General features: G+C 36.0%; 5 protein-coding genes across 8 annotated transcripts; 3 read left to right on the forward strand and 2 right to left on the reverse strand.

Annotated features, from left to right (window-relative positions):
- Positions 1-16,922: 16,922 nt before the first annotated feature.
- On the reverse strand, positions 16,923-59,773 carry LOC149805265 (brain-enriched guanylate kinase-associated protein-like). Of its 2 annotated transcripts, none has more exons than XM_089948937.1 (8): positions 59,688-59,773; positions 57,047-57,169; positions 44,323-44,366; positions 40,497-40,667; positions 36,250-36,316; positions 33,845-33,952; positions 24,695-24,778; positions 16,923-17,711 (listed from the first exon to the last, which is right to left on the reverse strand). In XM_089948937.1, the coding sequence occupies exons 2-8, from the start codon at positions 57,131-57,133 to the stop codon at positions 17,289-17,291; spliced, it is 984 nt and encodes a 327-aa protein (XP_089805063.1). In that variant the 5' UTR covers positions 57,134-57,169; positions 59,688-59,773; the 3' UTR covers positions 16,923-17,288. The 2 variants fall into 2 exon arrangements, with proteins under 2 accessions (XP_089805063.1, XP_089805071.1); XM_089948945.1 differs by having other exon boundaries at positions 59,647-59,720.
- Positions 59,774-62,197: 2,424 nt separating this feature from the next.
- LOC149805266 (spermatogenesis-defective protein 39 homolog) lies at positions 62,198-235,623 on the forward strand. Of its 3 annotated transcripts, XM_089948956.1 has the most exons (19): positions 62,205-62,294; positions 62,389-62,478; positions 86,881-86,964; positions 89,888-90,032; positions 100,512-100,625; positions 111,506-111,597; positions 118,390-118,458; positions 130,810-130,902; positions 151,715-151,851; positions 153,190-153,217; positions 155,379-155,452; positions 160,386-160,476; positions 178,697-178,831; positions 187,798-187,839; positions 203,667-203,756; positions 216,032-216,118; positions 221,947-222,036; positions 229,773-229,877; positions 233,389-235,623. In XM_089948956.1, the coding sequence occupies exons 2-19, from the start codon at positions 62,410-62,412 to the stop codon at positions 233,407-233,409; spliced, it is 1,566 nt and encodes a 521-aa protein (XP_089805082.1). In that variant the 5' UTR covers positions 62,205-62,294; positions 62,389-62,409; the 3' UTR covers positions 233,410-235,623. The 3 variants fall into 3 exon arrangements, with proteins under 3 accessions (XP_089805091.1, XP_089805082.1, XP_089805098.1); XM_089948965.1 differs by lacking the exon at positions 62,389-62,478 and having other exon boundaries at positions 62,198-62,294; XM_089948972.1 differs by lacking the exon at positions 221,947-222,036.
- On the forward strand, positions 166,458-169,522 carry LOC149805267 (uncharacterized). Its single transcript, XM_089936138.1, has 3 exons — positions 166,458-167,421; positions 168,436-168,615; positions 169,234-169,522. Exons 2-3 carry the CDS (start codon positions 168,491-168,493, stop codon positions 169,493-169,495), a joined length of 387 nt encoding a protein of 128 aa, XP_089792264.1. The 5' UTR covers positions 166,458-167,421; positions 168,436-168,490; the 3' UTR covers positions 169,496-169,522.
- LOC149805268 (uncharacterized) lies at positions 181,834-183,880 on the forward strand. Its single transcript, XM_089951253.1, has 2 exons — positions 181,834-182,134; positions 182,619-183,880. Exons 1-2 carry the CDS (start codon positions 181,834-181,836, stop codon positions 183,878-183,880), a joined length of 1,563 nt encoding a protein of 520 aa, XP_089807379.1.
- On the reverse strand, positions 195,425-196,248 carry LOC149805269 (uncharacterized). The gene is made up of 2 exons (XM_089951254.1): positions 196,202-196,248; positions 195,425-195,578 (listed from the first exon to the last, which is right to left on the reverse strand). Exons 1-2 carry the CDS (start codon positions 196,246-196,248, stop codon positions 195,425-195,427), a joined length of 201 nt encoding a protein of 66 aa, XP_089807380.1.
- Positions 235,624-274,298: the final 38,675 nt, after the last annotated feature.

Below are 274,298 nucleotides of genomic sequence, written 5' to 3' on the forward strand. Positions count from 1 at the left end.
GTGCAACATTTTGAAGAGCAATAAAAATATGTCGCGGCGCGAAACCCCCTGCTGTGATGCTAAATGCTAGGTAAATAAACCGTTATTGGTACTTTCAACACTATCTGTGGTTGTTGTAAGCCATGATAACAACCTTTTACCACCTTGATCCATAAAAGAAAGTAGTCGCTGTTCTTCAGCAATTGCCGGAGTCATTACCGGCATCCACAGTGATAGTTTTGTTATTTCTACCTTACCAGCGTCACCTAGAGGTCGCCATAAAGCATCATTATCGTTATTTTTTCTAACAAGCACGACCGTATGTTTTGCTCCAAAAGTTACCTTTCTGACATCTCTACAAAATCCAAAGATATGCGACAGCGGAATGGTACATGAAAAATTTCTACGATTACCTTTCAACATTTGTCTACGTGCGGCGAAACCTAAATTAAATTCTGCATTAGCACCCCATGAACCACCGCGTCTAATATTGTACTGATCACTGTTAGGATAATCAGAAGTGTCCTTGGCAAACAGCATTGATGGACCAGCTGATCTTGTATAATCATCAGAATATCTTGCTAGACCAATTATTGTTATAGCAACATCGACATCATTCTGAATCGATTCGATATTTTTTCCATCAGTCATATATATATGGCGCTACCAAACAAGGCCATAATTCCGTTATTGACAAAACCGATTTTAACCTCAGGTCCGTATTCTGTATTGTCTGTTTTTATAATTTCACCTTCTACTTCAATAAATGCTTCAGCGGGTAAAAAAATATCTGCTTGTATCCTGAACCTGTAATTCAATTCGTCTTCGTCGATTTGGTTCTCATGCGTCATAAGAATAATACTGATAATCACGCACTGATTCATTTTTAAGAACCGGTTCGTCTATGTCGAATGCTGTGTCGGATTCCCGTTTAAACATTTTATTATAAGAGTTATCGTCTAAAACGAAGACCACTTCCCGCCACCAAACTTGTTTTTATTTGTTCAGGATTTATCAGCGCTGCCAGTTTTTGATTTGCGGCTTCATTTATTACTTTACTAACATTTGCGGGCATGTCTGCGGTGGCTGGTAATTTTACCGGTGGTGAACCCCTTTGAGGTTTGCGTATTAATCGTGCTAGTCTGTCCTTGATTGCCAAGAATGCTTTACTGGCAGCGCTACCAACAGCGCCAGTAGCTTTATCTTTAATAACGTCAATAGCTTTCATTGATAATTGTTTTGCGATTGGTATTGCTTTAGGAGCCATTCTCGCGAATAAACCCTGAACAACAACACCAAATCCGTTTCCGTACTTCATTCTGTATACCGGTACTCGTGAGTTTACAACCCTGACCATAACTGGTCTACGATGAGAATTGTGTACGATCATTTTATTTAATTAGTTATTTATCTAACTAGTCGCTGTCAACAAGTTCATCAATAAGTTCTCGGTAGATGCTAGTATCCATGATACCACCTTGAAATAATCGCTGACAGATATCAGCTGCTACATTAATTATTTCTGGCGAGTTATTTCCAGCCCGCGCTCCTCCTATGAGAACTTCTAACCGTGATACATCATTTATAATATTGTTAGGGCAGGGAATAAAATCACCCCCCAAACCACTGTCAGTTGCGCCGGTGTCAGGTTTATCGTAAAACTCTTCTTCTTCATCTGGATGCTCCGTTTGTTGCAATGGCGGTGAAGGTTCCTACGTTTTTTGTTTTGGTTTTCGTTTTTGTTCTTTTTCTTTTTGTTCTTTTTCTTTTCGCTTTTGTTCTTTTTCTTGCTCTCTTTGTTCTTTTTCTTTTTGTTTTTGCTCTTTTTCCTTTAGTGTTTCATCAGAACTTTCTGCCCTTTCTAAATAAATCTTATAACCAATATCTTCCTTGTCTATATGATCAAAATTTTGATTTATTTTAAACAACCAATCTCTCCATGTACTACTATTTATTTTAACGTATCCGGGTTTCAAAAATCGATCTCTGAAAGAAAAATGTTCGATAGCAAACTCACCAAACTTGGATTTGTCCTGTCTAGTTTTCATTTTATATTTTTGAATTTCTCGTATACCATCTTCAGTAAATTTTTCCCTAAAATCTATTCCTTTCTTTTTTTTTTCGGTTTTCCACCAACAGCACCTTCTCCTTCAAGTTGTGGTTGAGCTGCAGCTATATCAGTTGGAAGATCTCGTAAAATCTTTTTTGTTTGTTTGGTTCTTCTAGCAATTTTTTCAGTCTGCGCGACGGTTTGTTTTAGCACTGGAAGAATACCCTTTCTTCGTTCCTCTTCCTCCTTAATATCATCCTTAGGATCTCCCAGTAAAGCTCTTTCAGTGACCATCGCAGCTTTTTCAGTAGCTGTCGTAACAGGTCTAAATAATTGTTCTGCACCTGTCGCAAATTCAATTTGTGCTTCTTGCCGCGCTTGTAATTTTTGTCTTATAGAATCTCTCACAGGAAGAAATTTTTTTATTGCTTCTGGTCGCTCTCGAGCTAATCTAACGGAATGTGCTTCTCCAATGTTGGCCATTATTGTTAACTTAAATTTTTAATTCACAGCAGCAGAGGGGGCGACGACAACAAAACGCAGCAATAACGGCGACAATTACGTTTACAATGAAGCGTCAACGCGTTTTTTTAAAGGGCTTATTTCGGCGTTTGGAGGCTTCTAAAAGTTGTGGGATTCGCCCCCTCTGCTGCTAAAAGTGAAGGCATCAAAAGAAGCAGAAGAACAAGATGTCAACAAAACAGCACTAGTCGCTGCTGCTATTGCGTGAGGGTTTGTGGTCATCTAGTTTCTCTGCTCTTAAACAGCAAGCACCCTGTCCCGCAATGTTATCACTATCGTGATGTTGTCTGTGCATGCTAATGTGAATGCGTAAGGCAGCAAAGATCGTGACTATAACCACGATGACAATCGCCAAAAGATATGCAGTCAGCCAGTCAACTACGCAGCCAACTCGTTTTCAACAAAAATGAGACGACAGTGCTAATAATATGTCCAAAACCTTTTGTGGTCATCAACATCTAGGCCATCTGCTATTGCTACTTTCCTACCCATTTTCTGCGCTGCTGAGGTCAGGTTTAGATATGGGGATGACAGGAGATGGTGTCGGTTCCCTAAGCCTCCTGTGATCGTGAGCACAACTCTGCTTACGGTGAACCCCAGCTCCGTGAGGATCTATGCTTTAGTGATACCCTGTCCACAGACGAGTCTTCGCAACCGCTCGGCAAGGCTTGTATCCTTGTGGAGACATTTGTTGACGGTCTCCTGAATTCTGGAATCTTTGGTTGCGAAAGGTCTTTTCGGCTAGCACCGGCAGCCTCTATCCGCAGTTCACGTCCTCCAAAGCTGTCAAATTCATGTCACCTGGTGCGAGTTTTATTTCCGTTTCAGTCAGCTTTTTTCTACTACAGTGAATTGGTTATCAAACCAAGTAAGCTACGAGAGATCAGTTATAAGCTTGCCACGAGTTCTCTGAAACGCCACACTGAGGCCCATGATCTCTGGAATCCCGAGAAATTTAGGTGTCTCTGCCGTTGCTACGTTCATGGCCGTGTCCCCACAAGCTAACACAGTTTGATCAATGTCTGGCATCCCACTTGTGTCGACCAGTACATTTTACATAGCAGAGAATTGCAGGTGCAAGCCATTTATATCACCATACGTCAATGACCTCTGAAACATCTTTTACCACGATGCCATACTCAGTGTCCTTGAAGTTAGGTATTCTATGATTGCCAAGTGATGAGCCAAAGCTTTCACCAGAGCAGCAAAAATACTAGACATGTGTCGCCCTGGAAGGGAAGCAAGCATTTGCTTGCGGCTGTCATCTATGTGGCCTACAAAATTTTGGCGTTGCAATGTGGACTACAAACAAGACAGCTACTTTTAGCGTGGCTGTATATTATTGTTCTGACATACAGCAAACTTAATGGTAGGCGCTACTGCATAAATGACGCATGCAGAGAGGCTCACCAGATGTAAAACCTTCTTGGGCCATTTGTCACTCACTGGTACTCACTGTCTCACAGCGCATGCCAATCGAGCTTTGCATGGGTATGGATAAAGGCTCATAAATCTTATAGGTCTGGGATACTTCTTTCAAGGTGCACGTGCCCACACCATCAAGATCTCAAATGGGTGGATGCCTACCTTCTCACCGATAGGCAGTGCCTTGGTTAAAACCTAGCTCACTTGCTATGTGGCATATCAGTACTTGCTTGTCATCCAGACAGTGCAAGTAGCTTAAGGGGTCTCTGTCAACCAAGAAGCTACGTGCATTATTCACATTCTGTGTCTGAGCAGCCGACCATAGCTCATGCCTGCATGATGCCTATGGATGGGTGGGACGTCATGCTACATGTCTGTGGCATGATGACCCAGTGCTAGACATCACTATAAACTGCCACACTGCAGACATCATAGCAATATGACTGAAAAATTGTTAAAGCTATGTTAAAAAATGCAATCACACACACACACACAGCCTTAGTTATCTTCTGGATGTTCTTACTTGGCATTCAAGTTTGTCTTTCTCTGGCCTGCCACATGGACATAGGTGTGGTGGACCATATAGTCTTCAATCTGCCATTCATCTGTTCTTTGTTTTACACTCTGTCTATGCTGTCATTGGTAAATGCTGTGTGAGAAATAAAGGCACTATTTTCCCTTCCTAATTGCAGCTCATTCCATAACAGTTGCTGAATCATGCTTTATTCATAATGTCAAGGCCATTGTAAAGTACCACAGCATGTGCATTATTCTTCAGAGTTGGAGGAGGCATGGGGAGACCTGGACAAGGGTTCCATCATTGAACTGGTCAGCATTAGGAGAAAGTGCTTGATGGGCTGGTTCTAAGCTAGGTCACACAATTGGCAAGGGCGATTTGTGTGTCCTTGTGTCAGCCAGTCATTAGTTCTGGTTTGTGCTATATCTGTATGCTTTTATCCATGTAGACTATGAAACTTGGGGGCAGTTCAATAGCTTACCTCTACTTTGTAGAGGTAAACTATAAATTTATTTAACACAATATAAGTTACATGGATAACATCAGTTATATATACATGATAATTTGACAACTTATTACTATCATGGACAAAAAGCAAATCTGTAGGTGTTAAGTAAAACAATTATCAATAATCTTGCTTCCATTAAAGAAGACTCAGTATCTGTTTTGTCATTTTTCATGCAACTCAAAACAAAATTTGCATGCAGCTACATGAAAGAAACTCACCATTATACTGGTATATAAAAGTAATAATTTAACAAAAATATCTCTCTTCAATGGTAAACCTAAATCATGAACTAGCCAAATATTTTTAATAAGTAAACAAACCACAACATATCTCTGAATTTCAACGTGAATATCCCTATCAGCATATAATCTTTAATAAATGTATGCATATCCTGCACACTTGTTTCTCAAAATAAAGTTCCCACAATCTCCAGGTACATCCCACAATCTCCAGATACAAACAACATGACACCCCAAAAATCCCATAATGGATATTCTAGATGTCAAAACAGATGGATGGATGAAATGGATGGAATGAAATGGATGGATGAAATGGATGGAATGAAATGGATGGATGAAATGGATGGCATGAAAGTTGAAAAGATGAACATAATACACTATATACTCAATTTTAAAAGTCAGATCAAACTACACACTGCATAAACCTAAATATGTGGCAACAGATCCAGGTCTATGCAGTTTGCTAGGAGTAACCAGCAGAACAAACAACACAGACTCTGACCTGCCAGTGCATTACATGTTTGCAGATCAGGGTCTATGCTGTTTGCAGTTGGACCCAACTTACAAGTGAGCATATGTGGTACAAATATGCAGAGATCAATACATAAAATGTATAACATAATTTTTTACAAAATACGTAAGGATCAATATTTTTGTACTACTTTGTTATTTCATTCTACTATGAAGGATGCCACAAGACAAATGTGATATTTGAAGATACAAATAATTAAATACAGATCTCATATAAATGTGAGCTACATATTTACAATAAATACTCAGTGAAAAGACAATATTCAACAGTACTTGTATACACAGTAAACGTTCTTTCATCGCAAAAATAATACTTGACAGTATCGAGATATATATATATACATGTTCTTGTTCTTTCCGAGTGAAACACTCCTAGCAACCAAAAGATCCATTAAATGTAAAAGCTGCATATTTACAATCTCCATGGTCACTCTATACTCCAATTTTAGCACAATGATTTATATAATAAGAGGACTTAAGTTATGCCACTGGTAAAACATAAGACAGACTTGAATTTTTCTTAGATGTCTTTAAACTTAATGTTAACACTTATATTAGCGTAACTGTGCTCATATTGTGGATTCTTTACCTTATTTTAAGTTGGGACCTAAAATTCTGTTAACTAAATCAACAGATTCGAAATTGAGCCTGTTTTCTCCTTTGATGTTGTACTATTGGGGTGGGTGGGGCACTTTAATATTAAAATCACTGTCTCGTATAGGTTCAGGATTAAAAACAATATTTATTTTTATAGTTCTGTATATTATCTGGACTGGTTTCATAAAATCTTTACAAGCCAGCCATTCCTATGCACCAAACACCTTGCAAATCATCTGACTGTGACATTTAAAGATTACAAACATAGATCTTTTATGCTAATGTAAGTGCCTTACACTCAGGCACAAGTAATTGAAAAAAAGCAATGCCAAGAACATTTGTACCATGACTGTTAGCAACTCTTTCTATTGGAACATAAATACACCACAGCTGCAAGTCAATTTGCAATAAAATGAAGTGGTAATATCAGTCATCAACATTCAATATGTCTTACTGACAGGATTGTGATGCCCATCCTAAATACATATCTGTTAAACTCTGTCAGAAAAACTTAGATGGATTCACATCATTTAGAATCATTATGATATTCCTACTGAATAAACATATAAAATACATTACACAGTAAGCAGTGATTTACTGCAAAGAAGAATGTACCAAATACCATGCACAGTAATTAGTAATTTACTGTGAACAGGAAATGAACAAAATACATATACAGTAAGGAGTGATTTACTGTGAACAAGACATGTATAATACAATCAAAAATCAATATGCCTGCTGTTGATAAAGATCCAATAAAATCCATTTCACACTGTAACTATAACCATAACCAACTGTCAGCATTTAAAACTCATACTAATTTGTTTCTGAGGTTGGAAAGATTTTGTTTTAAAACTACAATTTTCACTCTGCAAGAATGTGACTAAAAAGTGTATTTTACTTATAAAGAGTCAGTCTTGGATACATTATCAAACTGATAGTTAATGTTGATTGCCTGCCAGTGCAGCTATATTTTCATCATATCAGACACAGCTTGTTTGCAGTAAATAACTCTTTCCACTATTTTATGCAAACTGTTGGCATTAAAATCTCAGAAAAACCCATTTGTTTGATAAACGATTTTGATTTTACTCTTCCTTTTCCTTATATCATTTTGAGTGTTTGGGCCTTGTGTGTTTAAAGCCATTTTTCAGCACATGATAGGGGTCCATCATTTGGAACCAACAGCTGTCAGTTGTAATGTACCAGGGCTCCAACACATGAGTTGTGGCACTAGCTTCCGACCCATCCTGCTAAATCCTCCCCCTTGTCTTTTATCTTTAATCAAAGAGATGTTTCAATATCATTTTTAATTCTCCATGAAGACACCCACCCTGTGCAGACTGTCAATGTGAAATGCTGTTCAAAACTCCAATTAACAGGAAAAAATTTCCAGCTGAACAAATGCTTGAACCTGAGATTCCCCTGAGCTAGCTAAGTACTCTATCACTTGAGCTAATCATATCAGAATCATATGTTAGAAAAGGGTATTTTCATTAACATGGTGGTGCCTTTATTACAATACTGAGATAGCAAATCATCTACACCGGTGATTTCATAAAGTAAATGAATAGGTTCTTAATACTGCACAAAACATGAAGATAATGTTTTCTTTCAAGATTTAAAAAATGATAAATTTTCAAAATCTAACTTCTTATAGCAGTTTGCTGCAATTTTTCCCTAACAAAGACGTTGACAGATATTTGTCAGTGATATTAGAAATATTTTCAGTCTTAATGAGAATAGTAAACTATCACCAAAGGTAAGTTATAAACATATTTTGATGAAGTTTGTGTATTCAAATGGATTCTGACAACTTCAAAGGATGGTGAATTTAAGTTTGATCAACTAAGTGAGGTAGTGGATTGTAAAGTTGTCAAAACTGGGTGTATTAGTGGTGAGGCAATTTTGATTACATAATAAGCATCACCATACTAGAATAGTGGTCCATCATATGTACTGTTTAGCAATTAAATTGGATAAACTAAAATGGATAAATATGGTACACAGTTTCTCCATCAATATTAAAGTTACAGAGTACAAGGTAACACACAACTTAAGAAAGAACACAATTACCAGATTCTACATAATAAAACAATGTCTTAATACTATACTTGCTTGCAAGTCAGGTCCAAAAGCAAACACATATCACATATTGCACCAGCAGCTCTGGGTCTATGTTGATTACTTCTAACAAACTGCAGAGACTCAGATCTGCTAGTGCATAGACACAGTTGGACATGACTTATAAGCATGTATATACAGTAAGTGCACATACCCATCCCCTTTTACTTCAAACTCACATAAAAATATAAATCTTAGCATATCCCAAGAAATGGAAGCTCTGCCAAAAATTAATGCAGGAGAAAGTTTTCTTGGAACCTACCACCATGCATGAAAGTTGTTAGCTGTCCTATTGCAGCTAAAAATGTGTCATACATGAGCTTTGGGTGTGACCATATTGGTAGAGAGAATGTACCTCCAAAATGGAGCATGCAACACCGACAAAAGGAAGAGAACTCTTTTAGTTTGTACAAACACTGGTCTGGGACACTGCTAAAGATAATGTCAGTGTGTTCTTATCATGATAAGTTTTAACCTCATACATTTTACCTATATAATAATTGATTATATCCAGTTTCAGCATTATATTAAATACGGCTATCATTTATAAGACATTAATTACTTGGCACAGAAAGAACTGCGATGGTTTATGTTACAGAAAATTATTAAATAAGTGTCCATATTTTTGAACCTGCTAAACATACTTGGATTCAAAGAGTTTTGATTCAGTAAACAGTATAATAACATATAATTGATAAGGTAATAGTCATGTTGCATATATATATATATGTGTGTGTGTGTGTGTGTGTATATATATATATATATATATATATATATACATATATATATATATATATATATATATATATATATATATATATATATATATATATATATACACGCACACATATATATATAATAATGTATGACAGTAATTAATGTTACATGACTAAACAATCCTTCAATGAATTCAACATACTATGACCTGCTCTAGTGACAGTCAACAGAGAAAGATAACAAAATATAAAATTAATAATAATAATAATAATAATAATAATATTAATAATAACAATAAATACTTTATTTGATGATGGTTAACTCATAATAATAAACTATTCTCCCCTGAGGCCCTCTGTATGAACAAACTACTGAATATACAGGAGAAAAAACATTTAAAAATTTTAAAAATTATATATAATTAAGCGTGCTTAAATACATTAAGTATAAATGCACAAAGTGTATATTAAATGCATTAAAAGAATAAACTGAAGCACATGTATTTCAATATTTACAATTAAAAAAATTGACTTTCAAGACAGCAGTCATGTTTTTGTTTGAACACATTTAGGTATGTCTGATCTAGTTGCTTTGGGAGTTCATTCCAAAGAATTGCAAAGTAAATGAATTTTGTTTAAATATTTATTTTTGGAAATGGTATTCTGCAACAATAATCATTTTAATTGATCTCAATTTAATTCCTAGGTACTGTTTTCCTGAGATAAAATGAAACATTCCATTCAAATTTCAGCCATTTCAATTTTGGGAATAGATTTCTGGATGATGTGTCAAATAGTATTTTTAGTAGAATTCTTGATGCCCTGTTTTTAAAGTTTGTGGATTATTTCTCTATTGCTATCAGTTGTATTTCCCCCACTTGTGCAGCAGTAGTCCAAAAGAGGAAGAAAAACCACTTGTACAAACAGCTATTAGTTATACTGCACCTGCTACTACAAAATTGAAGGTAACTGCACTATATGCAAGGAAAATGTAATACATGTACCAATCAAAGTGGAACCCTGCCACTAATGGTCAGTGCAGGTCAAATCCATTGTATGTGTTGTGTACATTTGTAAGAACTGCAGAAAGTGTTCTGACCTTGCCACTAGTGGTCAGTGCAGGTCAAATCCATTGTATGTATTGTGTGAATTGAATGAACTCCATTACCAATCAACATTAGATGAAAATAAAGTGAAATGCAGATACTACGGACTAACTACAGGACTGGGAGAGTTAATTCTTTTTATTCATGCCCACAACTTCAGTTTTCATTATTAGGTATGTTGGAATATCTACTTTCTTAAGGTTAATTTTTTTATTAAAACTCAATTTTAAAAGGGTTGAGTGTGTGTGTGTGTGATTAAGATTTTTAATGTAGCTTTAACAATTTTTCAGTCATACTGCTACAATGTCTGCAGACATGTAGCATGATGTCCCACCCGTCACATTATCCTAACACCAGGCTGACCAAGTCCTAACACTAACCTCCTAATTACTAAGCACCTAGTGAGGCAGCTGTTAGTACCATTTTTGTAAGTCTCTGGTATGACTCGGTCGCGGTTCGAACCCACGACCTCCCGCTTTAGAGGCAGACGCTCTATCCACTAAGCCACCAGAGCAGTCAAAGGGTTGAGCAGGCACATTCTTGAAGTTGGCTAAACAAAACAAAACAAAAATAAAACATCTCCCAAAATTAAAAATTGTAACTACAAACCTTAGCAAGTTAACCAGCTTCTATTTCTCTTAGAAACAGGATTTCTATTAGATGATGGTATATGAGGAATTTCCTTTACAAGTTAGCCTTTTTTTTGCACGTCACTCTCAAAAAATTCCTTTATGGCACTGTGGGTAAAACTGGTAACATGTTTTATTTTAACAACTTCACCCTTTATATCAATGAAGAATCAAACAATAATCTAATACCAGTCAACCCCATAACAACTTGCAGCAAATTACCCATGATTTGTAATTTGTATATTATTTTGTTTTGCATCCCCTGCTACAGATTATAATTCTAAAGGATATTAAAATATATTGCAGAAAAAAATTGAATTCATGTTTGTCTTTGCTTGTATAATATCAATGAATTCTGAAAAAGCAAATATTTTAATAAATTATGTTTCTCTGAGAACAGTTATCTGATCACATTAATGTTGGGAAAATAAGCTTGCTACCTCCCAAATCCAGCCTTCCTAGAAAGATGAAAACTTTCTTTTGTTTCTATGTATCATGCAGACAAGTGGAAGAATTCATACCCATTACCTCCCCTTGACCACAATGAAGTGATGCCAGTTTTAACTCGAGTGATAGATCTAACAGGATGCTCACATTTGTGGAGAAGCAAGGAGGGTTTCATCATAATATTACTGGGTAAATCTTTTCAGAGAAATGCAATTTACTACAAATTTGCTTTCTGAATACATTCCCTGTACACAAAAACATTAGAATAGGTGAGTGTGTGTGATTTGGATTTTTAACATAGCTTTAACAACTTTTCAGTCATATCACTACAATCTCTGCAGTGTGACATTTTATATTTATCTCTAGTACTAGGGCAAAATGCCACAGACATGTAGTATCATGTCCCACCCAGTCACATTATCCTTACACCAGGCTGACCAATCCTAGCACTAACCTTTTAATGCTGAGCACCAAATGAGACAGTCTTTGGTATCACTCGGCTGAGGTTTGAACCCACGACTTCTCACATCCATGGTGGATGCTCAAACCACTAGGCCACAGAGCAGTCTGGGAGAATAGGCAACTAGAGGGAATGCTGATCATGCCTATCACATGGCACCCTTCAATGAAGTAATGATTGGATTCCCTATAGCCCATTCTCCTAACTTGCCAGCACAACCAATTGTCACAGGACCTGTAACAAATATACCCAGTTAAGATAATTATCAAACTCTTCTTAGCAATAAATTTTACAAGCAAATCCAGTGAATGTGCCAAATTACTGCGCATTAGAAGGACAAGCTGAAGTCAACTAGGTGTGGCAATCATCTAAGCAGCGGGATCCACCAGACTCAAATCTAGTCTCTTTGCAGCAAACTCCCAGAGAAAAAAACTAAGAAAGTTGTCTAGTCATGCCAGTCAATAACTTCTATTCCATCTTGGATCAAAATGTTGTTTTCAGAAGCAAGGCTCACAGAAGTTGTTCTAAGTTCATCAACTGAAATCTTCATATGGTGAGTCTGATCCTTTGAGATTTCTAACCATGCAATGGAAATACAGCTTAGTCATGAAGATGGGGCATGAGGGGTGACATCTTCTTTCACTGCCTTCACTGGAAGAGTCAATTTCTTGTTCCTTGACTTTTCTCTGCAAGCTTCAAGTAATGCTCGAGGGTGCAGAGTGGGTTTTGCATAGTTGCTTGTCTCATCATTTCTACCAAAGACTGGAAGCATGATGACCCTCTCACTTTCCAATGATGACAGCCATATTCTTAGCTACAAAGTGTGGTTGCATCATTAGGACTGCATAATCATCTGATCTAAACTCAAAATAGTTTGAGTCCATTGAGAGGGCATGCAGCTTGCTTACCTTGCATGCTCAAACTAAGGCTATCAGAAAGCAGGTTTTGTATTATAGCAACATCAGTGAGGTTCTGTGTAAAGGCTCAAATTGATCTATACTAAGCAAAGTATGTATTGGTTTTGTTTTTGTAAGGTTTAACACATTTTTAGCACATGATGGGCTATACATGGCAGTCAGTATATCTTGGAGAAAGAACCTAGGAAGACCCAAGCAAAAATTACTGAACCATAGGAAGCTACTGGCAAGCTTTCGTACATACCCACATACACGGAGCTGAGATTCAAGCGCATCAAGATATGTGTGAGTGACCTGTAAAGGTAAGCACCTATTGCAATTCTGCCACCCTGAACCAACCATTGAGAGATTCCATTTTCAAAAGAGGGTCCTATCGAGTTAAAGTTGGCAAGTACGTCTGACAGATCAATATCATGACAATATCTGCTCTGCCATGATGCCTGAAAGTGTTGGAAATCATGAAGTAGAAGCCTCTGATAACAACTGCGGCTAATTTGTTCTCCCTGAACTGCTGGAGAAAGCAAACATCTAGCCATAGGATTCAGCCACTCATCTACCTTCAAACAATAACACTCATACACCCCCAAATAAAGGTTGAAATTCCTTTCTTCTCAGAGCTGACAGAAGCCAGGTATGAATCAGATGCCAGTCCAGAATGGGTTGAATTGATTCAGTTTCACTGATTTTCCTGGGTAGTACTATTGCTAGGCTGAGTAGATCACTGTCTCTGGACTTGCCCCACCTGAGAGGGTCTATCACAATGAGTTTGCAGTTCTGACCCTTAAATTTCTCTATTATTGGCCGTGGTGTTAAACAAAGATCCAAAAACCCTCCCAACTGACAGTGTATCTACTATCCAAGCTTCCGGGTTTAGAACTGGGAAAACAAATGTGGGCAACTTGTACTTCCACCATGCCACAAAAAGATGTATCATTAGATGCCCAAAAATCAAGCAGATCGATTGAAATATTGATTTTCAAATGGACCATTCTGTATGAAGAGTTTTAACCTTTCTCAACAGAGAGTCAGCCAGGACACTAAGCCTGCCAGAAATGTGTGATCTGTATAGCTATATTAAGCCAGAAGCACCAGCAAAGAAACTGACAGCAGTCCCCTCTTTCATTTGAAGTACTACTTTCCAAAAGCACTTCCCTTCCATGAAAAGCTTTTATTATAGCCTCTATATCTACAAGCCTGACATGAAGGGGTTATTCCTCTGGACCCTTCTTGACTTTGTTAAAGTATGGCAACAGGTGGACTCCCGAACCGCACAAACTGATATCCATACAAACCATAATTTTTGGTTGGGTCTTTTCCAGAGTGATCCCCTGCCATAAGTACATTTTATATTGTGCCACTTATGAAAGAATACTACTACTTTCTGACTTTGTGATAAAGATGACTGGAAAAGGGGTGTCAATGGGCCAGCAGGACCACCTGCAATAGGTGCATGAAATGGCAGCACAAAAAAAAATCAGATTTGCTGCCACTTTGAGCAAGCCAAGGAGTGCTCTTACTGTAATCCACTACTGTTGGAAAACAACTCAAATGAGCCTGATAATCCAAAACACACATACAACTTAAGTTGGCGGGAACTGGGTGATGATGCAATTGATAACCTTGTGAAAGCCAAGGAGTTACACTGAGACCAAACAATAGCAAATAAAACATATATTTTTCCTTGGAAGGCAAACTGAAAGAACTTGTTGCAGTCGGATGAATATTGATATGGAAATATGAATTGGTAAAGTGTGTGTGTGATTTGGATTTTTAACACAGCTTTAACAATTTTTCAATCATATCGCTACGATGTCTGCTGTGTTACAGTTTATAATGATGTCTAGCACAGGGGCACCATGTCATAGATATGTGGCATGATGTCCCACCCAGTCACATTATCCTGATACCAGGCAGACAAGTCCTAACACTAACCTCTTAATGCTGAGCGCCAAGCGAGGCAGCTGTTAGTACCATTTTTGTAAGTCTTTGGTATGACTCAGTTGGGGATTGAACCCACGACCTCCTGCATCCAAGGCAGATGCTCTAACCACTAGACCATTGGAGTGGAAAGTCTAAACTGAATGCAAATTTATCTCTTTCGATGGAAATCTGATTCAACAAGCCATTTCCAACTTGACCTTCACTGCTGCAATTTGTCTCTCGAGTTGGCTAAGTCAATGAATAGTTTGAGATTTCCATTGTCTTCTGGTGCTAGAAACAATCTAGAATAAAACTACCATAGTACAGTTCCTGAATAACCTCCAACACCTGTTTGTCCAGTGACAACCTGATTTCCTTGTGCATAATCTTGTCTTTCTTTGAATCTTGCTCGATGTCTATCGTGAAAGGAGAAGGCAAAAGTAGAGATGGTTGGATAAATGAAATCTGAAACCCCTCTGAAACAACTTGGATTGCCTATTCATTATGCAATAAAAGGTTATGGACATGAATGAGTCTGGTGCTAACTGGTAGGCTGTCTATGGGCAGTCAGGGTGGTTAGTCCCTTTTATTAAACTACCTCCTGTAATGAGAAAACTGTCATCTCCTGAAATCTGATTGAGGTCAAAACTATTGCTGTTGCATCCTACACTAGCAGAATGAAAATGTCACTAGCAGTTGACTTTCCAAGAAAAACACTTAAAAATTCCCTGGGTCACATAATTTTCTGGCAGATGGTATAAAATTTCGTTTTTAACAAATGTAGCAGGAGACAGAAGGAGGAATTTCCTCCTTATCTTCAGGTCTAATGATGCCTTGACCTTCCAGGTAGACAGCTGATGGGCAGCTGGAAGGCCTTCATATGGTATGAAAGGATTTTAAAATGGATCGTCAAGATCCAATTTAAAAAAAAACGTGCTCAGACTCATAGGCCTAAAACCCATGCTCGTATATACGAGGGTACCCGTGCCTACTGGGCTGCCTAAAAATGGGGAACACTCCCTCATGAGATCCAAATTATCTATGTATTGTGAAGGAAGGAGGGAGAAACTGTCCTGAATTTAGTAACTGCTTCATTGCCTCCTGTAAGAGTCAAAACATTTGTAGGTCTAGCAATGTTTGGGACAAATTTGGAAGCAGCAACTATGCAGCCCCTTAATTCTGAATATCTGATGATGTTAGTCGCTGTCAGCATTGTACGCCTAACTTTGGATGGAGGGGGAAGATTATGCCATCCCCTCTACGATTGCAATTGATGCTGGATGCCATCTTAGGAAGCAGGCTCAATACATCACATTCTTCTGTGTCAACCTTGTGATGCAGAAAGAGTGAAACTTGCCAAAAAATCCTGCAAGCCCACAGAACCAGTAACCTGAAAATACTATTGGTCCTGTCCATAACCAACTGGTCTTACATTTCATTATAAAAGAAGACAAAAAAAAACTATCTAGGTGATCAAGATCCATACATAACTCAGCTAGAGGATGGATATCATAACCCAACCAGTGATGAACAGTCTGAATTAGAAAGAATGAAAATCAGGATCCTCATCCACTGCTTTCATCAATGACAGCATCAAAACTATACCCAGCCTCCAAAAATGTGTCTGTGGTATTCAATATACCAACAAAATAAGGTCTGTGGAAAGATTGATGGTGGCACCACTCTTATAAATATATTACCAAAATGCAAATGAGGAAGCTTCATACAGAAAAACATTCTTGGTTACAGGATTTGAAGAATCTTCATACAGAAAAACAGTTTAGGTTACAGGATTTGAAGAACCTTCATATCAAAAAACAGTTTAGGTTACAGGATTTGAAGAATCTTCATATCGAAAAACAGCTTAGGTTTGAGACATTATCCTCTTCTTAATTTATTCTAAACCATCATATAACAATAGCGAACATAATTTCAACCAATCATCATTTAATTTCAAAACGGTTCTGTTACTTCTACATATTCTATGTTCTGTTGGTTCTAAACTGGCATCAGTCTAACCTCCTTACACTTGCATGATAAAATTTATGAATAACATTCATGCATCTGTCCTCAATAATGCTTTAATGCCATTGGGGGAAATTTCATTAATTACATGCTGAAATAATGTAGAATTATTGGCATGTTGTGCACGTTTATGTTTACTTTGAAATAATATTAAATTATGCATATTTTATGCATTTAGAATATCTCTTATGAATTCCAATGAACACTTAATTTAGCATAATTTAACTTTATTCAAAATGACCTCCAACTTTAAATGTAACTCAACTTTTATCTATCTCTGAATAAAATGATCTACTGTCAGGTTTACCAGACTGTCCGATATAAGGTTAACATTGAACTGCCCTCAATAAAGTACCATTTCATTAACGCACCATATTAACGCCATAATCCCATAAAAGGAAATGTATAAAATTACACAGTAAACCCAAAGCACTTAACAAGATCCATAGAACAATATAAACAGTTTGCTAAATCTTTGTAAAATTTTGCAAACAAAGGAGATTGCACCAAGCAAAAAATAATTATCACAACAGCACAGTTTCTGTACACAAATAAAACAAAATTAAAGTTCCAAATTTAAATTTCTGTTTCATTGGAAGAGCCAGATCTGGTATGTCCAAATGATCTATGAACTCTTGGAACTGTGGGATCACTATTTCCTTCAGCTTCTTTCAGAATATTTGCTTGCACTTCCTTATCTGCAAATATAACATCCCGTCGACACTTTGAACAAACATAAGTTCTATGTGCCTTGCGTTTTGGATTTGGCTGAGTCAGTACTTTTGCTATCAAGGTCATTGGTACAGTCTGCACATTCTGAGAGTTTTCACCATTCTTGTCCTCGTTACTGTTTACTGAATAAACCATGGCAGTTGGAGGAAAGGTTGGCATGGGAACACGTATCAGTTTGGTTTCTTTGACAACAGGAGGTTCTTCCATACTAATGATTTGCTGATGAGTCATTTGACTTTTGACTCTCTCCTGAAGATCAAAAGGAAGCTGTAAATAAAAATAAAGCATTCAATTACATCTAAGAAAGCAACATATTTCTTTTGGTCAAAAATAAAATTGCATCACTTTAAAATTTGTGATACAATGTTAATTTTGTTATTACACAACTGTTATGTCATGTTTTTTCACTATGTTGAGTATCCTTCAAGGAATTAAAAGCTGGATTTCCTATGTGAACAACAATTTGCTCTCCTAACTACAGCCTATGGTCACATGAGTTGCGACCCCATATATATCTGTTTAAAAAGCTAAATCTCTGAGATAACATTTTTGTTAGGTAAAATATGTTTCTTTGATAATACTTTCCCAATCATAATATGTTAGAAGAACTACTACTATGTCACAAATTCAGCCCTCCCTGGCTAAAACTTTACCTAAAATGCTAAAAGTTATCCACTCACCTTGGATAAAAGTTATCTACCCACCGAGGTAGCAGTTAGAGTAATCTCCCCTTGATACTGGGATTGGCACCAAATCCAGTAAATTTGTCATTTAATACTGGAGTAGAAGGAATGCATTTTGGAGGCCTGGAAGTTGTATGTGTATTATGATTGGTTAAGTATTATTGAAGAAACATATCTGACCTGAAAAAAATTGGATTGTTCTTCAAAATACTTTACCCAATCGTAATACTTTAGGAGAATAAGTAAGAGGTGGAGGGAGATAATTCCCCTTACCCTGTAAAGACGATCTAAGCTCCCTTAAGGTATGTGAGACAGCTTCTAGAAAAACCAACTTGAAAAAGACTCCATCTTTTGGAGAGTGACTTCAAAAGGAAAACTTTTCCCTCCCTCAAATCCAGTGGAGGTCAAGAAGCTGCATTTTGATGTCGAATGGTAACTTAGCCTTTGAGGGTGAATGATCTCTGATAAAACTGGAGAAGGGTACTTGGATCTCCATTCCAAGGCATGGATAATTATAGTTAGAGAACAGTTTCACTCATATGCATTGCTTATGGTGACTCTCCAAACTTTGTGAGCCAATATGCAAAGCAAATTTATTGGTGTGGGTTTACCCCAATATGCAGAAAATATATCCCACTTTATTCTGAATGAAAGTGTCCATTTTTATATATTGTTACTCCCCAAATTGAGGTGTGATCTCCCTTGAAGTAATGGCTCTATATTCCTGAAATACCAATTTTAGAGCTTGCACTGGGCGTTGTAGATGACCTTGAGATGAAGTGTCCATTATAGAAAGGAATTATTACCAATATCTGATTACACATGAATGGAAGCCTGTTCTTGGCAATGAAAGCAGGGAGCTTCATGAGCAAACACTGAAAGGTCTTGTCAGAACTACATTTACAAAGGTTCATCAACAGGAAATGTATTGTTGATTTTGCCTGCCAATCACCAAAGTATTGAGGAGACAAGATTTATATGATAGGTGAACTGATTAAGCTCTCTGATAGCAGTTTGAGGTGTTTTGTTCAGCCTGGTTAATACCCATGATAAATTCCACATGGCCAAAAGTCCAGTGTCACTGACCAGGTGAAATCCAAATGAATAGAAGAGCAGAGAGATTTTTGGTTTGTCCAATATGTGTCTGTGATCATGGGATGATAGGTTGTTGTTATTGGTGCAAACTGTTTCTCACTGAAGAACCATAGGAAGCTAGTATTGAGGTATGGATGCCTACATTGTTATAAAGTGTTCTTGTGCACTCCACTGAGATTATATTCCATTGCCTTTATATGCCTCTAAAGTGGATGGTCATCTCACTTGGGGTATTCTCTACCACTTGTTGTGAGATCTGTTTGTTCTTAAGGGTGTATTTAATAGATTCTGATGTGCAGGTCCAGTAACTGGCTTGCGGTGAAACACCTCCCATCGTGGTTGCTTAATGCAGATGATGGGATATTCCTGACACTTCTATTGCAAGACTGATGATGTTGGTCCATTATTTCTCATCTGAGTGGAGTAATAAGGATGAGAGGACACTCTGATTGTACTGATTCCTGTATCACATTCAGAAATTGAGGTATTGGAGAAGTGTATACATTTAGCCATTCCAATCTACTGAAAGAGCATCAATTATCCAAGCATTTAGGCCCTGGACTGGTGAGACAAAGGCTGGGGTTTCTAGCATCCCACTCTGTCACCAATAGAACTACCATAGGTCAATCTGATCAAACATCTGTTGAGTGAAAACTGATGGATGAAGAGACATGCCATTTGTAATAATCTTTCTTGCAGAACAATAAGTCTGCCAATACAATAGCCAGCTAGGATATGTCAAACTTAAATCTGGATTGTTACTGTGGACACTACTTGGAAAATCACAAACAAGACAACAAAGGTCTGAATACTTTTCCCGCTTTGGTTTCCATCTTGAGGAAACTGAAATGTAAATAATGATACTGAGGGAGTCACACTCCTATGGCATTCCAAAATAGTATGAGACCTGCTCCCCCGGTGCTGTGTGTTCACAGTTGTAGCAATCGAGATTGCTAGAGTTGTGCTTGCAAAGGTATCTCCAACATGAGTCCAAAATGGTTTCCCTGCCTTAGAGATTCAACCTCGCAATGTTGCCGATTGTAAGAGTTGGTCCAAAAGTCAAAGGTTCAGTCTCCGGTTGGACCACATAATCATTGTTATGGGAGACCAATAAGGCAACCAAAGACTAAGATGTCCACTACCCATTGAGCAAAATTAACCAGTCGATGGAAATCTCTAGCAGATTGCTTACCCCATATGGAAATGGAACCTACTATGGCATGAATTCTATTCTCATTCATAGGGGAAATATTAATTAATTGAACAATGATTCCAGGGCTAGTTGACCAAATCTTGAAAGGGTATGAGGTCTGATATGTCCTTGTTGACAAGGAGACTGAAAATGAAAGGAGGCTGACACATGAAATCATGTCTTGCTCCAAAATATAACTGTCTGCTGCTTTGTAACCTGTTGTAGGCGAATCACAGAACTTTAGGTAACTGTTTGAACGGGGATGTGAAATCACACATCTTGCAAGTGTACATTGATTGCATAGCCTCCACAATGGATGGCACTTGAACCTGTTGTTGCATTCCATTGCGAAACCAAGAGCATACCAGAGCTGACTGGATGTGCTTAGGTTTACGACAATGTTATAAGTACTGCATTGTAATATGAAAGAACTCTAACCAAAGGCTTAGTAGGTGCACTGTACATAATACCGAGTCCCCAAGAAACTACTGTCAGGTATAAAGTAGTCATGGCAAATCTTCCCCATTCAACAACTAAAGATTGGAGCATTCTCTATACTGGAGCCTATGATAAGGGGAGGTTCTGTATGTATGCCATTTGAGACAGGGAAGGTCTCATGGAATAATCGTGAAAATGATCAACCTAACTTTTGACTCTTCCACTTATGGAGAATTGTGGTTTTTGATGGTTGTAAATTCAGAAGGACTTTTTTTCAGTGGCATGCATTTTAAGGACATCCCTGCAACTTTTGTTGGTTGCCTTGCAAATCCCTCTCACTGAAGCCCAGACTGTGAGGGATGGTGGCTTGTTGTGAAGTCCATCATCCTGATCATTCAGAGGAGAATAGCTGGTGAAGGTTGCAAGTGTAGCTTAGGAGGTCTTTAAAGGACATACAGTACTAATTAGATGGAAAAATGAGAACTAGCCTGGAAATGTGTGAACATAAAATAGAGGTTTGGCTGGCCATGATTGGTTAATAATGTAAGTTATGTTTTAGGAAAAAGAATCTTTTGAGAGCTTATCCTAGCTGTAAGTGAAAACAAATTGAGATATTGTTTTATGATGGAATTTCAGTCCTTTAACAGCCTTGAGTTTGAAGCACTAATTACTAAAATTAGCACCGGACTCTTTTGTGCGGAATTGAAAACACGTTTCAAACACATGCAGGTTCAGAAAATGCCACGCTCATTTCGTTTCCACTAAACAGAAATTGACATCCAGGTTTCATCTATACTGATAAATATAGGTCTGATCATGAGCACTCAGAAATTTTAAGTTATTGAATTTTTAATATCATGGGGTGTTTGCATAGGTTTACTATGGGAACTGAATTAGTACCACAAGTCCTATAGGTGGAGGTAGAGAGTATTGCATCTCATTCCACCTGTTATTAGTTCATAGCTGCTATTATGGCCATGGTCATAGTATGTTGCTTTCCCCTATGTTAAGAAGTGGACCATTCTATAAACATGCTACCATATTTTTCCAGTGAGATTTGTGGTCGGAGCATAAAAGCTGTTTTCTGCCTACTGAATACTGTCATATATATTTTATGCAACATTAATCTTATGGTCACAATGTTACAAATCAACTCATGGGTATCCAATGGAAACCAGGAGGCATTTGCAAGAGAAAACATATGGAACTTGTAATTGATGATGTAAGCAGTCCCAAAGTGTCAGTGATGTAGAAGAAGAGGAGAACAGAACTCAGATGGGATTGGGTAGTGCTTCCCTAATTAAGTAAGATCTAATAAAGTGGAAACTTGAGTGCCAGTTTTCGTCCTTTATGAATTAAATGAATAACCGTTGTGAAATCAGCATCTCCTGTGCTACCTGTGAAGTAGTTAGAGAAGAATGTCAAGGATAGCAACCCACTACACTTGCACCACATGTTAGTCAGATCCAGTTACTTCTAAGATGTCACTAAGGAGAGTTTCTTGGGTGGTGGAGGCTTGAGGGTAAGTGAAAAGACATCTCTTGAAAACTGAGGCCCAAAGATGGACAACACATACCAACAGTGTCCTGAGGTACTATGAAGGCAAGTTCTAAATTTCTTTTCTCGCAGGACTGTCCTGACAAGAGCCAGTCACGAAGGAGAAGACAATCCAGGCAGAGGTGAACACCTGTGACCATGGTTGTTTGAGAAGATTTGGATTGGCTGGACTCTCCCACGCAGATCTATTGCTAGATCAAGTAATTCATTGGCCCAGTCTTGTCCAATCTGAGTAGGGCTATCAGAATAATCTTGCATGTCTGACCTCACAACTTCTGTATTTTTTTCCATACCAAGTCTGTGGGTGGGTGTGCGATTGGTGGGGTTGGCAGGTCAGCATCAGGCGTTAAGAGGCCTGGAGAACCTAAACTGGTTAGTTTGTTGCCTTCTGGCATTAGATTGGGATTGGAATTGATCCCATCATATATAGAAGATTCCTTTTCCTTTGCTTGCCTATCATCCCTCTCATGTGGCAGGATGGATTGGCCTTTGACAAATAGATCATCACTAAAATCTCCATCTTTATATGCTTGTGTAGCCATACACCTGATGAGATGGATGGATCTATCACTAAGATCACTGTAATTGTATGTAGACACAAAAGGACAGACAAATCGATTATTAAGATCTTCCTAATTAAGAGGCATGAAGACATAGGTCTGGTAAGACAAACGAATCTATCACTAAGATCCCCATCATTGTAAAATTGGATGTAGCCATGGCATGGTATGACCCCTCGGCTGCTCCAAAAAATTGAGATACATTCTCCCACTGTATCATAATTAACTGAAGGAATAAGAGAGTTAAATAACTGAGTCATCATTTTGCTCTTTTCTTTGAATTTGGTTGTCTTCTAACTGCATTCCATACTGAGCACACATTGCATGATATTGACAAAGTACATTGTGCACAACCAAGGCACCAATCATGCATGACCTCCATGGCCTTGAACTCTTAGCATTTTTACACATCACTGATATGATTCACTCAAACAACAACATAAAACAAAACAATATATATATTAACAATGAAGCATGTCAAACTGTCATTAAAACAACAACAGTTACTATCTGGGTGAGCAAACAATCAGCAGTGTGCATAAAACCATGAATAACAACATAGTTACAAACATCAATGATAGCATGTTGTACCATGTAGTTTAAAAGACAAAGTCTGAAAAACTAACAAATTCCCGACAATATTGGAAAAATTTCAAAAATAACGTATACACAAGATATATCCAAAGTTCTGGATGGATGCTCAAAATTACATCAATAATGGCATGGATAAACTGGACGTTTTTTGTCCCATGTTGACTGTATGACAGCTAAGCTAAAAAAAAACTAGTGCAGCAAAGGGAGATAGTGGGCATGGGTTTTTGACCTACGACTATACAATACAGACAGAAAGATGAATTTTCATCTTTTTGGTAGGGCTGGATTCTGGTGGTCACAAACTCACATCCCTAATGCTATTGTGATTGGAGAACATATCTGAAGCAGAAACAAGGAAATCTTAAGGCAGACATGCATGATGAACAATTTTTCCCTGTGGCTTGCAATAATGATCAGTAAAATGTTATAACATAAATTTTAGTTTTACTGCTACAAATATCTGCTGCACTAATGACATGTAAAACAAGTTTTTTGTGGGCTTTGTTTAAGTAAAAACACCATCAATATACCTTAAATCAACAAAAACAAGATTGTTGTTACATAAATTAACACAACTGTGGTTTTTGCATTTTGTGTAGAGATTGGTAAATTTTTCCAAATAAAAATCTTGACACATTTCATCAGCACACTTTGTGACTACCATCAGACATGTGAGCATAAGTGGAAATCGGCTCCTCTAACAACTCAGGTAAACAAATCCCATTCTGGAATGACTGAAATAGAGTAAGGTCCAAAGGTAAAATATATTTATTACCAGCAGAACAGGAAGTATGCCAAAGGCTTTGGAGAGGTTGAAATCTGTTCAAACTAAAACAAATAACTTAGCAATGATAGTTTATGAGCAACATATGTTAGAGCGCTTTCACTGAAGAGGTAACTAACTTACCACTGACAGTTTATGAGCAACGACGTCAGAGAGCTCACCCTGAAGAGGTAACTTACCGCTGACAGTTTATGAGCAACAACGTTAGAGGGCTTACCCTGAAGAGGTAACTTACCGCTGACAGTTTATGAGCAACAACATTAGATGGCTTACCCTGAAGAGGTAACTTACCACTGACAGTTTATGAGCATCAAAGTTTGAGGGCTTACCCGGAAGAGGTAACTTACCGCTGACAGTTTATGAGCAACAAAGTTTGAGGGCTTGCACTGTAGAAGCTGCACAGCTAAGTTACAATCTATTCTGTAGCGTTCCTGCAAAAAGTTTGAAAATCAAATAATTGCAACTTGCATTTTGCTATTTTCATGTCAAATGATATGTACAAAAAGCACAGCAAAACATGTTTGAAAAAATGATTGTTAATTCCATTTTCTCAAATGAATTTCAAGGCGTGCATGTTCCAAAATATGGATTTGGAACATTTTGTGGAACACCCAGATGTGTGTCAATACAACATACATGCCCCTACAAATCAACTGCAGTACACAGTTCTAAGTGAAATTGGATCATATATCCATTCAAGACCAAGGTTCGATAAGTGCCAACTTTGGCCCCCAGTCAGATTTATGTGAAACTCATAAAGATAAAAGTGGCCACTTTCTCTACCCAAAATATGTATTTAATTCTTATCCGGGATCACTTTTAATGAAGAAAATCGACTATTAAAAAGCCACTGGCTTTCTCCTCTGTTGTGGAAACTATTTTTGTGGATTCTAGACAGTAACGCTAACATGTCCTATGAAGCTGCCTGCCAAAAGAGATAGTACATCTAAATTTCTGCACTTGCATACAATATGCATTAAGTCAGAACAGTATGTAGGAATATGTCGTTTTGTTTTGAAAAATTGTCTAAATGATGTATATATTTATTTTAAAGATTCAGTCAATTACCTCTGAAACCTATTTTCATTTTCAGTTAAACTTATGTTTATGTTTAACAGTGATTAAGTGTATCAAAATGTTCACTTGATTGCCAAAGAATAACAATTTGTATATTTGTTTACCATAAATAAACACACAACTGCCACACACATCTTTTCTGTAGTAGAAATATCCTAAAGTCGCTGCAGTGAATAATTAGGAATCAAAACCAAATATTCAGATCAGCGACCAAAGCAGTCTTGTATAGGTATTGGTTAGTAAAAGCTTAAACTATACCTTATTTTATTACCGATTTGATAAATTATTCCTTATATGATCAAAGATCACAAATTTGGAACTTTTTTTGAATTTTTATGAGATAGTATACATTAGCTGTAAGGCATACGGCACATGGAGCACTTGTGTTTTCTGTATAGTATGTATGGTTTTGTTACATTAGCTGTAAGGCATATGGCACATGGAGCACTTGTGTTTTCTGTATAGCATGGTTTTGTTACAGATCGAGGGATCAATTTTGAAATATTCACGGTGAAGACACTGAGTGGACAGGCACCAGTTTCTTATTTTATATGATATGGACCTCCATAATGAAAGGAAGGAAAATAAAAATAAAACAGCATACAGATAAATGTAATTGTTCCAGTGTGTACCCCACCCACTCTCATTCCACCATTATTTCATCATCATTACTGTCACTTAACCAAATAGAAGTCATAAAAAAATCAGGGTCTCAAATACTCTAAAAACAAATATCCTTGCTCTGATGTACAGAAGTAAAAAGAACCTATTATGTCAAGTGCACTAGATGAAAAAACTCTTGAGGTAAAAGAAAGAAACATCTACATGCTTAAAAAAGAATAAAAAAAACACCCAAAAAAATTAAACATACAAAGACAAGCCTTTAAAGTACACCAACTGTTTAATGTTCAATCTGATGATGAAACAAAGAAAATGGGATATATGTCAGAAAAAAATGCTTTTCTTGTACACTGAATGAGAATCCATTCATCATAAGAATTTATACACACTCAAGCATGTAGGGACACACAACACTAAGACATGACATTGAGCTGTTGAGCATCTGGTCAGTTTTTTTTCTCAATGGAGCGGCATACTTGAGGTAAATATAATTTACACCTGATTTCAAGCTGGCAATTGGCTATTAATTTATCCATTAATCTGAAATCATGAAGCATTATGGCTGACAATGTTACCCACAACTGACAAAATTTCAGTTTGTGTGTGCCTACTCAAACATGTACATACATACACACATATACAAATCAAGATGAAATATGCAAACAAACAAAAATATGTACAGAACATTCAAAATGCAGTAAATGAACACTAGCCAAGTACTAAAGATATGCCCCAAAATGTTTATCACCAACATATTTTTTAGTCAGGGTCATTCATATAGCTTCTCTCACTCTTTTGCATCACGGATGCTGCTCAAATATAAATGGAAACATATATGTGTATGATACCCTAAAGTCACGTATAGCCATAGCATTCCGATGATGGATAGCGGCACATAGGATAACACAATCCATTCATAATAGCTAAAGCAGACAAGGCATTGTGACCTAAACATTATCTGCACAAGTCTCGTGCAATGATTGCCTTTGTCCATTCAGGTTTGTACAGCTATATTTTTTGCAGCGAAGCTGAGACCTTATGAAAAATGCCAAAAGTAATGTTTCTAAATTCAATTTACATGAGACGCATGCCACCCCTTTTAGACTTAGGGACACCCAACTTCATTTGGGGTGGGGTGGGGGGTCAAGATTGCCTAATTAGCAGAGCATCAAACCTGGTACACATGCTGAGCAAACTGCATAGAGCAGTCTTTTTATACATACAGTTGATCACATTCAGTATTTTGTATGTTACCACTGAGACAAAGTGTGCTAGACAGTACGGTACTGTAGAAATAGTATCAAAATTGACTGATGGTCCATATACTACCTTCTGTAGAAGTCTCTGCATAAGCAGGACAACTCTAGATGACTCTCATTATTTAGAGCACTAAGTGAATTTCAGGAAATACTGTTATATTTTTAAAATTTGTTCCAAGTAATTTTGGTTTTTCGGTTTTGGTGTTATGTGGCATGGCAGTGTACTTTGCATCATTGGGGATCCATCAGATGCTGATTTTAGAATTAAAAAGATATTTTTCTTGTTACACCTGACATTAGTAAACTAGTTTTTATATATACCGGTAAGCCATTACCCTAGTAGGGCATTACTTTGAAACTATCCTGTATGCCAATTAAACTCTCAGGTACATGCCTCATTTACTAAAATTTTGGCATGAAATAAATGAAACACGTATCTTATCAATAAGAATATAATTTTTTTCCCTTACAAAACACTTTTTTAATTTGTCAAATTTAGAAACAGTGAATCATGGCTACAAACAGTAAATGAAACTACTGCTCTATTGCTCACAAAGTAATGAAAAACTTTAGGTTTTGTTCAGCATACTGATCCATCCTTCTCCCATTTTGTTTCCCGAAAACTGAGGACAATGAATGAATGTGTAACTACACACATATATGTATGTAGATATTCTCAGAATAAAATAAATAATTTTTAAAAAATCATCTTATTTTTCACCATGTCTGAGATGCAATATCCATGTCACAAATGTTGTTTCATAATAAGACAACTTTTATGGAAATCTTATGCATTTCCAACCATGTTTGACCTTTTGAGAAAAGAACATATGTTGACTTCATTCTTAATTCCTGATACAAGATGTTGTTGTTGTTGTTGTTGTTGTTGTGGGGTTTAACACCATTTTTGAGCACACGATAGGCTATATATGGCGGCCAGTATTAATGGTGGAGGAAGAACCTGGGAAAACCCCAAAAAGAACCACCAACCCACGAGAAGCTACTGGCAAGCTTTCTCACATACCCACAATGGCCAAATCCAGATACAAGATGTAAAAAAAAAATCATCAACAGAATTTCTGATACCTCCTTTCCAAATTTTTAAGATCTGTATGGTGTCAGGATGTTAGGTTTCAGAATCTTCTGATATATTGGCACCATTTAGAAAATAGCTAAAATTACCTACATCAGGTAGTGTATAAATCATACCATGGATGTGATAAAGGACAAGAAAACTTCAATTAACAAAATTAAAAATATTAACCCAATTTAACTGCAAAACAAGAATGATAAAAGTTCTGTCAACTTAAATCTTTAAAGTTAATGATTATTTGATTGGAGAGTCCTCTATTAAACAGGTCTCATAACTATTTGTGAAAAAGGAAAAGGTGTCTCACTACATCTCCAACTAATGAATGACTACAGTTTTCAGGTACTAATTGTAATGTTGAACATGTTAAATAAGACTGGTTCTTTGATGTCTCCATTATCACACGATGTCAACATCGGTTGGATATTTTCATTGATATTGCTAAAATGAAGGACAAAGATACCAATCATGTCTTACATGAATCATTTGCTTAATTAAAAGTTAATTTTTGAAATTATACCTATGAGCACAGTTAGAAGCATGTCTTAAGATTTCCAGGTTTATAAAGGTTCAAAATCATGTTTTTCAAGGTGCAATATTACATTAATTTTAAAGGATTCATAAATTAAGTTGCATGTAAACACAAGTTACTACTTATTATTATTTCATGTGAGGAACATTTCTTGCAATTTTGTTTTAAAAAAGATGAAGTCAAGAGTATTATTACTGATGTCATTCCCATTAATACTAAACATCCTACATCAGGGCATTAGAATAATGTACAGTCACTGAACAATGTTGATCTGACTCTAATAACACTAAACTATTTTACAAAGTCCAAAATATTTTAGAGTTAATTTTTCAGTTCTTGTAGATTGTCATCAAACTGTGTTTCAAGAACTCCAAGTTCAATGATTTTGTAGTTAACACTTGTCCTCAAACTATCTGATGTCGTGATAATTTAAATTTTCCTACGGGTCTCTGCTTTCAATACATATTTATCAGTAGCAGTTGCCAATGTCTTTTTCAGTGGTTGCCTCTGCTATTTCCTCATCCAGTGCTTTCCTTTTTGTTCTCTTTTCTCTTGCTCAAGGTTTTTCCTCTGTTCATCCAAGTACATGCTGTACCTACTGTAAGCACTGCCTACATTTGTTTATAAGCATTTTTGGTGTTATATCAATTTGGCAAATTACACCAGCATTTCTTACAAAGTCAATACTCACTCTCCTTGCAACCAGTCCTTTCCTTCATATTTACATCTTCACACTCTTTAATGATAGAAAAAACCGTTTCAACAGTAGCCTGTCATGGGAAGACTTTACAGGACCCCCTTTCATTAATTCCAACTATGAAAATAAGATCAGAATAACAATATAATTTTTGAAGTGAAGCCTAGCTGTAAACCCGTCTGAAACCCACCTATGAATATTAAATTCATGGGAGAAAAAAATCTAAATTAATGTGGGCTCCTGTGCTTAGGCCTTGTTATTTATACCCCAACCCACCCCATAAAACAAAAAAAGTAACAAAAATATGTTTTTTGTTATCGCTTATTTAAAAACACCATATTGATATTTTAAACTATTTCATATAAGATATATTAATATTTCTCTCAGCTTAGCTGTATTCTATATTTTTGATTTATCTTGCTCATTGCAATTATTGTCTGTCCTATTTCAGCTCAATCCCCCCCAAAAAAGGATCCAGATCAAACAAATTTTATAAATAAGACTACACACAGTTTCTTTTTTAAAACTTGAAGCTCCGTGTTCGCAGACATACCTGTTTCATCAAAACAATTTCATGATTAAGGCTTCTTCTTCTTTTGCTGTATTAGCCACAATTATGTAATTTATGAGAGCTAGGTTTTTCATTCCAGCTGCATGTAACCGTAGAGCACTCTCTCCCATTGTGCACAAATCAATAGCCATCTGGCATAATTTGCATTTTGCAAAAGCTGTTTGCGAAAGATCTCATTATCCAAACTTTACATTTTCCTTGTCTAGCCAATGAAATTGGAACTGACAGCCAGGCATTTCAAAGCTTACACATGATTCAAATTTAAACCACGGCTACATCCGGAAGTTCAAAACGTACAAATGCGCAGTGGCCAGTTGTGGAAATTTCCATTCTGGGACAAACTTAGTGAGAGATCGTTTTTCTCTCTCTCTCTATTTTTATATTTAAATCTGCAAAATGAAACTATTTATTAACTCCTTTAGGTTTCAATAAAATCAAGGCTTTTCAAGGTACCCAGACAAATTTTTTAATTTTCAAGGTGTTTTCAAGACCTTGAAGGACAAATTCATTTTTCAAGGCTTTTCAAAGTTTTAAAGGTACCTCTATGGACCCTGTATGAGGAACTAACTCTATTTCTTATGAAAATCTGGTATTTAAAAAAAAAGTACCACGAGCAATTTATAATAACCATGACATTTTTGGAAAACTTTGAGCTGCAACATAAATTTATGACATCAAATTCTGTATCCTATCTCCCCATATAATGAATGCAGGAAATTCAAACTATGAATAGGGCACCTACACAACTTACTTTATACACATTTCAATGTTTGGCTGAAATATCTTTAATGGTCTGAGAACTGTGCTCTGGAAACAATGTTTATAGACAGGCAGACAGGTGGATATCCTAAAAGCTAAATATTGCAATATTACATGAGGAGGGGGGTAAAACTTAATATATATGCAAGTCTGATAACAAGAATTAAAAATTTCATAGCTGTTCCTGAGAGACTGATTATCATGGATTTATGATAATTTCTGTCCCTACTTTAGTTATCATTATTGGAAACCAAATTTATTGTATCTAAACATATTTAAAATGAACACACTAATATTTACAAACTAAAAGCATTATTATTAAATATTAAATATTTTTAGCATTAAATGCAAAATTCATATATTTCCTATTGTAAGGTTCACCATTTTCCCATGAACTTCACTGTTACATTGGCAAACAGTCTTTATTTGATCTCTGCTGGTTACTTGTAAAGCCACCAAGCACCATGAAATTTTGAATTTCTCCAAAATTGTTATCATTCTGATCTGTTGTTTTAAATTAAAGCAATCAAAGTAGATCATTAATTTGATTCCAAAAGAAGTTTTTAAAACACTCGCTTTCTTTAGGCTTCTTGTCACAAAATGATTCTACAACTTCATAATATGAATCAAAAACACTTTTGATTTATTAAATCAGAAAAACATATGCCTGGGACTATCAAACTGTTTTTGTACTAGTTACTGAAAAATTCTAAAGCTTGTGGCACTACCAGTCACATTTTTCTTACAACAGTAAGTATAAACTATAATGCTGTTGTTGTTGTTGTAGGGTTTAACGCCATTTTTCAGCACATGATAGGCTATACATGGCAGCCAGTATTAATGGTGGAGGAAGAACCCGGGAAAACCCCAGGAAAGAAACACCGACCCACGAGAAGCTAAACTATAATGAAACACTGTACAACAGTACTGTTCTAGAATGTACAACTAAAACCATAACATTATTTACTGTTCAAATATGTGGTGCCATGATGCATGATCACCAGTCAATCAACCCTAAAATTATGGGCCAAATTTATAAGAATATTTGCACAGAGTTGAATTGCTTCAGTTCAAATAAACTTACCATAATGCTATTTTTCTGACTTTAGTATATTCAAGCCCAATCATGTGGTTGACTTTTCCAAAGCCTGTTGTTACCAATGCAGTTGGAAAAGTGATGGTAGCTGAGGAATGCCAAAGTTGGTTAGCATGGAGTTACCTTTCTTCAACAAAACAAATATGGTTATAATATTTTGCCAAATGTTATCCAACATATTTGTTTCATTAAAATTAGGCCTCAGGTTAACCAACTTCTGCATTCTTTGGCTACCATTGTTCGTCACCCAACTAAAATATTTATCTACTGAAAATTGTGGGCTACCAAATTTGTTGTGGGATACCCTAGTTTCTACTTTGGTAGCACATATATTAGTTATCTGTCCACCCCATAGCAATGAAACAACATTGTGAGGTTACTGTAAACCACAAAAAAAGGCGGGGTGTGATCTGATAATGATCTCGGTAAAACATATGCAGGTGTAAAATGAAAGAAAGCAATGGTGTACATATAATTGACCTAGCACAGCCTTACTTTGTACATTCTCCACAAAATGTAGGGGGCTCGAATGCTGCCCCATATGCACCTCAGCTTATTTTTCTTTCATAAATTTTCACACATACGTGAAACTTTATTCACCATCCAACCCTAATTTAATAAAAAGGAACAGTGACTGGCTGTTCCTAGTAAACAGGAGATTACTATATAAAAAAAACATTCCATACTTAGTTAAAGCACAGTATAAAATGGGTGACAATGTCAGTTTTAACAAATAACATCATTAACCCTTTACCTCATGCAAGCCTCTTTGGACGCCTCAACTCCATTTACATGGAAGCGCCTTTTGACGCCTTTACTTCATTTGCATGGAAGCGCCTTTTGACGCCTTTACTCCATTTGCATGGAAGCGCCACGCCTTTACTCCATTTGCATGGAAGCGCCTTTTGACGCCTGCTGTAAACATCAGCCATTCTGAGCTGGTTTTTGTATCGCCACCTTCGGGAAAACCCCCTATTAGATACTACATTCATTTCTGCAAATGACAATTACGTTAGATCACGTGGTCACTGTTTATGCACTGGTCGATATCTGCTATTTAAAGTAACTGGGTCGTAATCTCCACTCTCCAAAATGGCGGTCGCGGATTTCATTCAGTACTTACAAAGTTTTCACAATTAGAATCACAACTATGAAAGATTCAATAACTTAGGTAAAGGCTCTGATATTGATGTAGGCAGCAATTAGTTTTTATAAATTATCAAATTCGAATGACTTAGTGATGTAGACGCATACGAAAAACACGTAAATTTTGAATATGGGAAATGGCAGCTATGGTTGGTCACGCAGCCTCACTAACATGATGGTGAACAAGTTCTCTCAAGATTTTAAAGCACATAAAAAATTCTTCCGTGAAAAATAATTACACAGCTATAACAATCGGACTTAACTCTTAAATTATTCCACATATAAAAGATGTGTACCAAAATGTAAAATGGTTAAAATTGCTGTTAAATGTAACATACACTACACTGCTTAACAGTTCACAGGCAGGCCTATGTGTATGCGGTCTACTAGGTAAAAGGTGTTCTATTTATAGCGTGCTGCACTTTGTCACTATGCTCTATGAGGTAAAGGGTTAAAGAAAGGTCATACACGAGAAAAATCTCTGAAGACGGTAGCAGGATATGTATTTATACTTCTGGAAGTGAAGGTATGTAATGACTGCTAACTGATGCAAACTTTTAACAAATATTTGATAATGGCACTGATTTCTAGTTATCGAAGATTTTCAAACAAAAAATGAAGCATAAATAATGAAAAGAGCATTAAGTACATTTTCCTCCTCCAGTTCACAAATGGTGGCCTTGGCATCCACAAGTTTTGATGTCAATGTTGCTAATTCTTTTTGAAGACCTGTCTTTTCTGCTTCAAATGTATTCACCTGAAATAAATATAAGAAAATTATGTAAGGTATTTTTTAATTATCAATACAGCAGCAACTGTCTAGCTTCTCTAAATTTGCATTAACCTTAAATTGTAACTAATTTTTCTAATTAAATCTATCATCTGAATTTGAATTCTGCCAAGCCACCCATCTATCACATGTCTGAATTCCTTGCCAAATCAACATACCATATTTAATCTAATTAGTAATCCCACTTGTCTTTTTATTGTTTTTTTAATTGCATGCAATTTGTATTAATTTCCTGTTCAAAATGATTTCTTGTTCATCCAAAAAATTGGTACTATTCATAGATTCTTCAAGTTTTCTCCTGTCAACAAAGATATGTGATGCCTTTCAAGCTGTATATACAAGAACAAAGGTCCGATCATGTACTTGTGTATACAGGAAACAATGGTCTCATCATGTACTTGTGTATACATGAAACAATGGTCTCATCATGTACTTGTGTATACAGGAAACAATGGTCTCATCATGTACTTGTGTAAACAGGAAACACTGATTCAATCATGTACTTCCATATACTGAAAACACTGTTCCCATCATGTACTAGTGTATACTGGAAACATTGGTCCCATTATGAGAGATACCACATTATTCCCCAACATTTTGTGAAAATGTATAATTTGTTTCAAGGTCATAATCAGCTGATCGATTCCAGTGCTATGTTACGCATTAACTTTTTTTATGTTGAGAGAATTCAGTGATTTGTTCACAATCATTAGACAACACTGAGAATCTGATAAGAAATTATACAAATTATAAATGAAACAGGCGTTTAACCAGTCCCATGGCAATCCAGAAATTTGTAATGTGATTGTCAAAGAGCAGCTGATTTGATTCCCCCTTTTACAATGCAAAAGCTGTTCTGATCAACTTTGGATGTAGACAGCATGATGGAATTTTTTGTCTTTAACCTTGACTTGTTTAGAGAAAAGGGCAAATGAAGCTGGACACAACGAAATTCTGAGGTCTGAATCAGCATTTTCCTTCTAGGCCTACAGTAAAGTTCCATCTATCCATGATTATCAAATCTGCAACCTCCCCCCTCCAGCTCAAACACAAACTCACACCTACTTCATATTTTTGACTACTAAAGTTAGGCAATTTATCAACAATAATGGCACATTATAAGCCTACCTCATATTTAACTGTCCACTGTGTAGGTACTAATATTCATAGTATGTATGTACTAATATTCATTATTGACGTATAGGTCTCAATGACCTGGACATTTGGTCAAAGTATTCTGGCAATTATTGACATATAGGACTCAACGACCTGGACATTTGGTCAAAGTATTCTGGCAATTATTGACATATAGGACTCAACGACCTGGACATTTGGTCAAAGTATTCTGGCAATTATTGACATATAGGACTCAACGACCTGGATATTTGGTCAAATTATTCTGGCAATTATTGACATATAAGTCTCAATGACCTGGACATTTGGTCAAAGTATTCTGGCAATTATTGACAAATAGGTCTCAACAACCTGGACATTTGGTCAAAGTATTCTGGCAATTATTGACAAATAGGTCTCAATGACCTGGACATTTGATCAAGTTAACCTACTGTGCAGAAGGCATTATTTTTCATTATACTAACCAAGACCATGAGATCGAGATTTAATAACCCTAAATCTAAAGATTTCTTTACCAAGTGAAGTCTGACGTGTCAACAAAGTTTGGTCAAGAAACACACTCTTGAACACAAGTTAATCCATATATTTTGGTAAAGGTATATGGCTGATAAGTAACAGGTTTTTCTTTCAGTCATAGTGACCTTGATTTTTAACCTCAAAAGTTATAGGGAACAAAGGATGAATGTACATACTGAAGAACTACATCACAACATAAAATCTTTGCCTTATGGTGAGTTTATACAAACAGACTTGAAATGGAATGGCCTAAATAGGGATGAATGGTAACTGCTTGATCCACCAGTTCACCTTGATTGACAACAATCACTTTTCCTCTTTCCAAAATTTTCTTTATTTACAGTTTGAAAGTATTCTCTACTTTATATTTTTTATGAGAGCTTGTGTCCTCAGCCATGATAAATACATATAGTGGGCTCATAACTGAGTTTTTCAAACCATAATGTATACAATTATGTGTAAACAAAAATGGCATCATTTTGTCTTAAAAGTTATTTAGCCATTATGCTTTGAGAATTCCATTAATGGCTACTGACTTGGGTCCAGCTATAACTAACTTGCTGAGGATCGCAATATCTGTTCCATGCCCTTAATGGGAGTGGAGAATTACTTACCACTTTTAAAAGCTTATCTTCAAGTCCATGATTAAGCTTCTGGATTCTTTTATGGCTGTCTAGTAATCTGCAAGAAAGTGAGGAGATTACTACATATTCCAACAACAATGGTCATATTTCCAGTAACCAAACTCACCAACAGCTACTTTTTTGTGTTGATTTTAGCAAATTTGGCTACCATCTTTTAACAAGCAACCCTAGTGGCCTGATATTGCTCACCTGGGTTACATAATTTAATATTCAAACATTTCACAAAGCAGGCTTATGTAGTATTGTACAAGCACATTATTTGTAAACTATCTCAAACTTTATATCCTGTTGAATTTAGGGGGCCCCAGGTGACCAAGGTGCATCTCTTTAATTATCAATCACACATCTAACCACTGTCTATGTGAGCTTGGGCCTGACTTGACTAACATGGGTATGTGAGAAAGCTTGCCAGTGGATAAGTGGTTCTACTTCCACAAAATATACTGGCTGCCATGTATAGCCTATCAAGTGCTGAATAATAGTGTCAAACCCCACAAAACCAAATCCAACTGATTTTACCTGTTTTGCTATATTCTGATAAAAATTCTTTCAAATGATAATGGCATAATTACTCTCCTTCCCTTCAGGAAATCACTCATAATTTAAGGTTTTTGGGCCTTAAGTAAAATTTCTTAGTAACCTGGTGTGCCAGTTCTACCTTACAGTTACTTTCTCTCTCTCATAAAATACTGAATCCTAATCACTCTTGTAGAAAAATATCCTTCTCCAGATCAGATTTAACATCGATAAAAAGGAAGTGGAGAAAAGAAGCTGGTATGTGTGCGTGTGTGATTTGGATTTTTAATGTAGCTTTAACAATTTTTCAGTCATATCGCTACGATGTCTGCAGTGTGGCAGTTTATAGTGATGTCTAGCACTGAGGCATCATGCCGAAGGCATGTAGCATGTCCCACCCAGTCACATTATCCTGACACCAGGTCGACCAGTCCTAACACTAATTTCTTAATGCTGAGCACAAAGTGAGGCAGCTGTAAGTACCATTTTTATAAGTCTTTGGTATGGCTTGGCCGGGGATTGAACCCACAACCTCCTGCATCTGAGGCGGATGCTCTAACCACTAGGCCACTAGGTTAAAAGAAGATGGGGTTGAACATATGAAATCCAAAGCCCCTCTGAAATGATCTGGATCACCCAAACATTATGATGAAATGGGGTGATCCACTGAGATAGGAAATACAGAAGACAGACACCCACCAGTATGATGTCTGTGGGTTGGCAGGTCGATGTCAAGAGGTAGTAGTATTGAAGGCAGAGAAACTTAGTTTCTTGCCTCCCTTTTATGGTTGCCTCCTAAACCTCTAAGACTGTTGCCTCCTAGCATCAGACTGGGATCTGAACTGAATGCAAGACGGTAAAGATCCTTTGTCCTTGGCCTGCCTATCACTGCTCCACTGTGTCATGGGGTAAATTGGTCCCAAAAGACAGGGGGTTGGGTGGCAAGATGGAGAGGCTCTTTTGGAGCTGCTTGCCCCCAAACATCTTCAATTTTGCCCCCAAAGAGTAACTGCAAGCCCAATGGGGTCACCTGTAATGTCAGGGTATGATGTGGCTTGAGTGGTATGGAGTGCAAACACGCATTACATCGTATTGGGTCAAGACTTAGAGGCTTGCCATGGATTGGTCTGCTGCCCTGTTATGACCTGAACAATTTGGGCTGTTGGCTCTCAGGCAAGCTCACTGTCCAATTTTTCTGCCAGTCAAAGATGTGGCGACATTTCAAGCCAGCTTTAAAGTGGCATGGAACACATTTGTTCACTTTATAAAACAGATGGGAAGACATGTGAACAACTGCGAGATTTTTATCCAGAGCTGAAGTCAGTATGGAAGTTAGAGTGGGTTTTGTACCAGCAAAATGAGAATGTCATTGTGCTCCCTGATTCTTCTGACAGACAACATTAATTTAATTATTGTCAACTGGGGAAGCACATGGATGGACAGAGTCTCTTCCTAAAGATCTACTACTGATGCTTTACCTTATAGTTGTGCATGGCATTCTTAAGTCAACAACAATCAGTATATTTGTTTTGATGGCAGCCTTGAAGCTGAACGTAGTATGCCTCATGGTTGGATTGGAGTAAGAATGTTTCATATATCAGACTTAGTTTGCAAATTCAGATAAATTTGATGGCAATGATGATGCAATGTGGTAATCTAAAATCATGGAAACTGCCCTGTGGATAAGCTGTGAACATAACGTAAGCCGGGTATGCTGGATCAATATGTCATAATGAAAAAGCTGGCTGGTTCAGCAGCATTACTGCCGACAAGATGGAAGGAGGCCTGGTAGTCACCAGTACCAGCTGCACTGAGGGCATGGCTGGACAGATGGATTCTTCACTAAAATGCCCACCACCATATTATGGGTATGTGGCCAGAAGTATGGCACGATGGATGGATTTGTTACTAAGATCCCTGCAGTTGTAGGAAGACAGAGCAGTAATCATCACTGGATAGATGGATCTAAATATAAGATCCCCAAACTGGGATGGCTGGAAGGCTGAGTCAGCTCTGCATACAGAGATTGTCCTGAAAGATGGATTCAATGAATATGGCAAAAATGCCCACTCACTCAGACGTACAAAAAGCAATGCTTGGACATGTGGGGGACCATTCTGTTCATCCATTTCCACTGAGGAAAAAGGTAGCCGACAGTTGTAAACATTGCACTTTGGGGGTGGGACCAGCAAGATCACTTACAAATCATGCAAAAGATACTGAATTCAGTTGTATACTTAGATGTCAGTGTTGTCTTTGCAAGAAATCTGCTTCTCTTGTCCTTCACTTTGGCCACTTCCTGTAATATGCAGTCAAGACTTCTTCAGACCTCATAATGCAGACATGACAGGTAAGTGATGAAGTATATTGGGTACATGCTAAATGGGACTTTTGTAAATCTTCTCATTTTAAATTTCTTACATTTAATGCATTTGGATTATGTTTTTACTGTAACAACAAAAGAGAAAAAAAGCATAAATTAGCCAAATCAACGTGTCACTTGGATGGTTTTATGATGTAGTAGGCTTATATCCCTAATGCTAATGTGATTGGGGAATGTACTTTAAGGAAAAACAAAAAAAATACATAAGCTATACCGTGTTTCCCATTTTTGATAAAAAGTGGATCAGAACTACAGCTTTCCTGTGAGTGTAGTAACAAAGTCAGCCCATCAGATGCAAGATTACCACATTAAAATCTATGGATCTCAATCATTTTAAAATTCCTCAAAAAGCTCAATGATAAACTCCTACTTCAAGTTTGATAAATGCACAAAAAACAAATAGAGCTTCCAGGGTGGTAAAAAACTAAGCCAACCAAATACCAGATAAACTCAAAAACATGCATGCATCCCACTTGTTTTACTGAATTTGTAAAATGGCTTGATGATATAAATCAATATTCGAAGTTGGATCAAAATTATATAAAAAATATAGCATCTAGATTGGTAACAAGGTTAACCAATCAGATGCAAGACTGCCTAATTTGTAAATCTTACACATTATTGAACTTGTCTGAGATCTTAATGATATATGCATATACTATGAGTTCAATCAAAATTGGGTCATTGTTGTTGTTGTTGTGGGGTTTAATGCCATTTTTCAGTACACGATAGGCTACACATGGCGGCCAGTATTAATGGTGGAGGAAGTACCCGGGAAAGCCCTGGAAAGAACCACTGACCCACGAGAAGCTACTGGCTCATACCCAGATTGGCTGAATCTGAGACTCGAACCGCCACAGACAGATGTGAGATGGCAGTGAGCCATAACGAAGAGCGCTTTAGACCACTCGGGGCCCCCCAAAATCGGGTCAGAAATATGACCTCAAAATAGTGATAATAAGATCAGTCAATCATGATCACCTCATTATTATGTGTGGCTCTTGCTTATTATTGGACTCTTCATGATGCAAGTCTACATGCCAAGTTTGATTGAAATCAGATCAGAAATATGGCCTCTTGAGTGGGAAAATAATTTGCTGGTGGTGGGTTAATGGACAATGGCTGATGCACAATGGATTCAGGGCCATACCATCAGATGAGCTAATACAAAAACAGTATAAAGGTTTTATGTGTGAATCCATTAAATAAGTAATGTAGATGTCACAAAATTGCTTACACCAAACTAGCTGTAACCTGTATGCTTATGTAAGAAATATTAACAGTGAAAGTTGTTGTATTAAGAGACCACTTTACTAACCTATCATATCTGTCCCGCATTTTGGCCACTTCCTCTTGAAGTTTATTTATCTCCATTTCAGACGCCTCCTTGACAAAGACTAGGTCCTGCTGGATGCTGTTGATGTGACTATGGCTCTTCATCAGCTGAGACTCCAGCTGGCCAATCTGACGGTGAAGATCAAGGTTACACCTTCAAAAGAAATCAATTATTATTTATCCACCTGCTCTTTAAAAAAAGCATCAGGCATATTGTGATATTGCAAATGAAATACCCCACTTCCTCGATAACTCGCACCCTGATAACTCACGATCAGCCATGGATCCCAGTTTTTTAAACCAGAAAATACCCCAAAAATTGATCCCAATTTCTTGAACTTGAAAAAAATCACAATCAAAATTGGTAACTGAACCATTGATATATCGCTTGTTTTATGGTCAAAAACAGTAGATATGACCTAGATATTTTAAGCAACAGTTTGAAAGTATCAACTTTTAATAAGAAGTCATATAATTGGTTACATTTTTTCCAAACAACCTTCTTAGTACATCATAATTAAAGAAAATTTGATCAATGATAATGTCACTTACATCTAGTTGTAGGCAGTACAATATTTCAATGCCAATCAAATCATTTTTATTAAGTGAAATTCTTGTCTTAATTCTACATTTTCATTCCTCTTAAGTGTAATCATCATAAATACAATCTGTATTCAACATAAAAATGTGGCATCTACAGTAACAGCTATGTCCACAAGCATTTCTCCGAGAACCTAATTATGTGCTGACCGTGTTTTGATAACTGATTTTCGGAAGTATTTATATTGTTGCACTGAATTAAAAGTTAGCTTCCTTTGTACTATCACATTAATTATGTCTTTTGAATTAAATAAATGAGGTGGAATAAAAGAAAAGGTAAAAGCCATGCAAATCCTACATATTTAAAATCAAGCTGCCCCAGTCGTATGTCAGGTGAACTCACTTCAGTTGCTCAATTGAACACTGTCATTTGTTGTTGCTGTTGTAGGGTTTAACGCCATTTTTCAGCACACGATAGGCTATACATGGCGGCCAGCATTAATGGTGGAGGAAGAACCCGGGAAAACCCCGGAAAGAACCACCGACCCACGAGAAGCTACTGGCAAGCTTTCTTACATACCCACATTGGCCGAATCCGAGACTCGAACCCACGCAGACAGAGGTGAGATGGCAGTGATCCGTAACGGAGAGCGCGTTAGACCACTCGGCCACTCGGGCCCCCGAACACTGTCATACATGTTATTGTGTATGTAACATAAACTACCTTAAATTAACTGACTCATTTGTAGCTGATCCAAGATAGCAAGGCAACCAAGCAAAATGGATACTTAGAAAAATAAAGAGCTTGGTTTCAGAAGTAAAATAAAGAGCTTGGTTTCACAGATACAGACCATTGTGGGCAAGCTAGTTTTAGAGACTTCCCGAACTGGCATTTAAAGATATCCTGAAGGATGATAAGAAGTTTCACTTTTACTTCCAATGAAATCATGACACCAATACTTTAGTAAGTGAACAATATAAAAATTGAGTTTCAACACAGACAATTGCCTCATGAAATAAATGTCTCTAGTTTTTTTTTTAAGGAATCTTGTTTGGTGGTGCATCAACAGTTAGTCGAGTTCCCTGCTACAATGACTCCTGACTTGGCAGTATATTATTAAATACCACTCCGGGAACCAGAGTAATCAACACAACAAAAAGCAGTGACATAATACATAAATGTTTTCATGTACCCGTGATGATTGTTGAAACCAGTTTAAACAACCTTACACATGTTGGACATTATTTATACAGAATAACAGACAACTTCATTAGAAAAAGTGCATTATTAACAATAATTATTAAAGTGACTATAAAATGAGGATTCAGTCATTAAACAGTAAAGTTTCCTAACACCCCCCATGCTAGGTTTACTCTCTAAGCGAATTTTTTCAATTTTTAAAGGTCCTTCGGAAACTTGCACACTTGCTTATAGTGCGGTCCATGTTTGTGGACCCAACTGTGCACAAGTTATCGAGGAAGAGGTGTACTGCACATAAATATTTTTAAAATAGATTTAACATTTTATCTGCTAATTGAGTTTAATCCCTTAAAGAAATGTACATTAAATATTTTAAGCCTATACATTAACAAATACACTAGAAAATATGTTCAAATTTACAGTTGCCCCAAATTAGCGATATTTTCAAGACTGAAGCTTTATTTATAAAATGTCATGCCAAATGGAATATAGGTCAGACGATACTTCTACAATTACATAATTCTTTTTCACAAAAATATTTGCCAAATTACATTTGAAATGAATATTTCAAGTGTCTCAACCAGTTCCCACCATCTCTCACAATGCACACTGTTGTAATCAATTTATCAAACAAAGAACATCAAAAATTTTAGCTAACTGAAATCGAGCTGGGGTAATGATCTACAGATGTTGCAGTTCTTTTAGCCAATCAACAATCTTCTTTTTTAGAACTTCTATGTGTGGCTAGAAGGAAGTTTTGACAAAAAGCTGGTGGAAATTGAGACATTTGAATTCTTGTATTAAATGCAAGTCACTGACATTTGTCTTGTGAAAATTAATTACATATTTTTATAAATATCAGCTGGCATCTTTACTTTGGTGTGACAATGTATTAATAAAGCTACACAGTCCTGGAAATATGGGTCATATGGGGCAAGTGTAACAATGTCTGACCAGACAAAACTATCAAAAGTTGATATTCTCTTTCTCCCAACTTCTCCCATAACTAACTCTTATAGACATGTGATAGCTCTTTGGAAAGGAAAATCATGACAGCTAGGTAACTTAAACATTTCACTATAAAAGTGAATACCACTAATTAATCATGGGATATGTGTTCAACTGCAATTTCTGGAAATATCAAAGAAGCCATGTATTAAAACATACTTTTTTCGTGGTTTTTACCCATTTTAGTGTCAAAATTGAATCAGATACCTGTGGCATTGACTCATTCTTATATCAAGCTTGTATCAGGTGCCTGTGGGCTTTTAGTAAAGCATAAACAGTGTAGTGGAGAAGTGTAGTGTGTTAAGTATAATGAAGACAGGCACTATTGCAACTCCAAATTTTTTCCTGAACCCTTTATCAGTGAGTATGTACCATAAGGAGTGACCAGGACATTTCAGATCTGCCTGATCATTATATGATAACAAATCCTGGTTTATCACTATGTATTTACATAGCAAGTCTTCTCTAATGCTTTATTATATATAATATATATACACACACACTCACACACACACACACACACACATATATATATATAGTTTTGCAGCCAATGCAAAGTTAGCAATAATATCTACCCAAGTAATCACATTTCTAATGATTGTATTGTCTTTATTATTATTATTATTATTAAGTTCTTGTCAATTATCCTGACACACAATTATTGTAATACATTTCCTTCAAAACCACCTTGCATAACTCTACTGGGATATAATTTCTGGCGTTGATCTCTCGCCATGCTCCATCTCATCCTTTGTCCACTACTTAGAATTATGTCAAAACATACTACCTAATTTGTTATGTGATTGACACAAGAACCCACTTGTCTATTTTTCTTGCACAACTATGATGTAAATTGCCCCTAGTGATTCAAACATGTCCAGAAATTTTCAATGATCTTGTGCTATGTGTTTGTTTTGTATCTTTTTTATCTTCCTCCCTTAACAAGGAGCTTGCTTGGGCAAAAAAGTTGGAAAACCATTTTGAATTTGTGCTGTTATCAATGTTTGTGTCAATATCAGTGTGTGTCTGTGTGTAATCCTTTCGTAGTAATTATACTTACTCTAGATCATTCACAAGACGACCTCCACATCTACAACCACATGCCTGAAAAATGAGTAAGAACATTTTGCAAATAAATCTGTAACTTTTAAACTGCTAAAATGTTCTACAGTTTTCATTAAAATGCTCCTGAGAAATTCCATTGTTTTCATTAAAATACACCTCGGATGTTGGAGGCTGCAGGTTCAAACCCTGGCTGAGACACACCAAAGATTTATTACAAAAATAGTACTAGCAGCTGCCTCACTAGGTGCTCAGCATTAACACATTAACCCCATAGTGATAACTTAATGGGGTAGGAGGTAGTAGCCTACTGCTGAGCTCTGTAGCGTCATGGTCATGCAAGATACACTAAAGTGGGTGGTATTATAGAAAGGTAGACAGATGTAGCTCTACAATGATACCAAATAATCTGGAATCTCTAGTTGCACCACAAAATACAGATAAAAAAAACTCATTTGTTGGACCCGACTTTTTTCTACCCAAAATTTGCCCGTGGTCAGAATCCTATTTTGTGTCCGGATATTAGACTTTTTGGTCTCAGATCTAAGGCAAACCAGTATGAACTGCAAACAGACAGATGAGCCTTTGCAAAAGGTAGGATAAGATGGGCATTTGGAATAAAGGGTGGTCTCAATACAAAAAAATGGCTCCGTTTAGCAAAAAAATAATAATACATGAAACAAAACAAAACAACAAAAAAAAAAATAATTTTACCCTTCTGCTCATGCGCGAGTCAAATAGCCAATGAAAAACAATGTTTCTAACACAACTAGGCAGTATGTTATTGAAAGATCACTGGAGATTTGGTGTTTTCGGATCGATTCAGAAATAGCTTTCAAAATGTGTTTCATACTCAATTTTCAGGCAAAAATGTCAAAAACCTAAAGGGGTTAATATGTTAAGAGGTTATTGTTAGGACTAGTCAGCCTGGTGTCAGGATAATGTGACTGGGTGGGACATCATGTTACTTGTCTGCAGCATGATGCCCCAGTGCCAGACATCACTATACACTGCAGACATTGTAGCAATATAACTGAAAATCCTTTAAAAGCTATGTTAAAATACTAGAACACACACACACACACACACACACACACTATAAATACACAGCAGCTCATTTTGGTACACTTAGATTCATAATCCATGAATCTAACACCTGCACAGGTCAGCCTAGGTTGGTTGTCTCTGTGTCCATAGGAAAGGCACATAGCTCCCATTTCCTCAGCGTGACATACATGTAGCCAATAGTGTCTTAAATGTGCCATTACAACCCACAAAAAACCAAGCATTATCTTCATTATTTTCATGAGTCTGTGCTTAAGTTTCCATGACTTTTATTATGCTGGGAGATTTGTAAATTTGTTACATCATGACTCTATAGTCTTAAAATAAGTAATAGAAAAGAGTGAGAAGCAACAAGTTTTGTAAAATTTAACAAATATTTTTTTCCCCAAGAATAAAAGTGAAAATGAAAAACAAGGAACTTACAGTGTTGCAAATTTAAGCCCAAATAATCCTAGAATTACAGACATAAATCCTAATGATTAAAGTTCTAAATAAACTTTAGCGGAAATCCAAACCCAAAGCTGAAGGTGTTGATGTGCTTGTGTATTGATGATGTACCAACAGTCCTTTGTTGAATCACATAATATAATCCAAGAATATCCTTATTTTAAATTTCACTATAAATTCAAGTCTTAATTTCCAAGAAAGTTATTTTCAGAAGAGCACTTTGTATTTCCAGTGAATTAATAATCTGAATAAATAAAATTCCAACCCAAATGAATTACTGGACTGATTCTGATAATATCTTCTAGAAGGATCTTAGTTACAATTTGAAAGTCCTTTAATAAATCACAAGAAAGAATGTCACAAAGTCTAGCTATAAAAAAAAAAACAACTTAATGTCCTTGACTCAGATTAAGATAATGATCCTCACTCAGAAAAAAAGTTTATAAAATTGTCATTGATTCTGAACAAGGTTGGCCACTAGAATGAATGTTACATTATCCATAGCATATAATTAAATTTTTTAAAAATATATGAAAAAACCTACCTAACAAACAAATTAAATATACATAACAATTACTAGTAGTAGTAGACATAGCAGTATCATCATAATCATACAAATGTACATTAAAAACTCTTGATGATCTTTCTCCTTCAAGGTCTAAAATGGACACTTGAAATTCTTGATGTCACACAATACATTTTTCAAGCACTGCTTTTACATCTTATGACAAATGACTGCCTGGTTCCTTAATTTTATAATGAATTTTGCTGCAATTATCCAAATACATGTACCACATATACTTGCATAACAGCTGGATGCAGCAGCAAACTGTACAGACCCAAATATACCATTTCATAATGTATCAGCATGTCCGGGTCTATTCAGTCTGTCAGAGTAATCAGTAGAACAAACAACACAGATCTTGATCACATTAAGCAATAGCACATTTGGGATCTATGAAGCTAGACCATATACAAGAGTATATATGGTATCTAAATTTATTATACAACTACAATAATATTTTTTAATTTCATTAAAAAAAGGTGTTTTCATTGTAATAAACAGAATCTTACATCTAATTCCAAATGAAATCTGAAGCTTGCTCAATAATGTCAATGTTATGTTTACCATAGCTCATGAAAGACATTCAACTCATTTTTAGAATTTTTTTAAAATGGGCCCTTCTACAAAATTATCTATGTCTAATTAGGGCATAGAAAAGTAATGAATAAAGTTACCATATTTATCCACATATATGTACTGAATATGCACAGTGAAGACCTGGATCTGTCATCACATAATGATCCATGGAAGCAGGGTATTAGGATCTGTATTTGAAATCAACGGTCAAATAAACAGAATAGACCCTGATCTGCCAGTGCATTACTGGTACACAATGAAATCTCAATCTAGTATGTTTGCAGCTAGATAGATGTAAACTACATCTGGGTAAATATGGTAATGGATCTAGTGTCAAAAGCTGCAAATGATACATGTAGGCTGATTTTGACCCACAAAATAATATATTTTTATATCTATGCATATGTGTTTGTTACATAAACTTGAACAAAGCTGGCTTTAACATTTTCATTCAATGCAATGAAGTGTAAACTTCTGGGTTTTTTTCCACTTCAAAACAGCATTTCAAATGAACAGGCTTGTTCTCTTCATGTACTTTACATATGTAAATTAGCCTAATTGGGTCACAGCAACAGTGCTCAAAGGTACAGTAAACACAAAATCACCCAGCTATTGTCAGCAAGTTAAGTAATCTGGAATGCTGGTTGTATGACCCTAATAGCCTTTATCTTATAATCCCTTCCTAGATGATAAACCCCATGAACTGTCCAGTGGTGTACAAGCATTAAGTGTTGATCTATGTGAATCATAACTGTTTACTGTTTATACAGGCTATCACTAATAGGCATACATCACAATGTCAAAGAAAGTTTTCTCTTCTTCTTTATTTGTAAGATTTACTGGAAATTGTGGGGGTTTTTTTAAACACAAATATGTGGGGGGTTTAAAACACAAATATGCATGGAGTTGGGAGCAGAATTATGTTTTTATTGTGTGAGACACTGTATTCTGGCAGGTATGAAATCACTTTAAAAGGTTAATTTTTACAATAAGTCGAAGCAATGGATCATTGTGAAATACCCACATGACTGCTATGCACAATTAACCTTTCAGGTAATGGAATTGTGTATTTATCCTCAGGAAGCCTCATGTCAAATCTACAATACTCCTCCTTATAATGCCATAGATGATATCACCTTAAAGTGATATTGCCTTATAATGAAACACATTATACCTACATGTATAATTTCAATGCAATATAATGAAATGGAGTACATGACCATACCCTCCTTAAAAGAGGACTGCCGTTAAATAAATGGCATTATAGTGAAGTGGAGCTATATGTATGTAGTGTATAATGACATGTCAGCACAATACAGACTGTATAGCACTCATTAAAAGTCAAGTTAAATTGCAAAAACAATTTACAGAGAGATAAAGCTTCCAAATACACACAGTATGGGAGATAAGATAAATGGTAAAGATTTTACACCTCTGTATAAGGTATATGGAAACCATGGCTAGATAAGTAAAGGTAAATAATATATAAAGGGGTAGCTTTATGTACTATAATATTTTAAGATGATCTAAATAAGCAATGCCAAATTAAAATGTTACATTTCTGTTTGTTCTAAATCCATAATCATGATATTATATGGACAAATAAATTACCCAATGTATGGTAGTAAATCTTCAGTAGCTGTTGTGATATTAAAATTAACATGTCACCCCTACTGTACTTGTACACATTAAACACATTCTAGTGACACTGTGCATAGTGAGCTTACTCCATGATAACAGTTCTGTAATAACTGTCAAAAGAAGCTTTAAGATGGTCACAAGCTGTTTTTACAGCTAGTAAAGTTAGTCTCTTATTTTTAATGGCTGACCACATTTGAACAATTGTTCAGTGAAATGTAATGAATTAAAATGACATTATTTTGGATTTCTAAGGAAATGTAGATCTATTATAAATGATCTGATTTACTTTACCTTGAAACACAAAGATTATATTAAATTGCCATAAATGCTTCATGCCTCTCCATAACCAAAACTTTTCATATATGAATAGGTCATGGAAACATATTTGGGGGAAGGGCCTTAGAATTGTAACTAGGAAAAGCTCTCTTGCTAGTGTCAATTTTAAGCCTTTCTTCAAAACTGTAGAACAGCTGAAAACAAATGTTCTTTTTCTTAATTTTGGTCTTCTTTTTTTTTGCCAAACAATTTATCTGGGATAAATAGCAGTACTTCTTATGCATTTATTATGCCTGAATATCTGAACTATCACTTCCCTAATTGTTATGCTTGAATGACTGAACTGTCACTTCCCTAATTGGGGGCCCCGAGTGGCCGAATGGTCTAAAGCGCTCACCGTTCCGGATCACTGCCATCTCACCTCTGTCTGTGTGGGTTCGAGTCCAAGGCTCAGCTAGCGTGGGTATAGGGGAAAGCCTGCTAGTAGCTTCTTGTGGGTCGGTGGTTCTTCCCTGGGTTGTCCAGGGTTCTTCCTCCACCAGTTATATTGGCTGCCATGTATAGCCTATCTTGTGCTGAAAAATGGCATTAAACCCTAGAACAACAACAACTTCCCTAATTATTATGCTTGAATGATTGAACTGTCACTTTCCTAATTATTTTGCTTGAATGACTGAACTGTCACTTCCCTAATTATTTTGCTTGAAAGACTGAACTGTCACTTCCCTAATTATTATGCCTGAATGACTGAACTGTCACTTCCCTAATTATTATGCTTGAATGACTGAACTATCACTTCCCTAATTATTATGCTTGAATGACTGAACTATGGCTTCCCTAATTATTATGCTTAAATGACTGAACTGTCACTTCCCTAATTATTTTGCTTGAATGACTGAACTGTCACTTCCCTAACTGGTACCAAACTGAGGTGCTTTAATATCAATGAATCACAATATTTTGTCTGGTGATCAAATCAAGTAAACAGCAAGCCTACTTAAATCATGTATAAAACCTATCACTCCCTATATGGTACCTACATGTACATGTACATTTTGCACCTACATATATTATATTTAATTAACTACTAAACACAATCTTTTTAAATTACACTACAAATAATTTTATACTCTCGTCATAGTCAATGTCTGAATATTTTCTCAAAATAACATTGTATGCACGCTTTGATTAGTGCCAACATATTGAGCGAACCTGGGTGACATTCTCCAATTACAAATTGCCAGTGTCCCCCTAAAGTTAACATATCCCCATATCTTACTCAATATAAGGGAATGGGGGTATATAAAATGTTGCCTTGACAGTTTAACCAAAATGCAACATTAATTCAGTAAATAGTTTTCTTTTCCACCTGATCAATGCTTGCATTTGTATGCCCATCCTATATATTTTTTTCTTTATCTAATACACCTAAAAGTGTTTATACATCATTTATGCATATCTGAACAATGTCTGATTAACCTATAAAAAAGAAAAGGAAAATACTTTATATAATGTACAACATTTTTGTTGTTGTTGTTGTTCTAGGGTTTAACGCCATTTTTCAGCACAAGATAGGCTATACATGGCGGCCAGTATAACTGGTGGAGGAAGAACCCTGGAAAACCCAGAAAAGAACCACTGACCCACGAGAAGCTACTCGCAGGCTTTCCAATGTACCCACACTAGCCAAGCCTTGGACTCGAACCCACGCAGACAGAGGTGAGATGGCAGTGATCCGGAACGGTAAGCGCTTTAGACCACTCGGCCACTCGGGGCCCCCAACATTTTTGTAAGGGTACAAATTTCTGTCGATCTATAAGAACACATTAATTTGGGCCTGAGAACAATTAATTAGATTTATGGGAACAGGTGCTTGTTAAATCGCTATACTGCACGTGATCATTGCTTGCATTTGTATGCCCATCCTATATACTTTTTTTCTTTATCTAATATACCTAAAAGTGTTTATACATCATTTATGTATATATCTGATTAACCTATAAAAAAGAAAAGGAAAATACTTTATATAATGTACAACATTATTGTAAGGGTATAAATTTCTGTCTATCTATAAAGAGCACATTAATTTGGGCCAGAGAACAATTAATTAGATTTATGGGAATAGGTGCTTGTTAAATCGCTATACTGCAATGATTTATAATTTCTGTGTTGGGAAAGGAAGTGATTCTTAATTAAGCCTTTGTTTATTTAACCATTAGACAAATAGAAAAGGGAAGGCTAATATTTTATAACGGAACTGGCAGAGCTGAGTTTTCCCAGAATCAGGTTTGGAAATCTAGAAGGCAGACTTACCACAATTTTGGCATCTAGTTATAAAAGGCGGTAGATATATTTAATCTGATTGATTATGCTAAATAAGGGCATGTTTCCTACATGAAATTTCCGAGCTTTAAAACTGCCCTCATTGAAAAATCTAATCTATCTGCATTTTTCCTGCAAGAATAAAAATATAAGGGACTCTGATACTGAATTTGGAAGAAATTCTCTCATAAAACATTTGTCAAAAAGACCGGATGTCAGGAAAGTCGACGGACACAATCTAGTGGTAGAAGCGAAAAAAGCTTGAAAGCATGAGGTATTTGCTTCAATCTCAAGTAATTCATTGATACCAAAATAATGATTCACTTGAATTTATCTGCTTATATTTGCATGAATTTATTTGTTTAAATCAGAAGGTCAATATTCTTTATATGAGTATAACAGTGTTGAGGTCATCTATCTGAATTTGTACAAAGATCTTCTTTATGTAAGTTAGACGAATTGTTTGAATTTGTCGTCTTGTTTGTATAGGAATCTAAGAATTTCATGCATTACTTTAGTTGATATGAGCTACGAGAATCCATCTGACTTCACCGATCTTTGATGATTTCAAGTATAATAAAGACTTGAATGTGTGTATTCGCTGAAAATAATGTAGTTAAGACATGTAATGAATTTCATTCATTCATTCATTTGTGTAACTGAGAGGAGAACGGAACTGTTATGCCTCATGTGATGTTAATGTGAGCCAGGAGGGAATAGCCGTAAGGAGGTACATTATTATTATGAAACTAGGCTTGTTTATGGTCTGCCATGTTTAGCTTGACCAGATAGCCTTTGGTATCTGTTTGAATTCTGATAGAATGATATCTGACATAACTAGAAGGGAGTAATGATCTAATCCTAGTAGGACAACTTACAAGATTTAGATTGCTTCTCTGTTTATTTTGAAAGAAGAAATAACTCCACTGACGTATCCACGTACCTACTTATCCAAGTATCTACATTCTTATGTATCCACCGACCCACACAAAGTTGGGGCTGAAATTGGCAAGACAGTAGGGAGGATGGAGAAGGGAAAAAGCGAAAGGACATAGAGAAACAACCACAGTGAAGTTGGAGTGGACTGGAAATCAGCAGATTATGAAGTTGTACAAGGCAATGACTTCGACTGTTCACTTGATACTCTGATGAACCAATTCTATCATTTAAAACAGATCGGCTATTTATATAAATATATTTTTATTTGAAATTCGGTGAATGATTTATTTAAAAAAGAAGCGTATCTTCCTAATGTAATGTATTATCACAGCTGTTTATGTAATTGATTAAACTGGGCTTTTTTCATCTACGGGGGCTTATGTCATTATGTTCAATATATCTGCTCAGATCTCTATTTATTCCACCTATAAGTTTCACACTTTACACTAATATTTACTCAATCCAGGCAATAACACTGAGGGCGATCATCTCCTAGATAACGAGAACCAAATAAAGCTGACACCTTGTAAGAAGGTAAAACCTCACAACGCCACCACCAGTAGCAACCACTACAATTATTTTATGTGCACCTTATGTGTTTAACTGCTGATCGCTACATGTACTATTTGAAAAACTTAAAGGAAAAGCCTAGAGAAAATATTGATACTGGCAAGAATTCCAGTTTTAAACTTTGCTGACTTAAGATTAATAATACTGAGTCTTGGAGCTTAAATAAAATAATCTAAAATGTAATCTCTCAAAAGTTCAGCAAGTTGAACTATAGCCTAGGCCATATCACCAAATATCCCAAGATGTCTACCAAGAGGACTATTTTTGTTCAATGATCATGATCACACGGATGCTTTACGCTTATCTTACCTTACTATTTACTGGAATGAAGTAAGCATAGGGGTGGCAAGTTTATGGTATACAATCTACAACCTGAGAATACTGTCCTCCCATCCATCCATTTGGTCAAAAGATGTTACTGTGAGTCTTTTCTTCCATTTTATGTGTGGGCCTATTTACATTGAAGGTATATTATTGATACTGTGAAGAAAAGTGACTACACAAAATCTCTATGATTCAAACTTAAAAGTTAAAAGAACTGGATTGGGCATGTGGCTTTACTCCTACATTTTGTTTACTTTTATAAATCCTTGCAATGCATGTCAGCCTTCAGGATACCTTAGCTGCTCCTTGGATTTTGTGTTTATATTTTGAAACCCTTTCTGTGGAAACTTTCCCATTCATGAACTATAAAGTTCCCCTATGAAGAAATAACATTTTATATAGGTAAAAGATGTATTTCCCCATGTATATTTGGTGACTAACTACAGTCTTGAAACATAACAAATGACAGAATTGGGTACCATGAAATATTTTGCACCACAGTATTTCTGAACATACCTCAAAAGGTACCATGGTTAATGCAATCATATCAGGGACCAACAATTAATTTTTCTGCAGCAGGGGCCTGGGATTTTTTAAAACCATCTTTGAAATAGCTGGAAAAACTATCTTGCATGATTTAGAGTAAAATAACTTAAAATGTTATGTCCATTACAATATTTGAAGAAAACATTATTTTGAGATAAAATAAAATAAAATATCTCAGCTCCACCACTTCCATAAGTTAAATGATCAGTACTTTATAATAGATGAATTTACTTTGTGCATAGTAATTGCTGTACAAGTTGTCATCGAAACACTCTTACGTGGGATGATTAAGCTTACACTATAGCTGACACCTCTAAGAGACATTGTGCTGATATTAGCTTAAACAGGAAGCACTGACACTAAAAGCCTATAATTTTACTAGCTACAGTACTGATATAATGGACAGGGAAACTTTGAGGCCATCAGCCAGGTAAGATATTTATCAGCATGTTCAGTAAACATAAAAAATAATCAAGAAAATATTTAGTGGACTTGACAAACATACATAAAAAGCTTAGGCTGACGCATGGTCTTACAAAGGAATACATTTACAGTACTTAACACATTAACATATTCTGGCAATTAACTAACAAAATTTTCTTTGTTTTACTCCTAAAGCAGGGTTCGCGCTGGCTTAAAAAAAAAACACATTTTTTGTTGGCAATTTTCAAAAAATGTCACCGTTTTCACATTACATTTTTACCCGTTTATCTCAACATCCCTGTGAGCAAGGTAATATATTGTCGACATAAGCGGATGTTCAGATAAGAGGAGGGGCTGAAAATAAATTGAAATTTTGCATACAAGTGAAATTTTTCAGAGGTGACCTGTAGTCGGCGACTAAGATTTACAAAAGAGAGAGAAAGAAAAAAAAAACTAGAAATTTTGATTAAATGAAGACAGCTAGACTAAAATACACTTGTATACTGACAACTTACATTGGTATAATACACTCCACAATGTGTTAAATAATGTACATGTATATGAAAAATTCATGAATTCGATCATAAGTTAGAAAATTCATGTATCATAAAAATCCTATTCAAAAACACAACACATATATTTAAAAAAAAGTGGTAGTCCTCGTTTGATCTATATCCTGTTTTCAACAAACAATTTACTCTGATATTCATTATCCTAGTAGCATATGGCTGTATATTTGTTTATATGCTACATGTACAGTACTTAAACTGGCCTCAGTTTTGGTCAGCCAGAGACAATACCATCTTGCCAAGGCTACTAGGGGGATGAGGCTATCCATACAGATATGAAAACATGTGCAAAATAAACTTAAACAAACATTTCAGTGAGATGTCCCCCTTCAGTTAACTTGATGGCCAGATATCTATTGTTTCAAAATATTGGAAATTTAATTTGGGTTTTACATCACCACTGGTAGCAATTGTAAGCATGAACTTTTTTTTCTTGCAACCCTCACGGCACCATAAATATGTTCCAATCACTATGAAAAATGAAACAATTTATCAGTTTTGAATGCTTTTATTTAAGTTTTTGTTGCTGACTTATCAAAGGTTGTCGGCTTGCTTTGATGAAAGTGCATGAGTTATTGAAGGTGCCTCTAAAGGCTCTCTTTGAACAACCATAAAAATGTCCATTTCTTATTGCTGCTGCGACATTAAATAATTGCAGAACACTGACTAAGACATTTTTTTTTCATATGCTTAGTATATATACAGAACAACTGGTGCTACAAAGGTAATCAGTTTTCTTTGAAGTTTCAGCAAAACTATTTATTCTGTTACTTTTTTGTTGTTGTAAACTGCCATCATCTGGTTGATTGCAGTTAGTCAGGAACATGACTTTTTGGGTCATGGCACATTACAGCATACAGTAAAAAGGCCAGACATCAGCTTAAGTGGATTATGATATAACAATGCACTGTCAGGCTGGTTAGTCAATATGAACAATAAATTTGTTTAGGTAACAATAGATTCAAATGTATTTTATATCCAAGTCTGTGGTTTCCTGTCATGGTGTCTTTGAATTTCTCTGCTCCAAACCCAAGACTATATAAAAAAAATTAACAGCCAAAAATGTTATTGCCAAAAAAATTGCCAGATGGTATATTTTGCTGCCAATAAGAAAACAAAATTGCAATGTGTGACCTTGGTGAAAGCCAACACGATCACTGCCTAAAGTTTTCCAAAAGTTGGATCTGGCTTAAATATTGTTGACAATATCCCAATCATCTGCCATCATGGCATATGTGAAAAACATTATTTAAGCTTCATAAATATAGTTATATATGCAATATTTTATCATGAAAAATGAAAACATTGTTCAACATCAAGAAATCCATAACAAGATTAACTCAGAAACTTTGTACACTCCTTAAGTGCTGTAACTATCTAAGTACTGGTACAGTGAAAAAGTACTATTGTTACTGTTATACATACCACCAATAAAAATACTGCAGTAAACGAAATACCAGTACCATACACATCTCATGCAGTAGGAACAGGTAAGGTATTACCGATATTAAAATGAGGGTTTTCTTTCCCATAATCAGTTTGCATATTTGTATGTACTTTCACATATAATTATAAAAAAGTCAAACAAATACTAATTAAAACTTCTCTTATTCTTAAATCATGAGGCTTATTTGGCATATATTTACGTAAAGGATCCAATTAATATATTCAATGGCATTTACCTTTTGATTTAAATTGGAATAAACCATGTACTGGCACGGCATTATTCACCACTTTATTCCATCCAAATTACACATAAATCAGTAAAACTGGATTGTATAAAATGAAAATTCCACCCATTATGGAATAAACCTCATGATTATGGAGCAATCTGCTCATAATCACTAGATTTATTTCATCTAAGTAAACCTACTTTGATTCACTGCAATCATTTCCATAGATCTTTTATGGTACAAACATCATGATAATGGCACAAACTTCTTATAATCATCTCTTTATTCCATTTAAGAAAACCTACATTCAATCACTGCACTGATTTCCAACTCTACAGACAGCAATATATATATGATTCCATTTCATTTAATATTTCCATTAAGGCTTTCATTCTATCATAACTTCCAAGCATTTGTGTGATCCAAATCATGACCAGATTAAATGTCCTTTGTTGGGCATTTTTTTTTAACACTGCCAAATTATATGCCCTAGGAAGGTGGCTGGAGCCAAAAACATTGGAGCAGAACACGTACTGTATAGCCTCAGAATACCTAGATTTAAGCCATTCATTTTAACTGCTTAACTATAAAAAAAATCATCCGTAAGAAGTTTGAATAAATGATATTCTATTGTACATACCTTGCAGAGACAGCCATCAAACTTTACAAATCTTTGGATCAAACCCCAGGCCAAAGAGGTGCAATTTGTGTGCAAAATGATATACATAATTCCTTAGATAAACATATACAGGTAATGTGGTCCCATTAAATAAATAAGGCAATTACCTGACACGCTAGCATCTCTGTCAGTCTTCTATCTGTGACCACATCAGAATTCTGCCTCCTGTGCATTGTGATGATTCTTTGCATCATATGACCATACCATTCTATCTCTCAATGTCACCAAGCCTATACAAAAATTCATATTCACATAAATAGGAAAGGAGATAAATGTTTTCCTTACAGTCAAATTGCGTATCATAGATAAATATATCACAAAATAATCAATGTAAATTAACACCCTAATATGTAGCAAAATACTTCTTCCACAATTCTGGACAATCAGAATGCCCAACCTTTGAGAGTGTGAAGAAGTTACAATTAACTGATATTGGAACACGCTACACAGTGCCTTTATTTCGGCAGTAAGACCTCGACCCCCAAAACATAAATATCAGGATCAATATCTAGTCCTACATGTAAGACCTCAATGCTAATATTTACGTTGCATGCATCAGGGTCTTACTGCCTAACTAACAGCATTGTGTAGCATGTTTTGATGTCAACTAACATCATAACGAAAGTAAAATTGTCAGGAATATCTCACACAACTGGCAACTAAAATAACATTGATTTTCCAGAAAGAAAAGTCATAATGTTTTAGTCAGACTTTACTTACTCTGATGTCTTTTCTCTAATAAATTCAAATTTTCACAAAAGAAATAGGACCTGTTTTCAAGTTTCGCTGGCCTACATTTCAGTTGGCTGGAAAGTAATTAAAGCCATGAATGCCAAAATCAGGTTAAGTTTAAATATTATTTTTTTAATGAAACAAATAAAAATATATTATGCCTATTGAAACTGTAACCAACGTTTCATTTCATTCAAGAAACATATCCCCCACTTGAACCTACTTAGGCATACCTCAGCTACTGTCGCATTGCAACAAATTCAAATGTATGTCAGTGGAACATGAAAATGTGTCCATTTGCTAGTGTCATATTTTCATTCCGCCAGGATAAAAACAGCACAGTAAGTATAGTAATTACACATAAATTACTGGAAGAATGTCGATATAGGCTGCCAAGTGTGTGAGATATTCCTGAAACTTTGACTATTCATTCCAATGTCAGCTGACATTGGAACACGCTATACAAGGCCATTATTTGGGCAATAAGACATAGCACTAAAACAAAAACATGTGCTATGTCTTACACTGTAGGATCTGGCTGCAAAGTGTGCAAGATATTCCCCAAAACTTTGATTAATACTTTCCGATGTCAACTGACATGGGAACATGCTATACAAGCACGTTATCTGGGTAGTAAGACATAATACTAAAACAAAAATAACATGTGCTATGTCTTGCACTGTAGGACTAGTCTGACTATACCAACCCATTTGTACCCCTCTACCGATTTCAATAATGAAAACTTTTAATGTGATAAAAAAGTGCAAGGAACTTAGTCAATTCATTCATTGATTTATAATTTCAAACGTGACTGTGAGTAGAGTGGCCCTAACACCGTCATCATCTGCACATTTCATGCTTAACAGAAGTTTTCAATATAATAGATGGACATGCTCAAGATCCATTTCCAGTTCCTGGACAAGTCCATTTTCAGCAAAGGGGTGTGTACACAACTACAGCTGTATATATATAAGTCGTCTGCTTCCGATATTTACAATGTTGAATCAAGCAAAGGAAATGAATATCAACAAATTATTTTCCTTTGACATGGATTTGTTGTCCTGGTCATGGTTTTTAATGTCATTTTTCAGCATACGATAGGCTATGTATGACGGCCAGTATTAATGGTGGAGGAAGAACCCAAGAAAACCCCAGGAAGAACCACCGACCCACGAGAAGCTATTGGCAGGCTTTCTCACATACCCACATTAGCTGAATCCTAGACTCAAACCCACGCAGACAGAGGTGAGATGGCAGTGAGCGCTTTAGAGAAATCGGCCACTTGACGTGGATTTAACAAGCGGTTTAATTTCTATGTTCATGTGTGCAAAGGGAAATGTTTACAAAATCTTAATGTTATGTAATTTATGGAATTATCCGGCAGTTACTGAACAAGATGAACTACCTCATTATGTTGTCCGATGGAAATAAACTAGCCCATAATGTACGCAATATGGTGCCGTGTTATTATGAAAAGTCCGTTAAGTATGAAAGTTGCAGGGGATGCCAGTATTTGTGCCATTCTGGTCAGTCAGGTTAGAAATTATAAATCAATGATTCAGTTACTTAGTTCTGTGCACTTTTTATCACATTAAACGTTTTCGTTATTGAAATCGGCGGGGAGGGGGTATAAACAAACGGGGATGTAAAGTCAGACTAGATCGATATCTAACATTGTATGACCAACCAGGAACCGTGATGAACTTGACAATAATTTTGACATTTCCTTTCTTTTTTCTTCCTTTCTTCCAAAGTCTGAAAAGAGGCGCGTCACGTTATGCGTTTAAACAAAATTGAAGAGTAGTTCTTAAATTATGGGATTTATTCAAGTATAAAATAGCAAAAGAAATGCGGATTCACTTGCTCAGGCTGCTGCAATGCAGCAAATGGTGGTTAAGTTAACACAATTAAAACTTATCCACAGTAAAATTGTTGCCTGAAGAATAAATATTCAGATACCTGTGACTAAATTTACCTATAGAGTTTTCTTGCCAATCGTTACAAAATAGCACTAACCTGTCATTCGTGTCGTGTGATTTGTGTTGTAAAGATGCTTGGATACGTTGGAGAGACGCAGATTACGGACTGGTTACAACTTTTCGTCAGAGTAAATAGACTGATTCCATTCTGCACTTTTGACAGCTGTGCCGTAGCTTAACATATTGGACGGGAAAAAAGCTAATACAATAGCTAATAGTATCACCCTATGCTGTAAGAAATTTTATCGTTTAATCGGTGACGTTATAGCCACCACCCCTTACTCACCCAAAATAAAATATAAATTTGTTTAAATAATAGCATCTTCAATATGAGCAGATATATAATGAGAATGGAATAGTTTTCAAATCACTAGTCCTTTCTAACATTTATTACTAAATAGAGATAAAGTTTTATTAATATCTGTATTTCTTATAATGCACAGTTATTAAAGATAAAAATAAATAAATAAATTTAAAAAATAAAAAAATAATATATCTTTATATATCATTGACGAACGTTCGATGTTTATCAGGACTCAATTTATATAATAAAATAGTATGGTGTGCATAATACTTACTATAATGTATTTTATAAATAATTAATCATAATTATTGAGAATTAAGTTAAAATGCACTTTCACTTTTAAGGAATTAGTAAACTTATTTTTTATACTTTCACTAATTAAATTATTCTCAAATTAGAATAATATAAAAAAGATTCTTAATTAATTGCAAACAGGGGACATAATTTAAAAAAAAAAAGAAAAAAGCACAAAGATTAATGAATGTCAACATAGTGTTTTAGAATTTAGACCTTTTGGATATATCGTATTAAGACGGTGAATCATATAGGTTTCCTTTAGCACACGTTCCATCTCAGAATCAGCTTTAACAATACGTTGGAAGGAGAAATCTTGCAAAGTATGGGAACTCTTGTTAAAATGTGCAGCATTTTAAAAGGACTAAAAATCTTAAAGATTTCCTAACTAATTCTAAATTAGAAAAAAAAACATCATATAAAATAGATTCATCAGCTAAATGTAATAGCCCATGATATTCACACTGTTCTTTTATTAATGAAAGTACTGGTTTCAATAGTAATAATACGAAAGAAACTTTAATATTCGCTGTGATCCTTATTGTAAAACATCGAATGTTATTTATTTGATCACATGCAAAAAATGTGGCATCCAATGTATTGGACAAACCAGTCAACAAATATCTAAATGTATGAACCAATATAGATCAGATATAAAACATTATATCGATAAATCATTTTCATCTCATGTTGCCTCACATTTTAACAAGAGTTCCCATACAATAGTCAATAAAACTTATATTGGCAGTGAACATGAATGAATGAAAAGAAGAACACGTTACTTAGAAAAGATGCTATCTGTATTACAATTTGCATCACACACATAACAAACACTTTTTTTCGCCATGATTACTATGTACAAGTCAGATGGCTACTGAGAAATATTTCATTTTTTATGCTTATTATTTATACTTACCTGATGTAATTGTTTTTTCTCTAAAGGTAGATGATGAGCCAGGACATAACGGAACTGAAGATAGAACATTTTAATAAAATCATTAATTAAAGCCAATAAGTAGAACAATTTCCTGGACAATTTATTCGTCTTCAGAAAGGTATTAATCCAATTAAACACACCAAATAAATGCACAATAATGTATAATTGTTACGTACAATGGATATAATTATATATTAATGGGTATGCTTATTACAGGGGTGCACAACCTTTTTCGGGCAAGGTCCAGATTGCATTTTATAAGACCGCTTGAGGGCCGCAAACACTAATTTTCTTTAATATAATTACTGTTCACGGGCTAGATTTCTGCGTTGTTTTAATTCGCCCGGAGGGCGGGACAGAACACGTTCACGGGCTGGATCTGGCCTGCGGGCCGGGGGTTGTGCACCCCTGACTTATTACCCGTGCAGATACTTGTAGTTGAAAATGTAGAAGATATTTTGGAAATAATAGAAAAGTGTTTTATAATTCCTTGGTTAATGAACAACAGCAACAACACAAACAAATTAAAGAAGAAAATCAAGTTAAAGTTAAACGTAATGTTGAATGTAATTAAATCAATTATGAGATTTCATTGTTGATTATGTTCTATATTATTCATAACGCTTAGAATATGCATCTGATGATGAAATCCTTCTGTTAACCTTCCTTAGTTAAAAATCACTTAAAAACAAAATAAATCATTTTCACTGCAAACTTTGCTTCCATAATTCGGTAATTAACATTATTTCACGAGTGATCATTGCCATTTGCATATTGGTAGTTCATCAAATGTGCACATATTTCATACAATTATTGGAGTCAGTTATGAAAATTACTTTCATTTTCTATTTCGCGAAAGAAACAGATACGTATGTATGTATGTGATAATTAAATACTTCTTTCGAAATTTTATTCAAATACAAAATGTATATTAAAAAAATCCATTGTGTTATTTTATTTCCATTGCGTTCCAGTTTTCTATTGTGTGTATTAGTCATACCACTATCTGTATAGCAGTCCAAAGATGGCTTCTATCTAGGGCGTGCAGTGATTGACTTCGTATATTATTACGCCATTTGACTTTATTTGGCATAGAATTGACTGTTGATGTATGTAAAGATAGTTTAATATATTGTGCATATATAATCAATATTACATCCTTAGTTGACACTTTTATCTTATGTCAGAACTTTTGATTTTCAGTCTTCGATACAGCCTTCTATTATGATGCGCATCTTGTTTAACGCAACGATGAAAACACCTGTTTCACGCGCGCACGTGCCTGTTATTGACGTAAGTACGTCATTGATAGACATTGTTTCGAAAAAAGACAAGGGAAATGCTTGATACACTCAAAGATGTGGAAAAAAATAAGATGTTTCAAGGTAATATACGGCTGCATATCGAGAACAAACGGTTTTGACTAAAGTCACTATTACACATTTTTTCACTTCCTAATTATATCAAGTAATTTAGGGCCACCAGCGTTTGGAAATCAACTTGCCGTCTGCTATTGCTATCATTCTTGTGAAAGTTACTTGACATTTACAGTACTGATATTGTTCATTTTACTGTTATGCATTATTATACGGTCCTCTCATTGGTTAAAAGAAAATGACGTCTTGTATTTATTTATAACTTATTTTCAGTTGGCCATTGAGAGGGCAGTATTCCATTCATAGCATTGTTTTTGCATATTAATCGTGCCTGATCAGGGCCATATCGAGTGGTACTGTGGGAAAATGATTTGGCATTTCTTAAAGGTATAATGTCAAGTCAAACTTTTGATAGGGATACACAGTCGAATGCCTGAGCTAAATATCTGTACCAAATTTATTAAGCTACACAAAGCATAGCGTGAAATATCAGCGTTTATTCTTAAATGGGCTGTGAGAGCAGGGAAAGAAGTGTCCTCCCTTGTTATTATATAGTACATGTATGACGGGTCAATTTTAAGCAACGATATGAGCCCCTGATGTCTCGAATGGATTGGTGAAGGTTACTAGAAACACCAAACTACACTCAAAAACCAAAATGCACACCAAAATTCACAAAGAATCTATTATGATTAGTATTTGCTTGAATAATAAGAAAAATCTAAACTTTGTTTTATGTGATCTTGATATTAATTATTTACTTTTTGCCTATTTATGGCTCAGTTCGTGTTATGATATCACTATCATACTTAGTCACAATAGTCAGATACTTGGAAAGGTTTTATACAAAAATTAAATGAAAAGCTATGATTTTTTTTTATTTGTCACAAACTAAATCATTTAAGGTTAGACTAAATATGTAATGTCAGCAAATACTTTGTTACTTTAATACTTTTCACTTTAAATTTGTGTATTTAATTATGATTTGCCTTCATCATACCTGATCATTCAAAATCAAGTTGTATTAAAAGTCATTGAGATCATGTATACACATTTACTTGTGTTAAATGAGTGTGATATGTGTGTGTGATTTGGATTTTTAACGTAGCTTTAACAAATTTTCAGTCATGTCGCTACGATGTCTGCAGTGTGGCAGTTTATAGTGATGTCTTGCACTGGGGCATCATGCCGCAGACATGTAACATGATGTCCCACCCAGTCACATTATCCTGACACCAGGCCAACCAGTCCTAACACTAACCTCTTAATGCTGAGTGCCAAGCGAAGCAGCTGTTAGTACCATTTTTGTAAGTCTTTGTTATGACTTGGCCGAGGATCGAACCCACGACCTCCCACATCTGAGGTGGTCACTTTAAAAACTAGGCCACCAGAGTGGTCAGTGTTAAATGAAATATAAACTGTTGTTTTAAAATATTATTCTGATTTTGTTTAACCAAAGTATATTCAGTCCTGTTTATTGAATATTCAATACCTTAACTGTCATCAAGAAACTTCCAGATGAAAATTATCAATGACTATGGACTTTTACAATGGTGTCCAGTTACTAAACAAGAAAAGAGTACTAAAGTCTAATCATCATAATATAGGGCAGTATGAATTTGTTTTTATCAACATGCATAACTTTCATTGTGACATCACAATGTGTGACATTCAATCCGGATTCTAATGGATCACATCTTTAGGTTGATCTCATCCAAAAATGTCCATGTACTTTAACATTGATTTTGTAAATAATGACCTTCCAAAGGACTATGGATGCATGAGGACCCAAATAAACTTAAAGACCTAATAATGTTTCCTACCTTAAATATTCTCAGCATGTTTTTTTATGTTTTCTAATTTCATGGTGTTTGTTTTAGTAATCATATTATATGTTTTTTATCTTATAGGTGTTGTCTAATGTCGTAAAGCGCTTAGAGCTTCTAAAGATTAGGCGCTATACAAAGTCCTCATTATTATTATTATTATAAAGTGAGTAGTTGCCATTTAAAGATATGTAAGATCAAATTCTAAAAAAGTGACACCTATTACAGAAATAATCTGTGTTGAATGCCTAGATAACCTGTATGACGTTTACTATACATTATTACATAGGTAAAAAGTAAATAGTTTTAGCTTTAATATAATAGGCTTTAAATATGACTAAGCTGTTGTTGACAACAAAAGTAAGGCCAAAAAATACGCATGTTTCTGGTTGACTGACTGTCCTTGTTTTTCATTCCTGACCCTATAACTCTTTTTTTTCCAGCTGGGTTAAAAAAATAATTGACAAAATTGATTTGTACATCTACAGTAATTGAGCTAGTTCTGCCTAGTACTTGAAGTTCTTAGTTCAATATATCTACTAATCTCTATAATAGGGGCCCCGAGTGGCAGAGTGGTCTAAAGCACTCTCCGTTATGGATCACTGCCATCTCACCTGTCTGTGTGGGTTCGAGTTTAGGATTCAGCCAATGTGGGTATGTGAGAAAGCTTGCCAGTAGCTTCTCGTGGGTCAGTGGTTCTTCCCGGGGTTTTACCAGGTTCTTCCTCCACCATTAATACTTTCCGCCATGTATAGCCTATCTTGTGCTGAAAAATGGCATTAAACCCTACAACAACAACAACAACAACAACAATCTCCATAATACGTGTTTTTAAAAAAATCGGAAGAAAAAAAATACCAACCTACCATGAATTTAAAACCAGTGCAATAGGAAACACAATTTTTTTATGTGTGGCCTAGTCTGACATGCCACACTGGACTAGAACTGATATAATACACTAGCAGTTCGTTTATGTTGTGCCTTCATTATGGTTTAATTTCTATGAGAAAAATTCTCTCAGGGCAGTCTTGTCTCATCTTCACAACTGTATGGATGTCTTGCAATTAATATATAGTATAGGGGCCCCGAGTGGCCGAGTGGTCTAAAGCGCTCTTCGTTACGGATCACTGCCATCTCACCTCTGTCTGCGACGGTTCGAGTCTAAGATTCAGCCAATGTGGGCATGTGAGAAAGCTTGCCAGTAGCTTCTCGTGGGTCGGTGGTTCTTTCCGGGGTTTTCCGGGTTCTTCCTCCACCATTAATACTGGCCGCCATGTATAGCCTATCGTGCTGAAAAATGGCGTTAAACCCCACAACAACAACAACAACAATATATAGTATAGATTGCCTTCAGGAGTTATTCTAAAATAACATTACAATTCATATGAAAATCACTTAAATCAAAGTTGAATTTGCATTTTATTGTAATTGAAACCATTCAGTCATAATACATTTTTCTTGATGATTATTTTGGTAAAAGTTTGAGTATTTCAATTTTTGAATTTTTGGGCTTTCTGTAGAATTTGCATTCTTTCACATTTGTTTTTTACTCCCCATACTGATTTCAAAAACATACAGCATCAGAGATATAAAAAATGCACAAAACTCAGTCATTTCATTATTCAGTTTATAATTTGTAACCTATGTCAGCTTGTTGGGATTTTAATTCAAACAGGAGTTTCTGTAGTAATACAGTCTCCATGATTGCATGGGTGGATCTGTATTTTCAAACAACAGATGTGATATAGTTCACCATCTTCAATAATGTCAAAATGTACGTAATGTACATTTTGGAGTTACATCTCTTTGAACACATGTATACAAGAGTTTCTCCTTTTTATTTGTTAAATTTGTTTTAGAAATATTAAAACTAGACATTGCAAATATTTGATGTAGATAACACATTTTTACTAAAATAGACTATTTTAGAAACCAGAAAAGGACATTAAGCAGTCTGTCTGCTGGTTTATATTGAGTTTCCATTTACTTTGAAATGTATATAAGTTGACAGTATTAAGTACCTCCTGATGAAGATCAGGTTAGAAATTTTAAATTGATGAATGAAATGACTAAGTTTTGTGCATTTTTTTATATCCTTCTTGCTTTTATTTTTAAAACAAACTGGAGAGTGAGCGAATACTATAGTCCACTTTTACCAACAATTTGTTTTAGAAAACATGTATCTTTACTGTACTAATTAAAGGGTATAAGTTTAGTTTTTGGAAGCGTCAGAACTTTTGATTAATATTTGTGGCAACACATTTCAATCTGTGGTTCCTGTGGCTAAAAAAATGTCTGTTTTCATCCTGAATTACAATTTCTGAAAAAAGCAGTGATACTGGCTATTATATAAAGTATATTTTAGCCAGAGGAGCCTCACCAAATATCTAATGTCGTTGTTCTTTACAATAGAGAAGGGATTCAGATCCAGGGCAATAAACTTTACAATTGCCTGAGTAATTTCTTGGCTTTTTGGGACCAAGTTAGGTCTTAGAAACTCAGAAAGAGTTGGCTGGTTTTAGACCATATACCTCATAGATCAAGAAGTAGAAACAGCAGGGGGTAATTTGGTTGGGACATTGGGTATCAGCTCATGCTGATGAATATGTATCGTCATATTCTTGCTGTTGCTGCTGTAATTTAATGATGTGGAGCAAAGCTTGCAAATGACAGATGTTTTGTCATCCTTTTTGAAACCAAATATCTCTCCAAACAGGTGATTTAAATGTTGCTGATGCAGCAACCCATTGCACTTCATGTGCCTTATTGTTGTTAGGTTGCATATGAGTCTAAAAGACAAATTTTGATATTGGTAAGACCATGCCTGTTGCTAATTCATTGCTGGTACTTTTCCAGGTTGAAAATACCCCGACCATTAATGAGAATTTGTTCTCAAATTAGGGTGAACAAAAAAAATTTCAGAACACTGCGAGACCCATTGCTTTTGATGGTTATGCATATTCCTTCTGTTCTTTTGGCAATCACATGGCTGTAATGTCTGTACATCCAGGAAGATTGATATCACTTTGGAAGATTAATGAGCGCATTTCTGTTTCAATTAGCAGCATATTTTTAGATGTTTTCTTATACCCTGATAAAGTTTCTTGTCAGTTAATTAAGCTCGCTCAAGAATTATTTCATTATAAATTCATGCAGGTTGTGTACATTTTGCCTTTTATTCTTCTTTTCCATTTTAATTTTGTTCATGATTGGAGGAATATTAATTTATTTTTCCTTGCTAGGTTAGGTATTATGTGAATTTTCTCTATCCTTGCATAATTGCAGTATATGGATTCACCTTGAATTATATTATTATTCATTATGAATCATTCTTATTAACATCCCTGTAGTGTGAAGTCAGCTATATTTTACTCAGTAAAGCAGGTCACATACCACTTTTTCATCTAGGCAGATTGCACTTTCCAGTTTCTCCTTTTGGCAATATGGAAACCACACAGGGCCCCCTTGAATGTTCAGATTTTTCTATGTTGGGATTTCCACCATCATCTGATTTTTGGCCAGAATCTTTATTCCTCTCTTATGTTACGTGTTTGAGCTAGTAAAGAGTAAAAACAACAAGGTTTGAAAAATTTAACAAATAATTTATTTCCATGGAAAAACACTGTAAAAAAGAAAAAATAAGAACTTAAAGTTTTAAGAATCAAATCCAAAAATAAAGAATAATCCACAAATTAAATTTTAAAAATCCTAGTAATGAAATTTGAGTTCGAGTCCCGACGAAAAATCCAAAATGGAAGGCAATGAAATATACTGTAGTCAGTATTGTGCTGTTGTGTCTACAGTTCCTTGTTGACTACAAACAAAAATATTCGGGTGTTTGAATTTCGGAATAAAATTTAGTGAAATTTCTGTGTCCAAGAATTCTGTATGAGCACTTAAATATTTCCAGGAAAAAGAATTTTTAGAATCCAAATAATTTGAATAAAAATTAAAATGTAACTCCAAACTGGTCACAACAAAATGAACACCTTGACATAAAGTGTTTTAAGCCCAAACTGAGAAATATCTCTCTAAACGTCACTAATAAACCTAACTACTGTGCAGTTTCAGAAAACCCAGAATTGCAAAATAAGACTGTTTACAATCTAAAGTCACATACTCCCAGTATGACCTTGATAAAAACCAATCATTTTACTCCAAGAATAAAAAAAAAATATAAAGTCGTTTACTTGTCTCAGCGACCTCTAAATCAAGGTCGAGAACTAAGTCAAAAATAGATACTGTGTTTCTGTTATTAGACATTTATGAAAAAATTCAGGTCGGACTGAATTTTCTGGAAAATATCAAGTTCCTAGTAACAAAATTACATTACATCAACATGTAATGAAACTAAAACTAAAAAGATTTTAAAACTTACAATTAAATTAAATCAAATATACATAACACTCCCCCCATAAAGAAAAAGAAAGATTTATGTGATAAAGCTTTCTTTTTACCATAGATTAATTATACATGAGGTTAAAAGGAACTCTTATAAATTATATAAAGTGTCCATGAAATAATACATTGTTATACATGGGAAAGTGCATCTGCTATTAAATTATCTTTCCCCTTGATGTGCATGATGTCAAGATCATATTCCTGTAGCAACAAACTATACCTTAATAGTCTCTGATTTTTATTTTTCATCGTGCTGATGAAAGTAAGGGAGTTATGGTCACTAAACACAATAATCAAAGAAGAAGCTGAACTAATGTAAACTTCAAAATGTTGCAATGCCAATATCAAAGCCAAACATTTATTCTTGATTATTGAATAATTTCTTTGGTGCTTATTTAATTTCTCAGAAATAAAGCACACTGGATGATCAGTACCATTTTCATCTTCTTGTATCAAAACTGCTCTAACCTCAACATCACTTGCATCAACAGACAGTTTAAATGATTGGCTGAAATTTGGAGCTGTAAGAACTGGCTCACTTTTAAGTATTTCTTTTAACTTGTCTTGTCAGAAGCCTCCTGACATTTTTCAGTCCAAAGGAACTTGTTTTTCTTACTCAATAAATTTGTCAGTAGTTCAGCAGTTATAGAAAAATTGAAACATAATTTCAGAAAGTATCCAGCCATGCCTAAAAGTCACATCAGTTGCTTTTTGTTAACAGGGAATTCAGAGATGGCCTTGACTTTAGCATCTATTGGTTTAACTTGTCCATGTCCCACGATATGTCCTAGAAAAGTTACATTAGCATGGTAGAACTCGCTTTTTGATAAATTAATTGTCAAACTTGAATCTGTCAAGGAATATCCAAATAGTTGCTAAATGTTCTTTCCAGGTGTTGTTGTAGATGATGACATCATCGATGTAAGCATCACAATTGTCTAAACCAGAGGTAATCATATTCATGAGATGCTGAAAAGTACTTGGTGACCCTTTCATCCCAAGTTATTGATAAAGACCATCCGGAGTCACAATTGCTGTAATTTCATTTGCTCTTTCTGTTGTGGAATTTGCCAAAGTTCTTTCAGATGGTCAGATTTGGTGACATGGCATTTCCAATCTTATCAATACAGTCGTCAAATCTTGGTAATGGAAATGAATGTTTTTGTCACACTATTCACCTTCCTATAATCAGTGCACATACGGAAAGTTTTATCTGGTTTTGGAACAGGTGTGCATGGTGAACTCCAGTCACTTCTACTGGGCTCTATGAAATCATTCTCCAGCAAATACTGAATTTCTTTTTTCAGTATTCCTGTTTGAGAGGGTTCATCCTGTATGGGTGTTGTTTCATAGGCTTTGAATTTACAATTTCATCGTCATGGAGAATTTTGTTTATTCTTGTAGGAATATCTGGAACAAAGTGCTCATATTCAAAAAATAACTGTGTAAGTTAATTTCTTTCTTGCACTTGCAAATGTGAAAGTTTTTGGTCCAGATCTTTCGTAATTTCTGAATTCCGAAGATTTGTCACTCCAATATCAGTAGAATCCAATGATATTCCTTCACTTAAATCTTCACTGAATGGGACAGATTCAACTAAATTGATTCCATGTTTAACTTGGCTATCTCTTTCAATAATCGACCTCTCCGGTGGCCTAGTGGTTAGAGCGTCTGCCTCAGATGTGGGCAGTCATGGGTGCGATCCCTGGCTGGGTCATACCAAAGACTTACAAAAATGGTACTAACAGCTGCTCGCTTGGTGTTCAGCATTAAGAGGTTAGTGTTAGGACTGGTCGGCCTGGTGTCAGGATAATGTAACTGGGTGGGACATCATGTTAGGGATCACTATAAACTGCCACACTGCAGACATCGTAGCGATATGAATCCAAATCACACACACACATCTCTTTCAGTATAGTCCTTTAGCATGTTTGTGTGGCAGAGATGTTATTATTTTTGCCTCCCATCAATATTTTGATGTAATTTAAATCATTTACTTTCCTGTTAAATGCACTGGGACCATAATATTAACTAGGCCTGAAGTGGATTTTGTGGTATGGGCAAAAGAGCCAAGACTAAATCACCAGGCTGAAAACTCCTTTCCTTGGAGTTTTTATCATATCTTGACTTCATTTTTGATTGGGTAGAGTACTGATTTGCTCTTGCGACCTCACAGACCTGTGACAACTTAAACATTAAATTAGAAACATAATGAAGAAGATTAATTTTAGTATCTTCATTAGAAAGAAGCTTCTCTTTCAAAAACTTCAATGGTCCATGCACAGTGTATCCAAAAACCAGTTCAAATGGATTGAAGCCTAGAGATTCTTGAACTGATTCCCTAACAGCAAACAATAGTAAATGAATGCCTTCATTCGAATCTTTACCTGTATCAAAACAATATGATCGAATCATATTTGGTCAAAGTCTGATGCTATCTTTCTAGTGCCTCTTGGTCTCAGGGTGATAGGCAGAAGATTTGAATTGTTGGATGCCTAATTCATACATACCTTGCTGGAAAATTCCCGACATGAAATTTGAGCCTTGATCAGATTGGGCAGATTTGGGAAGGCCAAATTGAGTTAAAAAAACTTTACCAGTGCTTTTACAGTTGTTTTAGATTTAACATTCCTCAAAGGAATTGCCTCTGGCAACCATGTTGACGCACACATAATAGTCAATGGGTATTGGATAACCTGACTTGGACTTAGGTAAAGGACCAACACAATCTACCATAATTCTGCTAAATGGTTTGTCAAATTCAGGAATAGGTTGCAGATGAGCCTTAGGTGTCTTCTGATTGGGTTTTCCTACCATTCGACAAGTATGACAAGATCTACAGTATTTACAAACATCACTTTTGATTTTTGGCCCATAAAAGTGAGTCAAGATCTTATGATAAGTCGTCTTAATCCGTAAATGACCAGCCAAAGGAGTTTCATGGGCCAGACTAAGTATTTCCTGTCTGTAAGGTTTTGGAACTACAATTTAGTAGTTCACTGACTACTCACCACCAGCAGGTACCTCGGAAAGTCTCCATTTTCTCATAAGAATTCCATTTTTAATGAAATGACAGACAGGAACTTAAGTGGCTTCACTTTCACTAATGGCCCTTTGAAACAAACAGGAGATCTCAGGATCTTTGTCCTATTCGACGACAAGTGATTGTCATATGTCACACTGATTAGAACAAAGAGAATGGTTAGTTAAAAGAGGATGACTGTGATCAATACCCTTTGATTGATCCAAACAAGGAGTGAAAGTGACCTCATCAAAAGTCTGACCAATACACATGTCAGCTAAAGGAATACGTTCCTTATCAACATCATTCTCAAGAGCTTTCTTTGCCATAGCTCTGGTAACTGCACAAGCTGGGAATAAATCAGGGAATTCTTTTTCAATTGGATTGATATTCTGAGCCAAACAAGGCTTGTAAGTTACAAGTGGATTAACCACAATGTTGTTTCTTGCTAGGTCATTGCCTAGTAATAAATGAATGCCCTCATCAGGTGAAACAGACACTGCTGACTGTCACAGGTCCTGAGACTAAGTCTGATGACAAATTTACACAGTGGAAAGGAACATTAACAAAGCCACACTCTACTCCCTGAATAAGAACACTCTCATTAGAAGAAGACTTCAGGGAAAAAAGCAAAGTACCTGACAACAAAAGACTCGGAGAAGCTCCTGGGTCTCTTCAACTTTTAATAGGGATAGGATTGGCTGAATCACCCAAGAGTGATATAGAACCCTTCGATATGAATTGTTCATAATGTTCCATAATAAAATCAGTCTGGGGTTTATTAGACCCAATAAATGTATTGCTTTCAATACATGACTGTGACCTTGACCTCTTAGAAATAAGAGCATTTGGAATAGGTCTGACTAGATTCTGATGCCTATTTTTCAATTTGTAGCAATCAGAAATAATGTGTCTGTTCTTCTTACAATAGGTACATGTAGGAAGAGACAAGGATCTTGAGTCAAGCTTATCTGAAGCTTGATTTTTAAAAGTTGTGCCAGTTGAGATTTAGAAGGGCTTGTATTAAGCTGAAATACTTTTCTGCCAGAAGACTGTTGAGTGGAAGTCTTATTTGCAAAAGAAACGTTATGAGCTAAAGCATAATTGCCTGTGGCACGAGATGCATTTTCCAAGGTTTCGATCTTATGCTCATCAAGATAGGTCTTAATGTCACTATTGACAAAGTTCCTGAACTCTTCAAGTAATACAAGTTGTTTGAGACTTTCATAATCTTGTTAATCTAAGTGCCATCTATCAAATAATTGCTCTTTTTCTCTAGCAAAGTCTAAATGAGTTTGTCCAGCTTCTTTTCTTCAGATTCTGAATTTTGCTGATAAGCTTCAGGGACTAACTCATAACCCCTTAAGATACATTCTTTAAAGACATCATAGTCACCACGTTGGTGAACTGACAGTGAACGGTAATATCACTAACTTTACCAATAAGTACACATTGTAATAATTCATGCTCCCTTGGCCATTTCAGATTTTTAGCAACTTTTTCAAAATAAGGAAAATATTTGTCTACATCTTTTTCTCTAAAAGGGGGCACTAACCTAATATTCTTTGCAACATCAAAACTTAAATTTATATTTGAAGTAGGAATGTGCTTTTCACTTGCCAGCTCCATTTCATTTATTCTGAATTGATATTCCCTCTCTTTCTCTCTCCCTTTTGCATTTGTTCTTTCTCCTTCTTATATAAATGCATTTGTTCTTTCTGTAACTATTTTTCCTTTTTGTTAACTGCATTTTTCTTTCTTTCTCTCTTCCGATTGTGAATGCATTTGTTCTTTTTCTTTCTCCAATATCATTTGTTCTTTCTCTTATTCATTTGTTCTTTTCTCTTTCTCCAATTGCAATTGCAACTGCATTTGTTTTTCTTTATCTTTCTGAAGTTCCAGCTTACTCAACTCCAATTCCATTTTGTATTTTAATTCTGATTCCTTTACTTTTAGGTCAGAGTCTGACACAGACTTACTGATCAAAACCAGAGCACTTTTATCCAAAACATTCTTTTCTACCAAGTACTGGACCACAGTATTTTTTATTTCTTGCTTTGTTAAGGAAGCCTTTACTTCAGAAAGATCACATTTTCTGGCAGGTTGAATTAATTCATCGTTTTTGAAAAGTTCTAATTGGACCTTGGTAGGACTTGAAAGACTGATTTCCACTTTTGATGACATTTTAGTAAAAGCTTGCTGATGTCACTAAAGATTTCAAAAACATGGGGAATAAATTTCAAAAAAAGTTTTCTGAAATATTATCCAAAATTAAAAAATCCAAGGACGAGGCCCCAATTCTTATGTTACCGTGTTTAGGCTCTAATAAACATAAACATAAGAAAGATTGAAAACAACAAGCTTTGAAAAAATTAACAAATAATTTATTTCCATGGGAAAACACTGTAAAAATGAAAAAAAAAAAGAACTTAGGGTTTTAAGAATCAAATCCAAGAATAATCCAGAAATTAAATTTTAAAAGTCCTAGTAATGAAATGTTCTAATGAAATTTGAGTTTGAGTCCTGATGAAAAAGCCAAAATGGAAGGCGATGATATATGCTGTAGTCAGTATTGTGCTATTGTGTCTACAGATCTTTGTTGGTTCATAGACAATAATATTGCGCTGTTTGAATTTCCAAATAAAATTTAGGGAAATGTCTTTGTCCAAGAATCCTGTATGAGCACTCAGATATTTCCAGGAAAAAAAATTAATCTTTTAGAATCCAGAATAATTTGATTGAAAATTAGAATGTAACTCCAAACTGGTCACAACAAAACGAACACCTTGACATTAAGTGTTTTAAGCCCAGACTGAGAAATATCTCTGTAAACATCACTAATAAATCTAACTACTGTGCAATTTTGGAAAACCCAGAATTTCGAAAAAGGGCTGTTTACAATTTAAAGTCACATACACCCAGTATGACCTTGATAAAAACCAATTATTTTACTCCAAGAATAAAATAAAAATAGAAATTTGTTTACTTGTCTCATCAACCTCTGAATCAAGGTCGGGAAATAAGTCAAAAATAGAAACTGTGTTTCTATTATTAGGTATTTATGGAAAGATTCAGGCCAAACCAAATGTTCTGGAAAATATCAAATTCCTGGTAAACAAAATTACATTATATCAGGTTTGCTCAACCCAGTTCATACACTAAAGTATTAGTACAAGCCATGTTTGCTGTCTAAACATAGCCACAGGCTAGAGTTAATCTCTTATGCAAGGTTACCCTGACCAGAGAGAAGATCCAGCATCATGAATTGGCACAGACGTTAGATAGCGCAACTTCCCACCTAGGTGTTACAGCTTTGTATTAAGATCAAAGGAGCCACGAGGGACTGAGGTGTGTTCTAATTCTGTCCCCACGTGGACAGAGAGCGAGAAGGACATTGTCGACTAAGTTTGATTGGATTGAATCAAAGAGAATTGAGATGGAGGGTGTGATAACAATTTTGATCCAAATTATAGTTTCTAACTAGCAAGCAAAAATTTAGTTTTGCCTTGACAGATTGCTGAGAAATAAAGGGTTACTCCGAGAGAGCCACTCATAATTTGGCAGTAAAGCTTAGGAGATTTTAAGGAAAGACAAAGCTTCGTAAATGTTGGTAAGTTATTTACTCTATTTTTGCAGAATATTACAGCATTGTAATTGTAATTATGTGTAGCATGTATACTTAATTACTAGGGTCATTTAATATGTAGAATTACCTTTGTAGTGTTTAATTTACATGCATTTTTGAGAAATGATCTGGAGTATTATGTAGATTGTTAGCTTATTGTGGTCAGAATTAATTTTGTAATTTGCTGTAGGGTTACTTAGTAGTAAACTATTACATTTATTCATGTGATATGTTAGAATTTACATATGCTTGAATTGTGAATTTGGAAAATGGTTGAAGTGTGTAAGATTATTTAATATGGCTGTATGGATATATCAAAGCATGGATATTTGAATATTTGCATACTTTGTGTGAGTTGTAATGTTAAGAAATGTGTCTGATTGCTGTGATATTGTTAGTATAATGGCATTAGAATATGTACTGATGTGACACAATTTATTGATGTATGCATGAGAAGTAATTGTTACCATGCTTTTATTACAGTGTTGTTTTACCATACAAGATTGTATGAGTATTTCAATGTGAATGAATGTGTGATCAAAGAAATTTAATAGCCGTTATCTGATAATAGGCTTTGTGAAGTGTGAGATGAAAGGGCTAATGAAAATATTGTACCATCCTTGTGTTTTACAGGAAGCTTTTTGCCGGACAGAACTTCCGGTTCAGTGAGTCCTGAGTCTCTAAGAGGGGAGACGGAAGTATGACTAGCAGAGCAGTCGGAGTCAACAAGTCTAGTCAGTATAGAGTCGAGGAAGAGGAGGAAAGGGAGTCGGATGAGAAAGTGGAAGAGGAGAAGTATAGAGAGGTCGAGGAGGAGAAGGAATTTTGAGAAAGTTGGGAGCAAGAGGAGAAGGAATTTGAGAAATAGGAGAGAAGAATACACAGATGAGTAGAATACAAGGACAGGTGGAAAGCTGTCTCACACTACAACTCAGATGATGCAATAGGCTATCACAGGGTCAAGTGAAAGGAGAGTACTTGGAAATTTTTATCATTTGATTATTGAATTGTAATTAAATTGCTATTGGTTGAATTTGACTTTTTTGTATATTCAGTCATTTAACCATTGGCATTGCTGACTGGGGCTCAGAGTTTTACATGTATCTTTCACTTTTTTTTACTTCAACGAAAATCGAGCCTGATTGGGACTTCTATAATAATTTAAATAAATATTGGAAGCATCCCACCCCACACCTACCACAGTGACGACATAACAACCCGCCATGCCACATTGACCTGTAATGAAATTAAAAATAAAAAGATTTTAAAACTTACAAACAATTAAATTAAATATAAATTAAATTTGTAACACCCCACCACCAACCCTACTGCTACCTGTTTCCAGATTTGTCATATTCTGGCTGGAGCACTCATCTAGAGCCACAAGGACTGACTCTTAAGGGCCCCTGGAATAATCAACTCTCCACATCAACAATTTAGAAATTAGGGCAATGTTTTTAGCTCATCAGGGGTTCACCAAGTAAGAGGTCACTACTTTAACAACACATCTTTAGTGGCTTACCTCAGGAGACAAGGTGGCACACATGCACCTTCTCTCTGTATGTAGGCATGGAACCTCCATAACTTGGAAACATCATAAGGAATTACCCTCTAGGCCTGCCACAATCTTGTTATGAGAATATTTTGGCCTACAGTCTATTGAGGAAAGAATAGTTCTCATAGCACACTCCCAGTTCCAACTCTGGGACTCTAGTAGTAGTATTCAACACCAAGCTAAACAATCAGCTCCCCATTTCTGTTTCTCCAGTCTCTAAACGAAGGGCCTAAGTGGTGGGTACTTTTAGGGTGAAGTGGGATCATCTGTTAAAGTATGCCTTCTCACCTTTCAGGATGATCCCATAAGTGATATACAAAGGCAGGCACTCTATTGCTCAGCTTGTGTTGATTCCCCTCTATAGCCCCAGTGGTTGTGGTTCGGTGATTATCTCCATCTGCTGGTGGACAATCCCAGGACCTTACCTCAGAGGAGGAAGTGCATAATTCAGTCCAGGAGAACATTTGTGTCTAAGGTGTAATGATACCAAATGGGGAATCTTTTGTGAATGGTGTACTAAAGAATGAGTGAAAAAAATCCGTAAGTCGTAGTTGTATCAGGTTCAGTGAGAATTATAAGTCATTTTCTCTGCTTTGCCAATCAGGCTTTTTTAAGCGAAGAAAAACAGCATCTGTCTGTTGCTCCATTTCCAAATATGATCCCCAATCAGGTGCATGCTTTTTTTCTGCCTGAACATTAAGTAATTTCACCAGTCCACTAGATATTTTCTCATTTGTTGATTATGTATGCTTTGTGGTTACTGGCCCTCTCTGATAAATATCTTGCCTGGGTGTTGGGACACCACTCAGAGTTTCCCTGTCTATTATATCAGTTGTGTAGCTAGAAAATCATAGGCTTCAGTATCAGCACTTCCTGTTTTATCAGTAGTCTCTTTAATGTCAGCTGGATGTCTTTCACAGTATCAGCTAAGGTAACCTTAATCATCCCACTTTAGTTACTGCTTTTAGATCGTGACTTGTACAACAAGTAACATACACATAGCAAATTCAGCTACTTTAAGGTACTTGCCATTTGAATATATGGGAAGGTACCCCATGATTATATTTTGAACTGAAGTAGTTTCTTTTCTTTTATCTCAAGATGATACAATTTTTTGCCTAAATAATATCATGATATAATATGGTGTTACTTTACATTAAATCAGCAAAATATTTCTCCCAGGTGTTGATAAATGGAAATTTAAAAAAAAAAAGTATCAGGCCCATTCCCTTGAACACTGAATTGTTGGTTGCATTATACCATGGTATGTATCACAGTACATTCAGAAATACATCGTACAAAATATTTCGTGATAACCTGCTTTAGTTTGGTATTAACATTTGTATTTGGGTGCTGGAAGGGCAGGAAGCGTCTTTTCCTCTCCATTAAAGATTCAACTGATATTATAGCTTCCACCATTTCTAGGTGGATTGCATTAACTGTCAAGAGAGCTTTCTGGTCCCTTGCCATTAGGGACATGTCTTACATGAAAATTAAATCCCATGAAATTCGAACCTTTGCTACTTCATGGGCCTATCTAACTCATTCATCTTTGGAGGATGGATGAAGGTCGTATTTCGGCACTGACACACTATGTTCTCCTCATTACCTTCACTCACTGTTCTACCAAAGCCATTGCATCTTCTAGCTGGGCCCAATCATTGTCACTCAAAACATTTCCTAGGCAGATTCCGTTCAGCAGTAGCCTCCTATTCTTGAATGAAAGGGAGTAGTCCTTGCATGTTTTTTATTGGCCAGTTTTTATTAGCCAGTTGTAGGATCACCAATCTCCCATCAAGCTGACAAATTCAGTTATGCAATAGCAACAAGAATTGTATTATTGATATTAAAATGTACTAGGGGAGTTAAAGCTAATTTTAATGACATAATGCTTGCCTGTTACAATAGCCATTCCCTCCTCCCACCTTGCACTGATATCTAACTACATAAATTGGCTCTATAGAAAAGAATGAAGGGAGTATGCAGGACCATCAGAAGTGTGGGGTTTAATAAGGGTAACCAAGCATTCCCGAATCTTCTGATTCACCCTAACAGGAGGACAAATTCTCATCATTCAGTCGGGGTATTTCTGACTCAGAGACGTACCATTTATGCAGTAGCAGCAGGTAAGAATTATGTTATAAAAATTAGTTTTACCCACCCTCCGCCCCCCAAAAACTACATTTGATTTTTTTAAAAATCGTATCGTACATTAATGTTTTTGTTAAAATTAAAAGTTTATTTTTTAAACTGAAATGTTGATCTGTTTATATTCTAAAATCCTTTGTTAATTTACTGATATAAATAACTAAATTCAATTAAAAATAGGTATGAAGATTAATGGATAATCTGTTAAATGTACTTAATACCATAGTATAACCAAAGTTATATGTATACGTAGTACAATTACACTAGTATGGAAAGGAAACATCATTCGGGTAAAACATTACCCAAGCGAACGGAGTGAAAACAGTCTTCTCATAATTTGATGAAAGCTTATTTAGTTTACATTAAGTTAATTTCTTCTCTAGTATCATGATAACATTCGTGTATCATCTAGAATGAATCATTTGTATTGATAGCATTGGTCAATCGTTACACCTCAGCTTAACTCTAGATTTAACTTCAAGACTTATATTGGTGAAATTATGGCCAGATTGTATTCACCAACAGCAATGACCAAATCATGAAAGTCATGGAAACATGCATCATTTAGGGAAAATGACATAATGGCATAATGATGCTTCACTCCATAGTTGTTGAAGACCGGCAAGCAGGTCAGGTTCTCCTCCAGTATTCAAACAGGAAGAAGAAAGCCCATCTAGCAGAGCATGGGAAGTTTTCTGCATGTGTTTGTGTGGATATGTTGTGTAAATACAACTTTTTAGAGTTCTCAGTATAAATATACTCTTGGGTTTTGAATCTTGGAGTTTAAATGGAACATACTTCTGATGCATGCCAACCTGTGCATTTTATGATACTGTTGATTTGTGAGGGAGCATGAGTCCTAATTACCCTTGATTTGCTACATCCATAATTTCCTATGAAGTCAGCACTGTCCATTACAATATGATTGTATGCACCAGTGATGAATATTACCTAGACAATTGTTTACACCTGATTGACCATTATTATTGTACATATGTAAAACCAGTTTGGAGCTAACAGGTCATTGATGTCATGCTAAGCCCAATATGCATGTTTAACTAAATCAGGATTGTTTTGAGATTATGCATGTATTTGACACTTATGATAAAATAGAAGAAGATGGAATGAATTATGATATGATTATATATACTTTTGATTAAATATTGGTGCTTATTTAATTACCCTCAAACTGCAATCAGTTAAACAAAACTGAATGGCAGCTCATGAAGCCAGTTGTCAGAGGTAAGTGGACAAACTTTAATTGCATTTTATTTACTTATTTGCTTCAGTTACTTTTGTGCTAAGTATTCGATTTTAGTCAAACATCCATTTCTAGAATGACCTCATTTAAATTACAACCACTCAGCTGTTATGTGCTTTATAAATTATAGTGGCTGGGTATTTTCTGAAAGTTGGTGGGAGACACTTAAAATACTTCTGATGATGAAAAGTAATTACATGCTAACAGAAATATCAGCAAGCATCTTCACTTTGGCATGACAGTTTATCAATAAAGCTGCACAGTCTTGAGAATACTAGTAACCTAGAGCAAGGACAGCATTGTCTGACCAGAAAAAAAATCATGAACTTTTGAAATCCTCTGGCTCTTACCTTCTTACAGGTCTAATTCATGAAGATTTGTGATAGCTCATGGAAGAAAAAAATTTCTTACATTTAATTGATACCCACATTGCATGTACTAACATATAACATTGTAAATGCAAAAACCATTAAGAAATTGAGGGTTAGGTGACCTGTGCTGTGAGTAATGCTGTCTGGACGACAAAGTATAAAAATGATAACTTGGCATTCAAGATATGTGATAGCTCACAGAAACAGAAAGTTCCTCCACATTAAAATTACATCTAAATTACTGAAAAATGTTGCTGTAAATGTGAAAAATGCCATTAGTTACCAGTAAAAATTGCTATGTTTTTAACTGCAGTTTCTTGAGTTCCATTCAAACATAAATATTGCCATGATTTTGACACATTTTAGTATAAAGTTTGCGTCTGGGACTAGTGTAAAAAATGTTGGTAGTTTCCATTGCTAAATGTTCTAGACGGACAACAAGTCAGCAAAAGTAAATGATAATTAATGCACTCTAAGATGGACAGTTTTACATTCATATATTTCAGATCCAATGTAGTCGGTGTTGCCATTCAAGATGGCCAGACCTGAAAGTTATGAAGAAATAGTCTCAAGTTTTAGTGTGCAGAGGCAACGTCAGTACAGCATATCAGTGACTGTTATGTCGAATTAGACAGAATCCTCTTGAATAATGGACATCTGAGCTTTGTTAAAGTGTTCATGAAAAGAGGTCATTTGGAACCTAACCATCACCTGTTACCTCTGCTGTTTCAGTGAACATCACCATAAGATTGTGGAAATGCTGTAGGTCACAATATTCCACCCTTTTAATTTATTCAAAGTAGGCTTTTAGGAAAACAGGTATTTACCCATTAAATCCTGATGCTATTACAGGAGCAGTTTTGAACCATGTAAATTTTTTGAAGAGGGTGAAGGAGAAAAGGTTTACGAGAAAGGGCACAACTGGTGAATGGGTCATTGCATTTTTTACCGTGAAAGGGAGTGATTGTCAGAATGAAAGCACCAACTTGAAAGTGTAGATGTCTCAGTACCATTGTAAGTGGTAAGGTATCAACAAAAGATGGCATGATAGAAAGGAAGATCATCAAAACAATTCAACCAGGAAGAACGAATTCGAAGGCAGTGATACCAAGAAGTTTCCAAAGACTCAGTAAGAGCTAACCAGGTCCATCTCACTATCAGTATGATTATCTGATTCAGAGTCATTCATGGAATCGCTATTCATCTAAGAACTTCACAAAAATCAAAAAGGTGACATCAGGAAGAATCAGACTGATTGATGAACATTGCTCACCAATTCTAATAGGAGTTAATACCCCTGGATTGTTTAATGTGATTTCACAAAAAAAATTTGTTCCTCATAATTGTGTAAGGACTTATAATCAATAATCAATTTGACATTGCTGTGCATTTCACTTTGACCAATGATCTGTGCAGTATTATTTTTTGCATTACTGAAAATTAACTTTGTGGAAATGCCAGGTTTCTGTAAATCAGAATAAAATTTAATAAGATTTTGCTAGTTATTTCTTTATTTATATCTGTCCTTAAATCATACATACTGGATTTTGAAAATATTTTTTTTATTGAATTGAAATATTGTTAAAGATTTCAGATGTTGCAAATTATAACAGTTTATATGTACGAAAAAAATGAATGCTAAAATCAAAAAATGGTGAACTTCTCTCCCATTTAACTTCATTTTACAAAGCAATATTGATGTTGCTCAGTCTGAATTTACTACAGACTGCATGCAGTATAGTTTCAAGGCAAGAAATTGAGTTCTGGGAAGTGAAATAAAAATGGCGATGTAATATGCAGACATTATGTTTGTGAGTCATCTTACTTTAGCATCGTTTTCAGTTTAAAGAGTGTCTTCTCAGGAGATTTTTCTTGAAAAAATCAGGCCAGTGCAATAGTTTCTTTTAATGTACATGTGCTTTAAGGTTGTAATAATTTCAACACAACTCCTTATGTGCATCTAAACCGAAGATTCCAGGATGTTATGTACCTCTTGGCATCAACACCCTTCCCTCCCCAGGACCACACAACCTTAAAAGTTTGTCATCAAAAAACAGTTAAAAGCATGAAAAAGATTAAGTAAGTCATTTTCAAATGAAACCAAGGATACTGTAAATTTAATTAAAAATAGGAAACAAATGTGACAATCATAAAGATTAATATCGCTGATCATTGCTGGACATTTTGTACCCAAACCACATCATTACCTAAGATACTTTATGCCCAAGATATTTCACACCAAAAACCCTTTGTGCCAAAGACATTTTGAACTCGAGATAGTTTGTACCCAAGTTTTTCTTACTCATAATATTTTGTTTTTTTTAAAAAACACTAACAAAAATGTTTCTGATATGTAAATTTCATTTGTCTGTGCTAAAATAAATTTAACTTCATTGCACAGTTAGAAGATCTCTCAGAATTTGTAGATTTTTTTTGTAGTACCTATCAACCAGTGCAGTTCCATTTACTAAGGGCAGGTGTTCTATAGTTGAGCATGCAAATTTTAACTGCCCAGACTCTTTGAAGTTCTTCAGTTTTATTTGACTCATTTCAAAGACAGTGGTACATTCAGATTTTTGTTGTTTAGATTTATTCACTATTCAGACATGGATAAGGTTACAGGAAAGAAAGATGGATGGAATAATAATCTCTCAAGGGATGATCAAACTGTACAAGAATTTTTTTGAAATCAAAGATCTATATCTAACACTTGATAAGATAAACAAATATCTCCTAGTATTAGGAATAAATATATGTCCTTACAATATTTGTATAATACTGTTGAAGGAAAATTTAAAAAAATACTTAGTAGTAAGTTTTCTAATAAAGCTCTCTATTAGCATATATGTTTGTTTTCATTTAAAAAGATCTTTATATCTGTAAATTTTGACAAATTTATATACTTATAGTTAAGACAGTGATTATAGTAATCAGACGGGGCCCCGAGTGGCCGAGTGGTCTAAAGCGCTTTCCGTTATGGATCACTGCCATCTCACCTCTGTCTGCATGGGATCGAGTCTCAGATTCGGCCAATATGGGTATGTGAGAAACCTTGCCAGTAGCTTCTCGAGGGTCGGTGGTTCTTTCTGGGGATTTCCCGGGTTCTTCCTCCACCATTAATACTGGCCGCCATGTATAGCCTATCGTGTTCTGAAAAATGGCATTTAAACCCTACAACAACAACAACATAGTAATCAGACAACATCTTCTCATTTGTTAGAGGATGAATTAATCAGTAAATTTCTTTACTATTCCAGAATCTGTGCATACATGTATATTTTCTTATAGAATTACTCAAAATATAGATAAAACCAAGAATTTAGAAAAATGCATGTTTTTTTTCATCTCTCCCTCTTTATCTCTAACACTCCTTCCTCAGGCAAGATTAATGCTTCTCAATTACTGGTTAATGCATGGTTAGTATTTTCTGTTCTGTTTATAAAATACAGCACTCCTTTGCCATAAAGTCCTTCATGGTAATGCAGTTCCTGTTATAAAGTGAGAGTAATCATGAATCCTGTTTCATTACATGTAAATGTTATTAAAATTATATGTACAGTGTGATCCCGCTATAGCGCGCTCAGTTATAACGTGAATTCGGATATAATGCAGTCATGGCGTGGCTCCTGAAATTTCATGTATTTTTCTTGTGCACAAAAAATTTTCTTAAAAAGTAAGAAGAGATCGCGTATGAATAATACAAGACGATCATGGCCTGGCTGCAGAAATTTTATATGTATTTTTCTTGTACACGAAAAAGTATTTTTCTCGTACACGAAAAAGTAATTTTTTTTCATTCTTCTTTTTAAAAGTAAGAAGAAGAAAAACGCATAAAAAGTTTATTCTGGGATCGTGTAGGTCTTTGCCAATGTTGCAAACTTGGATTGTTTTTCCTTATTGGCTGCAAAACATACCATGTGGCTTTTTTATTTGTTGGTGACATTGTTGGCTATTTAAACTTTTATATACAGCCATTGGTTTGGAGTGCAGAAATTCAGAGGCCCCATGATAAAGTAAACTATTATATTATGTCTTCTCTGTTTTCACTACAGGTGTATTTGTCATTTAATATGCATCAATTCAAGATGGTAACTGTCGACGAAGCAGGTATTTTACCACCCACATTTATTACCCACACACCCCACACACATTTATTTTGGGAGGGGTACATTTTCTTCAGCTAACTGACTTGGTTGCATATAACACGGTTCGGTATATAATGCGGTCGGGTTTTATGGCTCACAACTACCATGTTATAGCAGGGTCACACTGTATCATGTACTTCATTAGAAGGTAGTTTCACTATTTTAAGGTATATTTGATGACTTCCATGTACTGTGTGTTATAATTAGGAAGTAAGATATACGTTTATGATTTGATTTTTTAACTGTTGCCATGATTCGTATCCTGTCCCGAATCATGCAAGGTAGAGAACCAAATAAATTTAAATAAAAAAGCAGAAATGGCAAAAATGTTTGAGAAGGAATGTGAGAAAATAGGAAAATGATAGATAATTGTGCTGTGGAGAAAAAAAAAAGACATTCAGTGAGCTGAAAGTGAAACAAGCTTTCAAAACTTTATTTGGCTATAAGCAGCTTTTCCTCTTACATACTGAGACAGTTGACATGGGCTGGCTGGTGCATGTATCAAATCCTGCGCTTTTGGATTATGAATTCACTGCTATACCAACTGAGCTATGATTGCTTTCTCAACAGTGATTTGAAGTGAACAAATATTCCAATACATCTGGTCAGTTTTCAACCACATACCTGAAAAATTGGATAGTCCTACGGTGTGAATAACATAACTGATTATCTAATTAGGTTGGAATTATTATGCATGGGAAATTTAAAGGATGTATGTCTTTTTAATAAATTTCTTTATCTCTCGTATATGGTAGCAAAATCTAATATTTATTTTTTTGTACAAATTATTACGACTTGTCAGTAAGAATTTGTCCAGGTACATTATGGGTGTGAACTTTTGTACAAATTGTTTATGGTAAAAATGGAGTTCGGTAAAGTAATTGTCATCTTGGTCAAACATAATCAGTAACAGTGTATTTCTCAAGGCTTGTAAATAATGACCTCCCAAAGAAATATGGATGTATGAGGATTCAAGTAAAGTGAATAATCACCATTAAAAAGACATGTGTAATTAAATTCTAGAAAGTGACACCCATTACAGAAATGATTGATACTGAATGCCTACAAGACCACCTATGACTTTTACTGTACACAATGTTTTGAGTATAATTACACGTGTAGATTGTGTCATGGGTATAAACTGTCTTGGGTCAAAAATGTCATGTGCATGAAGTGGTTGGGGTTCAGAATGTTTTGAAATTCTTTTGTACATATTGTTTGGAACTTGGTTAAAATTTTCATTTATAAAGTGAATTGAGATTAAAGAAACGGTCTAAGGAGTATGACATGGCAAAGCAACAGCCAGTTGTCATTTTAAAACTTTGTAGAGACTCCAGAATGCAGTTTAATTGTACCAAATCAAAGCTTCTGTTAGTTTTTACTTTTGTGAATAGAGTCATTACCCTATTTGATTTAAGTATTTCTTGTTTAGTATTCAGCTTTTTTGGAGAAATGCCAGCAATTAATTTTTTTTAGTACTATGAAACCTGTCTTGAGAGATCACTTTTGCCAGAAAAAATTATCTTTCAAGACAGGTGGTTTCACATTAGAGGTTATCATATTATGTCATGTAACTGATCTGTGCATGAATTCTGTGTTCTTAGATGCCAGGTGATCTTTAAATTCAATTTGTGATCTTTAAATTCAATTTTCTTTTAAGTTCATGTTTACTGTACATATTATAGGTGCCATCCAAGTTGTCCTGTTAATTGTCAATACATCATCTTTTTCATTTTCTTATGCTCAAAAACCTTTTCTTGCTGAAAAAAAGGAAAATATTTGGTGCAGCCAGCACTAATGGCAGCATGTTTAATCCCTATACACAGTCTTAGAAGTACTAATTCAGAATTTATGATTGTTGTGTATACATGTAAAGTTCACCAGTTCATGAATGCCACTATCTCATAACATGTGTTGTTTTCTTGTATAAATGTATTACCTATTTTTTTGTTTGTACCATTACAGTTTGCAATGGATGAGGAGGATGACTATTGGGGATCATCTAGTGTGAAAAAAAACAGAGCAACAGTTAATGTCTTTGATGAAAAGGTGGATCTTGATTTCATTTCTTTTTTGTTTGAATATTTGATGATTTAAAAATCATTTTGTTGAGTCATTATAGAAGTTGTATAAATCTCCTGCCGAATCCAGGTCTTATAATACTTTACTCAGCCCCATATGATGAGGCAATGTGGAAGTTGTACATGACTATTACAAAGTCCATGTTCCTTAAATATAATATTTTACTCAACTCCATATTGAGTTACTATTGAGAATGGTATAAAAACTCCAAAATCCAGGTTTCTCTGTTATGATATTATAGTCAACTCCATATTAAGTCACTATATATAAAAATTATTTGAAACTCTTACCAAGTCCAGGTACCTCTATAATAATACTTGACTCAGCTCCATATTGAGTCACTGTTGGAAGTTTTATGGAACTCCTACCAGTTTCAGATCACTATATCATAATACTCTGCTGAACTCCATATTGAGTCATTATGGAACTTGTATGGAACTCCACCTAACTCCAGGTATCTCAGTTTAAAAATTTTATTTGACTCCATACTGCATCACATTGGAAGCTGTCTGAAACTAAAACTTTACTTTTCTCCAGATTTTACTCAAATTTATTTTGAATATCGAGGCTTGGATCAAGTTTCATTATTGGCCAAATTTTTTATATATATATTACTTAACTCTCATAATTGTAATTATTTATATTTTGTTATTTTTTATTGTTCTTTTTCCTGTTAGTTTTAGAGCCTGTTCAAGCATATGAATTCTTGTTGCAGCATATGCTACATAGCTATTTATGGAACAGTGAATTCTCTATCTGCAGTCTAATAACCATGTTAATATCAAACAAAAAATTCTACCAATGGTAAGCGATTTAAGGTTTTGAACATTCAGCAGTATGGTCTTAAACTTTTATCTAAATTGGCATATGTTTTTGTGAGTAGAAGTTCAATATTGAAAGCAAAGGATGTGTTGTTGATTTTATCACGAGTTCATTTAGACTTGTGAATTGTTATTGTCCAGACACATGAGTAAGGAATTTTCACATCTTCAATTCTATTTTCATATTGATTGACTGTTAGTTACGATGGTGGGTGTAGTGGATCTTCCACCCACCCCACATTGTAACTATCAAGTTCAGGTTTCTTACATTGTAGGACTGTGAATACAGTTGTTAAAATGTTAGTTTTTGAATCCCTCTCCTCCCAATTCCTATATCCATTTACCTTTAGTTTTAAATTCATTTCCAACGAGCTGTAGTGAAAATGCTGTAGTCCCAATGTTCTTAGCAGATTCTGAGTTTCCCAGCTTTTCTTTTTCAAATCTAATCAAATAAAGAATTATTTATATTCAGAGAAACAGAAAAGATGTGTAATTTGATTCTGTCAAATCAGTTTATGCAGTTTTCTAAATAAAATATAAACCCACTGTTTTTATTTCATTTTTAAGGTGTGCAGTGTGTATCCCTTCCAGTTCATTGTTTACATTAGTTACTTTGCACATTACTCTATTTCTAGAAGTTAGTATAAAGTAGTTCTTCTCACAATTTATACAGAAATAAACGAATTTTGTTCTGATCACAGTGGAAATCTTCCCTTCATTTATCAGCTGATTCAGCTGCAATTATATGCTTTCATTAGTTGATGTTAATTCTAAATACTTTAAGGCATGTGCATGCATGTATGATTTCCTTGACAGAGAGAACATGGATATTCAGTTATTTTTAAGACCCAGTGTCAAGAATTTAAGCCCAAGAGTAATCACCTTTTGCTTGTCCACTAGTCCATCTGACCCTCCATTCACATGTAACTATCACTCTGCTACCAAAACATAATCAGATGCCAGTTGGAATGAAAATTAATGCACTTTGATGTGAACATCATTTTGTAGAATTAGATGTCTTTTATGTGTTTGTTTCTTTTACATTTTGGACAGACTTTCCATATCATTATTTTATAACTGGAGTCAGGCTGTTGAAAGCCCATTTTCTCCTAACTTTGGTTTCCTAACACAAGGTCCAGTGTTTAATGTGCTATACAAATCAAATTGCAGTGAGTGGTGTCCTTTTTGATGCATCCATCAGTAACAGCTATGTTATCCAAATGAAATCAAAATAATTTTCAGTTAATAAATGTGATAGCAGTTTTAATGGATTTGGTGTTTGCTTAACAGTCTTGAATTACCCAGTTAACAATTGATTCATCTGGGTAGATGAACAGGACCCAATTCCACCAGATATATTTTCCAAGACTTGAGTAATGACAAAATATCATCTTTTGTAAGTCCACAAAAATTGATGTCAACAAAAATAATTGAATTTATGGTACTCTTTCAGAGCTTTTTGTTACTGAGAGTCCTTGCTTCCAGGACATAAGATTTCAAATTTTTATTTCTACGTGTTTTGAGTTGTTATACCCTTCCACTTTTCTGAAGAAAAATGAAACATTTATGAAACTTTAACATGACAGCTACAAACCTTGACAACATAAATCAGTTATTTTGAACAAATAAATGAAATAAAATTTTAGTTACAAGCTTGATTTGAAGTAGCAGCAAATATTTATGTACAAATTGTCCAGTTTTACTTGACACTGGGGTTACTTTTTTGCATTGTGGGTTAGGTGGGCATGATATTTTAATTTCACTCATTATCCCGTTTATTAATGAAAATGTAAAATTACAACCTAATGCCAGTCATGCCAGTAATGTTTATAGAAATAAACCCACAACAACTTGCAAAGGCTGCACTGATCTGTACAGGAATTTCCATTGTGTATGGCTGTTATTGTCCAAAAGTCCTGACTTTTAATTGAAATTGAATCTTATTTACCTTCTCCATGTACCTGGTTTCCTGTGTGGTCAGGGTGTGTACTTTCAGTTTGGTAAAGTAGTTTTTCAGAATAAGGTTAAATCTATTCAGTTGTTTAGAAATTCCATTTCAAAATTCTCAGGTTGTATTTGAGGCAGCTTCAGACCTTGATAAACTCCGCAAAAACCTAAAGACCCCAGGTGAAGAGGAGGTTGAATGTGTAAACTGGGATGATACACCTGTCACAACCAGACCCAGTATCCAGCAAAAGGCTTTGCAAACATCAGGTAAAAATAAAGACAAATGATTGATTTGGGGGTGAGGGTGTCTTAAATATTCACTGATCATTCTTGCAGTGTAGTATTATGGTTTGAAATTAGAAAGAGTTAGCAAATTTGCAAACCAAACTTTAGTTTTCTACATGGGCAGTAAATAGCTGGCAAAATCTTGTTACCAAAAAATGTGTGTATCATGGTTCCAGAAATATGCTTAGTAGAAGATGCTGAGAAGGATAGAAGCAAGAATATCAAGTGTTTTATCATAGAATTTAAAAAAACTTTTAATAATGTCAGGTGTAAAAGGTTTTTCTAACAGACTTGAATCAGATTTTTCTTGATACAGTCCATTTTTAAATCATCTCCAATCCATTTTTTTTTTAAAGGTTTGTCCACTCCCATTCTGCGACGACCGTCATAAATTATTTGTTCCATATATTAGTTAGCACACGACTGTCATAAATTCTGATTGGTCAAAGGTTTAAATTCATCCAATGAATCTTTGTGTTGTTGTTGTTGGGTTTAACGCCATTTTTCAGCACATGATAGGCCATACATGGCAGCCAGTATTAATGGTGGAGGAAGAACCCGGGAAAACCCCGGAAAGAACCACCGACACACAAGAAGCTACTGGCAAGCTTTCTCACATACCGGTATCCACATTGGCTGAATCCGAGACTCAAACCCATGCAGACAGAGGTGAGATGGCAATGATCCGTAATGGACAGCGCTTTAGACTACTCGGCCACTCAGGGCCCGAATCTTTGTATAATGGAAACTGCTGGCAATGGAAAAAAGAAGCATGCTTGCAAAACATGACATCCTGAGTTGTTGAGAGAGACCATGAAATGAAAAGCTTAAATAAAGGTTTAAAAAATGTATGGAAATGGGAACAGCTGGAGCAAAATGTTGACAGAACATTAGTTGGTCAGTTTATAAGAAAACTGAATGCTAGAGGACTGACATTTTGCGACCTCTGCTCTTCAGTAATTGTGGTTGGAAGAGTTCGGAACAGCACCTACAAAAGAAGCTGCATACAGGAAAATTTAAGCTCAGAAGGCATTTGGAAAAAGTGCAATTAATTACTATAAGAAGAAAGATTTCTTGCATGAGAGAACAGATGTAGCCCTCTGTCAGAATATGCTCATTGCATGTTGCCAATACAAGCACCAGCTTGAAAGAAAAAAGGCTCTCATTGAAAAGGAAAAGAAACGATTGCACATTGAGCCAAAAAAGTCATTGGTGACAAAAAGGAAGTCTAAGGAAATCTTTGCCAAAGCTGCAAAAAGAGCTCAAATGGCATATCAACTGATTGTGTCCATTGGAGAAAAAGACAAGTGAATGTATGGGATTATTTGTATATAGTTGATGTACTTGGGTGTTTATTTTACAGATTTGGTATGAAAAGAGAGAAGTATAATATATTTGCTGCAAAAATTGAGAAATTATTGTGACTTAATTACAATGTGAAGACTGACATGCACATGAAATAACTTCAGCATCAGTAGGATGGAGAACAAAGTCGTGTGACAATAAATATTGTGAAATTATTGAAGTCAAGTTGAACATTTTGGGTAAGTTTATTAATTTTTCAAGTGATTATTTTGGCTTATTTTGTGATCATAGGTTGCACCAGGAGCAGTTTTTTATGAGTGTAAAATGTGATATTGAACCCACAGATTGGGGGTGCTGCCTTTCGAGCCCCCGTTGGGGGAGGACCCCCAAACCCCACTTAAATTTTTTTTAGCTTTTTTTATGGAAGACCAAAATCATGTATGAGAATAGGTGATGAGGTAAAGCAATCTTAATGAAATTGAGGATTTTAATTTATATAAAAAATAACAGGCAGACAACATTCATAGAAAGTGTTACTGGTTTTGACATTAAACATGGATAATACAATAAACAGGATACAAGATGGTACTTTGTAATTTTTCAACATGATAAAGGATTTTTCTTCCCATATTTAATCCTACTTGAAAATACTTTGAGGAGAAAGCATGTATCCCATCTGATTCTGGAAAAGGATAGCACACATTTTATCAGAATTGTAAGATGAGCAGATTATTCTAAGTTGGAGTGGCCGAGTGGTCTAAAGCGCTCTTCGTTACGGATCACTGCCATCTCACCTCTGTCTGCGGCGGTTCGAGTCTAACATTCAGCCAATGTGGGCATGTGAGAAAGCCTGCCAGTAGCTTCTCGTGGGTCGGTGGTTCTTTCCGGGGTTTTCCGGGTTCTTCCTCCACCATTAATACTGGCCGCCATGTATAGCCTATCGTGCTGAAAAATGGCGTTAAACCCCACAACAACAACAACAATTCTAAGTTGGGTTAATTTGATTGTGTTGTATGCAGAACACAACAGCTGAATCTACACTTTGTAAATATTTCCAGTCAAGTCATGAAATCCTTAGTTCTGTAAGAGTTTGGCTTAATTTTTGGCTGGGGCAATGCTAATTAAGTATTCAAGACCAATCACATTACACTATTAGCTAGTTAATTGTTCTTTGAGCATCGTTAATCTGATTTAGATTAAGTGACTCTCTGCAATGCACATGTGCTGAGCTGGGCTTTAAGCTACGTAAGAGTTATTTGATGTTTGTAGTGTTTGCTGTTAATATGTTTGAACAGTTTAGGTTACATGAATATTTGTTATCAATATTAGTAGAATTGCCAAGTCTATCATAGTATAGAGCTTCTGAGAATGTCAGTGAGTTCAGATCCACATCTCAATTTAGATTCGATGATTTTACGGGGCACATCAGAGTAGTGCAGTAACTCTTGCCAATTACCTCTCGTCACCACCAGGTGTCACTAGTTTTTTTTTAGCCTGAGCAATATGTGAATTTGAAGATCTTTGATGGAGGGATCTTTGACACTAACAGTGTAGAGAAGTTGCCAAGCCCCAAATAGCAAACCCCACCTTCCCAATGCAAGCAATGTCTGGTTGTTTTGCCCCACTTAGTAGTCCTACAACGTAAGACACATCACCCAATATTTTTGTTCTGGGTGGTGATGGGTCTTACTGCCTAACTAATGGTACTGTGTTATAATAATTGTTTGTCGGACTTTACTTACACTGATGTCTTTTCTCTAATAAATTCTAATTCTCACAAAAGAAATGGTCCTGTTTTCAAGTTTTGTTGGCCTACATTTCATTTGGCTGGAGAGCAATGAAAGCAAGGAACACTGAAATCAGATTAAGTTAAAACATTATTATCTAACGAAACAGATAAAAATATATTATGCCTATTGGAACTGTAAGCAACATTTCATTTTGTTCAAGAAACATATCCTCCACATGAACCTACTTAAATATACTTTGGCATACCTCGACTACTGGTACATTGCAACAAATTCAAATGTATGTCAATGGAACATGAAAATGCGTCCATTTGCTAGTGTGGTATTTTCATTCCGCCAGGATAAAAACAGCACAGTAGGTATATTGCACAAATTAGTGAAAGTGTATCAGTATAGGCTGGCAAGTGTGTGAGATATTCCTGAAAATTTGACTACTCATTCCGATGTCAACTGACATCAGAACATGCTATGCAAGGCTGTTGTTTGGATAGTAAGACATAGCACTAAAACAAAAACAACATGTGCTGTGTCTTACATTGTAGGACGGCTCCACTAGTAGACCTCAAATTAAAGCATAAACTCCTTTTTCAGAGTCAATTTCCCTGAATAGATATTTGCTTTAAGGCTGCAGCATCAGATATTTCATTGTCTGGGGACTGATCACCAGGTGGATCTCAGATAGCATTTTTTTAAAAATTTAGTCAAGTTTCCAGAAGAACCCATCACACCTGGTCCTTCTTAGCAGTTTGGTTTGCTATATTCATCAGGTGACAGAGGAGGATAAGATGTAAAATTTGATAAGGCAGTAAATTGAGTTTACTGCCTTCTTTCCCTAGATCAGTGTTCCAAGTGTGTTGGATTGTATGAGGCTAGGATCCTTTCCAGTTTGGAACAACTCTCCAAGGCACAATCCAAGTTGGACCTACTGTTGCTTCTTCACTTAATGATGGTGAGAGAGCTGACTCAGAAATTGTCTAAAAACTAAGAAGGGACTATTTATCAGAATAGGTAGTTTGTCACTTATTGTTTTCTTTGATCCCTTGTTTCAGCCAATAGATAAAGGGATCATTCACCTGTTTTTGGCCCCTTAAGCTCCCACTTTAAATTTGGTGGCCTCGAAGATGGAGATCTCTACAGGGACCTGGGGCCATCTCCAAGCCAAAGCTTTTGAAATATTGAATGTACTGACACTTGTTACAATGGCCTGGCATGCCAGCTGTTTTTTTAAAGGCCTAATTCAGTTAAGTGGGAATATTTGTTTCCAGCAATCTTGCAGAGATTATTACAGACCATGGCAAACCCATCGAGAAATATGATTTTGTTGTCTATGGTGCTCTCCGCAGAGCTACTTCACCTCAGGAGAGATACAAGCATTGGAAACATCCAAGGTTTTGCTGGATCATCACAAAAGTAATTCACAGGCTGTTTAGTGAGCTAATCCCTATAGTGGTCTTTCAGGATTTAAGTGGTGCTGTACAGTTTCGTATTTTGCATAAGGTTAGAATTTTAAAGAAAAAGAATTTTCCCAGGGTTCCTTACTGGCTGTACTGGTTATTTATAAAAGATCTTGTATATCCTAGGTATTGTTCAGAGATCCTTTAATTCCCTTTATTTTGGTGTATGATTGATGGGTGTAACATTGGTTATAGAGTATACACCTTCGCCTTACTCCAGATGTGCACCTTTCAAAAAACTGCTAGCTCCACTTGGTCATTTTCACTTCCTGGACTTCAGAGGCAAATTGTAAAAAAAATGAATCAATAACTTTTTTCACATTTGATTTGTTTGGTAAATCATCCATTGCACTTTCAGACACTGGTATTGTCTAGTTGAGAAAAATTAATTTTCCCTATTTTAATAGGTGCAAAGATAGTGTGCTTTAGACTAATTCAGGCTGATTTGTTTAACACAAGGGAGCAGTCATTTGAGTTAGCAGTTTCTAAAGAAATGTCAGCCACGTTACATCAGAGCAGCATAGAGGTATGCCAACATTCTCTCCACTGTGCATGTTTCAAATGCAAACAACTTCACCTTACATGCGTCACTCTTTCAAAAGTACATAATAACTGGTGGGATCAACAACACCAGTCTCTGTTTATGGTACCAGTTCCAGCTAAACTGATGAAGAAACGCCCTCATTCTGAAAGTTGAGCAGCTCCTTCTCATTGGTTTAAACATGGAAACAATCAAAATCAGAATGAGTCTCAGCTTAAAACCCCTTCTACTCATCTTTCTCATGATGAGGTGACAGGAAGTCCAGGAGAGAAGTCTATGAACACAACCACTTTCTCTGTGTAGGGTGGCAGTCATCTCAGGAGACATCACTCTCTCTGTGTCTCTCTCTCTTTGTCTCTGTCTCTCTTTGCCTGTCTGTCTCTTTCTGTCTGTCTGTCTGTCTCTCTCTCTGTGCAAAGTCTCTCTCTCTCTCTCTCTCTCTGCAAAGTCTCTCTCTCTCTCTACAAAGTCAGCCTCATCCCAGTGTCCCAGTAGATGGCACTTTAAGCCTTTATTTCATAGACTTGGTCAGACCTTTCAGACGACATGCGAGTTATTTCCACAATAAGGGAGAGTTATTGGCTTTTTAATTTCCATGGCCCTCCACCTCACTCAAGGACCCCCATTTAGTTCCGCAAGTGTCATCTGATATTTCTTCAGGAAGAGGTATACTTCCTTGTAAGGAAGGACACAGTAGAGAGGGTAAAGAAAACAAGAAGTCTCAGATTTTATTCCAGGATTTTCTTAGTTTCAAAAAGAGGATGAAAGTTTTGAAAGTTTTGATTCATCATTGATCTTTCCCTTCTTAACAGATTCCTTCTGGAAGAATGGTTCAGGATGGAAACAACTGCCTCAGTCTGGAACGCCACCAGGCTATATGTACGGGCAGTTTCCATAGATCTCACGGATGCTTTTTGTCACATCTCCATCTTCCCAGCTCACAGGAAATTTCTGCATTATTTGTCTGGGACAGGAGATCTTTCAATTTCAGGCTCTTTCACTCATCCTACGATCCACTCCCAGAGCCTTCAACAGGATGATGGGTTTAACAGAAGCTTATACAGGGTACTGAGGGGTTTCCTTCCTTCAGTACTCTTGAGAACTGGTTGATCAACAATATTCTTAAACATGTTTTCTGATGGATCTGTTTTTAAGTATCATTGTCGACTGACTACCTATTTCTCCTTGAGACTGAGCATAGCAGCAGACTTGGTTCCCCTAGGAAAGGTTAAAGTGTTGCTTCTAGTAAGCTGATGACCTCACAAGGATGCCCTGTTCTGATGGATCCATTTAGGATCCAAGTTTAATCATCATCTGAGTTTATGGAATAATCACTACATATTTCTGATGGGAATTCCAGTTCCTTCTGCAGAACCTCATTACTTTACAATGGTACCGCATATTCTGGCCTGGGGGGAAGGTGGGGGTCACCAGGAGCACATGTAAGTAGTCTAGCAGGCCTGGTGTACTTGGGAAAAAGCTTCCCTCTACATCATCCATCTAAAAATGCAGGCCTTCTCCTGGAACTTTTTGCATCAACTTTTCAAGACATCACTGTGTCATGGTCACTAGAGACAACATGTTGGTCAAGGCATACTACAGATGCCATTCATGCCCCTTTTCTCTGCTAGGAATTTTAAAACATCCTTCATTGGACAGCTTTGGAGGACATCATTCTTAGAGTCGGCTACATCCTGAGCAAGAGGAATATACTGGTGGACAGCTTCTCCTGACAGTTGAGCAGTCCTCATAGAATGGTCTCTTCATTAATCAGTAACCATGACACTTTCTCAACTGTGGACAATAATACACTTGTTCACAATGAAACTGATCAATAATCTTTCTCTTTGTCTTTCCAGTCCCAGACCAGAGGGCATGGAAAGTAGATTCCCTTCAGTTTTAGGTCAGATAGATTATGCCTATGCCTTTTCATCTTCCAAAACAATTCCACAAGTTCTTCACAGAGTCGGGACTTCCAAGTCATGGCTCCTGATAGCTCCCCTGTGGCCTCAGAGATTGTAATTCATTTTCCTTCTTGAACTGTCAATCAACATGCCCAGGGAATTACAGTTTTGTAGAGATCTAATGTCACATCATGGAGGGTTCATTTCAGTAGCATTTCTCAAAATCTCCACCTTCACATCTGGCTAATATCAAATAATCTATCTGCCAAACCTATTTTAGAGCAATGCATTGCTTAGGCTAGAATGCAGTTGATCTGGGTTTATAATGCCAAGTTGAGAATTTTCCGTAATTGGTGAAAAAGCATTGGTCCTAACTGCCCCATTTAATAGTTGCAAATATTTTTTTTTTCTCTTTGAAGATATAGATTGCTCAGTGACCTCCATTAAGGGCAGTAGAGCAAACTTCTAGCACTCATCAATTCTCTTTGGCTCCGCTATAGTGTTGGACTCATGTCTTTAAGAGCTGATAGGTAGTTTGGGCACTAGAGACCAGTTTCTCACTTGAATACTGAAGCGAGACCTCTTGTGTGTTCATAGATTCCTGTCAAAATTTCCTTATGAACCTTTTAGCGAAATTTCTGTTGAGAATCTTCCTCTTGCCATTGAAAAGGAGGAGTCAAATTTGTGCTTTGTCATTGATAAAGGACTGTTTATGTTTCATGGTAACCATGATTTGGTCTTTCTTCTTTGCTAACCAGGGTATCTGGTCAAAAATCAACTACCTTTGGTAGCTTTTGTTCTTTTTTAAATCCACAGTCTTAGTTTGTATCAGTTCTTGGGATGATAAAGATAGACTTGAGCCATTACCCAGTTTGAGCTTTAAGATTCTATCTAACTTGATCAAGAGAAAAAAGTATGGGCTGTAACTCGCTTTTTCTCTCTTTAAAAGGTACTCAGGTATGTCTGCAGCCACTATCTTGAGTTGGATTGTTCAGTTCAATCTCTTACTGAGAGATCAATCTTTCTTCTTGAAACTCAAAGCCCATTATGTGAGGGCAATGCTGCATCTTGTTTCTTTTTTAATCATTCCTCTTTGGATGATGCCACAGAAGCTGCATTCTGAGTTTTCAAACTCCATTTCCTCCTCATTTTACCTTTGGTCATTGGTGCATCAAAGTGAGGTTATTTATGTGTTATATCCAATAATATCAGTCAAGCAGGTTGTTAGAACATCATCCATTTGGCACTTGAACATTCTACTGACAACAATAGTAAGTCCACGTTTTCTTTTTTGTTTTTAAGTTCTTTATTTTCAGAAAGAAAGAAGAAAAGATAATACTCATAGTGATACAAGAGAACAGAATAATATGTAAGGGCTAACAAATACTCAGACTAGTACAAGTAACAAAAACAAATCTTGGGTTATTTAATAGCAAGCATAGAATTATTTATAGCCCGTCTACTACATCTATACAAAGTTGAAACAATTACATGAAGTTAATGGGGGGGCATCATGCCGAAGACACGTAGCATGATGTCCCACCCAGTCACATTATCCTGACACCAGGTTGACCAGTCCTAACACTAACCTCTTAGCTGCCTCACTTGGCACTCAGCATTAAGAGGTTAGTGTTAGGATTGGTTGGCCTGATGTCAGGATAATGTGACTGGGTGGGATATATGCTACATGTCTGTGGCATGATGCCCCAGTGCTAGACATCACTATAAACTGTCACACTGCAGATATCGTAGTGATATGACTGAAAAATTGTTAAAGCTACGTTAAAAATCCAAATCACACACACACACACACAATGCCAGGATTGCAAAGGCCAGCGCAGCCTTCAGGAGTCTACACGCCAATGTCTGGAACAGGAGAGGCATTAGTCTACAGACAAAGCTGAAGGTACATAGAATGATAGTACTACCTATGTTACTATATGCCTGCAAAACCTGGACAGTGTATCAGTGCCATGCAAAGAAGCTGAACCACTTCCACACAACTTGCCTCAGAAGAATCGACAACTTCAAGTGCAAGGCTGGTTCCCATCAGAAAGACCAACAGGACTCCATTTTCAAACCAATATCTAGAAATTACACCTTATTTCTAATTTTAATATTTGAATTATACCAGGTTTATGTGTCTGCAGCAAATTCTCTTTACTATTTGTTTCATGTTTATGTAATAATCTTTTGGATTTTTTTAATACTTTTTTAACAAAATCTGTTTTGAATGAGATGGGTCTTTTTATAAGTAGAGAAGATGCAATAAATATATTTGTCCATTTCCCATTAGATATTAAGAATCTTCTCAGTCAGATCAGTTTGATATAATCATTAAATTCATTATATTTATAAGTTTATTATCTCCTTTCCTATATTCTAGAATCATCATGTTTCCTTTTGCTTTATTCCTTTCACTGTTCCAAGGAATTTATAGAAAAGTGAATCAGGTTCTTGTATCACTTTATGAGGAGGGTTTGGTAGTGAAAAACAAGTGAGTTAATTTTGATAATGCCAAACTTTTCATAACTTAGTTTCCAATAAGGTGCAGGAAATCTTTTCTACCACAGAACCAGGAGGTTTTTAATTTTCTTTATGTTGAGATTGTGTTTTAGATTTAATATATCATTAAAGTTCAAAGAAAATGTTCTGCCAAGGTAAGTGAATTCATTAGAGTTCCAGTCTAGATCATATTCTGGACAAGAATGTCAGGTAACGTATTCTTGCTATTAAATTGTTTTGGGGAGGGGGCCAGGGTTAAACTAATTTTAATTATTTAATGCGTGCTTGCTATTATGCACAATTCCCTTCTCCCATTATGCTCTTATTTCCTTCAGTCTCAGCTGATTTCAGAGAAGGAAGATAGTGGAATAAGGTATCAGACTGGATAATTTGTTTTAAATTTTAGACCTCCAGTTAATAATTGGAGGAGGGAATTTAGTCTTTGTGCCAGGAAAGGAAATATTATGCAGTAATAGCAGTTAAGTATTGCATAATTAAAGTTAGTTGTTCTCACATTTTACACCCATAAAAAATAAAAAATTTAATGTACTATTGTTGTGCAAGTGTTATGTGTGGCAGTTATTAATTGTCACCTGTTATTTGTATGTCTGTCATAGTTGGTTGTAAGGCTTATAATAGCTTGTATTGAACTGTTATAATTAACTGTACATAGCTCTAAATAAAGATTGTTGTCTTGTGTTTGAGGTTCACCTGTACAGTAAAGAAATTTCATATTTAAGAATAACACTGATGTTGCATTTAGTCATCTTTAAGGTGGAAGAAACTAAAGTATCTGGAGGAAACTCAACCCACTGACACCAGTATATGTCAGGAATGAATGAACCCAGGGCCACAGCCAGATACAAAGCATACATTGCACCACCACATTATTTAAGCCATCACAAGATAAAATCAGTCTTTTGGATCTGTTTTTATCTGGTTCAACAGATAGAACATCCATTAAGGTCACATTAATCAGTCATGGTTATTCCTTTAAATTTCAGTGAAAATATCAGATTCCAGTCTTGATCCATTCAGGGGTCCTACAGTACTGCCTAGGGCACCAGAGGGACAAAGATCCAGTTTGCAGTTGAGTGATGAACCATCCATAGATGCAAGTAAGTAAAGGCAATATAATCTAGTTTTATTAGAGCCCTGCAAAATGTAGGGGCCCAGTAATAAGTTTTTTTTTGTCCACATGTCCGTCCATCTGCAAGCACTGCTTAAAACAAATTCAGTAACTCTTTGACATAGTCTAGTGCCATTTAGTTGGTGAGCTGCTTCATAATTACCTGTCAGTGAACAGGTTGGTTTTCAAAGTTTTCAAAGGTTTTATCATACCAACTCCAGTTTTAGCTCACCTAACCATAAGGCTGGGTAGGTTTATCCTATGACACTGCATCTGTCGTCCATTTGATTTTCAACAGTTGCTTTCTACCAACATGGAAGCCATATTTCTGATCTGAATTTGATCAAACTTGTAGTATACACTTTTTTCATTATGATCTCAGACAAGTTCGATGGTGAACAAGATCCATGAGGTGATATTGCATCTTATAGTCTGAGGTTGTTACCATTCTAGAGACTGAAGTTAGATTGAGACTTACTCAGACTTTGTAAAGATCCTTATATCATCATGGTTTTAGACAGTAATAAGCGAAATCTGCTCATATTAATGAGATGATCTCGCATCAGATTGCTTGAGCTTGTAACTCATCTAAAGACCATTTTTCTCTTATGATTTGGATAAAACTTGGTAATTCACTTTATGTAATAAAATTGTTTGGATGAGCCTGATTCATTATGCTTTTATCTTTGGAAAGAATCATGTTAAAACTAGTAAAATAGGTCAAATTTACATGTTATAAATGTTGGGGAAACAGATTACCTATGGTTAGGTTCTTACAGTGTTGCAAAAGACTTGAAGTGTTAAACTGTCAAGTTATGTATGCACAAACAATACTGGACCCACTTGGGAATTTTATTGACAGAGTTACAGGTCATTTTTGATCATTTGGATCTTCACAACAGCAGTTCTTGTCATTAGCATACAAAGGAACTTATATTGTATCCTGATAACAATCATCTAGACATAGAAGATTTTGGAGTGTGTGATTTGGATTTTTAACGTAGCTTTAACAATTTTTCAGTCATCTTTCTACAATATCTGCAGTGTGGCAGTTTATGGTGATGTCTAGCACTAGGGCATCATGTTTCAGACATGTAGCATGATGTCCCACCCAGTTGTGTATCCTGTCAACAGGTCAACCAGTCCTAACACTAACCTCTTAATGCTGAGTGCCTACCAAAGCAGCTGCTAATACCATTATTATTAGTCTTTGGTATGACATGGCTGAGGTTAGAACCCACAACCTCCCACAAATAACGCAGACGATTTAACCACTAGGCCACTGGAGTGGTCAGACATAGAAGAAAGAGCGACCTGAAGGAAACTGGATGCATTCTCATCCATATGCAAGGGTGGTCTAATCATCTCAGTCCCTGATGAGTTCCACTATCATTGTAACTCATCAGAAGATAAAGTTCTGGTTGATGCGTTGGTTCGTTTGATCACGATGTCTTATTTTTTAGATGTTTATGTACCTCCTAACAACTGGTACAGTCAACATAGCCATCTTTTGGGCCATGTGAAACAAACACAACTGGTTGATTGTAGACAGTATTATCAAAAAGTAGTTATTGAAGCTGGTGAATGCAGTTCAAATGATATAATTGTTTAATGCAGCTTAGTGTCAGAGTGAAGCTGCTATGCAGTATGACTTGATCAGGTAAATTCTTCTCCAGAATGAAATAAAGCCCACAAAACAGACAATTTCATCATCATTTATTTAGTAGGCATTTCAGATAAAAAATACATCTTGATATGAGAAATGCATTTATAAATTATAAATGTCAGTATATACAGTTTATTTCTTTTGAGCAACTTTAGAAGATTAGCTGTTACATTAATCCTACCATAAGGTCAGATTAGTTTAATTGCATTAGCAGAAAACTCTGAGGTTAAGCCAAATGTCATATACTGCTATACTAAAGCTGATTCAAGATCATGTATCTAGTTACTTGTATTGATGTGGAAAAAGGCTAGGAGAAATTAATATCCAGTAAATTACATTTTTAGTCCAAAACCTTAGCTTAAAAAGCTCTTAACAATCTGTGGTAGTCTGATAAATATATATACAGAAACAGACATATACCACATCTGTTGCAGCAGTTACCAACACTTTTATACTATTACTGTTCCTTCTACTAACAGCAGGAGTAGTAATAGTAGTATTACTTACCTGCCAGCTTTCTTAACAATAGTGCAGGATTCAGAATCAACTTATTTTTAGTATTAGGAGCAGTTTGATAGTTATAATATTTTAAAATACCAAATATCAGGTTATTTTCAGTGTACACTAGCATAGTTTATATTTTCAAATAAACAATGTACAAAATATTACTAGCAAGAAACTTCTAGTTAATTTTTTTATTCAGCTAGTTTCAGAATTGTGAGTAGCTAACTGATAGCTTACAAGCAGCAATTTTGAACCCTGGTGGTGGTGGTGTTTTTTTTTTACTTGTATGAGGCATTTTGTGGATTGATTTTGGTGCTCTTAGCATGCTGAAGTCACTGACTAAAAAGTGTTGTTTAATATTATTAATTAGATATAGTGCTGCATTAGTTTTGCAAAATTTAAAATTCATGGGGAAAACAATGATAAATATTTTATGATCTAAATACCAGAATAAATTAAACTAATTGTGTCATGTCAGTATCTTTTATATTATTCATCTTTTTGAATTTTTCATATGCAGTGCTCACAATTTATTATAAGATTAATATATTACATATTTTATCCATGTTTTTTTCTCTCTTTTGTTTTACATTTTCCTGGTCAGTGGTTCCAAATTAGTGCTCTTAGTCGAAATTTACTAGTTACTTCCCCTGATGAGTTTCTTTGTGTACCAGTAGGATGTCACTTCAGCTGCAAATACTACTGCATACTACTTGATTAAAACCAGTAAATTGCATGATTATCTCATGCTGAAGGCAGAAGTAAGCTTTAAAATCATTCTAAAGTGAGGATCTTCTTCAAAGGTGACTGATGTACAAATAGAAGAAAATATGACACCTTATCCCCTGCATTCCATTTCCTTTGTCATGACTGCATTTTGGAGAATTGGTGTTTCTTCTTAAAATACATTACTGGGTCATAAAACATTGTACATACACTACCTCACAAATCCAGTCTTTCCAAACTTGTTTTTAGCAATAAAAGTGCTATAAGTAATATGTCCAACTAGGTGGAAGTCATACAAAAGTGATAGCACAAAATCTGATCCATACTTCAGTTACTACTTCTGCACATGCTACAAAGCATGCTTTTCCGCAAAAAAAACCCAGCTGATTTCCACTTGTACCTTTTCACCATTTGTGCGATTGTAAGGAGCTTTCTCACGCTGGTGTATATCTCAGCTGTATTTTTATCTCTTGCTTTACTCAGTCATAAATGAATATTTCAGTGCCATTTTAATTACCTGTCCTAAGGTCTGTAGTACTTCATTTCATCTCTGTACTCATTCTGGTATATGAATTCTTTTAAGTAATTGTATATTATTATATGCTCATTTTTTTCTCCGTTAACTTTACATTGTCAGAATTGTTCAGTATTACCCGATACTGAACTCGCATGCAAATACACATATTGCATTCACGTTCAAAAATTAACTACTTTCTATTGTAAACAAACTATGGATGCAGATGCCAGCACTTTTGATTTGTAAACAAATCATGTACACTCACATAAGAGGCGCTTTACGTTGTAGTTGTTTAAATTTGTTTCTGAATGAATTAAAACATGTTTAGTGGACTGCCACATACCAGTTGCTTTGGCACATTCCGCGTTAAATTTGTTGATACAATGTTTCTGATTTAGGCTAGCTACAGTATACAACAGACACAAGAAAGGGTCCTTACAAATAACTTAAAAGTGACAAGTCATATACTGTCTTCTTTAGCTGGTGATAAAAATATCCAAAAAAAAATACTTACAGTTTTACATCCTGAATTTCCTCAACATGTACTTTCTGAGTTCTGCAAATCCGAATTACATGAGCCATGTCATAGGTTCTCAATCTTGATTACACATTTTGAAATTGTACTGTATTTTCGATGATAAGTGCAAATAAGCATTAAATTCCATAGCGTCTTTTTGATAATTGCAATAGAAAAACTTCATATTTTTCCCACATTATGATTTCAGACATTCAATGACAGAAACAGAAACACATTTGCAGATGTCAACATGCTTCTCCCTCGCTTCTTCAATCTGATGTATTTGATGTGAAATTGCCACATATAAATCCAGTCCATTATCATGAAATTTCGTAGAATGGAAAAAAATACCAAAATCTATTCATTCCATATCAAATGGAAAAGTTGTTGCAGTGTGCATTCATTCACAATATGACTCCAAATTTCAATTTTAACTAGACACGTCATTTTCTTTCGAAAGTTATGTCGAGTGTGCGACTCAGTTCAGATTTATCTGGGCGGAGTTATGTGCGCAGTAATAATGTTGTTGTGTAATGATGAATATGCACTTGTGTATTTAGTTTCGAATGCAGCATACATTCAGTTACTTTGTTTCGTGTAGTGTATTTTGTTAATATAATTAAGCATTAGGTAGAATAAATTTTTTTAGCATATAATAAAAAGGTTACTGCATTTGTATGGGAAAATATGGACTCGTTTTGTCGGATGGATATACTGTACTCCCAAGGGCATGCAGTATTTCCATTCGAAAAACTCGTTCATATTTTCCCATACAAATGCAGTAACCCATAATTTTTACACACCATAAGGTCATTAATGTAATTATTTCAGACATTTGTTTTTGTTGTTAGCATCCTCTTCACATGGGCTGGACAAAATGCACAGGTTGCAACCCTTTTAAGCTGGCAGAAGGTGACCATGTTGCCTATGTCAATTGTATGGGATGCAGTTCAGGTCACATCTGTGACACATGCACAAAATGGTCCAAATATGGAGGGGCATCTGCCTTGGCAAAGTAAATTAATTGGGTAAGTATGAGAAGAGGAACACACCAGCTAAAATGCAGAATTCATCAGTATCACTGCCAGTACCACCTCACTATGCAGCTTCCTGTTAGCAGAGACTTTGAAGGTGGAGTACTGACTGGTCCATAAGAAAATTATGCAGGCAACATGATCATGAACTTCACATATAGTGCTAGCCCTGCCCTAACCTCAACTATTGAAATATTTCTTGTTGGCTGTGCCTCTAGGGCCAGTATGATCTTGATATAATGGCCCATCAGGACTAGAGATGGACATGATAACATATGGTAGTTGTATGGGAATCTCTCTGGATACCCAGTACTGGAACTTGTCATCAGATGTTAGTCAACTACAGACAACTCCAGTTCACACTCAGTGTACTTCATACAGTGAACTTTTTTCCCAATATACCTAGTCCTGGCTTCATAAAAAATATAGCTCCCAGCATCTGACATTGCTGGTTCCAGCAGTGAATTTGACTTGGGAATTTTGTATTCCTGGCACTGGCATCAAAGGACAAATGTCCTCTATTCAATACTGGCTCTCTGGAAGGATTGCAAACCAACACCAGCAACAGCATGATCCAATCTGTGATGACATTCCACTTCATAATGCTTGGTTTTGTTCCTGGAACATCAACAATTCCCTCAAAGAATATATTGTGATAGTGTGACAGTTTGGCTAGATTTCCAGTCTAGTTCACTATCCATTGCTGGTTTCACCAATTTTATTACAGGCAGGGCATGGTGCATCCATGTCACTGTGTTCTTCTGTGTTTGCAGTCTTGTGCTCACAGATGGTATCATTGCTACTTGATCTGATGATATCCAGAGAAGATTTGGCTCTCTGCACTTTGGTTGAAGAAGGCTTCCAGCTTGTGACATGAGGGATTTTTTCTGCCCCCATCTTTGACCTCATTATCTATGTACAAAATTCTCACATCTACTGATCTATTGGTCATTAAGGCCATCAGACTTTCAAACAGGAGTCACTTGTTTTTTACATTGTTTAGAGAGGCAGTGAAGCCTCATCCATGATTAACCCTGATGTTTCATGCTTGTGAGAGTCAAGTGGCTGGCACATTGTTTTGTAAATCTATATTTGTTTAACTTTTGTATATGATTATAGATTGTAAGGGTCATTTGTAAACAACATATCTAACTTTTTCCATTTTATAGATAGTACTCTTAGATAATGTAAACATGTTAACATGGCCTTTTGACCTTAGTAGGTTCTAGAGGTGTACCTGCTTTTTGTCTTGTTTAGAAGTTATAAATATATTGTTTAGTTGGATTTGAGTTCAATTTCTACTCATAGAATGTTCTAGAAGAGAATTTGTTTACAAATTTGATCGGAAAATGACCCACATCCTGGTCTTCTTGTTATTTCTTAGGTTTTTATATAAGTAAACAAAATTATTCATTTCTACAGTAAGTTCATTTGTGTTCAGAGATAATTTGAGGAATCATTTATCTAAAAATTATTCATTGGAATTACAATGTGCTCCTTGATATTTTGGACTAAATGATGACTTTGGGATTATTTTGAATTCATTCAAAGACTTAATGGAGTATATCATTGTGATACATAAAGACTGTTGGCACATCAGTTCATCCAATACTACTGGCATCTCACTTTGGAACACTTTACTTTTTGGATTTATGATAGAACTGTTAGCATTATTTGTGATTGTATTCACAGTATTGTAAGTCCATTTTAAATTTTCACTTTGTATTCTGGTGAAAAAAATATTTGTTGAATTATGCAAATTTGTTCGTTCTACTTTTTACTTTTACTTAGTTAAAGACTATAGAGTTGTAAAAATATGTTCTGTATAGGGTAGCACACACATGGTGAACTTACATGTTGTAGGAAATTATGTCTTTCTCTCATTTATGTCCATTAAGGAACACCATAAAGCTATACTTAAATCAGGGACATATAAACCAATTCAGAACACTCCTTTTTGTTCTGGACATTATTCATTTAGTTTTTGAACTTCAGTCCTTGGATATTCATGAGAATTATAGACTGAGTCATATTGCAGTTCCAAGAAACCTCCATGGCTGACTTTTGACTTCCTGTACATCATTCTGCAGAAACACCTGGTGAGTTATATTCTAGATCAAGACCTGAAATTCCTTGTTTTATTTTTATTCTCCCCTGGATTCCTTGTGAACAGTGACAAATCCAAAACCATCCCATCCCAACATTTTATCCACTTGGATATGGACTTTATCAAGAGCTTGCCTTGAAAATCTTCGAGATGGTGTCTACCAGATCTCTCAAAGAACCACATCTGAGTCTGGCAATATCTTATAGTTAGGCCTCTTCAGTGTTGTAGTGGACTTGGCCACATGTCTAAAAGACCATTGCAGATGACTTTCTTTTTTCAGTGGTGTCTAAACCTTTTCCCACTGGATCAAGTGATCCCAGTTTCAAAATACATGAGGTCCCATTTCTGTAAATGGGAGAACATGACTTCTGGAATGTTTACATCCATTTTAATCTGTAGAAAAATACACAATGAACACATTTTGTTCATGGTAGGAGATGCTGTCAGGGAAGGGTATTCATTTCCTATTTGTTGACTTCACTGGTAAATTACATAAGATGGCAAGGGTGAACCAAATCCTCAGAACTCAGCCTTCTGGTTTGGGATTTTCTCAGATGGTATAACCATTGGCAGATCCACATCCAAATCTGCCACATTCTGGGCAGACTTGGTTTTATAGTGACTAACTGTCATGATGGACTCAACTATTTTAAACAAAATGGTCTGTTCACCCTTCAGTATTCAAACTAATCTTTGCCCACTGGAGTTGTCCACCAGTGGATCTATTTGCAAAAAGGTGAAATGAAGCATTCTCTCTCCAGTCCCAGATAAAAGGATGGGCAGTTGACATACCTTCCATGGACTTTAATGGTCTGGATGCACATGCCTCCCCTCCAACCCCTTTTATGAAGATAATATTTATAGTAAATAATAAGAAAACAATGATATATTTAATGAATAAATATACCATAAAATGTGCACCAGCCATTTTCTGTTCCAGATTTGCAGCTGCCTGAGTTTTAGTATATCCATTAATTATATCTTTTTCCCTAGTTCAGCTTTTTTTTAATAACAATGTTTTTTTTGTAAATGTTTAGTTAAATTCTAACCCTATAACATTATTTTATGCTTTTCCTATGATTGAAATAATTTATCTTTTTTATCAGTTATCATTTGTAATGCCTGAAAATGCATAACACTTAGCAGACATAGTTGAGTCTGAAGGTTAACTAGTTAGTATTTTATGAATGATAATTAAGGCTAGATGTATTGCTTTAGTCTGTTCCTATGGTTTTATAATTAGTGCCCTTACTAAATGTATGCTGTTTGAAGGCCTCGTATGTGCTGACAATACCACACATATATGGCATGAGTGACTAATAAATACTCATTCAGTTGTAAGATTTTGAGATGTCCAGAAATAGGATGGGTTTTAATACCTATACAGTCTTATAATTTTTGACTGTATGGTGTTTCAATAACTAGGATGAAATGATTACCAAATAATTGCATTGAATAATTATGACACCAAATGACAAATATTCAATATGCTTAGTTAGCTACTGGTCATTTCTGACTGGCTGCACTTGGTAGCACTATGAAGACCATACTTCTGAACTGATTTTTAAAAAATTATATATCACTGAAACCATGCACACATATTGATGAGGCAATATTACATCTGATTTGCTGTGTTTGTTGGCCAGTCTGAAAGCTATATTTCTGATCCAGTTTTGATCAAACTTGGAAAATAGACTCATGATAATTTTAGACAAGTTATACTATGAACAAAATTCTTGAAGTTTGCAGCTCTCTATTGATGAGAATCTGGATGAGTTCTATTTCCAGCATTCCACTACATCATTTACAGGAGTTATTCTTTGGAGTGCCTGTGTTCTCCTGACTTTGTTTTCAGTAGCATAACTGTACCAGGATCTTTTGGATTTCATTCAAATTTGACATTCAGCTTTAGATTGATAAGACCTTGAATTATGTGATTTCCAGCATTCTGCAGTATCCTTGTTGGAGTTTGGTTCCCAGATTGCCCATCCTTCAAACTTGGTTTCTCCTGCATAACTTTACCAAGGATTGCAGGATTTCAGCCAGATTTGGCATGGAGCTTCATGAAAACCTTCAATGGTTATGTATTCCAGTGATTCACTTCAACTGAAGGGGTTATGAACTTTGATTTTCCCACCTCTAATTTTGGTTTCTGCAGCAAAACCTGTTTAGAAATGTTAGAATTTAATCGAAACTGAACATGTACCTTAATAGTGATAAGACCTTGAAGTAAGGATTATTGGGTTTAAACCAATTTGGCATACAGCTTAATATTGATGAGATCTTAAATGAGTGTAATTTCAAGCATTACTCATTATCATTTCGAAGAATTATGGCCGTTTCCCTGTCCTCTTGACTTTGTTTTCTGCAGTATATTTTAGTAAATATTGTTGGATTTCAACCAGATTTGGTATGCAGTTTTATGGCAGTACCCTGAAAGAATTAGATTTCCTGCATTCTGCTTCTTCATTGAGAGCATAGATGGACACTGAATGCCCATTCTTCTTTGTTTCCCATCGCCAGTTCCTTTGTTTAAGGCCCTGCTCAGCAAAGTGTACATGTAGTTAGAGGGGTCATTTGTGATGTTCCCATCATAACTATCTCTAGTTTATATTGATTATTTCATTTTGTATCCGATTGGCTAAGTTTATTACTCATCTTGTAACTGTATATCTGATCAGAGTTTGATTACATTTAGTAAGTATTATCAAGACCTTGGGTGATTTGATCATGTGCATATTAATGATTTAATGTGGCATATATTATTGGCTTAGCTTATTACCCTGAGACTATATTTAGACATGCATTTACAACTCTTACATATGCAGTAAATTTTGTCAGATGAATGGCTTACGTTTTTAGAATCTTGCAACTTACCATAAATACTTGCATATATGTTAGGTCCAATTGAGACTCTGATCTGCCATCACATAATGCACTGACACATCAGGATCTATATTTTTGTTAAACTGATTATTACTGATAAACTACATAGACCTAGATCTTGCCTGCATATTATGCCATAACAGATCTGAGTCTCTGCATTTTGTAGTTGACTCTGCTTATAAGCGAGTACATACCATACTAATTTGTAGGCAGAAATGCACATTTTCAGTAACCAACTGAGACAAAATTATGCAAAAGTTATTTGACATGGATAAATTGAATTAGATAGGCAAGATTTTTATTTATATGCAGGTGATTTCATAACCATTTGGATGATATTTGGGATTTTTTATAGCACCCTGAAAACCCAACCTTATTTGCCTATATATGTCTGTCTAGCTGTATATCCATATGTCTATCCTGGATAAATCATTAGCAAAACTAGACAAAAAATACTTAATGTAAACTTGTAATTAGGAATTCATGTTTTTTAATTGATATGTTGATTAGCAGATTATATTTCATGCCATTTTAGAAATTTTGTGTTTTTATCTATATATCAAAAGGTTAAGGTCACAAACAACACAACTTCCACTTCTCAAAAATGCGCAAGCAAGAGATTGCTGGTGATGGAAAATGACTGTCATGTCAGCTTAGCTTGATATTATTTGTAAGAAGATGATGGACACTGAAAAAAATTAAGGTTTCATTTATTGTACTCAGTGTATCCCCTAGGGGTGCAAGACTGAGAGTCGAAAATCTCTTTGGTGTCAAAACTGGGGGGTCAGACTGAGTAAAAAAACAAACTTTGGTATCAAAACTGGGGGTCAGATTAAAAACTTGGGAGTCTCTGAAGCACAAATGAGGGTAAAGGGAAACACTGATTGTACTAACATGTTCTGTATTTTCAAGTTGTGAAGGAGAATGATCCACGCCCTCTAGCACCAGCAAGGAAGCTGACAAAGCATGAAGAGGAAATTGATTTCCTATGCAGTGAATTAGAGGTGAGCACAAGCATTTTAGGATTGGTCTTGTTATTTGCTTTGTACTTTTTATAACAGTGGTATGGACCTTCATGAACAAAACTTCACATATTGCACAATATTTTATTTTATTTCAGATTCTTACCATAGTTGCTTTTATACATCTCCTACATATATCTTTTATGTCTCAAATGAATGACGGGGGCCCCGAGTGGCCGAGTGGTCTAAAGCGCTCTCCGTTACGGATCACTGCCATCTCACCTCTGTCTGCGTGGGTTCGAGTCCAAGGCTCGGCTAGTGTGGGTACGAGGGAAAGCCTGCCAGTAGCTTCTCGTGGGTCGGTGGTTCTTCCCAGGGTTTTTCAGGGTTCTTCCTCCACCATTAATATACTGGCTGCCATGTATAGCCTATCGTGTGCTGAAAAATGGCGTTAAACACTACAACAACAACATCAAATGAACGACCTGGGATTACTTGATAGAGTTATGCCTCTTGCGTTAAAAAATATTTTTCCATTGCATGATGTAGTTTGAGCATGATAATTTGTTCTCCATCCCATTGGATTACAATAAAATTTGTTGGCAGCAAAATTGAAACGTTCTTGAATGAGTATAATATTGAAACTTAATGGTTCTTAGGATGAAATTTCCTCAAGCCACATGATTTAATTTACATACAGACGATCTCTTTGTTTAACACAAGTCCATTCAAATTCTGAATGTACCTAATAAGGCCACTGTGACTTACTTTTCATGCTCTGGATCAAGAACTACTTACAGGGTTCCCACGCAACCAGGAAATTGGGGGAAAAATTAGGAGAAATGATAATTTTTTTCCAGACCGTGAAAAGTCCTTGAATTTTGCAAATATTGATGAAAGTTGGGAAAAACCTGGGATTTTTCCGCCACCACTTGACGCCCAAAATAATCACATTTGAGTTGTAACTAAACTGATCTTGAGTTAAATTTATCAAGTTCTAACCGGAATATTCAGAGGGTGCAGTATGGATCATTTGGATGCTTGCAATAAACATACATGCTGAGTCAATCCAAATGCTCAGTGGATTAGATTCGTCTTGAAGACTTTTATTTTCAAACTCAGCTCGATATCTGTATCTTTCGTTACATAGAAGGTATAAAAACCAGTCTAGCATCACAACAGGCCAACATGGTCGTGGCAAAGCTTAGCCGCTTACCAAGGAAACTTAAACGTTGTTAGATCGAGTGATACATGCATGAAATTGATAAAAATTGTGAGTATTAAAATCATTATGTCTTTAATCTGTTAAAAGACAACAAAAAACTACGGTGTTGATGAAATGTTACCTGGTACTCGCGATGTGCATTGCTAGTTGCATGAGCACACAAATCTAACAACCCACATTTTCAAATGTTGTAGAGAAAAAAAAATTAAATGAAAGTATAGGTGTCAACTTGTACGATTTACCCATGATTTGTACGTTTTTTCTTTTTTGTCAGTGTACGGCTGTACAACTGTTTTGTATGTTTTTCCTTAAAAAAATTTAAATTAAAATTTATTATTTTTTTGTTGTTTTGTGTGCATCCAGGACTCTTGGCGTAACTGTTTTTAGCACGATAATTCATTGAGACTATGGTGGCCCGAAAGAACCAATCAAATCATACTCAAAACTGTGCTTTTTCTTTGATAATGAAACAAGTTTCATTCATGGTTCACTCCAGTGTGTGAAGATCTTGTCATTTATTGCTCGGAGATTAGATGCTGACTCGGATTTCTAATACTGACTAACTACCTGTTAGCTTGAAGACACAGACTGAGGTCATGGCAAGTTTCAGGCTGATTGGATTAAAGTCTTCCCTGGCATTGTAGATGTATCCAAGTTAGGATCTTCACATGCTTTTTGTAAAATATGCAGTAAAGACATTAAAGTGGTCATGTCGAGCATATATGATCTGGAGGAACACTTCAGGACAAAACTGCATGAAAGAAATTTCGAAATGAAGAAGAGAGCATCCATCAAAAGCTTCTTTGCTTAGCCAAAGCAGGAAGATGAGAATGTTATAAGAATGAAAAAAGTTTCAGAAATGTAAATAATTATGTAAATATGTGTCATAATAATATGTGCATAGCATTTGTTGTTTTAAAACTGTTGATCTTATATAATGTATAAATACATTTTTTTGTGTACGGTTTTTTTGGTCTTTGTAAGGTTTTTATTGGTCTGGCTTACAGGTTTTCATCTCAAAGGGTTGACACATATGTGAAAGTCGTATGCTGGTTGTAATAAAAATACAAAAACGAAATAACACAAAATTCTCCATATTTATATATTCCGAGAACAACTTCTAGAGTTTTGTTGTATCACGTGACTATCACTTTGACCTGTACTCTCTGCTTAATAAATCAGACTGGCCAGATTGCTGGTTTTGCAAAAAGTATCTGACTTTAATTTAATGTAATTGATTTTCTGTACAACATTAAAAGGGAGTTTGTTGTTGATATTACGTGACTAATGGACTTCTGATGTCGTCATTTGAGATTTGTGAAGTCATGTGACTAGTAATGCAAATGGCGAGTACAGGGTCAGGTTTCGTGTATGCCATAGTTTTGACTAGTCTGTCAACGGATTAAAGACATAATGTTTATAATACTTGCCATTTCTGAGAAAATAAATCATTTTCCTATCGATTTCATGCAGGTATGAGTCGATATAACATAAGTTTAAATTTTCTAGGCCCACTGGTAAGCGACTACCATATGTCACTACGCACGGTGGCAGCAAATTCCAAATTTTCGATATGCAATCGCATTAACTCCTGACCGGAACCTAAATATCCAAATATGAAAAATGGGATGTGAATATTCGGAGGAAACCCTGATTAAAAAATGGACTGCTATTCGTTTTAAGCCAGCTTTGTAGTCCAAATTGTTGAATCTCGGAGCTAAAATGAGAAATTGTCGTCCCTTGTATTCTATATTAAAAAATCATATCAATACAGGCTTAGGGACTGGTTTATCGAATTACAAGAAGACAAGTTAATTTTACAGAAAATATGATCGCTGTTTACACAACAGTATATAAATTTGAAGGCCTTTTGTCAAAATTTAAGTCAACCCATTTCAAATGTTTTTAAAATGATGGATTTTTAACCAGATTGTCTGAAGGAGATTAGGTTGTTTGAAAAGTCTTGTTTGGGATTTTATTGGCACAGATAAATTTAGGGTTAAACTCATTTTGTTACAAGACAGGATTTAATTATTTGTGTTTATTGGGTTTTTTTAACACTGTAATATGAAATGTTTACTTTCTATAAGATGCATATATATATATATATATATATATATATATATATATATATATATATATATATATATTGCTATAGAATTCTTTTGAATTATAGGCTTGAAAGGAAACAAAAATAATTTATGTTCATTATGTTGTTCCCACTTGGCAACATAATGCAGGTCAGCAAGGTAAAGTTAAAAATTTTATTTTGTACATTGAAATGACTTTATGTGCCAATTTACAGGAGTTTAGTCAAACTTGTTTTGTGTGACACATTTTGTGGTTTTGTACATGATCATCTTTTCTGACTTATGTTTTGGAGAGTCTTGAAAGAGAAACATCTTTACATTTAGAAAATACACGTTTTACAATCTAAAATGTTCTTTAATTCCATTCAGTAATGCTCACATGTGAATTTTGAACCTTGAAAAAATTAATTTCATCCTGGAAAACCCCAGGAGATGACCAGGAAATGTATCTTTAGAAAAGCGTGGGAACCATGTACATATATTTCTTTACTTACCAGTTAAACGTAGCCAGTAAAAAAAGCTAGAGACAACAATCTAGTCCACCATGGCAAAAGCTCAATATAGCAATCACTCTGATGTCTGTGCACATCTTTCTGCACCCAAGATTATGGTCAGTGTTATCATTTTTAAATTAATCTAAGTGTTAAAGTTATTAACTTAACAAGCCAAATAAAAAGCAATCCAAACAAAAAGGGAGTCTCTTGTGTAAATGAAACAGCTTCCTGAAGATTGCTGAAGGCATGTCTTAACTCTGTTGGTCATAGACCAGATGCATACATGCCAACCATTACACTTTTGGCATAATCATTATGCTATTTTCCACCAAATTATGTTTTACACTGGTATGAATATGGATTATGCTTTTTTGGTACATTACAAAGTAAACTAAAAATAAAGCAGTAAAAAGTTATTTTTGTCATTTTTATTATCATTTCTTTAATTCCATTCATATGAATCTGAGAATATTCTTAAAAAGATGACTGTTGCTTAAGAATAGCGTAAGAATACTTTCCTTATTTGCTATATATAGCAACTGTATTTGACCTGTTTCCAAGAAAATAGATTGGTTTCTTCAAATATGATCTTTTCCAAACAGATTTATTATACTGATTAGCTAGTTAGGTAGTGGACCAGTCAATCTTTGTAAACGAAATAGTGCTATATGTAAAGCAAAATGCTTTCTTGTGTGAGTTGTGGATGTTATATGATAGAAAAGTTTAGAGCAGGTGGCTTTGTTCAAACTTCAAAACATGTCAGATCAATAAAGAACAAATCAACACTGCTTTACAAACTTTAAAAGAAGCATATGAGAGTGATTTAATACAGCACTTTGATCACAAGATAATGTTCACTGCAGAATTCCAGTTCATGATCATTCAGTGATTCATTGAAAGTTGAATAGTTCGAAATGAGTGCTGATTATAAATAATTTTTCAGTATGTTTTGTGTTTGTATTCTGGTTCTAATCCATGTGGATCTTGCCCTTTCTAAAAAGAATTTTGACCAGCTGCAGAACCAGGTAAGTAGAAAAAATGAATGGATCTTTTCTTAATTGCTGTATTTCTGGCATGCAATGTATAATTTACAGTTTTATGCCCAAATTATGCTTTTTTGCCACTTATAAGAGGAATAATTATGCTGATACCTCTCACGGGTTTACTGTATGCAGATGAACTTATGAGATGGCTTGTTGACTGTCATCTGTCATCACAGTGCCCAACATCCTTCATCCTTCTAGCTGTTAGCAAAAGTTTGTTATTGCCACTCCTCCTGAACTACTTGAAGGATTGTCAAGAAATTTTATACACACATCCTTAGATCTAGTTAGTCGAAAATAGGATTGGTGCTGATCTAACAGCTAATTTTGCCACTAGTATGGCAATATTGAAAATCTTGTTATCACCACTTCTTAATGGATGATTGTGTTTGCACGGAGTTTTGTGTCTTATTGGTCCTAAATGAAATTGTGTGACTTGAACATCAAATATGGGCCAACACAGTAGCCATCTTCATAATCCTGCCATTGCTACCACTCCTGAATTGGTGGTCGTTTCATTATAGGGTTTTCAGGTGGTCATTTCATTATAGGGTTTTCAGGTGGTCATTTCATTATAGGGTTTTCACTGAAAGATTTTGTGTGGTGTCTAGTTGGTCATAAATTAGAATGGTGTCAATCTGAAAACTTTTATGACCACCACACAGACATTTTGAAGATCTTGTTAATACTGTTCTTCTTTATTGTAAAGGCATATCAATATAGTATTCTCACTGGAAGATTTATTATTATATCTAATAGGCTTCAAAGGAAAATGGTGCTGACCTCCAGTATGGTCACCAAGGTGGTCATTTTGAAATTTGAGTTATCACTGCTCCAAGTCTGATGGTGATATTGACATGGGGTTTTCACTGAAAAGACATATTTTGTTGTTTACTTGTTTCTAAATTAAAATGATGCTGATCTGCTATCCATTGTGGCCATTAAGCATCCACCTTGATGATCTTTGTTATTGCTACTCCGCCAGAATGGATGGTTATATTCACATGTGGTTTTCACCTAAAGATCTTTAATGATGTCTAGTTTGACCTAAATAAAAATGGTGGTGATCTTACATCCAGTATAACTGCCACAGCAGCTACTTTCACTCTTGTTATTGCTCAGATTTATCAGAAATGGTTCAACACTTGGCAGTTAAAAAGAAGAAATGGTCTTATGTTAATTACCTGTAAATTTGTTTGACCACTAGAGTGTCAGTACTGCAATGAGACTATTTGTATTATATGGTTTTGTAGAGATGTTTTGATAGAATTTGTTTTAAAAGTAAATCTAAGAAAGCAACATTTAAAAAAATTATTTTGCTAATAGGTTGTAAAGGTTTATCACAACATGTTTGGATTATTTTATTTGGGGTTTTTTTTCTTTAATGTGGGACTAATTAGTAGACCATGTAAAAATGATTTATTTTATGTGGTCTCAGAATTTGACACTAAAAGCGTAGTTAAATTGCAAAGGATAAAGACTTTTTCCCAAATTTCTACATTCAGTTTACTCAACACAGAAAGGTTTTTGTAAATGACATTGCTCCAGTCTTGAATGAATGGGTGTGTGTTCCAGATCTTTTTGTCACAGTCTTTCTTGAACACTGGTTATCATTTTTAGCCCAGCCAAATCTGTGGTGTTACCCATATCCATCCATCCTGTCATGTCACATCTAGGTCCCATAATGTTCAATCCTTTTGTCCATAAAATATGTTGCCTTTCTTCAGTAAAACTGTATAAAGGAGATAAATGCAAATTGAAATAGACTTTAATTAAGAAACCAAAGTCAGTTTCAGTGTACTATTTTTTGCAATAAAATTTTAAGAATTACACGCTGTTTTACTTTTCACTTTACCCTTCACTAGCATCCTGGGGAAAGGGAGAGTGACAGCAAATACCTCAAGACACTTATATGTAGTTGTCTTTTTATCACTGATTGAAAGTAACATATAGTTTATTTTACAACTGTATTTTCTTTGCAGAAAGCCAAGAAGACAGTAATTTGCAAAGTACCTGTGAAGGAAACTGTGACTCGCATGATCACTGGATTGGTAAGATAAATCATAACTTTTTATGGTTATTAAATCTGGCACATGTGTTTACTTAGCATTGCAGAGGACTGATTGATCCCGTAAACGCTCTATAAATTACAGTCTTTGTTATGTACATCACTGTTGTGATGCACATGTCTTACGATAAAATTATATGCATCACTTGAGTGGGAGGGAAGATGAGACTAAGTGATATATTTTATAGCAACAGTAATGATATCAGGATCAGCACTATCAATAGGGTTCTTGGAAGAAGAAAAAATTGTGGACTTGACATGTGGGATCAGGACTTATTGTTTGATTTATAGTAATTTACAAACTCACTTCTGTTTCATTACCTGATCATAATACATTAGGGGTTCTTCCATTACCGCAAAAATCCAGCCCTTCAGAATGAAGAGATGTTAACAATGTCATTTGGGTTGTTTTATCATTAAAGGTGATATTCTGTTTACTCATTGAATTTCACTCTGTCCTGATCACAGAGAAATATGTTTGCATCTCAGTTTGTCTTTCGTCATATGTTAAGCAGTACAGTGCCATCATAAATCTCTCATAGACAAACAATCAATAGTACTCACACTTCATTTCTGTACTTGACCTTGCATCTTATTGCAAGTAAATAATTAGAACTCGGGCATCAATTTTGCTACCTCTCAGTTTTTGTCATGCCAGTACTGGATTGACATTTGAGCTAGCACTGCCTTGATAAAGTGGCCAGTGTGAATCAGTCGATACCCAGGGTTCCAGACCTGCCAACCTTTACCTTTTGACCACAAGCCATAATGTAATGACCCTTTAGTTACGGACTTGGGGAATAGCAAAAATGATGAAATTATGATCATTATGGTTAAATTTGCATAAGGCTTGTTAGTGTTTGATCCAAATCGGGCTTTTATACTAGATTTAGTAGCATTGGTTGAGGAACCAGTCAAACTTTACAGGAGAACCTCAAGTACTTTAAATGACCAGTATTCTTTATGCAAAACATCTACATGATCAGACTCTTGCTTATGTAGCATTTTCTGGAAGTGTCACCTTACAAATAAAAACATTGGAGATGAAAGGGATAGTAAGCCTCAAAAAGTTTAAACAATCAATATGTAAATATAAAAAGGAATATTCAAATTCTTGGGGGAAGTGTCAGAAAGGCAACAGTTATGTATATTTGACATGATCATTTGAGTCTTTCTTGGTGGGAGATTTGATTCCTGTCTCCATATGAAATTGAAAAAACCCCAGAAAGATTACATCAGGTTGGGAGATTTAGCAAGAAGCCTCTGAGTGCCATTGGATTGGAACTTAAGTTTCTGAAATTGTACTGGATGTAATTAAGGTCTAAGTTTAATTTACAAATGCTTTAGTAGAACATAATGTTTACCTTCACAGCATTAGTCTCAGATCACACTTCTGAACTTCTTCTAATGTATGCTTTCAAAGTTGATAATATCAGTCAATGATATTTTGTTAGATTTTACCGAAAATTTGTCCAACTTGCAGAAAAATATAGCCTAACTTGCTGAGAAAGTCTTGCTAGTATTGGTAGTTCTGGAATTCTCATACTACTAGGGAATCTGGAAAGAGTCATGCAAAATAATAGGTTGCTCCTGATGGGAAAAGCCATTGAATTTTGCCAACATTGATCAAAGATGGGAATAAACTGAAAATTTTCAGCTGCCACTTAATCACAGCCAGAAAAGATATTTAATCAAGTCCTAACTGAACAGATATGGGGTTACATTTATTGAGTTCTTAATGGAAATTTTGGAGTTAGTTGAGATAAAAGTGTTGGATGGATTATTTGAGTGCTTTCCCAGAACATACTTGTATAGTCATTTCATGTACGCAGGCATTTGGATTGGTCAGTTAGACTTGTTACCTATTTGCCCATGCCATATTAACTCATTCGGCCCCAGAGGTTTTTGTCGTTTTTGCCTGAAATGTGCGTAGGAACGAGATTTGGGGTGCTATTTCTGAATACATTGTAATACAGCGGTTTTCAACGGATTATCCATGAGAATAATGCCTAGTTGTATTAGAAACATCAATTTCCATTGGTTATTTTGCTTGCGCATGAGCAGAAGGGTAAAAGTTGGAGTTTTTTTTTTTTTTTTTTTGCTTAATAGACCCATCATTTTCGTATGGAGACCGCAATTTATTCCAAATGCCCACCTTATCCTAGTTTTTGCAAAGGTTCACCTGTCTGTGTGCAGTTAAGACCGGTATGCCTTAGATCTGAGGCCAAAAGGTCTAAAATCCGGACACAAAATCGCATTCCGATCTCGAGCGAATTTTGGGTGGAAAAAAAACGGGTCCAAAAAATGAGCTTTTTCTAACTGTATTTTGTAGTGCAACTAGAACTTCCAGATTATTTGATATCATTTTAGAGCTATATCTGTCTGCTATTTTTTAATACCATCCACGTTGGTCTATCTTAAATGGCCTTGATGCTGCAGGGCTTTGAAGTAGGGTACAGCCTCATCATGCCTACAGACGGGATTGGGGCCGAATCGGTTAATATCATTTATGTTTCTTTATGTATAAGTTATGAAGACCAGTCTAGAGTCACATTGTGTCAACATCACTTCAGTATGTGATCATAATGAGTGTAAAAGTAGTGAGTGTCAAAGAAAAATAATAGAGCTTTTCTTCCCCAGTTCCCCTTTTGACATGTAAATAATAATGAAGGTATTGTGATAAATCTTTGCTTATCACTTGATAGTTTGCATTGGGAACACAGTGTTTAGCATTATCAACAATGGTAACCTTGACTTCCACCAACCTGTTTTTGCGGTGAATTATACTCTTAGACCTTGCTAAATATATCAGGGATGATTCTAACAATATCATCTTGGGGATCTCAGCCCAAGAATTAGGAATTTCTATTTGTCATGCCACTTTTTTTGTGGAATTTTTAAAATAATAGTCTTGTTTTCTGTCCTCTTGTCCCTCATCACTGATAATATTTTTTAAATTTGCAGATGTCCCTTTATACCATATTAAAAAAAATATATATTTTTGTGTTTAGTGTAAACTAGAATTAGTTAAATAAATTTGTTCCAGTGCTTGCTTAATTAGCAACAGTAGTAAAAGTTGTTGTGTTCTTGGCATTAAAATAATATGCAAGCAGTGTATCTCTTTATTCATTTAACATAACACAAGTTTAGGTGTTACTGGAATAAAGGTACCCTATGATGATATGGCACTGTAAAGTTCTTCTGTCAAATACATTACTTGATCACATTACATGTAGGATAACTTTCTGACTTTAAAAAATACAACTCACATCTGAATCATTGAATAGTCTTATCGTGGATGTTGAAATGCCCTTTCCAACCCAGATTTAGAAACAGTGCCAGAATATACTGCCAGTGAATACAATATAATCATTAATTAATCTCTTGGATGATGTTGAAATGCTCTCTTCACCCCCACCTGCATTAAGACACAGCACCTGTGCCATAATATACTGCATCTGTGAATAAAGTCATATTAGTCTTGTGCATGATGTTGAATTGTGCTCTCCATCCCCTGTGCAGATGCTGATGCAGCAACAGTACCAGAATATACTGTATCCATAAATGCACTAGAAAGCAATGCAATTGCAATCAAGCATGGGAATCACATGTAATTAGAACAACTCAGATGGCTCATTGTCCGTATGTCAGTAATTAGATATAATATTTTGTTAGGTATATTTGATTTAACCTATATTTGATTTAATTTGTGTTTGATTTGATTTGATTGTTTGTGGGTTTTGGAATCTTCTTATTTTCTTTACATGTTAATGTAATGTAATTTTGTTTACTAGGAATTTGATATTTTCCAGAAACTTCAGTTTGACCTGAATCTTTCCATAAATACCTAATAATTATAGAAACACTGTTTTTATTTTTGACTTAGTTCCTGGCCTTGATTGAGGGTCAAGTAAACAACTTTTGTTCTCAGAGTAAAATGACTGGTTCTTATCAAGGACCTACAGGGGCTACATGATTTGTATATGTAAGCATGATCACTTGATCCTCTATTTCACAATTAGGCATTTCCAAAATTGCGAAATACTTAGTATTAATAGTGATGTTTATAGAGAGACCTCAGAGTTTTGGGGCTTTTAAACCCTTTATGTCAAGTTGTTTTCTTCTGTTGTGACTAGTTTTGAGTTTTTGAGTTTTATTTTAATTTTTTGGATTGTAAAAGATTAATTTGTTTCTCTGGAAATACTTTGTGCTCATACAGAATTCTTGAATAAAGACAGTTCTTAAAAATTTTATTTGGATTTCCAAAACCAGATGATTATTTTTATTGTGTTTCTACAATGAACTGTAGAAAACAACATTGATCAGGATACAGCATACATCATTGCCTTCCATCTTGGATTCATCATCAGGACTCAAATTTGATTTCATTAGAACATTTTATTATTAGGACTTATAAAAATTTATTTGTGGATTAGTTTTGGATTTGATTCTTAAAACCGTAAGTTCATATTTTTTTCATTTTTACAGTATTTTTTCAGGGAAATAAATTATTATAATTTTTGAAAACTTGTTGTTTTCACTCTTTCTTTGTGAACCAGCATTGCTTATGGAGCTGAACCAAACTGGCTGTACCAGACAGATATTTTATAATGTGATCAATACTGATGGCACATACAATGGTCAAAAGGATGATGCATGCTGATGATACTTTTTCATCATTTCCAAATGGAAGACTGTATCCCAGGAAATGACAGAACATAGTGATCTAAGTATGGATTGGATAAAATACATGACTGTGAAATGGATGGAATATGGGTCAAGGCAGCAATAAAGGAATTTGTCTCTGTCAAAATGTGATCCTCCACCTTCAGTCAGTTTTATCTACAAGGTCAGTACCTTGGTGGATGTAGACAATGATGATGGAAGTTCATTCAGAATCTTTTAAACAATTGTTGGAGATTGAAAATATTGCCAGCCATCTTTTGAATAATTTGTGATCTTGGTAATGCAAAAGAGCTTTTTTTATTGTTGGTTAGTTTCCTGCAGGTTTCTCACCCCACTAGTAAACAGTCACTTACAGATATATATACATAGACTGTCTAGATGTTGATAAAGTGCAAAGGCAAGGTTTTAATGCTGTGGCAAAGTTAGACATCCTGCATACTTGATTTCACACACCTGATGATCTTCCATCTTGCAGAAAAGGATGCTAATGATCATTGTTGTTTTTTGATGTGCTTCATTCAGTTTGCCTCTCCACTACTGTTAGGGCAATGGATTGAGGAGGTGAGGAAGCAGGAGGCACAAGAGTTGCCCTTTAACTTTTAGTACAATCTCTCAGCACAACCCTGTCAGGGAAGGTGCAGAAGAAAGGATGATAGTAGCCTGAAAAATCATAATCCTCAGTATCACTATTTCTTTTTCTTTTTTTGCCTGACCTAGCAAATTTTAGGTGGTCATATGCCTCTATTTTTTGCTGGCATGCAGTGAAGGGAGAGAGAGAGAGAGAGAAACACAGTTTCTTCTTTCCCAGGGCTTCCATCAATCATCAGTTATACGCCATCACCAGTGCCCTCTGGCAGATCACCTTAGGTGCCATACTACTCCCTTTTTGTCAGATTTGGAGTAACCATTCTCCGAAAAATGATGGGTTATCGAAGCTGTGTGAGAGGGTCTCTGGATTTTGCTATATGACCCCATCCCTCCACTTTAATGGTCCTACCTTCATGATGAAACTCCAAAGTGGTCCCAAGAAGACGAGGTGCTTTACACAAGAAAATCTAGTTTTTGATAGTAAAGAACAGTGTAGATTTACAAAAACAGTATATTCATGCAACTTCTACTCCAGAACATTTCTGGTTATGAAACCAATGGCAAATTGAAACCTGCCAAACCTCAGTAGGCTTAATATTATTCTGCCCAGTTTCAAGATGAACATTGCAGGTATATTAGTCTTTCAGTGTGGTGCATTGAGTATACTATCAATTTTGACATTTTCAATGCATACTTCTATATACTGATTCACATGGCCCCCGTCTAAACACATGGGCCTTCACCGAGAGTTCAGGATGTCTACCACAGAGAAGGCTGTGTTCCTGGATGACAAATTACAAAAATGTTAAGTAAGTGTTTTTTGGTTCACGACATAAACAACCTTACTTCCCTCATTATATGGTGGATAATCACTGTTGAGAATTCAGACTTTATCCCATCTCAACATTTGTCCTTATAGGTATGGAACCATTAACACATACCAAAATGGTGTCTTCTTCTTAGATACATCCAAATTATCATTCATGCATCAGAGAAGGCATCAACCATGACATCAAAGTTGGACATGCAGTAATAATAACCACAAAAAAACCATTTGGTAAGTAATGCTTTTGGTTTGTGACGTCAACAACCTTACTTCTCTCATTCACAGTTCAGGGTGGATAATCACTGTTGAGAAGTTGGACCTTATCTGTTCTCAACATTTAGTCCATATTGATGTGGAACTCTTAACACATATGAACTTGTTGTCTTTTTTCCCAATGCATTGAAAGTATAGCTGAACTTGTTGTTTTTTTCCCCAATGCATTGAAAGTATAGCTCATACATCAGAGAAATCATCAAATATTGTTTAATAGAGGAAGGTGCATCTGGAAGCATTCTGAGAAAGTTCTTAATATCAGTCTCATGGAAATGAAAACCATTCTCAATGCCTTCTACATTTACATGGAATGTATCCATGGAAACAGTCATAATAATGTTGGACAGTTTGGTGTGGTGTCTTGCCTCTGTAAAAGGGTGGTGGACAGTCACCAGACCTTTACCTCACTATATGTTAACCCTTTAGTTACTACAGCTGTTGTGCAGTTTCACTACTGCTGAGTGCTATCGTATCAGTTACTGAGACTACTGAGGCTGGTTGCTAGGCTTAATACTAGAGCATCGTCAAGGCTGACAATAAAAACATGGTTACATTTATATTCATTATTTCATTAGTTTTTGCTGGATTTCAGTGAAATAAAAAACAGCTTACCTTGTATAGTATCTGTTATTCATATATTTCCACTTAATATACTCCAACTTCCCATCATACAAGAAATCCCAGTCATGTAAACTGTTTATAATCCCACAAAATAAATCCAATATTTACATATGTACATTTAAAAACATAAATGAAATCCACACTCTAATTGCAGAGTTGAGAGTGGTACCTCTCATAACAGTCATTATCCACACATAAATGACGATGTATATTCCAAGATATGCCCACATCTCCGTGATGCTGATTTCATACCATTTCATGTCTTGCTTTTGGTCCCCCATTTTCTTTTCGTAATCGTTTATTTCTTTCACAAGCTATTCCACCAGACATTCACGAAAAAAACTTGAGAAAAAAAACTTTCTCATTGCTTAGTCCAAGCTCGATTGTTGAACCAAATGAGAATCAAACGTGGCGAGGTCATAACTCCACTGTGCAAGTGGGACTGTGTCTGCCTCATCAGACCAATTAAAAATCACTTGCATCTGGTGTTGAAATGGGACTGACATCAATAATTTGATCCATTTTCTAAGAATGAACAATTAAACTCTTTGATATCGTTTGCACTGAACCCTTTAAAGTTGCTCATATCTGAATCGGAATCCATCTTTGTTTATCTCAACTACACGTTTTGTAATGTGCAGAAAAGCCCCGACAGTGTGTCTAAATTTAACCTTTCAGCATTCAAACTTGTATCAAAATGTTGAGTAAACAGTCCTCTCATTGCTTATGATAATCAAAAATATGTAAACTTCTGTACTTTTAACCAATCAACATTTAGTTAACATAGCGGTCACATCCACATAGATGCGACTCGGGGGTTTTGAGTACTGCTGAACTACATACACATAAGCAACACTGGAGTAGTAAACTAGGCTTATTGACACTGCATATATGTGTCATTGGGGTTCAGGAGCAATTTACAGGTGATGCTTAGATCTACAGTAGTCCCCCTCTTACAAGGCCACCCCTATTGCAGCAGGGAAGTGGCCTTATAATGAGAGTGGCCTTTCTAGAGGGGGGAGACATATAATGAATAGTAAATACATAAGAAAGTCACAAGTACATTTAATTCTCAAACATTTAATATTTTAATTAAAAAATCACATGCATGTTGTGAAATAAATGTAAAACAAACTGTTTCATCATTTTCAAAAGAATGTTATGAATAACCAGTGATATAGTTTTAAAACTGTCTTTATAATTATGTTACAGATCAAATCATCTGTCACTTTATTGGTAACAGTCTAAAAAACAAACCAGTCTCGTCACAATTAAAAATATCCTTGCTGTCATATCCCCTGCATATATCGTTTAGTCTTTTGTTCCAATCTTCGATAACTTCATTATTAACATCAGCTGATTCTCCACTAAGGACAGAACACTTAATATTGTGTTGCACTTGAAATCTGTGCAACCATCCGTTACTTGCGGTAAAGTCATCATATCCCAATATAACTGACAAAATTGTTGCTTTTTCTTGTCCTTCAATTCAGGATACAAACATCTCCTGGCTCAAACAATCTTTCTTTCTCCGTCCATTTCACCTTCCCACTTCTGCAAAATTGTTTCTTTATCTTTCAAGATATTGTTTATCTGGGTCTTTCCAACATTAGTTTTCTGCAAGGATTCTTGACCCCCCCCCTCCACCTATCGGTCAGTTGAATTGCTTTCACTTTCTCTTCTAAACTGAGAATTTTTCTTTTCCTCGATGACATGTTGATCTTTTTGCAGTAAGTTATTCATGTTGCCAACTACAATACTGATAAAACAATTTTTTATGCATCTAAACAAATTGCTGTGTGTTTTTAAAGGAAGTGATCTTGTCACATGATTCGTTAGTCACAGTCTGGTACCCTATTGTTTTTATACATTTCTTTACACTAAGTGAGAGAAGCCAAAATGGCTTCGATATGTACCATTAACATCACACAGATTTGACCTCACAGCCGTTAGGATTTGTAATTTTGACAATTATTGTCAGTAGTAATAGCCACTAATTATCAAAGTAAACAAGCTCAACATCTTACTAAACGAAGCCATAAAGGCTATCAAACCATTTTCCTGCTGACTTGTGTATTGTACATCGATACTGCCACTTCTCAGCTGTTATTACTGTTAAATAATTGTAATCTTAACAATTATCAGAGTGACTAAACCAGACATCTTATGATAACACAGCAGTAAGGCTAATTGGATTACTTGTACTTACCCTTTTGTATGGATTAAAATTTGAGTCTTCCTCTGCTTTATGGAATAAATGTGGCTTCTCATGAGGCATAAATGATATAATATTAACTTTAGTGGTACATGTACTTTAGTCAACACTTCTTTCAGTAACGAAAACCTGACATCGGGAAACAGAAATCAGATTACTTAAAACACATCTGATGAATAAAATACTGGTTCTAGATACATATTAAAATAAGATGCAGCCGCTTGTGAGGGGTAAATTTTGTATTGCATTAATATGGTGGCCGCTGGTCGCGTTAGCCAGGTGGCCTTTCGTGAGGGGTACTTTTGAACACAAACTCATTGGTGCCAACAGATTCTGGCCGTAAGGAGCCAGTGGCTGCTGGTCAGGGGGGCCATTCAAGAGGGGGACTACTGTATACACAAAGCACTATATTGTGTCACTTTAAAAATTGTTGCATTGTTTCAATTTATTTTCAAAATTCCCTTGAATACCTTGAAAAGGAACTTAAGTTGGCTTTCCTATGTCAGCCAGCTTGTATATTAAAATAAAATCAGCACATTTAAAAGAAGCCAAAGTCAGCTTCCAAGGATGGCTTACTTTGTAATAAAAAACCTTTGTATTTGATATTCTTTATATATAAAAAATTGGCACACTTAAAAATATGCAAAGTCAGCTGCTGAGGTTGGCTTGATTTGCAATAAAAAAACAAAGTTTTTTTTTGATATCCTGGAGATAAGTTCAGGTAATGAGTTCATTGCTCACTGCCATTTGTGTTTATTCTGTTTGCTTAGCATCTGTAGTCATAACTAATACAAACAGGCATTAATGTTTGTAGGTAAATAGTATACACAGCAGTAACTTGCTTTAATAATATTTTTTTAACCCATGCTAGCAAAAAGATTGTCGTTTGCACTCTAGTGAATGTATTTTCAAATAATGATTTTTATTTGCGAGATACTGTCACATGTCATATATTTGACTGGATATAATACAATCTTGGTTATTTTGCACCTAACATCATGCATAAATGGCAGGTACCTTCAAGCAATCATTTGATTATTTCCCTCTCGTTTGCTATTTTGTTGGATCCAGTTTTCAGTTGGATAACATATTCAGACCTTTCAGTACAATAAAATGCAACTTGATTCTATATGTTCACACCAATGAACAACAAAGTGTCATTGTTATCTGACATAAGCGATACATGCTACAATATAGATGACAGTGCTATATATACAAGTTCATCAATATGTTTTTCTGTAATGCTTATGATGAAGAAGAAAAAGAGGAATAAATGATAATACAAGGTTAGTTTCTTTCATTATATTATCAAATAAGCATTTTGTTTATCTATTTTATTGCAACGTGCAGTGGGAGGGGTGCATATTCAACGCAAATTTATTGTTTCTTAGGTCTTGGAACATATGACATAAGTTTTAAAAAGTCACCATAAATTCTAGGACAGGAAAACAATTATTGTATCATGTCCAGATATATATGGTGAATATGGTGATTAGTATTTTAACAGAATTAAGATAACAGATAATAATAAAGAAAACATCTGAATGACTGTTCAGTCCATTGTGTCAAATATGTTACAGGACTGGTGCTGCTCCTATTTTGACAGATGTCGTACACTCCAGAATTACCTGTTGATATGTTGTTTGCAGTATGTGAAAATATTTAAATGCCCTCCCTTGCTGCTGTGCTTCACAAAGTAAAGTTATCAACCAGAATTTATGTAATTTATATTTGCTGGGTTGTACTTGCTTTGATAATCACTTATTACTTCCTAAATCACCTTCAAAAATGAATCACACTTGAATACTGTTTGGACAGCTGAAACAATCATGATTTGCATTTAAAATATGGAGCAAAATCTGACTTAAGATAAACATTGTCATGGTTCACAAACTTGCCAATAATTTTTGTTAATACAGGATGGCTTAAACATTCTCATTCAAGGCAGTAATGTGTAATAACTTTTGTTCTTCAACATCCATCTAACGTCTCGTTGATTTATTTATAACTTAAAACAAATTGGGTTGTTCCACTTTGTAACATTACCTATGCAAATTGGTGCAGTGGGCTCACCCACAGCAGTCTTCAAAGGATTTAACACCTTACCTAAGCTATTATCAACCAGTTAAATAATACAGGAAATTGTGGTTGTTTGTTAATTTACCTTGTTGCCTTTAAATTGCCCCTTTGACAATTAGCCATATGAACAGCCCCAAGGATAGTTTTACATAAACTCTGATCAGGGCTATTTAGTGTTTATATTTTACATAAACTCTGATTAGGGCTATTTAGTGTTTATATTTTACATAAACTCTGATCAGGGCTATTTAGTGTTTATATTTTATATAAACTCTGATCAGGGCTATTTAGTGTTTATATTTTACATAAACTCTGATCAGGGTTATTTAGTGTTTATATTTTACATAAACTCTGAACAGGGCTATTTATTGTTTATTTTTTACATAAACTCTGATCTGGGCTATTTAGTGTTTATATTTTACATAAACTCTGAACAGGGCTATTTATTGTTTATTTTTTACATAAACTCTGATCAGGTCTATTTAGTGTTTATATTTTACATAAACTCTGAACAGGGCTATTTATTGTTTATTGTTTACATAAACTCTGATCAGGGCTATTTAGTGTTTATATTTTACATAAACTCTGATCAGGGCTATTTAGTGTTTATACATCTTACAGACATATACTGAGGTAGCGTTTCTTTTCTTTTTTTAATTTATTGGTGAAGATTACTGAAAATCATGTCTTTTGAAACACGACCATGTCAGTGGGGTTTGGAGTACAAAATCGTGCTTGTTGCACGATATTTCTTATGGCAGGTGTGTGTTCAGTTTTTTAATGACAGAGCCTGATCTCTTTTCTAAGAACAGTTTGCAGTAACTAGTCAAATAACAAATAATTGTTCACAACCACTCCTTCATCAATCTGTCAAGGGCAAACTAATTAAACATCTATGAATCAGCCATATTCATGAATACATTTAACATTATCACCTAGGTCAAAGACAAGTACAGACCTCTTCTTTCTACATAAGACATGCAGGCAGACTCTTCTGTCTTCTGACAGCTCTATTTCTTTATTCACTTTATTGTACATATTTGCAGCCATACTCTCTGGAGCAATACAGATCAAAAGAAGAAAAATTAGAACTGCTTGATAGAGCCATAGAAACACATGATGGAAATGCCATTATTGCTGTAAGTTATCTGTGTGTTTTCTACATTTTAATGCCTTGTTCTTTCTTATCTAAAATTGATATGTACCTTTGATATAAGATGTTAGGTGATACTTAAATGCTCAAAATGTATACCTTTGATTACAACATGGTGACAATTCATGTACTACAATGTTTTATGTAAAAAATACGAGATGTTAAATAAAAGGACTAATTTTCCTCAGTTATCTCATATTATTGGTATGAGATAACTGTCAAGGAAAGTAGAAATCAAAATGACTGTCATTAACTCAGAATAGTGTTGAGTACAGTATAACACTGCTATAACGCGCTCTGTTATAACATGAATTGGGATATAACACGGTCATGATTTCATATAGATGTATTTTTTCTTGTACACAAAAAAATATTCTTTCTTAAAAGTATGGAGGAAAAACAACGTAAAAACTTTATTATCATTTTGGGGAAGAGATCGCGTATGAATAATACAAGATGATCATGTACGAAAAATAACGCATAAAATGTTCGCGTAGGACTTCGTCAGTGTTGCAAACTTGGATTGTTTTTCCTTATTTGCGGCAAAACATACCATGTGACTACCACAAATGTAAAAAATGAAAATTAAAACTATGTCTTACTTATTGGTTTATTCAGTAGGCATGGAGAGCAGCAGGGGGGGGCGAATCGGACATTTTGTCCAATCGTTATTTTGCTTAATTATTACTTTCTGCACTCAACGATCTAGTGTCGTCAGCGCCTGGTAAAAAAAAAACGACGTCGGTCCATCCTACACGATGGTGACGTCATTTGGTTTAATTAACACCTTCTGCGCGCCGATCCCCAGCGTCGTCAGCGTCCGGTAAGCACATCGACGACCGCGTCGATGTCATCGCCCCCCCTGCTGCTAAGAAGTTATTTACAATGATCTTACAAACAGAGTGATCACTAACTCCTCCTCCTGTAGATCAATTAGGTTATTTGACTGATCGGTGAGTTTAAAATTAATTCTCGTTAAAAACCGATCATGGCATCGCATATAGACCGGATTAATCGGATTCTCAACGATTAAAAATCCCGGAGGGGCTGTTGGTGAAAATGAATAAAGGATATATCCCTGTTGAGCTTGATTTGATTGATTGGTATCTACCAGGTAACTCCCTTCGATAACATCACACACTAGATTGATTGCTATCACCGATGCGATATTTACGTTGTATGGAGCAATATGCATACCATCATCCCCGTTATCGTGTCTGAGGATATAAGTTGATGGACTGAGAAAATCATTAAGAGACTTTCTTAGTTCTGGCGCGTTGTATCCTGGAAACTTGAAATCGGGTAAATCGGCTTCTGTGATATTATACCCGGTTAGGAATTTTTGTTTATTATCATCGCTGCTATCGGATATTGTCTTAACGATTCGCTCATTAATATATTCCATGTCTGATATAAGTTGATTTAACACCTCAACGTGTTTTCGTGCTTTTGTTTTCCGTAGCTGTTCTAGTTGTGATTGGTAATTACGATTAATCTCGGCAAACGCACCAGTGATATCATCTAAACGAACTGTGACCTTGGCTGACAATTCAGGAGTTTTCTTATACGGAAAAAACCATTGCATGGTATTCCTGTCTTGAAATATAAACTCGCTGGGTAATAACGTGTTTCTTATAATAGACAAATCATTCAGATAACTGGGATTAATCTCATGATACGATTGCACATTTGTGTGCAAATCCGCGGGTGGATTCTTAGGCCATCCTAGTATGGTTCTTATTGAACTGTTATAAATATCAACCATATACCCCGGTGTGCTTATTTCAATCGTCGATGATAACGTCGGTTCATGAACCGTAATAGCGATTTTTGATTCCTTTCCTGTGATCGATTTTATTCTGCGTTGAAATTCTTTATTGATTTGCTCTATTTGGTATGACCCAGTTGGTATTGTAACCTCCTCCCAGTCTGGGGTCCCATCGGGTTTATTTGTCCATGCAAAAACCAGCGAGTTATTAGGTTGTTGTCCGTTAAATGCGTCCGCTCGAATATTAGGCCAACTGTGATATACTCGCAATTTTGCCAGCGCTATTTCCTTCACTGGAACCGGCGACGGGAAGTTCACACTGAATTCGGGTTTCGTTGACGTTATTGATATCATATTTGTTTGTACCGGAGTGGTGTTCTCCGCGATCCGCTGAAGTAATTGAAACCCTTCGGGGTTCAGCGACATTATTATTATTTGTTGTCTTTAGTGTCTAATTTCAACAACCAGGTGGTTCCGGCTTCCAGTTGAAAATCCTCGATTTTTGACATCGCGGAGCTATACAACTGGACCATCGTGGAGAATTCAACATCGGATACGAACAAATTATCAATTGACAACGAGATCAACCCGGATAATTTCGAGTACGCGTCGGATACTATTTGATGTTTTACTGTATACTCGTTGAGTTTTTTCTGAAAACACGATGATATCTTCCTAGTGATTGCGTTGGCGACTCCAGCAACTGTTGTCATCGCGGAGACAGCGATTGGAACAGCGATCGGGGCTATCGTGGTCACCGTGGATAAAATAACACCGGTACCGGCCACTATACCCGACACCGAGTACACGACCGCGTCGATGGCGGTTATTTTTCGGCGGTATTTTTTTATTTTTGCACGGTATTGTTCGGAAAGCGTTTTCAAGTTCGCGGAGAATTCTTTTGCGGTATCGAATCGATATTGATGTGACGTCGGTGATACCTCTGATTCAATTTCCTTGGTGGTCATTTTTATTTTAAAAGAACTAGTGTTTTTAATTACTTAGATTCGCTACAAATTCCACATACCATGTAATGTTTGCCCCGGCTAGATTTCTATCAACGGCATAAATTGTAAACTTTTCAGTTGCGTTCTTGTCTATAATTGTTGATATTGTATTGTTAAACCCGGATGAACTCGACGATAATATATTAAACTGCATCATTGAAATCAGTGTCAATCGATAAATGCCCTTAACAGTTGCGGTGATATTTACTGTATTCTGTGTAGGAGTCCAATCGAATGATCCATGCCGAATTGTGTATACTGTGTTGATGATGTTCTCATGAGGGATTTTTATTTTTTCAAATTGCTCTGCTACTCTCGGTAGCCCGTCTTTAATCGCTTCAACATCAGTTCTGATTATTCCTACTTCCTGCCAATGCGCGTCTATATTATTCTTGTTCGCTGCAACATTAGTTTTGATTGTTTCTATTTCCCGTGTATTCTCGGTCATACTTTTTTTGTTTGCTGCAACATCAAGTTTGATTGTTCCTATTTCATATGTATGCACGTCTATACCTTTTTTGTTCGCTGCAACATCAGTTTTGATTAATCCTATTCCCCGCCAATACGCGTCTACATTTTTTTTGTTCGCTTCGACATCAGTTTTGATTGTTCCTATTTCCTGTGTATGCGCGTCCACACCCTTTTTGTTCGCTTCAATATCAGTTTTGATTGTTCCTATTTCCTGTGTATGCGCGTCCATATTATTTATGATCGTTGTAACATCAGTTTTGATTGTTTCTATTTTCCGTCCATGCGAGTCTACATTATTTATGATCGTTGCAACATTAGCGCCGATTATTTCTATTTCCCGTTCATGCGCGTCTACACTCCTTTTGTTTGTTGCAACATCAGTTTTGATTGTTTTTATTTCCTGTCCATACGCAGTGATATCATTTATAGTTATTGTAATCTCATCCGGCTTGGTATTTTTTTTACCAAAGAATTTATCAAAGTTGTCATCGATCCTGTTAACATTTTTTCGCAACGGGGGTAAATTGGCCGACATCTCCATAAGATCCGAAATAGCATTTTTTATTATTACAAGATTTGGTTCGTCTGCCGTCGGGGGTCCCCGAAAAAAACTATTGACAATGTCTCGCATTTCGCTGACGTGCGTTATCATCGACCTGAACTGTTCTCCATGAAAGTTAAATTCACCACGTAAACCCTTTAACGAATTTGACATGGTTATATAATTGTCGCCAAGTGTACTTATTTTTCCATTTATTGTCAAGATGGATTCACCCGGTTTGAGTCGTCCGTCGCCGGTATACAACGCGATAGTGCCCTCGGCGGCATCACGCTGTCGTATTAAAACGTCATTCAGCGACACATTACTGGATTTCAATTTACCCTGGCGGTCTTGAAATACAACTATTTCATCTGGGTCAACACTGGTTAAGTTCAACGTATCAGCGATTTCATCCTCAATTAGTTTTTTTATGTCATCGGTGGCGGGCGTTTCCGTGGGCTTTTTCAGCGCCGAAACCGGTCGTCCCCAGATATCAATCATCGTTATTGTAAAAAAAACCAGCGTTTCTAATTAACCCGCCGGGCCTCTACGACCCCACTAGTGTATTCGTTTACAACCATATGAGGTGGTTTTCGCGATGATGAAATCGCCGCGAGTACGTTCAATACCTCACGGCCACATATCGGCGGGTCACTCAATTGCTGTGTTGGCAGCGTGGAATAAAAAACCCGGGCTGAACACGCCCGGGCTGAACACGCCCGGATATACCGCATAAACTCTTTCGGCGGAGCTAACCCGTATGAATCAAAATAGACGATCGCACGCGGATCAATCGCGTATGCAACCCAATGAGTTCCCGCTCCGGAGGACCCATCGAGGTTAATTATGCCGGTTTCAATATTCCTTGGTGCCGCCGGTAATTGATCCCTCATAAAAACACCTCTGAAGTTTTTTATCGCTAACGCGTTTGCGGCGTCTATTAAATCAAAATTAGACATTGGAGTCATAGACTCAGGAGTCATTGACTCCCGAGTCAATAAACGGTTCCCGGTAGTCTTAGACCCTTTCCCGAATACCATGAATACGGGGTTCCCGGTAGTCTTAGACCCTTTCCGGCCACGGGTCGTTTTTTTTTGTAGCCTTTCCCGGTTGCCTTCTTCAATGCCATTCCCGCCGCGGTACCAACGGCCCCCAACGCCGCCGCCTTAGCCACTGCTGGTGCGGCCGCGGCAATCAACGCTGGAATCGCAGCTAACAGCGGAAATATCCCACCGGTCTTTTCCATGTTTTTAATTGCTGCGGCGGAAAAATCTATTTGAACACCCTTTTTATTCTTCATCGCATCATTGAAATGTTTTATTTGACGCGCCGTCAACGATATCTTATGATTACCACCTGCCATCTGTGACGGCTTCAGCGTTATTGTGGTTCCACATTGTTTAGCCAACTTTGATCGTAATTTCTTGACTTGACCATCAGTCAACTCTACACTGACGACACTATACGACATTTTATTGTAAACGCGTTTATGCTTTCAATTACATGTTTTCCACTGGCGCATCAACGATTCTCATTCGTCCACCAACGCCTTCCAACAGCATTGATTTATCGCTGAGAATGACAGCAACCGCTCTATAATTAACATTACCCGGGGCTATACGAGCTCGGAAGTGTATATCAACGACGGACTGTCTCGTTAAATCAAGATGTTCCAGCGAAAAATAATAAATCGGATACAGGTTTTTAAAATCAAGTTGTGATATTTGCAAACCAGTGTCGACGTTTTGATCACGGCCCATATATGACAGCAATCGATGATACACACGTGCGATGTGGTTGTCACCGTAATTAAGATGTATATCCTCGGATGGTTCCTGTTGTCCGTTTATTCTCAGCGAAACATCCCTGACTCCTAATTGATCAAATATCATATGGCTGCGTTCTTGACTACCCAATCGTTCCCTATTCTGTAGCGCTATGAATATATGACGCGGGGCTGAAACACCCTGTTTTGATGCTAGGTGCCATGTAAACGTATCGGCGACGTTATCCTCTTTAGCATCAGTTGTTACCGCTAGCCAACTCAACAGCGATTTCCCTCCCTGTTCCATAAATGCTAACAATCGTGCTTCCGTGGTAACTGATGGAGTCAGCACCGGCATCCACAATGCCATTTTAGTTAAAATGACTTTACCGGCAGCGACGCCAGCAGCACGCCATATTGCATTGTTATCATCGCCCCTTCGCGTCAGCGCGATTGTATGCTTAGCCCCATAGACAACTTTTCTGACATTTCTGCAGAATCCAAATATGTGATGGAGTGGAATCGCGCATGAAAACTGTCGGCGTGGCCCTTGCAACATTCCTACTCGTGCTGCGAATCCTAGATTGTAATCATTGTTGGTGCTTTTTATAATATTGAAATTAGCGCCTGGTCTTGCTCTGCGGTCTGGATTGGCTGCTTCAGCCTGTGGGTCAGTTGCGGTATCTCTTTCCGCCAGCACGTTGATGTACTGAATATGATCAGCGTTATTAGTGGTATCCTTTGCGAACATCATAGATGGGCCCGCCGATCTTGTATAATCATCCGAGTATCTCGCCAACCCAATTATCGTTGTTGCAACATCAACCTCGCGTTCTATTGATTCAATTTCTCGCCCGTCAATAAGATATCTGGCGCTCTCAAATAACGCCATGATACCGTTGTTGACGAAGCCAACTCGAACACGATGGTCATCTGCGTATGGTGCATTATCGGCGGCATTTGTCACGAGTTCTCCCTCAATTTCGATAAACGCTTCACACGGTAAAAAATATTTACTGGTATCTTGGACTTGAAGTTCAATTCGCGATCGTAGGTCGGGTTGCGCTGCATAATAAGAATAATATTGATAATCACGGACAGAATCATCCCTGCGCACTGGGGCATCCATATCAAACGCGGGATCAGCGGTTCGCGAAAACATTTTATTATTATTCATGTCGGTGTTTTCAATTGCGATTTTTTCGTCGTAAATTCTTTGAATTTAAACCACTTCCCGCTATCGCGTTCATGAGCGCGTTGGTTGCCGCATCGGCTGATGGCGAAGTCGCCAACGACTGAGTCGTCGCCAACGACTCAAATTTTTCTTCCACGGCGTTATTTATTACTTTACTGACATTTGCAGGCATCACTGTCGTTGATGGCATTACCGGTGGTTTCTGTTTTTTTCTCCTGAATTTCACCAATGACATTAGTTTGTCCCGCGCGGCTGAAAACGCCCTTCCGGCAACATCTCCAATGGCACTAATACCCTTATCACGAATAACATCAATAGCCTTCATTCCTAATTGTTTGGCTAACGGCGCTACTTTTGGAGCCATTCTTGTAAATAACCCCGCAATGGTGCTACCGAGACCATCTCCATAGTACGCGCGGTAAACAGGCAATCGCGAGTTTACCACGTAGACGAGTACTGGTTTATCATGGTTGTAGTGTATGATCATCCTTATTAAAAACACCAGTTTTCCAATTAATCATCCACGAGTTCGTCTATGAGCGTTCGATATGCATTAATGTCCATAATACCGCCTGCAAATAACCGCTTGCAAATATCAGCGGCCTCATTGATTATTTCCGTAGAGTTATTTCCGGCTCGTTTTCCTCCAATTAGTACTTCCAGCCGTGATATATCACTGAGAACACTATTAGGGCAGGTAACGCCGTAGGATTCTTTACCAACAGGGTATCCTTTTCCTTTTTTTGGTGTTCTACTCTTAACTTTCTCGAGGAATTTATCGTAATCGGGATCACCACGATGTGGTAATGCTTCTCTATGTTTACTCGCTAAATACACTATTCTTGCCCAGTTCTCCGTCGAGGTTATTTTTTTCTTGTAACCTTCATTGATATACTCATCTCGAATGCTCTTAGTTGATGTTGTAGCAACAAAATTAACTAATTCTTCATCGTCGTCGATGTCTCTAATTTGATCTATTGCGGACTTTTTAAGAACATTACGGGGTATATTTCCCTCTTTCTTTTTTTCTTTCGATGTTTCTTCGGGTGTTTCTTCGGGTATTTCTTCTTCTGGTTCTTTCGCAGTAGCACCTAATTCTTCCTCGTCGGCCATTGTAACATAAGGTTCTTGTGGTTCGGTTATAGCGAGTGGTGGTGGCCTCCGTGTTGTAGCAGCCGCTATTTTTGCAGGGAGTGTTTCTAAAGACCTTTTTGTTTGTTTTGTCTCTGCCGCTATCTTTTCAAGCGCACCAAGAACGGGTACAGTTGCCGCTGTAACATCCTTAGTCGCTTTAGTTACCGGGGCAAAGAGTTGTTCGCTTCCAACAGTAAAATCGGTTTGCATTTGTTGTCGCGATTGAAGTTTCTCTCTCACCCTGTCTCGTAACGGTATAAACTTTTTAAGCGCTGCTAGCCGCTCTCTGGCTAGCCGAGTAGTAAGTGATTCACCTACCATTATTGTAAATTGATCCGCAATTTTCTAATTTTCCGCCGAGTGTACCATCGGGGGCTCCACGGAGTTTTCGTCTATAATCCTTCTAATGTTTTTGATCTTACTAGAAATCTCCCGGCGTCGTTCATAAACACGTCCGAGTTTTTTTCGTATTATTTCAACGGCAGTGAATAGTCCAATGAATGCATTTGCGTCATTGTGGTACAGGTTCTCATTAATCGTATGTTGTAATCGTTTTATAAAAAAGTACTCGCGGGCCAGGGTAAAACGCCCCCGTTTCGACTGTTCGTTAATAATCTCATAATCGGATAATATTTTTTCACTGTCGAGACCATCAGATAATTCAATTCCTTGATTTTTTAATTTTGAAATCTCAGTTAACATATTATTGATGTCTTCGATATTCATTATTCTTATAAAACATCTTATTTCTAATATCAAAAATTTTAATAAAATTTAATAAAATTATTGGGGGTCATTTTTGACCCCGTTTTTTGTATGGACAGTACAATGCCGTAAATCTCCACTCGAGTGTTGTGGCAGATTACAGGCATACATGGACGGTACAATGCCGTAAATCTCCACTCGAGTGTTGTGGCAGATTACAGGCATACACATATACTTAATTAAGGACATTCACATCTTGGAACCCTAAACATACATCTCCGGGAGGGGAGGCCTAGGGTGACAAACGTCATCGTAGACCTCCCAGAAGATATGCTTAGGGACATCACTACATGGATGAATATATTTACAATGAAATGATTGATGGATGATGGGACGGCACAAGACAGCACAAACATAAAACGGCGGGGCGGAACTCTACGGCCAATTCAACCAATCAAAAGCAACCCAATTAAATTAACCCGGTTGCATGATTGTGAACAAAAGACAACCACACGCCCGGGTCAAGAGCGTGGGTTAGTTTTGATTAGTTGAATTGGCTTTCGAAAGCCCCAGGCTTATAACGAGTCATCTTGTATATAAAGTGACTAATACAGCGGCGTCAGTCACAAGGTGTGTGTTAATTTGAATTCCCTTGAATCGTTAAATCCTTAAATACTGATTAATGGTGTTTCACGGCATTTAAATGAAACCAAATATTTGAATAAAACATTAAAAAAAAGAATACAGCTGTTAGATAATAGCGTGTATTTCATTAGTTTTCATCGTAAAATGATTAATTAATCGCAACATTAATTGGACTTCAAGGGACATAACTCTTGTCATGCGACGCTATCACAAAACGAGTTATCTCCCTTTGATGTTATATATGAAAATCGAATTCTATGACCCGTCTTTTTTGAGATCGCTGTTTGATATATTCGTTCTGCAACAAATTGTATTGAGGCGATACAAATGTCAAAATATTTTCCTGCCTCATTCATCGACTGAAATATTTTTTCCTCGTGAGTTGTTGTATCAAATGACTTTACGGGTTTTGCTTTCTTTGAGTATTTACCAGTTTGGCCTTTTTTACTATTTTCACTCTGAGAGATGGCTTGCAGATTACACAGTCTGTTATTTTGATAATTAGAATCAATGTGATCAATAACGAGACTATCTTTGATCAATCCGTGGAAACATTCATAGATGATTCTGTGACAGAGATATTTTTTCCCTCCAGCAGTAAACATTAAATACCCGTGATTGTTTTTCCATCCAACCGGCTTCTTCAGTCTGCGGTTTCTAACAATACCGTCGCGAGATGCCTCGTAATTGACGAGCAGGGGGTGCGGCTGAAATTCTTGGTCCATTTGTATAATAATACTACTTGTCTAATTTATTATTTGGTTTAATTATGAATCTTTCAACGTAGTCTTGGGGGGTTTTGATGACGAAGTCGGCGGTGGGGTCAATGACGGCGTTTTTAATTCGCTTGTCATAATAGCGTTTTAGTTCCCTGTATCGCTTTCCGCCACAATTGATACACAACTGCGATTTTCCTCTTACACCGACGTGGCAAACCAAGCACGGTAGGGGGCCAAGAGAACCATTACGAACGCTTTGTAAATGATACCCGCAGAATTCACCTCTACATGATTTATTGCACGGGGTTGTCGACCCAATCATCAACCATTTGCATTTATTCATTATACTATATTCTTTTATTTAAATACTTGTTTTAATTATATGGATGAGTTTGAGAGATTAGCAGTAATTAAGCCCTGGAAAAATATTAAGTTCAATCTCGATAGAGTCCTCAAGGACACACCAAAAGCGTTAATAAACGATAAAACCCTGTTGAATAAAATACGCGATTGTATCAATGAATTCAAACGTGATGGTGCATCTCATAGTTGGTCAACATTTCGAATTGATGGTGTTGTTGATGCTACCATGAACGACAACCGCGCAGCAATGATAATATCACAACTTGACGGTAAAAGGTATTTCTTCAGAGTAAAATTCATTGTCCGGGTGGAATCAGGCGATTGGATCATACGTGATAAATTTGAACCAGTTTTCAGCGACAAGAAAACAGTCACTGTCAGCCGCGACTCCAAGCCGGGGTTGTTAACCGGAATTGACAGACCATACTATGAACGAGCGTATCCTGAAACAGCAGTTGTTTATGGAATATACCCGTTAAATAAGAAACCTGATATCGGAAAACTGAAACCGATGAAACAGTCAACGGGGATAAATTGTGTAGCAGAACGAATAATAGAGCATTTTACAAATGCATGTCGAGGAAACAAATTGACTGATTTACGACGTAGCAAAATCAACCAGTGGGAACTAACCGTAAAAGAGCGTGGAGCAACCATCAGCGACATAGCGAGATTAGAAACGTCGTTGAGATTTCCAATAACCGTTACAACGATAACCGGTGAAGTATTATACGAATCGAAGTATAAATCGAAGGGAGCCCCAATCAAAATTATTGATCATAACGAACACGCATGGACGCCCGCGATCACAATATTTCCACGGGATAGAACAGTAAAGTATATACCCGAAGAATTCCTGGGAGAACAATTCTCCAGGGATGGTTTTCTCGCGGAGAGGAAACGATTTGATGCTATTGCCTACTTGTGTAAAAACGACCCTGTATCAGTGTGGTTACTTCGCAGCGCTGAAAACGATGTGGATACCTTTGATCAGTTTGTAAGACCAAACGGCGAATTATATCGCACTGAAGCATTTCACAACAGGATGAAAAAAACCGCCATAGAATTTGAGGAGCATGATGAACAACTGCTAACAAATTGTTTTACGATTCCATCGGTTGTAGCTCATGTTGCAGCAAGGAAAAATGCGTGGAGACCAACGCGCAAGGAATTTCTGCCGGATGTACAATCCAGTTGTTTGGAGTATTATCACGGTGGATTATGGAACACTGAATACAACCGCGACGCTATGATCTCGGTTGATATGGTTGCCTGTTATCCAGCGAGTTTTCTCGGGTATGGATCCGCCGCCGAGTACTTTAGACGATTTGGACACCCCAGTCATGAAATGACTCGTGTTGCTATTAATGGACCACTGCCTGATTTTGATTTAACCGGATTCGCTCGCATAGTATCATTTGAATTCGCGGCAGGACTCCATCGCTGTTGCTATATTTGGATCGGTAGACACATGGCTGAAAAGAAGTGGCTGCCAATAGCGCTGCTACGGTATATGATTGATTGTAGCATGCTAGTTTCGTTGATTGTCAGTGACGCGATTATATCATACCGGGCACAGACTGAAGTCTGGTTACCAGAACCGGAGCGTCTAGATAGCATAATTGACGAGTCCAGAAAAAACATTGATGCCGACGAGGAATATATCATCGAATGGTCCAGGAGGATATTTAACCAACGAAACCGCGAGGCAAAAGATCTCGGTAGAAGAATAATCGGTAAGTTCACACAAGGTGGAAAAAACTGCGACTACAAAGGATATTGCTCACGGCTGATTATAGATGACGCAGAATATGATTTCGTAATCAAGGACGCAGTGGCAAAAAATAGATACGTGAACTGCAAAACAGCTTTCTTGTCCAATGGAACGAGGTTGGGTACAGTTGTTACCTACAGCGATGGAGACAGCCCGGCGTATCCACATTTGAGGGCGTCTATGCTGGGTTACGCCGCTATTAATTTATTCTCGATGATAAATAGATTCCCCGATACCGCGGTTAGAGTAGCCGTTGATTCGTTTTATGTTGACGTAGCGTATAAGGGAAACGTAGCCGAGTTTACTAGTCCGGACGAGAGTTGGGGTACATGGAGAATTAAAAATGAAATACGACGCGATTATTCCCCGTCAGCAGATGTCACCGTTGAAAACAACTACTTACGCGGTGATAAATTGTCAGAATGGTCTAATGCACCATCGTGTTCTGATCCAATTTGTAGACACAAAACAGTTTATTTAAGCGGCTGTGGCGGGTCAGGAAAGACGACTCGGGCAATTGAATTATTTCGTACGCGGGCAAGTATAATCGTGCTTACACCGACCCATAGACTAGCGCGAGAGATAAAACAACGAAATGTTGACGCCGTTACTTATCACAGCTTTTTTCGATACAGCGGCGGTGAGTGGACTCCTGATCGAATGGGTGAAAAATTTATTCCTGAGGTTATCATCTGGGACGAAATATGTACTGTTTCGTTAGATACTTTACAAATGTTTCTTGAGTGGTTGCTGCGCGCGAATACAGCGGTGATCATGTGTGGCGACCATGGCCAACCACCACCATTTGTCGGCGAGGGTCCACATGATTGGTTAAGGGGTTTTGTGGACTATTATGAAGAAACCGATACTGATTACCGAGCACTTGATGAACAACTGCGCGAGGTTAAGAAATTAATCAGATTACAGCCGGATAGAATTCAATGTGAAATAATCCGCGAGGTGATTCCGGAAACGCCGTTAAATGAATTCTGGGAAACATGGAGACCAAACGATTTGATTGTAGCGAGCAGAAAGATAGTCAGAGACACACTTCAGCGGAAGTTGTTTACGTTGCATAAGGAAAAGTTTCCAACGCGTCCAGTGCCGTTATGTTATAGACCCGCGGACACACGGCGGCAGAACATTGAAGTTGAAATTCCAGCCCCGACAGCGTCGGGGACAAAAAAACAAATTCTCGTGCTGAATGATATCGTGCTCGTTGATATCGGTGTCGTCGAGGACGCGCTACGTGCTGATAAATCCCCGTGGACGCTAGGATACGCAACAACAATACATTCCTCGCAGGGACTAACCATCACGGACACAATTGTTTGGATGGTTGATAATCGCATCGAATGGTCGAATCTAGTCTATCTTGCAGTGTCCCGAGTACGGAGAATAAATCAGCTTCGAAGAATTGTTATTGACGAAGCCAGTGACGGAGTCACCAACGACAACGACATTATCGATGCAAGCGTCATTGATAGAAAACTCTCGGGTTACCGCCAACAGGATAAAAAAAAACAGCGGCGTTTTGATATTGATGCCGAATTAATAATTGCGTTACGACAACAACAGAATAATCACTGCGCGAGTTGTAATTGTGTAATGCGCTGGCGTTATTCGGATAAAGACGCTCGCCAATTTACCGTGGACAGAATCGATAACAGTCTCGATCATGTTAAAAACAATGTGAGGTTGACATGTCTTGAGTGCAATAGACGCAACGGCGCTAGTTAAGACCACGCGGGGGTAATTGAGTGTCGTCAGGTATCACTTGTAGTTGCTCGCGTGTAAATCCGCGCTGAGGAGCAGTTGAATCCAGTCTGTAGATCGGTGGTCTACAAGTTGATCGTGTTACACTGGTCAACAGTGAAATCATTACTGACTTGAAAAGGCCCTAATCTGTAGTATTTTGGTGTGCCGAACACGAATATAACCGTGAAAAATTTGTATTGGCTCTCGTTTTGAAGATATTCATATACCTCATTTTCTATGTTTCACTGTGTAAATTTCTCCAGTAGGACTGCAGCAACATCCGGAATAATGATGTAACATTGCATAATACCATCATGCTCACATCATCCACAGTTGATTGCATCATTTTCTGATGCAATGCAATACTAATGCCATGCGGCTGCTGAAGTAAGTTGACGTCAGCAGTGTACTATACATGTGTAGGCCTATTATACTAATGCCAGGCGGCTGCTGAAGCTGACGTAAGCAGTGTACTATATAAAGCCCAATCAGATAGGTTCAGCATTTAAAATATTTTAGACGTTGTGCGAGACAGTTCAAGCTACTGTTACATAAAACTTATTATTTTATCCATTTACGTACAATAAAGAACAGTAATGCCTCGAAAGTGTGTTAATACCGCGGACAATTTTTGCTATATTTGTGGGGAAGTGACATTTGCCAACCAGAAGAAAAGTATCAATTCTCAAGTGAAGAAGGCATATCATCTTTACTTCGGATGCAAGGTTGGTGACCAAGACAAGCCTTGGGCTCCGCATATATGCTGTGCTACATGTACAACACAGCTTTCACAGTGGTTGAATTGCAAAAGGTCATCAATGCCGTTTGCAGTCCCAATGGTGTGGAGAGAGCCAAGCAACCACCTAAATGACTGTTACTTCTGCTTGGTTCCTCCTCTTTCCGGCGGAATAACGAAGCGAAAGAAGTCGAGAATAGTCTACCCAAACATTCCGTCTGCATTGAGACCAGTTCCACATGGTGAGGGACTTCCTATTCCAGAACCTCCAGCAGAATATTCTCTTGATTCATCTGACGAAGACAAAGGTGAGTCGACCTGTTCTTCTCCTGGTCCATCAGCATGCAGTGATCCAGATTTTCACTGTGGTGCATCATCAGCCCCACACAGAATAACACAGGAAGAACTAAATGACCTGATTCGCGATTTGGACTTATCAAAGAACAAGGCAGAATTGCTAGGATCAAGACTCCAACAATGGAATCTTCTAGAAGAAGATGTCACAATTACTGCATATCGAAAGCGCCACCAGCAATTGGAGCCTTTCTTCAGAAAGGAAAGTAATCTGATATTCTGTTCCGATATTGAGGGCCTCATGAATGCTTTAAAAATCACTCATGACCCACAAGAATGGAGACTATTTGTGGACTCTTCGAAACTGAGTCTCAAGGCTGTGCTTTTGCACAATGGAAACATTCTTCCATCTATTCCAGTAGCGTATGCTGTCCACATGAAAGAGACATACGATAACTTAAGGCAGCTACTGAATTCCATTGAGTATAACAAGTACAGCTGGCACCTCTGTGGTGATTTGAAGGTAGTTGCCCTTTTAATGGGACTGCAGCAAGGGTATACAAAATACATGTGTTTCTTATGCGAGTGGGATAGCCGAGCAAGGGAAATGCACTACATGAGGAAGGAATGGACTCACAGGCAGAATGTAGCCATTGGAGAGAAGAATATCCAACACCCAGCTCTGGTTGAGGCTCAGAAAATCTTGCTACCACCCCTTCACATCAAACTAGGTTTGATGAAGAACTTCGTGAAAGCCATTGACCGGACTTTGCCAGCATTCCGATACCTGCATGAAAAATTCCCTCGACTCAGCGAAGCAAAGATTAAAGAGGGAGTTTTTGTGGGTCCTCAGATTCGAGAGCTTTTCAAAGATGACCGGTTCAACAACTTGCTGGAAGGTGACGCGAAACAAGCATGGAATGCTTTTCGCCTAGTTTCTACAAACTTCCTCGGAAATGTTAGGGCAGAAAACTATAAGGAACTAGTAGAAGACATGTTGATGAAGTATAAGAAACTTGGCTGCAATATGTCTCTAAAGATTCACTTCCTTCATTCCCATTTGGATTTCTTTCCTAGCAACTGTGGTATTGTTAGTGATGAACACGGCGAACGTTTTCATCAAGATATCGCAACAATGGAACAAAGATACCAGGGAAAATGGTCCACTACAATGCTGGCTGACTACTGCTGGACACTCCTCAGAGATGCTCCCGAACAGCTGTACAAGAGACAGGCGAAGAAATCTAAGATGTAGTCAATGACTTGATTTTTTATAGGTAGGCTATTACAGTTGACCTTTTACTATTGGAATGCATTTCGTTATGTAAACATTAATTTCTTGCAGATTACAAAAAAACTAGAGCCAATTTTGCAATTTGACTGTCATATTCGTGTTCAGCACATAAAAATTGATAAGAATTGACTAATTTTATTTCAGTAACATGACTTTTGTAAAAATTTGTTGTCCAGTGTTATCGTTGATATGTTATGTGTGGTAACACTCCAAATAGGATCAGTAGCTCTTTTTTTACCGCCTTCAAGCTCTCCTGGTTCATATAGATATCTAACAGTGACATCGCCAAGAATCGGCTTGGAAACGCTATTTATTTTTGATTTTCCGGGTATATACTCGTATTTAATCGCGTCGCTGGGCTTCATGTTGATTGCTCGGGTAATCTCGTTATTTAACGCTGCAATTACGCCTGGCAACCTTTTAACCCATTCACGAGATCGTTTTTCTTGGATGAATTCCTTCGCGTATTGATATCCAAATAACCGTTCAGCGAGAGTCCGATTGAATCGTTCAACAATTGCCTGATCACGATGTAGCGCAGTATGACCTCGTCGTATCGCGACGCTATGATGTTTCAGCGTTGATAAAACAGCGCCGCGAAATTCACTACCGGGATCAACTTGTAATAGATTTGGCCAGCGCAGAGGGCCTCTTCGATAAATTCTTTCAAACGCAGCGGCTACTTCAGTTGCCGACTTTGTTTTTAACGGCTCCGCTTGTTTGTATCGACTCGCAACATCAACTACGGTTAGCGCATATTTGTAACCGTTGTCATGCGGCAGAAATAATATATCAGCCTGATGAACTTCATTAGGTACGCTGACATCAAAGCGCGAGAAGTTGATTTGTTTAGGCGGTGGTAGATAGATTTGCCATATAGCCTGTTTGGATAACCAATTAGCCGCAGTGGTCTTTGTTGCCTTTGCAGCGCTTGCAAGCTTACCAATTGCGGCCTTCCCCTTCCAGTATCCTCTCGGAGAATAATAGATGGATTCCATGTTGTTATTAATTACCAGCACCCATCATTAATTTACCTTTCATAGCCGATTTTACCAACCATGAGGCCAATTTTTCTTTGACGGATTTATCAGGAATAGCATTTAATGCGTGAATTAATTTTACATCCGCGATATGACGCTGTTGCAGATCGCTACTTTTGTAAGCAACATCATGAGCATGACACGCCTTATCGATAGCGTTTATTGGATACTCACCGGGTTTGGGCTGATTTTGATCATCGAGTCTGATATCTAATCGTGTTCCGGGGCCACAGTAGCTATATCCTGGGAGGTGTTTTTCTCCTGGATACTTTGCCCACGGTGTTCCGGGGAGTTTTGCCAATTTGGCTGCGATGTCACCTCCTCGCTTTTTTTTAAAACATCTCCGGGTCTAATAGAAATAAATCTAAATTTCTTTGTACCGCATTGTACACACTTGCCAGTAAGCGCCGATCTGTTATTTCTTGTTGTAGCGGTTGTCATATCATTTGTGCCAGTACGTACTCTACACTTCACACAATATAGATCCATAATTTATGTATAGAGATATGAATATAATTGATTTTTCGGCGACTAAAACAAGAGAACCAGTTAAGCATGTTGCAGCGTTACCAAACTCGATCCGGATGATTATCATCGGACCATCTGGATCCGGCAAGACGCAATTGTTACTCAATTTAATAATGAGATGGATGAAGTGGGATAAGTTGTATTTGGTTGCTCCTAGCGTGGATGATCAACGATGCTACGAGGTGTTGAAAGATTTCAACGAGAATGCATCAGCGATCGCTAAAAAAAATGTTATTGAGTTTATTACGGATATCAATGATGCACCGGGTATTGATGATATTGATGGCGACGTTAACAATCTAGTCGTGTACGATGATGTTATGTTAGATAATCAAAAAAACCCAGCTAGGATATTTTCCAGAGGCAGGCATAAAAACACTGACGTGATATATGTCACTCAACGATACACTCAGATTCCAAAAGTAATTAGAGACAACTGTAATATTCTTGCTGTGTTCAACGGCGTTGATACACACACGCTACGAAATATTTGGCAGACATGGTGCGGCGGTGACATGGACTTTAATGTTTTTCGAAACTTTTTTAGTCATGCTCAGTCGACCCCACATGGATTCGTAACGATAAATTTACATGATCCTCGCACACGATATCGTATCGGACTTGACCAAATATTCGGTTAGTTGTAAATAATTTTCATTGTAAATAACTTCTTAGCAGCAGGGGGGGCGATGACATCGACGCGGTCGTCGATGTGCTTACCGGACGCTGACGACGCTGGGGATCGGCGCGCAGAAGGTGTTAATTAAACCAAATGACGTCACCATCGTGTAGGATGGACCGACGTCGTTTTTTTTTTACCAGGCGCTGACGACACTAGATCGTTGAGTGCAGAAAGTAATAATTAAGCAAAATAACGATTGGACAAAATGTCCGATTCGCCCCCCCTGCTGCTTGGAGAGACAGTACCTAGAATAGTCCAATGGATGGCCAGTTCCTTTTTAAAAATGTATCCAGATAAAATAGTTTGCTGAAATTTCAAAGGAAATGGATTACCTTTGAAGCACCAATTGATATGAAAACTTACTCAGCAGATGGAGAAAAAAAATCGGTCTCAATCATGCAATACAATTATTTGATGTTGCCACCGCAATAAGAAATGGCATTTGTTTGGTTCTCCAATGCTGTCCTTTAACGGTGACTTCAGTAATGCATGCACCCTTCATCAAAGAAAGCCGACTACAATCTTTCAATAAAAACAAAGAACTTTTCATCAAAGGAAGTCAGTACCAAATTTAAATAAAAGTGATGGAATCTGATGGAATTTTGCATTTTCCAATGTGAGTGGAACACGTTAACTGTGTCGTGAAAGTTTCCTTTTTGTAGAGAAAAAGTTTATGCTTTCAAACTCTACCAACGGCGGCTTAAAATGCTAACTAACTTTTACTGACTTGGGACGTATTGAAAAGTAAATGTGCTTTGTCATTCGTTATGTGATTGTGCTTTGTTTTTCCACTGAATTCAGACGAATATGACCTGTGACAAAATTATTGAATATTTTAAAGCTGTGTGCATATTTTCGATGGAATCACTTGTATTGTGGATTTAATGTATATGATGAGGTTCGCGGGTGAGTACATGGTGTTGATACTATTCATGCTATACATTAGACACGTATATATAAACAGTATTCACGTATATGTACCAATTCGTGGTTCTCTAAATAAAGTAATCTATTATGCATGTCTTCTCTGTTTTCACTACAGGTGTATTTCTGATTCAATATGCATCAATTTAAGATGATAACTGTGCCGATGAAGCACGTATTTTACCACCTGCATTTATTACCTACACCCACCCACCCCGCAATTATTTTTGGGGGTACATACATCATTTTCTTCAGCTAACTGACCTGGTTGCTTATAACACGGTTCGGTCTATAATGCGGTCGAGTTATATGGCTCCCAACTACCATGTTATAGCGGGGTCACACTGTATGTGGACACAAAAAATGATTGTTTGAATAAACAATTATGGTTCAAAGAAGCCGTGGTAGACCTAGAAGACCTTCCATTAGTCCAATTGATGGCTGTTCCAGAAATAAATATTGGGAGTTGAGGATCAGAATGCACTTTTCCAAAGACTCCATCACTCATTAGCTGTTAATTAGAATGATCAGCATAAAACACTTAAAATGGTCTGGGTTGCTTCACAACATCCATATTTAAAGAAATATAGTGCTTTCAAACCTGCCAACTCACCTCTCCTTTTAATTCTGGATCAGCCCAGAAGAAAGCTGTTAGAAAAGAGAGTCTCTGTCACCAGTTATTCTTTTTACAATATTATCACTTTTTTGGTAATATTTTCTCCATAACTGCACAACTAACTTGGCTATAATCAGTCTCTGATCCATTAAGAATCATACCCCAATTTCTGTCTTCAAAAATATTTACCTGGCACAATTAGAGTCTTGCTATGGATTATTTAATCCCTTCATATCTTTCAAATTTCAAACCATACTGGTACCTTGTTCTATAGTGCAAATGTTTGTAATTTGAAAAAATGTTGTCAACTGTAAGTGTAGATTTATGGCACTTATTGAATAGTGTATAAACTTGTGTATAAGCCACGTTCAACAGCACACTGCATAGACTCAGATCTGATATGTGATGCACTGAGATCTGGGTCTGATTTGCTTGTTCTGGTGATTAATTCTAACAGACTGCAGAGACCAAGATCTCAGTGCATTATGTGATGTCAGATTAAGGTCTATGTTGCTTGCAGTTGGACATGCATGATATGCAGATATATATGTTAGTGCTTCAAAGTATGACAGATGTTACTAATTAGAACATCTTCATGCAGTTATTTGCAAAAACCTCTCAACAAAATTTGACCAAATTTGACAGAAATCGTCCAGACTTGAGGACCTTCAAGTTTTGCAAACATCATTTAGATCCATTATCCATTACATCAGTATGCAACTTGTGGCATATTATGTTTATTTTAGTTAGCTTATTTCATAAATTTTATTATCTACTTAAGACGTGTCTGAGACACTACTACCCAACTCAGTGTATATGTTGTTCTTGTTTCCAAACAGGCTGTGATATTTCTGAAGAGAACTGTGACAGACAAGATTTTCAGTGCTGAATTTGCCTTTAGACCTGATGCAATAAACCAGTACTTGTCCTATCTCAAAGCTCACTTTCAGCAGACAGAATTAGAGAACATACTTGGGTGAGAGTCTTTCACATATTAATTTGTACATGTTGTTGGAGAGTATTGCTGTTGGAGCAACAGAAAAAAAACATGTCACAGTATTGAATTTGATACAATAGTCACATTATAGTTCTTGATTATTTTTGTCTTATATGTTCTTTTTCCCCAGCACTGCTTAGAACACCAGCCACATTAACAAACAGAAATAATTATTTCAGTGAAGTTACAAAAACTTCAGCCTACTGATCATAATTAATGTTCTTATGGAACAATGATTAAGTTTTATTGCGCATGATGCTGTCTTAATTCCAACTCTTATTGGCACATAGTAAAATTATTACTGTGTTTTAAGGGCATTGACACTAATACATGCGTTCATAACATTTTCTATCATTATCACTATACAGAATCACAATCACAGAGCTGTATATTGAAATCTCTTTGGAGCTATGATATTCATTTAAATTCTCATATTATTAGTAGATGGAACAAATTACTCTTTAAATATGCTATTTAATTTCATTCTTAACAATGCATGGCAAAATTAATTGTTTTAAATGTATCTGTATACTTGTATGTGTGATATATATGTTTTATATGTTTACAATGTTTTTGCTTTATAATTACATTTTAATTTAGAGGTATGGACTTTGTAGTCTGAAATAAAGAATTCTAATTCTTATACTACAATTCAGTTACTTAATGCAGTCAGCAGTTATGGACCCCAACTAATGCATTACAGCAGGGTTCTCTTGTACTTTTGCCATTTTAGCATTTCTCCTTTGAATGTTCCCCATTAGGTGATATAAGCCTTCTACCTCCAGAATCCTGCCCAAGTAAAGAGATGAAAAGTTGTCTTTTCTGTATCATATCAGTAACACTTGCCCTTTACCTCCACTTGTTTCCAACAGTTGTTGATAGTTTTTCAGCTTTGCTGTCATACAGTCAACATCATACAAAAAACTCAAATAAATCTGTATAGTCTGACTATACCTCCCAGTTGTTTGTACCTCCTACTGGTTTCATTAATTTTCAATATGAAAAAAGTGCCCAGAACTTAGACAATTCATTCATTTTTGTTATAAAATTTCTTCCAGTAATGGTTTTGATTTTATCCAGATCACCCCAAGTTTCATTTGTCCTTGCTTTCTTGATGTATTGAATGATAATATAATATATTGCAATTTTGAGACCAAACTTTGGTCACAAATGATATTTGATACATTTAGTGGGAATGTACTTTTAACAAGATATTAGATTTAAAAAAAAATTAGGACAAGATTTTCCCTAAAGTACTGAATTAGCTTTTATTATTTGAAAATTTCATGGTTAGTAGTATTATGCATTTGATTTCAGATTGCTGAATAGAAGTGAAGAAATTGCAGTAAGTTTTTCATGTTTTCTGCAATCATTAAACTCCCAAAATCTTTTTTGCAAGCAACACCAAAGTATATAGAGCTGTTAAGTTGATTTGCAGTGTTCCCATGCTATATTAGATATTGCAAACATTTGGTCCCAAAATAAACAATACATTGTCTGAAATTTTGTATGCCCACCACAATAGTGGTAAGGGCATATAGTATTACCCTTGTTCATCTATCCATCTGTCCATCCATACATCCATTCATCACACCTTAGTTAAGTTTGTGTTTAGATTATTTTATGTGGTTTATCATTGTTCCATGTACATAATTCTAATATGTAAACTTACAGTTAAGGGCAAAATTATGATAATCTTCTGCATATTCATAAGAACAACAGATTTAATAAGTAAAAATTTCTTTGTACAAGAAATTAAAGCACAAGACATAATTTCTCTGGACTGATTGTGTGCAAAATATCTCAAGTTAAGCAAAATTATAGACAATGAATTAATTATCAGAATCCTTGTGTATTAATGACTGTAAAGGACTTGTATACTTCCAAATGATGGAATTTTTTTCAGAATATACAAAAGTAGGAGGATGCATACATATAGTATCTTATCTACAAGAGCCTAAATATTTTTTCTTTAATCCATAAGATATTTCTAGATGTAATAATTTCATGGTTCTTACTGAACCCATTCAGTTTTTGGTAGAATTCTTTTAAAAATTGTTTTTCAAAATTTGGAATATTATTTGTTGTTAAAGAATATAAACAGTTTTAACTAAGCTTATTTACATATATCACTAGAAGGTTAATATTTCATCACACTCATTGCTTCTTCCAATTTGTGTAATGGAACTACATACATTGTGTAACAAGATTCTATTACTTCTACAGATTTTATTACACTTTATTTCAGTTCTTGGCTAGTGTGTACCAATTATAGTGCAGTTTCACATCATTAAATAGTCATATGATATTCAACACTTTGCTATTCTTTTTATAACATACCACAGTATAAACTGGAATTGTAATGAGGGTCATTTTCTATAAAGAAAATGGACTGTATTATTGTGAAGTATGGTGCATGGCCTGTCACTAAATATTAAAGGCATGCATATTTTTGAGGCAGTTCAGAGCACCATATGATCATAAATACAGTGAATTCACAGTTAGTAAAAAATGAATTCATATACATCAAGAAGCGTATGGAACTCTCTCTAAAATGCCATTTAGTTTAATATAGTTTTTGTTATAAGATAAATATGATCATGGATTCCATTTTGTTTAAGTGGTAGTAAAATTATATGTATCATATTCATTATAAGGTGGTATACTCTTTGGCTTCATTGGATAGCATTATAATCAGGGAGTACTGTATATGCATTGTTAAAAACTTGCAAATCAACTTATATAATTCGAAACCTGTCTGACAGCTTCATTGGCCTATGTGGTTAGATTGTTCACGTCAGATGCAGGAATTTTCTGTATGCAATTAGACGATGTAATTTGTAAATTTGTTCACTAGACTTATTTATTTTAAAAGGTAAACTTACACTTTGAGATACATGTACTTGGCAAAATTAAGATAATATGCCATCCTGCATCGAGAAAAATGCTGCTGTTGTTTAAGAATGGAGACCCATGAATATTATATTTATTATTTCTTTTTTCAAAAGAGTATTGAACAAAATCTAGATTTAAGAAATATACTTTATGTTGTAACTAATTTAATTCGGGGTAAAATCCAATTGAATCCTATGCAATAACTAATCAGGATGATTGTATTGCTGTTGTGTCCATAGTAAGAAAGTTAGTTTGATTGCTTACTCTTTTATTTTGATATTTCAGTTTGAACAATTTCTACTAATTAATGTCTTTATTTTTCAACCTTAATATAAAAAACATTTGCAAAAAGCATACAGCTGCGTGGTTTATTGTCTAGATCAGTCATTGGCAACCTTTTAAAACTGCTTTGCGAGGTCTGCTAAATTGTAGAGTGCTGCATGCCAAGTAATACATTCCTTTAATTATTATTTTTAGTTCATACAATACAAAACTGCAACTTGTACTGCATACCTTTTGAAAGAGTCTGGCATGCCACCATTATCACACGTGCATAGGTTGCCAACACCTGGTCTAAATGATAGAACTGTGAACAGCATCATTCATTTCAGATGGTGAAGTATAAACAAGCAGCTTCAATCAATGATGCAGCTGCAAAGATTGGAAAACTGAAGACTTGTTTAGAGTAAGTGTACCCATTGACAGTTATTGGTCTGTCTGGGTTTATATCTGTCTACTCAATTGACTTTATCTGTTTTATCAGTTTGTTTCTCTATAAGCTATGCTTCATGGTTTGTCTCTCTCTCTTTCTCTCTTTTTCTCTGTGCACCAGTCAGATGAAAATATCGGCACATCCCTAACGTCTGGTCTTTAATCTTTCATGTGTACCATTATCTCATGATTCATTTTAAATCAGGGTTTTATTACTATTTATATTTGAAATTAATTTTTTCATTTACTGGAAAATGTAAGAGTTTATATTTTTATTTATTATATGAGGCTTTGCACAGTCAACTTTATTTAGAATAACCAAATTCATTTCTAGATTTTTGTCTTAGTAACAGATCTGTCATTGTAGACGTCTTGCTTTAATTTTAATATCAGCAATACATTGCACATACTATTAGTAGCATTAAATGCTTTTTCATATAGAAAAACCAACATCTGTTTGATGTGGGTACATTTTCGCAGTGGAAATTGTCAGTATGTTGCAATCCAGTAATGCACCTGGCTTATGTCAAGTGTAGAACTGTTATCTTTTTCAAGGATGCCATGTTTAGGATGTTAAATAGATTGAGTCACCAGAGAAAATGTGCCTGTAGAAAACCCACATGTACTGCATTATTAGTCATAAATCATCTACAGCTTTCCTTTTGAGAATATCCCAGTGTTACACTATCCATTCCGTACTTTAAACATCTTTGCCAGTAAATTTGTTCTCTCATTAGAATACCTTGTGTTTCTTCTTCAAATATGTTACCCAATCATGATATCTTAGGAGAACTAGTACCTCGCAAATCCAGCCATCCCAGGTTAAAACATTTTAGCTAATTGCTAAAAGTGTATTGCCCTCCTGGTGGCAGTTAGAGTGATCTCCCCTGGATACCTGGATTGGTGCCTAATCATATGAATTTGCCGGTTGCTACTTTTGTTCATGCCAAGTAGCATGCTCTCTACAGATGTAGAGGCCTCACAAAATTCATCCCAGCATTTTGGAAGTTTTATACCTCCAAACAGGTTGTAGGACTTTTGTCATCAAAGGGAAGGATATCCCATCTATAAATTTCCAACTTTTCTGTTCTTCCTTTCATCAATGGAAAAGTTTCCTAACTTTAAATAGTTATTACTTTGCAATCTTCCCACACACTTAGGTGCCTTAGGTACATATCTGCAAAGGTCACAGTGGCATTCCCTCACATTACTATAGCAGTATTAATACATGAATATCTGACAGCGTGATATAGAAAACTCATTTAGTGTTGCTGTATAATATCTGCTGAGTCAGGATACATACAGTTAAGTTTCTATATTACCTTGTCTTAGTGTCTAATTTCATAGGTGTATTCGTAATGTTTTACAGATTTTACTTGTATAGAACGTAATTTGGTCTTTCCTACAAGCAACATTGTCTCATAATGGACATTGTAGCATCTACTTCATAAGTATCATAATGATGCTTTATTTCCTTTTTTGTGCAGCTGTTGTGTGCATAAAGAATACTTGTTTATTTGAATGTATAGCTTCCCCTGTAGTGAGATAAGCACAGGTAGCATCCAGCTCATTTGTGTAATTACTATAAGCAGCATTTTAGTGATATTACCTGTATAGTCAGAGAAAAATTGGCCTTCCTACAGGTAGGTTTTGCTAGAATTGATTATTCAGCTTCCACTTCATACATGTAGTTATTATTAGCACTGCTTCACTGATTTTTGCCTGTATAGGCAGTCAGAATTAATCTTCCTACAAGTTACTTCTTAAAAGAATTGGATATTTACTGTCCACTTTGTAAATATTAATAGCAGTGATTTAATTCTTTACCTGTACAGGCCACATGTGTCCCTTTACATGTATTTATCATAGTGAGTCACTCTGCACAGACACTCATAAGTTCTTAAAGCAGGACACTGACTAAACAACATGCAGATATTGTCTGCTTATTGTGTCTTACAGATTTAGACCATAAGTGAGACCAGTCTGACAACCATTCAACACGGGTAGTTTTCTCTGGTTGCCATTCCTTAAATACATGTCAGACTTGCATATTATGGACAGAAGTCAATGGGCGGCATTTTTTGGGGCTCTAAGGGCAAGGTGCAGAAACATAGTATGAGGGATGAAAACATTGCTTGAGGGATGAAAATGATGAAAACATAGCTTGAGGGATGAAAACATAGCTTGAGACATGAAAACATAGCTTGAGAGATGAAAATGGTGAAAACATAGCTTGAGGGATGAAAACATAGCTTGAGGGATGAAAATGATGAAAACATAGCTTGAGGGATGAAAACATAGCTTGAGACATGAAAACAGCTTGAGAGATGAAAATGATGAAAACAAAGCATGAGGGATGAAAACATAGCTTGAGGGATGAAAATGATGAAAACATAGCTTGAGACATGAAAACATAGCTTGAGGGATGAAAATTATGAAAACATAGCTGGAGGGATGAAAACATAGCTTGAGACATGAAAACAGCTTGAGGGATGAAAACATAGCTTGAGGGATGAAAACATAGCTTGAGACATGAAAACATAGCTTGAGGGATGAAAACATAGCTTGAGGGATGAAAATGATGAAAATATAGCTTGAGGGATGAAAACATAGCTTAAGACATGAAAACAGCTTCAGAGATAAAAATGATGAAAACAGCTTGAGGGATGAAAACATAGCTTGAGGGATGAAAATGATGAAAACATAGCTTGAGACATGAAAACATAGCTTGAGGGATGAAAATGATGAAAACATAGCTGGAGGGATGAAAACATATCTTGAGACATGAAAACAGCTTGAGGGATGAAAACATAGCTTGAGGGATGAAAACATAGCTTGAGACATGAAAACATAGCTTGAGGGATGAAAACATAGCTTGAGGAATGAAAACATCAGCTTGCATGCAAGGGTCCAGAACCATATCATTTACTGGGAGTAAGATGGAGAGCAGGAGCAGCCTCAGTTACAGTCTCACACTGAGAACTATGGAGTATCCCATCTCACCCACAAGAACTGGATAATGTCGTGCCAGCCAAGATAGCCATGTTCATTTATGACCAGACTTATAACTCTGATCGAACTGGGCCACTACCCACCTGACATTCAGCTACACAGTAGCAATGGGTAATGTATTGCTGCTGTTAAAATGTAGTTGTTTGGTGCAGTGAAACTATTTTTGGGATGCTGTAGTGGCAAAGAAGTTTACAGAGTGTCTCTCAGTCCACACTGTCAAATACCTTCTCATAATTGACAAAGTTGATGTAGAGCGAAGAATTCTTCTCCAACGACTGCTCAACTATGATGTGAAGAGTAGTTATTCGGTCCGTACACAATCTGTTCTGCCAGAAGCCCACTTGCTCATCTCATAACTGTGGGTTAACAGCCTCATTCATCCTCTCCAAGAGGACCTGGTTGAATGCTTCCTTTTACTGACTCCTCTGTGATTCCTCTGTAGTTGGAGCATTTGCTGAGGTCGCCTTTCTTTGGGATCTTGATGAGGTATCATGAAAAAGATGACGGTTCTTCAAATGACCTAAGCCAGGTGCATTATTGGATTGCATCAAACTGATATTTTCCAGTCATTGGGAGAATGAATTCAAATCAGACAAAAGGCTATCATCCTGTGCTTGATGTTGTCAAATGTCATATATTTGAGAGAAGTATGTCAGAAATATAAGTTTTTTCCTTGAATCTAATATAATATAGAAATAAAAACTTTTTTCTTGTATCTGATATACTTATTTAAATATTTCTTGAAATCATAATATTTTTCCTTTCAGTTAAAAGTAATTTTTCTGGAAACAAAATGTCTAAATGCCCTTTGATGTATTCCTGATTAAAGTTAAATTCCCATGAATGAAATTATCATTGTTAAGACCAGTATATTAACAAAAAAGCATGTTTGCAACTGGGAAATTGCTGTCTGAGTTGAGAGCTGAGTTTAAGAGCTGATTAACTATTGAACACTTTTATCTCGTCAGTTTTCTGCTGGAACCTGAATATTCCATTGTGAAGACTGTCATTGTAATGAGAATTGACTGTACATTTCTTAACCTTCATATGCAGAGGACTATTAGACTTTTACCAGTCTTGATTAGAATTTGTTGTAGTTTTCAGGACCTAGAATTGCTCTATGTCAGTGATATAAGTTGTCAAGATGCATTTTGATGTACATTTGAGAATTCAGTGTTGTTCCTTCTAGAAAAGTTGTCATTCTTTTGGAGAAAATCTCTTAGAAAATGCACTGTACTGGTATATATATTTAGTCTAAGTGAAAGAAGTTAAGGTATATTTTGAGTAATTAGGACATGACTTTATTTATTCTCCTTGTAGATGTACTTAGAATTTGAGTAGCAAAATAGATATGGGGAATAGAACCATAAAAGTATGATCATTTATCAGTCATTATATGCTTGGATATTGCTAAATTAGGGGACATCAAATCACTGACATTTATATTAAAACACATCTAGGGTGTTGTTGAATATTTACAGCCAAACATTGTAACTTCTTTTTAGGAGAATATATAAATGTCTGTTATTTCTCCAATAAGCGGTAGACTCTGTGGTTATGCTTTACTGGTCTTTAGATATGTTTTTCATTTTAGTAGATTCGCAAAACATATCTTCAGCAAGCAAAAGAATGTGTGAATAATAATAATTATCCTGAGTGAGATAATTCAGTTATCATTTAATGCCTGGGAAATGCCCTGTATCAGCAGTAACAATAAGCTGAAGACAAAGGTGTATTTTGTCAAAAGCTTCCTTCATATACAGGAAAATACTTTTAGAATTTTTGTAGGGTTTTGTGTGTTGTGTAGGGATGTATATTTTTAATATGAAGATGGTTTTCAAAGATTGGTTTAACTAACTTAAGTCTAATTGCAATAGCCCTAATTTTATTTCCAGTGCTCACTTTAAGTGTGATTCTCAACTAGAACATGATGCCTCCATGATCCAACAGCAGCTAGACCTTTTACAGATCCAGAGACCAATTGATGTATGTTACCAACTTTTATAATTTATAAAATTAATCAGATTACACTTGTTAAATGTAGAGTTCATTTAGAGTTTACTTCCCACATTTTAAAATTGTATTTACTTGTAATATTTGTGTGGCAATGCAGTGTTCTGTAAGTACTTATAACAGATAAAGTTTTTCATAGTTGGGCAAAGAAAATTAAATTTTGTTGGACTTGCATTTGAGGATATTTCTCACATTGACATCATACTCTTGGCACAAACATTTTATGTTATATACATTCATGGTCTGTAATATCCAGGCCAAACAAATGCATGTTCTTTCAGTTACTTCATGCCATGGACCCTTGGATACTTTCCAGTCTTATAAACAATTACTAAGATGTGGACCACTTTACACATCTTCTTAGCTGTCAAGACCCCATTGCATAAGTAGTGATTCCAACCACTCCAGATTTTGCATACCATATTTACCATATATGTTGGGACACCATAAATTAATTTTTAAAGTTTCTTTGTTTGTTTGCACTCTATGTTCTGAGACACATTGGGTTTTTTTTAGTTGTAAGTTGTGTGACACCTTTTAATCATTCACTAGTAATTTCAGAAAATGCACTCCAACTGAAATTTTATTTTTAAAATGATATAAAATTGTGTACTTGAGATAAAACTCTTTCATCAACTGCAGCATCATCTTATCAACCCAGCCCTTCTCCTGCACACTTATGATCCATTCTTTTGGTACACAGATATTTATTTAGCTTTCTCATGCCATGAAAATGATATTTTCTAGTCATCAAATCATCTGAAGTGGAAACTGCTAGGACTATAGGACTACAGTCAGACTTTTAAAAATCTGCGCCAGACATGCTAATTCTCACACTTTTACAGACATTCCATCCAGGAGATCAGAGTACACTGGAATTTCATCCATGTTAATGATCATATTGTCAGCAAAATTATCTTCTCTTCTGGCTTACATGAATTCATCAAATGATTTTATTTTCTCCAAATCTTCTGAGTGATGTGTTGTCGTCGATGTCCATGCATGAGGCACTAGATTGTGTCACGTTAAAAGATGTTTTCAATTTATTCTCAAAATTCCCATGAATACAGGTGAAAAGGAACCAAACTTAGCTTCCCTGCATCATCTGACTTTGTATCTTAAAAAAACAGACTGGCACACTTAAAAGAATCCAGTCAGCTTCTGTGGTTGGCTTGCTTTGCAATAAAAATAACCTTTGTATTTGATATCCTTTTGATAACTTCAAACAATGAGTTCATTGCTCTCTGCCAGTTGTGTTTATTCACCACCCGGGTTCTATTTGCTTGGCATCTGTAGTCATAATTAATACCAACAGGCATTGATGTCTGCGATTAAATAGTATACATAGCAATAACTTGCTTTAATAATACTTTTTTTAACCCATGCTGGCAGAAGATTGTCATTTACACTCAAGTGAAATGTATTTTCAAATAATGATTTTTATTTGTGAGATACTGTCATATAGTTAACCTAGATATAATACATCTGGGTTATTTTGCACCTATGTCGTGTTTGAAGACATTGTTTGATTATTTTCCTGTCATTTTCAGTTTTGTTGCATCCAGTTTTCAGTCAGATAACATGCTCAAACCTTTGAGTACAACCAAACACAATTTGTTTCCCTGTGTTCATGTCAATGAACAATGTGTTGTGTGTTATCTGACATAAGCAATACATGCTACAGTTTGGATGCCTGCACTACATATACAGTTCATGGATGTATATTTTTGTTAATGCTCATAATAAAAAAAGAGGAATAAATGATAACTATACAAAGTTAGTTTCTTTCATTTTATTAGCAACTTCAACACAAATTTATTTCATTTCTTAAGTCTTGGGACATTAGACCTAGGTGAAAAAAGTTTCCCCAATAATTTATTTTTATTGAAAAAATTTAATTATTTTATTTTGTCCAAATATATATAGTAAATACAATACTTGTTTAAAATTTTAATGAAAACCTGCATTCTGAATTATTTTTTTGAAATTCTGTAAAATCAAAAGTTTGTGAAATATAATTTTGAATAGGAATTTTCTGTCTGGACACAGATACACACAAAAGTACTTCAGCAGCAGTATGATGGACTAATATATAGAATATAGCTTCTTAACCCTTTACCTCATGCAAGCGTCTTTGGACGCCTCTACTCCATTCGCATGGAAGCGCCTTTTGACACCTGCTGTAAACATAAGCCATTTTGAGCTGGTTTTCGTAGTGCCACCTTCGGGGAAAACCCCCCATTAGATCCTACATTCATTTCTGCAAATGACAATTATGTCAGACCACGTGGTTGCTATTCATGCACTGGTTGATATCTGCTATTTAAAGTAACTGGGTCGTAATCTCCACTCTCCAAAATGGCGGCCGCGGATTTCATTCAGTACATACGAAGTTTTCACAATTAGAATCACAACCATGAAAGATTCAATAAATTAGGTTGTTGTTGTTGTGGGGTTTAACGCCATTTTTCAGCACACGATAGGCTATACATGGCGGCCAGTATTAATGGTGGAGGAAGAACCCGGGAAAACCCCGGAAAGAACCACCGACCCACGAGAAGCTACTGGCAAGCTTTCTCACAGACCCACATTGGCTGAATCTTAGACTCGAACCGCCGCAGACAGAGGTGAGATGGCAGTGATCCGTAACGAAGAGTGCTTTAGACCACTCGGCCACTTGGGGCCCCCTCAATAAATTAGGTAAAGTCTCTGATATTGATGTAGGCAGCAATTAGTTTTTATAAATTATCAAATTCAGGTGACTTAGTGATGTAGACGCACATGAAAACCTTGTAAATTTCGAGTATGGGAAATGGCAGCTACGGTTGGTCACAAGGCCTCACTGACATGATGGTGAACGAGTTCTCCCTCGATTTTAAAGCACATAAAAATAAAAAATTCTTCCATGAAAAATAATTACACAGCTATAACAATTGGACTTTACTCTTAAATTTTTCCACATATAATATATGTGTACCAAAAATGTAAAATGGTTAAAATTGCTGTTAAACGTAACATACACTACATTGCTTAACAGTTCACAGGCAGGATTTCATTCAGTACTTACGAAGTTTTCACGATTAGAATCACAACTATGAAAGATAAAATAACTTAGGTAAAGGCTCTGATATTTATGTAGGCAGCAATTAGTTTTTATTGATTATCAAATTCAGATGACTAAGTGATGTGGACGCAGATGAAAAACATGTAAATTTTGAGTATGGGAAATGGCAGCTACGATTGGTCACGCAGCCTCACTGACATGACGGTAACGAGTTCTCTCTCGATTTTAAAGCAGATAAAAAATTCTTCCATGAAAAATAATTACACAGCTATAACAATCGGACTTTACTCTTAAATTCTTCCACATATAATAGATGTGTACCAAAAATGTAAAATGGTTAAAACTGCTGTTAAACGTGACATCACTACATTGCTTAACAATTCACAGGCAGGCCTATGCGTATGCTGTCGACTAGGTAACAGGTGTCTATTTATAGCGTGCTGCACTTTGTCACTATGCTCTAAGAGGTAAAGGGTTAATGGTCAAGACAGTGTTATGTAACAAGAAACCAGTCATTCTGACTGCAAACGAATAAATGTGCACCCAGCTATCTGCTGTTTTTGCTTACTCACAACACAACTTTTTGGGGGTCCCAAGTGGCTGAGTGGTCTAAAGTACTCTCCATTACAGATCACTGCCATCTCACCTCTGTTTGCGTGGGTTCATGTCTTGGATTCAGCCAGTGTGGGTATGTGAGAAAGCTTGCTAGTAGCTTGTTGTGGGTCGATGGTTCTTTCCAGGGTTTTCCTGGGTTCTTCCTCCACCATTAATACTGGCCACCATGTATAGCCTATCGTGTGCTGAAAAATGGTGTTAAACCCTACAATAACAACACAACTTTTTGTGTGAAAAAATATATGAAAAGATGAAGAGAAAAAATATGTAGATGTAGAAAAATTACATATGACATGTTTAATGTGGTCATAGACATTGCTCCCAAGTGTTTACAACCTCATCACTAATGACTCCTAACTGATTAAGTAATTATTGCAGAGTAAATGAGTTTGATTTGCCTAAGGCACAATATTGCAGTGTCTGTAATTTTATGAACTTTTAAGGTCATGAAAATAATTAAATGTGTCAACTTATAAGCTGAAATAATTCACAAAAACCTAGAGTTTGTGAAGATTCAGTTACGTAATTGATAAATAAATGAGAGAAAATGAATTTTTGTGGGGGCCCGCTTTAATTGAAACTTATAGGTCATGAACTGTTAGGGAAACCCCATGTGACCACAAAAACGGACATGCCATCTTCATCCAGTGGACGGGTTATGAGTCATGTGGCTCTAATTTGAATATCTACTATAAACAATAATGGCGGATGCACAAGAGAGTCAACAATGTAAAGGTTGTCCACGCATGTCGCTTTCCAAGAAGAAATGTAGAAAAGCTGTCAGAGAAATCGAATGGGACCTATCAAGGATTCGTCTTGGGGACCAATTTGTTCGATGGAGAGCATTAATGGAGGAGTTAGGACTGGCATCAGACACTGAAATGGCAAAATTGTTGTTGGACAGGTAGGACAATATCTACTTACCGTATTTCATGTATTTTTTTTGTACCCTTTAATTTTTTGTACACAGTACAATTATCAAAAATAATAATTATTTAAATGTATCATAATTTTTCATACATATCACTTTGTATTTTTTCAAAAAAATCCATTAAATTATTAGACATAAAATTTCTACTAAGAAGATTTACGTTTGCAAAAAAGATTGAAAATACCGTATTGTCATTTTGTTTTTACAGAAATTAATAATTAATTGTTGGTGAAAAAATACAACGATTGATGCATAAGCATGGGTGCCCACAGCATAGGTCGGGGGAGGGTAACATGACCCTCCGAAATCATACTGCAAATATATATATATATATATATATAAATTCCGACAAGTTTAATCATGTAAATAAAGCTGAAAATATGTCACAAGATTCAGTTCAAAACGCTTAGTAAATATTAGCTTTTGTGTCAGACTGCTTACTATACTAACTCTCCTGGCCCTGACTGACTGAACACCCCCCTTGCAAAAACTCCTGACCCCCTCTCCCCTCAAAAAATCCTACAGGCACTTGTGCATAAGCTCTCTTTATTAACAAATGGACAAAGGACTTCAGAGACCTTATCTTTAAGTATTATCATTAATTAGTTCTCCTTATTAAGTCTGTCACTGTAACAGAAAAACCATATACATTTTAAAACAAGTTTGGAAACCCTTTGATGTTTTCTTATCCAACAAAAATTACATCTCAGTACATGCTGAAGTGAAGACCACAGGCCATTGTTCAACTGTTCTTATTGTTTCATTATAGTCATACAAACATAAAATATAAAAACCTTGTCATTTTCCATCATAAATATGAAAGTCACGGACTCTGTTAAATCAATTTGTGTGTGTGTGTGTGTATATGTATATATATATATATATATATATATATATATATATATATATATATATATATATATATATATATGTATGTATGTATACACACTATCTTTTAAGTGCTTTTTCAGTTTTGACTTGGATATAAATAACATTTTATTGCAAATCTATTCTTTGTTATACCCCACTACCATCTTTATTGGCTAGTTCAAATAACAAGTAATGCACATGATCGCTTGTCCTTATAACATCTGCTGTATGAACAATGGCTTCAATAGCACATTGACAGATTTTCATTTCCCTAAAGAGAGCCTCATTTCCCTACTAGCAGCCTTGCTGATTTGACCTCTTTTGTCCATTCTTGCCTTTAATCTGGTTTCAACTGGATAACCAAAGCACTAAGCATGTTTAATTAGCATGTAAATAACACTGCATAGCCATGTGGTTGTTATGACAATGTACATCGTAATTAATACAAGAATGAATTGTTGATTTAGCTGTGTTTATTGATAATGGAATATAGTAGGGTAATAACACATGAGGATTATTACAATCATCAGGTTACTGAAAATAGTCCTTTTTTCTCTTTGCAAACGCTACAAATAAAAACCACCCTGAGTAAATATGGTCTTGTACATTAACAAAAATTTGTTTCGTCTCTCTTTCTCTCTCTTTCACACACACACACACGTGTGCACATGCATTAACTAAAATGTGATTTCAAGGTCTTTATTTTTTATTGCAATTTAATAATGAGATGATTGTTTCTGTAAAACCACATGATGCATGGAAAAAAGGCATAATTTGAACTCTCATTGTTTTGGTTGGGCAATAAAGTTCCAGCATACTGTGCTGGCTAACCCAGTAATCACAGCTGTTTTTTCCCCCACTCAATACTTAGCGGACCAGTGATTGTTTATTTTGAAATTGTGTCTACATACCCCATATGCTTTCTTTATGCAGTTTCCCATTTATCGCTATGTCCCACATGCAGTTCTTGCTAACACTCTCTTCCTATCTATCCACTTAGCTCATGATGAATGCACATAGGACATATTTAATTTAAGAACAAAATACTGAGATAGCAGAGTTGAAGTTTTTTGTTAGACACCACTGGAATTTAATTAGAACTTTATTCATTATGACTGGTGATAGCACTTTTGGGATTTAATTCACAGTACTATAAGTTCTTTTAAAATTTCATTTTTTATTCTTGGGAATTAAATGATTTGTTGATTTTTACAAAACTTGTTGATTTTCACTCTTTCCTATTATAAAACTTTTGGAATTGGAAAGCTGTTTCTGTTTTGATGGTTGCTCTTAATGCACTTTTAACTTTTTTTTATCTACCTTCTTTTCAAGGTTGCCAAATGAAAGGAAAATACGGCTTTATTACAATGTTCCAAAGTACATCATGAATCAGTACTAGTTTTCCTGCAAGACTGCTAGCAGCTATGAATAATTTTTGGTGAGGTTTCTGTCCTTATATTTGAAACAGATATATGTAAACGTTTGCTACTGTATTTTTTGTATGAAATCAAAATTACAGTGCATAATCCTTATCTTCTGATTTCTTTTAATGTATATTTTATCTGTATGTATGCATCACCATATTGTCTAGGTATGTAGTCTATTAAAAGTAATTTATTTGAAATGTCAGAGTAATGTCGAATATTGAAGGAACATTGATCCAAGCAAAACTGCACTCCTGCTACATTAACTTTTAGCCAAATCTACAGTGTAGCTTTCGCTTGATGATATAAATCAAGTTGTCTTATAATCAATCAGTATGTGGTCACCATGACAAAAGCGACCAGCTTTAGGTGCTATAGGTATTGATTGTGGCATTCTTTTGGAGTATCTGGATGAGTGTCCTACATCACATCACCAATACACATGAGTGGATCCTCTCACATGGCCAAGGCATTAATAAATACCTACATGAACCTTTGTTGGAGAATGAAGAGAGGACAAAACCTTGGCTTGATCCCAAGAAGGACACCAAAGTGCTGAAAACCTTGGCACAGGTGCTCTTTGACCAAAGGTTCCTAAACAGAGTGGAGCATTACTTAAATTTCAGATATGCCATTTTGCATGGCATTTAAAAGAAAAATATTAAGACCGCTTTGAATGTTTTTCTTCTTCTCAACTTAAGAATAATTTACTGTATATATTTACCATTTGAAGATCTGAATAAGTTAGCATTCATAAGATGTGTGTACATGATATATGTACAGTGACTCTCCTTCTCGAGTCTTTGGTAAGTTCAGGTATAATACATGCACCTCAGGTATAAACAATTCCATGACACTCTATCAATAAACACATCAGTAAAGATTTTTTATGCATGCAAAATTTACCAACAGTAATGATTATTTAATAATTGTATTAATCGGTTAGCAGATTACAAATGACACATGTTACAAGATACATGTTTTTGAAAATTGCAGAAGCACTGCTGAGCTAAGTTTTTCATTAGCAGATCATGATGTACTGTGCCAGAGATTTTCATACATCCCTCCTGTGTACAGATCCTGATGTACTGTGCCAAGAGATTTTCATACATCCCTCCTGTGTACAGGATTAGGAATGAGCTAACTGCCTTGGATCACAGTATCCGTAGTGGCAGAGATGTAATGAGAAACAAAGAAGGGGAGATATGGTATGTTAGTTTTACTGTAGGAAATTAGAAATAATTTTATATATTGATTGTACATTATGACCCCTGCTTGGACATCAAGCCAATGGAATATTATTCATATGTACAAGTCATGAAACCTTTGTTTTAGAAAGAAGTCATTTGTAACAATTGGCACACATTTTTTTATATTGGTAATAAGGAATCTTAATATTTTCATGCATACAGATCTTGTAATTAGTATTGTTATGATTCTAGTGGATATTTGCAAGTCTAATAATTAGATCCAATGATATGTATAGCACTTTCCCAGGGGATTGACACACTTTATTAAGGATATATTGGGTTTATGGAATATCCTCAGTACGTTTGGGGAAGGTGCTGTCATCATGATGATTACTAGCTAATACCTGTAGCTAATACCTGTTCATGAAAATATATTGTCTTCTGAAGGATTGGGCAAAAATGCATCCTGTCTCACATTGTACTTTGTAGTTAGATCAAAAAAGAACAAAAACAACCCCTCAACAACTCCTTCATGGGAACTGGTTATGAGGCTCAAATATTGGGTGAAAAATTAATATGGGTTACATGGGGATGCTTGTCACACAAGTTAAGAAAATAAAATTTTCTTTAAAACAGGTATCATCGATGTTACAGCAAAAAAAGTGGCAGATGGTCCGTCTACCCTTGCAAGGAAAAGAAAACATATCCCAACATCAGGGAGCTTATACAGAAAGCCCTCATCTGTCAACTTGAGGGAAAGCAGGGTATGAGGAGGAGAAGAGAACTAAAGGAAGATGATCCCAGGAGATTTTGTAGAAACCTGGTGCCTGAAGAACCACCATCAACTCTAGTTTTGGTGAAGGAGAAGATCTCAATTTTATTTATGTGTAAAATATGAAACAGTGTCTGATATATGGAGGTATCTGCTAAGGCAGGTTACACTTTATATAATATCCTGTAAATATCCGTAGTTGAAAATAAAATAATGTATAATACTGTATCTGCAGTTGCTGAAAACTTTTGATATTGATTATGACCTTCTTGCCCACATTGTTTATAGGCAGAAATAGACTGGTGTTAAAAATATCTGAATGAAAGCATTATTGTTTGATGCAATATTATGTGCATTTACAAGAAAACAAAGAATGATGTCAACTGTATTCATTTATATACAAATTTGTACATGCAAGAAAGTGTTTAAGTTAATGCAAGCCTAGAAGGGATGAAGCCAGTAAATTGTCCATCTGGATATTTGTCACGTATCTGCCAGAAACGGTAAGAGGGAATTACATGTCTGTCTCCAGACGTGAGCCTTCCATGTTGCCGTAGTATGAACCGCCTATAGGCAACATGTCTGTTGGCACTCATCAAGTCAACTTTATCATTGATGACAAGAACTTGAAAATTCTGAAACATTATTCCAATTTGTAATATGCTGTTTCTAAAATGTAAAAAAATATGTATAAAAAAATAATAGGAACATGAGCTTGTTCAAATCTTATTCATCTTCGATCAGCAAATTCCACTGTAAAATACACATATATCAAAACTGCACATGGTTTTTATTTTGACATGAGTACTGAGAGTTCCATCGCAACTAGAACTGATATTATGTGTAGATTATGTTAAGATGGACAGCTCAAAGTTTTTGGGGAGCATTTCTAGAAGTCAGAGACTCTTGCATTGGGATCAAATAGGAATGGCTGATTGCAGATGATGATAATATTTACATAAGAATTTTATCCTTGTATCATCATCAGTTTAGATTTGTTTAGCATATTGAAGTACCCACATTGAAACCAGGTAATGAAAAGAATCTACTTGATGAGTATCAATTGTAAAAAAAGTCCTTATTATTTGCACATGTATGCATGTCTGTTTTTGGATGGCTTACAATTTTAAAATTCTTTCACAGTGCTTGCAAAGAAATAATCTAAGCATATGTCTCAATTGGTAAGCAGTGTCACTAAAAGTCTTGAAACTTCTTATGTTAAATAAACTTTTAACACATTAACCCCTGGAGGTTTTTGACATATTTGCCTGAAAATTTAGTAGGAAACACATTTTGAAAGCTATTTCTGAATATATCCGAAAACACCAAATCCTCAGTGATCTTTCAGTAACATACTGTCTAGTTGTGTTAGAAACATCGTTTTTCATTGGCTGTTTGTCTCGTGCATGAGCAGAAAGGGTAAAAGTTGGATTTTTTTAAAATTTCTTTTTTGCTAAATGGAGCCATTTTTTTATATTGAGTTCACTCTTTATTCCAAAGGCCCATCGTATCCTACTTTTTGCAAAGGCTCATCTGTCTGTTTGCAGTTCATACCGGTTTGCCTTAGATCTGAGACCAAAAAGTCTAAATTCCAGACACAAAATTGGATTCCGACCACGGGTGAATTTTGGGTAGAAAAAAATTAGGTCCAAAAAATGAGGTTTTTTATCTGTATTTTGTAGTGCAACTAGGTATTCCAGATTATTTGGTATCATTGTAGAGCTATATCTGTCTATCTTTATATAATACCAACCACATTACTGTATCATGCATGACCATGACGCTACAGAGCTCGGCAGTAGGCTACTACCTCCTGCCCCGTTAAGTCATTGCTAGGGGTGAATGTGTTAAGAAGATTTTTTTGTTTTTCTCAAATCGTCAAGGAATTGCTAAATTTGTAATTTATGTGCAATGTCGATGCACAAGTGATTAAATATGCAAGGAATATTCAAATTTGGTGACATCATCAAAATGCACTGTTTAACACATTAACCCCTGGAGGTTTTTGACATTTTTGTCTGAAAATTGAGTAGGAAACACATTTTGAAAGCTATTTCTGAATAGGTCCAAAAACACCAAATCCTCGGTGATCTATCAATAACTTACTGCCTAGTTGTGTTAGAAACATCATTTTTCATTGGCTATTTGACTCTTGCATGAGCAGAAGGGTAAAAGTTGGGTTTATTTTTTGTTGTTGTTGCTAAATGGAGCCATTTTTTTGTATCGAGACCACCCTTTATTCCAAAGGCCCATCGTATCCTACTTTTTGCAAAGGCTCACGTGTCTGTTTGCAGTTCATACTGGTTTGCCTTAGATCTGAGACCAAAAAGTCTAAAATCCAGACACAAAATTGGATTCTGACCACAGGCAAATTTTGGGTAGAAAAATGTTGGGTCCAAAAAATGAGGTTTTTTATCTGTATTTTGTAGTGTAACTAGATATTCCAGATTATTTGGTATCATTGTAGAGCTATATCTGTCTATCTTTATATAATACCACCCACTTTAGTGTATCATGCATGACCATGACTCTACAGAGCTTGGCAGTAGGCTACTACCTCCTACCCCATTAAGTCATCGCTAGGGGTTAATGTGTTAATCATGTTAAGAATAATACATTAAGAGACAGTACACATTCTAAACAGAACTTGATATTTTCATTACCAGCAAAAGTCATATGCAGAGCTGTCTCTCACAACACCTATTCCAGGTCTGTGGGCATCTCCCTACATTTTCCACACACCATTCTGGTAATCCTGTTTTGGGGATTGGGTGATAACCACCGCACTGCCTTGAACCTGGCTCCAGTACATTAAAGACAAGGCTGGGGTGGAACTGTAACATCTATATGAACAGTTCCCTCAGCCAGTCTGGCTCCACACTTATGATCTCCTAGAATATATTTTAAAGATTAAGCATACTGAATCCCTGTATGAATGTGGTACAAAAAAAGCTTGAAAGCTAAAATCATGATACCATGGCAACATTTACAACAATCATGTATTTGTATCAATTATCAATCTTTGCAAGTCCACCTTGGAAATAGAAGTCACTGAAAATGTTGTAAGAGTAACTACCAAAGTTTTGACTCTGTAAATAGATGAAGTATTTTGATTTCATTGGTACAAAGTGCAAGTTACACATTCACTGGCAGCTGCTACACATATCCTGTATACAGAAAAAGGTTTTCTGTAATGTAGCCCACATACCTGTCAAGTTATTGATACCTTTTGTGGTATATATTTTGTACATAAAAAATTTAAATTTTGGCAATAACATGTTCAAGGAATGCTTAAAAGTTATTGAAAGAATTAAAGAAGTTTCAGAATTGCCATTACATCAAGTAAAATTTGTATTACAGAAATCATTTGCAGTAATCAGCAGTTCAGAGGTGGAAAAATTTAATGTCATGCAGACTGGGCAATTAAAATTCTTACCCAAAATGTTTGATCAGATGTGAAATAAAATTCTGTTTCTTGCAAGCCTTCATGTCAGTCTAAATTCTGGACAAATAAAACATTTTAGGATTATTAAATCCTTCTGTTTATCATGATAGTGCATATTTAGTATTATCACTATAAACTGCCACATTACAGACATCGTAGCGATATGACTGAAAAATTGTTAAAGCTACGTTAAAATAAAAAACACATCACATCACATATTTAGTATTATCTTAACATATTTTGGGGCTGTAGAAATACACCTTAAAGCATGCATTATATTTAAAACAGAAGAATAAAAGTGTAGTATTTATTTTACAAGACTTAAATGGATATATGAATTTTGTACACGTCGGGTCTAAAAAAAAATTAAAAACTACAATCTAGTCAGGTCTATTCACTGAACTCCAAAGTAAGATTGCATAGACTTTGTTACCGTTTTGTATTTTTTTAAAAATAAAAATAATAAATTTATTACTTACATTGGAAAAAGAGAAAGTCAACCTTAACAGTATTGAATATTTGTATGCCACTAGCATAGATCACTTGTATCTATATATGAAATGATTTTAGCTAGTTTATATTTTGATTGCCACAAGAATTTAAAATTGTACCACAAGCATTTATTTACGTCACTCTATGTATTTTGCTACATATGGTTGCTTGAACTTCTAAACCAATAACCCTATATCATTAAGTTTAGTGACTGATGAAGACAAAATCAATAATAATAATAATAAAAATAATAATAATAATAATTACTTTATTTAAAGAGGGTAACACAATTAACTTAAGAACTAATCTACCTTGAGGCCCTCATACAAAGGAATTTATCTGTTTTAACTGCATCTCTGAAACCACTTTATATATTGGGTTTAGAAGAAGGAAATAGAGTTTGCATTTCTAATGTCAATTGGAATACTATTCCAGAGCAAAGTTCCTGAGTACTGGAAACGTTTTTTGAATAATTCCTTGTTTGGTTTGGGAATTTTGTACTGTTTGGGAAGCATGGATCGCAGGTGGGGAGTATTACCAGGTAGCCTATACAGGAATAGTGATTGTAAATATTCAGGAGCACAATTAGCAGATATCCTGTACATTAATTTGGCTTTTTTCAACTGGATTCGGTCTTTAATAGGTAATATTTTTAACTTACCAGCTAAATTTTCCTTGCTTTCTTTCTGGATTGATATTAGCCTGAATGCTGTTGTTTGAAGATGTGCTAGCTTTGCTATATTTTTATCATTTGAATTACTCCACACTGTGTTACAGTAGTCTATATAGGGTTGTATCTAAATGTTATAGTTTTCTGCATTTTTCAGAGAAAAAATATCCTACTGAAAAGCCATAAACTTGAATTAACCTTTTTACTGACATGTTTATGTTCAGTCCATGATAGGTTATTATCTATCAAAACACCAAGTAGTCTATCATGATGAACCATTTGCAAATTTTTATCCTTCTATGCTAGACATAGTCCATCACTACCAAGATTTGTTCTTTTTGCCGTGTTCATATAATTAACATTTTAGTTTTACCAGTATTTACCACCATGCCATAACATGTGCACCAGTTGTCCAGTTTGTTTAGGGTATCCTGTAAAGAAATTTCTTGTTTGTGCTTTGTGTTTTGGATGTCTGACAATGTTGTGTCATCTGCATAGAGATCTGTAGATGAAATTGAATCCCTTAGTAAAAAGTGGTGGGCCATTAATAAATAGTAATGGACCTAGAATTGAACCTTGTGGTACTACATATCTAATTGTGCCGGTTCAGACAGAACATTATTTATATAAACATGCTTTGTTCTCTCACTTAAGTATGAAGTGAACCATCTAATTATGCTTTCATTACATGGGTAGATTTTCAGATTCTTCAAAAGGATTTCATGATCCACCAATGTCAAAAGCTTTCTTGAAATCTACAAATACAGATCCTTTTATTCGACTTTGATCAAGTGCTTGAAGCCATTTATCAGTTACGGAGATCAAGCCAGTCTCACGTGAATGTTTTTGTCTAAAGTCTGATTGATTAGGTTGTAACAACAAGTGTTTCATTAAATATGACATGAATGAGTCATGGACATGTTTTTCTAAATTTTGACAAGTTTTGATACTATTGAAATTGGCTGGTAGTTATCAGCATCATTCTTAGAACCAGATTTGTGCATAGGCATTACTTTTGCAGTCTTCCATATTTTTGGGATAGATGAGGTTGCAGTATTTAAATTGATTATGAATGTTATGCTATCTGAAATAGCTGAAGCTGAAGTTGTAATGGGTGGTGGACCAATCTGATCAAGTTCAGTAGCTTTCTTGCTAATATCAAGTTTACTGAGTCATTTTATAACAAAGATTTTTTTGTTACTGGTGGGATAGAGAAACATACCTCCTTAGGGATTTTGCTGCTGCAGAACTTTTTCAGTTCATTTAAGTTGTTTTCTATCACTGGTTCTTGTAACTTAGTGGCAGTGTTAGTGGAAAAACATTGAAAACATTTACAATGTCAGTGTCATCAGTGACTTTGGTGTCATATACCAGAAGTGAGTGAATTTTATTTGTCTGATCTTTTTGGTATTATATGAGGTGGCCATGTAAATGATGTGGCCTCTGGCCACCTTATATAATACAAAATGATAAAAGTAGTATGGAGACAATCTCATTGAGTACCCCCATTGCATGATGACATACATATAATTGATATGAAACTAAATACAAAAGGTTTTAACATGGGTCATTTAAAATGGTACTAAGTAATTTGGCAAAGACTAATATCTAAGTAGTGTTTTGCATAATTTAGAAAATGCATACTTGTATTATAGGATTATTTATTTTACCAAACAATGTATGTTTAAACTGCTTTACTTTTTATTGCAATTCACCACCCCACACCAATATCTTTTGATAAAGGAAAACCATGCACAGATACCGTAGAAGAAGATTGTACTCACTGTTGTTGACATTTTGCGCGGTCTCGTGGCATTTTTGTGTTTTACGTCATCAACATCAGTGTTTACAATAGGGCATATAATTATGCAAATTTCTGTCACTGGAATTATCTGTGTTATTTGTTCAGGATCTGCCGATCACTGCCGTATGGGATTTCAATATGGAGATGATAGATTTGTTACTCTACATACGAAGATTTCAGAGAGCTCATACACACTTGGGCACTAAAAGAATGTCTTTGTGTAAATAGGTTTTTATGACGTATGATGCCTGCCAGCCAACTGGCATACACACTTGGGCACTAAAAGAATGTCATTGTGTAAATAGGTTTTTATGACATATGATGCCTGCCAGCCAGTTGGCATACACACTTGGGCACTAAAAGAATGTCATTGTGTAAATAGGGGCCCCGAGTGGCCGAGTGGTCTAAAGCGCTCTTCGTTACGGATCACTGCCATCTCACCTCTGTCTGCGGCGGTTCGAGTCTAAGATTCAGCCAATGTGGGCATGTGAGAAAGCTTGCCAGTAGCTTCTCGTGGGTCGGTGGTTCTTTCCGGGGTTTTCCGGGTTCTTCCTCCACCATTAATACTGGCCGCCATGTATAGCCTATCGTGCTGAAAAATGGCGTTAAACCCCACAACAACAATTGTGTAAATAGGTTTTCATGACCTAAATGGATAGATTATTTAATATGTACCTAAGAAGTAATTGCAAATCATCAGCACTAACTCCACAGCAAAGTTTTGCAACTAAACAACTGACTTCTTTGGTAAATTTTAAACTCTGTATGTATTCAAAATCTATCCCTTAATAAGTAGAATAAGATATTTTGGGCATAAATGAGCTACAGAGTTTCATAAACTTTGTTGACTTTTGTCAGATATTTTTCAGGTACATGTTTGGTCATTGTCACATGCATGCACACACTCACTCCCATCCTACCTCTGAAAGTTAATGTCATCAGTATAAATATATCCCTAGATTATATATTTCATTTCAGTTTTGAATTCATTCTGTGGCTATACACATATGCTTCAGATCTGTCTCAGTCCTTTTTATTTGTTTAAAATATAGTGAGATATGTAGATATAGCTTCATATTTATTATGCAGTTATACACAGAGCACTTGTCATAATAACACTAATGTTACATATATATATACCAGTACTTTAGTTGGACAATAACTGGAACAAAACCACTTAAGTTGTATCAGTGGAGCATTTTGCTGTTGTAATCAAATGTGTTATGATAAAATGAAAAGTCTAGCTTAATGTTGCAATAAATATAGGGCCTATTTTGTGTATGCTTTCCACTGTCTTTTAGAGAAAGACTGAAGTGTTTCTTGAAGATCATATTTTATCTGTAGTTTGTTCCCAAACATGGTTGAGACAGCTTCATACCATTGCTGTATTCATCTCAAGTATATTATGAAGTCAGTACTCATAGAGGAGTCTTATTAAAGTATTTTTCAAGAAATTCCCAATTTTTATCTGAACATTTTATTGTCAGTAAAAAATTAGTCTCATCAGATTTGACCAGCATATATGAATGCAGCTCAAAATAAATTTAGGGTAATAGAAAGAAATGAAGTATCTGGGTTCAGATGTATTCTAGCAGAGAAAGTTCTGGAAAGTATGATGATTTATAAAATTTTAGTTTATGCACAACTTGATGATCTTGAGTTATTTTAGATACAAATTGCCAGTTTTGCAATGGGCTTTGTCTGATAATGACCATTAAGGGAGGAACTAATGGTGTGGTAAGCTGATGTAATGTTGAATTATAAGGCTTAGTCATTGACTAATAGTTATATAGGTGTTGTACATGTACCTTGTCTTGGAATTGAGAGGCAGACATGGAATTATGCAAGAGGATATTATTAGCCTCTTTACTTGCTGCCTTCATGGGGATTGTGGGAGGATCACATGGGGTGTGAAAAAAGTCTGGAAAGTATGCTTCCTTTTCACAAATCTTTGATGGAATTGTATGACTGTGTTGTCATAAATACAATGAGATTAGTTGGTATATACATGTGTACTTTAACTGTTTACAGTATGTATTCATTTGCCAATTTTCTTGTACATGATGGCATTGTCTTCTGCAACAACAAAAAAAATATTTAATATGTAATCATTATTTTAAGTGTTTCTTTTTAAATATGCATCAATTTAAATTGGAAATGGTCACTGAAGCTCACCACAACCACCACTACCACTGTGTTCTATAACAAAAAGAATACACATGCAATATTTTGTTCATTTAACTGACTCTTCTCAGTGTTGCATAATATGTTGCACAGAATGATGACATGTTGCCAGCAATCATGTTATAGCATGATTTCCATGTACTGTTTGTAAATGTTTAAGGCGATTGTTTTGACTGTAAATGTGTACGGAATTGATGGTTCTGCAATTGGATGAATGGATGCACCATTTATTATGATCAGACCGTCATCATTTCTGACTATACAGATACATTTTGATTTAAAAGACGATGCAAAACAATTGTATTTGTTACTTTTAATGAGCTTATTACCTCTGCTGGACAGCTGCTAATATTCTGAGTAATTGATGCCAAGATTACCAATAAATATGCTCAGGAGTTGGCATCTCAGCATTAGTGCCACAAGAACTTGTCATAAAATCCACAACATCCACTGACAGATATACAGATAAAAGGATAAAATATCCAACTTTTCTAAGCATGAATTTATTTACATTCTTGGTACATATACATGCAAAAATTCTACAAAAATGAGAAAATTTAAAATTAAACAAGTGTAATGCAAATTTGCAGATATGCAAACTTAGAGAAAATCTGCAATATTTGGAAAAATCTACAAGCTTGTTCATCTTGAAGTTATTAGAACTTCTTGTGCTAGAGACATGAAATAAAGTTTAAGTGAAAAATGTTGCATTTTAATCATTTCTACTTGCAGAGTGCTGATGAGTTGGAGCAGACATTACGAAAGCCTGGAATCTTCATGACACATCCACGTGTGGTCTCAATTATCCACCAGCCAGTGTTGACAACACTGTACTATTGCTCTTTCTATCACCACCAGGACCCAGAGGTGAGTCTAAAACACTATTTGATTTGATTAAATTGTGTACAGCACTTTCTATCTGCAGCACTGGAATTTAGTTCTTTTCTAATACAGTCTTTTTGGCAGATACATCTATGGTGCATCAGTGTGATTCATCCTTAAACAATGCATTTTTCTGAATTATGCAATCTGTTTGACAGTCTTAAATTTTGTTTCTATGGGATTACAGCTTCTTTGGTGTCATATATATTTTATTTATCAACTTCTTATACAGTACTTTTATTGTGATTATTAAAATTGTAAAAGATTAACTTCGTCAATATTCAGTGAGAAACTAAAGTTGTAATTACATCATCTTACAGTGAGTCTCACCCAAAGTTCATAGAAGTGCAATGTGATGTCATAATAATGTTACATATATTGGATTTAATTTATATTTGATTTAATTTAATTGCTTGTAAGTTTTTTAATATTTTTATTTTTAATTTCATTATATGTCAAAATAATGTCAAAATAATGTAGTTTTGTTTACTAGGAACTTGATATTTTTATTTGGAACTTGATATTTTTCAGAAAATAGTTTGACCTTGACTATTCAGTTGTAAACACCTTATGCTGACCTAGCTCATGACCTTAATTCAGAAATCACTGAAACAAGTAAACAACTTTTTATTTTTAGCCAATTGTTAGAGTTAAATGATTGGTTTTTGTCAAGGTCATACGTGAAATATATGTAAATACTTCTTATAGGTTCTGGAAAGTTTACCCTCATACGGGAATTTGTTTTGCATTTCGACTTACTGTATAATCATTGTTTATAGACATTTTTGCCAGTTGGGCTTCTAAACACTGAGACGTAAAGGTGTTTCTTTTCTTGTGTCATTTTGAGAATTACATTTTAATGTTTATTCAAATTATTGGGATTCCAAGGATAATTCTTTTTCCTGGAAAAGTTTGAGTGCTCATACAGAATTTTTGGACAAAGACATTTCATTAATTCAAACACCAGATTATTGTTTGTGAATAACACAGAACTATAGACATTTCGTCACCACATAGGATACAGTATATGTCATCGCCTTCTATCTTGGATTCTTCATCAAGACTCAAACTTGAATTCGTTAGAACATTTCATTATTAGGACTTCTAAAATTTAATTTTGTGGATTATTCTTGGATTATTTTTTGATTATATTCTTAAAACCGTAAGTTTTTATTTTTTCATTTTTACAGAATTTTTCCAGGGAAATAAATTATTTGTTACATTTTTCAAAGCTTGTTGTTTTTGCTTTCTGTGTTACTGTTTATTCAAGCCTAAACGAGTAACATAAGATTAATTACCATATATACTTACTTACAAGTTGAGTCTAGCTGCAAACTGCACAGACCCAGATCTACCATCACATAATGCACCAGCAGATCTAAACTTATGCTGTTTGTTGGGAGTATTGAGTAGAACAAATAACATAGACCATGATCTGCTTATACATTACATAACAGCAGGTCAAGGTTTGTGTTGTTTGCAGTTGGATTTGATTTATAAGCAAGTATATGGTGTGTAATTATTAGCTATGCAATAAACATTGATTGACACCCACCAAGTTCTTGAAGACATCTTCATAGAAAAATCCAGCCTTCAGACTTGTTGTCTCAGTATTAATCCTTGTTATTAATATATTTAAAAAAATTAATTATGCCTTTGTGACTTAATCTGTTTATGCCAAAGAAACTAAAGAAATTCATTATTTCTTATAGTAACATGACCTTGGCATATTTCACTAGTAATAGTAGATGGGATATAAATGTTTTCATGATTCTACAGTCCTCAGAATATTTATATATTTTTATTTCACATTTTTGGAGTTATTTTTATTGAGATTGTTATTAATGAGTACAAATCTTTCTTTTCATGGGTGGGTAAACGAATAATTATACCAAAAAGAAGAATTCACTTTTCTATAAAAAAAAATTTATAAATGTCTTCAGCAGATAAGAAAAGTTGAAATTGACATATAGATAAGTTTGTTTATATATGAAGAATATATAAATACTACTTTATTGCAATATTTTTGTGTGAATTTTATTTATTTTTATTAGTGTGAGTAGGTTTACAATTTCTGTAACTGAAAGGATATTGGTTTGAATCCAAACATTGTATTAACCCAAATTGGCTACCCTGGTGTGTCCTCCAATTGCCTTGGCATTAAATGACAGACTTTTTATCTGTGTTGTATAACTTGAAGCCTGTAGCAATCAAAGGAAGAAGGTTAAATTTGACATGAATAATTTGTCTCATCATGTGTCCTTCACAGCACATGAAAGATTTTAATTTTTGAATATCTTAACAATTAAAAAAAACGAGAGAATGAACATGCAGTACAGTTACTTACATATTTATACACACATACTCTGTCTCTCCTCTATATATATATATATATATATATATATATATATATATATATATATATATATACACACACACACACACACTGAAACCCTGCTATAATGTGATAATTGGGCGAAAAATTGGATCACATTAATAGCGGGGTTGCGTTAATGTGGGGTTTTACAGTATTTTACTTTTTTCAGAGAACAACGCATTGGTACATATACGTTTATACATGTATAATTGCAATGCCAGTAGCTGGTACAGGAAAGTAACATTTCCATTGGTCAGATTCTTACCACGTGATCAAAATGAATTGCGTTCATTTCTGTATGAACTGTAAGGAGAACTACTTTTCTAAGAATACCCACTTCTATAAATAGAGTCACGTGTACAGCATAATATAAACACTGCTAGTGAAGGCAGACACGAAGTAAGCAATAAAGGAAAAGAACATTCTTACAATTTAAACAAAAAGAATTAAATCTTAAAGACTAAAGCAACCGATATTTCTCATCTTTTATGAATAAAATCATTCTTTCTTTGAGGAAATTTGTTAAAAATATGGATAAAAATGTTTGAAAGTGCGCTAGGTCAAGGTCACCAGTATACGGTATTTATAGCTATCCAACGCTGAAACTGATATGTCAGAATTTGGAGATTTTTCGCTAACTTTGCCTTATCAGATAGATTATATGCAGGAAGATATTGAAAATTTTGACCCATCCCTTTTTGACGAGTCTTTTGAAGTGGAAGAATCACAAATTGAGTTACCATTTAGTTTGAATGAACCAACACCAGTCACGTTCCCATTTGATAACAAGGATGACCACAAACCAAAACGCTTCAAATCACTTAAAGAGGAAGATCTCTTAAACATATCTGAACAGCGGTACTCAAAGTCTACGAAGAAAAATACTCAATGGGGCTACAACACTTTCGCAGGTAGATTTATTCATTCATTTAATAATCATAATAAATTAACAACAACAACAACAACAACAACAACAACAATAATAATAATAATAATAATAATTAGTAGTATATTGGACTGTTCATCAATGTAAGCTTAAAGTAACGTTGCTTGATACTTAATTTGCTCTTATTTATTATTTTCTTAAATTATGTTATGAAAAGGCATTATTTTGTTAATTTTTATGCAAAAAGAAACAACAAAAAATAATTATAAATCATTCATGCCATTTTTTTTTATAAAAATGAGACTTAGCTTTCTCTGCAGTGAATAAGGTGTACTTTACCTTTAAAGTAATACTTGTGACAGCCTAAAAATGTAACCAATCTTTTATATAATAGTAACTAATAATAAAAAAATGAAGAGAAGATATGCATGAATGATTCTTCCCAAAGATCTAAATATTTTAAATGTTAAAAAATTAGATACTACCAAGCTGAAAAACATGAATTTCAGAATGGTGCAAAGAGAAGAATATTGAGATTGATCTGAAGTCAGCTGAGTCTTCACATTTGGCCCAAATGTTAGCCATATTTTATGCCGAAGCAGCCCCCAAGGTCACCGAAACAAGAAAGAGGATGCTCCCTGAAGCCCAAGCTGAGGAATACCATAAAAACACATTAAAAAATGTCCGTGCTGCTATTAATCGCTACATGCAGGTTGAATGTGGTCGTCAAATCAATATTGTTACAGACCCTGAGTTTAGAAAAGCAAATGACATGTTAAATGGAAAATTAAAGTTTAACACAAAGAATGGTTTATCAAGATCAACTCAACACAAACCCATTATTCCTCCATCAGACATGTATGCAATCAATAAGTACCTGATGCAAGATAACCCTATCACACTCAGATACAGGATTTGGTTATATCTATCCATCCACTATGTTACTCGTGGATTAGAATTTCACAGTCAATTAACACCCAACAGTCTTGAAATCAGGTGTGATGAAACAGGGGCTGAATATGTCATTCTGACCCATCAAACTATACAAAAAAATCATCAGGGAGACTTAAATGCTAAGGAGGAAAATTCTGACAAGAGAATGTATGCAACTGGTGGTCAAAACTGCCCAGTCAGGTCAGTAAAATACTACCTCACACGCATTAATCCAAAAGCTGAATCATTATTTTGTCACACTGATAAAAGTGCTTTTGAAAATCCCAAATTGTGTCAAATATGGTACATAACAAGATGTGTTGGAAAGAGACAATTTAGCTGTTTTATGCCTGACATATGCAAAAATGCCCATATATCTGCAAGATATACTGCTCACTCTCTTCGTGCCACAGCTCTGAATGCAATGACAGATGCCAACCTTCCAGCTAGGCACATTATGTCTTTGTCTGACCACTCCAATGAACTATCATTGAAACCATACACAAGGCCCAGCACTCAACATAAACAACAGATGAGCAACATTCTTTCCAATGTATGTTCAAATGTAGCACTGTCTGCTCAAGACTCTTCAGCAATGCTATCTCATGCAAATGTAAATGTTCAAATGACCCCTACAAACTCAAGCGGTACTAAGCAAGCAAATGTTAAAATGACCACTACAAACTCTAGCAGTACAAATCAAGTAAATGTTAGCACTGAATCTGCTCAAAATCACCTACAAGCACTGTCACATAGTACAGTGAACTCTATGACAGGTTTCATTACACAATCAACCTGTCATTTCAATAACTGCACATTCCAGTTTAGTTCCAACTAAAACGAGTAAGTGCAAACAAGTTAAGGAAATACATGATTTTCAAGTTAAGTGCCCCATCTCAACTATCAAGGCTAGAATAATAATTTACAAAACATCATGTACAACTCCTGGTTTTTATTATATGGCAATTTTCAATGAATAATTATAGACAAATTAAGAAAATGCATAACAAATAGTTAGATACAAGTACAAATATCAAAGTAGTAAATACATGAATGTGTCATACAATTTTTCATTTTTATAGTGATATTGCTGTATTGTAATTATTGTTACACTATACTTAGAAAAGTGTGTAAACAATAAACACAAAATTCAACAAATTAAATTATCTTGCTGTTTTGAACCCCTGAGTTAAAAAGTCATAGCTTCTTCCACAAGGAGCATTCTATATCAGCATTTGCCTCAGTCTGCATCTGTCCTTTTGTGTGTCTATTTTCAACAATGATGTCAGACATTTGATGAGAGGGATCAGGTTATAAACCATTGTCACTAATCAAATCATAATAATAACTTAAGGGATAAAATAAATACTCAGTTATATTAGATATGTGTGTGTGTGTATGTCTGAACTAACAAAACTGATCACAGACTTTATATAACCTAACATCATACACATAAATGTATTAGTCTATCTTGTTTATAAACACGAAAATAGGTTTTGAATAGCGAAATTAGATCACTCATGTGCCAGAACAGTGATGAATCTGCCAAATCACATTCAGTCTACGAATGCATACATTCTTACAGCCATGACATCGTGACTTTAAATATTGAGCTCTCACTTTGAATAAACGTGTCCATTAAGGCAAAATATAAAAATCATGGCAGCATTGTTATAATTCCTTACATGGGCTATCGTTGGTTGAAGGACTGGTATTATGATGACCTTGTTACGATCAAGCAGGACAAGCCTAACTGCTATAAATAGCTACGTAACAGAAAAACCCCAAACATGTATTACTACGCTCAATTAAGATTTATATTTTTTAATGATGCAAACAAAATAACATAAAAAATAATTAAAATTTCAGTTATAAGAGTTTAACGTTGTTTTTTCTGAGTTCATCGTGGTATAAACTGTCAGTTGCCGACTCACACAGCTTACATAACGCCCTTCGGGCGTTATTTGCCGTGTGAGTCGGCAACTGACAATTTATACCACGATGAACTCAGAAAAAACAACGTTAAACTCTTAACTAATGTATATGATGAATAGGGTATCAACACCGTTTACTATTGTGCTGTCATGGTATGCAGTTCATCCATAATGCATGTTATTCCATTGAAAAATTGCACACAGATTTAAAATATTCAATAATTTTGTCACAGATCATGAATTCAGCATCTAATATATAGCATGAACAGAGTTAACACCGTTTACTTATTGTCTGTTATCGTACCTTTGTGGCATGTAGTTAATCCATAATATATGTAATTCCATTGCAAAAATTGCATGCATATTTAAACTGTTAAGTAATTTTGTCACAGATCATTATGTGTCTGAATTCAGTGGGAAAAATTAAGAGCAAAATTAGGTTAAGAAAGACAAAGCACATGTACGGTTCATTACGTTTCATGGTCTACGAATGGTGTCTGTACAAATTTCATACTGCTAAAATTTTCTCATATGTGTTTCCGTGTACCTTTATCCATTGTAAATTCCCAATAATCAACACTTGTACACCTATTCATTTGAATGACTACAACAAGAATAATTGACAGACAACACATGCTTTCAGCGTGCATATAACTTTTACTTCAGATTTTGTGAATATTAAAAGAAACGTGAAGAATTCTTTCATAAAGATTTTTAAGCTGAATGCATGTACAGGTTCATACCATTTCAATTTCCAGCTAATAAAGTGGACATTATTTACTGGTCAACTGATTGCATCTAATAACACCTCCAGTCCCAACAAACATGTTGGCAGCTTTCGTATTTTTATGTTTATTAACCCTTTACCTCATGCAAGCGCCTTTGGACACCTCTACTACATTCGCATGGAAGCGCCTTTTGATGCCTGCTATAAACATAAGCCATTTTAAGCTGGTTTTCGTAGCGCCACCTTCGGGGAAAAACCCTTGTTAAATACTACATTCATTTCTGCGAATGACAATTACGTCAGATCACGTGGTCACTGTTTATGCTCTGGTCGATATCTGCTATTTAAAGTAACTGGTTCGTAATCTCCACTCTCCAAAATGGAGGTCGCGGATTTCATTCAGTACTTATGAAGTTTTCATGATTAGAATCACAACTATGAAAGCTTCAATAACTTAGGTAAAGGCTCTGATATTGATGTAAGCAGCAATTAGTCTTTATAAATTATCAAATTCAGATGACTTAGTGATGTAGACGCGGACAAAAAACTTGTAAATTTCGAGTATGAGAAATGGCAGCTACTGTTGGTCATGCGGTTTCACTGACTTGATGGTGAACGAGTTCACTCAAGATTTTAAAGCACATAAAAATTCTTCCATGAAAAATAATTAACAGCAATAACAATTGGACTTTACTCTTAAATTTTTCCACACATAATAGATGTGTACCAAAAATGTAAAATGGTTAAAATTGCTTTTAAGTGTAACATACACTAGATTGCTTAACAGTTAACAGGCAGGCCTATGCGTGTGGAGTCGAATAGGTAACAGGTGTTCTATTTATAGTGTGCTGCACTTTGTAACTATGCTTTATGAGGTAAAGGGTTAAATTTTGAGAACCTTTTATCAACCACCGCATTGTCTGCTGCTTGGTTGTGTACGCAGTTAAAGAAGAAACACATGTTGGCTATTGTTTGAGCAAAGATTGTATACAGAATTAATTGAAGACAATCACAAAGATGAATACTGGCTTTAATGATGGATCAGTAATAAGTAACATTTCTGATAATGCTTATTTTGGCATAACACTTAAGAACCTGGTGAAATTGTTAAATTTCAGAAGCCACACCATGATCTTATTAAATTCAGATTTATACACAAACTCTTTCCCCAAATGATAATAAAACATTTTACACACTATTTCCCATACTTTAAAAAAAAAAGTATTTTTGGGGGCATGAAAAAATACACGTACATGTATTTAAAATTTCAGAGACCATGCCACGATCATATTATATATGAATTCATACACGATCTCTTCCCCACAGTGATAATAAAATTTTGTATGCACTATTTCATGTACTTTTTAAAAAAAATATTCTGGGTACAAGAAAAATATGTGTACATGTATTTAAAATTTCAGGAACCACGCCACAATAGTATTATATTCAAATTCATGCATGATCTCTTCCCCAAAATAATAATAATTTTTTATACACTATTTCAAGTACTTTGAAGAAAAGAAATATGTTTTCATGTTGTGAATGAATATGGGAAATTTCGGGAGCCACTCCACAACTATGTTATATCCAAATTTGTGTTATCATGGGGTGCAACACAGTGAGGTTGCTCTGTGTATGTGTTATATATATAAAAAAAAAAAAATATATATATATATATAAACTAACCACAGACACACAAAAACAGGATGATTAGGCAGAATTCAATAGAACTGACAGCACTAACAGTATAATAAATGGAAGTGGTTATATGTCATAGAATTAAGGGTTGGCTAATCTTTAATTTGTACTCTTATGTTGCTTAGATTTTACAGATGTAATAAAATGAAATAAACTAAATTTATTGAGGACATATTTTACCTTTGTCCGAATTTTTCCTGTAAGCATGTGTTCATTTGTCTTCTATCTTTATACAGATTTTGCATGAAAGAAACTGTAATTCATTCCATTCATTGTAGTGAGAACCATAAAATGCTAATGCTTAAAGATATTCATTATGGCAAATGTTACAAAATGTTCCAAATGGCTTAATTTCAGAGATATTCAAAGAGGTTGATGCATGTGTTTTTATTTCAGAACAGTTATGCCAGTCCATTGTTCATCAGAAAACAACACCAGGTAAGTGATGTACCATTTTTAAACAAATGCTATACATAAGATGTAATAACAATAATAACATTTTTTAAAATGCTATACAGAAGGCTTAACTCTGCAATATGTTATATTTCTCATGGTTTTATGTTTTTGCTACAAGTCCTAATTAGATTGTTGAATCAGTCATTTATTAATGCCTTTATTCATTTGTGTACCATTTCTGTGAATAAAGAGTTATCTTTTGAAATTAATACATTTTAATTACAAATATATTCAGGCATTCACAAATTAGTGCACGTCATTATAGAGAAAACTTTCTTAATGGCTGAGGCCTATGCCAGTGGATGACAGTTCACACACCTTGCAGTAGACTTGGTCAGGTGTCTGATGGAATTGTGAATATGCAGTTAAAACTACACTGGATAAGTAATTCATCTACAAATGGCTTCATGTAAATCATTTGACTCATCAAGGCAAAAAACGGTGAGTCAGAATCCAAACCTGTGAGTCTTATTCAAGCCGATGATCAATTTTCAGTAGTTTTTAAAAAATAATTATATTGTTTAAATACACAACAAAAATATTAGTTACATAATGTGACTAAAGCCAATAAGGCAGTTCCCATGCCAGAAGTATCTGAACATTCTATATTTGTTAAAAATCTTGTTGATGGTTTCATGTCATCAGAAACAATCTGAGTATATATGACAAGGCATTTATTGTTGGCTGTGTCAGTGTTTTCATCTGCCATTGCTGTTACAAATGACGAATTTTGCAGGTCACATATAAGACTGTCCTCAACAGCGTTATATAGGCTCTCAAGTAACTCTGAACAGGTAGTAGCCGAGTCATACTGATTGGCAGAATTCTTTAAAATGCCAATGGCATCAAGTTCTTCAGCTGTTGTGTATTAAATTAAAAAGAGATTTGTATTTAAAAAAGGTATGTCTTCTGCACTCAGCCAATGTACACACTTAAGTAGCACTTTCACTGCTATGTCTTGTTTGGAAGAATGTTGTTGTAAATCTGCATTCAAATCTGCCTGGTGTAGCACTTTCACTGCTGTGTCTTGTTTGAAGAATGTTTTTGTAAACCTGCATTCAAATCTGCCTGGTGTTGTGGACCTTCAATCAGCAGTTTGTGTTCTGGCAACTCAGCATGCCTTGCCAGTGTACTATTCTGAAAGTTATTGGTTTTTGCTAGTTTTGGTCATGGAGTTCTTTTTTTAACCTTTGTACATAAATGGCAAAACATAAAGATGTCATCACTGTCACATTCTTCATGCGACTTAACTTCTTTCTGAATGTTTTCAACCATTGCTGCACCAATTACGTTTTATCTTATGAGTAACCATCTTTGGACGGTGAAGGCTCCACTAGTTCGATAACAATACTATTGTCATCGGTTGGTCATAAATTTGGTCCAAAAGATAATTTCATCTGTTTTGGATCCGTTTAAACTTTTTTTGCCTTGGACTCCATTTTCCCTCGAACACTGACAGTATCTTGGAACAATGCAAGGCATACAATTGCAAGGCATACAATTGAGCAAATGGAAATTGTTGCTTCATTGCATGATAAAGGTGCACATTAAATAATAGTTTCTTGTGAGAATCACTTAAAAATCATGTGTTTATTTTCGGCCTCTTTCTTGGGAGGGATGATTATATGGTTCTAACATCCTGTTACTACAAATGATGTGACAGTGACAGGTCACATAAGGTCAGCTCCATGCCCCACGCTTAGTTTATGATAACATTAGCACAACAAACTGATATGCGTGTGTTTTCCTTGTTTGGGAGAGTTGAAATGTAGCCATTGAAGCAGTTAGAACAAACCATAATTTTGTGTTAATCAGCAACACATAATATTTAGGTGTGTCAATTTAAGTACCATCAACCATATTTAGACCAAACCTTTGTTATCTGTTAATCAGTAAAACATCACATTGGTGTGCTCAGTTTACATACCGGCGATGATTTTTGTGCATCAAATCGGAAAAGTCTGTGTATTTGACGCATAACGTATTGGTAGATAAAACGCTGCCGGATTTGGATTTGGGGAGCTTTCAATTGTCCATAGCTTTGTAATATAAGTTTGACATTATTCATTTATAAGTTTACTTGACTATAAGTCAATCCACCCCCACCCCATTTCAGAATTTACTTCGCATCTCAGTTCATGAAGTTACGGCAGTTGCTACAAACATTTAATTTGAGTAAAAGTGTTCTTGGACATTATCCATGCAGTGGGATGGAGATACAAGTCCACTTTTCCAGCTTTTGTCTGAGAGATCTTTCATGCTAAATGGTTCAGCTTGATCAGGTGGGACATATAGTCGTGTCACAACAGGTTACCTTCTCTGGTCATTTGACAGCTTCATAAGGACACTGGATTTGGAGGAGAGAAAAGTTTTCCAGAGGACCTGGGACTGGATATGATCTCCAGGGTAAGGGGATGTGTCTCACTCAACCTGTTACTTAATCTCTTAAGTTATTATGATCAAGTAACATACTTGAAGAAGAAACCAATTTTTTCTAGCAAGATGTTTGTTCAATGAACTTACATGGTCATAATACACATACTTGGGGCCCCGAGTGGCCGAGTGGTCTAAAGCGCTCTCCATTATGGATCACTGCCATCTCACCTCTGTCTGCGTGGGTTTGAGTCTCGGATTCAGCCTATGTGGGTATGTGAGAAAGCTTGCCAGTAGCTTCTCGTGGGTCGGTGGTTCTTTCCGAGGTTTTCCCGGGTTCTTCCTCCACCATTAATACTGGCCGCCATGTATAGCCTATCGTGTGCAGAAAAATGGTGTTAAACTCTACAACAACAACAACAACAATACACATACATCATCACAGTTGCCTCCCAAGTTACATGTAGAGCATGCCTTCTGCTCCATTAGTGACTGAAGTATTCATGGGGTTTGGTACCAGTCCCATAACAAAGCAAGATCACTATCACCTATTTGAATTTGTGATGTAGTAGTTCTTCTAAAGTATTAGTTAACTAGAAAAAGTTTTCATAACCACTTGAGCTGGTGGACCAGTCAGAACCAGATTTTGTCTGGAGTTCCATTGCACACTCCTGCATCCCACGTATTTCTGTACTTTTGACATGTCAAAGATTCAGGCTGGGACACTCACTTGGTGTTATAAAGGATAGTTTTCCAGGTCTTATGGTTCCAAGAAGAGGCAACCCTTAAATAAACATTTTGGAAATGAGGCAAGTATTGTTAGATCTGCAAGGTTATGTCAACCAGCTAAGGAGTCATTATGTCATGGTCTTCTTTTGTTGGTGGTAGTGTACCTCAGGCAACAAGGAGGGCTTTACCCTTTGTGTTTGCTATATTCTGGCAACAAAATATCCTGGCCGATAATCAGTCCATGAGAGCCATTGTAGTCCTGAAAGAATTATTACTGCACCAGTCTATAGCAGGGTTAATGTTCAGACTGCAGGAGAGAACCTTGGTGGACTTGTTCACAATTAGACTGAACAACAAGCTCCCCATGTATGTTTTTCCAGTCCTAGATCAAAGGGCTGGGGCAGTGGAATCCTTTAGTCTAAGGTAAAATTTTATGGTTGATTATGCCTTCCCACATTTCGGAATGATGCTGCAAATTGTTCCACAAATTCAGGATGCCCCCATTCCAATTCCTTCTGCTAACTCCATTGTGGCCCCAATAATTATGATTCATAGATCTGGGTCTGTATCAGTAAAATATAAACCTTCTTGATATCAGTATAGAAATAAGCTTTATAGCAATCATGCTGATCTAGCAGTATGTAATTTTTAATATATAAATAGAAATGTTATTTCATATTAATAGAGAACTAAGGTTATGCACATATTCCATTTCAAAATTTGAAATCATAATTACCAATAACAAAACATTTACACTGACGTGTTTGATATCTTTCTGCATGAAAATATGAAAATTTATGTGTTAAATTCACAAATGAATTTCATAGGTTGCTTTGAGACTTTATTGTCCAATAATTTATATATATTAACAGTTTAAAGACCATAATTAATTTAAGTCTAATTAATTTTCTTACATATGTGCATTCATTTTCATTTCTCGGGCAAAAGAAAATCAAATATATCCTGTCATGAGTTGGAAATGGAAAATTTACAACTAGATAATAACAGAATGTTCTAAAAAAATATATAATTAGAGAAAAAAATGTTGAAAATGGATAAGGAAACTGCAAAGTTGTGTTTGGAAATTGAAATTCTCCAGTTGGAAAAATTACTGGTTATAGAAAAATTTAAATCACACTTTGATATTGTTGTTCCTGAGCATTAATTTTGAGGTATGTTATGTTAATTAAGATTCTGTTCACTGATGGTTCAAGAGTTGCCGTATATAGGTCAATAATAATAGGTGTTGGTCTTGAGGATTCAGTGTCATTTGCAGCACATTATAGGCTATACATGACAGCCAATATGTTAAGTGGAGCAAGATTAACAAAAAAATCTAGCAACAACCACCAATCCATGGGAAGCTACTGTCAAGCTTTTTTATATACCCACATAGGCCAAGTAAAACTAAAACCCATGTGGAGATGTAAGATGTCAGTGATCAAGACATTTGAGAATACTCGCTGTCTGCAAATTCAAACAAAAGTGACATGGTTCGTAATCTGCTCCCACTCCCAATTCCATGCTAATTATCTTAACCCAGCAGCATGTTCAGCATAAAGGATACCTTCCAAACATGTTCCATGTGCATAATGAATATAATGAAGTACTTCACTCATCATTTAATAACCAATTTTACACAAAATTTCTACATTGAATTTGATCTTGTCTACTTTTGTCAGTTTTAAAGCTACACTACCGGTGTGTCACATGATGAAATATGTTACATTCAGATCTTACTGGCAGTTACTGCTTGTTCTGGTCAAGGTTAAATAATAAGTACTAATTAGCAATCAGTGTACCTTATCCCTGCTAGACAGATGGGAAATACTAGCAAAGCAACAGAGAACTTTGCTCTAAAGTCACTGATATATGAAGTACTTAACAGAGATGCTGTCAGAATGTGTGATTGCGTGAATCGTGCAAAATATGTATGAATTAGCACATCTGAAGAACAGTGATGTGCAGTAACTCCTGCAGATTAGTTTTGAAAGTCCAGCTCGACGAAGTATACCATTTTTATTTAACCATTCTTATCGTGACATCTGTTTTTCAGGTAACTGTTTACACATTTGGGGCTTCAGGCATGACAACAATGGTTATTAAACTAAATTTGATTGGCACATTGTACTCTGGAATAAGCATTGTGGCATAATTTTAACTTTCCATGAAGGAAGTTTTACAGATGTGTGTATAAAATACAGGCCACCTAGAAAACCCAAAATGTCTGATTCCCAGTGTGGTACATTATGTTTTCATTTGCAGAATACTGGCCTGGCTGGTGATAGTGATGATGACAATAAAATTTAAATATATGAAGTATATTGGATTATTGGAGCTGGGACATTGTTAATGGGGATACCAATGAGTGATTTTGAACCCGAAAATGGCATTAAATAAGAGTCAGATGTACAGGTTGGATGGACAAAAATAGAGGGCATGACGGTCTGTCTTCCTTACAGATGTGTTTAGAAATTTAGTGTAGAAATAGCAGTGTGAGTGGGTGATTTGGATTTTTAATGTAATTTTAACATTTTTCAGTTATATCACTACAATGTCTGCAGTGTGACAGTTTTATTGTGATGTCTAGCACTGGGGCATCATGCCACAGACATATAGCATGATGTTCTGCCCAGTCACATTATCCTGACACCAGGTCGACCAGTCCTAACACTAACCTCTTAATGCTGAGTGCCAAGCAAGACAACTGTTAGTACCATATTTGTAAGTCTTTGGTATACTTGGCCAGGGATCAAACCTATGACCTCTCGCATCCAAGGTGGATGCTCTAACCACTAGACCACCAGAGCGCAGAAAAGGCAGAATACTGAGCCTAATTAAAATACAGAGAATTTAAAAAGTAGAATGCACTTTTCATTTTTGTATCGATCAGTTTAGCCATGTGAATCATATGCTACAAAACCATATATCCATATCAGAGTTAAGATAAACTGAATAAATAAGGATGAAAAAAAATGAAATTAAGAAGTAAAGATATATATTTTGAATACCTTGGTATACACAAGCAGATTATCGCATTGATTGACTACAAACCCTAATACAGCATTATGGAAAATATAAGAAATCTTGCATAGTAGTCAGTAAACTACTGATTCAAGAAGTAAGTTTGTGTTATTGGAAAATTCTGTTTTGGAACAGATGTGTCCAAAAGATAATATCTGTGAGCTCTGGGAAATTCTATATAACAGCCACAAAGATCAGTTTCTCAACATCTTCATGCTGACAAAGCTAGCTATATAAAGGCTCTTCAGAAGGAAGCACAGAAATATATTCATGCACAGATAAGGAACAGAGTATGCTCAGAAATAATTTATAGATTAATACTTAAACAACTAGAGATGACATCTTTTAAAAATTTTGATTTCAGTAGAGCTCTAAAAAAGTGGAGTACTGAAGTGTTATGTAAATATTGAGCCATGACTGTTTCCTCCTTCCCCCTCCTTTTCTACTCACCCATTATGTTGACAAAGGGTGAAGTCCCACTTAAGATAAAATCTTGGCAGCATCTCTCCTTAAGTTGTATATGGGGAACAAATTTCGCATTTCTCATTTTATGCAGAGATATTTAACCAGTGAATCAAAGTGCTGATGGAATAAATAAAATTACCACAAAATCAGAAAGGGGGCAGATTTCAGACATATGAAGTTTATCACTTTGTGTAAAAAATTAAAAAATTATAGAATAGGACTGATTGCTGTCAGTAGTTTTCCTTCTTCATTAATAAATACAAGTACCTGTGGCCACATCAATCTTTTGCATTTGCAGGAAGTACAGTGTGATAGATTTTGTTGTTATTCATCCTCATTCCCATGCCTAAATTTGTTCTAGTGACATTTTCTTTGCACAAGTATATTGCTTTATTTTTTCTATTTTGAAGCCAACATCATAATGTCTTCCAGGTTTAAGTTAGACATGAAAGTGCAAAACAAAGGGCCTGGTGGCTAATGTGAGCTAAATGGAGCCATCATTAAATGGCCTAGAACACTGAATAAAACTCACTGACAACAAGTCATCTGTTTGAAAGTATTCTTGTCATTAGTGAGAATTGCACATAAATATATCATAACAATATCTATGTCTGTAATCTGCATACTGGAAATACAACCAGCATGTTAACATACATAAAGGGGTACCACCTATCTTTCAAAGATGGAAAGGCCATCAAGTGTATTGATATAAATCGTATCGCAGGCTATGTATTGTGAATTGTATCGATATGTGGCACAGTTGTATCTTTTCACCCCTAGTCCCAACATATGAGTATTCTCCAGTTTCATTAAATGCATCATCTATTTCAGCAGGAATATTATCACCCATTTCAATAACAATATTGTGCAACACAGCACATGTGGCATTTATGACTGCAGCATTATTAGGGGCAACTCTTAAACCATCATATAAACAGTTGAATCTGCATTTCTGTTCCAAAAGTCTGTTATATTTTTACTCTTGTTCTTGAAATGTTTTTTCTGCATCATTGTTTGGGGCTAAAAAGGGTGTCATGAAGAAGGAACTACATGGATACCCAGAATCCCCTAAAATCAGGCCATCATATTTACCTGAAAATGAAAATAATATCCATTCAATAGAAAGTCCACTTGTTAAGTTTTATGTTAAGTCGCTGATTTTTATATTTAATGGAATGATACCAGATAAGTGTAATTGTAATTCTAAATTGGAAGATAACTTCCACCTTCCACAAAACACAAACTTAGATCTGGAACACTTATTTTTAAATGAAAGCATGGTATGAACACTAATCTTTGGAATTTCAATGTATATATAATAAATTTATTACCCAATTTACCAAAATAAAGTTATCCATATCGCATTTTAAAATTTTAAACTGCAATAATAATAATAATAATAATGAAGTACTGTGATATTTTTGCATTTTATCACATAATTATTTTAATCATTTTGTGCAATAATGTGGTTGCATGTTGGTCAATGTAATAACACTCACTGTTGTAATAACTTAAATAAAATTAAACTAATTTCAATTTCATCACCTTATATTTGGTAAGCAAAGTTTGCTATTTTTTTGTACCTATACAGACCATGTAATATGTTCATCTGGCTTAAAGATTAATTGTATTGCTATCATTTAATATGCAAACATTATTTTTAAAACATTATATTAATTAATTATATACACCATACCATTTTCAAAATTATGATGTAGAATACTGTCTCAGAATATCATGAGTGGATCAAGGCCACTTGGCAACACAGTTTGTCATTTTAAATTTGGCATCACACACCATATGAAATTTAATTAAATTCAATTTGATCATATATGAAAAGAGGTTATAGTGACATTTTTAATTAAAAAATAACAACAGACTAATATTCCTTTTACATATAAAATTTTTATCACATCTGAAATGACCATAAAATTGATTCAAAATAATAATTTCTTTAGTAATCATTTCTTTAATATGATATATCATTTTAACTTAATATTCCAACTGGAATGTATTATTATCATCATTACATAATAATTTTTTTTTTTAATTCAGTGGGTTAATGACACTCTATGGCATTATTAACTATCATAATTTTACTGTATATTTCATAATGGTAATGGTTATATTACAGTTTATGTATTTACTGTTTCCAGTTTTATGTATCAACCAAAGCAGTTATTGTATGAGGTCCATTAGTACTAAATGTATCATTACTTACTACTATCATAATTCTTACAAGCTTTCCTTGAAAGACTAATGCCTGTACTTATTTCTAAATTTTGACATTGTATCATGTGCCATTTGCATACTGTTATGCACTTACATTGAATGAAATACTGCAACTCCTGAATCATAATTGCATCATGATTTATATTATCACTTTAATGACAACAGTGTAAGGAAATATAAAAGAAATTACATAATCAAATATGAACATTCAAGGAGTGAAAACCTTTATGTTAACAATGAAAGGAAATATAGAACAAATTATAATCAGATATGAACATTCAGTGAGTGAAAACCTTTTATTTTGTCATAATCCTGTTCTTTTTCTGTATGTGCAGTGATTTTGACAAATGTTCCATCAGTGGACCTAATCACAGAAAAAATCCTACGTATGGAAAATAAACATAATTTGGTCAATGGCGATAAGTAATGATTCTCACAACTTGCAGCAATTAAATGATATATTAAAGATATACATGTCATAATGATTATGGGGGGTAGGAAGTTGTACAAACTTCATATATATATATATATATATATATATATATATATATATATATATAGTGAGAGAGAGAGAGCAGCTTGAAGTGAGATGTCTGTTTACAATAGTTGTTTACAATATACTGTTTAAATCTTTTCTATTGCATTGCATTCTCAAATGAATCAACTATAACATTTGTGCACCTACCAAGATAGCAAGAAACTATAACATGTCAGTCTAATTTATAGATATCAGTGTCTGTGTGGTTATTTTGTTACACATCTGTTTATCTGTACTTATGTGGACCAGAAAAAGATTCATACTTGTACAGATTGATATGGATAGACATGATAAGTATCCTATTTGTTATAAAAATATTGAGATTGAAATATGCATAGCAATATTTGTATACACCACTTAACTAAGCATCACTAAGTTAATTTATATGAGAGACAATTATTTTTTAAGTCAAATTCAAATATATCTTTGTGTGTGTATGTATGTGTGTATATATATGTGTATAAATATATATATATATATATATATATATATATATAATAAGTATGGCTATGATAGAATTATATCCCATCAAATAAATTTTTATATATAAATAACTACTCATCCATTTACTTATCATTATAATCCGCTATTTTAGCATCTGTTTATCCATCCATGTAACCATTTATGCATTGAGGATCAACCATACATGTATAATAATGATAAGATGTGATGTTGTAGTAATTGTAAGGTTTATTTCTGGTCTGATGACACTAATCAGAATGTATACATCCTTAACAAAGTTAATAGTATAAATTTAAGAATAAAATTATAAAATATATAAATTGATGAGTAATTTGATATTTGTAACAAAAAAATATTAATTTTCCACCTGCAGGAATAATAATAATAATAATAATGTATGAATTGCACTATATAGAATATTTAAAAATTGTAATGAAAATAGTATCAAAGATTATACACTCGCATATTGACAGTGTATCTCTTTCAGTGCTCCATGATATTCCGTTAACCTTTTCACCGTTCATGTACAGAGGTATTGGTTTGCGTGTTATAATGTATTTGTATAATTTTAGAGAAGGGGAGGAGGTCACTAACATAAATGCAATAAAGCAGCTTCTTAGGATACGTACTTATCAGCTATTTTGTAGAACTGTTGTTTTACCATTGCCATCATCACTTGGAAACTTTATGTGCTGGCAAGCCAGAGACTCTGTGGCTCTTGCAACTCTGATTACAACACGGCAAATAGGTGTTTAATGTAATGATGTTTACACAAAGAATGTAGTCCAGCCAGGGCCATGATGTGGGTCAGTTTCAAGGTCAGTTCATTGGACACACACACTAAGTTGGATTAGCGATCAGCCAATCGGAGACAAGGGTCTGCTGTGCTGAGGTAGCCAACAGCAGTCATTCACTTTACAAGTGATCAGCATCCAGAGTGGTCTGTTTTTGTTTTTGCATCCTCCACTGCCCCAACCACTGCCTGCAGTTCTGTTACATCCCTTCGCCTGCGGGTCTTATGATTAACATTCCACCAGCATACTAATTCCACTATCTCTGGAGGTGGCAACCAGACCCCTCATACTAATAGGCTGCTCTTGCCGTATCTTCTCCAGTGGTATTTGCTACTATTGTATCATCGGACATTCTGTCCCCAATCCACTTGACTTACAGACACAACAAATTTTGTCAACTCTGCCACAATACTGCAGCAATTCTGCCTTAATAGTTATGTCAGTTAATCATACTAGTGAGTCTGCCTCAAAACATCAGCAATTCTGCCTGGACATCAGTCATACTGGCAATTCTGCCTCATAGATAGGGCATGTTGGCTATTTGGTCCTGACATCAGTCATACTGGCGATTCCGCCTCATAGTTACTGCATGCTTCTTTACCATCTTACCACAACTAACCTCATGCAGTGGAGGGTGAGAAGGGGAGGTCACTAGCATAAATGCTATAAAGCAGCTTCTTAGGATACGTACTTACCAGCTATTTTGTAGAACTGTTTTTTTTACCATTGACAGTTCATCATCACTTGGAAACTTTATGTACTGGTGAGACAAAGGCTCTATGGCTGTTGCAACTCTGATTACAACACAGCAAACTGTCAGCTGCGATAACCTCATGCTGTCCCGATCAGCCATACATGGGCTCCACTTGCAGAATATTTAAGAGTACAGAGCACCTGACATTGCAGTGTAAATGATTTAGACCAGTTGGTTAATGTTGATAGGAAACGTTCCAAAATTGATACCAGAAATAAAATTGTATGCTTTCTAAATCTAAATCTTTGGAAGCATTCGAAATCACCCACATCTTGTAAGGTTAGCCTTTGCCTAGTTCTTTTGACCCTTTCTTTGTCATCTACATAGGTGATGTGCATATGTTATTTTTGAGTGTATTTCTTAAGTTAGGTAAGACGTTATCTCGTCTATTTGAGTGTAATACTCAAGTGGAGTTGAGTGGTTTCCTCATCTTAGATTAGTAAATCACAATCTGAGGGCACACTCATGTATTTGAGGGAAAACTCATATTTGAGTGTGAGTGTGGATTTGAGGAGTTTTGTGAATATGTGGCCTGCTTGACCTGTTGGTAGACCAACCCAGGACATTACCTCAAAGGAGGGGCCTGTACTTGCAGAATAGGGGGTCTCCTCTCCACAAAAGCCCAACAGTTTCTTCACATTCATGCTTGGCTCATCTCCTGTGATCATTTCTTCAGGACAAATGTTTGAGCAAGGTTGTCAGCTGTATCATCTAGGCTAGATGATCCACATCCAAGTTCTATGATGCAAAGTAAAGAATCTTAAGATTTGTGCAGTATGAAATGCATTGATCCTACCTGTCCCTCTCTGAGTACTGTTTCAGATTTTCTTCTCTTCCTGTTTGGTTTCAGCTATTAAGGGTTATAGGACAGCCCTGTCTAACATTCTGAGTTCTCAAAGGATCTAATTATTGGTTCGAACCCTCATCTTTATGATCTTATTAAGTATTTTCATTTGCAGAAGCCGGTATCTTTCTCACTAATGCATAAATGGAATCTCGTGCATTTTGTGGGCTTTGTCAAAAAACCCATATGAACTATTCAGTAAAATTTCTTGTTAGAACCTTACTCTTAAAACTGAAGAAGTGAGCTTCATATTTTGTCTATAGAGAAAGATTTTTATGGTTTGAGGTTAATTATTAATTATGTTTCTCCATTGTCAACTGACTTTTTTTGTGTGAGTTACCAGTTTCTTTGGTTAGCTCACCTCCCTCTTGAGATCCCAAGGCTTAGTTATATCTGGACTTAGGATGATCAAGATAAACTTTTCTGAACAGTAAAGGTATTAAGTTTCTTTATGGCCTCTGCAAAAAGTAGAAAAAATGAATGGAAGTGTCTCTTCCTACCTATTAGGAGCTCCACTGATATCTTGGCATCCACCATTTTGAGGTTGATTGTCCTCACTGTCAAGAGAGCTTATCAGTCCCTCACAGAGAGGGACTTTTCATTCATGAGAATTATATCCCATGGGCTATTGCACCTTCACTGGCCTATCTTAATCATTACCACAAAAGTATGTTGTATGAGCCACATTTTAGCATTCAGAAACAGTCCCTCACAGAGAGGGACTTTTTATTCATGAGAATTATATCCCATGGGCTATTGCACCTTCACTGGCCTATCTTAATCATTACCACAAAAGTATGTTGTATGAGCCACATTTTGGCATTCAGAAACACTTACTCCTTTTACTTTATAGTCTTTAGCATTCCAGGGTGAAGGCATTTTTTCCTTGGGCCCAGTAGTTAAGGTGCAAAAAGTGCGCTAATCTACCTCCAGCTTGAAAAACTTATGGAATCAGACAATTTATTCCATATCAGTTCCATAAGTACTTCACAGCAAGTTAAAATAACATATGGAATAAAGTTGCAACTTTAATCCATAAGCACTTTTGTCCATATGGAAAGCAGGCTCATATATTATAGCATCATGGAAAATTCTCTCTGAAGAATTAATAAATGAAACTATCTGATTCAAATAGAAATATTGGTGGGAGTTAGAGTGCATGTATATGTCAGTGTAGCTGATGTGGAAGGATGAATATACATGTATACTCATATAAATTTGAAGAAACACATGTATGTCAGTTTTCTTTAATTTATTTCCTCAGATGTTTAAAAACAGACAAAGACATGACCCAAAAAAGTAGAGAAAATGTAAACATGATCAGAAAATTAATATCTGGTAGTACAAGCATAGATGAATCGTTGGACTTTGGGCTTGATCTGATGTTTATTCTGAAAAGTAATTTTTTTGGCTTCCTGTTAAAATATTTTCAACAAAAATCATACCCTAGTGAAAATGTGACTGAAATTTCAGCAAAATCACTGAACATTTCTTGACATTCACTCCAATGTCCTTTTTCAGCAAAATTATGGTATTTTAGGAGATTTTTCCAAAATTTCTGAAAATATCAGTGGGAATTTGTGATTGGAATTTCACTAAGAGTTTGTCAAAAATTCTAAAAATATGGTGATATTTTGTGATTGTAATATCACTGACATTTCAGTAAAACAATATCACTAAGATATAATAAATTTTTTTTGTTTTGTTTCTTGTACAATTTGAATGATTTTCAGCAGCATTTATATTTCCTGTTTCTGATAGCTGTAACTGTATTGTTTATTTTGGGCAAAATAACTTCTTTCCACATCTTTCCTTGTTATATTTCTTTACCAAATTTTGTTGTTGTTGTTGTATTTTTGTTTAACTTAAACTGGATTTAACTGCCCTCAAGTTTTCTTGTTTTCTTGTTTTAAGTCAGAATTTCACTTTTCTCCTGACCTGAATCTGATTTTCCTCGATACGGACCCTTTTTTAATGTCATCTCCGAAACTTTTTTAAAACAATGCTCTATCTGGTCCCAATGAGCTTTCTAATAAGTATTTGTTCCGTTTATTATTTAAAGGATGATCTCTGTAAAGAGCTTTCTGATTGGTCAAAATTTTGTACTTGCCCAATGAATCATTGCGTAACGGAAACTGGTGGGAATGCTAAACATGGCGATTCAAATTTTCGAGCGGGATATGAGTTTGAATAACCTTCTGAAAAATGTGCGGCAATGAGAATAGCTTGAATGCAAAGTCGATGGGAATGTAATTGGTCAGTCTGTATGAAAACTGAATGCCATGACTAGCATTTTGCTTTTTGTGCCATAAAGAGCTTTGCAGTAGTCCCTAACATGCTAAATAGGACAAGGAATTGAACCAGGATGATTTCAAAGTTATATAACTCAAAACTGATTAACTTCCAGAATGAATTTAAGGAGGTCAACATATAGATCACTGGTGGGAATTGTTGGAAAATACCCATGTCTATCAAAGATCGTCATATCTTTGCGGAATTTTCTTGGCCCACATGTAGAATCATCTTTCAATATTGTGAGGCATTGTTGTGTATATTATCAAAATATTCTAGGTGTGTTGGAATTCATTGTAAAATATGAGTAATTGTATCATGATAAACATTTGTCATGGCTGCTTATGGAACAAGGACTAATTCAAGAGACCACATCTGCATTATAGTTTGTACATTAATCAAAACTCAAGTCTGCAGTACAAGTGACATATGGCAGGCTCCTAGCATTTCTTTTCATGTCTCAAATGGATGCTTTTCTGTAATTTTGAATTATTTTCACAGTTGAATTTTTCAATGCAGATTAATATTTTATATTTTATATATGTTTATGTGTTCACAGATGCCTGTGCATATATTCAGGTTTGATACTTTGATTTTTAAAATCACTTAATTATTTAGTGTCAAGCCAGATTCTTCACATCATGTTGTGTATACTGTATATATTGTACATGACAGATAGAAGGCTTCAAAGTAGATTAGTTCTGTAACTAATTAAGTTACCTTCTCTAAATAAAATCATTATTATTATTATTATTATTATTATTATTAGTATTATTATTATTAACTCCCATATCTCTTGCCTTGGATGTCATATAATTACAACATCTGTATATTTTTTTTCATGCACACTTAATATCACCTTGGTTAATAAAGTCCTGTTTAATTTATATCCATTATTAATTTGAAACCTTCTAAAGTGTCTGAAAAACTACTGAAACTTTAATAAAATACTAAATAATGATCAAAATTTTAGTGAAATCTCACAAAAATTTTAGTCAAATTTTTTGTGAAACCTCACAAATATTTCAGTGAAATTTTAGTGAGATCTCACCACAGTTTCAATGAGCGTTTTGGTCAAAATATTTGTGAAATCTTACCAAACTTTTCAGTGAAATGAAAAAGACTTAAGTGATGCCATCATGGATTAGGTTTTGTATGCAAGAAAGAAAATGAGGACAAGCAAAACCTAAAAGCTGCATAACTTTTAACAAACTTATTCATATTTTCTAGAATAATAACCAGCATTATTATGTACTTTTTTGGATTATTAAAAAATTATTGAACAACCTTTTGCAACTTCAGCTGAATGACAAGCAGTATCAGTGGAGTGTTATCAAAGCCCAAGCAAGACTGAAAAAATGGGATGAAATTAATTTCCTCCTTCAAGTGAAGGTAATTTTATGTCTATTAATGTCATATTATCTATTATATATGCTCATTTCAAACCATGAGACAGTAATTGTGCAATTTGTCTGGTAGAATATTAAACAATGAAAAGTTCACATTTGCTTATGCATGGTATACTATGTAATACTTGTCAGCATTAACAAAATATAACCATTCTACATTATGATTTTGTTGTTGTTGTTGTTGTAGGGTTTAACGCCATTTTTCAGCACAAGATAGGCTATACATGGCGGCCAGTATAAATGGTGGAAGAAGAACCTGGGAAACCCCCGGAAAGAACCACCGACCCACGAGAAGCTACTGGCAAGCTTTCCCACATAACCACATTAGCCGAATCCGAGATTCGAACTCACGCAGACAGAGGTGAGATAGCAATGATCCGTAACAGTGAGCACTTTAGACCACTCGGCCACTCGGGGCCCTGTTCAGCAAATGGAAAAAAATACCAGTCTCATTATGAAGGGAAGTAACTACAGATGGACTTTTGTCTTACAGAGATGTTAATATTCTTCTTTGACAGCAGGAACAGCAGTTTACTTTTGAACATTAAAAAACTTCTTCATCAATTTATTTATACAGCTGAAATCTAGGCAAATATTGCTATATGCCCAGGTTTGTACCCCAACATTCTAAGCCTTCAGTCTTGTCTTCATCAGTGCCAAAGTTTTGTCAGTAAGACAGTGCTTACAGATGAGACATAGTTCTGCAAAACACTTTTTGACTTCAAATACATTACCTGATCATAATACCTTAGAACTACTACTGCATTGCAAATCCCATCATCCCAGGTTAAAAGTTTTTAGATTAATAGCTTAAAGATATTTGCCACCTAGGTGGCAGTCAGATAGGGTGATCTCTCTTGGGTCAGGGATTGGAATCATATCACATGAGTTCTTAAGTTACTACTTCCACTTATGCTGAGTAGCATACTCTCTTCAGACTGAGAGGCCTTGCAATCCACATACAAGCATTCTGGGGCCCCTAGTGGCCGAGTGGTCTAAAGCGCTTTTCATCACGGATCACTGCCATCTCACCTCTGTCTGTGTGGGTTCGTGTCTTGGGCTCATTCAGTGTGGATATGTGAGAAAGCTTGCCAGTAGCTTCTCGTGGGTTGGTGGTTCTTTCCGGGTTTTTTCCCGGGTTCTTCCTCCACCATTAATACTGGCTGCCATGTATAGCCTATCTTGTGCTGAAAAATGGCATTAAACCCTATAACAACAACAACTACAAGCATTCTGGATGTTTTCTACCTTAAAGCAAGTCAGCAGAGCCTTCTCTTCAAAAACGAAGTATATGCCATAATTTCCAACTTTTCAGTTCCTTCTTTCGTCAGTGACAAAGTTTCTGGCTTTTCATTGTCATCACTTTGCCATCCTCACATACTTAGAAACCTTGGTGTGTACCTGCATGGGTCAAAATTGCATCCTCTTTCATTGCTTTAGCTACATTTAAATAGGTGCAGGTCTGATTGTGATTTTGAAAACTCGTGTAATATTGCTTTCACAATTTCTGATACTTTGGTATACATACCGGTAAGTTTTCTGTATTATTATAGCCTTAGCATTCACTTAATACTTATGGACATAATGTTCTGTGATTTTACCTGTAGAGAGTGTCATTTGGCCTTTCTACAGGTAATATTGATATTATAATTTTCACTTTTTAATACTTAAGTATATTTTTACATGCATGTATGGTGTGTACTATAGAAAACTCAATTATATTGCTCAATAGTTTCTGCTTCCATCAGATATGTACAAGTAAGTTTTCTATCTGTCCTCGTTCCCTAAGACAACTGCATAGTCTAAAGTTCCAGTATCAGTTGATTACTGACTAAAAACGGGATCAACTTTCAAATTACTTCCACAGACTGGCAGAGTTACTGACATTATGGGCTGCTTATATCATCAATTACAAAACCCAAGCATCATCCGACTTCTTGCAAAGATATGTTCCCTTGAACTTATGTTAGCTGTTCTACAAAACCCACATACCAGTTATCCATTCAGATACCTCAGCAGTCAACAGAGATATTGTAGCTTTGGGGATGACAAAACCATCCTCTGTACACGTGGACCGGAAGTCTTTTAATGACGCACAACAATTGGTGTGCAGCATTGTGACCATTGGCTCTGTGTTGAATCTAGTATCAATTGTGATCTTTCAACAGGTGTATCTTCTCCCACCACAACCTGCATAAGAGCCCCTGTCATAAACAGAGCTGCTCAACATACAAGCCACTGGGAAATAGACTGCCAAATCTACAACCATTGAAAACCAGTTCTCCTGAACAAAAGTTTACAAGAGGCAGATATAGAGCAATTGTTGTCATCAGCATTTCTATGAGCCTCCTTATCTAAAAAATATCAAATCATCTTCACACTGGTCTTATCACAGATCTGGTAGGGGGAGGCTCCAATTCTTCACTGCCAAATGGGACAAGATATACCCTGACGGCCTATAGACCTGACATTTCATTTCCTAGGGACTCAGATGGGCATACTATAATGGATTCTAAATGCAGACTACACAATCAGTGTGGACTTGGAAGATACGTAACTTCATGTCCCCATTCACACAGCTTCCAGAAAGTTCCTTCAGTATGCCTACAAAGACAGTTTACCAGTTCAGGGCACTCCCAGTTCGACTCATAATCAGTTCTGGGATTTCACTCACTTGATGGACCAGAAAATGGCCCATGTATGGACTGCCTCCATGGCAGCAGCATCTACAAACTGAACTACGTTCTTCATAAATATCAAGTGAATTATATTTTGGAGCAAGACATGACATCACTTGTTATTCTTATTCTCAGCCTTGGTTTCCTTGTCAAGAAGGACACAGCCATCCTCATACCATCTCAGCATTTTATTCATCTCAGTATGGAATTCAGTGCTTAGTAAACAGAGTATATCTTCCTCAGGAATAAGCATTGAAAATCACTACAATGGTGGCTTCTTTACATGGGACAATCTACATGCCAGAGAATTCCTTTGCCTGCTGGGTTTGCTTAATGTAGCAGTGGATTTGTTAGTCCTTGGTTGCCTAATTATGTGCCCATTACAAATGATTTTGTTGTCCAAATGGTCGTCTTGGACCATCTTCTCACAATTCTCTTTACAAATATGACATTTGATCTCAGAAGATGGGGCAACGTCACTTGGATCATGTCACATATACCTCTGCAGTACAACCTCTGGAAATTGCATTCTTTACGGATGTGAATGCATAAGGCTGGGGGCAAACCTCCTTCCATCATTACGGGATTCCATTGGAGTGTGGCTGCCTCAGAATTGACATTTACATATCAAGATTCTCAAGACAAAAGACATTTTGTAAGCTTTTCGTTGGTGGCATGGTAACAGGAGGACCTACGTGGCTAGGGAGTTCTCATTGTGTCTGACAATACCACTCTAGTGACTTGTCTCAAATGGCATGGTGGAGCCATGCCCCAGACCTTTGTTTGCATTCTTGTTTGAGATTTTCTAAAGTGGTTTCAGTGACAAATCTACATCCAAGTTCATCATATTCCAAGCCAACTAAATGTATTAGCAGACTCGTCCCAGAAGAATCTGCTAATACAAATAGAATGTTCTCTTCGTCCCTTGGTTTTTACTCATGTATGTCCCCGATGTGGTTGACCAGTGTTGGACTTATTTGCAACATTGTGGAATGCAAAGTCCCAGCCATTGTGTCACCAGTCCCATTGCGAAGGCTTAGCCAGTCATTGCTCTTCACATTGGAATGGCCTGGTCACATACACTTATCCTTCAACATCTCTGATTCTGAAGGTGATCCTGAAAACAAAAGAATCAGAGGGTCATCTCGTTCTGATTCCCCCACACAAATGGTTACAGTCTTGGATCAGTGACCACATCAACCTTGCAACAGAAATCTCCAGGAAATAGAGATATTCCCTCCTCTGCTGAAGGAGCCACCCCAGCTAGCATTTCATCCCAACCCAGAGTTGCTGAACATGTCCATGCTGATTGTATTAAACAAGTCCTCTGGAACAAACATTTCTCACAACCAGTGATGTTCCTTCATGACTTCTGCTGGATTTGTAGTAGTGAACATTTTTTCCTTTCAAAGCCTCATCCCAGCATATGTAGTTTTTTCTCCATTCATGTGTTCTAGATGTCTCACATGCCTTACAGTACCAGAAATGGTCTCTCCAGGCTAAAGGGCATATATCTCCTCCAACTCCCTACCTATTCTTCTAAGGTATTCTGATCAAGAACATTTAAAAAAGAAACAAATTTTTTCTACTAAATTTGTTTCTTCAATATTACTTACCTGATCCTAATACACATACACCCTCCCCACCTCCCTACAGTTACATCCGTACAGAGAGCATGCCTATGCTCCATTAGTTACTGAACACTCATGGGAGTTGATGCCAATGCCTGTACCAAGGGGAGATCCCTCTAACTGCCACCTAGGTGGGCAGATAACTTTTAGCGTTTGAGCTAAAAAGTTTAAGCCTGGGAGGGCTGGATTAGTGAGGTAGTAGTACTTCTGCTAAGGTATTATGATCAAGTAAAATATTGAAGAAACATATTTTACTAGGATAAATTGTTTTCATAAAAGCAAACTGTGCCATCAAGACATATTCCCAGGCAGTGTTAAAGGGTTTTTGAGACTAACAAAGTGTTTTGAGGTTCCAAGGTGGTTCACTGCACATGATGCCCAAAAATCATCATCAAAATGAGAATAAGCTATATTTTCTTATCATGATATAGCAAATGATTTGAAATTCAGATCTGATTAAAAAGCAAATACCATCTATTTTCTCTGAAGCATTTAATATACTTAACAAACAAAACATGGTAGACTTAGCATTGTCAAATAACATCGCCACACAGGTTTGGGCACATGGTCTCGGCACCACAGACATTAAATTAAAAAAAAATACATTTACTGTCTTCAAAATCCATTGGATAGTGGAATTTTGGCTTAATTATATGCAGTGTTTGCTACTTTAAGTAGTTCACTAGTTGTTTTAAAAGCAATGCAGGTGTCAAATTTTGGTCATCTTTTCACTCATTATGGGTTGGATTATGTGGTTGTTTAAATTTCCCCTAAGATCTTGCTGAATTCACTTAGCATAGAGAATGCCCTTTCAGTATTAACATTGCGGTGAGGGAGTGTCTAACATGCAGTGACCACTTCAGTCAGATTATCAATTTGTAGTTTTCCTGAAGGAAGATGGCAGTTTCCCATATGTGCCCAGAATTGGCTCAGGTGTGTTATTTCATTGTCAAATTGTGGTAGCTCCAGAAGTGATGTAAGTAAATAGTCTTCAGTCTGCTCTAACCAGGAAGCTTGTTTGTCCAAGTACTCCAAACCTAACAGACAGATCTACAACAAAAAATGTCAGTGAGAAGCTACAGTGACTTTCTCAAAGACCTTTATTGATTTGTTAAAATTTTAATTATACAAAGTATGCAATTTTCATGATGTAACTCAACCACATTTGAACACTATTTATAGATCCAACATAACAAGTTTTAATGTTTCTTCTTTGTACATTTTTGGGTAGGAGGAAGAAGGGGGTGCACTAAAAAAGAAATGCCTGTCTAGGAAGGGTGGTCATATACTTTCTTTACCAATAAAATATAACTGTGTAAATGTGAACATGTATCTGTTATTGCCTTTAAATTGATCTGTTTCTCGGCTATAGTCATGCTGAAAAGCCTGGGGTAATTAAAAGTTGGTAGTTTAACAAGATTAAAATAATAAATATTAATAAGAGAACTAACCTGAATGTTGCTTTCAGTGTGTCAAATATATTTTGACTCCTCCTGATGTATATTCCTTTTCTCAGCAAAACTTTGTACAAACTTTCTTGACATGATCATGCAGGGTCCTACTAAATACTGCTTAGCCTGACAAAGCCTGACAAAGCCACACAAAGCCCCACAAAGCCATGCAAAGTCAAATACAAAAATGTGTATTTATATTGATAATTATATTGATGAATAAATTTACCATGCCGAAAGACTAGTTTTCAACATACCGGTAATTATGCAGAATTAAATGACCGAAAATTGGGTGACAGAGTACAAATTCGAAATCGAATAATGACAAAATAATAACAAAGTCTAACAGATTCAAATGTAAACTGTTTATTTCTTTATAAATTGTTCATTTAATTTATTAATGAAAGAAAATGCATTTTTTTGCAATATAGCCTAATCACACAAAGCCAGACAAAGTCGTACAAAGCCTAACAAATCCTCACAAAGCCTGACAGAGTCATAAAAGTCATATTAGACAAGTGTATTTATATTGTAAATTATATTGACAAATAAATTAACCAAACTGAAGGATTAGTTTTCAGCATAATTATGCCAATAAAATTTGGCATCAATGTTCGAATTCGAATAATAGGAAAATCGTATGTAAAATGTTTTTTAATTGATACATTGTTCATTTTAATGATTATCAAAAGAAAATGTAACATTTCAATATGTCCCAATTATACAGCGCCTGACAAAGTCATACAAAGCTTGACAAAGCCTGACAGAGTCGTGTGAAGTCATATTAGCAAAATATTATAAATTAATTTGACGAATAAATTAACCAAACGGAAGGACTAGTTTTCAACATAATTATCAATAATGATAAAATACTGATAAAGTCTGAAAAAAAATATTTGAGATGTTTGTTATTTTATAAACTGGTCATTTGATTGATTATCAAAACATAGGTTGACAAACTCAACAAACCTTTCAATGTTTCATAAGAAAGGCATACACAGCCTTACAAAGTCATACAAAGTGATGATAAAACTGTGTACTATTGTTGTATAGTGTTTTTGCTACATAAATTACAAAGAAAAATGTTGGATTTACTATGCACACCATAATGAATGAAGCGTGGGTACATGGGAAAGCCTGCCAGTAGCTTCTTTTGGGTCAGTGGTTCTTCCCTGGGTTTTCCAGGTTTCCAGGATTCTTCCTCCACCAGTTACACTGGCTGCCATGTATAGCCTATCTTGTGCTGAAAAATGGTTTTAAACCCTAGAACAACAGCAACAACAGAATGAATGACTGGTAATTGGGAGGCTAATTCCAGATTCACTCCATCTCAAAATAGGCATACAGAGCCTGACAGAGTCTTAACTGGAATGTTTATTATTTTGAAATGTCTATATGATAAACTATCGACTTAAATGGTTATTTTTCACACAGGCACACAGTGTCATAAAATGGCATAATACAAATGTGTTGATTGAGTTAAAGGTAGCACGGTCCTACTCACCTACTTCTGATTGTAATAGGCATTAATGCATGTTAATGGAATACAGTAGCACTTCACTACCATATCCGTAAATTTTATATCAACAGTAAATAATTTCCATTATTGTAAGTTTAAAAATGTTTCTATCCTTGTACTGAGTTAAAAAGATAATAAAAAAAATAATGATTACAGACCAAGCAAACATTTTCTAATTCTGTTATATTTAAATTAACTATCTTGAGAAAAAGAAAAGAAAATATTTTATCTAAAATGACGATCACGGTCCTGAGAGAGATAAATAAATTGGTCTGGATAAAAAACATTGAAATTGCACAAGATATCATTCATCATAATGGTATGTGTACACTTCCCTTGGGGCCTGTCTAAAGTGTTTATATAATCAGTGATACAGAGTTGCAATGCCAGTCAACACAGTAAGGTAAATGTCTTGGTTATGGGGCACACATATGTAGTGTATTTAAGGTTTAGTTGGTGTTGATGTTGTATCTTAAACCTATTATATGGTTATAAAAATCGATTATTATTATTAATTAAATTTTAAAATATACAAAAGCGTTTCGCTTGCCCTCTCTCTCTTTCTTTGTTGACCAAAAATATTGAGATAAATGTGAAAATTCATGAAAAGACAACAATAGAGGAATTTCGCATGTGAAATACCACAATGTCTCTGGATCTATGAAGGATGATGTTAAATGTTAAGTCAAACAGACCAGAGAGAGAGAAAGAGAGGGAATTTTTTTCTTGGTAGTAATGTTAATTAAGGCAGAATAATGACTTAGATCAGCTTTAAATATATTATATTATTTTAATTACCTATTGTTGGCTCGTTATTTCGCTTAGATTCTATTCCACGCTAATATCCATGGGCCTGCACACCAGTGCATTGATGAGCGATCATTATTCTAGAATCTTTGTTTGTAGAGCCCTACTTTCTTCATAAAAATCATCTTTCGTGTATAAATCATAAGTGTGACCTATGTTGATTTCATCAATGTGAATATATATACAAACTCAGAAATGTAAACAATCAACTTATCAATATGCAGAGGTGATTGTGAATAGGCACAAAAAGGACATTACATTTTGTAGTGGACACACTCAGATGCAGAGGTGATTGTGAATAGGCACAAAAGGACATTACATTTTGTAGTGGACACACTCGGATGCAGAAGTGATTGTGAATAGGCACAAAAGGACGTTACATTTTGTAGTGGACACACACAGCTGGGATATGAGTTCATGGACTCGGTCAATACACAGTTGCCTATGGTTAGTCTAAACTCCATTCCAAAGACAAATATGTGAATTTTTATGTGACATACATGTAAATAAAATATATGCATAGTATGTACGCTGTATCCGCAACATACCACTCATTGTGCTAGCCTTGTTTCCTTTTAATGAAAAATTTATGCTTTTTATGGTATATCATTCATACAGCGTACATACTATACATACATTATGCTAATATACCATTATTCTGGTCATAAATATGTCTTTAAATTGTGAGTGTGAAAAAGGCCTAGTAAAGTGGTTGCCATTGTCATTTGAGAAGTCCATGAGAGAGTGGGATATGTATTAGAAAACTGAATTTTCTTTCGATAATCAGGCAAAAGAACAATTTATCAAATAATAACAAACATTTCCAACATGATTGTGTCATACTTTATCAATACTTTATGATTGAAATTCGAACTTTTGTCGCCCAATTTTCAGTCATTTAAATCTGCTTAAATATGTTGAAAACTAGTCTTTCCGCTAAGTTAATTGATTCATCAATGTAATTAACAATATAAACACTCTTTTTTTAATCTGATTTTGCATGGCTTTGTGGAGCTTTTTGTGGCTTTGTCAGGCTTCGTTGGGTTTTGTGTGGCATTGTCAGGCTTAGCAGTATTTAGTAGGACTGAGTTCATACACCCTGATCAAAATAGCAATGGTCTTGTCACCTCTCTTCTCATTACAGTCATCAATCAGGACTGAAAATTTTGTTATTTTGGCATAACTATGTTACTTGTTTATCCAGCATTGGTACAGTTGCATTAGTTTTGATATTTGCTGTTTTTGTTCTTTTGCAACTAAATCTTTTCATGGATGGCTCATTTCCCAGATTACAATACATTTCAACATTTGCCTTCAAGAATGAATAACAATTGTACACAATTTCAACTACTGCAATAATCATGTTTTGCATATTACATATGGAGTAAAATTCCAACATAAAAGAAATGTTGCTGCTAATCACAATCTTGAATAAAGTTGGCTTCAACATTCTCATTAAATTCAATGATGTATAATAACATCTGCTCTTTAGCATGCCTTTGATGTACTTCAGATGAATTTAGGTTGTTCTACTTTGTGTCACTTACCTATACAGACTAGCTAAATGGGCTCTCCCACAGCAGAATATTACATATCACCCTAGTTATTGTTAGCCAATAAAGTAATCTCTGAAAGGTAATTGTTAATGACTGACCACCTTACCTTTAAATTGCCTCTGTATCAGCTGTATGCCTCGAGGACAGGTTAACCCTTTACCTCATGCAAGCGTCTTTGGACACCTCTACTCCATTCGCATGGAAGCGCCTTTTGACGCCTCTACAAAATTCACATGGAAGCGCCTTTTGACGCCTGCTGTAAACATCAGCCATTTTGAGTTAGTTTTCATAGCGCCACCTTTGGGGAAAACCCCCCTATTAGATACTGGATTCATTTCTGCGAATGACAAGTACATCAGATCACGTGGTCGCTATTCATGCACTGGTCGATATCTGCTATTTAAAGTAACTGGGTCGTAATCTCCACTCTCCAAAATGGCAGCCGTGGATTTCATTCAGTATGTACGAAGTTTTCACAATTAGAATAACAACCACGAAAGATTCAATAAATTAGGTTAAGTCTCTGATATTGATGTAGGCAGCAATTAGTTTTTATAAATTATCAAATTCAGATGACTTAGTGATGTAGACACACACGAAAACCTTGTAAATTTCAAGTATCGGAAATGGCAGCTACGGTTGGTCACGCGGCCTCACTGACATGACAGTGAACGAGTTCTCTCTTGATTTTGGGAATCCAAAATCCTGTTTTTCATGTGACAGGCTTGATAATAGCATATATGACTGAAACATTTTGCTTTTAATCAGATACAAGCTTGAACTGATCTTAGAGAAGATCCATTGTACTCACTACAAAAATAGTATGTTTTCAAAATAGTAATATTGTCTGTGCTTGATAGATTTGGTTTTGGGCTTTGGACTAAATTTAGAAAACTTTATTGTCAAATCTGGATCACCACATTTTCACCAGGCTATAATTGTACCCAACGCACAGTGCACCACCATGTCTTGAAATGTTCTGTTCTAATTATTTAAGCTGTAAGGCACAAATCTTAATCTGCCATCACATGTCCAGTTAAGCACATATTATCCTTAAGCAAATAAGGTATCGATGCATGCTTGAAAATAGTGTTTGTTGAATATCAATATACATGTCTCCTAAAATTTCCTTTTTGCTACAATTAATGCTTATGTAAGAATTGTATATCAAATGGAATACAGTGTATATATATTTCTTTGCAAAACTTTTTAAGTTCTTATTCCTATGGGAAGGAAAATATCAATTATCATAGGGTCTGTATTAACCTCTAGCCATTAAAGTTGGGATAGGCTTTAGCATTTTGCCTGCTCATTTTTATGTTCAATCATTTGTATTTACACTGTACATTTCATTTGTGTGTATCTTTGTTTATTGTTATATGGTTGATATCTTGAACCCATTTTAGGGTACATGTATGAAAATTGGTATGCGGATGTATCCGAACAAGAGTAATGTGGCCAAATAAAAATAAGGTCATTATGACTTAATTTGTACAGACAATTGACATTTGTATTTTCAGCTATTCTGTTGTTGCACCCACAGTATCATGGATCTTATTTAATGACACTTGTGAAATATTATAGGGTTGCATCTGAGAAAGAAAAATTCAGATATATGAAAACTAGGTTAATGTTGCCTAGGTTTCACACTTGATTAACTTTTGTATTTTCAGCTATGTTAATTATTGCTTTATAGTCTTGGACCCTATTTTACTTACAAATGAAAATTGATCCATGAAGGCATCTCAACAAGAGTAACTCAGCCATACAAAAACTTAGTGATTAGGACCTAATTTTTACTCTTGAGCAACTTTTATTTTCATTGTGAAAATAATTCTACAACTTACATATTAAAACTAGGTCACTGTGACCAAATGTTTACACTTGAATTACTTGTGCATTTGCAACAATTAATTTAGTTGTAATAACCTTAATATCTTGGATCCTATTTTACCTACACTCATTAACATTTTTGTTGGCATGCATCTCAATGAGAGTAACTCATTTATACCAAAACCAAGTCACTTTGATCTAATTTTCACACTTGAGTGACATCAGTAGTTTCAACCATTTGCTTTCTAAATCCACTGCATCTTTAACCCTGTTGCATCTATTCATACATTGTTTTGACTCTGCAATGTTGAAACTTTGTGAATGCACCTTAATAAATGGAATAATGTAGTAATACTTCATTCCATCTTCAGTAGTCAAGGTTCTGATATGTTAACCTATCTACTGATAGGTTAACATATCAGAATTTTGGCTAGCAAAGATGACTTAATTCCTCCTCATGAAGGTTTAGTCATTAGCTTAGACTCATAACCAGTAGGTAACAAGTTTGAACCTATCCAGTCCTAGCTGAGTTAGCTTTCATGGCAAATCTCTTTGTATGACCTTAACTCCAATTGCATCAGCATCAAACCACTATGTCAGTCTGTGTATTATTGGCTACTTCAGATGTCCTCTTCTTGGCGAGGGATATTCATTATATATATATTTGTAAGTAATAGAAACTAAAAAAAATTATATTTTGTCAAAGGTAAAGTTGATCATGCATTAAAATATTGCATATTTGACATAAGAGCTAGTTATGAAATAGATCGTATTTCATTGCAGGGCTGGTTTGGTGGTATCAAACTGAAAACATCCATAGGATTTGACAATGTTGCTGATATCCTACATAAACACTTTGCTCCCATAAAAGTAAGTATGGCTCATAGTTTCTCCACAATCATGAATTCTTGTTTGCTTAATACTTAAGAGAACATCTTTGTTATGATTTACCAAATCTTCCAGTGGTTCTAGTTTTTCTTTTTTCCCCCTAATTGTAGTATTTTTTAATGAGACTCCATATTTTTTACGACTTTTTCCAACATGGCCCTATTATTCCAATTTTCAATTACAGTGTGACCCTGCTATAACAGGTAGTTGGGAGCCATAGAACCCGACCGTGTTAAAGACTGAACCATGTTATAAGCAACCAAGTCATTTAGCTGAAGAAAATGATGCATGTACCCCAAAATATTGGGGGGGGGGGTAGGTAATAAATGTGGGCAGTAAAATGCATGCTTTATCAGCACAATTACCATCTTAAATCGATGCATATTAAATGAGAAATACACCTGTAGTGAAAACAGAATGCATATATAATAGTTTACTTGATTTAGAGAACCAAGAATTGGTACATATACCGTACGTGAATACTATTTATATATACATGTCTAATGTATAGCATGAATAGAGTATCAACACCGTGTAATCACCTGCGAATCTCATCATATACATTGAATCCACAATACAAGTGATTCCATCGAAAAGATGCACAAACACATTTAAAATATTCAATAATTTTGTCACAGGTCATATTGGTCTGAATCCTGTGGAAAAACAGCACAATCACGAAACGACTGTCGAAGCACATTTACTTTTCAGTACGTCCCAAGTCGGTAAAAGTTAGTTTGCGTCTTAAACTGCCACTGGTAGCGTTTGTAAGCATAAACTTTTTCCCTGCAAAAAGGAGACCTTCACGGCACAGTTAACATGTTCCAGTCACGTTGGAAAATGCAAAAATCCATCGGGGCCCCGAGTGGCCGAGTGGTCTAAAGCGCTCTTCGTTACGGATCGCTGCCATCTCACCTCTTTCTGCGTGGGTTCGAGTCTCGGATTCAGCCAATGTGGGTATGTGAGAAAGCTTGCCAGTAGCTTCTCGTGGGTCGGTGGTTCTTTCTGGGGTTTTCCCGGATTCTTCCTCCACCATTAATACTGGCCGCCATGTATAGCCTATCGTGTGCTGAAAAATGGCGTTAAACCCTATAACAACAACAACAGCAAAAATCCATCAGATTCCATCACTTTTATTTAAGTTTGGTGCTAACTTCCTTTGAAAAAACGTTCTTTGTTTTTATTGAAGATTGTAGTCGGCTTTCTTTGATGAAGGTGCATGTATTATTGAAGTAACCGCTAAAGGACAGCTTTAGAGAACCAAACAAATGCCCATTTCTTATTATGGTGGCAACATCAAATAATTGTATTGCATGATTGAGACTGGTATTTTTTTCCATTTGCTGAACAGGGCCCCGAGTGGCCAAGTGGTCTAAAGCGTTCTCCGTTACGGATCACTGCCATCTCACCTCATCTGCATGGGTTTGAGTCTCGGATTTGGCCAATGTGGGTATGTGAGAAAGTTTGCCAGTAGCTTCTCGTGGGTTGGTGGTTCTTTCCGGGGTTTTCCCGGGTTCTTCCTCCACCATTAATACTGGCTGCCATGTATAGCCTATTGTGTGCTGAAAAATGGTGTTAAAACCTACAACAATAACAACCATTTGCTGAGTATGTTTTCATAACAATCGGTGCTTCAAAGATAATCTGTTTCTTTTGAAATTTCAGCAAACTATTTTATCTGGGTACATTTTTAAAAAGGAATTGGCCATCATTTGGTCTATTCTAGTTACTGTTCCTCAATGCCTGTTGAATAAACCAGTAAGTAAGATTTTTTTTTTCTTCACACGCATGTGCCAGAAATTTAACAAAGGGCCAGTGGACAATAGAGATGCACTTGTTATGGTCTGATGACAGGGATTATTACAGAAAATGTGAGTGTCCTGATGGATTTAATTCTGAGCGAAAAGAAGAGGAATATTACTTACCATCCACATACAAATATCAGTCTATGTATATATATTAATTACTAGAGAGCTGCCAAAAATCCAACGAATGATAGATTACGATATAATGCCTTTTTAATGTATGTGAAAAATACATATCAAATTTCAGGAGCCACACCACGATCGTCTTGTATTATTCATATGCGATTGATTCCCCAAAATGATAATAACTTTTTTACCTTTTTTTCATACTTTTAAGAAAGATTTTTTTGTGTGTACGAGACAAATAAATGTATATGAAATTTCAGGAGCAACACCACAACCATGTTATATCCAAATTCGTGTCATAACAGAGCATGCTATAGTAGGGTCACACTGTATATGCTGAAAATCAGATTATCACTGTATGAATGGCTGCAGCAAAGTATGTTTAGATACAGTCTTTTCAACATGGTTTGGTTTTTAAAGAAAAACTAGTTTCCAGATTATTCAGATTACAGTAATACCTCGAACATTCGCGAGGTTAGGTTCCAGAACCAGTCGCGGATCAGGAGGAATCGCGAATGTTTGGTACGAGTCACTCAGAATGCTAATAAATGCTTATTTCTAGGGTTTAAACCCTAAATATGACCCAAATCATGCTCCCAAAGCACTTTAATTTCATTTAAAAGTTAGCTTAATACATTACCCTTAAAAAGAGAAATAAATGGTTGATGTAAAAATAGAGTACAGTATCGCCTAATGGGTATTTGCCACACTAGCGCATTTACAGTACGGTACATGTATACTAATATTACCCCTATACTAATTCATTGGCTGCCGTTTTCTTTTGCACTCACAGTAAGGTAAAACCAAGTAACGAATGGGACTGTAAACTTAATGACTGACGTTTTCTTTGTCATTGTCAGGAAGGTAAGCTAGGTAAACTTCATATGTCACAGAAGTCATATAACGAAGGTAAAATCCAATAAAATAAATAAAACATGTACGTAGAGAGTACCAATGAAAATTTCACGAATCCGTGAATTCGCGAATCCAGAAACGCGAATGCATGAGGTATTACTGTATTCTAAAAAGACCATGTAATGTATTTAGGTATTTCAATAACAATTTTTAATTTCCTTTATTTTGGTATATGATTAATGAGTGTAATTTGGATTGTAGAGTGTAGAGCTTGGCCTCCTTCAGATGTGCATCTCTTAAAAGACTGCTAGCTCCACTTGGTAATTTTCAATTTTAGGATTTAGATGTAAATTAGAAAAGAAAGCTAATTTTTTTATTTTATAGATTTTATAATCCATTCTTTGCACTTTCAAAAGCTAGTATAGTCTGATGTAGGAAAATTCATTTTCCCAGTTTTAATAACTGCTAAATTTAGTATACTTTTCTCTAGTTCAAGTTCATTTCTCAAGCACATTGGAGCCACCATGTCAATCAGCTTCCTTCTTTTGACAGTGTTTCTCATTCTGCATAATAAAGAAATTTCAGCATTATCCTTGTTGCAGATGCACACAGTTTATCTTTCAGAAGAACTTAATAACTGTAGAGCAGAACCTTGGCATCAATTTCATACTATTTTCTTTATGAAATGCCCCGTATATCTTTTTCATTTACATTCCATACTCACATTAATGTTAGGAAAATAAACTCTACGACTTCCCAAATCCAGCCTCCCAAAAAGATCAATAAGTTGGGTCTTACCGATGTTCATACCATATGGATAAAGGGAGGAAACACTTACTTTTACCACTGCTCAGTGGCTACCAGCTGTTGCCAGTTTTAAACTTTATCTGAGTACTATCAACCCATCCATTCAATAAGTTGGTATGTTAGCTTGTATTAATGTATTTGTTAAATGTTTCAATGATTATTTTTTATTTTTTGTTAATATTTATATGAATTTTTTTTAGCCTTTGTGGACTTAATTTATTCTGATATTTGGTCAAACATCGTATTGTTGGTGTATATTGTTGTTTACCCGTGCATGCTGCTTATACTTTTGCTTGTTTTAAGTAACAAGTGTTGTTGATGGGGAAGATGGAAGCCAAGTGGGTTGGATAAATGTAATCCAGAGCCCCACCAAAACAAGTTCCCCTTTTATGACAGATGTTCCTTCAGATTTGGGGAAGACAAAATATTGCAGAAAAGATCTGGTTTTTAGTTGATAAGAGGGCAGTGGAGATAATTTGCAAACCAAAGTCTCAGACATTTTGTTCCAGGTTTTTCTAGTGCCAAAAGCAAGTGGAAAACTCTTGCCGGTTATAGACCTCATCTTTCTCAACAAATTCATTGCTGTGCTGAAGTTAACTAGCAGCATGGGACCACACCCAGCTGAATAATGTTTCATATACTATTTCATGGGTAATTGTTAAATTTATTGTTATAATTGTGTATTTGAAAGCAGGCACCCCACCCCCAAAGTGAACCCAAGTTTCAAAACAAACACGCTAGTGGGTGGGGGCAAACCAGCAAGATTCACCTGGATAAAGTTATTTTCTTTACAATTACTCATTAATTGATATTTCAACATCTTCTCAGCCCATCATAGCTGTCCACCAAATGATAATAATATTTTTACAAACTCCAACAAATTGTCCATCGCATATTTCGAACCTGAACAAATTTCCACTTGGCGACCATGAGGTCACTCAACAAACTGCATTAAACTCTACATTCAGAGCTAGTTAAAAGTAGTATAGTTTGTAATTTGATATATAAAGATATTGTATAATTTATGCTGTAAATATGTGATGCAGTTCTGACTCAAAATGAAATTTTTTTACGTCTTCCAAATCAGATACTTCAGATACTTGGTCACAAATAAATTACTATAAATATGGTAATTTCTGCATCCAGTAATCCTCCTTTCACATGAATATCGCAACATTGTTTAGTTGTGAAAATGACACTAGGGTAAACATGGATCATCTACTGTACTCGCAATGGTACTGTATCAGTGTGACATAACACACATTGGACGTTATGTGTTGAAAAATGATTGTCTGTAAAATGCTCTGTTTATTCAGCAGGACACTTGTTCTTTGATTTCTAGTTGATAAAAAAGTAAAATATACTTTTAAACTTTAATACTAGTTCAACTTTGTTTGGGACTTTTTTATGCATTTGTCATTTATTTTTGTTATGTCTGCTCCGATGAGTACTTGTCATGGCTTGTAAGAGGTGAAAATTAGTTATTAAAGAGAGTAAGATCCTAGATTTTAATACAAAAGGGCTTTTGATTCAAGACATTTAATAGTAGATTGAAAATAACCCATTTACGAAATGCTTTTTTGCTTTTTCTCAGTTTGTGTTTGGATCTTATAATTTTTCATTTGCAAGCATTGTGTAATATGCCATATTTCTTTTTAAATGAATAACGTCCCTGTTTTTATCCCCTTCCACAAAATAATGTTGAAGAGTTATAATGTTACTCTTGTTCATCATTCCATTTTTCCTTCCATTTTTTTGGTCAATTTCACTTGTAATTTTTGCTGCAGGGGTAAGTAGTTTTCCATTTCAGTACCTGTTATTGGAAATAATACCATTTTCCTCATTGAATTTGCATTCACAATGTAAGAACCAAAGTAATTTTCTCTGATCAGTCTCTTAATGAGAAAGGGCCACCAGAGGGAACTCACTCAAAAGACCTGGCTTCATAATGGGGCACAACTCATTCAGCAACCAATTAACAAATGTACCAGGATACAACTTCTTAGCTTGAAACTGTCCATACTGTAGAGAATAGACTATTCATTGGTTCACAGTTGTAACTTAGGGGTCAAAAAATGGTTACAAAACTCGTGATTCTCCCTTGATAAATGCATAAACTTATTTGGAAAGATAAAGTTTATGGTGGGAATTAGAGTAAGGTAGGTATATCATGCACTCCACTGCTCACTAACAGTTAACATCTTGATGTTCTAACAGGAAGTATCCAAATACCTAATGCTAATGGATGATGTTGATAAAAGGTTAGTTCTTGCAAAGAAGCTAAAGTGTCATGAAGCTGTTATTGAGGTAAGTATAGTGGTAACTCATTCTAAATCCATAAAGGAAACTGCTGTTCCTTTTATAATGTGGATCACATTAAATTAGACAACTATAATGGGATTTCACATATGATTTCATATTGCCACAAAAATTGTTTAAGGATATTATAAAAAAAATGCTTCAGCTTTGATTATACATGCTGATAATAATGTAAAAGAAATAGATTCATTAGATACTTTAGTATTATTTATTTTTGTATGTCTCAATTTTGTGGTTTTGTAAAACAAAAATAACATTTGTATGGGTACTTAAATTTGTGGTTGTGCCTGTTAAAGAGTACTTATTTGTAGGTATTTAAGTTTGTGGATTAACCTCTGAAATACCCCTAATAAAGAATGCAAAAGAACAAAAGTGATGACAACAAACAACGGCCACTTAAATGGTTAAAACAATACTGCCACCTGTATGAGAACAAATTGATGCCAATGAAGATAAATCACTTAAACTCAATATCAAAGGAAGCCAATACAACAAACAACACAAAGCAAATCAGTTATTAAAGTACATGTATGTCATCTCTTCCTTAAAATATTGTCCATAAACTTGCACCATCAGTTAATTCTGATGATCATGGTGTTGTGTATTTTTAATTTGCATTGTTTGTTTGTTGTTTTTTTTTTAAATGTGTGTATTTCATTATGTGCTATTGTAATGTATCAAGTTTATTCTCTACTTGACCTGAATTATTTATTTTGTTCAATTCTGTAAACAACTAATACATAGCTAAAATATTTTCCATGTGTATTGGTTTTATATTAGGATTATTTTTAATAGAAGTAAACATGTTTATTTGGGTTTGGGTCTAGGTTATTGGGAATCCCCCAGAGTACCTGACATAGTCCAAGTTCAAAATTATTATTTTAGTAACAGACCTTCTAATTATAACTTTTTATCTTGTAAACATTTAGAACCTTCCAGATAGATATTTTCCATTGGGTAATAGCTTTTTTTAGAAAATGCTAATTGTGACCTGATGTCGGGTAGAGGACTATAATACCCTTGTCACTGGAAAAACAATTCATTTATGCTTTAAGAATTTGCAGAATCAATTGTATTATTGTTGCATCTAGCAGTTCATTTGGGCTGGAATTTAATTCTTTAAATTACTTAATCCTAGTGATTTTTCTCTGGAAATAGAGTGCTGATTAAAAAAAAACAACATTCTTGGACAGAGACATTCACTGGGATTTATAGTGAATTTAAATCTGGAATGATATTACTGTCATTCAACAAAAGACTGTTGGTATGACACCAGGATACAGACTGCCACAGACACATCAACACTTTCAGCATTGGATTTAATTTGGATTTCCACTAAAGTTTATTCAGAACTTTTATTATTAGGACTTGTTTCATTAATTCTAGGATTATTTTGTGATTTATTTCGCAATACCATAAGTTCTTTTTTTCCCTCTCATTTTCACTTTTGTTCTAGGGAAATAAATTATTTGTTGAATTTTACAAAGCTTGTTGCTTTTCACTCTTTTTTGTTACTTATTTTAAGAGCATAGACTCATAACAGTGACTTTAACTCAGTAGCTAATGTGTGGTAAAATTCAACTTAGATCCCATTAGTTTGGATAATGTTATCATCCCACATGTGAACCAGATATGTGACCAGCTACCTCTGGCACAATGACCGCTCCGATGGCCTAGTGGTTAGAGCGTCTGCCTTGTATGCGGGTGGTTGTGGGTTCGATCCCCGGCCAAGTCATACCAGAGACTTACAAAAATGGAACTAACAGCTGCCTTGCTTGGCGCTCAGCATTAAGAGGCTAGTGTTAGGACTGGTCGGCCAGGTGTCAGGATAATGTAACTGGGTGGAACATCATGCTAAATGTCTGCGGCATGATGCCTCAGTGCTAGACATCACTATAAGCTGCCACATTGCAGACATCTTAGCAATATGACTGAAAAATTGTTAAATCTATGTTAACAATCCAAATCACATCACAACACACCTCTTGCTCATTACAGTTAGCAAGCAGTGTCAACATTTGTTGTGCTTAGATCCCATCATAGTGTAAAGATACTAACTGAATTGAAAAACTGAAATCACTCATTTGCTTGAGCTTCATGTATGAACCACTTTAGCCATTGGTTTTATTTAACAGCTCATCAATCATGCCGATTCATGCTAAATGGGTAATTGCAGCTCATGCAAAAATGTGTGAAAGGTTGTTCCTAATTATCCATGGCTTTGATAATGCAACAACAGTTTCAGGATTATTTATCAAACAGACATTTGTGTGTACCAGTAAACCTCAGTGTGATCTTGATTACATGGTTTTGCCCAAACATAAGTGAAATGGAACTTCCATACTCTGCAGTAACTAGTGCATATGCATAGTTTCATTAGTAATTGTTGTTCAAGCAATAGTTTTGGTATTTTACAGTCATGTTCTTTATTGGTATTAAGCATACACAGATAAAATGAGACATGCTTTCATGAGGATTGAAATCTTTCAACAACAGTTGCACTTGAATAAATAATTGATTTGAATCAATATTAAATCTAGTTTTCATTTATAATATCATTTCTTATTCTTTCTTTCATTATCATTAATAACAGTGCTTGAATACATTATGCTTTTTCTCATTTCTCTCTATCCTTAAAAATCTTACAACACAGCAACTTAAGGCAATAATTGGAAATTACAGTTTCTGGATGCCATCCATCTATCCATCCATCCATATATCAAAACACTCAAGAGAACATACAATGTTTGCACTGTATGGTCAGGTGTCCCTTATAAAGAGGTTCTTAAACATGTAACAAAATGAAGAAAATGGGTTCTTAAATAGTGACTTTTAAAAACAGACATTTTAATTGGTTAAAATTACATCGTGTGACAGAGAACTTGAAGTTATTATAGTCAAACCTATTAGATGGCTCAGTGGTCTAAGGCACATACCTTTGCATATCACTGACATCTTACATCTGTCATCATGGGTTTGAGTCCTGGCTCAGTTAACATGGGTAAGTGTGAAATCTTGCTTCTTCACTCAGCTAACCTAGGTAAGTGAGACATCTTGGCAGTATCTTCCTGTGGGTCATTGGTTCTTCCTCCACCAGATATACTAGCCACCTTTTATAGCTTATAATGTGCTGAAAAATATTGTCAGATGCACAAAAACAATTAACAAACCTGTCAAAAGTATCCACCTGTGGGAAAAGTGAAACTGGCTTTTGTATGTTCATCTTTCAAAATTGGTGCTTGAACAAATACAATATGCTGAATATTTATTAGTATTATTATTATTATTTAATTATCAAGATTGTTTTATGTGCACTATTCATCATCATGATAAAATGGATGTATATGTTGTTCTTCCCCAAGTTATGTTCAACACAGATTACTATATCCTGCTCACTTTAATCTAATATATTAAATCTACACTGACTAAAATAATGACTGGTCTTAGTTTATTTTGCACCATGACCAAACACACATTTCACTACTGATCAACAGCTTAGGTATGACTGTAAAAGAAAGGGCTGACTCTTTGGTAGACCAGCTTCTATAAAATAGGACTGGAAACAGCTGTTGACACTTCAAAACCAATAGCTGGATTAGCCAGTTGCCCAGCTCATGAGATAAAAGACAACTGGCTTATATAAGAGGCATGTGATGAATAGGGAATAAACAGAAGCTGTATACACTGCTCCCTCGATAACTCGCGCCTGGATAACTCGCGATCCCGCTTATAACGCGGTGTCCGTCTTGGCTCCCGATTTTTTCCAGAGAAAATGTATTTAAAATATGCTGAACATGAAAAAATTACAATAAGAATTGATAAATTAAACCTTGATACATTGCTCGTTTTATCATCGAAAATGGTGATTAATGCCCGTAAAAATATAAACCATGTTTTGAAATTTGCAAGTTCTAAAGAAGAATGAATTTCAGAGATCTTGAAAACGCTTAATTACCCGTATTTGGATGCCAATTTTTGATCTGGGACGCAGAAAATCACTGAGGCGGGAGTCCTCCGTATGCATGTAATAGGTGCGTGGGAAAATTCAAAGATTTGCCGGTCCTGTTTCAGCCACCTGCTTTGTGGGAAAATGTGTTGATCAGTTAACTGTGCTGATATTTACAATGACAGAATTCAGTGACTGAAAAACTCTTTGATGTACTGTTGCCATTTTATAAAAGTACATTAAAAAAAAAAGTACATTAAAAAAAAAAAAGAACATGATGCAACAGCTAGGCTGCTAGTTCAAAGGCTTTGACTGGTTGCCGAGTGAGAAAATGTACTGATATTTAGTGATTGAATTCAGAGGCAGAAAGACCCAGTTTTAAAATCCTAGCAAGACCTTTGTTTAAAGATATCATATATTATGCAAGTTTTTGTGATAAATAGTTGTCAGTATACTGTAAATGAACAGTCTGGTGAAATAGCGATCAATGAAAACTTCTGGTAAATGCTAACAGGTGGCAACAGAGAATGAAATAAACACCAATTAAACGTCTTCCTGTGTGAAAGTCACGTTCTAATCCTTTAATTCTGTTTCAGTGTAAACATTATAATCACAACATATTCTGTTCATTGAAAACATGAAAAGAGTCAATGGACCGTCACATCGAAACCCGTGAGTACTTCTGTGAGAACCTAATTACATGTTCATGCCGGCTTTGTTTTGATCAACAAATTTGGGAAGTCTTTGTTGCATTAAAATAAAAATCGATTACAAGAGACCTGGGGTGCTGGATTAAGGGTCTTGGAGCTGCCTTTGACGTAAAGCAAAACAGTAACAGAGACAACGACGATGACAGTGACATCGAATGTTTCAGTGAAACTGATGTCATTAATGCCGAGGATGTTTGGAAGAAATTCGTACAGACTCATGGTCCTGAGATGGGCGTTTCTCTTGATGATATGGAAGAGTGGATTTGTGCTGACAATGATTGCCCCACAGCCGAATACATGTCAGATGAAACTATAATTAATTCTATAACAAACAAATTTGCAGCAGAAGACGATTCTAACTGGAGTAACACAAGTGTTGAAAGTGATGCAGACGCAGATGTTGCACCCCCCCACCCCTCTGCACAGGAAGCAATCAAATATTTTGAAATTGCTGTAAGGTGGCTGGAGACCCAAAATGTTGGCTACGTAAAGCTCATGCAGTTGAGAAATCTGAGGGATTTTGCTCGGCGGCAGAGAAACCAAGGAGTAACACACACAAAAAAAATTAACTGATTTTTTCAAAAAGTGAATTGATATTTGTCAAGCGTGGCACAAATGGCAAGTATTAACTTGTTCTAATTTACGTTGTTTTAAATTTGTAGACCAATTAAATATGGTAGTACTGATTAACCCTTGCTTTTTTTGTTTTCCATTTTACTTCTATCGCATTCAAATCTATATATCTATATCGTTCGATCGACACTGTTTCTCGAAAAGAGTCGATCTTTTGTATATAAAAAACATCTAATTTGGATCAAATAATAAAACTAGAATGTATCCAATTCAACATAAAAATTAGTGACGTAGTACACAATGTGTAAAGTGGTACATATGTTAAGCAAACGGAAACCACGTGGAATAATGTTTTCAATGATCGCCTCGATATACTGTAATTTATCCTGAAATTAATGTTGTCCTATGAGGAAATAATAAAGTACACCGTTATGAAGAGATATTTATTCACAGTTAATCTCAGAACGATTATAAAGTGAGTATTCAACAGTATAGTCTGCCTACCCCCCCCCCCTTATTTTTCCGTTATGTTGTCAATCACTTGATTGGTTTTGGGCTTATTTTATAGGTCCCTCGATAACTCACGCCTCATTTATAGTGCGGTCAATGTTTCTGGACCCTGATGTGCACGAGTTATTGAGAGAGTGGTGTATGTCTATTTTTGTGACCCATGAACCCAAACTTATCCTGCCTTTACAGACAAGTTTTATATATTGTATGACCCCTAACATTAATGAATATGTTGTTTGTATCTCCTCTCAGAGGTAGACTTTTCCCATCAGATGTAGCTTTTATTCAAACATTAAACTATATCTGTTACACTGGTACAAAAAGCAATTTACTTTTCTGTCGCGATAACATGACTAGTTTACCCACTAACCAAGAGCCTGACATATTGTGACTGGATTACACATTAATTCATATGTTATGCCTTTATCTAGACAATGCATTGCTCATTAGACAAACATTTAACTTGCATATTTAGCACAGTCACTGTTGATACATCCCAGTAACTGTTTAAGGCAAGGAGAAGCCACTGTTGGTTAGGAAACACCAGGCTGGTGACCAAAGAAGACAGGTTACTGTTACACACAGGACATTTATATAAAAAAAATTTGCTTGAAGGAGGGGAATTAGAATGATTATTGTGATCAGGAGACTGCTCTGTACAGGTGACTGTGAGGACAGGTTTGACTGTAGTTCATAACACCAGAAAAGAACTATTTACGAATTCCAAAAATGGTTCTTAAATATTCTCATATATGTATTTATATGCTTTTTACAATATTTCTGAACAATTATTTTTTCTTGTGATTTTATTATTATTTTTATAACTTTTTGTAACTCTAAGAATTTAACTTTGTTTTAAAGTATTTATGAAGTTGTGAAACCTGAAAATTGATTATACACTTTAAATGAATAACAGTCACTTCACTGCAGCCATTCATACAGTGTATAATTGATTTTCAGTCTGCATGATTTTATGAATCCTATAAAATATAAAGTCCATTTCTTAAAAGGATATATTCATTTAGAGAGAGTTAAATGGAATACCCTTGTTTTCTTCATATCTGCCATATGGAATTGTGTTATATGTTGCCCACCAGATTGTTACCAGTTTGGTTTCTGCACATTTGCTCAAGTTTTCCACCATCAATAGTTAACAGACATTGAGGATTGCTTGCACTTGCAGCATGGAGGAAGTTAGGTCAAGGTCACTGTGACTGAAAGAAGAAAAAATGGTTTCTGCACAACAGCTCGAGTCGATGATCTAAAGTTACCAAACTCTGTACAGGGCTTGTATTTAAAGTAAGGAAGAAGCCTGCTGATATATGACAGAAAGGTCACATTTCTGTATCATTGTAACTGAAAGAAGAAAAATGGATTCTGCACAGTAACTTGAGTTCATCACTATCTACAGCTAGTAACTTTGTTTATGGCTTGCACTTGAGAAAGAAGCATACTGATTTGGGAGTCAGAAGGTCAGTGTCTCTGTGATGAAAAGAATAGGAATATTTTCTACACAAATGTTTTACTTCACATGTACCTTCACAAAAGTTTGTGAATAGTTTACACATTGGGTAAGAATAAAGGAATTTATTCTTTGTGATCAATGGTTAAGATCACTCTGACTTCAGTTGTAGACCTCATAGCTTGACTTAAGGTAAAAGTCATTGTGCCTCAAAAGAATAATGGCAATTTGCAGAGTGACTTTCATTCTGGAATTAATTCCTTATACAAACTCGGTGAATGACTTGCTTTTAGGATTGTCAAAAAAGCTATATATTTTGGGATCTAAAGGTCAGAATTCATAGTCATGGTAAGTCAAATTAACAAAAATTGTTCCTGAAAATTAAGTTTAGTTCAATACTTTGTACCTTGCCCAAAAGACGAGGTCATTGAGACCCATTAGTCAATAATTTTCAGAGTCAACCATATCCTACTAGTAAACACAGGTCAGGCTTAAATGGTGCCGTTCATATTGACTTTTTCAGACCTATAAAGCTCAGAAGGATCGAAGAAGTCTAGAGACATATGCAGAGAGCTTAAAAGTACAATCACAGGAGTGGTTTTATGCCAAAGATGTTTTAAAGAGCTCAGTAAGTGTAAAAGTTTATTACTGGATGATTAGGTTTTATTCGCATTTTCCTGGCATATATTACATGGCTTGTACCACCTTTAAAAATCATTGCATTTTTGGGGTTGCCTTAAAATGTAGATTTTCAAAAAAGTTTGTTTTATCTTTGAAAAGTCATTGAATTTGTTCAAAAATTCATTAGGTTTTGAAAAGAAAATCCTTGTGTTTTTCTAAGGAAATAAAAAAACTTTCAAAATGAATACAGTATATCACTTTCTAATTCAAAATTGTTATTTTTGTCCTTTCCAAAAATGATAACTTTTAAAGTTTTGTATATCAAATGACACATGCAGCTTTTAGTTAAAAAATAAAGTAGCATCAAAACTAATTTAATAATTAATGTGACCCAGCTAGGAATGAGCTGTGTTTACAATTGAAAATGGATGCATGATCAACTTTACAGTTTGGTGAAAGCATTTCAGGGACCTAATACCAAGCAAATGTACAAGACATTTGTCAAAATTATTAACATTTTCAACATGATAAAGTTACACATGAAAAGTGAAAATTACAAAAGAATCATATCAAAGTCATATATCTTTATTTAATGCATTGACAACATTGAATTGTAAACTTTTTCAAAACTTTTATGACTAAAGTCAGTAACTATAGACACAACTGATAATGATTCCTTTCATCCTGTAATTTTATGATTGATATTACTAAATGTGTCTAAAGCGCTCTTCGTTACGGATCACTGCCATCTCACCTCTGTCTGCGGCGGTTCGAGTCTAAGATTCAGCCAATGTGGGCATGTGAGAAAGCTTGCCAGTAGCTTCTCGTGGGTCGGTGGTTCTTTCCGGGCTTTTCCGGGTTCTTCCTCCACCATTAATACTGGCCGCCATGTATAGCCTATTGTGTGCTGAAAAATGGCGTTAAACCCCACAACAACAACAACTAAATGTGTCTTCGTTCACCGTACAATAAATTTTTGGGAGCATCACCAAGTTGAACAACTTTAAATTTTGTCAGAAACAGTACTTTCATAACTTTAAGTCCTTGAAAAGTTCTTGAATGGAAAGATCTATTCAGGACTACATGAAACATGTATTAGTCTACAATATTTGGAATGTGGTGATTGTTGTACAGTTGCTAATACTAATACATGAAGTCCTAAATAATTAAACCATTTTAGTTTTTATCCCATTTGTATCCTTGACATCCAAAAAGACATCATTGATATTAATTTGGCATTAGTGCAATACATGTCAGCCATAATATGTGCCCACCCATCTCTTAGGTCAAAATTAATATATAAGTATCCATTTCTAGATGTATATTTCTCAATCCTAGCACCCAGCATGAAATAAGCAGCTGCTAACACCCACTCTAAATATCATAATATCTTTTAGAGCAACAAGCATTGGCTCAAAGTCACAGCATTCAAGTCTTCGGTTACTTTGAATAAACTCATACTAGCTTCTCTGCATTGTTTTTGTTCTGTTAGTGCAATATATTTTAATGATACAAATTTACTGCAAGTATGATATATGGCTGTATAGCCAAGTGAGCTTGTAGTGTGATAATCCTTTGCACATCCTCCATCTTCCATCAGTAAATGCTAGTTTAACTTCTTAAAAACAGCTGGATCAGTTTTAATCAAATTGCAGTGTATATGAGCATAAAGGCCTTTAATTTTTGTGCAAATTGTGTAAATTGAAAATCGTTTATGACCACTGTTACTAAAAGTAAATAATCTTTAAGTGATATCTTCACAAATACTCCTGAATATAATTTAAATAAATTTGACTGAAAGCATCCTGGTATGATGGACTTTCAAAATTTGTAAATGAATGATACTAATCTATGATTAAATATGATCATCATTTTTTTTTAAAAAACCAGAAAATCTTTAGACTACTTCTTTTCAGCGAACAGAATTTAACTGAAAACGTCCTGATGTGAAGGTCTTTCATATTTAAACATATGGTGCCTAACCACCTTCAAATATTTCCACCAGGAGAATAACTTTTAAATGAATGTGCCTTAAAAATAGCAATGAAGGTCTTATAAATTTTGTACAAAATGATGCTGACTGAGCATGAAATATGTTGATTAATACAAATGATGCCAAATCTGCAATCAAATATAGTCACCATTTCTAAAAATGGGCTGATCTTGAAACAACTTTTTCTCAAAATCAGATCAATAGAATTTGACCAGATTTTACAGAAAGCACCCTGGCATGAAGGCTTTCTGATAATAATGCCAGTTCGCCATTAAACATGGTTGTCATTACAACTGAATACAAATCCCATAGATCATTTCTTCGAGAAAATACCAGAATCTGACCAAATTTGACAGAAAGAACTTTTATTTGAAGTTCTTCAGTTTTGCACAAAAGCTTCTGATCCACTACACAATATTACCAGTGTTGCTGAAACAGGAAAACCAGTCTAAAGATGTTGACCATACAAGTTTGTACAAATAATGTAAATATGAGATCTAATATGACTGTCATTGTTTTAAAAAAGAAAATTGTTACACATTAGAAAGCATCATAGTGACAGATTTCTTGGCCAACTACCATTACATTCGACTTTCAGGTAAATGTCAGTCATCTTAGTGGTTACAAGCCAACTTGGGCCTCTTGTTGGATTTTGAGCTTGAGTTTCTTGATTAGCCAATGTCTGGTGCTTCAATAAAAATGCATTATTCAGAATGTGGAAAGAGAAAGAACCACCAAAGTGGAGCTCTTTTAGATGTAGACATAAGGAGCTAACTTTTTTGGCACTTAAATTCATGTACATTCTGTTACACATCATGGGAACCTTATGTATGACATAATTTGTTTATTTTATTTAAATGACAATGCTATTGAGTAAACATGGTTGTTTGTGGCTCTGATGATATGTCATGTGTACTTAAACTATTTTCTATTACTACCTCTATATAGGAATCCTAATCCATCTCTCTGTCCAACCATCCATCTGGCAGTTTTGTCAGTGCAACTAGTTCTGTGGCTTTGGATGGATTGCTGTGAAACTTAGTAACTGTTATGGTCATCAACTAAAGTTGCACATATCAAAAAATCATGATACTCAAGAGATGTGCTTATGGCCTTGTATCTGTTGTACATTGTGTTTTGTCGAGCATGCAGCATCCATCCTTCAGCAATTGTTTGTTACCACTCTGGAATTCATTTTTCAGATCTAATCTCAAATGTGGAATATGGGTTTATGTCATCAAAATCTCAATAATGAGCATGATCAATATATATTATTCTCACCTATGTTTCTGATCAATGTATGTTCTTTGTTTTATTATGAGCAAGGTCTACACATATTAATGAAGTAATCTTGCACATGATTGGCTGAGTTTCTTACCATTTGTTAGACTGTTTTCTGACATTATTTTAATCAGACTTGGAGGGGGATTATATTTGCATGTGTGTTGGAATGTATTTTAATAATTATTTTCCTCTCATTCACAATAAGAATACAAAATATTTCTCATCTTCATTCTCATTTCAGACAATAAAGTGGAAGACTTGACATTTAAAAAACAAAAGTAATGCAAGAGGACTTTTTGAACACCAAAAAATGGACCATCTAGGACTCACAGCACTGTGACTTAGCCTTAATATTGATAGAGGGATTAAAAACATAATTGTGCTTTCCATGGAATTCCTGATTAGAAACATCTGTTGGAACATATCACAAAATTGACGTTTTGGGCTTGTGATGAGTGATATGTGACTTATGTGAATCCTGTTTTAATTTTTGATGGAACATGAAGTTATTGTCATAAAGTCGACTGTGATGAGTAGTTTATTCAGTTTATAATTTTGTATATTTTTTCCTTTCTTAGTTACCTGGTCATAAAACAGAGTGAGTTTATGGTATGGCCCTGCATATGTCATGCATGCATTCACAGATATTATTTTAAATTTTAAAAGAGAAACTTTAGACCAATTTTGACCAAATGTAGCAGAAAGGATCCTGTCATCAAGGTCTTTAAAGTTTCTGCAAATGATACCAATCCACTTTCAAATATACCATTGAAGCTGATCTGCTATGGCTACCATTACTAGAAATAAGAAGACTTTTAATTGACTTCTGCTCAAAAGCCAGTCTTGAGAATTTCACCAAATTTGATAGAAAACATTCAGGCACAAAGGGTTTTCACATGTGTGCAAGTGATCCTGATCCACCATCAATTAGTGCCACCATTGCTGAAAAATATTATCAAATGACTACTTCTCAAAACCCACTTAGCAAAATTTAACATTAAGTCTCCTGGCATCAAGGACTTTCAACTTGGTACAGATATAACCACCATGATTGGAAATAGAATGGCTTAAAGTGACTTCATCTTTGCTGAATTTAATATAATACATTCTGGCATAAACAGCATTCATCTTTATGCTAGTGATATTGCTCTGCCATTAAATAAACAGAAAAACCTTCAACCAACTTCTCAAATACTGCTCAGCAGAATTTGACCAAATGTGACAGAAAGCATCCAGACAAAAAAGGGATTTTCAGTTTTGTGCAAATAATGCGAGTTTACCACCAAATATGGCCACCATTGCTAAAAATAGAAAAACCTTTAATTAGCTTTATCTCCAAAACATTAATCAACTTTTGACAGAGGACATTTAGGCTAAAAGGGCTTTTAATTTCTTTTGTGCAGATGATGCCAGTTTACCATCAAGTTTGACCAGAGATTTTTAATAATTAGTTCTCATAAACAGCTCCGCAGAATTTGACCAACTTTGAAAGCATCATGGCATGAAGGCAAATCAGTATTGGAGAAATGATACTGATGTGACATCAAGCATGGTTGGAAGTACAAAATATAAAGAAACCTTGAAACAGTTGTTTAAAAGACATGTACAGTCAACAGGATAGAAATTTTTTTATACCGAAAGTATCAGAATTACCCTAATTCCTTTGCCAGCTTTTCTTGCAGTGGACTCTTAGGCAGGTGTTAGCTAGATAAATGATCTGATGCCCACTTTGGCCTCTTGCTTAATTTTCTTACCAAGACATGTTAAGCTTTAAGGAATTACCTCTTTTGAAATTTTACATCTCACACATCATTCTTTCTCACTGGATTATTTGAAATTTTACCATCTCACACATTTTTTCTTACTGGATTATTTAAGAAATTATGTTTGAAAAAAAATCATAATATTTATATAAACCGATATTTATGGAAGAAATTTGCATCAACATGATTAGTATGAAACCTGTGTTATATAACATGAATTGGCATCTACAGTGTTGGATTATCAAGTAATGGGGGAGGTACTGTAAGAGTCAGTTTCAGTCTCTAATTAGATCCAGATGCAACATGTATAGATAAATATGCCACTCTCTCTTTCTTAAATATTTTTGATTTTTACCAGGACTGTTTTAATAAAGGAAATTAACAAGTAGCCTATGGTTTTCTTCTCTCTTGTGGTAGCTGTATTCATGGATTTTGGATATGTTAGCTAAATAGCCACTACCATGCATATTGCCCAAGAATGATGTATACATTTCCATTAGGTTTGGTTGATTACCACTGGCACCTAGTTTCATTTTCATTTAAAATGTTTCATGCATTATATGTTTAGTGCAGATTTGATGTCAAAATCTTGCCAGAAGCACCCAAGAAAAGGCAATTTATGTATTTCTTGATCATTTTTTTTTGGTGCACAATAATGATGGCCAAATATTGATACTGTGTATTGAGAAGAATTAAAGATGTTCAAAACATCACCAGCTGTTTTGATCATTTGGGGGAAAAGCTTAGTTCATGTTAGTAAAAAATTTAAAAAAATATTCCTTATGGTGATGATTGATCCTAAAATTTGATTAATTTCTATTGATTTGATAAGTGAGAGAAAGAGTACAATAGCCTTTAATTACACAGCATGTGAGGCACTTGTTCAGCATATATAGAACCTTTTTGTTCCTCCCAAGCCAAGGATATCAATTTTGATATGTTTATTGTCAAGATGATGGGTGAATAGGCAGTGGGTTTTTAATTTTATATCAAATGGTCTTCAGGTCTTGTCCGCATCAGTTTTTGTTGATACAGCCATTTTTATTGTTTCTTTTTCTTTCTCATTCTCTTTCTTTTTTATTCAGTCTATCTCACTCTCTCTTGGACACACACACACACACACACACACACACAAATGAATGGTCATGAGCAGAAGATTTATACTAGTCAGCTTCAGGAATCTGTGGAATGTTGAAGAATACTGAATTTGATTAATGACAAATGTTAACAAGTGGTTGAAATCGTGGTATATAAAAACAAATTGCCCACGGTTATTTTTAAGCTAATTCAAATCTTTGGATAGATGACACAAGAAAGAAGGACAGAAATGAAGAATTAGTACTTGAGGAACAAATTCAAATCACTGAAGCAGAATATAAAAGAAAACTTATTTATATATCTATGAATAAAAAAAATATTTTAAAATCATGCTCCTCATGAGGCTTGATCTAGTGATGATTAGAGGGCAATTTATTATTTATAGACAGCATGTGAGGTTCTTTTGAGTAAGAGCAATTATGTCCCAAAAATTCTTTTCTCTCTTTAAAAGTAGAACTAAAAGTATTGTATGCATATCTTCACATTACATGTTGGGTAATATTCATAACACTACAAATAATCCCTTTCTTCAATGCTTCTACGATAACTACTGCATTCTGCTTTTTTTATTCTGTATTACTGTCAGCTGACAGGAGACCGAAAGATTGTCTTCATCAGAGGATACTATAAAGTTGTACTAAATGAGAAATAAATAAATAATAATGCTAACATATTGCATCTTAAATTTGTTCAGTACTAATTTCAGTATTTTCATTGCTTGTGTGTTTTATGATTCACAGTATTACTGCATACTCTAAAGAGTTTTTTCATAGTTCAGGATGATGAATTCATACGAGGGTAATATATAATGTACAAAACAAAATAAAATCAGTAATTGCTATTTAAAACAGTGAAAGGAAAAGATACACTGTAATCATTATTTTTATTATCATTCCTTACCTTTTAGACCCCATTAGTGAAATAATACTGTAAGCTGCTATAGTAGTTTTTTGTGGGTTGACTTGGTTCATGCACCTGTTCGTTATTTAACTACCATCATCACAATACTAAGAATGTCCCAAAATGGAATTAGAAAAAAGAGAAAAAGAATACAAATGTCAGATGATATTTGAATGTTAGTTATTTTCAATGAAAACAGGAGAAAAAAATGGGAATTTTGTAATACTTTGTACTTAAGTTGTGTGCCCCCTATGGTGAGGGACATAATGGGTGAGCTAAGAACAAAAGTTTGTCTTCACTTTTCTTTTCATTCAAGAGGAACATAAACAAGAACACATCTGAAATTTGCATATGTGTTAGATGGTTTTTAAAACGAACCTGATGTAAAAAAAATTGTTCTCAATTGCACTGGTATTTTTTGAGATGCAGAAATATGGTGAAATTTTCAGTTTTTTACAAACATACAGTCATTTACTTGGGAACAAAATTAAATGTATATTTAACAGAGTTTCACTACTTTGTATATATATATATATATATATATATATATATATATATATATATATATATATATATATATATATATATATATATATATATATATATTTATACACTTTGTATATATATACAATTAGACTTTTTCTCAGCTGTCTTGCTCCACTGCTTTTGAACAAACCGCCATCACGTGATACTCGCCAGTCAACCTGTTTACGCTACGATGGACCCTCATTAATTGCTCACCAGTCAATATGTACTTTTGAGAGAGTGACGTATGTATGGTGAAGTAGTTCGCATTTAAAACATGCACAATGGAGAGAATGTTGGCATACCTCTATGCTACATTAATGTAATGTGGATGATATTTCTTTGGATATTGTACTTTTGGAAATTTTACATGATTTAAAAAATCAGCCTGAATTAGTCTAAAGTACATTATACATAGCAGCTATTAAAATAGGGAAAATGAATTTTGCCAGACTAGACAAGACCAGCTTCTGAAAGTGCAATGAATGAATTACCAAATCTATAAAATGTAAAAAAATTTATCGGCTCTTTTTTATACAATTTACCTCTAAATTCAGGAAGTGAAAATGACCAAGTAGAGCTAGTACTTTTTTGAAAGGTGCTTATCTGAAGTAAGGCCAAGCTGTATACTCTATAACCCATAGTACACCCATCAATCATACAGCAAAATAAAGGGAATTAAAGGTTCTTTGAATTAAACCTAAGATATACAAGGTCTTTTTTAAATAGCCAGTATAACCAGTGAGGAAAGCCAGGGAAATTCTTTTTCTTTAAAATCCTAACCCTATGCAAAATAGGACACTGTAGAGCGCCACCTAAAATGATCACTCCTTGGCTCTCCACACTGCATTGTGCTCTAGACTAAATGAACTAGGACTACATTCATCATTACCTAAATGTAAACATAAGTGGAAAAAGAAACATTGTTTCAAAGCTTGCCGGCATAGAACAGGAAGAAGAATTCCAGTTACCTCCTTTATTTCGGCTCAACAGTTTTAAAAAAGTTCGACCGTTAATTTAGATAACCTGATTCAAATCCCAATTAATTCGTCTACCTTTGTGTCAACTATCCAAGAGATACCTCAGCATATTGCATTATTCAATGCCCATTCAGTAGGACCACCAGAAAAGTGCACAGAAATAGTTAATTTTATCAACGACCAGAATATTGACATCTTTTTCCTGACAGAAACATGGCTAAAAACATCAGGCGATGAGCCCAAGTGTGTGGATCTAACACCCACTGGTTACTCCGTCAAGTCATTCCACTATAATTCTCACGGAGGTGGAATTGCTGTCATCACAAAAACATGATAAAATGTCTTAACCACACTACAACATTAAATTTCGACCACACATCGTTTGAACTAGTCCAAACCACACTCACAAAGGAGCAAAGGTCAGTCCATTTTTTCCGCATATACCGTCCTCCTCCTAGTAGAAAAAACAAGCTGGCTGACTATCTTTTTGGAGCAGTTTCCGAATCTCCTGGACTAAGGAAATTCGATATAAGTCAACCTGATTATTCTTGGAGATTTCAACTTTCACTTTGACTGTCCCGGAAACCCAAATACATCAAAACTCATAGATTCCATTAATGTTTTCAACCTCAAACAATCAGTTAACCAACCCACCCATAAACATGGTCACATTTTAGACTGGATTCTTCATAGACCTGATGATAACATTCTACGGTCCTCCCTGGTATCCCATGACCTTGCATTAGATCACCTCTGTATTATATGCCATCTTGATGTGTCAGTCCCTAACTCTCCACCTTTATCTGCTACTAAGAGAAATCTAAGTATGATAAATAGAACCAAACTAATGCACGACATCCAAGCTAACCTTACAACTTGCTTACCTCCTACCGCAGAACAACTTGGTAACTGCCTGCGTTCATTGCTTGACAAACAAGCCCCAGCTACCAAGTGCAGAGTATCAATTCAAAAGTGTTCTCCATGGTATAGCAGTGTTAGGGACCAGCTTCGTACTGCTAAAAGAGACCGCCGTAAAGCTGAGAGGCTTTGGCTTTCCACCAGACTCACTATTCATAAGCAAATCTATGAAGCCGCTAAGAAGAATGTCACAAATATAGTCCATGCAGCGAAATCAGCCCACTATACTAATAAGATCATGGAAAGTTCCAGCTGCAAAGAGCTCTTAAAGATTACTAACAAGCTAATGTCATGGAACAAATCTACACCACTTCCAACTACCTTCTCTCCAGTCGACCTTCTGGACATGTTTGTAAATTTCTTCCGTGACAAAGTATAAACCATTAGAGATAACTTGACACCACAATTTCAATCGACTCATCATCACCATACGGTTGGGATACAGAATTTGAGCGGCAACCATTAGCAGCATTTGAACCTGTCTCTATGGATTTTGTACATACAATCCTGATGAAGAGTGCACCAAAATCATGTGAACTTGATCCAATTCCAACATCACTGCTGCTTGAGTGCTTAGATCTAGTATTGCCTTCACTAACTGATATTATTAATACCTCTCTCTCATCTGGGGAATTCCCATCACTTTTCAAAATTGCCATTGTAAAGCCTTTGCTGAAGAAACCAACACTAGACCATAACGATTTAAAGAACAAACCGCCAAGTTTCTAATCTCCCATTCATATAAAAAATCTTAGAAAAGGTTGTTCTATCCCAGCTTGTATCTCATCTAAATTCAAACAGTCTTTTTAGCAATGTACAATCTGCATATCGCCCTTGCCACAGTACTGAAACTACTCTTCTAAAAGTAGTTAATGTCATTCTCTCTGCGTTGGATAGTGGAAAGATTACGGTCCTCACCCTCCTTGATTTGTCTGCAGCATTTGACACAATAGACCATGATATATTACTTCACCATTTCCAGCATGTATTTGGCATTCATGATACAGCCTTACTGTGGTTCAAGTCCTACTTGGTCAACAGGACACAAATTGTATCTGCAAATGGAATACACTCCAGCCCAGTTGATCTATGTTGTGGTGTTCCACAGGGGTCTGTTCTTGGACCTGTTCTCTACATTCTGTACACTCAGTTGCTCTCAAGTGTCATAGATCATCATCCAGTGTCTCACCAATTGTACGCTGATGACACCCAAATATACAAATCTGGCCACCAAACTGAAGTTGATGCTACCATCCAAGGTGTAGAGAGGTGCATTTCTGATGTGAAATCATGGATGACGTGTAACAAGCTGCAGATGAATGATGATAAAACTGAGGCCATTCTGATTACAACACAATGCCTTTCTCATTCACATCCTTTACCTCAAACAATAAATATCAGCAACACCAACATTAAATTCACATAATCAGTAGGAAACCTAGGTGTTACTCTGGACAGTACTCTCACATTGCACCAACATGTCAAGAACATATGCAAGGCTGCATATCTTGAGCTGAGACGCATCAGCTCAATTCGCAAATATCTTTCAGTTGATGCCACTAAAACACGTGTTCATTAGTACTTTCAAGACTGGACTATTGTAACTCAATTCTGTCTGGTTCATCTCAATATCTGCTCCAGAAACTTCAAAAAGTTCAAAACACAGCTGCTCAGATCATACTTAGAGTACCACAATCAGAGCACACCTCCCCGCTGCTCTGTACCCTACACTAGCTATCCATTCGATCCAGAATCAAACACAAAATTTGTTCTCTGCGCTACGTTTCACTGTCGGACTCTAGTCCACATACCTATCCAACCTCACCCATGTGTACACACCAGCAAGATACTTATGCTCCTCTTCTGACAATCGTATACTCATTATTCCAAGTATGAAAACAAAGTCATATGGACAGCGTTCTTTTGCATACCAGGGCCCAGCAATGTGGAATGAATTGCCCACTGAACTTAGACACAAAGACACAGTGATCACATTCAAGAGGGCTCTCAAAACTCACTTATTTCGACTGCAAGAACAAACTTAAAAACCTAATAATGATTTGTACCTAAAATATTCTCATAATGTTTTTTAATGTTTTCTAATTTCATGGTGTTTGTTTTTGTAATCATATCATTATGTTTTTTATCTTATAGATGTTGTCTAATGTTGTAAAGCGCTAAAAGCTTCTAAAGGTTAGGTGCTATACAAAGTCCTCATTATTATATATATATATATATATATATATATATATATATATATATATATATATATATATATATATATATATATATATATATATATATATATATATATATATATATATATTACTGTGGACCTTTAGTCATTGTGATATATGTTAAAATTATTTCATGCATTCACTGAAGCAGAAACATCAGTTTAGATACAGTTACTAAATGACCATTATAGAGATGCAAGGTACCGATGAATGCTGACTGACTTAAATTTTCTCATTTTTCACATGGTCTACACATGACAACCAAAACAATATTCAAGTTAAAGGTTAGTAGTGAAGTGGGGCACTATAGGGTCTATGGGAATTAGCATTAAAAACACCCCTGGGTCGATATAGGGTCTATGTAAATTTAACATGGAGAAAAATCGTGGGTCGATATAGGGTCTATGGGAATTAGCATTACAGACTTAACCTGGGTCTGTATAGGGTCTATGTAAATTTAACATTAATCACCCTGGGTCTGTATAGGGTCTATGTAAATTTAACATGGACAAAAAAAAACCCTGGGTCTGTATCGGGTCTATGTAAAATTGAAACAGGGAGGGTCTCTATTTTTTTAAAAAAAAAACTAAATAAAAAAGGGGTAGGCAATTCAAAGACTATCTCTTTTCGAGATATATGGCTGGCCCTGAAAAGGGCCTTTGGGTTTTCTTCTTCTGCTTCTAATTTCTTCTTTTCCTCCACCAACTTCTTATTTTATCCCCAACACTCTTTCTCTTCTTCCCTTTCTTTTTTTTCTCCTCCTCTTCTTCTTTCTTCTCTTCCTCCTCTTCTTCTTTCTTCCTCTTCTCATTTTCTTCTTCTTTTTCAATTTTTTCGTTCCATGTTCTTATTCTTATCTTTTCCTCTTCATCCTCCTTCTCCTCCTTTATTTCCTTCATCACACCACTGATCATGTCCTTTGCTTTTCTTAAGTTGTTAATTTCCATTTTTACTCTATGCGGACTATAAGAATAGTGGTCTTCAACGAGTCGTACGAGCATTTGTTCTATCATGCCCAAATTGTCAAGGACGTCTTGCAATGATTGAAATTTATCCAGGTGGTTTGAAGCCATTTTCTATGTAGAATGGTTTGAACGACGAATACTGTGGGTTCTTATACTTAAAGCGCGTACGTGAAGGAAAACATCCCCCTAAAAACATAAAATGGATCTTACCTAGATCATGACCAAACAACGCGCGGACGTGAAGGAAAACATCCCCTACTTTTTCATTTCATATAATATAACCCAAACTATACTCTCCACATTTGCTAAGAAACAATAAAGAAACCCATAATCTACTATTCGCACAAACATACCTTTACTCATACAAACACAAACACACAAACACATACCCTCACATTTTTTTAAAAAAGAGTTAGTGTTTATATACACACTACTCTACCTACACACATTGGCAAATTAATAGTTATTTCTTTTCTAGAGTATTGGGTAGCCCTGAAAAGGGCTGTTTTGTTTGGAACTTCATGGGCACCTGGTTAATGGTGGCACCTTCCAGGCCTGGCGCCACATACGCATCTTATCCCCCAGTTACTTTTTACCTTTTTGGGGGAGAGAGCAGAGGCAGGATATGTCGCTTCAGAATCCCAATTTTCGCTCTCTGGGATTTTGAAATTTTTTCTTCTCTCCTTTTCCTCCTCCTCTTCTTTGTTTCTTCTTTCCTCTTTATATCTTCTTTCTTCTTCTTTATATCTTCTCTCCTCCTCTTCTTTGTTTCTTCTTTCCTCCTCTCTTATCCTTCCCTCCTCGACAATGGCTTCCGCGGCCAGTTCATTTAATATGCGCCTGGCATATTCCAGATGCACATGAAGCTCCAACAGTTTCTCAAGTCTCGTGTTCATTTTTTTTTGGTGTTGATCAATCAACAAGGGTAGCTGGACTGCCGAACGAGTTTCAATTTATACTGAAAGCGCGGACGTGATGGAAAACATCCCCCTAATAACATAAAATTCATCTTACGTAGATCATGACCAAAAAACAACAACGCGCGGACCTAAAAGAAACACTCACTCACTTTTTATGCTACCCATTACTATTTAAAATTTTTTATAAATCACTTCAATAGACTATCCACATACGCAAAGCAATTCAATCTAACTCCAAATATACACCTCAAACACCAAAAAACATCATTTTAATCTACTATCCACACCAACTTACTTGAGCTCTTACAAACACACCGACACATAACCTCACATTTTTTAAAAGAGTTAGTGTTTATTTTCACACTACTCTACCTACACACATTGGCAAATTAATCGTTATTTCTTTTCTAGAGTATTGGGTAGCCCTGAAAAGGGCTGTTTTTTTTTTTTTTTGTTTGCTATGGCATTCTTTTTTAGTTTCTAAGAATGCGATGTCCTCTGAGGATAGATTTTCTGGCAATAGGTCTGCTTCTTCGGAAAGAGAAGAAGAACTCTTTGGTGTCGATTCGGCAATCGACAAAGCCTCTGTCAGCTTCAGGTTGTTGCTGCTGTTGTTGCTGCTGTTGCTGCTGTCTCTGAAGTCTGTACTTCTCTGTCCATTCTTCTTTTTCCCTGTTCATTTCTTCTCTGAAGAGCTCTTCTATCAGGTCTTCAGTGATTTTTAACATTCTCACATTCTCTATTTCTTCTGGCTTCGGTATCAGACTGTGTCTGACCCTATGCAAATTCACGTAGGCTTCGTTGAGCTTAGCTAGTTTGGAGCACATCTTCGTAGGAGGATGAGTCGACAATGGATGGTTAGACTGGGAACAAACCGGTTCTTAAAGTCAAAGCGCGGACGTGAAGGAAAACATCCCCCACACGGTTTTCGAGCCGCAACGTTCATGAGAGGGATAGTAAGAAATGAAAGAGCATCAATCCAACATTCTTATAGCTAAACAAAAGACAAAGGCATTTTTTTCAAAACACAACATTTTTTATTCAAAAATCACTTAACACTAAACATCAACATTTCTAACATTTTATAACAATAATCCAACACTATAACATCAAACAATTTTTTTCAAATCACAAACATTTTTTTCTCAATAGACAATCTACTTTAAACAGGGCTGACAACGTTGTGAATGAAATTGTGATTTCCACTGTTGGAAATCATTAGGCCATTGATGGACACTACGTTTCCTAGCTTGAGACAAAAGATAAGCATAATGGTCACAAAACCATCGATCTACTTTCACATCGTTTCTAGCAGAAGAACGAGGATCGAAATGAGTCACTAAATGTTCTAAGGAATAGCCCAGGCTGCGATGATGCAGAAAATACACACAATATTGTCCACACACCAAGGAATCTGTGCCTTGTAATTTCACATTATTGAATCGGGTGGTTTGAGCATTTCTTCTCATAAAGTCAATGATATCGTCTTCCAAAGGGGGCAATCCGTACGAATCGAAATATTCCACACATCCTTCTTGAGGAAAGTAGACGGCTACCCAGTGGGTTCCTGGGAGATGACTGTCGTCCGTGTTGATCACGTAAGCTTGATGGTCTTTAGGTTTGCGATGAGGGAGTTCATCTTTAGCACAGACGACAGGATTCCAAGAAGCTGTATACGAACTGTGGTTCAAAAGGTAATAAAGTTCCCAGGTATCCATTGTTTTCTGTGTTGTTTTTTTCTTCTTCTTCACAGGTAATAATAAGTTGTCAATTCGATCCTGACTTTTTGCTTGAAAATGTCTGACGAATAAACGGTTATTCGTTCTGTTTCCTCACTCTGATTTAGGAGAGCTTCGATACGATGGATCTCTTGAGTGGTTAATGGTGGACAAGAATGTTCACGCAAGTCTTTATACCACTGGTGCAACACGTCTTTGTTTGAGATGAGACTCCAAGCTTCGTCCAGATACTCGTCCAATTTTTCTTCTTGACTCAACATCAGGCATTTATCGTGTTGAATTTGACTGGGATGATCGTTTTGACATCCATAGCAATTTTTCTTGATCAATTCCGTCATTTTGTCGACCAAGTGTTTGGCAAAACAGGAGACTAAATGGGCTTCTTGTTCTGGCCATCTCGACTTCATCATGATCACTTCTTCTTTTTCCACACATTCCATCTCCAAAGTTTCTCCACTAGGTAAAGAGGGAGAACAGTCTTCCATGGCTTTCTAGTAATCTAGAATGACTTCTCTCAAACTATTGATTTCTATGGTATTATCAAATTCGGCATACAGGATGACGTTCACCGTTACATCAGGGTCTCGGTTTGCAAACTGAAGTTCCACACGAATTTGACCAGATTTTATAGGGTGGAAATGTCCCTCGTCGCTGCCTTGGTCTGGAGTGAAATCGAAAGCCCACAAAGCATAACCTCCTGCGTAATCCTCGTACGTAATGCCGTGACTGGTGTTGGTTCCTAACTGGCCGGTGGCTTCGTACAGGGACAAGTACGATCTCAAGTAATTCTTCTTCTCAAAGTCAGGTTCGAAAGGTCGGGTACACAAGGTCTTGCCATCGCGACTGACTTCGATCTTTGACACACCAAAGTGTTGAAAGTAGAAAGGATTTTTTTCGACAGCTCCGTTGAAGGCTGTATTCTCGACGATACCAACGATTAAACGTTTGGGTAGCTGTCCTTGGAACAGATGATCTTCGATCATGGATCGCTGTCCCTTGGGAATGGTGAACGTTTTCACTTCCACGCGTCGTATGGGATACTTGGCGGTCGTTCTGCTCAACGTCTGACTGATGTCGTTACCCACTTTAGGTAACACTTCCACACGGCGTACGTAGAGCCTGGCTTCCTCGATGACAGTTTTGCAAACAGTAGTACCTATCAAATGGAAAGCAGCACTGCTACGATTCAGTCTCAGGCGAACATTCACCCCGTTTAGCAAATATTTCTCTTGCAACCACATGTCCAGATGTAAACGATCCATCAGTTCTAAACTTTGTCCGTTTTTGATTTTGTCTCTTCGTTCTACAAATCCGTCATTGTTTGGTGTTTTGCTTGTATCAGTTTCGAATCTTTCAAACTGGCCTGCTTCGTCAGCTTCCCATAGCACACAGGCATTGAGATGAGTGTTCTTGGCATCTATTCCGTACGTCAAGAGATTTTCCAGGTACGCTCGATAAGGGTAAGTATCCATGCTGCTGCTGACCAGTTTGTTGTTCAAGTACAAGTCCACTCCGCTAAACAAGGAATGCATGAAATTGTTGACGGGAGCTATTACCTCATCGCCATCTAGGGTCGAATTGTCCTCATCGACAACTTTGACTTTCAAGTACAAGTAACTGCTATTCAGATCGATGTAATCTTCGGGCTGTCCTTTGATTTCAAACTCGATGGGAGCTGAGGCTGTCAATGAGGAGACGGGGTGAAATTCCACCCACTGGGATTCTTGCATGGTCATCATGGTGGGGGGCATGGCAAACAGATCCAGTTCCGTCTTGGAACAGGCGCAAGACTCTCGGTGCATCATTTTTTCTATGTTTCAATAATCGAAAACGTCTAAGTCTCGAACGGTTCTTCTTTTCTTGGCCTTTCTCGCTTGAAGTCTGGTGAAAGGGTGTTTTCTTCTTCGTCTCTTTCTGCCTTGTCCTTGCTGAATGCCTGATTCGGTAGCGTGCAGGGCATTTATAGGTGTGTCTCGTCGGCCCAAAATGTCTTTGCCCGTTTGCAGCAAGACATTTTTGCCTGCCCTCATGAAGGCTTCTTTAGGGTTTTGTTTGTCGATGATGACATTTTGGAGAAATTCTTTGCCTTGCGTCAGTGCCGCATCTTTCAAGGCGTGCAATCCGCGTGTCACCATCGGTTTCAACACCGGGGCCACCGAACGAAAGGCCGATTTTAACATGTCTCCTAAACCGTGTCCTCGCTGTCGTGCAACCCCTCGGTACACTGGATACATGACTTACTTACGAGTCGTGAGAGAACCGTTTTCGAAAATGGAGTTTCACCGTGACTTTTCCTTTGGTGAATGGAATATTTTGTCCCAGATCTCCTTTTATAGTAATGTTGACCGTGTCCAAATACGACTTGCTGACCGGCAAATAGTGAGGATGGACAAATTCGCGGTGGACGTGGTAAGTGTTTCCACCTTCCTCGTCAGCGCCCGTGGCAGAATCTACTTTGAAAGGAATGACACGCAGTAACGGTACGGAGGTGTGTCCCACCACGTTATACTCCACCACATCGGAGTACACAAACATCAAATTCAGTCCTTGGTTCAGTTCTACCGGGGCACGAAATAACTTGCTAAAAGACTCGTTGTCGTAAACGATGGGTAATTCGTTTTTCTTCATCATGGCCATTCTCATGTCCATGTCTCCGCCCAACATGTCAAACAATTCAGGACAAAATAAAATGGACAGGATTTTACTCCCGTCAAATTTCATCAAGAAGCGACGAGCTGATTTGTGGTATTCCATGGTGACACTTTTTTTGACACTTTCCAAAGCTTTCAGAAACACGACATTAAACCTGGAGGTAATGGTGCTCACCAAATGTTGACCACTAAAATAATACCCTGGGGGAATGAACAAGTGATAGGTGGTGTACTTTTGATTTTTTGTGCCAGGGGTTTTCTTGTCATATTTGCCATAGGTATCCAAGTACTGTTGCAATTGTTCGTCATGAACTTCCACATCAAATTTATTTTCATTGGGAAGGATATTGAGGACTTGGGTCGGGTGAATCATTTCTACTAAAGCCACTTCCCAATGGGCTTCGTGATCTAAGGGGATGGCCTGAGGTAATTTGGCCGTGTAACAGCACAACGTGTTGTGGGGAAACACCTCCATGGAACTGTCACTGGGTAAGGTTAAGTAAAATTGGTTTTGGTGACTCATAATTCTAGAGTTCTGTGGCTGTCCGAGGGGTTAGTGGATGTCAGAGGCGTGTCTCCGCCCAAAATGGGGTTCTGATTGTGGTTGGAGTGGTGACTGGCACTGGCACTGGACACAACGTTCCCGTTCGAGGAGAATTTCAGGGAGGGATTGGGAAGCAGGTAACCGATGCAACTGCTCAATAAAATGGTCCACAATTGTTTGTCTCCTTGTTGCAAACTCAAATTGGCAATGGCTGCCCCGATGACACAATACACCACGAAGATTTGGCAGAAAAAGACGATTTGCGTTTTAGGCACACGTTCTCCACACCACACCCACAAGGGTTGTTTTTGTAAATCTTGCACAGAAGAACTAGGGGAAGAAGGAGTGGTCGACGTAGCTGCGTCTGCTGTGTGAAAGGGCATGATGGTCACTTCTTCTTTTTATAGTCGATGAATTGAGAAGCGTCGATCCAAGAATCGAAACTGGGTGGATATCCTTTCCAACGTACTTTGACTTCTTTGACACGTCGTTTGCCCACTTTACGGGTTCTGCGTTCGAGAATGCTTTCGATGTCGTACACGTCGTCTTCTTTTTTGGTGACACGTTGTAACTCGGGCAAATAAAACGTTCCTTTGAGCACTTCTCCGTTCATGTCTTCCAATTTATAGACGGCAGGATGACGGCCATGCACTCGTCCAGTGACGCGAAACAATTCGGTCGTCCAGTTAGGTAAGTAACCTTTGTCGAAAGTGCGTTTGGTTTTGCCAATGCGCACCCAATCTCCTACGGTCAACTCTCCACTTTTCTCGGGGACAGCCCTCGTCGAGGACGTACCAAACAGGCGCTCAAACACCAGCACTTCGTTGTCGGGAGTCACGTCTTGCGGGGCACGTCCGATGCTTCGATGGTAAGATTGGTTGTACGCTTGCACCAGGTGCGGTAAGATGTCGATGTACTTCAGAGTGTGGTGATGCGTAAAATATTTCCACATGCGTTCTTTCAAAGTACGTTGAAAACGTTCCACGATGCTGGCTTTGGTTTCGGGATTCTCGGTGGTAAAAAATTGAATGTCATGTTTCTTTAATTCTTTTTGGAAAGCTTGGTTCAGAAATTCGGTGCCTTTGTCCGTTTGCCATCGAAGAGGGTGACGACCGCTTTGTTTCAACACCCGTTGCAGGGCTCGCACTAACTCGCTGCTCGATTTGGAAGTCAAGGGCACGACCCAGGCAAATTTGGAAAAGACGTCGATGACACAAAACAAATATTTGTAGCCACGATTGTAGCTGGCCAAATGAGAGACATCGGCTAAATCGGCTTGCCATTGATGATCGATGCCTTCCACTCGGGTGCGACTTCTGGCAAACTTGCGTCGAATGGGTTTGTGTAAAGTGTAGGTAGCTTGTTCTTGTAACCATCGTTGCACTTGAGGTAAACGGAGACTTTTCAGTCGAGTTTTGGCAGCACGATACAATTTTTGAACTCCTGCGTAACCTGCAGGATGCGAGGGATCGTAGTAAATGCTGGCTAAGACTTTTTCCATTTTTTTTGTGTTGGTTGGTGTGTTAATAAGGCACCCACTCTTGGAAGAGGCTACTCTTTTTCTCTTGGGGTATTTTCTTGGATTGCAAGGCTTTGCGTGTGCGACCGGCAATAGGTGTCGAAGAGGAGGATGTCTGAGCAGGGGATATCGGTTCTTGTTTCACTTCTGTCTTCACTTTCTTTTTCTCTTGTGAGGAAGAAGGGGTGGCCATCATCTTTTTAATCCATCCAATTCTGGAGGTAGGTGGTGTTGTTAACTTGCGTACTTTTTCTGGTGGAGTTTGAAACCCTTCTTCTTCTTCTTTTCCTTTTTCTTTCTTGACCACTGGTACCGGTACTGGTACTGGTACTGGTGATGGTGCTGGACTTTTCATCAAGGTCTTAAAATCTTTTAGAGTGGGTAAAGATGTTTCGTCTAAAGCTTTCTGGTGAAAGAGTTGCAGTCGTTGCAAGAGTTGACCGTACTTTTGCGATTTTTCTGTTTCGGACAAATCTTGGCGATCCATCAAGGACTGCAATTCGTGTTGTAACTGGGACATCTCGCTCAAATGGGGATTGGGAGGTAAATGCGGGGTTCGTTGTTCTTGCCACCGATGGTATTCCATCCATCGTTTGTAAGGCACTAAAGCTAGTTTTCGTCCTTCCATGGGGTTGTCAGGGGTCAATTCTGAGATCTTGGGACTTTCGAAGGCCTTTTTATCTTGCTCCCACCAGTCCTCCCAACATGGTTCCCAAGACTCCTTTCAGTATGGGGCCTAACAAGAGAGGCAAAATGCCTCCACGTTGAACCAACATCTTCTTTTTTTGACGAATGGGAATTTTCTTTCGAACCATTTGGCGAAGAACGTGACGATGTTTGCCTAAGCATTGTTTCTGGTGTTTGGACAAAGGGATCGTGCCTTTCAAAACGTTCAAACAACATTCGCACACGGTATCGATGACCTCTTTGGAGGCCGTTTGAATGAGTTTTTTTCGTAGGGGTGGAGAAGCTTTGGACAGGACAGATAACAGGTCCCCATGTTTGGCTAAACGTGGTGGCAGTCCTTTCCTTTTCTTTCCTTGGGGTTTTCTGGAGGGTGACATCTTTGAGTCTTTAGGAGCACCAAAAGAACACTGATACCCTACTTGGTCACAGGCCTTTTTTATACTGGAACGCGTCGCCACTGATTGTCTTTACGGCGTATCAACTTCATGACAGGCATGACACGTCGTGCAGGGGTACGTAACGGACTAAATCGAGTCAGTTCTTGCTTGGACAAATCCAGTAAACTTTGTAACATGCCCGATCTTTCATGGACTTTGATTTTGGGAGAAGGTACTTTTTGAGCAGCAGCCACTGCCACTAAATTGGAGGGTCCTGCCACTGGGGAAGTTCTTTTGGGGGTCATCAACGGAGAAGTTCTTGGTGTGATTAACGTCTCCAAGTACTCTTCAGTTCCTGGTGACATCAACGGAGAAGTGGATAAACGTGAGGCTGTCGGAGACACAGTCACCGCTGTGGCAGGTCGTGGTTTGCGAGTGTAAGGCTGCGTCCTGGCCGCAGTGCCTCTCTTGCGACTAGTTTTCTTCTGTGGACTTTTCTTTTTCTGGGGACTTTTTCTCTGTTTCTTTTTCTGGGGGCTTCTTTTCTTTTTCCGGGGTGGTGTCTGGTAAGAGGAGGGTCCCGCCACTGGAGAAGTTCTTCTCTTTGGGGACCTGATCTTTTTCTTTTTCTTCTTGGGGCTTCGTTGGACTTTTGTCTTAGGGATAACTTTGGGGGCATTAGGATCCCATCTTAAGAGTGAGCGAATGATGACCCCTCCTAGAGTACCGCTCCCTCCAGGTTTCAAAATGATTTGTTTTTTGGTTTGAGTGTCGATGCGGGGATCGGCCAGTTGGACCAAAGCGACTTTGTTTCGATCGAAAAAGCGTTGGGTTTGATGAGGAATCTGAATGATTCCTTGGAGTAATTGACGTGCCGTCACCGTGAACCATCGTAAGACTTCTTTGAGACTAGCTTCTAAGACACGAGCTCGTGTTTGTGGATCTTTTTCTCGACTGATGCCATACAAGGCACGAATCAATTTGACGGGAAGATGCGACTGAAGGGACGTCATGTTCACACTGTGTGAGACAGACGAAAAAGGGTCTGAGGGTTTTATAGATTTTTTCATGGGGAGTGAAATGAAGTCGAGGACGGAGACGTGTACAGGACAGGCCCTCCGTCTTGGCACCAGTGGTGAAACAAGTGGGTACGAAATCGCAAATCCTCGGGAGTGGTAGGTTTCAAATCGACGAGTAAATAGGCGTGTGGAGTTTGAGTGGCATCGTCGTACGCCTGAGTCAGCCAAGGCGTTCCTAACTGTTTGGCTAAGACTTGCACTTGCGATTTATCTCGAGGGCTTTTAAACAAGACCACGTAATGCGCATTGAGACTGATGGTGCGATGGGCTTTACTTTGTTGAAACAAATTTTGGGTGATGTAAACGACACTGGCATTACGGTGATGCCCTTTGCGCGTGAACCACAATTTAATTTCTTCTTCGTCTTCTCCTAACATGTCGTCGAAAATGACCAAATGGGTTTGACGGGAGTCAGAGACGATGCCGTCGTCTTCTTTAGGAATGCCTTCCACAAACACGATGGAATCGCCTTGACTTTCTCGCAAGAGGCTGTACGCCGATTGCCACTCTTTGTAACACCACACGATCCGTTGAGGGGGCCGATCGATCAAATGATGCTTATGTTCAATCAAACGTTTGACGAATTCGGTTTTGCCTGAACCGCTAGGTCCAGCAATGAGCATGTTAAAGGGATGGCGAAGATACAAAGCCTCCCAACTGGCACGATCTAAATGTTCGTCGATGACTTTGACAGTAGAGGAAGAGGGAGCAGAGACAGCAGAGGTAGCCATGGTATGAGAAATGTCACTTGTGACACGAAAAACAAACAAGACAAGAGTTTATATACTTTTTTCAGAACACGTTTATTGAATGTTTCAAATATGAACACGAAAGACAAAAATACATACAACCCAAATAGTGATGTACAGGAATATAAAACACAGCAAAGCGATCAAAGTGGAATATAAACAAGTGTCTGTACAACATGTTTTGGGTAACCAAGATGTCCTAGGGACAGTGTGTAATGTTCTTACAGTCTCTACATGAGGTATTGTCACACAAGTGTCCTCCCGGAATGACCTTTCAGGAATGTCCATGACAGTCCTGTCCTGAAGCGAGTGGTTGTTCTCGGTGACGGGTTCTTCTGGCACCGTCACTAACACAGGTTGAAAAGTAACTTTTTTCCTTGAACAACTCTTGTGCATACTGGGCCACTTCTTGGGTCCAAGCCTCAAAACCCCCCTTTTTCCAGTCACGAACATCTGCCCAATGAGGGTGTAAGTCACAAGCTACACACACATCGTCATACACGTCTTGGGTAGCTAAAAGTTGACGAATCTTTTTTTCCTGTTGAGGTCGAGAAGTATCCAGATGAAACCGCAAGGCTTTGAGCAAAAGGAGTTTTTCGTGACCATTTAAGGCCATGGAGGTGGTAAGTACTGATCGTAAAGAGTCCACAAAGAATCGGCTGGTAAACGAAATCCCAGAAAACAAGTCACTAAGACACACACCACTTGTCCTCCCAAATTGAATGGATAAAGTTCTTGTAATAATCGATGGTAATGATCCACGGTTTGAATGTGGTCATTGAGTTCCTTCCACGGAATCTGTTGGATTACATACGACATAAGTCGTGGCATAGCTGCCTGTTTTTATAGTCTCTTTGTTTCGAAAAGAATACACGTACTTTCTAGCCAGTGATGTTCGTTTTCCAGTGGGGAATGTAAATCTTGCATACTGTAACCGAAACGTCAGAGTTCGATTAGAAGTTTCCTCTTCCGCTAAGTAGATTCCACGTAAAATATGTTGGTAATCCTTTACCTCGTCTTCCTCAATGGGTTGCTCTAGGTGAATCTCGAAGTAACCAAAATGATCAACACGTGAATCATCGGGGGCCTGGAAGTATTGAACAAGGTCTGACCACTGAAACAATTTCTGACGAATCAGTTCTCTTATACCCTTCAGGTACCAGTGGTTAAAGATCTGGTGACGTAACGGATGCAATTGTTCTTTACGTTTCACTTGTATTTTGACCAGCTCTCGGTAAATGCGTTCTCTCAACTCCACAGGCAAAGCACGAATGTTCTCTTGTAAAGTATCCATGAATAGGTCATACTAAATCCTCTTTGGTCTGACACAAGAAATGTACTCTTTGCACAAACATGGTTTCACTTCAGTGTCGAATTTAAATCGTTGAGTCACTAATCTACACATTACAATTCGTTCAGAAGTTTCCTCTTTCACTAAGTTGACATTGTGTTCAAGATGTTGGTAATTCGTTAACTCTTCCTCTGGAATTCGATGCAGTACGTTTACAATGATGTAACTACAATCGTCCATACCAAAGCAATCCTTTTTAAAACTAGAGGATCGTTGATCAATGTCTGTCCGATGGAACACTTTCAATTGAATCAATCCTTGTATAGCTTTCAGGTACCAGTGGTTCAAACACCGGTGACGTAACGGATGCAATTGTTCTTTACGTTTCACTTGTATTTTGACCAGTTCTCGATAAATGCGTTCTCTCAACTCCACAGGCAAAGCACAAATGTTCTCTTGTAAAGTATCCATGAACAGATTATTATGGTAAGAAGTTACTTCAATGTCTCGGTCCCACTAAGGGTAAGTAATGACAATTCGGTGACCATCGAGCATGTTCTACGTAGGCCGAATCTTGCGGTTCCCAGTGGTGAAGTGACACACCGCAACTGAAGCACTTGACTTTATCTCCTTCGCCCAAGTAGAAAAATCCGGCTCTGGCTAATTCTTCGGGGGTCGGTCCTCCCAGATACTTAGGCCATTTTCCTTTGAACGATTGAAGACGATTTTCAAAGTCGCAGTATTCCGACAAACGCACAGGGAACGAATATTCGTCTTTCACAGGTTCGTTTCGATGAGGGTTGAGTGACATGGGTAGGAGTTTGCTCAGGGCTGGATGACATCCGTAGGGGGGTAGACGTGAAGGTGAACATTCCCCTTTAAAACGAAACCCAGTAAAATGTCCAAGAGGACGAGTGGCATCACTTTCGCATCCCACAGGTTTGACACGCACAGCATCACTTTCCATGATAGGGGTAGGGGCACTAAAGTTCCCATGATGCTTTACGGCATCGCTCAGGTCACAAGGTACAGCATCGTACCCATCGCAAGGCTCACAATCGCATTCCACTTCCGAAGCCTCACACTTGAATTGTGCCCTTCTAAACAACTTGTTCTGTGTTTCTCTGAAAGTATTCATCTTGTTCGCTCGGTCTTGGTAGTCACAATGAACTATCGATCTTGCCTAGGGTTCCTTTTTATATACAGACCAATACCGACGTGACCGTACGGTAAGGTAAAGTGATTGGGAAGTCGAACTCGCTTCTGGTATACAATTTGATAGACTTTTTCCAAGGGTCGACTGACGATGTGGTGAGTGGGTACAATCTTGTTAGGTTGGTGAGTGGCCACTTTAAAGTTTCCATCCTCTCCCGATTGCAAGGCTTCTTTCAATACCCCAAAGTTGACCACTCGACTGGTACGATAATTCAGAGTCAGTCCTTTCACTTTGCATGTCGTGTGCACTTCTCCTTGTTTGTCCCGGTATTCGTAGCCATAATTTTTGGGACCGCCACTGACGAAACTTAGAATCTTGTCGTCGGGATGTTCGTCTGTCCAGGCTCCTAAACGGTCTCCTTCGATGTTAGGGTGATGTTGAATCGGGTGATGGATGTAAATGCAACTGTCCGTGTCAAAGTACAGGACGCGTTCCCCTAACAGTTCTAAAGCTTCGTACAATTTTAAGCGAGCATGGGCTGTCACGTAAGCCGCAATGATGACGTTTCCAAAAGGGTCGTCTTGCACAAAGTCCAGATCTTCTTCGTAATTGACCAAGATCAAATTCTCTCGAACGACGTCCACGTGTTTCATGTATTTGGTTTTGTCGTGAATCATCTGGAAGTAGCGGGAAGGTTCTGTCAAATATTCCGTCTTGGGTAAACACGGTCGTTGTGCCATTTTACCCCACAAGCAATTTAACATCACTTTGGCAAACGATCGCCTGCCTTCGTTTTTCTCGATGTGGTCTAAAGTGATGCCTTCTTGTTCGTAGTATTTCTCTTTGAATTGTATTTGGTCTTCGGGAGTGTGACACCAGGAAGGATAGCCGCTGGCTTCTTGCTTCAGTTTCAAAAAGGCATCCACGTAGTCGGCAAAAATGCCTTTCTGAGTAGGGTCACCCTTGTGGTATTGTTGTGTCTTGGGAAAGTGGCAAATTTCGTACACTTCTAACAGTTGGTATCCCATGTCCAGAGCTTTGAACAATTCTACGCTGACCCAGGTTCCCGTCAAGGCACGTTCTTCCTGGCTGTGATGACAAGGTTGGTCTTGGTTGCACGTTTCGGCACAAGTACGGCACAAGGGAAACATCAGTTTGCCTTGACAATGGTGAGGTAAGACGGGATGGTATAGGTTCGTGGGAGGCAAAACTTTACACTTGATCAAGCCTTCGTATTGTCGAATGTTTTTCAGGTCGATGTGTTCCGTTAACAATTGCGGGTGCCCTACAGGAAAGCGACAATATTTGCACACGTGGGGATACAGCGAACACACGTCCAAGTATTTGATTTCTTCTCCTTTCTCTTCGTCGGCTTGGTACAGCAAACAGGTGGCATTGGTCCTTCCTCCGTACAAACTATCCCTCGGGTTCAACGGGTCCATGAACTGGTAACTTTCCACGAGGCGTTTAAACTCGGGATCGGTTTTCATACGGTGATCGTACTCGTGTTCCCACATTTCCACCACTTGGTATCCTTGCTGTTCTAACTTTAGGCGTCGCTGACAAGTGTCCTGGTACAAGTCTTCCATGGTTCGTTGTAAAACCTGATTCTGGGTGCCACGGTCAGGGTAACAGACGGGACATCCGTGAAATAAGCAACCGTTAAACTCGTACACGATCTTGGGGTTTTCTAAGTCCCAGCCATCGACCGAATGCGTTCCGATGGTCTTTTCGCCCCCTCCGTTGCGGGCATGTTGAATCCACTTGTCTTCCTTGTCGCACAAGTAATGTAACCAACGTAGGGCTTTGACCGAGTATTGACGTTTGACAAAGTGGGTCGTTTGAGGACTGATGACAGCCACGGTGTTTTCAGGCATGAATCGTTGGCGGTACACTAAGGAACACGCTTTGGCAATGGTGCAAGCTTCTTTCAAAGGATCGACCCCTCCGTGTTCCATGAACAGTTCTCGAAATTTTCCACAGCAACGCCGTAAAATGTCCACGTCGGAACGACAATACTTTAGCATTTCTTCCTGAAAGTCGAAAGGGTCCGAGGCGTGAGCCTGGTACCAAGCGTAGAAAGCTTCTCGTTGTTCGGTACGCATGTTGTCGGGGTCGTAATAGTGAGCCTCAGGCAAATGGGGTAGAACGGCGTGTTGATTGGCTTCCGTATTGAAAAAGTGTGGAAAGTACCCTTTAGCCATTTCTGTCATTCCAAACGTTTTAGGCATTCGACTCAAAGGCATGGCCAAATAGCTCATCGAATCTTTAAACTGTACTTGTCCCACTTGCATGAAAATGATTTTGGCTCCGTTCAAAGTCACTTTAGGACGCTCGGTGCCTTGTTCCGTATAGTATCTGAGAAGAAACTGTCCATCGTATCCGGAAAAATTGTGAGCCATCACTGTGGCATGACGATGACAATCTCGGTAACGTTCGATGTCCTCTTGGCTCCACGTCTTGTCGACGGGGTCTAAGACCCATTGGGCAAAATCGGCTAACGTGTTCGGTCCCCGAAAGATTTTTTCACGTCCTCCGGGAATCTTGCTGCAGTGAGGGCAATGACTGAAGATAGGTTCTTGAATGCACTTCTCGCACGCTCGATGAGCCACGCAGAAATTAGGGATGTGAATGCCAGTCTCTTGCATGCATTCGAAATCGAAAAAGATGAAATTGCCTTTCTTCTTGTGACCGTCCTCTTTCTCTGGTGGGGGTTGGTATTTTTGCACGTAACATTGGTGTTCCAAGTCCACGATGTGGTGACAAATGTGACATTTTTTCTTTCCTCGACATACGTGTGCCTTGGCATTGTTGGTAAGTATGCCTTGTCCACACGTAGAGCACAATCTCAGGAGTTGACAAGCACATTTCTTCTGTGAACCTTGTGTTTTCAAATGTTGTTGGTAACAGGTAGGGCTGACAAACGTGCGCAGACAAGTTGAACAAGGCACTGGTTCTTCGCTCAGACAGGGTGGAGAGGCCAAACATCCTGAGCATTTCCATCCACAATGTTTGTGCTGCTCTCGATTATTATAACCATAGTCACATTTCTCACAATAATAAACATATCCCAGGAATCCAGTGATACTGGTAATGGTATCGAAATGGTCATCGTGATGATAAACGTGAATGTATTTTCCGTCCTTAAAATCTTGCCCCCGAAACAACAGAGACCCACGCACTTCTTGAGGGTGCACTTTCAAAGTGTATCGTGGAGCTAGGGCATCTTGCAATTTTTGCATCTCAGGAATGCCACAGTGTGTGTCTTTGGACATGCCAGCTTGTCGTAACAGGAGTTCTGCTTCACTTCGTTGTTTGGCTCGGTCCGATTGTCGAATGTTCTCCCAGTCTCTTTTCCATTCTGCCGTGTCGTTCTTGTTGACATAGGTTCGTCCCACCACGATGGCACGGGCTAAACACATCTGGTCATGAGGATTGTGAATTTGGACAAGGCTACGCTTAATGCTGCGAAGGTCGTTCACCAATAACATCTTTTTGCGTCCGGTCCCTTGAGGAGGAGAGACGTGGGTCATGTCCAATGTGGCTTTTCCATCGGTGATGTCAAACTGGTCATTAGATTGTTGCACGTGTTGAATCTTGTCCATGACTTTGGAAGCGGTCAGTTCTGCAGGGGTGCTAAACTCGATCCAAACAGGGGATTTCAAACCGTCGTGTTGTATGGAAAGTCTCAAGCGATCGTCTTCTTTGGGTTGACATTGTCGCTTGAGTGCAGTGAGCAGAGAATCCCACACTCCGGTGATGAACCCTTCTGCTTTCTCTAACGGTACTTCGGACTTGAAATCTTTAAACTTCACCGTGTATTTGTAAGCCGTGGTTCTAAATTTTCTAGAGGAGCGCTTTTCCGTCCCTCGAATGGAATAGTATTTTTCAGGGTTGACTAAAGGTGGTGAACTTGGTTTAGAGGTTTCAAATTCTGGTTCACTCATGTCCTCTTCAAAATCACTGGCATGAATTTGTGCCAAGATTTCAGCCCTGGTACGAGGCGATAGATCACGTTTCTGCCTCTTACTTTCTTTTTCTTCTTCTTTCTTCTCGAATGAATTAGATCGTTTCATCTTGAAAGCAAAAAGTCAAATGACTCAAGTTCAAACACCATGAGCTACTTTATAGTCATAGCAGACCAGCGTATATAAAAGGGTGTGTCTTGTCCTTTCACTATTCATTTCACTCTCAAGCCGAGCACAACGATGGAAGAGACTAACCAGATGGAACGTTTCGTCAGAGCTTTGCGAGGGGTCATTAGAAAATTCTCTTCAGACCAGCCTACGGACTACTCTCCTTCCTTTAGAGATAAAAGTCAAGATACTTGCTATATCTGCCAGAAGAAAGGGCATTGGTCTTCAGAGTGTCCAGACCGTCAAAAAAGAACAAAAACAGGGGCTAAAAAAGACAAAAGTCAAGATACCTGTTATTATTGTAAAGAAAAAGGACATTGGTCTCCAGATTGCCCAAAAAAGAAACAAGAGGAGTCAGAAGAAAAGAAGGATTCTTCAGAAGAAGAGAGGGATTCTTCAGAAGAAGAGAGGGATTCTTCAGAGGAAGAAAGCAGACAGGTGAAGAAAAAGAAACAGGAGAAGAAAAGAAGAAGGGAAGAAAGTGAGGAGGAAGAAGAGGAAAAGAGTGTGACAGTGAAGAAATTCAAAAAACAGAGAGACTAAAAAAGGAGAAAGAAGAAGTCAATGAACTTTAAATTAAAGTGTTGTGTTGTGAATTGGATTGTAAAAAATGGAGAAAAGAATAAATGAATGATATAAGGTAAGAGTCTTTGAGTTTTGATTTTAAAATAAGAAGCTACACTCACGCACTCATACACAGACACGTACTATAAGGGTAAAATGGGTGGGGTTTATTTTTTTTTTGAGTTATTGGCAAATTGAAATTGTATTTCTTTTCGAGAAATGTGGGTGGCCCTGAAAAGGGCCTTTTTTCTTCATGGTGAAAGGGTAAGTTTAAGCAATCAACTTTAACTGCCTTATGCCTTTGCCACGGCCAAGGCCTACTTCTGGACTGCGTAATGTTGATGATGATGATAATGATTGAGTTGAAATCACTAAGGGTGGTACGGTAGGCTTAGTCACAGGGTTGACGTGTTTAGCTCGGGAAGGTCGTATTCTCTTCGGTCGTGATAAAGAAGTCTGATACATTTGTTTTAGACTTCTTAACTCCGCTAAAATGTCCAACAGTACCGTGACCGTTTGATTTTCACCCTCTTGTTTCTTTGCTGCTACTTCTTCTTGCTGTTGCTGCTGTTGTTTTTTTCTTACCTCTTCTTCTTGTTGCTGTTGCTCTAGGAGAAAAGCCTGTTCAGCTTCCTTTTGTCGTTGTATAAATTTCTCCAATTCTTCTTTCTGTCTCTGTCTAAAATTTTCCACTTGCGGTAATGAAGAAGGTAACGAAGGTTCCGGAACAAATTCTTGCGAGGAGAGAAAATCCACAAAATCCCAATTCACCTCTTCTGAAAGTAAGTCCGGGTTCCCTTGGGCGGTCTCCCCTGTTGGTGCACCCCATTGGATCGTTTTCTGAGTTTCCGTCATGTTGAATCACTGTCGCATAGATTGACTGCACACAAGCGCTAGCGAATCTATATAGACTACGTGAGGTCACAGACTGCTCTCTTCAGATTGGATGCGGGCTGACTGAATTCTGTAACGCGTGTTCGGATTGGTGAATGAACTCAATCCGTTTCAATCCTTTCTGTCCCTATAAATAAGCGCAGTTCACTGCATTGATTCACCTATTGTCGGAGCCTCAACATGTGGACAGACGTTGAATCTTCAACCCTTGTGTCAACAATGATGTTCAGGACGGACATGCTCATGTATGTCCGATCCAAGTGGACCGTTGTCCACAGGACCAGCAGCAGCCTGTGGATAAGAAGAGTCTATATAGAGAGACAAGGTTGCCTCAAGAGAACTCTGATGTATGGCCCTGCTGTAAGACGAAGTTTGAGGACAAGAAGATGTCGCAAATGCCCTTTATGTTAAGGGCATATTAACATAAACCAAAGGCCCTTTTCAGGGCCTGCCATATATCTCGAAAAGAGATAGTCTTTGAATTGCCTACCCCTTTTTTTATTTAGTTTTTTTTAAAAAAAATAGAGACCCTCCCTGTGTCAATTTTACATAGACCCGATACAGACCCAGGGTTTTTTTTTTGTCCATGTTAAATTTACATAGACCCTATACAGACCCAGGGTGATTAATGTTAAATTTACATAGACCCTATACAGACCCAGGTTAAGTCTGTAATGCTAATTCCCATAGACCCTATATCGACCCACGATTTTTCTCCATGTTAAATTTACATAGACCCTATATCGACCCAGGGGTGTTTTTAATGCTAATTCCCATAGACCCTATAGTGCCCCACTTCACTACTAAGGTTTTTCATGCATACCTTTATTTTCTGTAAAAATATTAATTTTTTTAAATATCTCACATTATGGCACAAAAATGGCTATTTTATAGCCAAGTGTGATGTCATGAGAACATGCATCTGACATCATATCAAATAATGTTTAAAAATCAGTTGCAATTTAAAACAAGGCCTTATAGTTCTGACCCCTTTACTGACAAAATATCAGTAAAACAACATCGACTCTTTCCATAGTAACATCACACTTATAAAACAAGGGCTACTTATATCCAACTTTTCAGCATTTATATCACATCTTTTCATCAAACAACTTTGCAGGTATAACATTTTAGTGAAAAATATTCATCAAATGTGCAAAACAGTTTGTCCCAATGTTATACTTGTATTGTTTTACATGGAAATGCAGAAACGTTTTTCCTTCAGTGCTAAAACTTGAACTGAAAATTTACTACAGCTGCCGCTTGGACAGTATTTTTTATTAAAGTTTGGTTTGTGGGACTAACCTTTAATCACTATTTAAATATGAATTTCTGGAAGCTAGTTTTTGCAGTACAGTAGTCCCCCTCTTGAACGGCCCCTTGACCAGCGGCAACCCGCTCCTTGCGGCCAGAATCCTTTGGCACCGACGAGTTTGTGTTCAAAAGTACCCCTCGCGAAAGGCCACCCGGCTAAAGCGACCAGCATATTAGTGCAATAATATAAAATTTACCCCTCACAAGCGGCCGCATTTTATTTTAATATGTATCCAGAACCAGTATTTTATTCATAATGTGTGTTAAGTAATCCGCTTTATGTTTCCCGACATCGGGTTTTCGTTATTGAAAGAAGTGTCGACAAAAGTATATATACATGTACCACTAAGGTTAATATTATATCATTTACGCCTCTCGAGAAGCCACATTTATTCCATAAAGCCGAGAAAGACTCAAATTTTAATCCATACAAAGGGTAAGTACATGTAATCCAATTAGCCTTACTGCTGTGTTATCATAAGATGTCCGGTTTAGTAACTGATAATTGTTAAGATTACAATTGAATTATTGAACAGTAGTAACAGCTGAGAAGTGGCAGTATCGATGTACAATACACAAGTCAGCAGGAAAATGGTTTGATAGCCTTTATGGCTTCCCTTAGTAAGATGTTGAGATTGTTGACTTTGATAAAAAAATTAGTGGCTATTACTACTGACAAAAATTGTCAAAATTACAAATCCTAACGGCCGCGAGGTCAAATATGCATGATGTGGTACATATCGAAGCCGTTTTGGCTTCTCTCACTTAGTGTAAAAAATTTTATAAAAACTATAGGGTACCAGACTGCGACTAACGAATCACGTGACAAGATCACTTTCTTTATAAACACAAAGCAATTTGTTTAGATGCATAAAAAATTGTTTTGTCAGTATTGTAGTTGGCAACATGAATAACTTACTGCAAAAAGATCAACATGTCATCGAGGAAAAGAAAACTTCTCAGTTTATAAGAGAAAGTGAAATTAATTCAACTGACCGAGATGTGAGGGGGGAAGGGGGGTCGAGGAGCCTTCCAGAAAACTAATGTCAGAAAGACTCAGAGAACAATATCGTGAAAGATAAGGAAACAATTCTGCAGAAGTGGACAGGTGAAATGGCCGGAGAAAAGAAGATTGTTTGAGCCAGATGTTTGTATCCTGATTTGAATGACAGGAAAAAGCAACAATTTTGTCAGTTGAATTGGGATATGACTTTACGGCAAGTAACGGATGGTTGTATAGATTTCAAGTGCGACACAACATTAAGGACTCACGGTACTAATTCCACTCCAATGGTAAACATATGGAAACACTGTCATATTCAAAATCCAATAACTTAAAATTTATGGGTGCTGATAATGACACCTATAATTTTTCGTGCACATCTAACCTTGGTGCAAGCTTATGTGTGGAGAACACCATATGACCCGCGGCAATTTGTTTACATACTTGTGCATGAAACACGTGTTATTGATTCTGCACCAAATGAATCGGGTGCTACTTTCAGTATTGAGTACTCCTGAGTCAAGCCTGTAAAAATGCTAAAATTGCATCAGTAGAAATTTGTCAATATTTTTTTTACATTACATATAGGATAAGCTCTCAAAAGATATTTTTCCTAAAATTTTAATTTTCATTATTAACCAATTATGGACCACCAAACCTGTAAATACTCTATTATTTCTTCACCCATTTCTAGACTGCTTCACAGTTCTTCCGTATAATTAGTACGGTGTGTCCTTAAGTGTTTTGTCCTTGGTGGAGAATCAGCTGATGTTAATAATTAAGATTGGAACAAAAGACTAAACGATATATGCATGGGATATGACAGCAAGGATATTTTTAATTGTGACGAGACTGGTTTGGTTTTTAGACTGTTACCAACAAAATGACAGATGATTTGATCTGTAACATAATTATAAAGACAGTTTAAAACTATATCACTGGTTATTCATAACATTCTTTTGAAAATGATGAAACAGTTTGTTTTACATTTATTTCACAACATGCATGTGATTTTTTTATGAAAATATTAAATGTTTTAGAATTAAATGTACTTGTGACTTTCTTCATATGTATTTACTATTCGCATTTGTCATCCCCCTCTAGAAAGGCCACCCTCATTATAAGGCCACTTCCCTGCTGCAATAGGGGTGGCATTATAAGAGGTGGACTACTGTATATCTGATCACAGAGACATTTATATTTTCAGTTGTGGGTCACAAATTATAGATGCAGGGAACAGTATTTTAACTTAGATATTGAATCAGAGTTTAATTTTGTGACTTTAGCTAACAAGATTAAGATAAACAGAATGCCCACAAGTAATTTCTCATGAATTTCTTTTTTGGCATAAACGGTAATGACAGAGCAAAATATTCTACACAAGTTAGTTTTATAATACTGGCTTGTGTCCTTTTGTGCTCCAAGGAATTACATATATGGACAGGATGAGTTTAATTTGACTTCTAATGTGTATAACATTACTCACTATAGAGAAAAGAACAAATATTGGATGTTAATTTAAATTGGCAACATTCCTTCATCAAACTTTTTTCTGGCATCAGTGACTTATCATTTGGTCAGGGTGTTGCATTATGATTTGTTTTTCATGGTCCTGATAAAGACTTTGGTTGTATAAATGAAACACCATGTTTCTGGAACATGTTTGTTGGTGTTTTATTGTAATTTTTAACAAACTAATTTTGCACTGAATGCTGCTTGACCAAGTTATTTTCACTTAACAAAAAAAAGAATATGTGAATATAATGGCTACATTCCAATTAGGTACTAAAATTCTTTAGCAAGATCATATATGGTGTTCACTAACATAATTAGGCTGTTATCAACTACACTAGAGTAAGATCAAGATTGAAGCATGCCTACTCAGATATTTTCTCACACAGCAGTATGGACCAGTTTTGGTGATCAAATATCCCCCATCTTAATGCAGATAATGGTACAATTTCATGCACGATTAAATAGCACTGTTCCATCAAAACTAGACTCTGCCATATGTTTCAGATAAGAACAGATCACTAGGACAATTGATCTTACTGTTTAGCCAAGAGATGGAAGGTCTTTGAACTGTATGGACTGGTTCTTTGGATCATATGTTCCTTAGCCTATCTCAGTACAAATAACTGCACAATGTTATGAAAGACAGAATGGCAAAGTTCCATCAAAATCCAGACTTCCAGATCACAAGAGGTTTCTAACACAGTCAATTTTACTATATAAATCAAGAGATAGTCTTTGTACAATTTGCCTCTGCCACACCACAAAGCACTTTCATGGATCAGCCACAGGTCACACAATGTCCATTTTAGTGCCCCAGTACATACAGGATATGGATTCACCATGTTCTCATGCCTTTGTTGTTCAAAGGGAATACTTGCTTAGTTATCAGATCCCAATCAGGACATTCTGCAACCATGATGGGGTGCCTCGTTAGGCAATCATCTCAGATTGAACAGATCCATCATTTTTGCTAGATTACTAGATCTTGCTGACAAGAGAAGACTACCTTGGAAGTGCTCTCCATTACGGATCACTGCCATCTCACCTCTGTCTGCGTGGGTTCGAGTCTAGGATTGATGGCGTTAAACCCCACAACAACAACAACAACAACCAGAGTTTCACTCTGCTCCTACTCCATCAATAACTTGCGTCAAATTTCCAGTATTAGTTGACATGCTAATCAAAAAAGAACAATAGGTGTTCAACTGTTATTGCTGTTGGGTAAAGTTGCTGACTTGGAGAGCATTACAGACACATAGCAGCCATAGGAAGGGCATATCCCTTGCCAGTAAGCATCTCAGATGCTGTCTTACATGGTGCAATAGGGACTGTAGTACATATCCTATAACCTGCTACCAACATAAGGAATTTGACAAAGTCATGGAGAATATAGTGGTCCTGTTCTATCACTATCAGACCCTGCCATCTGAGTCTGACCATTTGGGGTAAATAATGAAGCCTATTCTGTTATGTTGAATTATGGGCCAGCTTACCTTGATCAACATTCTTTATGCTGTCCTTACATTAGTGTGCTGGCTATCTTAAGGCTCAGTATTTCCATTGTGCCACAATGCATCCAGCTTGCTCCTTGGCCAATTGTGCCATAGTATCTACTTAATATGGGCACTTCTCTTGGGTATCAGTTAAAAGTGGGTTTTCGAGAATCAATGTGGAAAAATGCACAGAGAAGGGGATTGTTCCATCCCAATTTCTCTCCATGCCATCAGATAGATATCACTCATGGTCAATAACAAACCCTATATAGCTTTCAAGTATGCCTGAAGGGACTGCTTATGACCTGATATCACATTCTATCCATGCATCTATACACAGACCAGCACTTGGGAAAGACATCCAGTTGGTGGAGACATATTGTATAGTACCAGAATAGTTCATGCCATTCTATGGTCAGTTAGTGCCTTTGTGCCCAGTTCCCATTATGGACCCAGGCAACCAATAGTTTCAATTCTTTCAAGGAGCCCCAGGTTGTCAAGTGGTCTAAAGTGCTTGCCTTTACTGTCCAGATGGGTTCAAGTCTCAGGTTCTGCCAATATGGGTATGTGAGAAAGCTGCCAGTAACCTCCCATGACTTGTTTGTTCTTCCCAGGATTTTCCTGGTTTCTTTTTCCACTAGTTATAATAATAACAATAATAAAATAATAATCATAATAATAATAATAATAATAATAATAATGCTTTATTTATAGAGGGTGACTCATTAGTTAAGGACTATTCTCCCACGAGGCCCTCTTAAGGAGAGTATAACAATGTACATTATATGAAGATAACAATAATTGCAGTTTATTTTAACATGTTTAGTACTAAAATACTAAATTCCATTACCTATTAGAAGCACATGCATGCTCATGATATCTCTTCTTAAATACTCTAATATTTCAGCAGATTTTACATGTAGTGGAAGCTTGTTCCACAGAACTGTACCTGAATATTGGAAGCTCTTTTTAAATTGTTCTGTTCTTGGTTTTGGTGCTGGAAGTTTCCATGTGATATTGATCTCAACTGGTATTGTGTTGAAAAAGGCCTGAATAAGTCCTGAAGATACTCTGGTGCCATTCCATGTAGACGTTTACATAAAAGAATTGCCTTATGAAATTATGACCTGTCATACATTGTGAACCATTTGAATTCTGTAAATAATGCTTTTGAGGGATGATCAATAGATGCATCTAAAATTATGCATGCTGCTCATTTCTGAAGTTTATAAATCCTGTCAAGCTCAGATTTAGCACAGTTCCCCATACATTTGAACAATAATCCGTTGTTGGAAGAATATATGACTTGTAGTATACTGATTTTGAGTTTCCATAGGTAAATATTTCTTGATTCTGCTGAGTAGGACAGTTTTGGATGACAGTGTTTTACAAAGCTTAGCAATATAGTCATTCCATAATAAATTATTATCTATGGTCCCACCTACAAGCTTTTCATGTTTGTCATTTTCTATTGGCCACCATATGTAGCCTACCGGTATCTTGTTCTGAGCAATGGCATTAAACCCCAAAACAACAACAATTATTTCAAAGAACCATCTCAGCCCAAGAGCCCTTCATCATCAGGGTTTATTCAATGCAGCAGTGGAAATCACTGTCCTAGGTCGCCTGTTTATGAAGTCATTACAAAGATACTGTTATCCCAATTGCAACCAAAACTTGCTCCTTGGAAACGAACAGTGCATAGGAGGTCCCTTCTCAGGATAGGGAGAACCTTACTTGGGTTATGTTGGGTAGTCCTATGGATGTACAACCTATTTGTTGGCAATTTGTATATACATGAACACAGCAAGATGGGGTGCATGTATATCATTACAATAGGCCACTGGACATCTTAGTCCATCTATTACTGTTGCATATCATTAGCCAAATTGAAAGCATTCCATTCGTATGTAGCAGGAGAATTTACTTAGAAGGACATTTTTATTCTCTGTGACATCTCCATTGTGGTGAATTATTTTAGAAGGTGTAGGGGAACGAAGTCCTTATATCTTTGTGGTTTTCTTTATGAATTTCTAAGCTGGTGTCTTCAATGATAAATTCATGGACAAGTTCTTCATATTCCATGTTGGCTAAAGGTATTGGCAAAATTATCCCAGAATAATCAACTTTTACACGCAGAATGGTCTCGTCTTCCTTTGGTTTTCACTCACATATGTGCTTACTGGGATCAACCACTGGTAGATCTATTGATGATGAGGGGATTGCAAAGCCCCCAATCTTTGTTTCAGCAGACCAGGATCTAAAGGCCTGGATAGTCAACACTTTTCTACAGATTGGAATGGTTTGAATGCATATGCTCGCCCTCCAGCTCACCTGTTTCCCAGTGTAATACAGACAGCAAGAATGATTGCTCCACCTAAGTGGGAAATATGGATTAATGACCTTGTCATTATAGCAGATGAAATCCCCAGGGAAAGTAAACATTTCCTCATCTTCTCAAGCAGCTGTGGTGGCAGGTGTTCATCCCAATCCAGAGTTGTTGAACCTGCATGACTGGTGCATATTAAACAAGCCCACACAAACAAACCATTCTTTCATCAAGTGGTAGTGAAAATCGCTTAAGCAAGACAGCCCTCCACCTGAAGTGCATGAGGGAACTTTAGAGCATAAACACATTTCACTGCTGATTCCTTCGATACCTCAAATACTAGCTTCCTATTTTGGCTCTTTGACAAAAAACAGCATCAATCATGATAAAAGGCTACCATTACAAGATGTCCAACATGCTGAGTTATATGTCAAATTTCAAGTTTACACATTCAAAGGAGTTGGCATTGTGCCAAAAACTGATCTATCATGGGTGCTAACCTGACTGAAAAAGTCACAGTTTGAACCACTCTTGAGGGTTTCATCTCCAATATAAGACCTGCTTCTGCTCAAACTAACAACTACAAGCAGAATTAGTGAGACGCATGGTTAATTTGGTTAATAAGCTCATACACCTAGAGTATAATGAAACTATTTTTAGTTTGTTTGCATAAATGAAATTTTAAAAAAATTAAAAATACCAATGAACTCAATTTTGGACAAGGTCAAGTCTAGCAAACAATGTTACATTACAATAACAAATAATGAAATATAAAAAAATAAAACTAACAGACAAACAATTATATATACATAACAGTGTCCCTTTCAGCTTTTATTCACAACAATCTGAATATTTTTTTCTTCTGTTGATTATTATCATTTTCAAAAGGCTTATTTTCCCTTTCATCTTAAATATGCATTGCTTGCTGGACGCCATTTTTAAAATAGTTAAATAATCAACAGTTTGATCATGCAAACACTTTACATGAACAAATAGGTGCAGTTTAAAGCATCTGAGGAACTGCTATAAAGTTAGTCTGGTTCCCGGACTAATTTCACTAATTCTGGTGGCGCTCTACAGTTTCGTATTTTGCATAAGGGTTAGAATTTTAAAGAAAAAGAATTTCCCTGGCTTTCCTCACTGGTTATACTGGCTATTTAAAAAAGACCTTGCATATCTTAGGTATAATTCAAAGAACATTTAATTCCCTTTATTTTGGTGTATGATTGATGGGTGTAATATGGATTATAGAGTATACAGCTTGGCCTTACTCAGATGTGCACCTTTCAAAAATGTGCTAGCTCCACTTGGTCATTTTCACTTCCTGAACTTCAGAGGTAAATTGTATAAAAAAAAGAGCTGATAACTTTTTTTTTTCACATTTTATATATTTGGTAATTCATTCATTGCACTTTCAGAAGCTGGTATTGTCTAGTCTGGCAAAATTCATTTTCCCTATTTTAATAGCTGCTATGGATAGTGTACTTTTGACTAATTTAGGCTGATTGTTTAGCACAAGGGAGCACTCATTTTAGTTAGTAGTGTGCTTAGATCATGTACAGTTTCCAAAAGTACAATATCCAAAGAAATATCATCCATATTACATTAATGTAGCATATAGGATTGCCAACATTCTCTCCACTGTGCATGTTTTAAATGCAAACTTCACCTTACATACGTCACTCTCTCAAAAGTACATAATAACTGGTGAGCGCCCCCATAAAAAGAATATAGATATTATTATTGTATGATTTAATTTTGATTGTATGGCTGAAACATTTAAGTCACAAGCATCAAAACAGTCCTTTTGAATAATTCTCCTGTATTTCCCCCCACAGAACAGTATTTATGAGTGCCAGAGTCTCTAACAAGTCCTGCCCCCCCCTTATAAAAAGTGAGCTATTTTAAAAATGCACATTACATTTTGTAAACATAGCAACCAATGTTATGCTGAATGACAGGAAAATGTAACCAGCCAGAATTATTTCTGAGATATCAACAATGAATTTTACAGTTTGAAAAGGGATGGAACAGATCAGGTTCATAAAGGTCAAAGCGCAAGGTGTAAAATATTTGCCGCTTGTTTAATATGGAAGAAGCAAATTCGCTTTCTCATCATTTATTTTTTATTTCATTGCAAATAAATGAAAAGAAACATTTTCACTATATATTTCTTTTACTTATTGCAACAGTTTTAAATTTAAATAGACTCTATTCCTATATTCTAAGTCTTCTAATTTCCCCATAATTAAGGTCACTACTCACACAAACATACCTCATGGCAAATTATGTAAGCAAGAGCAAAATGGGCATAATTAGCTTATTTTCATGCTTAACATCAATATAAATGTACCTTTTTATTCAGAACATCATACATAATGATATGAAAATAACAAAAATAATTGCATACATTTTTATATATGTTTTAAGGTGGCACTCTACAGTTACGTATTTTGCATAGGGTTATAATTTTAAAGAAAAAGAATTTCCCTGGCTTTCCTCACTGATTATACTGGCTATATAAAAAAAGGCCTTTTATATCTTAGGTATAATTCAAAGAACCTTTAATTCCCTTTATTTTGGTGTATGATTGATGGGTGTAATATGAGTTATAGAGTATACAGCATGGCCTTACTCCAAATGTGCACCTTTCAAAAAAGTGCTAGCTCCATTTGGTCATTTTCACTTGCTGAACTCCAGAGGTAAATTGTATAAAAAAGAGCTGATAACTTTTTTACATTTTATATATTTGGTAATTCATTCATTGCACTTTCAGAAGCTGGTATTGTTTTGTCTGGCAAAATTCATTTTCCCTATTTTAATAGCTGCTATGGATAGTGTACTTTAGACTAATTCAGGCTGATTTTTTAGCAGAAGGGAGCTCTCATTTTAGTTAGTAGTGTGCTTAGATCATGTACAGTTTCGAAAAGTACAATATCCCAAAAAATATCCACAATACATTAATGCAGCATATAGGTATGCCAACATTCTCTCCATTGTGCATGTTTTAAATGCAAACAACTTCACCTTACATCACTCTCTCAGAAGTACATAATAACTGGTGAGTGCCCCCTCTTATATGAAACCAGGATCCAAATCAAACATGGAGAAACAAAATTTACAGATTTTTCGTTTATGATCATTTTTCCGTAATTTTTGTTTTAATGCTCTAAGTCCATATTTTAAGGGTAATTTTCGTAAGACATGGTAAAATCGTAAAGATTGGCAGGTCTAACATAGGTGTCAATGATTATGAATTGCAGATACATACAGTTTGTAGTTTTGTATTCTAGGTGCCCAAATAACAAGTAAATTTCACAAGGAAGAAAATGTACAAATCTCTTTGCTGTTTTGTTTTCTCTTCTTGACATTTCAGATCATTCTTTATATTAAAGTCTAGACTAAAGTGTATGTCAATGTGGTCATGTAGGCACATTTAAATATTGTTTTTTCTAATATTTAATACTAAAATAGCTTAACCACAGAGGCCCCGAGTGGTCCAAAGCACTCTCCGTTACGGATCACTGCCATCTCACCTCTGTCTGCGTGGGTTCGAGTCTAGGATTCGGCCAATGTGGATATGTGAGAAAGCTTACCAGTAGCTTCTTGTAGGACGGTGGTTCTTCCCAGGGTTTTCCCGGGTTCTTCCTCCACCATTACTACTGGCCGCCATGCATAGCCTATTCGTGTGCTGAAAAATGGCGTTAAACCCCACAACAACAACAACAACAAAAGCTTAACCATAAAGTCTGTTCAATCCTGACTGTTGAAGGCTCTGCACTATGGAATTTTACAATGGTAGCCAGATTCTAAACTGGGTCAGGAAAAGAGGATGTCATGCATATCATAACAAATACCAGGATAATATGAATTTGTTTTCAGCACATGACATTCAATCCAGTTTGTACTGGATCACACCTTTAGGTTGGCATTGTCCAAACATTTGCATGTAATTTAACATTGATTTTGCCACATGTACTTCTTGGAGTGTATCATGAACAATGTTGAAAAGGATGTAACGACCCAAAGGAATATGGATGTTTGCGGATCCAAATAATGTGAATAATTGCCATTTAAAGGTCTGTATAAGTAAATTCTGAAAAATGACACTCATTAATGAAATAGTTCTGAATGCCGACATGACCTGTAATCACTTTTACTATAGAATGTTTTAACTTTTTGATAATATCTCTTTTGCAAGATGCTGAAGACCAAATTAATGAGAACAATTTTTTTGGGAGCTAATGTGACCTAAATTGTAACTGAAAAATGCTTAGTTAAATCAATGTTTAGCTCCACTAAAAATAGACCAGAAGACCATATTGGATGGTCTGTCGTCCATCATCCATTATCCTTTTTTTAGCACCATTTTTTTTATCACTACTCCATATAAACTACTTGGATGATTCCCATGAAACTTTAAAAATACATTCAACCCATGGTCTCATTGGTCCGAAATGAAAATCGTGACACTCAGACATCAAATATGGACACACAGAGGCCTTCTTGAAAACATCACTTCTGAATGGATGATCATATCAACCTGGGGTTTTCAATAAATTCTTACGATGTCTAAGGCAATGGTCTAAGGCACTCAGCTTTACAGATCATAACATCTCACCTCTGTCCATTTAAGTTCCCTTTATATATATCTCATTTTCAAGCACCTTTTTTTTTACCAGTCATTAAACTTTGTGATTATATACATCCATATTAGTATCACACCCTTACAACAAATGATCATGGTAACATACCTATAATATTTTACTGGCTTAAGTTTCTGCATGTAGTTCATAATTACATTGGTGTTTTATCTAATGTATAATACTGCAATACCTTTAATCCTGAAACATGGTGAAAAGGTCACAACCCATATTTCACCTTTCACTGAGTTTCTTTTAATTTGATCCTTTTGCTGTTCATGCTTTAACTATTAAACATGGGGATTGTATACATCTCTCTTTGCACTGCACATGCTCACCAAAAAGTCAATGTGACCTATATTTCACATTTTAGTGGCCTAGGTTAAGTTGTTGCATTTAATTTGTGACCATCTATATTTAATGCTTTGGTGATTTTTTTCAAATTTAGTGTTCAGAGTTAATTTCTTGGATTCAGTTTACGTTCCAATCATGAAATTATAACTGAATGCATCTCTCGTACTATTATGTCCTTACAACCATCAATCACCATGGTATACAATTTCTGCTTTACTAACACAAGTATTTGTGTATAAAAATCACACTGATTCAGCCATGCTAGAAAATTATTCATCCTTTAATCCTGAAAAGGTCCTTCTGACCTTTATATATATATATATATATATATATATATATATATATATATATTATATAAAGAATACAAATCATATGGCAAATAACAGTCCTTTCAAGAGCACTGGATCCAGCAAGGGATCACGTTGGTCAGGGATTGATTAAGATAAATAAACTGACTACGAACAGTGCAAAACGTGTATTTAACTCTTAATGAGTCATAGTCATGTAAAGTTTTGCAAAGACAACAGTTTTTATGTTTTATTTGTTTGTCTTGTCTATATTTTGTATTTGCCTCTGAAAAAGACTCAATAAGAGTCAAAAGTGCTTAGGCTAGTTAGATACTAGTGTTGCACTGTTCGTTGTCCATTTATTACAATTATATATATATATATATATATATATATATATATATATATATATATATATATATACACACACACACAAATTTAATTTCAAACTTTAAAATGGTTAAACATTTTAAGATAAAAGATTGCAAAAAAGTATTTAGTTCAAAAAAGGGCAAGATCAC

Source organism: Sinohyriopsis cumingii, chromosome 2 (genome assembly GCF_028554795.1).
Source record: "Sinohyriopsis cumingii isolate HCF-2022 chromosome 2, ASM2855479v2, whole genome shotgun sequence".
Taxonomy (NCBI): Eukaryota; Metazoa; Mollusca; class Bivalvia; order Unionida; family Unionidae; genus Sinohyriopsis; species Sinohyriopsis cumingii.

Bases quoted from the DNA above. Each gene is read 5' to 3' on its own strand.
- LOC149805265 (XM_089948937.1), bottom strand. From the start codon at position 57,133: ATGATGCAAAGAATCATCACAATGCACAGGAGGCAGAATTCTGATGTG. The intron at 24,779-33,844 runs GTACTTAATGCT...AACTTTTTGCAG, and splicing joins GTGAACTGGAGGAGGAAAAT to GAACGCTACAGAATAGATTG. The intron at 17,712-24,694 runs GTAAGTTACCTC...TTTTATTTACAG, and splicing joins TTGCTCATAAACTGTCAGCG to CTTCCTTTTGATCTTCAGGA.
- LOC149805269 (XM_089951254.1), bottom strand. From the start codon at position 196,248: ATGGTGTGTGATGCCAAATTTAAAATGACAAACTGTGTTGCCAAGTG. The intron at 195,579-196,201 runs GCCTTGATCCAC...AAACTTAACAAG, and splicing joins ACAAACTGTGTTGCCAAGTG to TGGACTTTCTATTGAATGGA.
- LOC149805267 (XM_089936138.1), top strand. From the start codon at position 168,491: ATGTACTGTGCCAAGAGATTTTCATACATCCCTCCTGTGTACAGGATT. The intron at 168,616-169,233 runs GTATGTTAGTTT...TCTTTAAAACAG, and splicing joins AACAAAGAAGGGGAGATATG to GTATCATCGATGTTACAGCA.
- LOC149805266 (XM_089948956.1), top strand. From the start codon at position 62,410: ATGATGCGCATCTTGTTTAACGCAACGATGAAAACACCTGTTTCACGC. The intron at 62,479-86,880 runs GTAAGTACGTCA...GTACCATTACAG, and splicing joins CGCACGTGCCTGTTATTGAC to TTTGCAATGGATGAGGAGGA. The intron at 111,598-118,389 runs GTGAGCACAAGC...TTTTCTTTGCAG, and splicing joins TCCTATGCAGTGAATTAGAG to AAAGCCAAGAAGACAGTAAT.
- LOC149805268 (XM_089951253.1), top strand. From the start codon at position 181,834: ATGTCAGAATTTGGAGATTTTTCGCTAACTTTGCCTTATCAGATAGAT. The intron at 182,135-182,618 runs GTAGATTTATTC...CATGAATTTCAG, and splicing joins GGGCTACAACACTTTCGCAG to AATGGTGCAAAGAGAAGAAT.